Source organism: Cyclopterus lumpus, chromosome 21 (assembly GCF_009769545.1).
Source record: "Cyclopterus lumpus isolate fCycLum1 chromosome 21, fCycLum1.pri, whole genome shotgun sequence".
In the NCBI taxonomy this organism is placed as follows: domain Eukaryota; kingdom Metazoa; phylum Chordata; class Actinopteri; order Perciformes; family Cyclopteridae; genus Cyclopterus; species Cyclopterus lumpus.
In genome coordinates this window covers 21,481,653-21,770,010 of record NC_046986.1, presented here as the reverse complement: position 1 = coordinate 21,770,010, position 288,358 = coordinate 21,481,653, and the positions used below count along the sequence as shown (strand labels likewise).

The following is a 288,358-nucleotide window of genomic DNA, read 5'->3' as shown; positions in this document are numbered from 1 at the left end:
GTCGCTGCTATCCGAGCTCCTTTTCTTTCCCGGGCTGCCAGATCTTAAGGATCTCACACAGTGACCTTGAGGAGGAAAAGGTCATGAGAGTCCGGGGAAGAGGAGCGGAAAGGGAAGAATAAATTATTCACAGGATGAACACCTTCGGAATTCTCCGTTGGAAGAAGTTCTCGGCGAGTCTCCGCCGATCCCTCTTTCATCCTCCTCCTCCTCCTCGTCCTCCCCTCCACGCCCTCCCACCTTAACACCCATTATGTAAAAGGTAGAGGTAATAATATCTCAAAGTATTGCATATTTTGCATAAGAGGATTGAAAAAGAGAGGACACGGCAGTACGTAAACAAAGTTGAGTGGAGACCCAGACCCCTGCTGATTCTGGCCCAATCAGCCTGCCCTGTTCTCGCCCAGCTTGTGTGCCCGCACGCCGGCCGGAGCTTGGCTAGGTTTGAAAAGTCAGGCTTGTGGGTGGATGCTACTCATAAATATGGATTTGGCTTAAGCCGTGTAGTCCCACTGCTCTCTGCTCTGCCTTGCTCGCTGGAACCTTATGCTCCTCTCACTCGTCAGTCCTTCATAAGTTAGTGATGCAACTTCCTGGGGCATATTCATGAAATGCAGAACAAAAGGATGATTGATGCGAGATTCTTTTTGTTACAGGCTTCCACTGCAGTGGGATTTCTACACTAGGCTGGCAGAAGGGTGATTCAGGACATCAGAGATAAAACAAATAATCCAGGTAAATGTCATCGTTGTAGGGGATTAAAAGATTTGTGTCAAGACTGTGAAATCTTGGGAGAATCTGACACACAGCGGCCCTCTTTGTCGCTTACTCCAAAGTACACACACTTACTATACGCTCAGAACAACTTGGCCAAAGAGCCAGGTAGTCCACACAGGACGGGATGGGACTGGAGGAGGACGAGTCGAACAAACACAGGACCTTCCCCCGGGACACCGCTGTTCGCGTCCCCGGGTCAATCATTGTAGTCATTGGTAGTCCCGTGAGTCACATAACTCGCTTGTTACGCGACCCGTTTGTCACTCACTATATAGTCGCTAGTCAGGGAAGTTAACGTCAGCAAAGTACTTTTCCTAAACCCAATTTAGGAATTAACGTCGCCTAACCCTAATTTTTAAAAGACGATGTGCATGTAACGAGCCTATTCTGACATGTCCACGACTGTCACAGCTTGAGGCTTAGGGCCAATGACCAAGCTCTGATAATTGAAGCATTGGTGTGAAACTGGTGTGATCTATCTATCTATCTATCTATCTATCTATCTATCTATGTATCTCTGTCTCCGTCCGTCTGTCCGTCCGCCTTGCTGTACATCCGTCAGTTCGCCCATCTATTTCTATCTTCACAGATGGCTTCACTGATTCACTTTCAAAGCTCATTAGCATGGGATCCATCAAACCAACCCCATCGGAATAAATCCTTAAACGTAATTTACTGTAAATCATCCCAGAACAAGATTCAGTTTTCACCTTGAAAATGGAGATATGTCCGACTGAGCACATAATCCTGATCCTGGATTTAGATTTTGGCTGCAGCCAGTGTTTTTTTTCTTCTTTCTTTCTGAGGGTGCACTCTTTCTGTACGCGCTTCAAGTCAAAAGGCACAGAAGCTAAGACCCTAAGATCTCTGCATGTACAATCTGCTGGGAATCTGTCATGTGACGATCCCTTTTTATCGACACAGTTGGTGTGTGTGTGTGTGTGTGTGTGTGTGTGTGAGTGTGCGTGGACCTGTGTATGCCAGCTTGTATGTACGCGGTAGCCTCATATAAGCATTGGACCACCATCTCTCTCCCACCCCGTTATCTTTGTGTTTCCTCAGGCGCCCGCTTGCAGTCAGCTTAGTGAGGACGTGCTTATCCATATTCTGCAGTTAAAAGCCATGTCAGACCTCATCATAATTGATTTCCTCTTTGATTTTACAATTTTATTTGAAGCACTGTCTTAATCAGAAGCTCTATATTGTCAAGCCTTGCCCTGCTCCTTCCCTTCTTGCCTTTATTTATGCTTGTGACAGTTCTTGCCCTTTTTTTTCTTTTTCTCGTAACACTATTATTAGGCTCAGACAGAACAAGTGCTTATGTTCTCTGACAATTCTCAGAAAATCGTTAAGATCCCTCCAACAAACAAGACGTAATGCATGCCTGCAAAAACATAGCTTTAGTTTAGGCCATGATCAAATGCAAAGTGCGGCCGTTGGCATAGGTGGATGTTGTTTCTATGCAACTAGACTTAGATAGCGGATCTAAAAAAATAACATGATAACATATTGATTGATCTTCATGTTCTGATGTAAAAGGGTGAGAATCCTATGTCTTGAATATGCTGCTTTTCACCCTCCAGGGCTGCAAGTTGTTTTTAATTGTATAATTCTGAAGCAAGACGCAACCCAACAGAAGGTGAGGCATTTTTAAAAAAAATGAAAGATAAAACAGTGCCACAAAAAAAGACTTTTAATAATGCTTAGTACATGATCACAGTCGCTGATGTTTAATTTATCCTCAACACGATGTTCTGCACTTATTAAAGATTGTGTTTATGTCTTCTTTTACTTGGAGTCTGCAGCCCCCGATTCAAATCCATCATTCTGCATGTGTGCACGCGTGTGCTTGGTTCAAAGGCCGACAGCTAGAAAGGGAATCGTCATCCGGCACGACAGAGAGATGAAATCATTGTTCTTTATTTTGGTCTTTTTGCACGTCACCCGCGTCCCACTTTTGAAACAAATGTATCATGATGTTCTATGCCTTTATTTCAATGAGGAATGATTGTCAAGCTGGGCCAGAATATCAAATATAAATGGGGTGTCAACTATCTGTCAAAACACAACAAAAACCTCATGCATAGTGGAATTTTTTGCTTTGAACGGTGTGAGTAAGGCTTCCTCATGAAGGCTCGTCAGAGGAGAAGTTTAGGCGTGTAGACTCTTATCTGAGTTGCTGCTGTAGAGAGGATAGAAGAATGGCAGTCTTCCGGCCGCGGGCCAAACCGAACCTTTCAATCTTTGCTCTGCAGGGACTGACCGCTCGTCTCTGCCAGCCAAGTGCTGTACACCGAATGCTGCAGTCACCTTGACAGGAGCTGACCTCTGCAATTATAATCCCTATTTTCTGATGTATCGGTGCTCTTTTTTTCTTTTTTACTGATTCCATGCTGTAGAGTGAAAACTAACCCGGCCCACTCCCTATTCCCATCCCCAGCCCTGCTCCTATCCTTAGCTTTATGATAAGCCTATCTCCTATTCTGCTCTTGCCTTTGTACTCATATAACCCCTCATCCACATCCCAGGCTATATCCCACTCCCCACCTCTGCAGAAATCACCATTCCCTCTCCTATCCTTACCTCCGAGGCCCGTCCTCTCCAGGCCCAGCCCGGCGCTAACTCCTGCACACAGTAGCCTGTCCACCCTGTGCCCCGGCTGTCAGCTTTCCAGGCCGGCTGCGTTGACAAGGGGAGGCCACTAGGGCTGTCTGTCATGGGGTTATTCTCGGGGCGGAGACGGTTCAGCTGATTCGCTGACACCGGCTGGCGTGTGCGGGGGCTGGAAGGGCGGGCGTTTGGCGGGGATTCTCAACGTTTGTGTGTGTGTTTGAGTGTGTGCATTTGGCGGGGAGCTACCAGGGGTTAGCCTTGCCAGATGACAGGTATGAGGGAGGCGGGGAGAGAGACTCGGGAGGCAGGAGGAAAGCAACACCGGGCTGGCTTTCGTCAACACACCTACGCGCGGCACATCGACGTGCTCACACACACATGGCCAGTTGAAGGGCAAATGGGTTCCACGCCTCAGCAGCACAGCTGGGAATAAATGCCCTCGGGAGAGGTGTGTTTTAATCAGAGAGCAGTGAGTATGAACAGCGGGCAAAGTGCTAACCATTTAAAGAAGATTTTTTAGATTTGTAAAAGCTCTGTGCCTACCTTCTATAACACTTATTCACAACAAAGACTGTGTCGGGACCTAGAGGTCGGTCGCAGGAGACTTAATCAGGGTCGCCAAATACATTTCTTTACATCTGCACTACACTTTTAAGCCACATGAGGGAGCCTGAATATTTTTATTGTTCTGATAATTACTTATAACAGTGAATCTAATATGAAAAGGCTAGCGTGCATTCTGTTATCTTTACTGATGAAAAGGATGAGATAGCCAGTTAACTCCGCTTAATTTAATCTATTTGGTCTCATAAAGTATTGAACGTAGGTATATGTTTTTAATAGCACATGCATAAAAGAACATTGGGATTTATTCAAAATGGCTGGCTTACTGATTCAAGATAATATAAGATGACGTGGAACGCCAGGACTGTTCATTTATGCAGAAATTTGCTCTCTGCTCACGATTTATTCAGGTTTTCTGTAAATTGGGTAGCAACGGTTTGACATTTTAAAAAGTGGGTTGCCAGAAAGAAAGTTCATGAAACGCTCCAGTATGGTAGCAACCTAAAACACATGTTGCGCTTCATTGTGTGTTTCCTATAATGAACATATACCTGAGGGGACAGTACAGTATATTGAGATGTCAGCGAAAGTTTACCACACAAAAACCTAAAAATCATGACAAGGTACCACCCAGAGGTCAGTCCGTGGTCATTTCACAGTGACAGTGTGAGGATAAGACAGTGTTGGATGTAAATATGTACAGTATGTGCTTTTTGGTCAGTCCATATGATCTGAATGGCATTCCAGAACAGTCAGGGAGACCCTTACACCCTGTAGTCCTGTCTGGGATCTGAGGATCTAAGGACTGACATTCAAGCTATAATGTGTCTGTGCTGCCAGGGTCCCAGGCTTTGACGTCCTCCGCTGTTTCTTCAGCAATCTGATGACCCTGCTCAGATGGCTCTCCTTTGGTGTGTGTGTGTGTGTGTGTGTGTGTGTGTGTGTGTGTGTGTGTGTGTGTGTGGCCATGTTGGGACAGTAGGACATTAAGATAGCGTCTTGTGCAGATGGCGGCTGATCAACTGTGTAAACAAATATGTCAGTGTTACTTTTCAAATGTTTAACATTGAACAGGTTTACTGTAATACTATACTGTATATGTGTAATAATCTACTGAATATGCATTCTGTGTGTGAGTGTCTGTGTCAGTGTGTGTGTGTGTGTGTGTGTGTGTGCGTGTGTGTGTGTGAGGTGGGGATAATCCCTTGATCTCCATCAGAAGGTCTCAGCGACATGCCGTTGCTGACTTTGGCCACAGGAGCCAGGACAGCCCAGGCGCCAAGGCAGCCCCAGTTCCACTCATGTGGTGCCAGCACCGTGGGCCTTAAACAAACAGGGTCAGCTCACAAAGACAAAAGGAGTGACATGGATCCACTGGAATCTCAGGCAAAGTCTTCAGATTCGCTCTATCCACAAATCTGTCAGTCTGCCGGTACACACGCACATTCACAGCAGCTGTACTTTAATGTGGCCCTTGATGTTCTCTTTGGTTGGAATATACAGAAAAGAGTTGCTGCATTTGAAGCATTACCCTTACTTTAATGTCTGCCTTTGACATAACAATACGCCTTGGCATTCTTTGATAATTTCCTGGCTCATATATATAGATCAAGAAAACGATTACCGAGAAGGTGCTCACTCGATAATGTCTTCTCCGCTCTTACCTTAGACCTCAATTATCATCTTGAGAGTTTCTAAGTCTTACATTAGATAAATGGCAATTGACTCTTTTCTGTTTCCTATATTAGAAGCAGCATACTGACACTGCAAATGAGATAGAGTTCGGGCATTAGTATTCTGTTAATTTGACCCTAGGCGCCTCCATGCAATCAGATCTGAAGCCAAAGCACTTAGCCTATGCTAAGGATTAATGACGGCCATCTAAAACAATTTGGGAGCCAATCAGTTGAACTGAGGAGGGTAAATCTAATATGATAATTTATCTGCATCAACGCGACTCGCCTGGCAGGGAGGAGTATGCTAATTGCGCGACCCTTACCTAGTGACTGGATGCACACAGCTGGATGTGCTGGCTCTCGCTCTGCTATTAGGGGGAACTTTGAGGGACTTTGGAGTTTGCTGAAGCGAGTTCTCCTTGGAGGGTGATGGGAAGTGAACCCCGCCGCTTCACACTGAGCTCAGCCCTGCTCCCCTCAACCCCTCCATTCCAATTTCCATAATGTGCCCGCCTCCAATGACATGACAGCAAGGCGCAAATAAGTGTCTATATTGGTATCAGATGAAGATGTAGAGGATATGGGTTTTAATATGGTTGGAAGGCCTCCCCGAGGGACCATTTTTGCCACTACAGAACATCAGTTACACAGTTACAACAATAGTCTCGTAATTGATTCGTTTAATTAGCCGGAGATGGAGCTAGCGCTGCGGCCTGTCATCCCGTATCATAGGGGGTCTCCTCGGCAGCCCGCGTTCATGGCTAGCCTCTTACCCAACACCAGTCAGACTTCCATTAAAGTGTAATTATATGTAAATGAAAACTCCATAAAACCCATTCTCAAGTTGACCACTGAAACAATCCTGGCTTTCCGTGCCTCGTTTTTTCTTTCTTTCTTCTTTTCTTTTCTTTCTCTACTTGTACTAATGAAAAGAGTGCAGCCGAGCATTTAAAAAAAAAAAGAAAAAAAGAACGCAGCAGCCAGACTTTTTATTTCATTTGAGCACGTTTAAAAATCTTTTGCGCCTACTTGTGAAAGACAAGCAATTAATCGGCGCTTTTGATGGAGAGGTAACTCTGTAAATCAGTTGCCCGCTTTGTGTTGCGGGAGAGTAAGTGCACTTGGGTGACTTGGGGGTTGTAAGGGAGAGTGGGGCTCAAGGGGCCCTGTATGGGGGTATGTAAGAGTTTCTATTTAAACTGATGCCTCTCAACAAAAAACAGCCACCCTTTCAAATCCTATGCACACACTCCCCCTCCCCATCGCCTAGTTGTATGCCACAGGCCCAACTTCACAAGCCCTCTTGGTATGAAGTTGGAGCCACAGAGCTAAGAGCAGGGGAGTGATTACAACTTCCTTCGGTGTGAATGGTGCAGATGTCGGCCTGGCCTCAGTGAAGCAGAACAATGCCCTCAAAGGCGTCTGGACACAATGGGCCTTTCTCCTCCGCCGGAGATGTCTCTCTATAGCAGCTTGCAGCGCGGGGATGCTAAGCAGGTGGCACACAGAGAGAGAGAGAGAGAGAGAGAGAGACAGAGATCCCCTTCCAACTGAAAAGCATCAGCGGTTACATGTGTGGAGGAGTCGCCGTGGATTGCTTCTGTGGTCAGTCTGGGCATTAGCGTCTGGAGGTGTCATTTAGCCGTGGATTAGCCAGGCTGCCTGTTCACTGGGGATTTTCCCCCCATTGATGGGCCACCGAGAGAAGCCGGGGATTGATGCTCTCTGGCTTCTCTCTCTCCCTCTTTCTGATCTGCCCCGGCTCGGTCGAAGATTGAGACTCCCCCCTTCTCCTCCCCTCCAATCCCTATTCTTATTTTGATATCACTCTTATGGCATTTTTCAATATGTTTTCTTGTTTCCTAGGTACAACACTAACCAGTAGAGTGTCACTGATAAAAAACCTTTTCAAAATGATATTGTACTTGTTTCTGTGTGTGGTTGACAAACGTATGTACTGTACTCGTCATGGGCCTCCGCTTGATTATGTGTTTGTGTGCACCGAAAATGGAAGCACCCTGCTCTTATGGATTTGCAGATTTAATTATGACAACACGGGCGTCCCACCGTGTGTTTACCACAAAGAGTGCCTCTCTCCAAAGCTGAATAATTCGCTGTCCACTTATTTTGCTCCTTCCCCGGACCCAGCGGAGAGCGGTGGGGACCAAATGAAGAAGAGTCACCTGGCGTCTCCTCCCAAGGTCTCGCAGAGTTAACATGTAATGAATAAATTAATATCTAATGAAGGAGAGGGCCACGACGACGCTCACCCTGCACTCACGCCATCGGGGGAAAGACAGAGGTGGAAGACACTAAATACTGCGGCGGATGCCGTGAATCGACAAACAACATCAAAAGGCGGAAAAGAGCGGTGCTAAATACTTTGCGTGCCGTCCCACTGTGATCATTTGAGCAGAAGTTAATGTCATCTGTACTTTCCTTCCTTTGTCTTATTTGTGTTTTCATCTAGTGAGGTTCACGCTGGAGCGGCGCTTTCATCACAGTGTGGGCTGATTACAGTTTTTTGACTCTTTTAAGCAGGGTTTTTGCTTATTTATTTATTTATTTTGATAACTGTCTTAGAATAGTGAGCGATGATTGCTGCGCCGTCTCGTTCAGGCAGGAAAGAGCCTCGTATTAAATGTGGCTGTCCAGATCGGCCTGCTTCTAAAGGATGAACTGAACCATTTCCCACTTAATCATTTGCACCTTCTTGCACTTTCTTGCCCTCTGAAATGACTGACTTACTAATAACAACCGCAGCATCCCTCTGGGTCGTGTGTACAGTATGGTGTCTGGTGTATGATGGTGGCAAAAGAATGTGCCAGATCTGTACCTTTCTTGTGTCTTGTGTCTTTTGTCATTGAGGGATTTAATGCGTCACTGGCACACGTGCAGGCAGAGCCCTGCTGGGCTGTTGCTAATGTCGAGGCCCCCTCGTGAGAGTACATTATCTCTGAGCCGTCCTATTATTCTGGAACAGTGCTGACTTCTAATGTGCCTATCTGCGCGTCCCCGGATATCTGGTGTCATTATGAGGCAAACCAACAATCCATTATTCTCATCTCCTGTCATTATTGCAAGCAATACTCCATTAGTTGAAGTTCTGTTGTTTAGCTTTCTGCATTTACATGAATGGCAATTTCCTGTCCGACAAGTACTGACAAAAAAAAAAAAAAAATCCAGTCCATGTGTCATGTTAAGACAGATTTTTCCGCGGTTCGGATTGAGAATACATTAGGAGACACAAAGGCAAAAAACTGTTTCAGTTCGCAAAAATGACATAATGGTGTTATTACCAAGACAATGCCGTTGTAAAACTCTGCACTTAAGGAAGATAAAAGAAATATATATATTTTCAACTCGATGCATCGAATTATATTTTCTGAATGTTCATTATTTTTCCGGACATAGAGTTCCATGCACGTAGCACCCATTGAAATACATGTTGGATGACAAAAAAAATCCCCATCTTGGAAGAATACTACATGTATTATGGTGAAAGATTGATAGTCTTGGACCTCTCCTAAACTGTTGCACTACAGTAAGACGGAACCTCACATTGCATCTCTCTGTTTGTATTGTGTGTGTCCTTCTATATGTGGCTTCATACTGAGTCCAAGTTCTGGACTTCTGTTTATTTTCACACAGCAAATGAGCCAAAACATTGGGTTTTTTTTATGTGAAAAAACTGAATACATTTGTTTTTCTGATCATTGTATTTCTGGATACTCAGTTTTAGTGCACATGAACAATGGAGAAGTAATAGAACTGTAATAGTGTGTAAACAAAGAAAGGGAAACTAATCAAATGGACCAATCAGTGTCCGTGATGAATGTAAACAGAGTAGTTGCCAGAGGTGAGACATATTAACCTCTACCCTGAATCAAATCTGATATTTTTAGCTCTGGTGAGCAGTCACATTGTTCTTGATCCGCTGCCCGTGCACGGAGAAAATCAGTGCTGATCTGCACGTTTGCCGACTCCTCTGAGGAAATTACCAGAGCGTCCTCTGGCTACAGTGCACCATACGACGAAAGTAGAACAATAAAGAGAGAGGGGCAGCGAGGGAGGGCAGTGCCTAACACAGCCATCCTATCATGGTGGGGGAAATACTTTGCTCTGGTCTGAGAGAATTTCACTTTTCTTTCTTTCATTGAGAGTTCTTGGAATTCGTCTTTTTCCTTGTTCAATGTCACTCACAAGTCCTTTGTGGGTGATAGAGATCTGGCTGCAGGCGTGGCATCACAGTGTTAGCTAATGATGGCAAAGTGACAGACCAACCTATTTCCTTAGCCAGAACCTCGTCATTATAATGTCAGCACGGTGAAATCAAAGAGACCCAAGAGGAAGGGAACACTAACAAGAATAATTAGAGTGGAAAACAGCTAAAACAGCATGCGACTGACGGACAGCCTGATTGTTAAATATGCCAACGTAAATGATTAAAATAAAATGAATGTTTTTTGTGAGACAAAAAATAAGATCGAAATAGGGAGAAACAAAATAAATGAAAGAGAAAGCTAATTTAAATGTAATTATATTGATTTAATTATCCCCCCGCCCCCCTCCTCCCCACACACACACCTAAAAATTAGCAGAAATGTGTATTTCTCTTGATTAAGCCGGGCATCCTGAATCAACCCCCCGAGACTGTAAATCAGATTCTGTATACAGAGGATGTATATCGGCGCATCTGAAATGGTGCCTGTAATAATCCTGATAGGGCTGTGATATGACGCTTATTCCAGAGGAGGAAGCCAAAAAAGGAACAATTTGTAAGTGCAATTAGATTCCCTGATATTGAGTGTTAAAGTGAGCTTCCCTTCTCCACGGGAGTCAAGGGAAGCGCATGTACTGTACCACCACCTCAGATTACACAGATAATACTCGGTTGCAGCGCTATTGCCAGCCGTGGCGGAAACATTTCTCTCTGCATACATATTTTTGTAAAGCGTGCAACATCGCCTCTATTCCCTTTTCCTGGGAGTACGAGAAAATCTAAATGAAGTGTAATAAAAGAAACACTTTACTCTGATTCTGTTACATTTAAGAGCATATTCTGTCCCATGTGCTGCCTTCAAATTCAGGCATGAGAATTTGACTTCACGATAACTTCTAAAAGTCTGGAAGCGATACGGCGGGGGCTTGTTTTTCGGCCTTCTCCTTGTTTTTCTTTGCACGGAGTGGCAGGTGCATGTTCCCTCCCCATAAATCTGTAGCATTTTACGAGCAGAAACCATCAGCACCGCACCAAAAACAACAAAATATGTCACCGTCGTCCCCATTCTTGTGCCGTGTTTGTGCAGTGACATCACCGACTGCTGGCTGATTAATCACTGCTATGGTCCATTCTCAGGCGAGAGGGCATTGTGAGGTCGCGACCTTGAGGATAGAGGAAATGGTTGCAATAAGCAGGGGGTCATCCTTCTGCCAATTCTTCGTGGACAACCACCCCTGCGTCGCCTGAGACCGGCTTACTGTCCGTCCACCGGGCACTGCCCGCCGGGCAGCAACAGGAGAACAGCGAGCGGTCCCGTCCCCTTGTGCTCCACCAGACAACCGCGCGGCCCAGGAGAACAATAAAACGGTGTCAGTTTCTGCCGGAAAATAGAGACAAAGTGAAAGAGGAAACAATCCGTCCACAACAGGACACACGGCCGCGGAGGATAACCTGGCTTCAAAGATGCTGCTGGTGGCGTTTCACAATAGTTTAGAGGTGGCGCACTTCAAAAGGCTGAGCTGCGGCTCCCGCACCGGGTCCTTTTTTCCTGCTATTCTTGTGAGTCTGGGTTTTGGGGTTGCTATAAGTAGCCTGCATCCTGTCCCTCTGTGGTCTCAGGTGGATAGCTTTTTGTTTTTGTAGCTGCGGCCAGGCCTTTAATGGCTCTCTGTGCTTCCACCGCTTCTGTTGGCAGGGCCGACGGGGGCTTGTTAGCGATGTACACGTGTATCATACCAGAGAGCTGCCAAACTCCCGTGTAACCTCGGATTGGTGCAGGGGGGGGCAGCGAAGTTCTCATCGGGACAGATTTTGTTATGTTAAGTCACATTAGCTTGTATGATGGCAAAAGTTAGACTTAGGTTTCAAGACAAAACATATGCTGCCGAACGGCAGGAAGCACGAGGACACGAGCCAATAGCGATGGTATTACTACACATGAGCTAGATGTAAGCACGCAGTCACAGACTTCATCTTCAGAGACAAAAGAAAGTGCTTTCAAGGCTGTATCAAAGGTGTTTGTATCACTATTCACGGGCGTTTAAGTTTTTAGTCTACAAGGACGTATCGCTGAAATACAATGCACATGATAACGGCAAATGGAAGTCAAAGGGCCAATAACATTTTAATAAAGGGGATATTTGAGACTTGTGGTGTGTTAATTGCCTTTAAATCCTCGTTGTCCCCGCGCGAGAAAGCATCTGTCCTACGCTTGTCCCTTAGTGTCACTGTATCCGCCTTTATCCTCTGGAACCTCCTGGATAAATACAGGTTGGAAGAGGTGCCAGTCTGCAACTTTGGCGGACCCGGCCCCCCCTCCGTCTGTCTGCCTCTGGGCTCTCCTCACGCTCTCCCCCTTACAGAGCTTTTGTAGTCCTTTTGAAACATCTCGCCCATGTTGATCGGCGGTGGTCTGCTGGTTACCCCTGTCCCTCCCACAACACTCAGAGGCACACATGGGCCATTGTTCGGAGCACCAAGCCTGATTAGCGTGCACTCACCAACGGGTTTTGGTAGGCGAGCCGCTTAGTGGAGTAAGTGACCTCTGCGGTGTAATTACGTACAGTCTGTGGTGACCTGGCAGTCTAAACTCCAGCCAGAGTGCACCTCTGCTTCCCCTGACCCACCTGCACCTTTGTTAGCCACCGAGGGAAGACTGGGGGGCTAACAAAGTCCATAGTCTCCCCCCCCCATGCTTGCGTCTCTCTCTTCTCCACAACCTCCCTTTCCTCTTAATGGCTTTCAACTTTGTTTGGCTTTCCTCTCCACTGCCCTGAACCATAGGTCAGCCTCCCCATTAATTACAGCCTTTGGTGATTACGGGCTGAGAGGGAAAGTGGCGGAGTTTGCCGAGAGTGTGGCGGGGTCCAAACGGGGCAGCTTTGACTGTTTATTTAACCATGTGAGTATCTCAGGATAAATATGTTCGTGCCATTGTTTCCTCGTGACCCGTGACCTCGGCTGCCCGACACGGATCAAGCCATCCGTGTCGGAGGGGCCGAGGTTTTTTTTTCTTCTTCACGTGAAGTACTGTTTTTAGCTCGTTTTGGTTTATGGTGTGATCGGGCCAATTTTTACATGCCGTGACATAGTTATCAGCGGTATGCAGTACTTTGTTGTTTTTTTTTACCTTGTGGGAGACGAGCAGTGCCCAGCTCCGGAAAAAGGGAGGGTGGCAGCACACCGGCAAACTCGCACATGTTAACGGGTGCAATCACAGTCTCATATCCTGATTGTGCAGTTGGTAGTGTGGACAATGAGGGCGGAGAGAGGGAAATGTGCAAGGCAGCTTTCCATTATGAGATAGTGTGTATTACTGTAATCCAGAGGGCCTCCTGCTCGCTGTGGCGTGTGCCAGACTCCTGGGTGGGCAATCTCAGAGACGGTGGGGAGGCCCAGCTTATTTCTGGGCACATTTGGCATGGCCTATATGGCTGTTACAACAACTAGAAGTGGAACAGAAGTCATAAGACAACGTTTGACGCTTTAAGGGAAACTTTTTTTTTTCAGTGCTAGAGGTTAAAGGTTGGTTCTATCCGGGTGTTTTTTTTTTAGTTAGATGTGAATGTGGAAAATGGGCAGGTTGCTTAACGTGATAATAACGATGGTGTAAAATATAAAGTATCCATCACAATGTGATTGTCATGTGAATGTCATTCTATTTGTATTGCAGCACTGTGCAGTCCTGTGGGACTCCTTTCCCTCTTTATGTGGCACTTTTTCAGTCCTAAAAAGAAGTATCTTACATGTTCTTTAAAGAATTAAAACAATATGAAATATAAAACACGGGGACAAACTGTAGGGCTGCATATATGACAAGACTGATTGGGCTTTTGATACAGTTTGTAATTGGTCCCCGGCTCCTGTCATTTATTTTCCTATGGTTCAGTTGCCAGAGACCCTCACAGTATGACAGCCCCCGAAGACCACTTGTTGGAAGCCTGCCGATCCTCCCCCGGGTCTGCGATGGCCTCAGGAGAATCTGAAAGCCTGTCAATGTTCCGTCCGAAAGCTTATCCCCGTGCTGATGGCACTAGGCTGGCACTGGAGCACTGCTCTCCACTGAGACAGAAAGAGATGGTTGGTGTCCCACTGGAAATGTGTCTCATGCCTGTTAAGGTGTCTGCAGGAACATTGGCACAAAGCTTTGTGTGGGCTTCGCAAAGAAATCCACACACACTCACACAGCAAATTGTAATAGAAGTACATTTAAATAATCACATATTTCTGCAATTGTATTAAGCTTGCACCATCTCTGGAGACATGATAATACACATTCTCTATTTATTATACTATTCCGGCTTAAACACATTATATTCACAAAGGGAAATGACCCCTCTGTCACACGGAGGGTGTGGCTCTCACATCACTGAGGCGCTTGATTGCCATAGTTACGGAAACAACAATGAAGATCGTCCCAAGGTCATGACCTTGCGTGACCTGAGTTCAGGGGGAGGTTGTCTGGGGTTTCCTAAGAATAATAAGTGGGAAATCTTCACTTCCCAGACCTCCCAGTAACCGTACAAAGCAGAAGATTTACGATGGCCCAAAGAGGACTCCCCTGATTGGCCTAATGACAGGACATCCACTCCGCTCCATACGACTGTCATTTGTGAGTCCTCAATTCTAAACTTAGGCTGCTCTGGAAGGTGTAATGCTCGGAGTGGGGTGTGGTGCAGATGTGAGCTGAGTTGCTGCGAGGGTCAATTAGTGGGAACACAGAATGGTTTAGGGATAAGTTGGCGTTGTCGGTGTCTGTAGCGCCGTGCACATGTAGCGGTGCACCGTACCCCTTTGAACTTGTAAACTGAAATATAGTGTGCTCGCATGGATGAACAGCTGACTTTCACTCTAATAGACACATGCACACACTCACCGGCATGCACTGGCACTAGTGGAGACATACATGGGTCACCTGGCAGGTCATGCCCCCCCACTGGTCAGTCCTGCTGTAAGACTGCATTGATTATGTGCTCTTCTGCAAGCATGCAGTCAAGCATGTGCATTTTAGCATCTGCACATATAAGGCTTGAAATCTGTCTGTCTCTCTGTCTGTCTGTGTGTGTGTGTGTGTGTGTGTGTGTCTGTGTGTGTGTGTGTGTGTGTGTCTGTCTGTGTGTGTGTGCCTGTGTCTGTCTGTCTGTCTGTGTGTCTCTGTGTGTGTGTGTGTGTGTCCGTGTGTGTGTGTGTGTGTGTGTGTGTGTCTGTGTCTGTCTGTGTGTGTGTGCCTGTGTCTATCTGTCTGTCTGTGTGTCTCTTTGTCTGTCTGTGTGTGTGTGTGTGTGTGTGTGTCTGTCTGTCTGTGTGTGTGTGTGTCTCTCTGTCTGTCTGTGTGTGTGCCTGTGTCTATCTGTCTGTCTGTGTGTCTCTTTGTCTGTCTGTGTGTGTGTGTGTGTCTGTCTGTCTGTCTGTCTGTGTGTGTGTGTGTCTGTCTGTCTGTGTGTGTGCCTGTGTCTATCTGTCTGTCTGTGTGTCTCTTTGTCTGTCTCTGTGTGTGTGTGTGTGTGTGTGTGTGTGTGTGTGTGTGTGTGTGTGTGTGTGTGTCTCTCTCTGTCTGTCTGTGTGTGTGCCTGTGTCTATCTGTCTGTCTGTGTGTCTCTTTGTCTGTCTCTGTGTGTGTGTGTGTGTGTGTGTGTGTGTGTGTCTCTCTGTCTGTCTCTGTGTGGGTGTGTCTGTCTGTCCGTCCGTCTGTCTGTCTGCCTCTCTCTCTCTCTCTCTCTCTCTATGTTGCACTGACCTTAATGTCCACGGAACAAAGTCATCAAGGGAACATTTTCAGGAGGCTTCACGGGATCATCAGGAGAAATGAAGGCATCTCTTGTTCTGCTGTTAGATTCAGACTTACAGTACCTTCAGCCATCAGAATCTGTGTTGCCTCTGGACAAAGAAGCCCTGACACACACAGACTGATGCCTCATTTTTGTATTAAAAGTTGGATCAGATCCGATGACAGCTAACTGAACCCTGACATGTACATATGATCAGCACCAGTGTGTGTAAAAAAACCCTAGTATGTACTTTTGTTGACTAAAAATGGCATAGAAAAACAAAAGCATACTACATACTACTTTGCTTGCCGCTGAACCCCATTAGCATTCTTGTCATGCTGGAATACAAATGAAGAACACGTCTGCTGAAAAGTTGCAACATGAACTGCAACATTTGGCTTTGCTTTGTTTTGCACTGATGTTGTCAGCTCATTGTCTTTTGCTTGTGCAAGTAAAACAAGAAGTGTATGAGGCAAAAAAATAAGGAGAAACCACAATAAATAAGTGAAACCATTAATTTGCTCGAAGTCAAGGTCAAAAAGCTTCCTCACCAACCAGGAACCAGCGCTACTAAACAGCAGCTGAGAAGACCTGATGTTAAAGGCGTTGGACACACTGCAAAAATGATGGCCGATTGGCCCTTTGTTAAGCTTCCCAGGAGCCCACACTGTCACTAAGTGCATAAAGACAAGGGCCTACAATATACATTTGAAGGATATATCCAGGATGTCAATCTGATTTAAAAACAGGTTAAAAACATAAAGATAGAAGCTAAAGACTACACATCACACTAAAAGTGAACCACCGCTTCACCAGACGATCGAATGAAAAGAAGACAATGAAATTAAGGAACAGTGTTCCTGTGGAGCACGGGTAAGTCTTTATTCACTATTACAATCGTTAAAAAGCAACCTTCATGAGCTAGCGCTGGCAAAACGTCTCAGTGGACTTGTGTGTCCATGCCAGCGGTTAAGTAACTGCTTCGCCCTCCACAGAGAATAAGAGAACAAGACGGAGGGAGACAGTCATACATTCTGAGAGGCAGAGTTGTACCAAATCCAATTGACTGTTCAGTGTATTTTGATGGACCGTCAGAGCTCATCTCATTTGTTTTTGAGCAGTGAAACAGTGCTATGCAGGCCTCAAGTGACCCACAAGTGCTTTTAATGAATACGCTCTACTAATAGCTGTGAGAAGACACCCTGGGGGCAACCATGAAATATGTGCAAGGACCCATGACCACCGAGATAATAGCCCCTACTCCAGACCATGGAGACCCTCTGTCCACTCTATCTTCCACGCCACACCCAGGTTCGGAGTGGCTCATGTCTTGGACAGATGGGAAGTTGAGGCCCCCTGTATGTCGTGGCAGAGAAAGGGGGAAAGCCAATGTCTTATGGGTAATATAAGGACAAACATGATGTATCATCACCAGTTTAATATCTGTTTTATGATGATTATGCTCCTGTGCGTCAGGAGCATAACCAGGCGTGTCTCTACATGTGCATGCATTTGGTTCCTGCAGTTCTGTGTGAACAATAGGCCGTCATGTCTATATTAGTTCTACATGCTGGATTATATTGGTACATCTGCTCAAAATAAAGTTCATAATAATGAAGATACAAATACAAGAAACACATCTTCTTTCTTGACCATGCCGGTTTAAAGCCTATAGGCACTAAATACAAGCCACAGTAGATGAGTGTTGGCTATTTCCTAGCAGGGAGTTTTGTGTGTGTGAGCTTTTTGTGTTCATGTGCCGAACCACATCCAGGGGAGGAGAGAAGAGAAGATGGGGGCATCTCTAATTAAAGCCAAAGGAAGACTGTCATCTGCTGTGAACTCACAACTAGGGGGCACAGCAAATCAATGGACAGCCAGCACTGCCATCATCATCAACAGCTCCCTATCAGAGCAATTGCAGGGGAACAAAAAGGAATGAGAAAGACTCTACTAGGAAGCTCCTACCACCTGTGCAGAGCCAGAGAAAGCGGGGGAGAGGGAAAGAAACACAGACACAAACAGACAGAGAAAACAAGATTGTGACTCCATGTTTCAAGCGCTGGAGATTTATCGTTTCTTAGTTCAGGCAATTTTGTCATCATCACCAAGGACATCTATTTTGATAAACAAAGGTGCGATTGTATGAAGATTGGCTGTGAACGGAGTGATCTTATGAACCTTTAAGAAAATATAGATTTTTTTTTGGGGGGGGGGGGGGGGGCTTTTGCTGGAGGCCGCTGCATATGGTGGTAAATGTTCCTGGCAATATAAAATGTGTTCCCCAAGAGCAGATTTAGACTATTGAACCCTGTAAGCGGTATCAGTGCTCTCCTGTTTGTGTGAACTGCGCCTCTTGGCCAGCAAGCGGAGGGAGCGCTGGATCAGATTCTTACGCAAACACCGGCACATCAACGGCATGTTCTCATGGCTTTAGCATTCCAAATGTTTTTCAAGACGAATGTGAATGCGACTATTTTTGTCTCATAACCCGCTCGCTCGGATAACTCCTTTTGAATAAATGAATTCTGACAAGGGGGATCTGCATACAAAAACACAGCGGGTCCAGAGGCAGCGGCTGGTCGACTGGTGAGGGCCTCTGAAGCTCTCTCTGAATCTCTTCATTCACTGCCTGCTCCTTCTGGACTTCTGCTTCTTTAAATGGCCGGCTCTGTTTATCCCCTTTTTACATTGGAGGCTAGTGAGGCGGTCAGGCATACAGCCGCACATTAAGTCCTCTGTGCTTCTGGCTGGCACCTGGACGTCTTTTTACCGGCTACATGTCACACAGAAACTCTGGACTTTTTCTAATTTTGAAAATGTTCTAAAAAGGTGAAACGGTTTAAACATATTATAGTGAAGAATGACATAGAAAGGAGCATATTCAGCGCCATTTTAATGGTGCAAGGTATGAGGCTGGCAGCAACTCAATTGCCTCTCAATGGCTCTCAACATGGCGACAGCGAGTATGTCATAAAAAAAGATTTATAGTATGTCACAAAAAGGCAAAGTATAGAATGTCGTAAAAATGACATGTTAGTATAGCATAAATAGTCATAGTATATTAAGCCATAAAATGTATAATCACGGAAATTGTATAATATAGTGATAAAAGTATGTTATATAAATGGTATCATAGGTTTAAAGGAGTCACAAATATTGCAAAATAAAGTAAGTGATAAAAGTAAGATTTTATGATATACTATTCCATGATATCATATCATAAAAAGTCATATAATAGTATGTTATGAAAAGGCTACCTATATGTTACAAATGAGACATTGTATAGTTTGTCCCAAAAGAATTGCCAGCATAAAAAGTCACAGTTTAGTATGTCTGAAAACATAATAGTATAGTATCTCATAAATAGTCATAGTTAATATATATTTAATAAAAAGTCAAAGTATAGTATGTTATACCAAGTCATAGTATGTCACATAAATTGTATAATAATGTAATTCATGAAAAGTAATTGATAGTATGTCATAAAAAGTCACGCTATAGAACGTTTTGCATAGTACAGTATGTTAATTAATTTCATAGTAGAGGAAGTTGTATGTCATAAAACAACATTCTATACTTTGTCAAATAAATGTAATACATAAAAACATATGGGATAATATGCCATGAGAAATGTTTATTATAGTTATGATAGAAAACAACATTTTCAAAAAAAGTCTGAATAGTATATCATAAAATGTCAGAGTATAGTATTTCATAAAAGGATCACAATATAGTACGTTGTAAAAGGTCATAGTGTAATATGTTATAAAAGGTAATGGTATAATATGTCATAAAATGCCACACTAATTATATAATAAAACATCACAAATTCATAGTATCGTACATCATAAAAAAGTCACGGTAATAAAACAACATAGTATACTTTGTGATAAAAAGTCATACAAAGGTCAAAGTCTAGGCTGTCATAAAATGTCAGAAAAGGTAAAGTATGGTATGTTGTAAAAAGTCATATGATACTATGTTATGAAAAGTCAAAGTCATAGAATAGTATTTCATAAAAAATAATAGTCACAAAAATACATAATGAAGTGTATCATTAAAAACATAGTATACTTTGGCATAAAAAGTCACATTATAGAATACTATAAAAGGTTGTATGTCCTAAACTTTTTTTATGAAAAGTAATCATGTTGTAAAAAGTCACATTATAATATATCATTAATAGTGATAGTATAGAACGCTATAAATGAGTCATAGCAAGAGTTAAAGTCACAAAAATGACAAAACATAAAGTCACGGTATAGTATGTCATAAAAAGTCTTGGACACAGAAAATCATAATATATTAGGTCATAAAATAGTCACAGTATGGTTTGTTTAAGCATGTAATAAAAAGTCATAGTAGAGCACTTTTTCCCAAAAAGTCACAGTTTAGTATATTATAAATAGTCATGGTATAATATGTCATTAAAAAGTAATATTATTGAATGTAATACAAATTCATATCAAATATAATTAATCATGTTTCTATGTTTTTGATTATCTGAACTAATCCCTCAACATTATGCCGAATTACAAACAAAAAGTCCCTCACTACCTTTCAAGCATAAAAACACGGCAGGATAAATGTTGCTGTCAGTCACCCAATGAAAGCCATTGAAGTATACACACTGTACAAACACTGCCATCTGAATATATTAAATATGATACATTACATTGCTGCTCACGGGAGACAATTCTTCAGGATGGTACTTACCTGTTTTAAACTCCCCTGTGCTCGTGAGCAAGGCACTGTCCGTGTCAATCATCCCAGGGCTCCTGTAATGCAATCGAAACTGAGTCACACAGACATTTATTACGTGATCAAGATTCTAGCATGTTTTATTCATTCAGCAAAGACAACATCCATATTTATTGTCTGCTGCTAAATATGCAGACTAACCGACCAACATGCTTTGTTTCATTCCCGGTAAACCTTACGTTAGGGGGATGGTGCCCGCTGTTGGCACTCCACTCATCATCCCATGCGGCGCTGGTGGGCATATAGCGCAGACTTTCAAAGCGGTGCCATCTCCATATGTTCCCTACGATAATCTTTTATCCGCCGTCCCCGACTCACTCCCTTTCCTTCGCCCGTGGCAACAATTTTTTTATTTCTGCATCAATTAGCACAGTGATTAATACAACAAGCAAACAGTTTAGAGGTAATGGCACACAATGAACGTCTTTTCCCAATCATGAACGCTAAACACTCACACCGCCACTTCCTCTGCCTGCAACGGAGAGAGACGTGCTCGGCCCCTAATTCATGTGCTCTGGGATGGAAAGTGGGCTTGGCTCTGTGCTATGCCATCACCACATTAAACTAATTATAGATAGCTGAAATGAGTCTTGCAAATCGGGATTGTGTGCGACACCCTCTTCATCCTGCAGCCCCCCCCCCCGCACAAAAAAACACACACACACACACACGCACACACACACTCCCCTAAATAGGAGAGTGAATGAGAATGCCTTTGCTTTTCAATGCACCGCCAGCACGCGAGTGCCAACCCACTCGTCAAATGCCAACGTCGCCGGTGGTGAAAAGGCACCATTCACTCGCTTTGTGTCCAAACTCGAGACTTACTTTTACCCCCCCCCCACACACACACACACACACACACACACACACACCACCACCACCCCCATCCCTTTTCTCTTTTTCCCTGTTTTCTAATTACGAAGCCGTTGGCACGGGTAGGGCGTGCATGGGTAAATAGAGCTGTAGGGGCCTGTCATGTGTGTAGTCGTGGAGAGAGGTCCTCGCGGCGCTGAGGGACGAGATGATTTGTTGTGATTGACAGCTACCTTGAGACTGGCCTGATGGAGTTGTCAACGCTCGATGCTAACAGCCTGTTCCCTTACCTCTGCAGATGTACTCTGCTCCGCTGTACTGCACACACACACACAGGCTCACACACACACACACACACACACACACATTTTCTCGTATTAGGCACATCATGGGAACTCAAATATTTATTAGGACAATGGTTTTCAGATGCAACACGAGAAGAGATTTTTGCTTTCGGGGGTTATTCTAGTATAAACAAGCATTTTGTACTGACAGCTTCACACTGCCACCTCTTCCATATCACAGTCTTTGTTGTTGCTGCAAAGCCAAGACAGAGCTGTATTGGAGGGTGCCGTCTTGGGCTAACACCGGGTGTGTGAACACAATGGCAATCCTACATCTGGGAACTCAGTGGGAAAACTATCCCATTTCTCACTTGTGCTGTTAGGAGAGGGTGTTCATTTTTACAAGGTGGATAGTGTTACTACCAAATGAAGTTGTGCACAATTCCCTGTGAAAATCTGGTTATGAGCGCGAGCTACGATTTCTTGACTGGTACTATTTATCACATGGGTCCGCTGAGGGTCCGCTGAGAGTCAGCGGAGCACGTTTGTTGATGGTGGGCTGAATCCCTTCCCACCCTTTGAACAGGAGAATGAGAAAATTGTCATAAAAGAGAATTATAGTTTTAAAAAAAGATAAACTAATTTGCTGTTCATACGGAATTTAATTTAATGTCTTCTATCAATGTGCAGAATGTGCCTGTATGCGTTTTCCTCACGTGTGAACCGATTCATGTTCGTAATGAAGTTGTTGAATACAGTTGACAACTGAAGGGCAGCAAAAGGAGAGGTGTGTCGCGGCTCAGAGGCTCATAGGGGGATAGAGGGACCGGTCTCCCTCTGCACTTGCTCTCCTCTAGCCCCAAAAGTCTCTTTTTTTTTTCTCCCTTCTGTTTTCTCTCCTTTTCTCCCCGCACCTCGTTCGCCTTGCAGTCATTCATTTCGGTGGGTGGGTGTGTGTGTGGGGGGGGGGGGGGAGACAAAAAGCTAAGTGTTTAGCTGTGAGCCAGATCAAGGGCCCCGCTTCTTCCTCCCATTGAAAAGGTGGAATAACAAACATGGCCGACGTTGAAATCAGCCATACCTTCTGTTGGCTCCAGACTCCCCACATCTGTGCCGCATCTCTTCTCTGTCTCCCACACAGCTGCTGCCGAGGCTGGGGAGGCTTCAGCCCAGTGCCTCCCGGCTCCCGTCGGCTGGGAGTCTCCTGGGAAGCAGCTGACTGGCACCCAGACTGCCAACCAGATGATGGATCCTACCAGGAGAATCAGACATGACAGGGGGAGGTGAGGCTGCAGGACTGGCCACCACTGAACCTGAGGACGAGGGGCAAATGCGGTCATCTGCCTCAGCACTGTGTGTGTGTGTGTGTGTGTGTGTGTGTGTGCATGTGTGTGTATGTTGTAGGGTCTGTGTAAATGCATTTGAATGCCCATGTCTGTGGGTGGTTATTATGGCACATGCTTTTTTTTCCTTCTTCTTTCACTCCAGTCACATCCTCCATCTGGACTGGAGCTGTACGATGTTGCATTTTATTTTGAAAGCTGACAAAAATATCATCAGAGTTTAATTTTAAATGTTTGTCATGGCTGCTACTGGACCTTTTCCAAAACTGTTATAGATGCCAAATGACACATGTTGTGAACAGAAGTGGTGGGAAAATTACATTCGCAGACATAATATATCAGATTTTTGACAGTATAGCGCCATAATCTCTTCTTTTTTTTTGTATCACTGCTAAGAAGTCTAACTTACCAACAGGTGAGTCCATCATATCTCTAATTCGTAAGTTTCAATTATTAAAACACCCGAAAAAAAAAAAAAAACATTTCCTGGGCTCAGCATATTGTTTTGTCATTTCTGGCATGACCAGCTTGATCTTGTGATACCAGCTGGATGAAAGCTTCATTCTTGCCCCGCGGCGTCCCGCTGTGCCATTGCCTCAACCAGACACTGTGATGGTAAGTGACTGCTGTAATTGTTCTGCTCCCAGCTCTTCTTACACTTCAGCCAACCAACTGGCTCTTCCCTCCTGGTCGTGCCACATTGCCCTCGTGGGCCGTCTTGGCTCCGCACCGAGCGCCGCTGTACGGTTTGACCGCTGGTGTGGAATTCCTTTCAGACGTCGAACGCCCGTCACAGCGCTTAACTCTCAAAATTATGAATATTATTTGAAATAAATATTATTATTATTGTTTCGTTGTTTGTTTGTTTTTTACCATTTTCCTCCAGTAGCAAAGGACAGTAGACTTCCACCGGCATGATCCAAACAATGGAGGTGGACAGCATTTTGTGGATGGTGGTGAAGAAATTGAAAAAAATCTCTCTCCGAAAACAATGTCCCTTGTTTTATTATTATCTTTTTTTTATTGTTTCAGTGGAAGCTGTGGAAAATCAAATCTGGGTAAGATAAAACTGAATTATGGCTGTACAGAAGAGGAAAACTGCATTGAGCAAACTGACTTTAAATACTTTGCTTTTTTCATCATCACTCGAAAATAAAATAATGTAAAGATATATATACATACATATATATATATATATATATATATATATATATATATATATTTAGTTTCCTACCATGGAAGCAGCCATCATGCTCAAATCTCTGCATCAATAACCAAGTGTTTATGTAGCAGCCAGCTTGTGTTTTCTTTTCTTCATCGTCATCTCTCCGAGAGATTATGCATGCACTCAAACTCTCTCGTTGCCTCACGTAACACACACACACACACACACACACACACACACACACACACACACACACAAACAGACAGGGGTGAGGGGGGTGAGAGAAGAAGATGAGGAGAAGGCTGCTCGCTCTACTGTACATCAAATATTAAATTGTGTACTACGGCATATAGACTCATGTGAGCCCGGTCTGTTTGAAGTGGCAGTCGTTGCTGGGCGTAGTGGTCAAAGTGGATCAGCCCTCGTCGTGCAGTGGGGAGCCATGCTACTGTAACTCAGAGACTCATTCACTCTGTCGTGTCACTTCTTCACAAACCCACTCCGCATTAGTCAGGCCTGACGCTGAAATCTCTGCCTTTTGGGTGTTAATAACGTCGGAACCCTGTAGGGGTCTCTGTTCATTTGCTTATGTAACAAACGTCATACAGTGAAGAGGAGGAGGAGGAGGGGGAGGAAGAGGAGGAGGAGGAGGAGGAGGAGGAGGAGGAGGAGGAGTAGAGGAAGGGTGAGGGAAATCAGTGAGGAATGGTAAAGAATAGTATATTCTTTACCATTACCATACCATACCATACTCTGCAGACAATATTGTCTGCAGAGCAACAAATAAATTTGGGCGTTACCACGCGCAGTCTGTCCATAAGCGGTCCATCTCCCTTTACCCACGGGATCCCCAATGTACACGAAGAAACACACAAGTGGCTACACACACACACACACACACACACACATAGAGTACACCACACTCTCACACCCAACCGTAGGGATTTGCTTTTATCTCGCCTAAACCACCAGTAGTCGAGTCAGGAGCCGAGTGAATAATTCACTATATTTACCTGCTCCTCTCCTCAACGCCTCAAATGTTTGTATTGCAGCACAAGTAAATTAATAAATAAATATAGAAATGGAGCACTAGATTGAACATGAATGCATGAATAAGTAAAAGAGCAGCGGAGGCAGGCCGAGCGTCTGAGTCAGAGGTATGTTGCCATCTTCTGGTTTCGGAGTCAAACTTCAGGGAAAGACGACATTGTGTTGTCCCTTAGACCTTCAGTGCTCCATCTTTCATTATGTGTGACTTGATTGTCAGTAAAAAATAAATAAAAAACTTTATCATAGGCACCCAAGTTAAGATTATCTATGAAGTTATATTGATTTCACGTGAAAATTTAGCTGCAAACCGGCCCCCACTTCGCTCAGGGAGAACTTGTACCCTTGTACCCCACGTCAGTTTTGTCTAAATGTACTCCAACACAATTCAATAAATCATATTGATGATTACGAAAAAGTGTCTCGCTACGCGAGGCCTTTTTGGATAGGTGACTCAAGGCCGTGCTCTCGTAGGTGCTGCCAGAATTCGGATGCCTCTCTTGTTCATCTCATTTGCATGTATGATTATCCACATATGCCCTCCTGTTCCACCACTGCTCCGGGAAAAAAAAAAGATGGTTGCTGTGGCAGGGTGTTAATTGGCTTGGCCCTGCAGTGTGTCCTGCGACACACAAATGTTTGCGTATGTGTATGTCAGCATGTTGACAGCGTGAGCGGTGTGGGAGCCTCTCTCCACGGCCCCCAGCACACGTGGCTCTCCGGCGGTCTGAGTGGCTCCTTCCTCTTTTCGGAACATGCGCTCCGCGCCTCCTCGTTCCCCCGTCCAGCCCTGCTGGGCTGCGTGAGGCCCCGTCCCGCCACAGACCGGGGCCTCGCGCCCAGGAGCCAGCGTCGCGCTGTAGCTGAGGAGTGTGTGCTAGATTCTGCACGAAGCACAGCTGGGCACACCATCCAGTCTTATAACTTAATACGAGACAGGATCATGTCACGGTCTTTCTTTCTTTGCAAAATTAAGTTAAAAACGTGAATAGTGAAATGTATTTTCATTTTCATTTTTTTTTTTAAACTGAATATGAGTTTTCAACCATTTGCACATTTCTCGTGAATAAATATCTCAATATTAAATATAATAAATTCAATTTTACACTGAAGCATTTGCAGACACCGACACTGACATTGAAAGGATTTGAATGCGTGATTGGTGCAATAAACGCGATAGTAAAAAGAAGACTTAAATTAAAACGAACAGTATATTAAAATTAACAAAGACACAATATAAGAGTATGTCAAAAATAAGTCTGTCATTATAGAGGTGAGTGTCTATAGCCTCAGTTGAACTCCATCCAATAGAAAACGACCATTACCCTCCTTTCCCAGACTCCCTCAGCCAAGTTCTGTGGCATTTGTGTTCATCCCATTGTTCAGCACGCAGGACGTCTCCCGGGACATTTGCTCGCCCCTTCACGGCTTCCAGCAACTATACAGCGGCCATGTTTCATCGTGTTGCCCCCCTCCGGTTGCACCTGTTTGGGTGCCTCTGGTGTTACCTGCCAACGTGTTGGTGTAAGAGTGGGTTTCTTCGTGCTTGTTTCCCCCTTCTCTGTCAAAAGTGTGTGCGTGTGTGTGTGTGTGTGTGTGTGTGTGTGACTCTCTACTTTGTGCGTCGCTCCGCCGTCCGTGTTGGGTAAACTTTTTGATGGAGTCGGCGTTATGGGGTGCTGAAAAAAGCGGGATGCCACGCTGAGTGGGCACATGCCCCAGAAAGTGCCAGAGGACAATCAACGCTGCCGCCACCAAACACACACACACAAACACACACACACACTCACACACACTCTTGCCCTCCTTCTCTCTCTCTCTCTCTCCTTCTCCTCTTTTCCTGTCTGTATCTTCTTTCACTATCCCCCCTTCCTAAATTTCTGCCCGGGGCAAGACAGCTGTGTCCATCCGGCCGTGAGGCCCGTGACATCGGTCGCACACTAAGAACCCACTAAGGCCACGGAGGCTCTTGTGGCTGTTTGTGCACACAAGAACGTTTGTTTTGTTTTTCTGTTTAAAGAAAAAGAAGAAATTATTTCACTGTCAAATACTTATTCACTCATTCACAAGTCTGTAATTTTTTGTTTGCTCTATTGATACAATACTTTATTCTTTCTTTCATAAAATATTATATAATATTTTGAGGCTGATTGTGTAGATACAAAAAACAATTTTTTTTTAAAAGGTAAAAAAACAGATCCATGACTGAGCCCTTTATTGTGACTGACACTGTGCATAATGTATTAATTTGAAAGGAGAAAAAATTGGTTAAGAAACGTTCAGGGATGAAAACGTACAGCGGCAGTGAACTATAATTATAATTAGACCGATAATTCAGTCAACACAAAGACTGAAGACAGATTTTCGGTTTGCAGGCCTCACTCCGCTCTATTAAATCCTTTCATGTTGTGCTGCCCAGCAATGGGAGAACCAGTGTTTTTTTGAATGGTTCCACAATAATGAGTGGACCCATCATAGTGGCCTCTGAATGAGATCCATTATGATTTCATGGCTGGTTGGGCAGAGGTTTTTTCCTGTTTTTTTTTTTTTTTTAACTGTGTGCTCTTTAAAAGGTTGTCAGCTTCACTTAGAGTTCTACCTGAATCTTTAGTTTTTTTTTTATGTCGCACACTAAAAAGAAGGCAATTTCAGAAAAGAGAAATCACTCGCTTATTAACGTCACAAGCAACCGTTTTCAAAAAATGGGCCAAGATAAAAAAAATAAAGTATAAATAATGTTGACGTCTTATTGATGGAAGTATAATAGAATTACTAGCAGACAAGCTGTGGTAAGTGTTTTATTGTGGCATGTTAATAAACACAGAAATGACGATCCAGGTTTTGCAAACAATATGAGACGAGAAAGAACGCGTTTTATAATCCAAGACGTATTTCAAAAACAGAATATGTATCGCGCCGCCGAATGATCTGAAACAATGTTTACTAAAACTGGAAAATAGTTACCTGATATGTGTATTATTCACTGTGGGACTTGAAAACCAATGAATAATAAGTGGCCTTCTGAATCATCAAACTATGCAATAAAATAACATATAACTTCACTGTGTCTATTCAGAAATTAAAATGTTAAAAGGGTGTACTTTTGTCTCTTTGATTTCACATCGACACTCGGCTCTTGCTTCCTGCCGTTGCCCCATCGCACACAGAAACCACAGTCCTCCATTACCCGCAGCCGCGTGGTGCTGTATTTATAGTAAAAATATTGTCACAAATTGCCACAGCTGCTCCAATTCACTTAATGTCGGGCTTTGAGGAGCAGCTAAAAGCTTTGCTCCAACAGCTCCGCGTCTTTGATGTCGGGGAACTGGATATCCCCCCAGATCTGGAACACAGCTCCAGAATAAACACTGTGGTCTGGAGGTTAACTTGCAGAGCGCTATACAGCCTGAATGCTGAAATCCATACGGTCTCTCTCTCTCTGTTTCTCTCTCTCTCTCGGGCAGCTCTCCATCTCCCTCTTCACCTCTCTTTCTTTCGCGGAGGTCTGTTTGAGCGGGGGTCACCTCCCTGTGACCTGTGCTTGTCAGTGTTAATTGTATGGGTTTAATTACAAAAACACATTTAGCATGTTTGAAAGGGGGTTTAAGTTAAACCCTTCCTCTTCAGACCCAAACCTCCAGGATTTAGACGTGGCAGGGCTGTATCAGCCATCAGCCTCTTATCTTAGCCTCTCCTCTGGTTCAGCTGTCTGTCTGAGGCTTTGGCGGCCTGCTTACATGCTTTCAGCAAGGCAGCTTGATTTGTGTGATGCGTCCACTCATTGCTTCTTTAAAAGAACCATTTGGTGTGCCTTTTGTTTTTGTTCTCCCCGTGGTTATCTATCAAATCAACTTTTAAGAAAGTAGTCACTTTGTTCTTTTTTTCTTTTTCATTGTCAGATTTTAATTTGGTGCAAATGCACCGGCAAATTAATTTGACTAAAGGGAATGTTTCTAAGTGAATTATTTTCATGCTCATAAGGAAACTCTTGAAATGGTACGTTTGCCAGGAGAATTCGTACCATTTAAAGATTCCAACAAGCAATGCTTTTTAAATGGTGAAACATCATAATTCACGGTGATGATTTTTTTTAAAGGTATTTTCTAAATGCTCGAGATGAAGACTTAAAAGTTAGATCTGCGGTGTGAAATGCTCCCTCTCCGAGGAAACGTCTGGAGGAGGACCTCGAGGACAGAATGCTGCGTCCAGACTGAACTCTTCCAGTGTATTGTGAAGCAGCCAGCGAGGCCTGTTTAATCAGGAGGATTTGTCATGTGATTGACGGACTGTTGACAGCAGTATTGGGGCAGTATTTAGCAGGGTCTCAGGACCCCCGCGGCTAAAGGGAATTTTATGGAGACACTGGTGGGTCCATGGCATAACAAGAACTCAGGCACTTTCTTTTTTCTTTTTTAAAGCCGATGCAAATGAAGGTATTTCATGTTGACATCTCACCGTCTGGGGTGTGATAGTTGATCGTGGAGGAGGGGGGGGGGGGGGGGGGGGGGGGGGGGGGGGGGGGACTAAAAGTGTAGTGTGTGTGTGTGTGTGTGTGTGTGTGCCTCTGTGTGTCTTGGAGCAGAGAGTATATTAACAGACCTAATTTACGATGTATGGACTCCGCCGACTGGAACATTTGGAGTTAGGAGATAGTTATAAAAGATTGGGTAACAAAGCCGGGATTGAAAACAGGGCCATTGGTTGGTGGTCATCCTGTGTGTGTGTGTGTGTGTGTGTGTGTGTGTGTGTGTGTGTGTGTGTGTGTGTGTGTGTGTGTGCCTCTGATTATGAGTTATTGCTGTGGATATGTCAGAGTCAACAGTGAGGAACAAAATGCCTACATGGCCTAAAGATTATGAAAGTAAGTGAGGTGTAATTATTAGTCTGCACACAATGCCATCAATGATTTAAAAATTAATAACAATTTAATATGACATGTCACATTAATTAGATGGAAACCTCTTTCCAATTATATATTCATTCATTGGATTGTGATGTTTTATATTTCTCAACCCCAGTGTTTAATGTGTTTTATCTCTTGAAATGTTTAGAAATTGATCCTGACAGCGCATGTTCCTTCCAATGAATATCAATATTTGAGATGGACTCATTTACTTGGATGCTATCTTTTTTGTTGTTAGATTTTTTTTAAACAGATTCCCGGGGAACAAAAATGTGATGAGATGTAGATTCTTCTGCTCGATGCAGAAGCACGTGGGATTTCTGTGATTAGTTTTACCAATTACAAGACAGCCAGTGAAACTATAATTATGAGGCTCCCCCAGATTATGGGTTCTAAAATATATTTACTCAAATGATGTGTTTAAAAAATAATTTAGGGGTGATTACACCTTTTACATCGCGATTGTTATTGTTTTGAAGAAAAGAAAATGTGAAATGTAAACGCTGTCATTAGTCAAGTAGTCCTCTACTAAATTATATTCATCCACAAAAGTATCTTTTGAGATTTTTTGTCTGAGCTTTTTTTTTTCTTCCAGAAGCCTGTGAACGTGATGAACACATGCATTGCATTCACATCACGCCTTAAAACTGAACTGCACGTCTTGAGGGTCACACAATTAATATCTTATACATGCTGTGATGCGTTATCTTCCCCCTGCTTTTTGACGGAGACATACGTGCCCCTTTAAAAGACAAAAGTGGAAACAATTTTCCATGAAGAATAAACATCCTGAATGCTCTCTGACTTTTCTTTCCCACTGCGGTCCTGAGGTCACGGTTTCGTGGGCAACACTGCCTCTAGATGTCACACCGAGAACTGCACCCCTGTCAATACTTCTCTTCCAGTTTTTAAAGGTTTGAGGAATTTTGTTTAATAGGATTGCAGAGAGTTATTTGAATTCACACTGGCACCTCCGGGGTCATTTACTGAAGAGCCTTCATTTCATTGCAATGTGACGATGTTTCCATTCATCTGAATGTGCGATAGGACCCTTCAAGCCGACAGCTGGTCCTCTCCCACATAAAAGAAATAAACACAAATCACAAAAAGCATAAGTCTTGACTCGCACAAGTGATTTCAAATTTGTCTATTTGTGATGAAAGGATAAAAAAAATGAGAATGAACGAATTGCAGCTCTGAGGTTTAATTGCTTTTTCATGATCCAGCAATCCTGCAGGAAAATGCAGCGTAAAATAAGCCCAATTAGGAGTCTTTTCACTTTGTGCTGCAGACAGCAGGGTTCAGGCTGATTGTCTTTCTCTGCTAGTTGCTCTGCTCCAGAAGGTGATACTGGGTTGGACCCCTGTTACCCTCCGAGCCTTCTGTTAAATTTGGCAGAAAAAACGCCGGGGCTCAAGGAAGAACAAAGGCGCGCCATAGAACCAGAAAAAAAGAATCCCAGAAGAATGGATTAATTTGGTCTAATCGAGGAGACCCATTCCATGCTTACTCTAGCAATGAGAGCCATTGGAGCAGGCAGGAAGCAGCTCTCCTTATTAAACGCCCCCCCCCCCCAAAAAAAAAAGAAATGGCTCGGAAGTTCTTTAAGCGTGCTCCCTCCATACAGCAGATGCTCTGCATTAATTGGTCTATGAAGGCCTGACCCGGGGTTCTGAGCAAGGGGTTTTAAGGAAGCATATTTATTATTTGCTTTAACCTATAGCGTACATGACGTGTGCACACAAGGGCCGCGTTTCGCCCCCGTGTTACACAGCTCGTAATGCCGTGCGTGCTTCAGAGAGCTGGCGTTTGGGAGGTAATGTCCTAACAGCAGGTGAGTCCTCCACACCATTCATCAGAGGCCTGCTCTCTCCCCTCGTCCGGCCACAGCCATGACTGATGGGCCTGTCTTTTGTATGGATGTTTAGCGCGGTGGAGAGCCATATGCCACTGGCACTGACTGCCACCTTACGACTGTAGCAGCGTCGGGGTGGTGGAGGAGGAGAGGAAGAAAGTCAGTTGAGGAGGTTCAAAAAGCGAAAGGTCAAGCAGGAGAAAGGAGGGGGGGGGGGGAGGAAACTGAAAGAAAAATACCAACCCCTGAAAGAGCGGTGTCGAAACTTGGCGACGCCGCGCTTCCGCTAGGCCCGCCTTTGAATTCAGTCGGTGCCACTCGCACACGACATGACTGCACACACACTCGGCTCCACGCGGTCGTCGTGGCGGAGATGTATTTTTAATAAGAGAAGCTGTGGTGGGAGGTGAGAGAGGGGAGGTGGTGCCGGGCTGGTCCATCTGTCCCAGGCAGCCTCTCTCCCAGTGCTGCTGCCGCCCCCTCGTGAGAGAAGCACAGCTGTTACTGGAAAAGCCCTACTGTCCAGAGAAGGGGCTCGCACTCCTCCCCTCCCCTCCCGTCCTCACATCCTCATGTCCCTCCAGCCCCCCCGCCCCGCAAGAGGATGAAACGAACCGGCGAGCCCAGCCACTGTGCAGTCAGCCTGCGCGTCTGCAATTTCAAACCTCTTTAGATCATTTTTCATGCTCGCCAGAAATGAATAATGCACACATTAACTGGTGCCAGTTAATAAATTTCCGTCTCACTGCACTTTAGTTTTCAATAAGGGTCTAGCTGCTTCGTTTTGTTTTGCAAAACAGCCTCAGAAGGCTCCTACTGCAAATGATCCCCACCCACCATTTTTTTGCTTTTTTTTTTCTCCCTTGTTTTTTTTCCATCCACGGCCACAGAGCTTTTCTTCGTCTTGAAGAAATGATAAAAACGATCATAAATCCGCTTAAAAAAAATCACACTGTTGCACCCAAACATCAGCGAGTGCATATCTTCTTTTTTTTTGTCCTGTCCATGAGCATTTAACGCTCTTCTCAGCTGAACACGACACAATGTTTTTTTCACAAGAGCGCATCCTCAACATTCAGCCCCCAGGGCACCGCTACATAGAAACTGAATCAATCTTGGGGAACTTCCAGGCTTTGTAAGGGAGCCAAATTGGCAGACCTTGTCTATTATATCAGCTCAGCAAAGCCCTGGCTAGCATCTGGCCACACTGGACGTTTTATGGCCCATCTCTAACTATTAATCATTGGCCGCGACATTGCAGACTCTCAAGAGGGTGGCTGGATGCTCCGTCGCAGGGAAACTCAGCTGAAAATGCCAGCGCATGTTGACACAACCGTCCCGATGCCCGCCGACAGTAGCCCTCCTTAAAATGACAGAGTGCATCCGAGCCAGACGGACAGATAGTTGTCAGGGAATAACTGTGACAGCCGAAGGGTGGGCTGGGGCGGACCCCAATCCTGGAAAATGCCACCGTGCCCTAGCGGCCCCACGGTGTCGTCGGCACACTGGTAGTATCCGCTCTGAGGTCGTGTCATGTAATATGATCTAGATGAAGCGGACAGGGTGGGTCCCTCTCCGGGACGTGGACGGGGTGTCAGACAAGCTGCTCCTCTAATAAGGGCTGCCATTCTAATGATCACTCAGTCAGCCTGACCTCTGACCCCTACTGTTAGTAAGAAACGAAGGGAGGGGGCAGGCCGGGATGGTGGGAAGAAGGACTGCGGGTTCGAATGCGCAGTTATTTACATCAGACAGGCAAGATGGAGGTGCCGATCAGAGCCCATTAGGATTGTTGTGGTTGGTGGGGTGGGGTGGGGGGGGTGGGGTGGCGGAGGGTGGGCCCGCGCGAAGGCCCAGCGGACACATCACAGGACTGCCCTTGATCACATCCTGTCACATTGATGAGAGCTCTGTCAGAGGCGCTCTGCCAGACGCCGTGCGGTAAGGCTTCCGTTCACCAAAAAGAACACAAAAAAAAAAACACAACACTAAATACAATAAAGTGACACATGTTACAGCGAGAAATACAAATACAAATTGAAAGAAGGGGAGCTTTTCTTACAGCCCCAGCCACTCACTTTCAGGGCGACCGCCACGTGTATTCCCTTCCGCTCGCTTCATTTAACGGACGTTTCGTTGGAGCAGTTTGGATGAGCCCTGACTTTCAATATTTTGTGTGCGTGTGTGTGTGTGTGTGTCTGTGATGGGGGGTGGGGGGGGGGGGGGGGGGGGGGGGGGGATCTGTTGGTGCTCATCAGATGCAAAATAGCACACCTGCTGTTCCAAAACACCCTCGCTGGGTTCAAATTAGTGCTCCCCTGCTTCTTGTTCTTCCGTCGAATATGCTGCTGCAACAAAGGGATGACAAGGTCTTTTGGGGGGGGGGTTTCTACTCATAACGAGTTTTGTTGAATCCAGTATTACAGATTTGGGCCGTGAACAATCAGAATCCATTGATTACTGTGATCAAAAACTCATCAGAGTGATTAATAGAACACAATAAAAAGGACCCCCCCCCCCCCTCCCGTGAGTCGATTCCATTGTGTGATTGTGACGGAGCATCCAGGCAGGTAAAAGGTGTACAGTGGAACAAGGGGAGGACTTCAAAAGGCTGCGCCATCCCATCTTTTATTAATGTCACTCCCTAGGACAGCAGGTTTTTTTGTCAGTCAGAATGGATAATGAAGATGTTGGCGGGGCCGGGGAATCCATCCCTTTAATACTCACATATTTTATGATAATGAAAAAAGGTATTCAAAGAATGATTATGATAAAAGTGGAGCTCCCCCACTGATGCGCCGGCACAGCTGTGCAGCTCGACAGCCGGTTGCAGGCGCCCAATGGAAGGGATCACAGGGAAAGTAAAGAAGGGGATCCATAAGTACATAAAGCAAATAGCTGGTGGTTTTGGAGCCGCACGTCGTGTCACGCCGCATGACGAGAAATAATATAAAAGCGGGAGAAAAAAGAAGAAGAAGCTTTTCAGTCTTCAATGTAACTATCTGCAGCTTTTTTCACCCCCCCCCCCCCCTCCTTCTTTTTTGATCTTCTGCCGTCTGCATTCGCTCCATAGCATGAAGCCCTTTCACCAAAGTGACCTTTGAGTCTCAAACAGTACTTTGAGTGTGCCGTGCATGGAGACTTTTTGTTGTGGTTTCAGACTCTTTACATCAAAGTGAGCAACAAGGAAATCTCATCACGTGATATTAGTTGCATATTTAGGAGGGGTCGCGCACACACACACACACACACACACACGGCGTGCATATCGGTAACATCTTCCCAACATCAAAGCGTCGACCGGCGTATTGTACTGTATGTGTAAACAAACTAAGCAGGCCCCCCCCCCCCCCACAAAAGCAAAGCGATACCAGCCCCGCCGCAGCTTCAAAAGTTCCCCGCGAGCCGCAGGATGCAGGTGAAAAAATAGAAGTGCGTTGAACTTTGACCTCGGGGTGCACACTTGTTGACTGATGTTTCGCGCCGGGGTCGCATTTTCCACTTCTGCGGCATTCTTCAAGACGAGCATGCCTCTGTGTGTGTGTGTGCGTGTGCACGAGTAATCCCCGGGGAGATCATCCCCTTCTCCCCTTTGAAGGCTCTGTGCTATAGAGCTGTTTTCATACAGCACCGGCCGTGGGTTTCCTGTCTCGGCTGACCCCCCCCACCCTCTCCTCCTGGACACTTCAGAAAAACTTCCCAGGACAAACACCTTTCCCCGATTAACTACAGAGGCCTCAGGAGCGGGGAGGTTTTTTTTAAGCTCCGAGTGCCATCCCACTCAGGAACAAAGAGACGGGGGCGTTCAAAAACAAACAAACACGATAACCACATTAGCCCGCCCAGTGGTCCGAAGCAACCGGCCGACGCCTGGTCAGTCCCGGTGCCCTCGGCCCAAAGCCGAAGAAGCTCTCCAGCGCGGGGGGACGTTTGGAACTCCTGAAAGAGGGCCAAGCCAAATACATTTGACAACAGAATCCTCTGGATCCACACATGCTAGGCGGCTAGCCCAGCTGACACAACACGGGTCGAGAGATGAAAAGAGGACGGGGTTCAACTGTGAATCAGTTCCACATGGCCTTCGCGTGGAGCAACAACACGGCACAGCGCAGCCGACCACGTAACCGGCGCAGGCATCCAGCACACCTGCTACACACACACACACACACACACACACATTTCACACCCGTGAAATCAAATTAGATACTTGATACACAAGCAGTCTCGTCCGTGAAAAAGTTTCTTACGAGAGTAAAAAAGGACAACTAACTTTCCCCCCCTAAAGAACAAAACTATAGACTGATACAGAGACCATGGTCTTTATTTCCAAATGGTACAAAGCTGGAAATAGTGAGATAGAATAAAAGCAAGTGGAACTATGGGAATAAAAATATAACAAATAACAAAATGTTTTTTTTGACGCAGGGGTCCCAGTAGCCTCCCTTCAGGGTGTGGGGTGTTTAAGCTGGTCCAGTTTGCGCCGCAGCATGTTGTAGTTGTCTCTGGTCCCAGGGGCCTCGGGGTCCAACTTTAGAGACAGCTCGTAGTGCTTCCTTGCGAGCTCCAGCTTCCCCCAGCGGTGATACAGCACAGCTGAGGGGAAATATGGAAACGCTTATCAAGGTGGGGAGCGGCGGCCGTCCTAATTCTATGTCTTCTGCTCCTGTCTGGAATATCTGGTGCAACCAAACTTGCAGTATAGCTTACCTAAATTGCCATGGCAACTAGCAGAATTTGGGCTGATCCGGAGAGCATGGAGGAAGAAGCCCTCTGACTCCTGATGTCAAAAAACAAAAACGCAACCGTATTATCATCACTTTAACTACACCGGGAGGAATAAAAAAATAAAATCATATGAGATGTTTATTTACCACTGACTGACCTTATATTTCTGGGATTTCCCCAGGACGTTAGCCAAGGAAAACATGATCGTGTGGTCGTTGGGGAGGAGCCTCAGCGCCTCTCGGCCAATCAGCTCAGCTTGACCCAAGTTACCTTGAAAAGCAAAACACAAAAATGTTGAGACGTTCGTTTCTAGTGATACACGCACGCACACGCACACGCACACGCACACGCACTAAAACGGTGCGTTGACATCCAGACAGTTACCAAAACACAATTGTAGTACCAGCCGGTACGGAGAGAATCTGACTGCTGGCTTTATTCGTCAGCAGGGTCGAGGGCAGAGTTTTTCCCTCTCCACACAGGAGCGTTGTAGTCTCCTAATTAAGGTTGAACACAAGGCCCACTGGGTTATTGATCTCCGTCACAGGACTCGCCTGATGTCTGGCCAGAAACGGACAAAGCGAGCGAGCGAGACAGACAGACAGCGAGATAATGACAGTCACGTCCTGAGTCATGGCCTGTGCCCTTCAGACGCAGCTTGCCAACATGTGTCTGAGCACCTCTGGCCGAATCCAGTGATTCGGCCTTTTGTTTGTGCAACGATCAAAAACAAAAAAAGAGCGGGGCAACAAATACCCTATTCCTTGCTATTTGAAAATGACACCTATTGTTCTTTCTTTTCTCTTCTTATTTGGGGAAAGGGGGGAGGCTGGGGAGAGGAGGTCAAATTATTTCTGTCAGATTTTGGGGAACAAATGCGGTGGGTCGGTGTGTGGGTGGGGGACTCTGAGGGGGCGCTGTTCCGGCTGCGTTTGGCCCACGTTTGATCAGTAACATACCGGGGCCCTGATTGGACGGTTCCAGTGCCCTCCCGGGAGACTCCGCCCCCCACGGGAGCGGCTTCTGACAAAACGGCTCGAGCGTTTTGAAATCAGAGCATTCTCCACACGGCAGGGAAGAGTGCCTTCAAAACTCACAACACAAAGCTTTAATACATAAATTTCAAGCATTGCTGATTCCTGCTCTTCCGGTCTAATCTTGTTGGCCATTTAGATTTCCTGCCTTTCCAAAACAACAACGCAGTGTTTCTTGGCTGTTTAATGCTGGAACAAGCTGTTCTCTAGAACGGAGGGTTCTATGAAAGTAAAGGGACTCTTAAATTATCATCAATTCACAAATGGGTAAAGCGTATTTTTTATATTATTATTTGTTCTATTTATTATTGAAAAATGCAAATACATTTATTTATCCCAGAAAAAAATAATAATATATATATATATATATATATACTGAAAACGTTTTAGTAGAATGAAAACATGTTGTTGTTGTTGTGTATACTGGTACTCTGTGTATTAAAATACCTGTCAATCAATTTTGGATTGAAAGCAGGTTCCAATCACGAGAACTTGATTTTATGTAGTATATGTACAGTATCTGTGTGTGTGTGGGTGTGTGTGCATTGTGTGTGTGTGCATTGTGTGTGTGCATTGTGTGTGTGTGCATTGTGTGTGTGTGTGCATTGTGTGTGTGCATTGTGTGTGTGTGCATTGTGTCAATACCAGTGTTGTCCAGCAGTATGACCATGTTGTTCCAAGCCAGGCTGTGGTCAGGTTTTAGCACTGTGGCGTTCCTCCATGCGTTCAGCGCATCTATATGTCTGTTCAGGTCAGCATACTATCAGGACAAGAGAGAAATTGTGTACATAAAATAATAAAAAGGTACCACCACTCTTTGTTTTGTTTTTGTGGACTCTCACCAAGCGTCCCAGGTTATAGTAGCAGTCTGGGTATTTGTTCCGGAAGCGGATGGCATTCCAGTAGCTCTGCTCTGCTTCCTCAAACTTCTGCAGACTGTTCTGAACTATACCCAGATTCATCCACGCTGCAGCAAAGTCAGGCCTGCACAGAAAATAAATAAAAAAAAGATACAAAGCTATCAGTAGGGAGCTTTTTCAAGATATCTGGAGTCAGAGTATTCCTGCGTGTTGGGCGACGTACTGAATAGAAACCGCTTTGGACAGCAGCTGCTCGGCCTCGATCAGCTCGTTCCTCTCCTTCCGAATGTTCCCCAGGTTGTTCATGGCGTGGACGTAGGTGGGATGTAGCCTGAGAGACGCAGAGAGACGCAGTTAACACGCCTCGCCCTCTCTCCCATGTGTTGGCACAGTTCAACTCGCATGCAGCCGACCGGCTTGCTGATGCCTGTGAGGGGGCGTACCTGACCGCCTCCCTGTAATATGCGATGGCAGCGGTGGAGTTCCCTCGGTCGGCCAGGTTCTTACCGACGTTATAGTGGACCTGAGGAATCGGACATCGTCACGTCAGGCATTGTGTGGGTGAGACTTCGAACGCACACAAACACAGATACTCACCTTGGCGTTGAGCGGACAGACGGACAGGGCGCTGGTGAAGAGGCTCTGCTCTGACCGCCACTGGTGACTGCGGAGGGCACAGCGGGCTACGTACACACACAACAGCGCCAGCATCGACACACCCAGTGGCTTCTGACATGGGGAGGAACAAAATAAAAAGACGACATTTTAACAAGCGTGGAGTGTAAATCCTCATCACCCTCAAGCTTAAATATCAATTACCTGTGACTCAGAGTTAAACAGCCTGAAAGCACATCCATGCAACACGGGGACGCCACCTGCTGTTATCAGCCCTTCGTAGGTGAGTCATTAGTCATTTCTTATGCATCACTGAGTCATTAAAGCTGCTTTAACAGGTGTTGAATGAAGGAGTTCAGCACAGTGTCCCCTGCAGGCTTATAGAAGGAGAAAGGGTCACTGGGTTGGAATCCTTGGAGGAAACTGAGGCTACGTCCACACGACTGTTGCTGCACCGCCGCCTCGCGTCCACACGAGCCCGGTTGTTCCGGAGCCCCCTAAAACGGAGACGTTTGTAAGGCGCTGCCACTTTAGTTAGAAAACTCCCGGGGTTGAGTTTTAGTGAGCACGGACAGAAACCTTTAAGAGCGATGACATCATCGCCTACGTTCAAGTTACAAGGTTTTTGTTGGTCATTGCACGACAGGGATGCACAACGCAATTTAGATGTAGTCCCTAGTTGCTACATAGGGAAGAAAAACAAATAAACAGTGAGTCTCACAGCCAGAGGAGAGAAGCCGATCTGATACTTGTGCATCTCTTTCCAGACGGCAGCAGGTGAACAAGGTTGTGGCTGGGTGGGTTTTGTCTTTTAATACCGCCGTAGCTCTTCTCACCACTATCACTGACGCTATCCCCCGCTGTAGAGCCTTCCTGTCCTGTGTCTGGGCACATCCCATGGCAGCTTGTAATGTCAGCAGTCAGGATGCTTTCTATTGCCCCCCTGGAGGAGTTGTATGTGATCACGTGATGCAAGTTTTGAGACATGGCGGTATGGACGCAGGGAATTTCTGCAACAGCTCTAAAACGCTCGCCTGGACGGAGACGGAGTGGCGTGGATGTGGCCTGAGGGTTCAACCAGGTTTGGTACCCTCGACTTTGGTGTGATTTATTTTGGTAGGATTTCGCCCCGCCCCCCCTACCCTGTATTTGGACCAGCGGCAGCAGCAGTGTCCCATGGAGTAGGCCAGCAGTAGGCAGTAGCCAGCTGACGACAAGTACAGCACTCTCTCGGCGACGACGAAGCCCACCCTGAAAAAGATGTTACAGGCCGGCAGAAAAGGGACCACCAGCAGCACCAGGCCCAAGGTCAGTGTCCTGGAAGGGAGAGAAAGAGGTCACGGAGTGCCACCATTTTTTTTTTTTTTAAATGTTTGTCACTTATATGTTGAAGACTTTTAAGCTAAGAAATGGAACAATAAACCACTCCAAAAATTCCTAAACAAACTTTCCCCGTGAACCACAGTCCCGTCTCTGAACCAAGAGAGGATTATTAAAACTCAATCGAGACATGGCGGTCACACTGCGGTGGATACGGTACAATTTTCTTAATCAAGTGCGGGTCCGGAGAGGCCCAGACATGTGCTTTGCCTCGTCTGCGGCGAGTGTGAGATTGGGCTGTGCTCGCTTACCTCCTTCTCTGGCTGTCCTGCGAGCATAAGGCTTGGCTTATCAAGCCTATCAGGACGCACCAGAGCAGCAGCAGCCACGCCATCCTCCAATCAGTGGCCGACTTAATGAGAGGCACGCAGCCCATGGACCAATCAAAACACAACCACCAGGGACACAGCAGCAGCCAGGCATTCAGAGAGTAGTAGTAATTATAGTTCACAATCTGCCAATCAAAAGAGGAGCGGGAAGGGGTTTGCGGAGTTGGAGAGAGTGTTGGGAAAAAAGATGAAGGGAGAAAAGGCATTTAAAATTCAGAATAAAAGTAAATCGGTAAAAAAAAATATATCACTTAGGAAGGAGGAGTTCAAACCCTAATATTAAATGTTTGTTTACACCATTAGGGTCAAGTCATTGTTGCACAGATCCCGACACATGTTTCTAACGTTTGAAGAGATAATACGAAGGCTGCAGTCGTGCGAAACTTTGGTGTGTGCATCTCACGTTAAAAAAAATAATATTAGAAAAATTCATACTCACTCTAAGAAATATATTCTCTGCAAAAGAGGCAGGGTTGTCTACTTCGGTGAATGCCGGCGGTCCAGTGCCCATGATCCTCCAGCGTGCATAGAGCATCGAGAGTCCCCCAAGACCCATGAGAGCCAATCGCGTGGGCAGACCCGTTCGCAATATCTCACTCACCTGTCAGGCAGATATCACCAAACAACAAATAAGATCAATGTTTGTGAGTTCATACCTACAATGACGCAAAGCTCATACTGCTTTACGTAGATAATGTATGTGACGCGACATTAATCACACGAGAGAGAGCATCATTTCTGACAGGAGGGGGGGGGTAGATAAACTGTAACTCACATCCAGTGGATTCTTCCTAAGGAGCAGCCGCTGGCTGAGTTCATACACATTAACATTACAGATCAGGAGGACATCAAAGGCTGCGTTCACGCCCTGAAGGAAAATGCACAGAGGAATGGCATTTAGAAATGTATATAGGTCAGCAACTAAATGGATCTTTGGCTCCTATCGTACATTAGGAGGAACATGACACTTTGAGGTCTTTTCTCACGTGAGCAGGGAGAACAAAATAATAAGAAAAGAGATCACGTTAATTGGCGTGTCTTCATAAAATGTTAACATGTGAGCGTTTATGGCGTTTGAGGTCTCGCTTTTGACATTGTTCTTACTGGATGTGATGAAAAGCATCACACACACACACACACACACACACACACACACACACACACACACACACACACACACACACACACACACACACACACACACACACACACACACACACACACACACACACACACACACACACCACACACACACACACACACACACACACACACACACACACACACACACACACACACACACACACACACACACACACACACACACACACACACACACACACACACACACACACACACACACACACACACACACACACCCACACACACACACACACACACACACACACACACACACACACACACACACACACACACACACACACACACACACACACACACACTTCGTACCAAGACTGTGATTCCTTGTTCTTTGCAGAGCATCGCCGCGGCACACAGCGAGAGGCTGACCACAACCCACCGGACAGAAAACCTGTCATCTCTGTCACTCTCTGGGGGAACGCAAAAAAAAAAGAAGAAGAAAATACAAAATAACAAGCGGCTCCAGAAGGTTTGATGCTGCCACTTTTCACACACATCACAGATGTATTACAGTTGCACATGAAAAGGAAAAGAAAAGGTACCTACCTCTGTTGAAAGCTTTGCAGTAGGTGAGGAAAGAGAGCTGGAAGAACAGAGCGCACAACAGATCTGCTCGACCCACCACGCCGGCCACCTTGTTGAGATGGAGGAGGAAGGAGAGAGAATAAAGATAATGGCATTATCGCATGCATTCTTTCACAAACTCCTGCATTTTGAGTGGCCGTCACATTTTAAGTCACAAATAGATGCCAATTAGACTTTAAAACAAATATACGATATTTAAGAAAATGAAACAAGAATACTTAAATACACAGCGTATTTAGGTAATTGGGGAACTATTGGATACCATTTGGTAATAATAGATTGTTCCATGTAAGTCTTTACATTTTTGTGCTTGGAATTTGGTAAAGTGTTTATTTTCTACAGACAAACATATAAGCCCATTCAAAGACAAAGCAAAAATTAAAAAAATTAATTAATACAAAATAAAAAGACAAAACAAGCCAGAGATGAATATAACAATGTTTCAGCCTATGATCATAAAAAAAAGAGGATACACTACGACTAAGAATATCAACACTGGGTATTGCCGAGTAGAACGTTAAGCTAACCAAAGGGAGTTAAGGGCTCTAATAATGTGGGGTTCTCGCACATGTTTTGCTGAAAACCACGTGGTTTCCTTTGAAGCGTCTCAGACAGTTTCCCTGAGCCTTCTACAAGCAAAGAGCACTGGTGTCCCTCCAATCCACGAAGCATCAGCCTCTTAGCTACTAGCACAGTAAACACACGGGCCGGTTGTGGCCGTGCAAGAGCGGCTTCAGAACAACCAGAACAGGGCAATCAGTGCAGCAGGTTCAAACTGTGGATCATGAATTTTACAGTCCATAAAGATATGCGCCGAAAAGGCCAGAAAGGATGAGATTGGATTTGTGTTGGATAAATACACGTTTTCAACGCAGTAAGTCATATACGGGACTATAAAAATGGAAAAAATTGGATTCTGAAGATCTTTGACTTGATATAATATTGCAATTGACTTTGATACATCCTAAATGTTGCTTACAGCATAATTCACGATCCGTTGTTATTACACACTTCATTTATCGAGAGGTTCTTGTTTGAGTTACTGAAATGATTCCCAAAGATTATACATTTTGTTTTATAAAGAACGCCGTTATTTTATTAGAAACAAAACCAACACCTCTTTAGTGTATGCAGTTCTTCTTCCCACTGTATCCAAAAGTTGGTCAAAACATAAAAAAATCTCTCGTTATCAGCAGTTGGTGTGTGTGTGTGTGTGTGTGTGTGTGTGTGTGTGTGTGTTGTAGACGGTGTGTTGGTACAGTACGGTTGCATCCTGGGGCTGCCTGCTTTGATACATACAGCGGGCCTAAGCCAATCGTCTGCCTGCCTCCCACCCCCTCCCAGGTCTCGCCCAGTCTTTGACCTGCATGATTAAAGAGAATGGACGGGGGGGAAATCGCTGCCCTCCAGCCGGGCTTTACAGCAAACACACGTACGCCGGCAGGTCAATAAGCATCCCGACGCAGCTAATCATCAGCCAACGCTACCGCACACACCTCGGCCCCGCGCTCCCAGCTGAGACCGGACTTTTGTTCGTGGCCTGGAACCCCTGCATGTTTAGTATGACAACCTCTGGACTAGTGTGTCAAGATGGCATGCTGTGGGGAATCACAGCAGAAGAAAAGTCCAGCACGACGTCTCGAGAGGCCGAAGCGTGCCCGTTAACGGCCACGGTCAAAACGTGAACGGGAGCTGCCGTAATTGGGGACCTGATCTGGATCGACACATCGATATCAGCGATGCAAAGTGAAAACACAGATTCATAGCTTCTTCTTTAAAGATGCACCATTATTTTTGAAACGTCCACGGCACCTCTATGGGACACCTCCTTCCTACGGTGCCAGTAATAAAATTGTCAAATCGGAATAGTTGCGAGTTGAGAGAAATGTAACCAACTGTGTTAAATGGGCTTTTGATATCGCCTCATATCGATTGCAGGCCCCGGACTTCAATTCAAAGCATATCCTGTGATGTCAGCAAATAAAGATCGTTGTCCAAATAATGGATATATAATATGGTGTTGTGAAAGGCAAAGGCAGCTTTTGCTTGTACAGTTGAAAAAAACCAAAGTAATGTGCTTCATTGTTCAAACCGACAAAACACAGCTCTGGTGTACGTGCCACCAAACAACAGAAAACAATCTGTAACTGTGAATCAGTATGCACCGTAAAGTAACTATGAGTCACCCGCTCTATGTATGGTTCAGCATGTCTTTCTCTACTGACAGCATCGCATCTACTGGTCTGTGTACACACATGCATCCTGTGGCACCGCGGGAGCCCAGTGTGAAATACTTTCTAGAAATGAAAAAGTAAATGAAAAAACACTTCTGAACCTCAACTCGACTTACGCTTTCTGTGTGGACCGGGTGCGCCGCGAAGAGGAGGGCGGCGAGCAGAGAGGTCTTGGGGGCGTGGTTAAGTCTCCGGCCCTTTTCGTCATACGACAGTCCACCAATCAGTATAGCAAACACGTCAATCATGAGGGCAGATATGACAGCGTGGAGGACGATGTTCAGCACGTGGAAGCCAACGGGGTGCAGGCCTCCCGCCAAGAGGTAGTTCAGCCTGCAACAGCAGGAGGGGGGGAAACAACTGCTGGTAAACGTACGGGGATGTGGGAAAGGGCTGAAGTGTGCGATGAGCTTTTGTAAGCATGATCGCGTTTGACCGAAGTCAGTATCAAAAAGGAGTCTGTCATTGTTATATATATATAAATAATGTGTGACAGGGCTTGTAAAAGACAGGGCTTGTAAAAAGACAATAAAGTAGTCAATAATTATGAGTTAATAGTTAACCACAATTCCTCCTCGGCATTGTGGAGGTTGGTTTATGGCGTTTTGCCGGTTACACTTGTTGTCTCTTTTGCGTCTTCGCAGTAAGTTCAATTTTTCTTGGCCTCTGGCTCTAGGAGAATAATGCAACGTAGAGTGTTGAGCATTGACTTAACTTAATTAAGTCCTTGTTTTCCTGAGTAGCTACAAGCGAGATATAACTATATTGTTTTTCTAACTATTGTGTTAACATCTGCGTTTGAGCTCGCACAGTGGATACATCACCTAAATGTAAGGACAGTGAGAGGTCGGTAGGATTTGTGACTAGAGTTGCTACTCAGGTTGCTCCCCCAGAAGTCATTGCTCCAGATGTTGTTCAGAGGCGTTGCTGGTTTCAAGTCCTGGAACAGAAGCACAACATTAGGTTGACAACGTGCAGGACGCTGTCACTCTGTTGATGCTGGCAGAGGCAATGTCATACAATTGCCTTTTTTTCTTGCAATACATCAATGGTTTGGCACAATAGATATACTGTATGTGGATATCACGCACCAACAGAAAGAGGAAGCATACCTTGTTGTTGACAATTGCTTCAGAATCATCAAACACAAACTCCCCGTCATAACTGTTTATAAAGCACAGGAGTGCCACCAGGGCGACGGTGACCTTGGCCTGGACTGGAGCGAGCTTCGGAAGGGGTATCTGGTGATCCCAATACACGTCAGACAATGCCATGATGCACCGGGTCTTGGGTCATTCGGTGTCATCATCTAGTCCCTGAGGGGAAGAGGATGGGTGCAGGCAGACAGCGTCACACTCTGTCCGCTGCGACAAGAACAACAGGCTTAATAGTGACGCCGGGTGGATTCATACCTCATCTTCTGAGACGCATAATGCGAGAGGTCACCGCGTCTGGTGGAACTACCATGTTAGCTCCGTGTCCAGCTGGCTGGTTAGCGAACCGTGAACTGTCGCAGGGGGCCAACGGTCGTCGCCGCACTCGGCTTTGCACTTTGTACCGACGAGGTGAAACGATGACGCTGCCACTGACACTGCGACGTTAGCGGGCTAATACAGCGTGACTTTAGCATGTCTTGTTTAGCGGGTGCTGTTCCCACTTGAACGGTGTGAACGTGACAGGCGCGCGGCGGTACGTGTTCCGGTAACACGCGCTGTCTTTTCCAAACACCGTGACGGTGTTCAGCCACTTAACCGTTACCCGGCGACGGTGCAGACGGAGAGCTCGCGGCTGTAAACAAGTGTCCACGCTCAGGCTGCAGCACTTCCTGTCTAGCGTAGCGGTCACGTGTTCATTTTCAGCCAATAGACGAAACCAGGTTGAAACGGTCTTCTTTTGTTTGTTTCCTCTTCTTCTTCTTCTTCTTCTTCTTGTGCCAGCTTTTACAGGTCAAACAGAGAAACACGTGTGCAGTTCAGTCTGTCAGAGAACTTCGTTTATGTTACAATTAATGAAACAAATACAAAGTAACAGCCAGTGATTTCTCTGAGGGGAAAAGCTCTTCAACCCCTTCTTGTCTGCTTCTATACTGCTGATTTTGAATCTGCATACTCTGATGACTAGAGTTTCAGGGAAGTTTTTGCTGATCATGCCTTTTAATATTTTCTCCATACTTACTGTATGCAGGCTAGAAAATTTCTCTCTATATTTATGTATCTAGGCTACTTATAGCTGGCTTTCCTGTCATTGATTGTCTATCCTTGTTGTTTTCCTTTTGCAGAACTGCTGATGCATCAGATCAGAGATCAGTGCAAAATACTGTCAATATAAAGCTGTTCCACTATATGAGAACACACACACACACACACACACACACTCACACACTGCACGAGTACTGCATTATGGTTTTACATGAAATAAAGGTTCCACCATGGGGAAATTGCTAGGATTTAATTGGTTCTCTATCATACCATCTCAGAGCAGACCACCTTAAATATGAGGATCTAGATTTTAAGGTGGTATATAGAGGTTTGTATCCAGAACAGCCGGACCAGTGTCTGGTTTTCTAAAAGTGAGAGGGTGTTTTGTTGTGTTTTGTTTATGCTTGTTCCTACTTTACATCACATTGAGAGACGTGACCATGACCATGTAGCGTTGGTTGGTGCTGAGTTGTGCTTTCGGTTTCTAGTGCTGAGAAGTGTTGGATTACTTGGGCATGTACTACAGTACAACTAGGATGTAAAGGTAGATTGTTTTGTACCACATGATGCATCCAAAGTTACTTTGAGTTTTTATCTTGACAATCTATCAGATTATGACATTTGAGTGTTTATTTAAAACAAAATGATCTAAACATACAGATTTATATAGATAGGAATATGCTGAAAGTAGTCTCAATAAAAGCATTTGGGACACCAGCGTTAGCTGTCGAATTAACTAATTGATTTAGTCATCGCTAGGGTTTTACTTACAGAAGTCCTCAGAAGAAGCAAGTATGAAGATGTATATTAAAAGGTATAGGCAGAGCAAATAGATAGCATATACACACCATCTCAACTTTATAATAATCCTTTAATTAGAGAAACTGTTGAGAAAGCTTTCCTGTCAGGGTATTAAGAACCTCGGTGTACATTCCCCATCTCTTATTCTGACAGCGGCATGGCCTGTCTGGTAGGGTCATGCGCCCGCCTTTGCCAGCGCATTGGAAGAACAGCATAGCATATCCTCAATCTGGTAATCTGTTGTCTGTCACAATATATTTCTGGAGAAAGAAGTGTTAATAGAAAGATGATTGTCTGTAAGAATTAGAGGTGCTGAGGTTGCGGGGAGGCAAAAGGCAGGCTTCGGGATTTTGTGCTCCACTTCACCTGTCATTGCTTAGGGAAGACAAGGAATCTCCCTAATGGCCAGAGCCGGGGGCCCAGGGCGACGAGAGGGTGGGGGGATAGGTCTCAAAGTTGGTTAGAGAAACAGACACTTATCCGGCAAGAAAGCAGACATAATTAAGGCACGTGCTTCATTCAACATCACCCTTCGGTATCTGCACAGTCGAATGCGGTTGTTATGGGTGCTACCAGTTTGGTGACGCTTCGAGGTTTCCAGATTGGCGCCCGCTGGTTCACTTTCTAAAAATGGGTTTAAACGGCTTCAGAGCGCTCACATCATTTACTCCGTTTCTGCACATGTCCTTGATATTATGAGCTTTTCAGCAGAATTGTGTCCCGTCTCACCGGGAACATGGATACTTAGGCAGAAGCATTTAGTACACTCGAAATTGCCTAATTACCACCCCATGCAAAATGCATGAAGTATGGATTTCATCTCCTGGTTCTTCACCCATGTCAGTCGGTCGGTATTCACGTTATTAGCATCACTTCCAGTGGGCTGGCCAGGGCGGGGCGGGGGAGATAATGAGGGAGGAAGTCTCAGAATACACCAATGGAGGTTCCAGTGGCCCAAAAGCAGGGAGACACGGCTGCCAACGGAGACCCCGTCAGGGAGGGTCCACTGTTTGTGTGATCGCGCAGAAGGTGACAGACATTGATTGTGTGCAGTCTGACATAGAATCACAGCAGAAAGGAAAAGGTCAGGGTCAAATGGCGTGAAAGTGAAGAAATGGCTTGGCATCACCCAACGTCCCGAGATGAACGATGCAGGCTGCATGTGTTTTTCATCATTAGCTGTTAATCGCAGTCGAAAACAGTTTGCTCTCCTCTGATCTCAGCGGGAGACACGCAGCGATATTCTCCAAAGCCTTGTTTATTTAAAAAAGAAAGTCCACTAATGAAGAGCAAAAGTTTATATTTGTTAAACATGCTTTGTGGTGAAAGATTTTACATGTTTAGAGATTACAGATCTGGCAAAAATAGATGTACTAGAACAACTTTTGCACCCGGGACAAAGACAATCTCTTGGGCTAATGCGTGTTTATCCCCTTCAGACCTGAAACATGAAATATGTATGGGCTTTCAGCCAATGGAGAGGCATTATTTGGAAATTTGACTTCTGCCTCGAGTCAAACTCAAAGAGTGAGAAACTTTAAGTTATGCATTTGTTTACATGCAGACCTGGCTTTCCGGAACTGTACTATTGACATACTTTTATACATTATCCACTGTTTCTTTGAAGATGTTCAATGTTAAAAACACAGGACCTTTTCATGGTTGTTACCCATCTTACTGAACATCTGGCCAACAGTAACATTCAGAAGTCTGATAACAATACTACTCTGATGGTTTATGAAGTAACGGCAACCATTTGAATCCTATGACATACTTTGTATTTTAGTCATTTTAGATATAACCACATTCATATTTAGTCAATTTTTATCCTATTTTACCGTAATACAGCTGCAGAGATTATTGGGCTTGCTAGGCCCATTTGGATAGGCCTAGTGGACATAATAGAAAAGTTAATTGGAATAATTTGTTTTTTCTAAAGTCTCATTCACGCATGAGGAAGGGGCAGGAAGTAAACTGGTAGAAAACAAATTGTGTGAGGGGTAGAACCAGTTCTGCCCGTTTTAACCATTGCCTTCAATGGGAGCTGTTCACGACCTGCTACATGCTGTTCCCTGGGTGTAGTGTGTTGGAACGCAAAGACTCAAAGGCAAACTCTGCCACGGCTCTCATCTCCGGCGATCTGGGCTCCTACGATCTGCCCGGCGCCCGGACACAACGCTCTGCTGCTGCGATGGGAAGAGGAAAAAAAACTGCTTGCGATGGCAAAAACCACAAGGTCGATCAAACACAGCCAGAACAAAAGCAGCGCTTCTCTCAAAGGCCTCCTTCTTTCCTTTGAAAGTGGTGATAGCGGTGCATATTTGCAATGAGCAAAAGGTCTGTTAGAGCCCGGTTAGGAGGGTAAAGCTATTCAATGCTCTGCTCGCTAAAAACGTAGTTGTCTTTTCTGGAAGCAAGAACCAATGTTTTTCTTACTGTCTACAACTTCCCCCCTCATTAAAGTCACTGGACTCCAAAGCGTTCTTGGAAAACATTCCTATTTTTGTCTGGGTGACGGAGGCGGAACTGACATCTACAACAAAGGTGGGTGAGATATAATTGACTGTAAACCAGGAACTGAGTCGTCGCTTGTCTCGCGCCCCGTCTGAACCTCCTTTAAAAAGGCCGTCTTCACTCGTTACTTTGGTTAAATCTGAAAGGCCCACCTTTTCTGATCAAAAGTTTCCTAATACCACAATCCCCCCCGCACCCACAGACTTATCCTTAAAGACAGTATTGTGTCGGTACACGCGTTTCATCTCCTCTAAAGTTCTTGTAAGCGACTATTGATGCGGTGGAGCTGAACCGACTGCGTTTGAAATGTTCACCTCGGAGGGCTCCGAATCCAAAATCTCTCAGCGCGATTGAGCTGAGCCACGGGGACTTCAGGTGTAAAATCAAACGCCGTTTCAAGCACTTCCAAGCACTTCATCGGGAGCTGCCGATGTTCAAGGCCCCTCAAAAGCTCCCCCTGCCAACCCTGCATGTAAGAACTGCTAATTCGCCCACCTTTTGTCATCTCGCTTTGCACGGAAGCCGCGCACGCGCTGGAGCTCGTGCGGCCGCACGCGTCTCGTAGACACAGATGCACGCACAGGACTTCAACATCTTTTTTGATAAGAAACCTATTCACGCTCCGTCCTTCCGCTCTCACATCCCAGAGTGGGTTCATTCTCTCAGCTGAGCGTACTCACTTTTCTCTTCGGCTCACTTTCATTTCCTTTCTGTTCAGCAGCTCGGAAAAAAATACAGCATGTTTTGGCAGACAGCGGAAATTCATTTATATAACAAGCCCACTGAAGGATTGAGATAAAAAAAAAAAAACACACAACTTCTAGCCGAATGAAAGCTCACAGAGTCTGGTTAAGCATACATTGGGATTCGGAGAGAATTGACATTGCCATTGAATTCTGCAAGCACCACGAAAGTTTATTGATGCAACTTTCGACCTTTAGAAACAGAGCTTTCTTTTCTTCTTCCTGACACGTGTATGATCCCATTAAGTCTGAAGACATCAAGTCATGAACATAATGGAATCGCAACCCCGATTTAAACCTCGGTGCAAGTAATAACGTTTTGCGCTGTAATTCCGCAGTCATTAGGGCTACGTATGCGCTCCGCAGCTGAGTGGACCACAGCTGGACTCCATCTGACGGATTGCAGCTGGAGGACTAAACATCCTCAAAAATAAGCGAGCGTGGCCGCTTGCAGTCGAAGCCTCGTCTTGTACAAGAGTGACATCGGTGCAGTCAACTCCGCTGAAGGTGGTCCATCCGCGCTTTAATTAGGCGCGAGGAGCTAACGGTAATTTCCTCCTCGTTCGGAGCTCCGCGGCCCGCGCGAGGAGAGTCCCTTCACAGAGGACGGTGATGGAGAATACCTTGCATTAATGAGGGGAAACACAGCGGGCAGGAGCAAAGAAACTATCACTTAAAGAGCTAAGATGGCCGCTAATATCCGTTGCCTAGAGAAGAAGAAGAGAGAAGAGAGAGAAAGGGAGAAAAAAAGCGATGAGATGACACATTATAATAATGATGCATAAGTGCAAAGTAAGCATTTTTTTTGCGGGTAAAACAAAGTAAATTTGTTCTTAAAGACTATGTGCGAGATGCTAGAAGTGAAGTATTATATTCTGCTGGAAAGCTTGCGGCTTCATTGGGCTGCCAATGTGTCACGGGCAACTTCATTCCTTTCAAAGGCCGGAGACAGAAAAAAAGAAAAGAAATAAAAATCGGATTGTTTGCAGTTTCTTTTATTCTAAACTGTTCCATTTCAGAAAAAGAATATATACTTCATAAGGTCTTTGCTGTGCCAGTTTTGCCTGCGTACGTTTTCTGGACGTCAGTCAGACTTCCTTTGTAAGAAATGGGAGCGTAACTCTAGTTTCATTCCACTGTGCTGTATAACAGATGTGTTATTTGAATTAGAAATGCACCAGTTTAGAAAATTGCGGGACGGCTCATTTGAGTTTCAATTCAAACTATCCGACTGGGATGTTTTTTTGCGTGTGCGTGTCTGTTGGTTCATGAAGTCCAGGGTTCATCTGGACACAAAGTGGGAACAAATGCAATTCCAGAGTGTGAATCGCTCCGAAAGATAAGAGAGGAAAGAACATCCGTCCACATAAAACAGATTCAGCTCTCCACACATTGAATTCCACCGTTGTGTCGAGTGTGGTTCTGCAACACTGTAGACGGCTGGTGGGAAAAGGAATCTTTTGTTCTCCACATGAGGCCGCAGGACAACCAGGTGGGAATGGTGATCCTCTGTGATAAAGGCTTTTTTTTTTCCCCCTCCCCCCCTTCATATCAGGACGAGCACCCAAGAGCCCGGGCGTCCATCACGGAGTCACCGCCGAGAACCTCGGCCGGCAGGCATCTGTTCTTATCGTATATATTTACATTTTGCTGCGATGGCATAGCTACACATTTGTGCTGACTGCACTCCTGCACAGATTACTTGTGTGCCGTGTTCTCTATCTCTGTATGCATGCCACAAATGTCACAGCCCTATTGTTTGGGGACAACACACGCTGTCTCCATCAGGCTCTGCCAAGAAGGATGCGCTGGACTTGAAACAGAAGGCATGCGTGGAGTAATGAAACCCGTGTAAAAACTACAGCATGCATGGCTGTTCTTTGTGTCTTTGATGGGAGATATAGGATATGGCCACCTCTGCAGTCAGGAATATGTTTGTGGCTTGCGGGTTTGTTAATCCTGTGTGCTACTTTCATGTCATGGGTTTATGAACCAGAGTTTTTTTTTTTTTATCAGAACCTCGTGGTATGTGGTATGTTTTCCACAGAGGAAAATGTCTACTTTCTGTAAAATTGGATCCTAACAGGTTGTGCATATGAATATTTTTTTTGGGATTGGCTTGACACATGATAGAACACGTGAATATATTTGAATGAGACGGGAATTCAAGAAGTTTGGTAAAGTTTCGACACAACCAGTCACGCGGCAACATTTGTGGTTTTGTGGTGTGTTTTCTTTTGGTCTCCATCAGCTCCCAAGAAAGAAAGAAATACAAATGTGTAATTGTTCCTCATTTTTATCAAGGGTTATATTAATAACCTTCACTATCATTATTATCAACCGCACAAGACTACACAGAAAACATTGGGGTTTTCCACAAAACGCCGCTGCATTGTTAAAACTAAGAGCCAATCAGCTCTTTGATCCGGTCTGGAGAACAAGTTGCCAGAGCAAATCGGGATCCAGTCTGGCATAAACCGTGCATTGTGCAGCATCCCAGTGATCAGTTCTGTGCATCGAGATGGTTTTGCTGCGTCAGTCGTTAGTCACGTGATGTTAACTCCAGCCACGCTCTTCCCTTGAACTAACTAAGTGGTTTTGTTCCCTAAAACCTCGATTTCCTGTGAGGACAGACGTTTTGCGTCAGACACTATGGAGACACAAGGTCCCCAGGTAAAACACTTTGGGACACCAGACTCGAACACCGGTCTCCTGGTGGCAAGTTCTGTGTTTGTTAGAACCCTCCACCCACCATCGTCCCACCATGGTGCTCATAAGCAGTCGCTCTCACATTCTATATTATGTCACCTCTTCAGAATGTAGCACATTCACACAGATGCCTCTTACACTACAAGAACAAGAAAGGTGTTCATATTGCACGCAAAATGACTTGCAAATTGTCGTGTCATACGGGCTGAGCGCTCAGGAATAAGTTCCTCTCTCGTCACGCAAAAGACCAAATCCCTAAAACTAGCCACTTAACAATAACCAAACTACAAACCTTCAACCACTGCCACACTTCAACACCTGCAGTCGTCCTCACGCAGACGGAGATTAAGCCCTGTCCAGTTCCATCAGCTTCACCCCGTGCCTCCACAGGTGTCTACGGCCCGGCCTCCCAGAGTGACAGAGCCATCATAACACATCACAGCTCAGACTGGGAGAATGGCAGCAGTCCAGCCAGCCTACCGTACGAGTGCGGGGCCCCCTGGGCCTGGAGACGGGGATGGACACTCGGATCATTCGCTGGATGCCCGGGATGATTCTTTTAGGGGACGGCAGAACACTTTGTCAGCATGTGACTCCCTGCAGGGTTCTATCTCACAGGGGTCAGGATTCGGACCAGAAGAAGGGTTGGATGAATAGCCAGAGGGTTGGGGTGGTGGTAGGTGTGGGGGAGGGGGGGGGGGGGGGGGGGGGGCCGTAAAAAAGAAGGGATGTGTGAGACCTGCCAGAGGTTAGGTTTGATTTGTTCTGTCCCTGCTGTTGCCCTCTCCCTGGCTTTGCTCACAAAAGTGTTCCGCCAAAAAACGTCTCGTCGCCATGGCACCCCAGGCCCCGGCGTGATTGACACCTTGTCACATTATCTTATGACAGCGCTGGTGGAGAGAGAGAGTGCTGAGGAGTGATACTGAAGTGGCTGGGGACTCGCACACAGTCAGACACACACACACACGGTCACACATACGCACACAGGCCTGCACGAATATATACAGTAAACACACCCTCAGGAGCTAAAGCACAATTTAGCTGGGTATTGTGTGTGTGTGTGTGTGTGTGTGTGTGTCTGTGTGTGTGTATACTCATGATCCAGAGGCATAATTCACCAAACACTGGGGAAGGTTGATTGAGGGACGCAGATGTTTTGCACATTGTGTACATCGTGCTGCACAGACACGCTATTTTAGGCAGCGGGGTGTATGGTACAGTCCGCCGATTCCTTTCTGAGATGAACATCAACTTCCATCGCTGGAGCTCTAGCCTCGGGCTTTTATTTATGACGTTCTATACCCAAGAGAGGCTTCTTTAGAGTCTCTGGCATATGTACTGAGTAGTTGTAAATCAGCAAAGAGCCTTAAAATTAGATGAAAGTCAAGCAAAGAGAGTTGATCTCATCTTTGTTCTAAAGTTGATATGATGTGAGGCTGTTGGATTAGTAACATGCTTTTATTACCGCCTAAGAAGGCACATTCCATTAAAAGGGTCTTTGTGTGACATGCGGAGCACGAATACAGCAGTTAGCTGAGCAGATTAATGGTTAGTTATTAATGATGCCTTTAATAGTAAGGTAATAAACATAGTTGCTTCTCACAATAGTAGGACTAATGATGAGAATTTCTTTGACTGTAACTTTCTTTAAGATTAAGATTAGCTACCCAACAAGTATAAAAACAAGCAAGACAAGAGCTAGTAGGCTCGAAGAGAGACAGAGAAAATGAGACAAAACTTAAAAGGGGCAGTTCACCACGTATTTAAAAATGTAATTTAATATTAGTTGCTGGAACTGTTTGGGCAGTGTGAAGACCTCAGCCAAGACTTCTCCACACATCTTACCACAGTAAGACATTCAACCCTCAGGCCCAAACTCTGCTGTGCAGGCCATCACATGCCGATATCCTGCTCAGTTGGGCTTCTCTTCACCTTCAACAGACAACTTTTGGAAGTATATCTGAACACCTGCCACACAGTTCTTTTTTCTCCATAAACTGACTGATTTTAATACTTATTTACCATGAAACCTCACAGTGTGACTGTACGCTAAAAATACGCTAGGTTACAGGCGTCATTCTTCGTCGGGAGTTGTCGATGTTCTCAGGTCACTAAGTGGAACGGACAGTGGTAACCCTCTCTGTAAATGGGACTCGCGGGGAGCCGTCTCCAGCAGTGGGCCACCAATGTTTGTCCACATGGGTATGACCCCTTTTCGAGGGCCAGGTCAGGGCAGGCGTGCCAGTAACAGCTGGGTGAGGATGACGGGTGTCAGACCACGGCACGCGTCAAAGCCACGGACGAGCATCTGACAGCTGGACAAAACTCAACTGGGAGAGTTGCGGAGTTCATGTTTATTGTTGGTGAAAACACATTTCTTCAGAATCCATAATGTTAATTCAACAGAAATTTAAATAGTATGTTATTTTGTAAATCTATTTCATACGTACACCTGTAAGCAAAACCAGTCATTGAAGATACCCCGCCCCCTCCATTGATTATTTGGCAGGTGTATTGAGTCAATATAAAGTCCTCATTAACATCTGAGGCCCACTTTAAGGGTGGATATTCCTCCACCTCCGCCTCTCACACCGAGAGATGGAGGCTAATCTCTCAGGGTACCCCCCCAGAACCCCCTATTGCTGTTTTTCCTACCCTTACCTACCTCCCCTTCCTTCCCCCTCTGGAGGCCTGCATTAAACATAAAGACTCTGCATGGATGAGTGAGTCAACAAATTACCAGGGCCAATAAATGGGGAGAAATGATCGGCCTCTATATGCCACCAGTCTCTTATTTTCCCTTTCTTTCCCCTTCTCTTCTCTGTACTGTTTTCCACCCCCCCCCCCCCTTACCTTACTGACCTCCATTAGGGTTATTGTCCCGGGCTTTTAAATAAACATGATCTTAGCCGGAGCTTCTCCTTATTGCATTTAGTTACAGCATCCCATCCCTCATGCTTGACTGCTTGCGTCCATCAGCTCAGGGGAGCCTGACTTGCTGCAGAAAATCCCAGCAAATGCACACGAAGCCGCTACAGCTGTTGGTCTAACCTTTGAGTGTCTCCTAAGGAGCACGCTGATATTTGCACTTATAAAATTATGCCTACCAGGAGAATATGCCGCTGACATTTGCCATTTGTCAAGTTGAGGTGGCAGCGAGGCTTTATGAGTCATTAGTGTTCAGGGTACAGTTCCTCCGCCTGCAGTCGCCCATTACTACACACGGACGCAGTCTCTGTAAAGATCATATGTAACTGCCAAATTACATAAAAGCAGTCTTTTCACCCACATACCTGAATAACACTCATTATTTTTTCATCTTTAACACAGCGTGAAGCCAATCATTCTTTTGTGCTAACGCAGTGACACATTTACAGTAAGTGTCAAACAGACCTGGAGCTGAAAGGTGGTCATTTTGTCTTCTTTTTGCTCATGTTCCCGGAGCGATCTGGCATCGAGAGGAGGCTGAAGTTATAGGTTCAGACGGAAAGTTACCGGTTCAGATTACGGCCGCCAATGGCCGTGTACTGGTACAGTGTGTACTGGATAAGGGGGGGAACAATGTGGGAACTTAAAGGGGACAATTCACCTCAAATAAATAAATAAATAAATGTGTTTACCTGTAGTTACATGTCGTGGTCAACTAGAAATAACCCACACGCCGTGTCGTGAGCACATTCATGTGGCTATGGTTGACAGAACATCGTTCCAATGGAACTGCTCACAAGTGCAGTGTCGTTAAAGTGGAGAGAAGGCCGACATCTCTACGGCCGATAGCTCCAAAAGTAGACAACTCACACCAAAACCATCTAGATTGAGAAATGATCATTTACTGTCCCTTTAAAATATAGTTCATACTGTATATATATATATAACGAACAGGTGCTTATTTTATTATTATGAGGTACAGTAATCAGTCAACGGGGGATGAATTTAAAGAGTATTTTTCTGTGAGTATTTCTAACCTCTGTTTGATCTCGATTTGCAAAAACACACCGGAGTTATCTGGCAAGCAGCCCAAAGTACTGCCAACCCCCCCCCCCCCCCCCCATTTAGCTTATTCTCCTTTTGCTATGTATTGTATGTGCCTCTTTACTCTTGATAAGTAGTTTATTGTAATAAAAGAAAAAATAATCACAGCCGACTTATTAATTGCTACTAAAGTGATTGCCCCACCATCTCACAAACGTCCATCTTTTCTACTTAATTAAGTCATATATACTCTGTAATAATAGAATACGCACCTCGCAGTTTTTAAATGACCTCCTTATCCCCTACCTTCACAACGTGTACCTACAGCATGTGTGTGTATCAGTACTGTACACACTGTGAATCGGGAAGAACTATGCTGCACATTGGGGATCAGAGTCTGAAGCAGAAAGGAAACTAGGGATCAACGAGGAGCTCAGAATCAAGGGACTCCATCTTTAGCCCACGCAGAGTGATGGATGCTGCAGGTGTCACGTCCTTCCCTGGTGCAGCCCAAAGGAGGCCATGCTGCGTAGGCTTGGTTCCTTCTGTCAAAAGAAAAGGACAGAAGAAGAAGAAGTCTGGCCAGGATCATCTACAAATGATGGGTCTTTTCATAACACAGCATCGTTATGATGAGGACGAATGTGGCCGAGATGAAACCGACGGTATACGAGAAGGTTCGCTTGTTGGCTGCTCAGAACTTCTTGTTGCAGAGTGCGTCTTCATTCTAAAATTATATTTGAAGTCGTCATTGATCACAACAACAATGAGATGCAGTGGGAATACATCAGAGATATTACAATGAGCATAAAAGAAGAACATGAACAACAGAAGTAATGTACAGTGCCGTTCCCCCGAGGCTTTTTCATGTTTTATTCCCAAGGAAAAGAAACAAAGTACACTCAAGAAGTTCCTGAAAACTTTGTATTTCCAGTGTTTGCCTGTAACATTGAATATTCATGAGTAAATAAGCAACAACCAAAGTTAAAGATTATGAACAAAAACAACCGTAGGTTTAATTTATTAAGAGTTTAAAAAATGATTAAAAAATCATTGCTGTCGTCACATTCTAAATGTGCTTAAAATTAAAACCACTAAAGTTGTACTTACTGTTTTAAAATGTGTGCCCGAAATGTGTCATTATTATTAATCTACGACATAAATCATATCCGTGTGGGCTTTAATAACTTGTGTTTCTTTGTTAGTGTTGTATGTGTTTGGACCTTTTTTTTTAATGTGTTTGTGCGGTTTGGTTTCCAGATGCTTTCGTGATTGTTCATAGCACACGCTTTGAAGTGCATTTTAATCTTTGGTTATCATCTGTTTTCTTTCCTGACAAACTCCCGTTCACATGAAGTTTATAGTGAGTTCCTTCTCATACACGAGTGTCTTCAAAGTCGCCCTATTGAATCCATAGTTATCTCAGTATTCAGTGCTTTCCATATGTTATTGTTATCACACTGCTTTATTCAGAAAGCACTCACAATGGAAATATTACAACAACAAAATAATCTTAGACTAGACTATGATATTGTGGAAATATAGAAGTGATAATGGCAATATTGTGGATTTTGAATTGTAATTGTTTTCTATTGTACAAAAGTACAAAACAACAGCTTTACAGCATGTTCAAATTTTAGTTAAATATTCTAACTATTGTTTCTAACGATATTAGTGTTTCCCCCAGGGTTACTTGGCAGTTAAAGATTCTCACACATATGCTCTCACAATATATTCTTACAACACATTCTAATGATATTTATCCTAAGGATATATAACAATCTAACATAATATAACAATGCATTCTAATGTAATGTAACAATGCATTCTAAAGACATACATTCTAAGGATATATTCCAACAATACATTCTAATGTAATATAACAAAGCATTCTAAAGACGTACATTCTAAGGATGTATTCTAACAATGCATTCTAATGTAATGTAACAATGCATTCTAAAGACGTACATTCTAAGGATTTATTCTAACAATATATTCTAAGGATATATTCTAACAATGCATTCTAACAATATATTCTAAGGATATATTCTAACAATGCATTCTAACAATATATTCTAAGGATGTATTCTAACAATGCATTCTAACAATATATTCTAAGGATGTATTCTAACAATGCATTCTAATGTAATATAACAAAGCATTCTAAAGACGTACATTCCAAGGATATATTCTAACAATGCATTCTAACAATACATTCTAATGTAATGTAACAATGCATTCTAAAGACATACATTCTAAGGATTTATTCTAACAATATATTCTAAGGATATATTCTAACAATGCATTCTAACAATACATTCTAATGCAATATAACAAAGCATTCTAAAGACATACATTCTAAGGATGTATTCTAACAATACATTTTAATGTAATATAAAAAAGCATTCTAAAGACATATTCTAAGGATATATTCTAACAATGCATTCTAGCGTAATATAACAATGCACTCTAAAGACATATATTCTAAGGATATATTCTAACAATGCATTCTAGCGTAATATAACAATGCATTCTAAAGGCATATATTCTAAGGATATATTCTAACAATGCATTCTAGCGTAATATAACAATGCACTCTAAAGACATATATTCTAAGGATATATTCCAACACTGCATTCTAACGAAATATAATAACATATTCTAATGAAATAATCTCAGGATATATTCTAACAATACATTCTAGTGATAGATTCTAACAATATATGAAGATAGATTCAAACAATATAGTCCAACTATACATTCAAACTACTGATTTGAACAATACACAACAATATATTGGACTTGATCAACAGTCACCACCACAAGCCCTGGACTGTGTTGACTGCCGGCTGCAGCAGAGAGACGAGCAGCCTTCCTCCAACGGGCCCCAGTGAAAGAACACTGTTGCAGGCCTCCGACATCCAGTCGAGTTGTTCTGCTGCATACTTTATTACTGTGGAAGTTCAGTCAAATTCATCACGTGTATTAATTCAGACGCTTTGGCCATTAAAGCTGATCCTGACAGAAGACGATGCTTTAAATATGAATGCTGCTGCGTGGACGCTACACACACACAGTTACAACCCAGCAGCATAGGTTCAAGTTCAAGGTGAGCGCCCGAGAGAAGAGTTACCCAGCCAGTACCCGACCCAATGTGGTCCTATTCCCCCCTTTGGTTCCCCAGTTATGGAGCTGAATAATGGCCAATGCAGAGCATTGTGATGTCACAGTGAATTTGACCGTTGACCTTTTGGATGTAAAATGTCATCACTTCATCATTCATCCTATCAGACATGCGTGTGCCATTGTGTCAACACATGTTCCATCTTTGAGTCGAAGCGCACGTTTGAGCCATCAGGCGTTTCACTTTCACGAGAATGGAGCGGACGGACGGGCGGTAAGGAACGTGTGCCTGTTCCCGGCACAGAGGCAGAAAGACAATTCCCGAAATCGAGGAAGGGCCTCCTGCCTACTCTTCAAAAGCTGGAATATGGAAAGGCTTATTGTGAAATACTTGTCATTTAATGGCCATTCTTGATTGTGTAATCCTGTCTCAGGTATTTCATGTAACACATCGGTCTAATTTAACACCAACCAATTACCAAGAAATAAATATATCCCGATACTTTGAAAATCGAATTTTCACTAATCTTTAGTACACATGATGTACAACTGCTGCTTTATGCCAAACCTCCCCTGAGTTCGATAATCATATGCTGATGCTGATTCTGTGTCTTGCCCCTCTTGCTCTTGTTGGTGCGTGGTCAGGAAAGAAGCATACTGCTCCACAACAGTCCACTATTGACTTTTCCTTTGTCTTCATAATGCACAACAGCCGCATGAGCCTCAGAAAGCAGGCGTATTTGACCTAAAATCACTCATCAAACATTTGCATTTGCAGGCGGTAAAACCCCCGAGCGATTTGAAAGAAGCAAAAAAAAGAAAGAAAGAAAAACAGGAATGATTTGTAAATACATTTTTTTGTACAATTTAAACTTAATTCTGTTTTCCCTCATTTGACATTAAAGAGTCTGTTCCTACTTAATAATTCTTCAGTGATGCAAAGTTGTGAAACCATAAAACGGGAATAAATCCCAGGAGGCGGAGCTAATTTCATTGGCATCACAAAGACAAACTGGAGTACGAAGTACGTCAACTAAAAGGGGGAACTATTCGGAGCTAATGGTATGCAACTGCCTGCTCGATGCAGTGCTCCTCACTATGAACCCCTCTGGTGGATCACAACTTGCTAAAGAAGTATTCGTGAGCACCGAGAGGGGACGGAAACGGAGGCAGCCTGAACTCAGGATGCTTCCCTTCTTTCACCAGAGACCCGGCATAACAAAAGCCTGCGTCTGCGCTCCAGTGAGTCTGGATCCCTTGGCCTCCATTACCCCCCCCCCCCCCCCCCCCCCCCCCCCCCCCCCCCCCCCCCCCCCCCCCCCCCCCCCCCCCCCCCCCCCCCCCCCCCCCCCCCCCCCCCCCCCCCCCCCCCCCCCCCCCCCCCCCCCCCCCCCCCCCCCCCCCCCCCCCCCCCCCCCCCCCCCCCCCCCCCCCCCCCCCCCCCCCCCCACCTCCCCCCCCCCCCCCCCCCCCCCCCCCCCCCCCCCCCCCCCCCCCCCCCCCCCCCCCCCCCCCCCCCCTTTCCTCACCACTGTCTGTACAGCATGCACTAAGTTAGCAAACTTACACAAACATTCTGGCAGATCCTGCAATTGCAGTCGGGACCGTGCATGTGCGCGCCCACAGAGGGCCCCCCCCCCCCCCCCCGCGGAAGCCCACATCAGTAAAATGAATTTGTGGTGTGTGGCAGGGTTTGAAGACTGGACTGCAACTTCATCCTCATCGAGCTGGTAAAAGCCTCAACAAAGCGTTTGATGGTACACTTACAGACTCGCTCCTCGCTGCCCCTCCAACACACACACACACACAGACACCACACACAGACACACACACACACACACACACACACACACACACAGACACCACAGATACACACACTAACACACAGGAGGAGTTCAAACTGCCGGATATCAGAAAGACTGCAGCTGGATAAAGAGAGTAGGTTTCCTTGGATAATAAAATAAGGTTACAAACAGACGTCAAAAAAAAATGTTAATTTACAATAAGCTCAGCGGTCACACACCTACTGTAGGTGATCCTGTCCCCAGTGTTAAAATAATTGCTGTGACGTTTGTCACGCCAAATATCAAATGTGTTTTTTTTAAATCAGATCCACACTGTCTAATAAAGCAGAAAAATAATCAGTAACATCACACAGCCCATGTAAGGACACTGATTTTCTCTTTGATCCCGTTTGATGCCGTTTCATTTTTGTTTGCTTTGGCTTTGGTGCACACGTGCGAGCACGCCCCCCCCCTCCTCCCTCCTCCTCCCTCCCCTCCCGCACACGAGTCACAATTTCTTTTTGGAATCCGAAAAAATGCGAAGTGCGACTGCGGCGCGGCCAAAGGTCACGTTTGGAAAACAAACTGCGTGACAACGCTCTCTTTTCATATCGTGATTGGCAATCTTCAAATGCGGCCCTGACAAAGAGGAACAAACAAAGAGGAAAAGTAAAAAGAAAACTAAACAAAGGCAGAGGCAAAATGAAGTTGTCAGCTTGTGCCGGAGTTGTCCCAAACCATCCCAATCTGCAGCCAGTGGGGGTTTTCTGTCAGTCGGCAGCAGACTTCTTACACTTCCTGCCATCTCTTCTGTCTTTTAATACACCTCCGGGTCTGGGGCTGGACATACAGGGAGGAGGACGGAGAGGAGAATAAAGAGATTAAAATCATTCACAATTTCCAGAGGAAAAGGAGAGATGGGGGGGTGCTGACCGGACTGAAAAATTAAAGGCAGTCTTTGATGTCAGTAGAATACGAAACTACGTATTGAATGCTTATTGAGCTGAGGAGGAAGCACGTTGTTCTTTTGTTGCGAGTGCACAATGTTTCCAGCGCACACAATGATGGAGTCAGGGAGCCATTCTCTTTCAGCTTGACCCGACCTGTAGCACGTTGACTCTGGTTTCCATGTGTTTTGTTGGCTTGCTTTGAAGACTTTCGTGAACCCCCGGGCACAAGAAAAACTCCCCAGAATGCCTCGGAATGATATCGGAGAGGGCCGAGGCCTCGTGGGAGTTGGACAGGGACAAACTCTTCCAGAGCCCCGATTGTGAAACCTTTTTCTGCTGCTGCTGCTGCTTTCTAACATTGTTTCGGGCATTACAGTCGACTTTTCTGATTCACCACCGCTGCGATGCCGCTCCGCTTCCTTCATAATGCCATATCCATTTTCTGCTCCCTTGCTAGTAAACACCACGTTCATGCACAATTTGACATAATGGCAGAGTTAAAAACATGAAATTATAAGGAAATGTCTCACCGAGGGCTATAATCACATTAAAAAGAAAAAAGGAGAAAAACAATGCTTTCCCCAGCGATCTGTAAGATTGCTCGCCAGCCGCAGTGAAAGTAATAGTTGGAGCATAGCACCCCCTGCAGGCAGGCATTTATTCCCTGCTAATAATACCCTCAAATCTCAGACTGAAGTTGAGGCTCATTGTTCCCCTTTCACTGCAATTACAGGCCTTTCTACTTTGATTGGTGGGTAATTGAATTGGTTCGAGCCTGTATGATTTCCTTCCGAATTCGCCACTCATATTCCAATCTTGGCTGCAGATCAGACAAAGCCCGACTCCCAGTAATTAAAGACGCCAAAGCCAGGTGTAGAACTGGGGAACCAAAGCCAGATGAATGGGACTGATTAGGTGTTTAGTGAAAATGAGATTTTCTGGCTCAAAGACAAAGTACAGCGTCTCACTTGGTTGCGTGGTGATCGGTGGGCTGGCAATCGACTGCTGCTGATGAGGTACATGAGGTAAAAGGCCTGAAAAATGACTCCCCGCATTCATCGCCCTTACAAAAGGAGCCGGCGGCGGCGGCGGCGAAGGTCCGAGTGGACATTTTTCTGAGCGATGCTTTTCAAGCATGAAACGGGCTTTTCAATTGAGTTTATGTGGAGAAAAAAAAACAATAGACATTGTGTTCTAATTAGGCAGAAAAAAGCGCCTGTCCCAGATCAGTTGTGGAGATTATGAGGCACAGAGAGAAACCAGCCTAGCGGCAGCTTGAAAACCAGTGTGGGCCTGAAGTGGGATTTGAGCCCAGGCCGTTTCATCTCGCCATTATTCTTTTTTCTTTTCTTTTATGGGAATAATACACAGTTTACTTACAAACCACAGAACGTGGGTTCTTTAAGTTCACATGTGGGGGGTGTGGGAAGCCATTTAAAAAAGATACAGTTCGCCCCAAAGTCACATATTTCTTCTCTTACCTGTCGTTTAAAAAAAAAAAAAAAAAAAATCTGATTAGATTGTTGTGGTGTGAGTTACCTATTGTTGGAGATATCGGTAGTAGATATGTCTACCTTCTCTCCAATGCATTGGGACTATATGAAACCATGACCCGGTTAATCACGATCATGCACAGAGCTTGTTGTGAGTCGTTTCATGTACAGTTGTAAGGAAATAGTTCCTCTACGCTCACAACAACTTTTCAAGTGTAACATCTTCTTTTTGGCATTTTGAGCATAACAAATGACATAATATCTTGAACGTGGTAACACAAAAAAAAGTTGAACTGTACTTCCAATTTATTATTGGAACAAAATGAGTAAAATACTCCCCCCCCCACCCCTGCATGTCCAGGGGCAAGTGAAGCAGGTCAAAGCATCATCCATTGGTCCTGAGTGGACGACAGGTCAAGGTCAGCGTACTTCGGGGCGGTGGGTGTACGTGTGAGTGGGAAATGAGACTTTTTTTTTTCCTACCTTCATTGAGACTGGAATGAATTTTAATCAACACATTATGCCAGTTGTTAATTGCTTTCGCCGCCCGCTGCTAAAATAATTTGCTACTTTTTTTTATTTTTTATTGTAATAGTAGCCATCTGTTTCAAAAACACAGGGACGGGATCGGGCCTAGACCCGCGGCGGATGTTGACATGAGATACAGGCAGTTAATTTGCACTGCCACCACCTCATTGATGAGGCTATACGAATGTGTGGGGAGATTCACAACGAGGGTCTGCAAACGGAACGCGAGCCACATCGTAATGAGGAATATTGATCATCATCAGGAAGAAAGAAAGAAAAAAAAAAAACACACATAAAAAAAGGGCCTTTGGCTTAAAAGTCACAGTCCGTTACGCAGTATCAAAAACCATAAATGACGAGTCACTTCTGTACGAATGTACACGGCGGATAATCCTGTGCGTCCTCTGAAATGGACGTCATTTGGGCCCTGAGGAACAATGGCCTCCTCATGAAGCTCGCCCCAGCTTTAACCTGTCCCGTGTCCCTTAATTGCTCAAGGCTGCAGAAGGACACTCTCAATAGTGTCTGGAGGGACAATAGCCACGAGCGCTCACCCTGCTTCACCTCATATTTACTCTAATCAGTGTTACTGTGGAGGCGCTCATTCACTGCTGAGCGTACGCCGCCTTCTGCTCTTCTCTTTGATAGAGACCTCTCTTTGTCGTCCGACAGGAAGTAAGCGTAGCGCCGGTTCACTCGACAAGAAAGAGCCAACAGGATTTGGGATTGTTGGAGAAAATGGGCTCTGTGGCAAACTAAAATGTATCATGTTACACGCTTGGTTCAGTCTTCACAAACAAACGGCCCTTTATGGTTTCTGGAGCGCGGATGGAGTCGACAGGAGGTCACATGACTTCACCACCACTGAGCTAAAAAGGTGTTTTACAGCCCTTTTCAAGACACGTAAAAAAAAAAAGGGGTTCTTAGTGCTGTATTTATATTTTGTAGGACAAAACGTTAAACAGAAAATGATGACTCGTTTCCGGGTTCCAGCATTCTACAGAACATGTGTTCAATCAAATTAAATGACAATCCAAGTGAAGACAAGCTGGAAGGTTTTAAAGAGGGGCAAGTTGGGAAATTGTTGGAACCCATGACGAATCAGACGAGAGAACCCAACCACGTTTACACATTCAAGGGCATTTCTGTTTAATAATCAGATAACAGGCTTACGCCGTCTCTGTGTGATGTCTCAGAGGTAAAAATGGTGCACTCGAAATGGTATTTACTCCCCAACACCTCCAGAACTAGTTTTTAATTAGCTGCGTGGAGAGCCCATTAATGGCATGTACTCTATCCCCTCTATGTCTTTTATGGAAGAATTTCTCCTCGGTGGCTCTGTCCGTCATGCTGACAGCGTTTTCAGCATCCATACGTGTGTGTGTGTGTGTGTGTGTGTGTGTGGTGGTGTTATACTGCAGTATAGTCGGAGAGGGCACCCTTTAGACGAAGCCGCCAGGGTTTGAAGGCGACATCTCAACGGGAGGGGTCCGAGCCATCAAAGCTAACATGTACTTTAATTACAGGTAATCTCGACTCTGAGACACTCTTCCACTCCCCCTGCTCTTCAGAACTTCCTCCTCAATTACCAAAGTGCCTCAATTAGGCCCTAAATAAGCAGTGGACAAGCACGAGGGAGAGATGGGCAAATTGCAATAGAGAGGGTCGAAACAACGGGCCTCGTAAGAGCCGGTGTGATGCAGAGGCAATTAACAGACAGAAAAATGAAGAAGAAAAAAAAAAAGTGTTCCACCACGCGGGGCGAAAATGAGGAAGAAAAAGCCCTTTGATGAGCTAAGTGGAGCTTAAAAGGCAATGGTCGAGGCGGAGAAAGAAGGAGAACAGAGAAATTAAAGACAGATGATTGGCAAGAGGGCTGATGTCACACTGTTTCCCTACAGGACCATATGTCGAGAGATTGGAATGTGTGAGCAAGTCATGATTTCTATAGAGCAAGTAGGTGTCCCGCAGGCAGCTGATTCTCTACACACTCTCTGTGCTTCCCCCTCCAACACCCACACACACACACACACACACACACACACTCACGTTCATTATCCAGCCGAAGCCCATACACACTCCATCGAAACTTACTGTGGGCTTTTTATTTTATTTTTTTGAATGGACAAATGAAGACCCGATGTCTCTTTTTAATGGGCTTATTCTGCGTGTAACACCGGCCCTCGTTAAGGGGGGACAACGGCTTCAGCTGCAGCCGGCGGTTGAGTGCATTTAGTCAATTAGCTCGAGTCTAACCCTGATGAATTAACCAGAGGAATAATACATCATCAAGGAGTAAGATGAGAGGGTAATTGAGACACACACACACACACACCTCTGGTTATGTTGTTTGTTTCTGTGAGTTGTTGTGTGTGTGTGTGTGTGTGTGTGTACTCACAGTGCCGCTCTGTGGACGGCAGATTCACGCTGACCCTGGCGGCCGGTTGGAAACTGAGCTCTTCTCGGCCCACAGCGAGCTGGCCATAGAGGGCTGTCATCACCGGTCATCGCTGTGTCATGGAGGAGAGTGCTGGGCGGCCGGATGAGCAATGGCGTGATTTAGAGTGCGTTAAGGAGGAGGGCAACACCAAATAAAAACTGTGCAGTATAATGTAGTCGAAAGGCAACAGGCCTGCACCCCAGCTTCCAGATTGAGTCGATTCTCCTTTGGTCACTTTGACATTTCATGCAAAGTTGGGACTGTACGATGAGAAAGAAGAAGCAGCTCAACAGCTGATCAGGGGCAGCTCAGCATGTAACCAGCAGAGGGCAGTGTTCTCCAGAGGAGGCTGGGGAGTGCAGTCAGTGTTTGATCTGAGCAGATGTGTGCGAGGAGAATCATTAAGCAGCATCTGTCCACTCAATTACCCCCTTCGTTAGTCTAATCCCGGGTTGTTGTTTTTTTTTTTTTTTTTGAGGGGTAATTAAATTCACCATGAATTTAATCACGGTGTAAAACAAGTCGCGGTGAAAGGGGGCAAACAGGCGTTCTAAAGGAATTATGGGATGGCCAACGCGAGAAAGTCAGGATTTAAAATGGGCAAAAAGATTTCTGTTTTATTTTAGAACCAAAGTTCCCACAGGAAAATTGTTTGAACAATATATAAATAATAATTTCAAACAGGGCCTGTTGAAATTTAAACTTGACCATCTGTGGAACGAGGTTTGATGGAGCGTCTTCTTAAAGTATGAGATGTAATGTGAAGGAAATTAAACTGGACAATCATTTTCCTTATATATGCCTGTGTAGGCCTTTATTATAATAATTGAATATTTGATAAAGCTTAGCATTTATAATAATTTACAAAATATGTCATGTTTTATTCCCACTCAAATACATAAGATAGATTTTACTTTTAATTACATTCACAGTCATAAATCGAAAAGGTTGCTTTAATTAGCTTGTTCTACCAACAAGAACAAGAGGCCTGGTTTGAGTATAAAGTGACTAGAAGAAAATCTATATTCATACGATTAATACTGAAGATCAGAAGAGACATTGTCACAAACATGGAATAAAAACGTGAGAACAGAGACGAGACGTCGACATGAAAGGACAAATTATTGTAGCCGCATCAAACATAATCACGGGTTCCAAAAGTTGACGTGAAACAGCAGAAAGAGCAGCGGCGTCTCGGATCGCTTCATGAAGGGAGCGTGTCCTTTCGTGGCGCAGGTCACAGCCACACATGGTGACAACACCTCGTGTGGCTGCATAGAAAAACTCAGCAGTCGTAATGAGTGGAAATCACAGAGGAAAAGTCAAACCAATCCCCCGAGGTACGGAATCGCCACTGCAATGTCAAAATGGCCGCTCGAAGAATGTCTTCTGAACAGTTGTGAACCTGGATAAAAAGAGATCGGGGGGTCGCAAGAGCAGAAATAGGACGACAGGAAGCGGCGCGCCCCCCGGTTCTCTAAAGGTCGATGAGGTCTTCGCCGCTCTCGTCGCTCTCCACGGTCAGCTGACGGGTCCACCACTTCTTCACCTCGGACCCCGAGGAAGCCTCGTTGTTGACGGGGTTCATCTTGCACACGATGGACTTCACACTCCCGCGACCTGACAGAACGAACACGAACACACACACACACACACACACACACACACACACACACACACACACACAGGACAGAGCATTCACGGCCTGGTTCTTATCCCGTCAGACCTGCATGTCTCTGTCTGGGCTGCCGGACCACTAGTGTTCTACTTATTTACACCAACGGGTTCTGCCACCACGTGTAGGCGCACGTACATGAGGCAGCAGGGTCGCTCCCGTGTATTTTGCCGCACTCTAGTCTCAATTTGCTGTTATTTCGTCTTTATAATTGCAGCACTCGTGGCACATGACAGAATACACTCATCAACGACGGAGAAGGAAGCGTGCAGATTAGATTTATAAATCCTGACTCCTGACAACCACTGGCTACGCCGGAACCCCAGAAGCCCATTGTCTCGAGTCAGAAGACGGACCTGTCTGTGTAAATAAATATATTTTTCTGTAATACAAGGTCACATAAAGCCCCGGTGTTTCACGGGCAGAGAGGCACACCTGTGTCAAGCCTCCTCTACCGAACTGTGACACCGAGCAACAGACCGTACACGGAGCCGCACGCACCTGCGGGCAGCCGCCACTGTCCCAGCTTCCTCTGCGGCCTCCCAAAGTCTGAAGAGTCCTGCCTGTAGCCTCCTCTGTCTGACAACGTGGGGCTCAGCAGCTGCTGGAGACCGCTCATCTAAAAACAAAGAGAGGACGTCCTTTTGTTTCACCACAGATTACATCATGCGCCCGCTACACATCACGCTGTGAGCACGTGCGTAAATGAGCGCGTGTGTTGGTGCGGATGCGGCGCTTCACCTCCGGCTGCGAGGGGTTGTCTGCGTTGTTAGCGTTGTGGTCTTCACTCAGCAAGGTGGTCTCTATGCTAGGGGGGTTGAGGAAGCGGCTCAGCTCCTGCTGCTGGCTCTCTCTGAGGCTGTGGATGATGCTGCACGACTGCTGCTGCTTCTGCAAGAGGGAACACGGACATGAAGTGGTCAGTGTGTGGACTGTGCATGCGTTTGTAACAATACATAAATACTCAAATTAGAGTCGTGGAACAATTGTGTTGTGTTTGTGTCCGGAGACTGACCGCCCGGATGCGTTTGAGGCATTTCTTGAGCCACATGCGTATGGTTTGCTTGGCAACCTCTTCTTCAATGGTGTACTCCAACTGTTCCCTGGCCAACAGCTCCTCCAGCTGGAGAGACTTCCTAATGTCCACCGAGCGATACGACAGCATGCTGTATGAGACACACACACACACACACACACACACACACACACACACACACACACACACACACACACACACACACACGAAAAGCAAACCCCACACACACAGACACACAGCCAAAAGATTGACATACTTAGTGGAATAGAATTATGCTTCTGTGAAACTGAAGATCACCAGGCCGTGAAAGCAAAAACACACTTTAGGTGAAGCTGCACAAGACCATCAACCATCAAGGACTGAAGTTAAAAGACTTTTAAACCCTGAAATGATGACATGATATATAACTCCACACTCACAGGAGACTTAATTATTGTTTTTAAAATCAGATTGTGTGAAGTTGTTGAAGACATTCAGTCCCCGCCTCTCTTTTGAAGCAGGCTTCGTTACCTCCTGTGCAAAATATAGAGGTTCTCTAGCGGTGATCCCTCGGACCAGAACTTAAAATATTCACGAAGAAATTATGAGTGGAATCCTTCTCTAGTTTAGATTTAACATTTGACTTTATCAAATATTTACATTTTTTTCCTTTTAAACATAAATGGAAGGCAGTAAAGGAGTGTCAGATTGTACAGCTCGGTGTTGATTGGGTTACCCTAGAGAGACCCCTTAAACACGTATATACACTGTATCTGCGCTAAGTGTAAGGGGGCTTCCATGGTCACCTGAGCACGTCGTGGAAGGTCACGTCCCCTCCGCTGTGCAGTCGCTCCATCTCGTAGCACATGTGTTTAAAAAGCAACTTGTCTTTGTCCAGGTCCACCTCCAGCCGGCCTCGGAGCAGACGAAGCAGGAACTTCACCCTGGACGTGGGTATCACACCCTGGGGAGACAGAAGTCGAAGGGTTAATCACCCTGATTCAAGGACATGATGTGGAGACTTAGTCCTGAATTGTGGGAGAGTTTGTTACAGCTAGTGACTGGCAAAGGTGAATAGAGTTGGGGTAGGACCAAATATTAACATATGTTAAGTATATATTACATATATATTATATATTAGAAGTAGAAGTATTCACTGAGACATCAACCACTGGTTTGTGGCCTTAAGTTTGGTATTTTGCCAACTTGGCTTTTTCAACCAGAAGTGACACGAGAGGGTGGAGCTAAATGTTACAATTAACTGTCATGAACTGAACAAAACACTGTGAACGGGTTAAAGTTACAAGACGAAAACACGGACAACACCGTGGTAGTGACCTGTCAATCACAAGAAAGCCCCGCCCTAAAGCGTCCCCTGCTTAATGATCTATCTAAATGGATCATAATTTACTAGATTAACATGATGCTGTATTGAAGAAGACTTGAAACTAGAGATTGAGACCATAAACAATGTTTACTGAGGGAAGACATCAAGAGAAGTAGAGTCATTTATATAGACTTCTATACTTGCACTTCAGTCACTTTGATACTTTCATATAATCTGTTTGCAATCAAGTAAATATGCACTGAATATTTGCACATAGTTTCCATTTATAGTAGTCTCCGTTTATATTCTGCACTATTTAATGTTAATTTCATCTGTATTGTATTTTTTTAATCTGTATTTATTGTTATACTCTCTGTTGCACTTCTGGTTGGATGCCAAACTGCATTTCGTTGCTCTGTACTAGTACATGTGCAATGACAATAAAGTTGAATCTAATCTAATCTAATCTATTACAACCAGAGGAGTCGCCCCCTGGTGGACATTAGAGAGGATGCAAAAGGACTCTTGAGCATCAGCTTCACTTTTCAGAGGAAGAGGTTGCTGCCCGGGATGACATCATGGATAAATGGGAGGGGGGTCTACATTTGTAATCCGGCACACACTGTTCTATTAACTTGAACTTAATTACTCCAATGCCATAATTCATTCCCTTCAGCCCTTTTCATTAGCTTGCACCCTGCTTTTATGTTCTCTATGCTATGCCTCGCTCGTGGCCATTTTATCATCACCTCTCCCCGCTGACGTGTCCTCGTCCTCTCTCCCGTTGCTAATGTCTCACCTCCCGTTTGTCATCCACCATGTTCCAGATGATCTGGAAGTGCCTCAGGTCGTTATAGCTCAGCAGCTGGTCCTCCTCGGTAGAGTAGAACAGAGAGAAGTTCTCCACGATGATGGCTGCAGCAATAGCAAGACATGTTGATAATCACGGATGGTTATATTCTATAATGGCCAGTTTCTGTTTTAGGAGGCATCAATCGTCCGCATTTGTCAATGCAGATTGTTATGGTGCCCTTTATAGCTCTGAATAGCGATTCATTTTATGATGCAATGAGTCAACAGCAATGGCTTCCCTGTGACACAATATAATAATGAGTTGACTGAAACCCATTCTGTTATAATAAATCCCATAACACAGGCTCGAGCAAGAGGACAAGTCATAACAATCACTCTTGCTCTTCTTCCTTATCTTCGTGGATCGTTTCTTTTCTGTGTGATCTCAAGCTACTTTTCTCCAAAAAGTGTGTTTTTATCAAAAGGTCAGTGGTGGCTCTCATATCACAATAAATATCGTTGGTTTATGCCTCACCATTTGTGTCTTTCAAGACAAGAGTAAAACCTGTGTGAAAGTGAATGGTACAGATATGCATTCCACTAAACCAGAGAATACACATTGTAAATAACATTCAAACAGATGGTTTAGTTCCACCTTAAAACTCTTGCTCATTTTGATTCTATGTCACTTTGCCCCCCTCCCTCTTCTTATACGGTGGCCTCCGATGTGAAAAAGACATCATTTCTACATGAAGTGGTTTGATCATTCTGCCGATAATATGCTGCAATAAACTCTGCGTCATGAGCACTGCAGTCTTGTGTTACATAAGGCAGCATGAAAGAGCCCCTGCTGATGCAAAATCACACATTTGGGATCCTTTTGAACGACTTTTATGGACACACACACACACACACACACACACACACACAGTTGTGTCCACCTAACTGTGTGAAAAAGATGTGGTCCCCACAATGTCATCAGTAAAAGAATAGCTGCGCACACTGACCTACGAGTAGGTTGAGCATGATGTAGGCTATGATGACATAGAAAGAGCAGAAGTAGATGAGCGCTCCAGCATAGTTCCCACAGTCAGTCTCCCAGTAGCGATGTTGATCCGGGGTGCAGAAGGGGGCCTGAACCTGGGGACAGAAATTAAAATGTAGGTGACACAAAATACAATGTTTACAATACACTCTATTGTTCCGAGTTGGGTATAGATGGCGCGTTTCTTCTGTCTGCCGGACCTGCGGCCGCTCTTACCATACAGTCGTGCATGATTTTATTCCAGTCCTCTCCTGTGACAATACGGAAGAGGACGGTGATGGCCTTGCCCGCTGTGGAGAAGTTGGCATGCCTGTGACGAGGGGGGGACGGAGAGCTGAGTGAAGAAGGCTTCTACCGTGTCGACTGCACACAGAGTGCAGCGCTCATCAACAGGGGGGCAGAAAAAGAAAAAGAAAGGCAGCGTCCTCACCGGTTGATGTTCTCTCCGTACTTCACCGTTCCAAAGAGGACAACGCCGGCGAATGCGTAGCAGAGGAGGAGGAGGAACATGCCCACGATGATGAAGAAGCTCTTGTACATGCTGACTACCACGGTCAGCAGCAGCATCTTCAGAGTCACCTGAGTGCATCACACACGCACATGTTCGCAAGCACGTTGTTTTTTCGGGCCGGCGAAAGACGCCGAATTGAGCAGATTCTCACGTGCAAAAAGAAATACTCACATGCTTCCCACATATTGTGAAGAATCTGAAGACAATCACACATGTGCCCATCATGTAGGTATATGCATTCTAGAAAGGAGGGGGGTTTAGTGATTAGTTATATACAGTATTTCTAAAATGCTCCCTTTGTGTGACAGGAATTTGACGAACCAGTAAGGCGAAGTGCAGGACGATCCAGATGACACCCAACACCGTGACCAGGAGGTCGTAGCGATTCCGTCTGCTCTGCCAGTAGCCCGCAGGAGACATGGCTATGAGCTTCATGGTCACCTGGAAATACATCAACAAGTAACATCAGACACACACACACACACACACACACACACACACACACACACACACACACACACGTCTATGCCCAGTGCAGGCGACCAAACCATTACAGTGACGGACGAGGGTCACAGGCTCACCTCCAGTACAAATATAAAGGTGAAGACTACGGACAAGGTGGCGAGGGGAAATGTCACCTGATCGTCCACGTCCCACTGGAGAAGAGAGCAGATTCACACGCACGTCTGAGTCAGTTCACGTCATGTTAATGTGGCGCATTGGAACATCAGAATTGTTCTTGCCATGCTAAATAAATACAAGCTCACAGGCAATTAAATGAAACCCAACAACAAATACATTAGAAACATATGTAAATGACACGATGTACTGCAACATGGGGCTTTACCTTGACTGATAGCAGCACCGACTGTGCCAGCACCAGCACAGCAATGCCCCGTTTGAAGAAGGGATGTTGAGTGATGTCATACATCTTGGCCCGGAAGCCCCCGTTTTCTGTGGGGCAGATAGAAGACCACACTTCTAACACAACATGCCTCTGTGGAAATACATTTCCTTCCACGTGTTCATACAGTCCAGGGGTGGAAATCCCTGAGTCAGTGATTCAAATCATAATGTCTGAACTGGCTACAGCAAAAAAAAAAAAAAGCAACCGATGAGGGTTGAATCCGTGGTAGTGTCCCTCCCTGTCCAGCAGATGGCACTCATGGACTGCTGTTAAGTCCGCTTGATAAGGGGTGGGGGTCTCTAAAATCATAAGAAAAGTGTTTGTATCTTGCAACAGTCACTAAAATGCCTTTTGAAAGCTCACTAGTGCCCAATATTTATTATTACATTTTTTTTTTTCACGTTTGTTTGTGGACCTAATTGGATCACCTTTGGCACAAATTGGATCCAGTGACGAGAACCTGGATTAAAGCAGGACGACGTCGTCTCTCCTCTCTTCTCGACTACCAGGAAGGCAAACGAGAAGAAGCCGAGCCGCGATCTGCATGTCGGGGATCGATCGCCTGCTGTGAACCTCTTGACGAGGTTATACACCTTCGTGATGTGTGTGAAGTGTTGCACAGCCTAGTTGGCTTTGTTGTATCCATGAAATCTTGTATATTGAGTATCAGACGGGTAGCTGTCCTCCTATTCAGCTTCTTCATTACTACTGTTAATGACGCTAAACTAAATTGCGGACGGACACACACACACACACAAAAAAACACACACACCACACACACACAGCATTTGGCTTAGCACCTGGGCGGGGGGGCAGGTGCAGAGGTTGGGCTATTTTCAGTCGACTCTTCAGGTCCTCCCATCTCCTCTGGTCCACCGTGAGGAGGGCGGTGCCCTGGCGGAGGGAGACACACACATGTTAAAATCCCAGAGGCGGTGTTTTGCATCATTCACATGGTTAAAAACAAAAAGAAGAAGAAAAAGCATGATGCTGCATCTCTGCGCGTGGCTCTCTTCACCTTGTTCTCATTGAAGTTTGCGATGACGACGCCCACAAACAGAGTGAGTCCAATCATGCATCCCAGAAACACGAAGACGTGGATGTAGATGCCGTGGATCTGCAGGCAAAGAGGAATTTAAACTGTCACGTGGTTCTTATGACGTAGACGCCAGTGGTGAAAGGAAAGACTTGGGAGGGAGAAGTGAGTGGAGAGGTGAGGTAAGTTGAGGTTCGGTACCGGTCCGACGCGGTGAATGATGACATCTCGGACCTCCACCCAGCCTTTCAGGGACAGCACTTCAAACAGAGCCAGCATGGCATTTCCCACATTGTCAAAGTTGAAATTGCGAGGGTTTGCCCTAAGGGAGGAGGGAATTTATACATCACTCACAGGAAAGAAAAAAAAAACAATCCCAAACTAATAAATACAAAATAAGAAAACCCAAGATACCAGACTCTCGGAACCCAGAAACCAGGTTTCTTCTCTCCGGGCCTCAGCTTCAAGTTGAGGTTCTTGGATACGCTGACGTTTATTCGGAATATACCGTGGCAGTCGTCCTGTAACCAACAACACAGTTAACCACAGAAAGAAGCAACACAGAGCGGCGGTGAGTGACGTGGTTCAGCATGTGTGTTGCGTGAACTAACAACTCGAACAGACCGGGAAAAGTTGGACTTGTTTTTGCACAATGCACTAAGAAACCCGTATCTTAAAGAATTAAAAGAATTATCTTTTTAATGCACACCACTCATAAAATATGGATCCATTGCTAAAATTACAATATGTCTGCATTGAGCACGAGCTGGCATTTGTTCAGCTGGCGGTTCCCTGCGGTGAGTGTGGAATGGGGGGGGGGGGTTTAGTGAGGAGATTAGGTTTCTTGCTGTACCCGTTTGAGAATATGGGGGTCGTTGCACTTGGCGAGCTTTCCGGCAAACAGCTGAACCCCGAAGCTCGCGAACACCAGCATTAGTGTGAGCAGCAGAATGGAAACCTGCAGGGGAATCAATCGAGAGTTTAGGGTGGACAGGTCCACGTAATCCACGGGTGTGAGATTAGAGAGCAAGACGAGGATGTCAGAGAGCTCCCGGATGTGGAGAAACTCAGCTGGGAAAATACACGTCGGACCCAGGCAGAATGGGCAATATTGCAAGCTTCTGATAATGTAATCAGAACCCTTGGAAGGTGAAGCAAACGCCTGAATGCCAAAAGGTGAATAAGATGCATTAATGTACAAATCCTGGTGGTATAAATCCTAAATACTTCATCATAAATCATAGTTCTTCACACATTTAAAAGCCTTTTTCGAGACCATCTTTACAGTTTCACAGAGTTGCATTCAAGCCTCATCATTGCAAGTTTTAGGTGAATTAGGTTCAACGTTACACTGCACTGAGGTGTCAATAAGTGACTACGTGCCAGATGCCAGAGCTTTCTCCGAGATTAAGTTTTCGGAAGTGAGCTGAAGAGCGAGAAGACCGCGTCATGTTCATGCACATTTACGTGCATATGCCCAGAGTGCACATCAAGGGGGAATAACATGAATTGCATGTTATGATGAATATGTGTCAAAACCCCCCCAAAAACAATAAAACGTAGATGCTGAAAAGCAAGTCAATCGCGAAAAATAGATTTGCATTACTCCGCCACGCGCGAGTGGAAATCGTGGCTAAGAACGAACCAGGAAGATCTCCTTGAACCCTTTGAGAACCTCCCGCACCACCTTCCTCATCTGGGGTACCAGCTTGAAGATCCTGAGCGGACGCAGGCAGCGCAGCATCATCAGCAGCTGAGCCCCAGACTCAGGAGGGACGTCAGGAGGCAGCCAGCACAGGAAGATCAGACTCACCTGCGGAGAGGAGAGACCAAGAGCGTCGTTTGATTTAGCAACCATGTGCATATGTCCTCGACTAAATGTGTCTATGGCCGACTCACAGTTTGCACACCAACACTCATTTTAACGTGAAATGAACTAAGGCAGGGTTGAGGGTTACTCACGAGATAGATGAAGATGTCCATGACTCCTCCAAAGTCTCGGATGACGGCGGTGGGGGTGAAGAACAGGCCGTCGGCCATGATCTTCAGGTTGAGCTCGATGCTCATGAAGATCACGAACACGTACTCCCCGATCTGAAACAAGAGGAGCGAGTGTCACGGCAAATGGAGCGTCCGCTCGCTCGCTATCGCAACCGTTTTCCGTACCTGCAGTGTGGGGGCATGCATGACCCTGGTGAAGGGCGATTCAAACATCATGGAGATGCACGAGCAGATGGTCACCACGATCATAACCCAGTCCAGATAGGTGACGAGGCCCAGAAGATCGCTGTGTGGGAACGTGTACGTTAGCATAGCGTTGGTTTTTTTTAGGGTTTACACAGAGAAATAGCTTATTAGTCGTAAGTGGGTCAGGAGAGATATTTGGTTTGCGAACCAGCAAATACTCAGGGATAATTTAAGGGAAAGAGAGGGGGGGAAGACGAGGGGAGGAGCGGGATATGTGAGGAGAAGTATCAGAGAGTGAGAGTGAATAACTGTGTGTGTGTGTGTGTGTGTGTGTGTGTGTGTGAGAGAGAGCAATCTGATCTGCACGAGGATGTCAGTAAAAAAATTAAATAAAATAAAAGATCCCCCTGGCACTAACAGTATCTGATACAAACGACTAGCTTTTATTTTAATAATCAGACCGTGCGGTCTGCATAAATTCCAATCAGGTTGCATAATGGGCCCTCAGTTCACAATTTCCATTCCTTGACGCTAGTTTTTTTTCTTTTGGGTTGCAAGCACAGCGGGCAGGTAATAAGGATGAATAAGTATTCCACTGCTGTAGAGCGGGCAGATCAATAGCGAGAGAGTGAAGGGATCAATAATTCATCACACTTACTACAGCTGGTGGTATTTGGTGTTCTTCACCGCTCCTGTTATGGGATCAGTTTTGGATCTAGATATGAATACATACAAACAAAGTGAATTGTTGACATGTTGATTAAAAACCTCAGACATGGATATTCACCCTATGCTGCAGATTAAAGTATACAAAATTGGCACAATGTCGGTATTAAGTAATCAAAGACAGGAGGGTAAACCCCCACGTTGTTTGTGTTTTTACTGAGCATCCGACATGACGCCGTTCTGAGCCGCGGGAAGCTGCCCAGCTGGGAACCCCCTCAGACCACATGCAGACATACGACCGATCTTACGCGTTGAAGCGAGCCCGAACAATCATCCTGCAGAAGTTCCTGAAGCGGTGCTCCCGTCCCACGATGAAGAGAGGCTTGTCAAAGTACGGATGGTTTTCCCTCAATTCCTCCTCCTGGACCTTTCTGCGAGCGCCGAGAAAGCGACAAACACCATTCACTACGCAGGAGAGCCGGGAAACGGCAAGCACTGAACAGTCCGATACGTGGCAGGGGTCAATGCTGTGTGTGTGTGTGTGTGTGTGTTAATACCTTTTCATCTCTGCTTGCTCTTTCTTCTCTTGGATCATCTTGATCTCACTGTCCTCCCTCTGCGCGTTGCGGTAGCGTACCGTACTGGAATGCTGGGGGTAGAGGAAGACATGATTAAGACACTTTTTTTATTTCATCTTTTGCATGAACAACAAAAACGCTCCAGCGTGAGGTACGGTGTGTCCGTATTCGTGCGTTTGCGTGCACGTGTGTGTGTGTGTGCGTGTGTGTGTGTGTGCGCTCACATCCTGGGTGAGCGTCTCCAGAGACTTCCCCCGGCTGATCCTCTGACTGGTGGACCCATGTCTCAGGGATCTGCAGGTGCGAAGAGCAGACATGTGACGGAGTACTGCGCAGGCACGCAAGATAGTACTTGTGTGAGTGTGTGTGTGTGTGTGTGTGTGGTCAGACCTGCGCTCCTGCCGGATGTGATGCTGCACACTGAGTATTGAGCGCTCTTTGGCTGGCTGTCCCTCGAAGGATCCGCTTAGCATGCGCTGTCTGGTGCAAGCCCTGCGAAACACACACATGTTTTATTTCTCTCTCCTTCTGATCGATGTAAAGAAGATTAAAATATCTATCTATATATATATACACAACACAGCCCGATCTGGTCCGCCTAAAGAGCGATCTTCGGCCTTCGTCTTTCGTGGCCCATGACAGCGCCGATCCAGACTGTTCAGGTTCCGATCATACCATTAGTTAGCGCGGCGCGGTGTGTGTGTGTGTGGGCATCCCTGTCTGTTCTGGCTAACAGCAGAGTCATGTACCAGAACAGGGCTACTGACAGGCGTGTGTACTTCAATCATTCGTGCAGACTCTGAGCGATGGCTTGTTTCTTGGCAGTGAGTATGCGACAGCGTCTCCGAGTTGCCGGACGGCGCGTGTGTTTTGTCGACTGTGAGCCCTAATTGGGACGATGGCGGGCCAGACGGAACGTGTTATGACTACTGATATGCCGTCTATCTTCCAGACTGACTAAATAAGGGAGGTAGTGGGGCAGATTGGACACGGTGCCGGCGAGCTAATCCACACTTAGTGCCAGCTCGGCCATGCCGAACAGCCAATCATCCATTTACTTCACAGTGACAGTGAATGAGTCTGAAGTGGGTCTGTGTGTGTGTGTGTGTGTGTGTGTGTGTGTGTGTGAGACAATGAGAGAGAGAGGCATTAACGATGCCAGAGTGCTGTTACATCTAATGTGCATGCACGCACAAGGGCTAGACGTATTCCGTGACTGTGGATGGTGCAAACTAAACGCATCTACTGCACCCGGGGTCTTCGAGGATGGTGTCAGAGCAACATCTCATGACCTCCGTGCCTTCTGTCTTCCTACTTGTGTGTATTTAGCCACATTCCAACACAAGCAGCTGGCTCAACAGCTGCGAGTGCTAACAATAGCCACGTTGAGCTTTGTTTTTCGTTCATTACGATGATTTTGGGGGAGTGGCTCTGGAGGGTGGCCTGAAGTGGCTGGCTGTCAGCGACTTGATTTAGCAACCCTCTGGAGCTACTTTTATTGAAAAAGAGTTAGCAACGGCGAGGCTGGCTTTTTTTTCTTGCCGGTTTCTCAAGGTGACCAAACCGTAGCTTTCTTAACAGCAGACCACAAACGGGGGAGCGGTGTAACATTTACAGTCAAAAGACGTCCGCGCGTGTGGGACTGATTTGGTTGAGAAGTGAAAGTCTTTATCGACGCCTGGGTGATGTACAGCTGTTGTTTCAGCAGCGGTGCAGCAGCAATGACTTTTCCTGCTCCCACAAATGGAAGGTGGCGCGGGAGAAGTCATTGAAATGCTGCCACAATAAACATTGAAATGCAGTCACTGAAATCTTGTTTAAAAAAAGGAAAAAAAAAACTAATTCAACAGAATTCTGCTCATTTACAACCTGGAAGCCTTTGGAGCTGCAAAATGCTTCGTGGGGAGGTGCACAAGCGTCTTACCGCAGGATTTTATTGATGGTGTTCTCTTTTTCCAGGAGGTTACGAGCTCGGATGCTAAATATTGACCTGCGGAGCTGGAGAGCACATAGTGAGAGTCCATCAGCTGTATAGCGTACCATCCACAAACAACAACCCTACTTCCCTTTGGCTCCTTATTGGTTTAGCTTATGTACACATAGCCACTAAATCACTCCCATATCCACTGTCTGCGCCCGCGTGCGAGTACCTTTTGGTCGATGTACTTGTTGTCCTCGATGGCGGAGCGTTTGGAGTGGTCACAGGAGGAGGACGATGCGGAGGGCAGACGCCGGAACAAACAACTGGTGTCCTGCTGCTGACGATCAATGAACTGCTTCATGAAACTCTCCCTGGAGTACACAACACACAGCACACACGACGCAGAGACGCGTCATGAACGGGTTCCGTACTGAACAACTCCGTAAGCACTCAAAGAAAGTAATCACATTTGTTGCGTAACGGCCAAACCTCCTTGGTGCAGTTTCTGCTACAGCAGATGGGCTGCAGAGGGGGGCTTCTCGGGGAGGACCCAGCTGTGCACTAATCAGCAGCTAAACGATAAAACTGATTACAGGGTCCACTGTGTTAGACACAGTTCAGCTCTTCTGATAAAAAATGTTTTTTTAAAAAGGAGAAGAAAACTGCATACAGAAAGATACAAAAGGACTTATTAATGGTCTCTATCTCCTTGGGGGTATTGGTTATTGGTTTATGGTTCTTTCCTCACAGTATGTCAGTACTGTTGAAAATGTCTTGAAAATGGTGGTAGCATTAATAATGTCATTTAAATTACCCAGTTTTTCTCCTCTTTGGACCAACAAAATAACTATTACCTGGGCTTGAGCACTCAGTACGTGCCAAAAGGCTTTTAGAACAGCAACTTACTGTAACTACAGCCAACCAGACATTGAGATATATATATATATATAAACTGTTAGTTTGGCTGTTACAGGGTACCTGATCCTGGGCACGGTGAAATCGGACGGGAGCTTGGAGATCTTCACCATCTGAGGTCTGTTGGGGAACTTCTCAAAGATCCTAAGTCGCAGAGGGAGCTTCTCTTTAGTGTCAGCGTTGGCTTCGCTTTGCTTGAGCTAGAGGAGGAGGAGGGGGGGGGGGCAGATGAGAAACCAGTTAAGGCACAGAACAGAGCGAGCGAGGCGAGATACAGTGAGAGGGGGAAAGTCAGCCACTTGATGGGAATAAAGAAGAGATATATCCAAATCCGATACACGGGGGAAGAAGGACACTGTGACTGTGGTTTAGGTGTGGGAGGTTTGTGGATTTTGAGGACTGCAGGAGCTGGTGTTCATGGAGAAAAAGCACAAGACTGAAGCCTGGAATTACAGGAGAAAACTGTGAAATACGGATGGGTTTTTCTTTTCTTTTTCCTTAAACCAATGCAGCTTTCTATTTCTGCCTGATGATGGCAGCAACACACTTACGCACGCACGCACGCACACGCACACACACACACACTTAAGAAGAGGTCCCACTTACTTTTAGAAAAGAATGGAGAAGGCAACAAAAGAAAAAAAAAGAAGATTACTTTGGAGTGGTTAATGGAGAAAAGAAAAGGGAGCGACAGTTGGAATAATGCGTGTGTGCATGATGGGGCCTCCGCACCGTGCAGGAGGCTGGCGCAACAAAAAATAATATAATAGAAAATGAATGAAACCAATTATTCGCATTTAATTACATATTGTGGGGGACGGGGCTGATTGAAATCCCCTCGCAGGTGTTCTGTGTCTGGCTGCCTAGAGATACCCCCTGATGCATTGGAGATTAGGCCATGGAAGTGAACTGCATTCTGGGCCGACGGTGCACGGCAGCTTTTATCATCCAGAGCAGAATGTTTCCTCCGTCAGTCACGTCGTCCGTCACAGCGATGAAAACGTCCCTTTGCGCTGCCTCTGCGTATGGGTATCTCAGTCCACAGCTGGAACGGCCAATCGGGACTCTTTCAATTTCTTTAGGGAGGACAGCCACGGGGAGGAGACGGATAGAATGGAAATCGGTCCTTTTTATGTTGTTTTTTTTCTCCCAGCAGACTGAAATGTGGGAGCTTCTTTTTTCACCCCGAGTGGCACACTGTGAAGACGGGATTATTGTACCAGCATTTGCTTGCCTAGGCTTCCTGTCTACATTGTGTCTCCCAAGATAGACGCAGGATGGAAAGAGGCAGAGAGACACCGAGCGTGAGACTAAAATAAGTTAAAAGAGAGAAAGTAGAGACAGAAGGAAACGCATGGGGGAAAATAAGCATGAGACCAAACTTAAGGGACGACGAATAAATTGTCGATGTATTGTGGCTTGAAGAAATGAACCATACACAACATCTGCTTCAGCGGGAAAGGCTTGAAGATAATAATAGTGAGCTTCTTCAGAGTGAAGCAGTTCTCCGGGGTGAAACTTGCAGAAAGTGCTGCAGTCATCTCGAATAGTACCTGTGCATGTGGTCGCTGAATTCCAAGCAAGCAGAACGCACACACACACACACACACACACACACACACACACACACACAAACAACAATTCACAAACCCGCACACATATACAGTGCAGAATTAATATGGACCGTACTGTTCCCAAAGGTCCTAATCAATTGAGGTCAAGTCAGCTGGATGCAGTGTCCCATTACAGCCAAGCATCCTGTGCGGTGTTGCTCTCTGTGTTCATCTCCACCTCTTATACAGTATGTCACACTGCCCCAGTGACAAAGTCTTGGTTTCAACTCCAGATTCTGCTCATTGCCTTCGTCCCACACTGATCTCCCGTTCTTTGTTTCCTCCCCCCCACCACAAAAGAGGGACAAAGAGAGCTGCGGACGATCAAAAAGAATGAACTCGACTTGTAATCAGAGCTCGTGTGGTGAGCTGTGCACACTTATTCATGTAACTCAATTGTATCCGCTGGTTTATTCATATGCCGCATCATGGGAACCCACCGACAGTGGAAATAAATAAGCGAAGGTTGCACTGAATTTAATTACAATTTAACTTGCCAAAACAAATCGGAACTTACTGTGCCATTTAGTTTCATTTTTTATGTTGTAAGGGGGGGGGAGGGGGTAGCTATTAAGCCCTCTACTTACTTTAGAATTAGAACATTACCATGTATATAGTTTCTTTCACGGTTGCTGTTGTGTACAAGATTTACCTGGTGAGTAGGTGCACGAGCAGGTTGCCATAGGTTTGGTCAGTACTCAGGATCAATAAGGCACACGTGGACATGCAAGAGCGCAGGAACAGAGCACTTACTGCAAATCTCTACTGATTATTGGCTTTGGCTTAGGTGTTGCTGTATCATAGCAGCGGAATTACTTCCTCCTGTAAAAGTACAGACGTGCCGATATAATACATTTCGGAAACTGTATTTTGATTGCACCCTCAACTGAGGCTGATGAAATGAGGCTAAAGGAGATGAGCGAGGAAGAAGTAAGGACAATAAAATCAATAAGATTCAGGCGGCATCTTCTAGTTTTGAAAAGTGAAAGTGCATTCTCTTTACTGGCCATTAGAGGGCGACTCCTATGGTTGGAAAAAGAAGTCAGATTGTGGAGAAGAAAATGACTACTTCTCTCTTGATTTATTCCCTCAGTAAACATTGTACAATGAGTTTATGGTCTCAATCTCGAGTTTCAAGTCTTCTTCAATTTAGCATGATGTTCATTTATTAAATGAATGGTGCATTTAGAGTCAAATAGACCTTTAGGGCTAGATGCTTTAGGGCGGGGCTTACTGTTAATGACAGGTCACTACCACCAATAGAGACATATACTCAACATCATTCTTCCGCAGTCCAAATATGGTCACTTCTGTTCACTGGTTGCAAAAAAATAATAAAAAATGGCGACGGCTAGAGTGCCGAACTCGAGGGTTCAAAACGACAGTCCACAAACCGATGGGTGACGTTGCGACGACTTACATACAGCCTATGATAAGATCACAGGAATAGAAATGAAAGCAGTAGAAGTATACAAACATTTCCAAAAGCTTTCACAAATGCAAAGGTTTTGACATCTGTGCAAAGAATTTGGTACGAGAGTTCCATATTGTGGGAGCTGCAAAAAACCTCGACCTGGGCGTGACGAGCAGTATATTTATTTCAGTCGATACACTGAAAGTGGCTACCAATCAATATTTTTGTAGCAACACATGGATCACAACTCGTGCAAGGTAGCCAATGGCATGTGGTGATGGACACATGGAACTCCAAATGAAGGCTCCAAATGAAGTCTAATGGTGTGCTCTGTATCTGCTATGGGTGTGTGATTAGTCTGCCATATCAACTGTGTGGGAATGGAATTGTGCGGCCAAAATAAACTATTTCCAAGTTTGTGTATGTGTTCGTTCATGTGTGTTCGAGTGTGTGTGTGTGTGTGTGTGTGTGTGTGTGTGTGTGTGTGTGTGTGTGTGTGTGAGAGAAAACGCCCCTGTGTTTCTCTTTATGTCACAGTGAACGGCTGGTGGATCTAAACCACTCTTCGCTTGCCACCAACCAGATTTAGTGTACGGCGGAGTAACAATGGAGCCGAGACTAATGTGTTTCGCCTTGAGACCCATTCAGGTGACCCGCCACCTCTCCCCCCTCTCTTCCCCCCCCCTTCCCCCTTCCATTCGAGTCAATTTCAGGCTCGGCTGAGCTGAGGAGCTTTTCGTGGATTTCCACAGCTTTCCCCAACCGCCACTGAGGGAGGAAGAAAAGCTAATGCTGACCGTTGGCTTTAGAGCCAATTCAGCCATAGTTCATCAAGGTGGGGGGTGGGGCCTCAGACAAGCAGCCGGAGAGTCTTAATACATAGTGGAGTGAAAGCATCTTAAAAAAGGGCTTTAAAAATATGAAACCCCTGCAGAACAACACTGTGTTAAGGTAATAATAATAATAATAATAATAATAATAATAATAATGCATTTAATTTATATAGCGCTTTTCATAATACTCAAAGACACTTCACATAATTAAAACATCCTAAAAGCTAAAAATAAATAAATAAGAATAGCTAAAATACAGGTAAAACAAATAAAACAAATAAATAGGGACTTTCTGAGTCGCTCGGACCTTGATAATAAAACAAAAACAAAAACAAACAATCACACATTAAAAGCAGTTCTGAACAGGTGGGTTTTGATTTGCGATTTGAATGAGGAAAGATCAGTGCAGTCTCAGATGAGTTTGGGGAGAGAGTTCCAGAGGGAGGGGGCAGATATGGAGAAGGCTCTGTCACCCCACGTCCGGTGCTTGGTCCTATGTGGGATGGACAGGTAGATCGGCATCAGAGGAGCGGAGCTGACGGGATGGAGTGTGGTGGTGGAGCAGGTCGGTGAGGTAGGAGGGGGCCTGATTATGGAGGGCTTTGTGAGTGAGGAGAAGGATTTTGTATTGGATCCGTTGTGGGACGGGGAGCCAGTGAAGGCTCTGGAGAACAGGGGTGATGTGATCACGGGAACGGGAGTGGGTGAGCAGGCGAGCAGCAGAGTTCTGGATGTAGTCTGTTTAGGATTTTGGAAGATGTGCCATAAAGAATACTATTGCAATAGTCAATTCTGGAGGTGATGAAGGGGTGGATTAAAGTTTCAGCAGCAGATGAGGAAAGTGATGAGCGGAGACGGGCAATGTTTTTTAGGTGGAAGAAGGAGGTTCTGGTGATTTGTTTGATGTGATGTTCAAATGAGAGGTTGCTGTCAAACATGACTCCGAGGTTGCGGATGTGAGGGGAGGGAGACAGAGTGGAGTTGTCAATGGTGAGGCAGAAGTTGTGACTGGTTTTGGTGAGAGATTTGGGGCCGATGATGATCATATCCCATTTATCACAGTTGAGTTTGAGAAAATTGGTTTGCATCCATGATTTAATGTCAGTGAGGCAGTTGGTCAGAGTGGAGTGAGTAGCAGTGGTAATGGCTTTTGTGGCGATGTAGAGCTGGACATCATCAGCGTAGCAGTGGAAGAGGAGACCGTGATGACGTATGATGTTACCAAGAGGGAGCAGGTAGAGGATGAACAGAAGAGGACCAAGCACCGAACCCTGGGGGACGCCCTGAGTCAGAGGAGCAGTGGAGTAGGTGCAGTTGTTGATGCTGATGAATTGTTGCCTAATACCTTCATATATAATAAGTAACACACAAGACAGCTTGAGGTCTTCCTCTCCAAGGCAGCTCCATGCTGATGGAGTGACGACAACTGCACCTGGCTGAATGGTAAACCTGTGTGGAGGTTGGACCCGTATCTATTCAACACATGCAGCAAGAAAAACATCCCGATTTTTCAAGCTGCCCTGCAAGTGAGATAAAAAAAAAACAAAGAGACCACCGGATCCAATTGTAGGAGGCAGCAGAAAATAATAACCTCGCAGACCTTTTTTTTTTTTTACTTGAAAAATCCATAATATAGAAGAAAAAAAAAGCTTTCTTTTGCATAACGTGCTAGTTATTGACTGACTGAGGCAGCATTTCTTTGGTGGACTGGCCACAGAGCTGCCACACACACACACACACACACACACACACACACACACACACACACACACACACACACACACACACACACACACACACACACACACACACACACGCACGCACACGCACACGCACACGCACACGCACACACACACACACACACGCACACACGCACGCACGCACACACGCACACCGTGTCTCACGGTCTGGGTTGGGTTCCCTCCGGCCTTGGGCCAGTCAGGCCGTAACACCCAGTGGTGGGAGAGCGAGTTAGCAGGGTCACTCTCTCCTCTCATTAGTCGGGTAATGAGCTGTGGAGCTGCTGTAAAGCCACACGGCCTGTAAACCGCTAACACTCGGGAACAACAGGCATATATACACATGCCATATAATGCGTGGCCTTTGGGTCCAGGTCTTATGGGGACATCCTTAGCTTACACACTCAAATATAAATTCAGACAAACATTTTAGTCCATCCCACATGTGATTACGAGACATTGCTATTTTACAAACATCTTCCATGTACAAAGCATGTGGGGAAACCCCCCCCCCCCCCCCCCAAAAAAAAAACCTATTAAATAGCTACAGATGTCAGCAAAGAGCATTTTGTTCCAGATAGCTGGCTAACTGTTACGTCTTACATGGAAACAGCCATATCAGTCTTTGTGCGTCATCCATATTTACAAAAAAATATAGTCTTACAGCATCATACACACAAAAAAGACTAAAATGGCACAAAGTAATAGTAGTAGTAAGTAAGTTAATTAAGATATTTACTAAAACAATTTTCATCCCCGCCTTGTACAACATTGTTCTACCAAGGCTTCTTCCCTGGCGCACAAAAACTGAGAACACAATTCAGTCCAAACCCTTTTTAAAGATTCCGTAGTACATGTTCGCCCCCCCCCCCTTCCCATTCTTTGTTTACGCCACACTCAACGGTCAAGTTTACTGAAGGCATCGAGCGACAATCGGAGGAAAGTGAACATGTGATCACGGCCATGTAAAAATATAATTTTATACACGGGTGTTTATACTGCGTTTTCGTGCACAGAGCCCGGAGCAAAGACTGGAGGTGACATTCAAAAAGATAAGAGCACATTGTATTGGGATTCTCCTCTTCTGATCTCTGTCCCCTCCGTCTTCTCCTCCACTAAATCCCCAAATAAGTATTCGGCCCAGTCATGCAAATGGGAGGACGGTAGCTGCAACTAACGATTATTTTAACAATCGATTTGTTCAATTAATCGATGAATCGGATAAAAAAAACTAAAAAACATTAATTTCCAACCCTTTATTCAACAGAACTGTGCCAGAAAATGCACAGGTAACAGGTACCGTAAATTCAGGACTATAGAGCGCACCTATCTATAGGCCGCACCTGCTAATTTTTTTAAAGAAAAAAGAAATTGTACATAAATAAGACGCACTTGTCTATAAACCGCAGGAAAAGGGGGCGTGGCTTGTCTCCGTAAAACCTGCCGTCCACCACGGGGGAAATGACCATTAGTTCTCGCACAACGTTACGGGTCTCTTTAATGGTCTTTGCTCTACCGGATTTTTTTCTTTTCTCGGCTCCCAACTCAATTTTTTTGTTTTTTTATATACTCAAACATCTCCGCATCTTATTGGGTGGCGTAATAATCGCGCGACACAACGAATCGATAATGCAATTCGTTGCCAACTATGTTAAAAATCGATTTTAATCGATTTTATCGATTCGTTGTTGCAGCCCTAGAGGACGGGCTTCTCAGTTAACTCGTAAAGAATGAAATCCATGGTGGGAAGCCGTAAAAAAAATAAGATATTCATAGACTCCAAGACGGCACTTGATCAAACTATATGTTCTCCTTGACACAACGTACAGTCGGAGCACTGTGGCACCGAGTGGACGGCGCGCACAAGCACGAAGACGCCGCCCCGCACCGGCACCTATCGATATGTTGCAAAGAACTAAAAACTAAGAAAAGAGATCACATGACTCCTGTATTAGCTGCTCTGCACTGGCTCCCTGTAAAATCAAGAATCACATTTAAAATTCTTCTCCTCACCTACAAAGCCTTGATTGGTGATGCACCATCATATCTTAAGGAGCTTGTAGTACCATATTGCCCCACTAGAGAGCTGCGCTCACTAAATGCGGGGCTACTTGTGGTTCCTAGAGTCCTAAAAAGTAGAATGGGAGCAAAAGCCTTCAGTTATCAAGCTCCTCTTTTATGGAACCAGCTTCCACTTTCAGTCCGGGAGGCAGACACAGTCACCTCATTCAAGAATAGACTTAAGACTTTCCTCTTTAATAGTGCTTAAAGTTAAGGCTGAATCAGGTTTGCCCTGGTCCAGCTCCTTGATATGCTGCTATAGGCTTATAGGCTGCTGGGGGGAGTTTTAGGATACGCTGAGCACCTATCTCCTCTTCTCTCTCTCATTAAGGATGAATTTACATCTCTCCATTGCACCTTACTAACTCTACTTCCTCCCCGGAGTCTCCCTTAGTGCCTTCTCGCCTCAGAGGGTCTGGCTGTGTCTGAAGCTGGTCCTGGGTCCTGACTCCTTGCCCCTGGCCTTCTTCCCAATGGCCCTGCCTCCTTTGTGCCTCCTGCCTCAAGGGCCTGGTCTCATTGGTCTGGCCTCTTTCGCGATGCCTCCTGCCTCCGTGCCCCCCCCTCTCTACCTCCTTCTGTTTCATCGATTGTGGAGTTCTGGATCGTGGTCCATGCCTATTACTCATTATTCATAAATGTCTGTCATATTCATGTAATGTGTTTATGTAACTCTGTTCATCTGTACACATGACATCTATTGCATCTGTCCATCCGGGAGAGAGGGATCCTCCTCTGTTGCTCTCCTGAAGGTTTCTTCACTTTTTTTTTATGTGTACAGATTGTAAAGCCCTCTGAGGCAAATTTGTGATTTTGGGCAATACAAAATAAAATGAATAGAATGAGTTGCGACTTGCAGAGCGGGGGGGAGGGGGGGCCTGTTGAACCTCCCGCCGTGTTGAGGATGCTCATCTGGTAGTGAGCCGTCTGTTAAACTGATAATACATATCTGAGAGAAAGAGAAGCCATCATCATCATCATCATCATCATCCGTCACCCTGTGACTGATGCCCACATGGACCTCTACCAGCGCAAAGAGGCACACAATTAATAAACGCCCGTTTGTCCGCTCCGGCCATAAATCCTTGAGCAACAACGGGTCATAATTCAAAACGGTGTGTGTACGTGGACCTCGCACTAGATGGCGACGTGGTTATGAGGCACAGCGAGTCCGCTTTATCATTTCTGAAGCTTTTAAGTGAATCTCTCACGGGCGGATGATCTGGGGGATCTCATTTTTACACCAACAATCATCATCTTTGAGAGTGTGCAGGGGAAATCCTTTTAACAAAACCGTTGTGGGTCTGGCTCTGGAATAATGAAGGCCAGGGGCTGCTGGGGACATGTGAACCCAATGCAACGGGGCCGACAGCTACATTACTAAGAAGCAATTTCCAGGGAATGAAGGCAGGGCGTCCGTCCTCCTCTCTTATATTCATGTAATGTGTTTATGTAACTCTGTTCATTCTGTACACATGACATCTATTGCTTCTGTCCATCCGGGGAGAGGGATCCTCCTCTGTTGCTCTCCTGAAGGTTTCTTCCCTTTTTTCCCTGTCAAAGGTTATTTTTGGGGAGTTTTTCCTGATCCGATGTGAGGTCAAAGGTCAGGGATGTCGTATGTGTACAGATTGTAAAGCCCTCTGAGGCAAATTTGTAATTTGTGATATTGGGCTATACAAAATAAACTGAATTGAATTGAATTGACAAACAAAATCTCAGATCAGCTGAGATCAGTTCCTCTTTTCTTGCTGCCAAAATAGAGCCCAACTAAGGCTGTATTTTGAGATGCATACATATATTGGTACTGTACTGTAAAATCAGATAATGTAAGCCATAGCGTTGCAACGGACCACAAAAGTAACAGATCGGACCAGCACAAAAGAAAAAAGGGAGTAAATATAACTTTTAGAAATCCCAGATTAATTGCCGATCATTGATGATCCATATTGGCAGATTCGGATCCCTTTGTTGTTTTATTATAGTAGTTGGTCTACATGGCTCCATTTATCCCAAAAATAATTTCAACCGCTGGTGTAAATCAATACAAATTATAAATGGTATCCTTTTAATTTTTTAGAGAGATTTTGCATGTATATGTTCCTAATAAAAACACATAATTCAAATTAAAAAGATGGTATTTTTATGGATTAAAACAAATCATCATTAGTAGTTTTAATGATGTATTCTAATCTTTTTATATCTTATGATAACAGCTCATATTTCATCTCTAATGTCCATTTTATGTTGTTGTGAAAACATCTCCTTCGAACAGCACTACATTTTACGAGATTGCATGTAAACACTTCGTGATGACATTATAATTTACCCTCGCCCAATACTCATTTTCACTGAACAGAGCTTGAAGGCATCATTATGTAACTGAATGGTTGGTCAGCCGTTAGAGGTGCTGCCACCGTACCGTCAATATAAACACGCATTAAGTTGTTCACCAAAATCAGAGATCGGCAACAAGAAAAGCATGAACGTTCTGTTCTGATGCATTTTTCAGGAAAAACTTTATTTCACACTGATGGTTATCGTTAAACTGTGTAATTAATCGTCGGTTATCATGCGTGCCGAACCACGAGGGGGGATCCGTACGGATCAACAGCATCCGTTACACCACTAGCTGGCCAATATATCAGTTATTTACCATTAACACATAACATTTTTGGTAAGAATTCCTTTAATTTAAAAGTTGATTTTTCTCTTTTAATCCATCTTGAAGACCAGTGTGACTGCCCACTGTGTGATGTCATGGAGTACTGACCACACCCTCGAGCACACCTGTACGTCACCGCTGCAGGTGAGACGGTGAACCACTAGGGGTCAGCAGAGTTAGTAGAAGCTGCTGTTAAGGAATCAGGAACAAGATATGTTCTGTGTGGGTTTATTTCTCTCATATTTCACCATTTGTAAAATACAATTACCCCACACACATATCTGGCATTGTTTTGTGTTCCTCATCATTTCAACCCATACCGAAAAATAAGTGCCTCATTTTGGTTACATTAAGGGCATAAAGTCAACAGACATTTATAACCCTCGTTATAAGCTGACACGCACGGGCATCAACTTTTATGCAGAGTTTTATAAAGCAATATACGAATAACTTGAGGCTTTTTTTCCCACTACTTTAACAGCTCATTTTTCCATTTCAAAGCCACAAAATGTGTACGCATATTTAAACCCATTGCTTTGATTACAACTGATTGATTATTTTAATTGCCTTAGTTTCAAGATTTACATAGCTGTAATCAAGCAAATAGGGGAAAATAACAAAATATACAATAAACACAAAAAGCTGCTCCTGTGGAAATGCTATCATATATCAATTTACTCACATTGGCCATATTAACAACTTAGTACGTAGTCCGGATATCGGGTCTGGCCCGTGGACTAAGAGGACATACATCTGAACACTCGCACTGCTACTGCCTCACCTCTCTGTTTGTGAGAGTCAGAAAGAAGACTTTGCAAGAGAGGAAGAGGAAATGTCAAAAGAGCGAGTGAGAGGTCTCAGAGCTCAGCATGCAAAGGATTCAAATGTCAGTTTGTCTGCAAACAGACTGTAGATGAAGAAGGTATAGCTCTACGCTTCTAGCTGCTCTCGCTGTCGGTCTAGCTTTTCTGTTTGCTCCGTTTCAACCATTTCCCAAATGTGTTCGTCGTGACTCATCTTCCTGGCCCGAGGACCTGTTTGATTGCCAGACATTTCCACTTTCGCACAAACAGAAATGCAAAAAAGAGTGTGAGAGTGTGTGTGCGTGTGTGTGTGTGTGTGTGTGTGTGCGCACGCAGAGAAATGCTTGCGCAAAATATATCACCGCTGACAATTCTTAAACACACACAGATACACACATTACCACCACCACCACCACCACCACCATCATCATCATCATCACTGGCCTTAGGGGTAAACACCTTTTTTATTTCTATTTGGTTGATATCTAGCGGCACAGGATAAACAGTTTCCCCTCTTCCTGCACCTCCCCTCGGTCCTGCAGACATTGCTCTGTGGGAAGATAAATGATTTGTTTGATGGTGATGGCCCATCAGTCTCGAGCATCACAATGCCCACTGACCAATGACGCCGCAGATGAATGGATCGGCCAGTAAAAACGTTTTTTATTTTCGATGCAGCTATTGGCCGTCTCTTGTTGTCTTCCTCTGGCACTTTGACATGTTGGATGTGAGACTGTCTGCAATTTTACGGCCAGCTGAGGTTACGTGGCAAGTTAATGCAACAAAATGCCTTTCCTCAACTCTTAATTATCCAACAATTTAGCAACAAAGCTCCAAAAACACATTTTGTAGATTAAAAAAAGAAGTCGAAAATTAAACCAAAAAGGGCTGCATTGTGGTTCGACTGCGACAATTCCAGTTGTAGGCGAGTAAAGAAGCCGCCATTACTGCGATGACGTCTCACTTTTAAATCTCCACGGTAACGCTGTGGGAATGAATTGGCACAATCTTTGCTGAGGAGTCGAAATTCTATTGAAATAAAATCTTGAAAAAAAAAAAAGCTCAGCATATAAATTAAATCAGGAAGACTTTTATCTTTAGACGTAATTCATTCTCAATTCTCTCCTCTCACGCTTTTTCTTTGGGTTAAACCAAGCAGATCTTGCCACAATCGCCATCAGCCAATCACGTCACTGCAAAACCGTCCTTCCCTCGTCCTTCGAGGTTCCATGCACATCCAGGTATCCAGCACCACCAGTGCCTCGACTCCAAAAGGGTGGTTTCCTATTCTTCATCATCCCCCAGAATAAAAAATAAAATAAAATATATAATAACATAAAATGATGTATTTCATTGTATAACAACGCAAGAAACCTTGGACTGCTCATTAGTTCACGTATAATTCTAAGATAGCAGATTTTTCTAATTAGGGCTTTAATTTTTACAAAGCACTTTCGCACTTTCACACGCACACACACAAGCTGCATGTGGTATAGATTATTTCCCCCGATACCTAGTTGCGTTTCAGACGACGTACTTGAATGGAGACCAACTCCCAGCCGTTAGCAAGGCCGACCTTTACCTGCTGGAGGGGGCTGATCGTTGACCTTGAGGTCGCAGAAATAGGAGCGGCACAAGAGAAATCAACCAGTTTCCGCTGCACACTGTTCATGTTTGAGAAGTACATTTCATGAGCACTCTTCCAAGTCTCACATCAGCTATGAGCAGAAAGACACCTGTGGGAGTGTGTGTGTGTGTGTGTGTATGTGTGTGTGGGTGTGTGTGCGTGTACTTCCTCCCTTCACTTCTGCTTTCCTCTGCTGTCTACCCTTCTCCTGTCCCAGACTTCATTTCATTAAAAAAAAATCCAGCAAAGCTAATTCCACGCAATAAATGCATTATCCTAATCAACAGTGATGAGTGGAGCATGCACTGGCGCACACACATCTGTATGTGTGTGTGTCATTAAGGATTCCCTATTTCCTCAGTGCTCCTGGCTCATCAGTATGGTAGAATAAACTCATTAGCTTACTCTTTATTCCCTAATTATTAATGACCACTCTTCATGTATATGTACAGGCAAGTGTGTGTGTGTGTGTGTGTGTGTTGACAAAAACACATAATTCCTGCGTGGATTCAAAACTGTATCACTTGCCAGCGGCTCACATCACACAACATTAAAGCAACCTGGGCGGCGAGCCGACAATCTGCTGATCACAGTGCAACTACCCACAAGCCTTTGTGCGTCTCCTGATGCCTCAAGCTTTGGCTCTTAGATGGGACAACCAAATCAAGACGAATGGTCCGTCGAGGGTGACAGATGCAAGTCATCCCCTGGAAGGAGGTGCTGCAAATCAGCATACAAACGATGACAGATGGTTTGAGCTATATGACTTATTGATTATGTCATTATGTGGTTCCTAGAGTCCTAAAAAGTAGGATGGGAGCCAGAGCCTTCAGTTATCAAGCTCCTCTTTTATGGAACCAGCTTCCACTTTCAGTCCGGGAGGCAGACACAGTCACCTCATTCAAGAATAGACTTAAGACTTTCCTGTTTGATAGTGCTTATAGTTAGGGCTGAATCAGGTTGAGCCCCTTGATATGCTGCTATAGGCTTATAGGCTGCTGGGGGATGTTTTAGGATACACTGAGCACCTATCTCCTCTTCTCTCTCTACTTATGGATGAATTTACATCTCTCCATTGCACCTTATTAACTCTGCTTCCTCCCCGGAGTCTTTGTGACTTCACGTCTCATAGGGTCCATTGGACCTGGAGGTGTCTGATGCCTGGTGAGCCGGCCTCCCGCGTTGGCCCTGCTGATGCCCCGCCCCCCCCCCTCCTCTCTACCTCCTTCTGTTTCATGGATTGGAGTTCCATTCATACATTGTCATATTCATGTAATGTGTTTATGTAACTCTGTTCATTCTGTACACATGACATCTATTGCTTCTGTCCATCCGGGGAGAGGGATCCTCCTCTGTTGCTCTCCTGAAGGTTTCTTCCCTTTTTTCCCTGTCAAAGGTTATTTTTGGGGAGTTTTTCCTGATCCGATGTGAGGTCAAAGGTCAGGGATGTCGTATGTGTACAGATTGTAAAGCCCTCTGAGGCAAATTTGTAATTTGTGATATTGGGCTATACAAAATAAACTGAATTGAATTGAATTGAATTATCAAATCAGCTGCAGACATGTGCACACAAAGTTGTGTTTTTGAGGACATTACATTGACTGGAGACCTAACCCTAATCATAATTGCTCCCAACCTAATCATATCCTTAACCTAAACCTAGACCGTGAACTAAACTTAGACCTAGAACTTAACCAAGATGTACACACACACACACACACACACACACACACACACACACGGAGTGGCAGATGGAAACATAAATCAGCCCCGATGACATCATGATGACGACCATAGAAATGGAATAGGAGTAGAACGAACATTGAACCCTTTGCCGTGGTCATTTGACTATTGCAAAGAAAAAAGGCAATTGTTAGTTACAATGGTGACAGCACACATCCGTGACAGTGGCGTCCCAGCTCGGATGCAGCTCTTGGTAACTAAATTAACCAGGAAACTAACTTGTTCTTCTCCACGTTGGACCCAGCGGCCCACTGTTGAGCACATTTACTGTAACAGGTGTAGCGTGGTGGAATTAGCAAGCTATCCAACGAGTCAGCTGTCTGCTAGTTAGATTGCTAGCTTGCTAATTACGCAATATTGAAATGCTACACTGGTTCCAGAAAATTAGCCGAACACAGTTGTCACTCATCTAGCTCTTCGTACTTGTTACCGCAAAACCTCTCCTCAGAGAGCCCACCACTCGCCGTGAATCGGTTTAGTTCATACGGAAGTTAGCGGCCGCGACGGCAATGGTTCGCATAAAAATGTCCGCCGGCTCTGATTACCGAGGCTACATCGATTTTCATTTGGTGGCCAACAGAGACGATAACGGGCCATCTGAATCGGGACACAGCCGATGTCTGTGTGAAAGGGACAACGTGCATGGCAGACGCTGGTGTCACTCGTCGCGCCGCACGTTTGTTTGGTACGGAAACAACCTGCACGTTCTTTGCAACAGCACGCGTACAAATGTCCGCTACTGTGAGCGTCCTGCTGTGTTAAATTTGAATGGGAGCGTCGGTTCTACTCCTTTTCTATTTCTGTGGTTATGACTCAATGACAGGTCTTTCCCTTTTTATACTCAGACACTGTAGCGTACTTCAGTAGCGTACTCACGGGACTGTTTTAATGACCGGTTATGGGTTAAAGTGAAATTAATTCCCAAGAAGGGCGAGGCGTCTTTTGGCTGACTGAACAACAACGGTACTAGAATTCATGTTGCATTTTCCATCCATGTCCGCCCGAAATGTCATCACTTCATCATCTTATCCTATTTGACATTTGTGTGAAATCATCACAATTAGCATATGAATTCACACAGTGACCTTTGACCACCAAATTCTAATCGGTTCAACCTTTAGTGTGACTGCACATGGAGATGTACAAGGCTACTCCAAAGTGCTAAATGAATAAAGTCTTTCTACGCTGAAGGTACTGCATAATAAGTGTGTAACGAATGTCACATCGAACATGACATCGGCGGGGACTCAAACATATATGGCAATTAATTTGAAGAACACACACACACACACACACACACACACACACACACACACACACGGCTGCTGCATTGGGAGTCTTTCACGGGCAGAAGTGAAACACGATGGCGTGTGAGGTGAGCCATTTGACTGCTTTTCTTTCCGCTGATAGTGTGGAGTGTGACGGGGAGAGGGATGTCAGGGGCCAGATAACCCGTCACCAGCTGTCAACATTTGCTCCACAGCGTCTCCAAACGTCAACGTTCGGCGTGCCAGTGAACTGTGATCGGCTCATTTATCCAATAAACGCCACTAATTGTGCCAGCGACAATGCAACGTCATACATTATTCCCTGTATTGTCAACTTGTGTATAGCAAGCAAGCAAGCCCTCCCCCCGCATCACACACACACACGCACAGGTGCGTGTGTGTGTGTGATTGGCATGTACTCGCTATTTGAATAGTTTATTCGGCTTCAATTTGTCATCCCATTATTTGCAATTAATTTGAACACCACCACGGTCTGTGTGTTCGACCAACTGTGAAGAAGAAAGGATTAAAAAATGTCTAAGGGGAGCGAACACACACATAGATTGTGTGTCAAACCGTCAACGTTTCAATATTATTATTAATACTGATTGATGTCTATCAAACACCTACTTAATTATCACTGTTTTTGAGAGTAGAAGATACTGTATATATTATCTTTTTTTATTTTTTTTAAAGAGCTTGCCATGGTCACTTTAAGGACAAATCAGAAACATTACCAACTCAATGAAGTCATTCATCAAACAGCGGCCAAAAGAAGAAAAGAAGATGCATCACATGCACTGTAATTGGTTTCTCATCCCTCAAAGCCCGCTTTTTTATAAAAGCGTTGGCCGTGTCATTGGGCCTCTTGCCAAATGTTTGCAGAAGCTTTCTCTTGTGGGCGCGTGATCACAATCTACGGCCCTATTTATATGCAGCCTCCGTATCTGTGATTGAAGCACCTGTAAAATAGGCAATTTTACAGTCGCTGCGCCTAATCACTCAGCTGTGGGTGGGAAATAACCTGGCCAGGCAAGCTGAGACTTGCCAGCCGGCTGTGAGTGCATGTCGTTTATGTGAGCATGTGAGTGTGTGTGTGTGTGCAAACCTGTTAATGTCAGTGAGCTTATACAGTAGATTATTTCATAAAGTATCGTACTGTACGGCTACCAACGTGAACTGACCGGGGGCTTTAATCTCTTTGTGACCGTTCAAAAAAACAATCCCCCCCCCCCATAGAGGTTCATCTGCACTTCATTTGATGGCAGAAACTGGTTCATCAGTTGAGCACCGAGGCCCCGTCTGACTGTGTCTGTGTGTGTGTGTGTGTGTGTGTGTGTGTGTGTGTGTGTATAGGTGGCAGCATTTTCACACAACATGGGTCTTGCTTTATCAAAATTAATTGTCCACTTACTCAACTGTGGAGGAAAAAAAAAAAGCTCCGCCAAATGAATGCAGTCACTCAAAGGGCTCAGCTGTTAAATAAAACGTGGCCGCAAACAATGAGCAGAAATGGCAAGCGAATCAGTTAGCCGTCCAGATCAAACTGGATTTTAAATGTGTTTACTTTGTTATTCTAACTGGTCACAATGTTGACTGAAAGAGAGCCGTTGTACTGGAATTCATGCTGGCCTAAATATCTTGCTACATATGATTAATTTAAAAAAAGGGAAATTTATGCAAATCAAAATCGATTGAAGCTTTCCTAAGGAATGCACGGGGGTGCCCATGTCTACGGGATGAAACCATCACCGTCAGCTGTTTCAACATTGCACAAGTAGGAAAGGAAACGGCATGTCCTTAAAGTGATGTGACCAAAAGCTGCTCTCGCCAAGCTGACGAGCACAAGCAGACATCTCAAATGTCAAACTAATCACGCTCGCAGCACTCCTGTACAAAAAAAATATTTACATTTTAAATGACAAAAAAAAACAGTGTCATTCATCACTTCAAGGCACCGAATGTAACGACCAGAGAGGAGTGTTAACATTGTGATAAACCAGCCACAGTGACTAAGCCCGGCAATGCCATGTCGCACGGCCACGGTTGGATTAGCAGAGCGGAACAGAACTCTATTGAAGAGGTGATTGACAGTCCTCGGTCCTGCAGTATAAACGGTCCAAGACTTAACTGAAAACCACGCACACACACACACACACACACACACAGAACTTGTTAACAACCCTTCCTGGAGAACAAGAAACTTCTAGAAACCTTATCTCATTTGTCTTAAACTTTTCACCCCCCCCCCCAAAAGAAAATGTGCCCGTCGAGGTGGAGCGTTGCATTTTGTTCGTATATTAGCGGTACCTACTTTTAGCTTGTATAGCTCATCAATAAACAAAACCGTGGTCAGAAGTTAGCCGTTGGGTTGTGAGATTGACACTTTTCACAAAGCCTGTGCCAACACTACGGAAACCAGCATCTTGTCCCGTCGCCTACAGATTGTGCATATGAAGGCAGAATCTGTTTTCAAGATGACCACTAACTCAGATGGTCATTGTTTAGTTGCTAATTCCCTGCATTTGTAATCGAGCTGTTCCCATTCCCAAATAACGATTGCCCTTAATGGATCCGAGTGGTTGCACTTGACATCATTTACAAACACTTCTTACCTGTTTGAGCTTCTTCAAGTCTTCATCCAACTCCAGATTGTCCAAGATGACAGCCACAAAAAGACTGAGCAGAATCTAAAATGCAAGTGGAAATATGCATGAGAACATAACGCACGTTCCCAAAAAAAATTAACAATTCCTGCACAGACTCCACCTTTGCATTGACTCGTTTAAAAGGTTGAGGTGCTCTCAGCGGCTCTCAACATGCAATGCGCTGAGTCGCCGGCTCGTAGCTAAAAGGTGCTAACCAGGCTAACAGTGTTAGCTCTGTGAGCTTTTGCTACAATGGCGTATAAGCTGTAACGGCCGTATGAGCGCAGTGCAGAGCAGCGGCCATTAGCTCGCCGGGTGGGCACGACCACATGCACTCAAAGCACGGCTGTGACAGCAGAGCACAAGAAGCTCGGCTCAACCAAAGAGGGAGAGCGACTTAATTCTCTGCTCAGGAAGACGTTACTCCATTAGATCTACACATGGCTAATAGTTGTCTGCTGCTATATTAATGCTGTGAGTATCAAAGTTAGCACATTTTTTAAAAGATGTCGCGGCCACAGGGACCTTTCTCAAGACAAATTAGGTTTTTTTACCTCCATAATCAGATCTCTGGGGGACTTGATTCCCGGCACCGTCAACTATTTTCAGTTTTTTAATGCTTCGCGTATAAAGTTCATGTCTGTGTGCTCCGCTAATATTGCTGTATTTAATACATGTGCAGCCCTTTGATGCATGTGTTGTGATATCGGGCTCTGATAAACTTTGACTTGACTTAGTGTCACTAGTCCCCATCGCCGTTATTGAAATGAGACTTTTTTTCAAAAGTACAAAGTCTGCCTAGTAATTGCATTCGCTGCTTGTTCTGTTCTGGAGGCCATCCTGTCTGGTCTGGGGTGAGCTGCGAGTCATCCTGAGACCGTCTGTTGTCTGATCGCTGCCCATATTCGGAGGGGCTCAAACCGCCGAAATGTCAGCACTTCTTTCTCCTGCAAGTCTGATCAACTGTGATTAGATGTAGCACTTGAGAGCACACCGCCTGAAGTGGGGGCACGAATTGGATGCATAAAGAAAACTATTTGGGTCTCCTGTTTTACCAACTCTGCTTTTACTGACCAAACCAATAACAGGAGTGTGAATAGAAGACTGCACTGAAACTTATTTGACCTTTCACATTTGAAACGACACAGTGAGCTCCTCACCAGGGTGGCGAACAGATGGTAGAGGATGAAGTAAATGGCTACGACCGGAGCCCACATGTGACCTACAGCCACTAGAGTCTGGTCCATGACATCTACCCAGCCCTCCTGGGTTAGAATCTGGAACATGGACATGAATGCCTGCAGGGAGGAAAGCACAGGATAAGAGGGAGCGACAGAGGCAAAGGGCTAGAGAGGACGAGGAGAGGGAGAGGCAGGCAGAGACGGCGAGGACATTACACCGAGAAGCAGAAGGATCTGACATTTGAAACATGCTTTCTTTTTTTTTTGCGCTGCGGGACAAATATTTTTACACAGCTGATCCCTTTCTGACCATTCCTCTCGAGCCAACCATTTTTGAAATACAAGACAGAGAAAGGAGATTGAAAGTAAGGAGCCATTCTTGTTCCTGTCCGGCTGCCCCTCTCATTGACGTGGCAGAGGTCAAATAAAAGTGTAGGGAAGAGCAAGCTGCAACACTGTGTAGTCAAATGGCTCGCCTGCGCCTCCTCCTTAGCATCTCAGCCCCTCCAACATCCCCCACGTCACAGCAGATGAAGATAAACCCAGCAACAGGTCGTTGCCCATGGGGATGGAGGGGGGGAAGACAGCCAAACATCATTAACTATGATGCGGCGTGCGTCTGTGTGCACATGAGGTGCAGGGCAGTAACAGAGACGAGGAGATAAAAATGAGAGCGAGCATACAAGTGGCATCTGTTGACGAGCAACCCCCTGGTGTCCCCCGCTGTGCCTGGGATCGGTGAAATGTTGGAGGGGGTGAGGAGGAAAAAAAAAAAAAAAAAAGAAGCAGGATGGAAAGATGAGGCTAATGAGAGAGAGAGAGAGAGGGAGAGAGAGAGAGCGGCTCAGGAGCACTTAGAAGTCAAAGGAGGGACCACATCTGTCGACCTCGTCGCGCGGCCCATCATCGACATCTGCAGGCCTCCCTGCTACTTGTCTGAGGCGTCCCTCTGGAGCCGCTCGCATGAATTCATAAGTGTTGTATGGAGTGCATTTCAAATTCGGCCCGCATGTCCCGATTTAACTGCATCGCATGTCTCCCTGAGAGCAAAACCCATTTGAACAGTAGGGCTCATTCAGAAAAGAGTTGAATCTACCAGGCTTTATATGTGCGGGCAAAAACGACGCCATTTGAAAATCAGACGGCTCCCACTGAATAACTGCGGATGTGGCCTGAAAATGCTGGCTAAATAAAATAAGAATAAAAAGAAAAACTCGAGGGCTGTCCTCGAACAAAGAAATTCTCAGTCGACTGACACACGTACGATGTTGTCGACCAATCAATTCATTGATTTTGATCGAGTTTCTCCACAAAGCATCACACAAAAAGCACCACTTTGAATCTGTTTTTTTTTTTTTTTTAACAGATGTTCAGTTTCTTGGAAATAAGTCGTTAAGCGTGAAAAAGCAATGACTAACCGGGTAAATAAATCTTAGTCGACAAAGACCGAAACTAAACAAAAAAAATGCAGCATTTGAGTGCATAAGTCAGTGGTTCTCAAACTAGTGGGGCGCAGTGGGAGGAAATGTAGAAAGACCTTTTATTGAGAACTTCACATATTACACAAGTTCAAAGTACACGGACATACAACTAAATCATTAATAAATACATGGAGAAACGCCTGTACCTTCGTATACATGTTTACGTTACAGCGCTAACCGGTTACGCTTGTGCATGAGGCGTAACCTGAGCATGAATTGAGAGTGGCCGTATCAAGCCTGCAAACAGGTTGAAAAAAGATTTGTATTGGAAAGCCGGCTCATTGCAGCCGCTAACGCTGATAAAACGTGACACACTGCACTAATTCTGTTTTGCACAGGTGGCACATTATTGTTTTTAAAATGTATGCAGTGTAAAACTCTTTATTGCCAAATGTTTGAACTTGTTTTGTTTAGGTGTTCACAGGTTGCACTTTATTGTTATTATCTTGAAAAGATATCCAGTGCAAACCAGGTTAATTACAGCCACAATAAGCTATTTCTTTGCCAGTACATGTATAACTTTATTTGCATTATTCTAACAAAGTCATTGCAAATTTGGTTTACTTGGAAGTGATTGCAATTTTCTTTATTCTATTATTTGAAAAAAGCACAAATGGAGGAGTCACATGAGGGGCATGGCAGAAAAGAGTTTGAGAACCACTGTTATAAGGAAAGATGCATTGCCATCTGATAGGCAGCAGTCACTCACTCACAGGAAGCATTGCATAACACAATGAAAAGAGAGGAAATGACATCCTGCTGCAACGTATCCTAATTCACCGGTCCGCAGGCTGCCCAACCAACAGTTACTCCTCATTTTTTGTGCGGTTTCCTACAATAGTTATTGTTGTTATTGTTTTTTTTTCAAAATAAACTTCCGTCTTCACAGGAAAACAACTCAGTTAGGTATAGTCAACGAAACTACTTAGTTAGGTTTAGAAAAAGATCGTCGTTTTGGGTCAAAATAACCACGGAAGTGCCGTTGTAGAAGTTACGTGACACTTCGACGGTCTGCTGGCTGAAAGTTACCGTTATTGGTTATTTAGACCCAATCTGTTCAATGAATCACCCAAGTGTGCTTCGGTGTGTGTGATTTCAAACAAGTCGTGATTCATTCATGCACAGTTTACCTGAGAGAACGCATGTCAAAATGCATCCAAGAAATGAGCTGAATGCCCGATCACCAAAGCCACTACATGCGGGTTGCCCTCTCGGTGGCAGGGTGAGCGTGAGGGGTTCCTTACCCTGGGGAACGTGGTGAAGCGGTCCAGCTCCTCCACGAAGCAGAACATCTGCAGGCTGATGGCCGACATGACGATGAGGAGGCTGGCTGTGAACACCACCAGGCTGCCGAGCTTTTTACCCGGACCAAATATCTTGTACACAAAGTCCTCCAGAGCCGGGGAGATCTTAATCAAACGCACGACACGCAGCACCTGAGGGGAGGAAAAGCATATGCTGTGAGGTGACGGCTTGTGTAACCGTCGTTTGATAAGCACGACGAACACAGAGGTGGTATTTTAAAGAACGTTTATCAGTAAATATCAGCGTTATAAAAAAGGAAACACAGTTGCACATTTGATTATAACAAAAAAGAACAACACAAGGCATTGATGTTAAGCCCAGTGGTAAAGGTGCAGTTATACGGTGCTCCGTCAACGGGCTCAGTCCCCAAATTGCTTGCGCTGACAACAACAACAACCCACGAAAGGTAATGCATACTGGTCTGGCGTTGATCTGGGATCCAGAAGAGTGGCTATTGATCGAGCTCTGCACTGATGCCCCATGGCCAAAGATTTCTCTTCAGAATCCCGCTCGAAGCCTAATGATTGGCTGCCCCCAGGAGGCAGACAGGGAGAGGCGGGTCTAAAGACGGGTTCCTGCAGCAATGATGAGATATGGGAACGGGAGGACACGATACCTTCTAGTCGTGACAGATCGTGAAGACCACCATCTACCCTATTTCACCACAAGCTCCGGGGCTGAGCGCAAACCATAAGAGGATGTGATGTGATGAACATCTTGTTGTCCAGACCACCAGAGAGAACTACGGCACTTAGGAATCGGAAAAGGGCAGCGTGCGATTGACATTTCAGCCATGAATATCTAACAATTTAGTTGCATATCTGAAAAACCGGAAGAAATAAATGGGACTGTTTTGAGAAGAAAAAAAATAAATATAAAACATAACTCGAGTACTCATGCAGACACGAGACGAGCAATAAACAATCAAATCTCATCAAGACTAATTACTTTCACGAGGGGTTATCCCAGCCGGCTCAGGTCCAGATGTGTGAGAAGGAAACACAATAAATAACTGTTGTTGCACGGTTGAGTCTGAAGCTTGTTCCCCCCCCCCCCACACACACACAAAGAGGATCGTGCGCCTGCTGCAAATGACTGACTATAAACGACACTCGGAGAATGGCTCTCCAGCTGTGCGGCCTGTGTGTGCTTCTGGCTCCAGCCTCTTGCAAGACAAAGCAATGCTCAACATAAAATGTAATTGCATAGCGCGTCGCATTGTCGCCTGTTACGGATATCCCATCCAGAACGCTTAAACCCGTGTTGGCCAAATACAAACAACTAGAATCGGATCAGTGCGTTCCCCGGCCAGAATTGTCCCCAAAAAAAAATGATACAATGCCCCGCTTATTCCGGATGAACACATCGACTGAACTGTTAAATTGCGCCGCTGCTGACCGGCTTCCGAACCCGCAGAATGGAAGTGCCGGAAAGGGTTGATTAAAACGCGCCCCGCCAAGTGGGACGTTTGCATTGTGCCCATTTGGTCCAGACCGAAAGACAATCGGTGAGACTCGTCTTCAGCGGTGAAAACACGCTTTGGTTGGATGAAATGAGACAACAATTGGAAACGAGCATCGATTGTGTGGTCTAGTGCATTCTCCTACAGCTAGCACACATTTCTGATTCCTCACAGAGCCTCCAGGTTAATCAATTGGGACTAAATGTCCTCTCGTTAAAATGGGACCTAGTTGGAAACTTGACGCGCAGTTACTGCCCATTGGCCAAAAGCAGACGCCTAATATAAATATGTGCAAATGTATGCAGCACTGCTGCGGATGAAAAATCGACGGACGCCACTGTGTTATGTGTATGATTTGTTGCTTTAAATGCTATTTGTTTTAAACAACAACAGCTTTTCACATGTGTTTGCTTGCATTGCAAACGTGCGGGTAACAGCTGTTGAGTCAGTCATGATCGGGGCAGCTTGTATGGTTAAGGCTCATTAAAGACCCATCAAGGAGCCCTTTCCCATCAGATCCTCCACAGAGATTAGCATCGACACCTCCAGCAAGGTCACAGGGGTTACACTTACAGGATCTGGATGGATGATAATGCGACACGGCGCCATCGCCACGTGTCACAATGGGTCAAACTCGGGATCTAACGGCACTTTGAGTCGCCGGGCCGGGGGTTTTCAGGAGCGGAGCGGAGCGATCGAGAGCTATTCAGTAGCCCAAACGCGACAGAGGCCAGGGAGATGTTGGGGTAATTCTTCCTCATAGAACCCGCCGTCTATTCTGGGAGGATTCGTGGAAACCTTTTAGATTACTTGTAAGGGTTGAAGACTTTACAATGTATTGTAAAGAGGACGGCAGTCGGAGCTTGATGTTACCGTTACGGACACGAAATGAGGAAGGCTTGGGAAGAACGTAAAAGGGCCAGACTCTCTACCCGGCATCTAGTAGCAGTACGAAAGAGGTACTGTACATATTTGATTTTTCTCCATCGTTGTCATTATAAAAAGCTGTTCATTATGCCACATATAATCGTTAGTCACCCCAATGTGCTCGTTGGTTTTATGCCACGATGCTTGAAGATTTAAAATGTCTGCACCCAGGCAATGAAAAACCGGGAAGTCAAAAACACTTGACAACTGCCCTTTGGAGGATGTCAGATCTCTCACGCACGCATACGGGCACACGTATCGGCAAACACAGAATCCATAGACACAAAGAATGTGGACCACCACTACTAGACTCATCTCCGGGGGGGGGGGGAGACGTGTCTAGTAGTGCATCACACATTATCGCCTCCACAGTTTTATGCAAAATATCACCACCTAAGAACAATCAGGGAATGACGCTTTTTTTTTTTTTACTGAATATATCAAATGTCCCACCAACAAATGTGTCATGACCGGAAAAATCACTTTACCGGATCTCTGTGAGACACTTGTGGTGTCGATGCATTTAAAGCACTTTGAATGAGTAGTGGAGAGGTTTTAACACCGAATAGCGATATGATTGATTCCTGCTCATTAATGCATGGTCACAGGAAAGAAATGTCACTCAATGATTCACGGCTTCTGTTCCACACTGCAATTTTGTCTGAAGTGAGGATGATTCAGTCATTATATTTAGGATGAAGGGATTCATGTGTGTTTATACAGGCATTTGTGTAAGTGCATACTGTAAACATGCGTGCGTGTGTGTGTGTGTGTGTGTGTGTGTGTGTGTGTTTGTGTGTGTGTGTGTGTGTGTCCATACCTGAAAGTAGGTGAACTGAGAGTGGTAGAGGTCGGGGTAGATGTGCAGCGTGGTGCCCACCACCAGCAGAGATTCAAACTTGTGCAGGGAAGAGCTGATGTAGCCGGTGAAGCCAAGGCACCAGATCTTCAGAAGAGCCTCCAGGTCAAATAGCACAGTGAAGGCGACCTGGGGCGGATTGGAGTCAGCGGTTTAGACTTCTTTCTTTTTCTTTTACTCCCTGCCGTGCTCAAATCTCTCTCAGCAACAAGCAGTTCCCCCGCAGTTAAAGGAATAACTCACCCCTTAAAAAGACCTTTTCTATATACACTACTCCCTGTGCGCCACCTTGAATTCTCAAGGAAAAAGTTATATTTCTGCGGCTAAATGTGGCCCCGGTTCACTTTAATTCATCAAGGATTTGCTGTTTACTGCGGAGGCATGTGAGAAGAAATAATGCTTTTTTAAAAAGGTAACGCGGGTACAGGTTACATTTTTATTATAGACAGACAGACAAGCCTATTGACAGCAGAAAGAGTCATTTTGATATGAATTTGAGATAATATTGGTGCAGTGAAAAGGAGGCAATGAAATTGGCACCTCACCAATAAAGCATGCATTTCTCCGTGTTATCGATGGCTGTATGATATGGGTGGAGAGAAGGTAATATTGTGTCTGTTTTGTTATTTTGTTTTCTCTTTCTTATCTCCTCCATTCAGCTGTCTCTATGTGTGTGTGTGTGTGTGTGTGTGTGTGTGTGTGTGTGTGTGTGTGTGTGTGTGTGTGTGTGTGTGTGTGTGTGTGTGTGTGAGAGAGTAAGAGAGCGAGAGCGAGAGCGAGGGGTGGGGGGGCGAAGGGGCAGTGATCACACTCTTCGCCGTCTTTGTTGGCGCTTTACCACCTGCATACTGATGACATCAAACCAACCTGCACGACACATACAGTGCAGAGTCGTGTGTGTGTACTTTACAACAAGAAGGAAAATAAAAAGAGCTCATAAACAAATATACTATACAATATAAAAATAATAAATATACTAAAGCTGATTAATGAAAATGCGCATAATTAAATAATAACGAATATAGACAAAGGTATGGATTATAAACTGTCTGGTATACCCTCACATCCCAAGTTTTGTATCATACATCACGAAAGTGGTAATATCAAGAGGCACTCAGATTATGCAGGATTAATCCCTCTTAATACCAGAGCATGACATTACAATGGAGGGCATTCCAAACAAGGACCTCTACTGGAGAGACGAACCCGCTTGTCTGTGTCCTTCAACAGGCTTTTACCAAAAGACCATCTCGTCCCGCTTGTTATCTAATGATTTGAATTCAAACAAAGCTTTACAGTTAAAGCTTTGCTCGATTGCTTGTGTCAATGTTAACATCTAGTGTTCGAGGTTGACATTTGGAGTTAAAAAAATAAAAACATATATCTCACCTCTGCCAGGTAAAACTCATCATAGTGTCTGCGGTAGTTCTCGCCTTTGTAGTAGTTGCTAGCGGCAACGATGACATCCACGGCGACCATGCTCAAGATGAACATGTGGAACACGGAGGACCGCATCAGTTGCTGGGGAAACAGAGCAGCGCTCGATTTGCAATCAATGTAAATTACACACGACAGGTGAAGGGGAAAGAAGAGGCCATTTTCATTTAGCTTCACATTGAGCTCGATCAAACTCTTTGTCTGGACGGATGCGAGTCCAGAATACCGTGATATATATGCTCTTTTTTTAAGATGTCAGCTATACACTACACTGTATATTTCGAGGTGGAAACAGGCAAAGCGGGAGGGCCGGCAGCTAAACGGCAGGAAAATTGAAAGCAATCAGGAGCCTTTCATTGGTTGACGGGGGAAACAGCCACCCAGACTGCAGAATCAGTGTTGCATTCAGACAGCCGGGAAACAAGAAAGGAAAGGGGCGGCGAGAAATGTATGTTATTTCCCGCGGGGGGACAGCAGGGGCATTGAACGCCTCCAACAACATCGCATAATGGAAACAATCGGGACCGAAAAAGAATGAGGGGAAACAACCCCCCCCCCCCCCACACACACACACACACACACACACACACTTCCGACAAAAGCTCCTCACTTAGACAAACACCGTAACGTATGACAGATGTGATCGTCGCAGCCTTGATCCGCATGCATGTGGCATAATGGACAGCTTGCGAGTGGGCTGAATCGCTCACCCTAAAAAAAGACTTGCATGTGAGACTGGAAATAGGAACGATTGGAAAAGTGAAGAAGTGAAGTTTTTATGAGGTCGTAATCTTAATTATTCAGTTTTCTTGGGCTCATTAACTTTAATGAATTAGCTTGTTATCGCGCACAACATTATATTCACTGTTGCTGCAAAATGGGAATTTTGCCATCGTCTAAACTCAACTGGTAGCCCAGACTGATAGAGCAGCTAGTCTTTAGCTTACTTCTTTTTTTACACACACACACACACACACACACACACACACACGTTACGCTCCCTGACTGAGATTGGACGTGACAAAAGCAGTTTGACATTTCCAGCAACCAGACCCCCCCCCCCTCCGTGTGTTTTGTCTGAACGAAGTTGTGTGTGTGTGTGTGTGTGTGTGTGTGCGTTTGTTCTACTGTATCTATGTGTACGTGGGGGAAGGAGGGAGAGACAGAGGCAAACTGAGAGAACAGAAAGTGGATGCTTGTACGTATGAATTGGTTTTCTCAAGGTTCCTGACTTTGCGACATATTCCCCGTCAGCTTTTGGGAATCAAACAGCCTTGTCTTTTTTAATCTTTGCCCCACGTTATTTATTTATTTTTGTTTCCCCAAGTTCTCTAAAGATGTGCCTCCACGTCGCTCTGAAGGCAAAAATGTCCTAATTCTCCCAATGCAGCCGATGGCACCGGCACTCCACATATGGCCTCAAGATGTCAAAAATAAATTCAACAGCATCCATGGCGGGACAAGATGTCTTAGCTTGTAAGTCTCTGAAATCCTTTCACACCTTTTTGATGGATTCTATTTCATTTGTGTTGCTGTTTATTTTCTAAAACATGACCCAGTACATTCTACAAAAATACCGCATGGACTCTCAGTTGCTTGAACGTAACAGAGTGTATGTGATAGAAATTATGTATGCAAAAAGTGTTCCAGATTAAAAAAGACATCATTTCAAGTGTAAATTGGTATTTGGGAAAACAGTTCACGCTGGGTGTGCTTTCCTGCTGTCAAAGAGAAAACAAAAACAACATTAAAAAGAAGAAGAAATAAACACCTCCTTTTTCGCCAAGCGTTCGGACTTCTTCTGATTTTCTTTTATTTAAATTTTTTTTTAAATCACCCAATTTATGCCCTGTCAATTTAAACAGTGCAGCAAAATCCTCACTTTCTAAAGGCTGTCCAGTCAGTGCGACGTCAACTGCAATCTCACAGAAGAGGAGAGACAGTTGTGCTCATGAGAGGTGTCCTGACATAGTCCGCTGTCAATAGGCATAACAATTACGCAGATTATGCAGATATATAGATCGATCGATAGATAGATCGATAGATCGATAGATAGATAGATAGATAGATAGACAGATAGACAGATAGACAGTACCTGGTGCATTTCCAGTGGCCGCCACTGTAAAACAACAAGGCAGACTGGCGGACCAATGGCTGCTTCCTCCTGCGCCGTCTGTTCACTCAGACTGCCAAGAAGGAGGACAAATGCTCTTTCCTACCGCTACGTGAGACGAGTGTGGCGCTCGCGTGCACGTGGCTGGCAGGGCACGGATCAGCGTTCACACAGGAATTGTCGCAGACCGTCCGGGGGCCACGTCCGAGGGCCACGTCCGGGCACCGCGTCCGGGCACCGCGTCCGGGCACCGCGTCCCCGCTAGAGTATCTCTCTCCCGTTTACAGAGATCAAGAGGAAACTTTGAGCGATTATGGGCCTCGCTGGTGTTTTTCGTTGACGATGAATGAACAAGTGGATCTGTACCGTGCGGTATAGAAGCGAGCAATGGGAGAGATGTAGAGCAGGTAAAAAAAAAAAAAAAAAAAGTATCCTGTCAAACACGTGAGCATTGCACAGCTAACTTGTGGCTAAGTCTGTTATCTGACTTTTGGACTAAAAGAGTGTGGGTGTGTGAAATCTTGCTGGGTGGAGGTTCTGGCGAAGTGGGAGCCCCTTGGCTTATTACAGGCCAGAAACGAGCGGGCTGACTCATGTCTCTGGCTGGGGAAAAAACGAACCAGCTCTTAATAAAACATGATGTCTGCGCCCTCCAACTCTTAATTAATATCCGCTGTGCTCCGCCACCTCTGCGTCCGTTTCCTGCCTGGCTAACTCCTCGTGGAGGTTTCATTTCCTTCCATTGGCTTCATACATCGCTACACGCCTGCATCCGGCTGACTGCGGTCCAGACCGAATGAACAGTCCGATGCAGTCGTCGTGTTGATCTCACTGGGCTGGTCACATCTCTTGGAGGTGTATTTGTTTCCCATTATACATGTATATCCACCCCTCTATGCCCTTATACACATTCGCCGTCTACAACAAAATTCTCACTGTGATTACCTTGGCATGTTGCGCGTGTGTGTGCGTGTGTGTGCGTCTATGGGAGCTTAGCATGATACAAGACGTGTCATCGGGAAGTTTCAAAGGACAAAGATCGGTGGCAGGGGGGGAAAGGGAAATGAATCAGTAACCTTCTGGGTTAGGACGGGAGAGGTCAAAAAGGTGCCCCTTTCATTCTCCTCTGTATTCAGCTCTGTGGTTTAGGGCCGAGAACGGAGCAGTGAGTGCTCGTTGCCAAAGAGGCGACGCTCAATATATCCATTTCCTTTTGTTGGCTGCATTTTCTACTATAATACAGTAGCAGTGTTTAGTTTGTTCACTGTTGGCAGCAGAAGTGCTGGTACATCTCATGAGCACCAACAGCCATCACGACTGCAAATAGATAGCAGGAACTGAAGCTTCTCAAAAGAAAAAATGAAATGAAATAAATATGGAACAGTACTGTCCGTACTCACTGATCCATCCATCCATCCATCCATTATCACCCGCTTATCCGGGGTCGGGTCGCGGTGGCAGCAGGTTCAGCAGGCCGACGCAGGCCGACCCAGGCCTCCCTCTCACCCGCAACACTTTCCAGCTCATTCTGGGGGATCCCGAGGCGTTCCAAGGCCAGCCGGGAGATATAATCCCTCCAGCGTGTCCTCGGTCTTCCCCGAGGGCCTCCTACCAGTTGGACGTGCCCGGAAAACCTCTAATGGGAGGCGTCCAGGAGGCATCCTGACTAGATGCCCGAACCACCTCAGCTGACTCCTTTCGACACGAAGGAGCAGCGACTCGACTCCGAGCTCCCCCCTGATGTCCGAGCTCCTTACCCTATCTCTAAGGCTGAGCCCGGCCACCCTACGGAGGAAGCTCATTTCGGCCACTTGTATCCGAGATCTCGTTCTTTCGGTCACGACCCAGAGTTCGTGACCATAGGTGAGGGTTGGAACGTAGACCGACCAGTAAATGGAGAGCTTTGCCTTCCGGCTCAGCTCCCTCTTCACTAAGACGGACCGGTACAGCGCCTGTTTTACTGCTGCAGCCGCACCGATCCGCCTGTCGATCTCCCGCTCCACCTTACCCTCACTCGTGAACAAGACCCCGAGATACTTGAACTCCTTCGCTTGGGGTAGGCAGTTTGCCCCCACCTGGAGGGAGCAATCCGCCGGTTTCCGGCAGAGCACCATTTCCAGTGTACTCACTGATGCAAAAAAAAAAAGAATATATAGAAATTGAGGTAAAAAAAACATCACAACAACTGTGGCTTAGACTGACAATTAGGACTGCTGAAGATTATCCCATTCAAAAAGCACGTTGGACTGTCACAGTGGGAGATGGAGGCTCCGTGTTTTGAGGGCTATTTTGGTTTGTAGCCCCTGCAGGATGGGGACGCTGCTGTGAGTGTGTGGCTGGCTAATCAATTACATGTAATCTCCAACTGCTGCAGACCGACAGCCACACGCGCGCACAAACGGACGGACGTCACACGGGCAGATCGACGTGCCGACAGCCGAGAGACGCGGCCCTGACTCCAGCACATAAAAGGCGGTCCGGCGGGTGCAGGTTGGGGGCAGGGTGCCGACAAAAGAGAGAGTGGCACACCCGCCAGCCCTTGAAACATTTGACGGCCAATTTACTCTGGAGCCAGGCAGACCAGAACAGAAACTCACACCCCACTTCCTGCAGGCTAGATGTGCGCTGCCTGTCTTCACTCTAACCCGTCTACTCAGCGATAGCACTGCTCCCTCCTGGTGCGGGTGAAAAAGCAATGAAATAAGGTGTTTGGCGAGGCTTATGGGAGAAAAAGAGCAGGGGGGGGGATATACATAAATTGTTGAAAATGAAAGCGATATGACGGTCCTTTCCTCCTCCTTCGATAAAACGTGGAAGAACAAAAAGGAATGCTGTGTACTATACAGTATATATATATATATATATATATATATATATATATATATATATATATATATATATATATATTTATTGATTCATTCATTCTTTCTAATTCGCCATCAGGAGGCGACTCCTCCGGATGCAAAAATAAGTCAGGTTGTATAAAAGTCTATATAAAATGACTCTACTTCTCTCTTGAGTTATACTCTGATTAAACATTGTAAACATGAGTTTATGGTCTCAATCTCTAGTTTCAAGTCTTCTTCAATACAACATGATGGTCCATGTAAAGTCAAATAATAATAATAATCCATTTAATTTATATAGTGCTTTTCAAGATACTCAAAGACACTTTACATTATACACCGTAGACACAGCTACGGGGAGCAATGCAGGGTTAAGTGTCTTGCTCAAGGAGCACATCGACTAGGGCGGGGATTGAACTGCCAACCCCTTGATTGAAAGACGGGCATGCTAACCACTGACCCATAGTCGCCCCACAAATAAACAGAGCAAAGTGTGCATGAGGGCGGGGCTACCATGAGATTGACTGGCGTTGTCTGTCTGCTGTCAACATTAAGCATCACTGCTTGTGGTATCTCCCTCAGCAACACGCTGGTTACGCGGCAGCCCGGTCCTCTCTCGGAAGAGGCCGTTGTGGTTTCCTTTGAACAGCCGGGTTAGAGCTTGCGGTTTCCCAAAACCATCAGAAAAAAAAAAATCTAAAACATTTTCCCCGAGGACTTTGAAGGATGGCTTGAGATGCCATGAATTGCTGTCAGTGCATGACAACTGAACACAACGGATTGACTTCAGAAATGAAGCACGGCACGCCGCATGTCAGAGTCGCTCTCTCAGTACTCTTCAACGTTCACACTACTTGATTATTATGATTATTATGACACGTCGTAAGCTTGGGGAGGCACGAATTGGAACAAAAAAACGTCAAAATCTGGATTTAAGAGTCAAACATTCATCGTCTGTAAACTTTAAAAAGGTGGCTGTTAAACTCGCTGGAATATTTGTGTGGATTCCAATCATGTTCAATGACGAAAAAAAAAACGTTTAAACATTCACGGAAACTTTTTGCAGCACAATCTGGTACTCTGCTGCCCATCTGTCTGTTCATTCTGTTCCAAACACTCACATTTGTACCAAAGTACTCAAATATATCACTACACAACATACTACTTGTATTTGGAGCTGCTCCTGCTTGCAGGGAACTAGGGCTGCAACTAACGATTATTTTAATAATCGATTAATCTGTCGATTATTTGTTCGATTAATCGATGAATCGGATAAAAAAAACAAAAAAGCATTAATTTCCAACCCTTTATTCAACAGAACTGTGCCAGAAAATGCACAGGTAACAGGTACCTGTAAATTCAGGACTATAGAGCGCACCTGCTAATTTTTAAAAAGAAAAAAGAAATTGTACATAAATAAGGGGGCGTGGCTTGTCTCCGTGGCTTATCTGGGGTAAAAACAGTTATTTCCGCCGTTCACCACGGCATAAATAACCACTAGTTCTGCTTTATACTTGTTGTGGACATCCCATAAACGTCGGAACATCTAACGCCCTGGTGTTTGGGTTCATAACATCATCCGTAGGCTCACACAGCTCGGGGAGTTTCACCGACTCCGTCTCGATAACTTCCGTTTCCAGCGCTGCCGGAGCAGCAGCAGCATGCAGGCCGGCAGGAAGGGGGTGTGGCTTGTCTCCGTAAAAAAAATGGAAATAACCGTTAGTTCTCGGACAACGTTACGGGTCTCTCCGATGGTCTTTGCTCTACCGGCTTTTTTTTTTTGCTCGGCTCCGCGCTCAACTAAACTTTTTTTTTCTCCGCGTCTTATTGGGTGACGTAATAACACAACAACAAATCGATAATGCAATTCGTTGCCAACTATTTTAATAATTGATTTTAATCGATTCGTTGTTGGAGCCCTACAGGGAACCCTCGTCATCAAACACAAGGACATAGCACATTTTTGAATCCTTGGAATCCATTGCAACTTTCAATTTACCTTGGCAAACATTTAAGCCTCTAGACTCTCGCGAGAGGGTGAGTGCTTAATGTTGAGACTGAATAAAGTCTACAATGCAGACTATCACTTGCAGGAAATTATCCACTTGTAATGGATGGGGAGAGTTGGGTTTAAAAGAGGGGTTACAGTTGTCGAGCAGCACTGCATGCAGAGTTTAGAACTGCCATCCATCATTTACCCAAGGCATTGTACGTCTTCCTCCATCAATTAATGTCGATATTAATTTTGTTGTGGACGATGAAGAATAGCAGTAGGATTAACAATTGAATAGATTATCTACATAATTAATGCATCATGAGAGAAAATAATGAGGAAATTAATCTTCCTTATAGATTTCTGGCATCACTGGAGAGCTATTGCTACAAAAGTCTTGGCGTGGCTGTGGCTATGATGTCTCGGTGCTTGACTACAAGGTCTACAGAGCCCCCCCCCCCCCAATACAAAGACCTCTTCTTTTCAATTTTGGAGATCCATACCTCTCTCCAAGTCTGTGACCTTGCATCACAGGCAGACATTACCATAAATGGTGTTCCACGATGAAATATGCTCTCCTGGTATAAATATGAAGACAGAATGATACGATCATTACGTCTCTCTACATTTCTCTCTTTTCTGCAGTGCTTTTTATGCACCAGGCTCTCTTTGACAGGAGGCCATCCATCACACATTCTGGGCCGTGGCTCCGTAGCCCAAACTCCATGTGATGAGGCGTGAGTGGCTCTGCTCTCTGACCAGCTGAGACGTAACTCAATCCGTCTCACAGGTCGTTGGCCCCACCGAGTCTGTGTCCTTAATCCGACCTAATGTAACGACTAGGAACTCTCCTTTTAAGTGAATTTTGGAGGTCCCCTGACCCCTGTGGACGAAAGCGGTAGTGTTCCCGAGCACCAGACTTAGAAAAACCTCTCATTTAACTGGAGCAAGGGGTCTGACAGTCCTGATTCTGGTTCTCCCATGTCTCCCCTTCCAGCGGGCCCAGAAGTACGGCTTGGGCTTCCAGCAGCATGGTGTCAGGGGTTTGGTCCCAGTGCTCCTGGCCGGAGGAGCGAGGCGAAGCTCTGCTCCCGGCCGGAGGAGGAGACTGCCTCAGTGTGGGTGTATCGCTACAGGTGCCAGTAAGAAGTATAGTTTGAATCGTAACCTGTGAGTTCAAAGGCCAAAAGGTACAGAAGTGTGTAGCGAGATGATGTCAAAAGTGAAGGCAGTTTAAACTTTTTTGCCAGACTGCCCCTCATTGCTATTCTTTCACGGGGGGTGTCTTGTTGAAAGCAGCAGTCTCATCGACAGGGAAGTTTGGACTTTTTGACGCTCTTTTGTCAGCCCGAACGTGGCCCCAATGACTCCCTCTGTCAATCCGTTAACCGTTTCATTTTCAGAAGCAGCCTTCTTCTTGTCGACACGGGGCGACTTTGGTTTGAGCGAATGAGGCCACTGAAGCAGCCTTTGGGTGCTCCTTGGAACGGAGCACGGGGCTCAGAAGGAAGTCAGCCGTGTTTATCCCTCCGGTTTTCTAGATCTTCCCTCCAACTGATGATGAGGCCCTGGGGTGTGTGCTGCTTTATATACTGCATATTTCACATTCTTCCTTTTTCTCGTTCCTTCCCTTCTTCCCTTTCTAGATTCCTATTTGTGCCCTCGTCCTCGCTACGTTTTGTGTGCTTCGAGCTCATCTCCGGGAACAGCGCTTTCACCACGAGGGGTTTGTTGACAGCGCTCCTCTCCGTCTCATAGCCCGTACACGCTGTCGGCAGTATCTCACAGCGAGGGCCCAGCCTTTTTTCACAGCGCAGCGCTATCAACAGTGGGCCAGCTGCGAGCAGCGCCCGCTGCTTTCAGCTTATCTTTAAAGCCCAACCATTTGGATCACACCGGCCGCAAGGCGGCGGCGTCCATCGCGTAGACGTCATTTTAAAAACGGATCTGTCGCTGGAGCGACATCATTAGCGGAGCTGCACACATCAAACATGAGCCTCCGCTCATTTAAAATCCCATCATTTAGCCGCTTGACGTGGCCACTGAAGGCACAGACAAACGTGGGAGACAATGAGGTGGTGCGGCACACAAACTATAGAAAAAATAATAGAAACTTCAGCACACACAAGGTCCGATTTTAGAGTTCAGGTGAGTTTAAAATCATGTATGTTTAGGCGGCACCTTCAACGTGAGCCGATTAAAGCGTGTGTGAATCACTTTACACCGGCAGCAGCAATAGCAGCAGCATATTAATTATGCGGTGTGTTTACCTGGAGGCAGGCGGGCGCTCGGCCATGTGGTTTGTTGACGTCCACAGCTACGAGCTGCCACCCCCCGGCGGAGTCTTCGTGGAACATCTGTGTGGCACAAGGACAGCACATGAGGGACAGAAACATGCACAAACCCCGCCAAAAGACAGCACACCATTCACAGGACAGGCCAAAACTCAAAACGCACACATCTACCCCTTTGGCTACATCTTCAGAAAACATCTGTGGCCACCAAAAAAAAAAGAAAAAGCACACACACACACACACACACACACACACACACACACACACACACACACACACACACACACACACACACACACACACACACACACACACACACACACACACACACACACACACACACACACACACACACACACACACACACACACACACACACACACACACACACACACACACACACACACACACACACACACACACACACACACACACACACACACACACACACACACACACACACACACACACACACACACACACACACACACACACACACACACACACACACACACACGCAGCATGACAGAGCTAGGAAATACAGTATGTAGGGCTCAGGACCGAACAGCAGAGATAAAAACAAGCCAGTATCACAGCGGAGACTGTCAAACTCACAAGACAGCTGGCTCACTCGCGTACATCATTCTCCTTGAAGATGAATTCCACATCTGAGCAATAAGCACTAACTGGAATCAAAATGCTGCGTCATCCACCTCATACGCTGTTAACGTTCAGCTAATTGCCTAACAGCCGTCAGGACTGAATCTTCTCAGCCGTATAACACAATGAGAACAGGTCTCCGCACCGCTGTGCTAGTGGCTCAGTGAGAGTGGTGCCATGAGCTGAATGCTCACGTCGGCACATTAACGCGCTCAAAATGACAAGTTTCCCATCCTCACCATCTTTGTTCAGTATGTTAACATTGCCACAATGTATAGCTTTTATCCTCTTGCATTTAGTTCCACATGGAAAAGAGAATATATTCTGCAACCTTGATGCCAAACAAAGCGGGTCGATTAATTAAATTAAACTTCAGACGAGCCAAATTAGACTTCAATGTAATTCAACTTCAGCCCTTAATTACAGCTACATTCGTGACAAGATGGGACAAAGAAACCTGATCCTGTGGAACAAACGTGGATGCATCCATTGTTATTTCATAAACAGATTACAGCCTAATCTCTATTATAAAACCCAATAATCTGGTGAGAGTAGAGGAAAATCAAGGTTGTGGCATGGGTTGCGTCTCCACCAGCCTTCCTCTCTCGGGAGCATGAGGATGGAGCATATTGTTTCTCTGTGATTGACAGTTAAGTGTTATGCCACAGCTAATGAGTCCCCCCCTCTAAGATAAAGATTGGGGCATGACGATGCGATTACAATTAATGTGGATAATGGGAAAAAAGGCTAATTGTTTTCAAGGTCGTGGCGGTATAAACACGCCAGTGGCACCAGCCGGTTTGCCATCGTGATCGAAGAACAGAGGTTCTAGTGTCGTGACTTCCCAAGATGCATCATTTTTAATAAATAACAAATTTATTGTATTTTTTATTGTCGATTGTCTAATAGGGATTTGGAATCTGAACAAATCCAATCCAACAATTGGATTGGTCTAATTTGAACCCACAATATTCATTATTTATTGTAACGTTTTAATTAGCTGCTGCCCTAACACCTTATGTAGTGTTCTATATTTTGTCAATTCAGCTCTGATCTTCTGCCTCTTCATCTTCAGTTGTGGGTTGTAATGTAATCATAAAGCTTACCTTTTACAAAACAATTCCTCCCACTCTCTTGATTTCTCCTGCTTCAAACCCACCGCCCAACGCTCTTTGTCAACCCATATTAGACGCTGTAAGCGTGGAGGAGCCAATCAAGTGCCTGTTGTGTCAAGAAAGAGCATAAATAAGCATTAATCAGGACCCTAATCACGCCGGAAAGGAGATGTGTAAGAAGACAGATAAATGTTCTGAATTATGGGAGAAATCTACAGGGATATATAGAATTCAGCCCCCAAAAAAATGTAAAACATATATTATCATCATTGCTTTTTCCTCACATAAATCACTTCTTTACGACCTTGAATGTATTTTAAGGCCATGACGTCTGTCAGTATTCCCTATTATCTCTCTTTAGTGTATATTCATTTATGGCCTGTGACAAGTACTTTGCTTTTCAACATTCACATCTGACCAAATCAAATAGTCTCTTACGTAAACTCGCTTAGTGGTTCACGTTGATTTATTAACATTTGCAATCTTAGCGATCTTGTTGTATCAAACTATTTGGGAGTGGCTTTTTTCTGTTTTAATTAAATAGCAACAGAGGAGAAACGACAGGAAATGAGGGAGAAAGATGCAACAAAGATCTCCGGTCTGATCCAAACCAGGTATATTGCGGTTCATGGTATTTGAAATCATGCAGACAAACTAATGCAAAGTCGTTTTTTAAGTAACTAAATCACCACTGCTACAAAAGTGGATTATATGAGGCTGAATGAGGCTGGGCAAAATAAGGCTAAGCCAGGTAGCCCAGATGTTCTTGTCCACAGCTACAGCCTATAGGAAGTCCTGGGTCTTCTTCCAGTTTGGCATGCCCAGAATACCTCAAAGGGTTGGATCTCAGAAGCATCATGAAGCGTCCTGAACAGATGCCCAATACTACCCAAGAGGTTAACACCAAGGAGAAGCAATTCTTCTCCAAGCTCTTTCTGGAGGCCCAACCTCCCTACCAAGACACACAAGAGTACCTGTGACAAAAAACAATTCCAGCCACTTGCATCCTTGATCACATGGATTCACTCACCCTCCCAAACTGGGCCATTGGAACATACACTGGCTGGTAAATTTAGAGCTTACCCTTCAGGATCAGGTCTCTCTGAATGGACAGTTAGTTTTTTTACGCACTCTGTCCCAAGATGACTAGCTTCAAAGAAAGCCGTAGCTGACGGAAATGTGTAGAATCAGGTCGGATTAAGGAGCCACGTAAAGTCAAGTGTGACAGTTGTACCTGTGTTGTAGCGGTGGAGGTGGTACTGCTCCTTGAACCCCACATCTGCTGAAATTGCACTCTTATCTCGGCAAATGTCTCGATGATGACTGCAATGAACACGTTCTGTGAAGGGGAGAGACAGAGCGGGAGTGTAACCGAGGCGGTGAGAGAGAAAGCGGCTGTTTGTGGCGATTAAAAATAAAAATGGCAAAAGGGCAGGTCCGTCTCTTGACTTCCCTTAACCATCTGTGGTGGTACATTCCTTCTCTCATTAGCCCGAGAGCATTCTAATAACAGGGGGAAATGGTCGGGTCTAAAAAAGGTGAAAGATTACGTTATGTCCATTAACCGAAACCTTTTGGAGTTCAGCACTCCCGTGCTGCCGCACCACGGGAGCCGAAAGCATTGTGAAAAGTGCAGTAGGGAGAGAGAGAGAGAGAGAGAGAGACTGGCTCTAACCTTGACAAGCCATGCCAAGAAGAAAATGAGAGTTATGAAGTAGAAGTACGAGCGCCAGCGAGGGAAACTGTCGATGGCTCTGTACATGAGGAACACCCAACCCTCCTGTGACGCCGCCTCGTACACGGTAAAGATGCTCGTACCTGAAACAGAGGCAGACAGGAGAGGCGGAGAGGTACACCGTCAGATGAAAAGCAGAGATCCGTATTGAGACAAGTGTCAGTGTCGGCCTTTTTGCTCAACGCGGTGATGGATGTCTGCGAGCTTCGCGCCAATTATCATGGCTCCCTTCAAAATAAGCCTTTCCAAAAAAAAGACAATACCTTGAGTTTCTATATCATTCTATATCATTACGACAGCCCGTCGGTATCCGCCCTTCTTTATGATCACAAGACTTTAAATTTCTAACTCGAGAGACGCGGGCTCATTAACCCGATGAGATTATCTTTAAACGCACGTCTTTTGTCAGCGTCGGCACCCCATCTTGTCAGATGTCGCTTATTAAAGTAAATTCTGTGAGTTACATTTTCTCTCTGTCTATGGAGTCTGGTAGCTTTGAGGTGAGCGCTTAACTTCTGTGTCTGTTCACGTCAACTCGACAAATGAAGGCTTTAGTTCCACCAAACCACAGCTGGTGATGGTTGGGACAGCGTCAGCACTAACAAAGAGGGATTTTGATTAGTTGTATTTGTTGTTTCTGTCGAGTCTGACTGAAGGGCGTCTCCATGATCAGCCAGGTAAAATGACTCAACGGAGTCTGGTGGCTTTGAGTAGAGCATAATTATTGTATACGTTAAGGATTTTAAGGATTGTTCAAATCACTTCAACGTGCGTCATAGAGCATTACCCAACCAGGTGTCAAGTTTCCATCACTGACGGAGATGGAGTCCATAACTACCCGTGACTACTGCAGTCATTTGTGACGGGATTAAATGCCGATTGTAACATTTCCCACGAAAGACAAAGTTCTGATGTTAGTGGTTGTTATTGGGGATTTTTTGTGTGTCTTTATGAACAATTTATTCCCTCTGCATGGGTGTAAATAAAAAAATTGTACATCTGTATCCTCAATAAACTCTTTTAGGAGGTGAGAACCTTTCCTATGAATATGACCGCACGTAATAATAAAATCAGGGTTTTTATACGGGGCACTTAGGCGCCACAGTAAAAGCTACATTAATATTTATAAAGTGTGTTGATATACCAAGACGTTTCCGGCTGTAAACTGCCCTGACTGCGCCACGTTGCAGCTTATACTGTCTGAATCAAGGTGGCGTTTACTGTGAAGCTCTCCCTCTCCTTCACGGCCATCTAAAGATTAGTGCCGCTGCACTGTGCACAGCGACACTGGAACTGAGCGCCGCTCAGCTGATGAGTGCCGCATTGGCACTGCCTCACACCGGTAGCCGGTACGTGCCGCTCTTCAGTTATCACTTCCTCACACCGGGGTCATTTCTTCCCCTTATAGGACAGTTATGCGCGCGCATGTTCGGATGCATTAAACGTGTTAAGTGTGCAGCTCATACCTAGTTCATTGAAACCACTGTAGCCAAGCTCCTGTCGGCTGAGGCCCAGCTCCTCCAGGTCCATGCATTTGAAGCCATGAGGGCACTGGTAGCCCTCCCCATCAGGGGAACAATGGGTGTCTGGGATGGCCAAGCTGTTCCATGTCACATTACTGACCAAAGAGATGAACAAATCAAAAACAAATAGCTACAAGTATCAATTGTGAGCTGTATCATTAAGATTTGACAGTGATAATGTGTTCTATAATGAAATCAGGGAGTTTATGGCAAAAGTCAAATATTTATGGCTAGCTACACATTTAAAATAAGCACGAGAAACACACATACGACACACACACGATTACACAGATGATTGCACACAAACTGCCCCCTTCTCCCCCTCTTTTAGCCACAGGTGGTGTTCATCGGAGCTGCTTAATTCCTCTAATGAAAATGAATGCCTTCAAATTGGCTGCCCAGACATTCGTCCAAATTGTTTATTAAGGGTTACAGGATCAGAAAGGATAATTTATTGCGCTATCACAAAGGGCAATCAGAGGCACGGTGATGAATCCGATAGAGCTTATTACGCCGGGGCGGAATGATACCTCTGTATCTTATCAAATGAACCACGACAAAGAGGAGATGAATGAAGCCTCGGATGAGAGACCAAATGTCCAGCATAAACGCAACATTAATAATTCGGTGAATCAAATATTTAAAAAAACTGAGTTTGTGATAATAGATTATTTGGGGTGGGGGGAAGGGGGGTTTCTGATTGAACTTAAATTAATTTATAATGCTTTTGCATAATTGGAAAATGCGAGGTCCCGTCAACAAGCTCCGCCCACCTCAGCTAGCAACTAACTACCACTGCATCGGTGAGTTTAGCATGAGATGTGCTAACATCACACTCTTCCTACATTCTCCACACAATTTGAAAACAAATGTTTAAAAATGTCCATTTCTTCCCCTCTTTTTTTAATTTTTAATAAAAACAGCAATTGCCGAGTTCTGAACAAAACCCCGCACGTTATTCATTCCGTGGAGTTAAATAACGTCGAGGTCAAATCGCAGAAGTCCTGACATCGACAAAAGGGGACCCCACTCTGGTCACAAATCAAAAACCCTTTCATCTAACATCCATATATTCGCACAGCGGCAAACAAATTGATGTTGCTAGAGGGACGTCAGAGCTCTGTGACTATGACAACGGCGTGTGCCATCTTTTCCTGCTACTAATGACGGTCAATGCCCGCCGTGTCCCTCGGGGCGCACGCCATGTGTAGAAAGGGAGATAGACGGGTAGCCGTTAAGCAGGAATGAGCTTAATGCATAAAGGCTGGGCAATGTAGGAATTTGTTAATTATCACAATGAGCGTCAACTCTGCCTGCAGCCCCCCCCCCCCCCCCCCCCCCCCTGTCTTTTGTCACCACGGGGATTCCTACTCTCTGTATTATGCCATCATCCTCAAGCCGATGGTTAAAATCAGAACCCTCACAAAAGGTGTTTAAATGCTGAGCGGTTTGGCACAGCGGTCTGCACACACCGTCACCCCTCCCCGATCTGAGCGCATCCCCCCCGGTGCCGACACCCAGGGGTTTCTACACAACCTTCGTTACAATGCTGGTGATTTCTCTTTAATTAGAATGTGATAATGACACTTAAAGAGTAGGGTAGTTACATTTAGGTTCATTGAATATTTTCTGAAAGGAGCCATTTTTTTGAATATTCTGAAGGAGCATGACTTTATTTTGTTGTTGCGCTTCCTGCTGCACTAATGTGCTGAACACCGATGTTTAAAGTGAACAGGGTCTTCTAGTAATGAGCTCCTGCCTATGTACCTTCTAAATTACTATAATTAATAACGCTATTGGATATGGAAAGAAGGTGCTGCTCCACTTAAAGAGGAACACATTTAATGTGTAAGGCTGCTGCTTAGACGGTCACACCAAATGAATTACTAAAGACCAGATGCCGTCGGGATCTGAGACTCAGCCCAGTAGGTGACTACCTACAGTACTGACTGATCCGATTCATGAGAGCGGGATGCCCAGTAATGCGTGAAAAGAGGACAGTTTTGATTTACCAAACTTCACACACACTTTATTTTTAATTGTTTTAGTTATTTGTTCAGGTCCCACCGCCCCAACAAAATGGTAACAAAATGAATATTTATTCCATCCTTTTTTAAATAATAGAATAAAGAAAATTGCAATCACTTTCAAGTAAACCAGGTGGCTTATTGTGGCTGCAATTAACCTGTTTTGCACTGAATATCTTTTCAAGATAACAATAAAGTGCACTAAACAAAAAACTAATTTGGCAATAAAGAGTTTTACTGAGTTTTACACTGCATATTTTTTTCAAACAACAATAACGTGCAACCTTTCCAAAACGAGTGCAGATATTTATGAGCCATCAAGTGTTATTAGTATTAGTGGCTGCAATGAGCCTGCTAGCCACTACAAATCTGCCGTAACGTAAACATTTACACGAAGGTACAGGCTTTTCACCGTGTATTTATTAATAAAGTAGTTTTATGTCTGTGTACTTTGTACTTGGGAAGTTCTCAATAAAGGTCTTTCTGCATTTCCCCCTGCGCCCCACCTGTAATACCATGGCGCCCCACTAGAGGGGCGTGCCCCACAGTTTGAGAACCCCTGATCTAGATTGTGCAGACCCCCTGCAGTGTTTCACTCAGACAGACCATAAAACAAGCTACCACCTCTGCAAACCAGAAAATCACAATATTAACTTGCGAGTACAGGAAGAACTATTTAGTTTTTTTGTTCAGTCACTGTATTCATAGGCTGTTTATGAGATGATCAAATATGCTTGCCAGCTATTACAGCCCTTTAGCGCATGGATTTAATGTCTAGCTGGATGCATTCAGGCTCATGTACGTGTGTACCAATGGGGTTCCGCTTGGATGTTTTTTGCACTTAGTGTTGGCTCTCCTCAATAAACTGTAATAAGAAAAAGACACCCGGGGTACAGCGTGTATCTCCTAGCTCCCTAAAACGACTTCATTAACCATTATTGCTTGAGAAAAACAGTTTTCAGTAGAAACAGAAAATGCTTTGCCTCCAATAAAGCCGGCCTCCGTCAAGGTATTTAAAAGGTGCTGAGTAAAAGGATGACCATGTAGTACTTAAAACAAGTTATAAAGAGTGTCAACGAACAACAAAAAGGCACCCGGACTCAAACTTGGTTCCTACCCTTTCTGCGTGTCGTTCGTGACGCAGTGGTGGTTGAACGTCCCGAACATTTGAACGCCCAGGATTCCGTAGAGCAGGAGAAAAAACAGCAGGAAGATGGAGACGCTCCAGATCTGTTCCCCGGATCGCCTGAAAAAGCCAAGAAAAAAAAAAAAAGGCATGTTTAGTTTTTACATGGGCCCGTAGTGAAGGGAGGAGCAATGCCCGTGACGGTGTTTTTCTACTTCAGTATGTTGGTGATGCGGGAGCGGGGGAGCTCGAAGCGGAAGTAGATCCGGAAGGCCCGGATCATAATGAGCGCTCGGGGGATCCTCAGCATTCCCCACGGAGACATCTGATCCACCAGATCCGCTATCTCAAACACCTGACACAAAGAGGATTGGATCGTTAACAAGTGACATAAATAAATAAAACCAAGCAACTGCAACGCTGTCCAAGCACTTCCAGGGGTGAAAGGAAAATATTAATGAAACCTGTAATTGTAAATGTTGCAATATACCTGCAGCACCAGGGACACCCAGATGAAAAACACCATGAATCCATCAAACATACACCAGCGATCCTTCACGTAGGAGTTGTCCCCCTGCGCAGAGAGAAGCAGAGGCATCAACACGGAAGAGGAACAGAAAACACAGGAGCCAGAAATTTGAACACAGATTGTATGCATCATCGTTGACCAGAGACTTCACGAAAAGGTGATGCATTACGTTTTAGGGATTTAATACTGCTCAGAGTCATGGCTCTGAAAATGGTTCCCATATCGAGTGGCCATCCGTCACTTTCTGGAAAAATCTGATAAAGTCTTAGGGTGAGAAAGTAACGGCATGGAAATATCCAAAGGAAACAACAAAAAACGGAATCAGAAACCAATGTGCACGTTTCGACAGTCTGACCGCAGTGTTTTTAAACAGCCTTGTATTCGACGTGACAACACAGAAGAATGAAGAGACTGAGATGTCATATATAATGGGCATGCTGAATTTCCAGAGAGAGAGAGAGAGAGAGAGAGAGAGAGAGAGAGAGAGAGAGACAGAGACTTAGGGGGTCAGTCTTCCACAGGAAGAAAGGCTGCAAATAGGAGGCTGTGTGCTGACACTCCACAGATAAGACCATGTTTGATGATTACACACTGACAAAGAACAAAAGTGTGCAATTACCTTAGCATGCTGTGAGGATCATTGTTTATTTATTTATTTTGTTATTTATTTACTTTCATTAACTATCTACAAAATAGGACTTGACTCAATGTCCAACCACCCCCCCCAAAAAAAGTGTATATATATATAAAAATAATTTTACATACACACATACTCTCTCACTTTAAAATACAAATACCTACAGATGATGAATCTACAAATATGACCTGACATGGACAGAAATATTTTACGGACAAAGATGTGTTTTAGCTCTCTTTAAGACAGAAGAAGATGGAATGTTCTGGTTGTCGTGCAGTTTCCCTGCACTGGTGTCCTTCCCTCTGCTTGTTATCCTTGATTTGCCAATTAAGCTGTCCGTACTTTTTATAATAATAATAATAATAATACATCGAAATTATATAGCGCTTTTCAAAACACACAAAGACGCTTTACATAAGGCATAGATAGACATTCAAAACTAAACTAAATAGAAAGACAAAGAGCAAACAAACAAACAAATAAAACATTTATGGCAGTAATTACGGGCCTTTTCATTTGCCAGCTGTCCATTCCTGGATGCTCCTGAAGAACGTTATGGGTCTACCTCGGATATTTCTTTAGTCGCGTTGATTCACCTGAACGTACAGCTCGATGCAACCGCTGAGATTGCGTTTCTAAAAAGCGTGACTGATCTCTCACGCAACACAAAAAGGGCCGACGGTCAGCTGCCAGGTGGCTGCTACCTAATTCTACTCACATTATGCAGAAACTGGCTAAGCGGCTCTGTCAAAACTGAAAACGTGTACTTCAGTGTTCCCATGCTGCCGGTAACGGGACGTTTGCCTCCAATGTGTTCTGGCGATATGCACATAAACTGTGCCATTTTAGCATGAAAAGATCCAATAATCATTCCAATACTCCACAACCTTTCCGATAGGTTTCATCCAAATTCTTCTTTTTTTCCCCCTTTTTTAGATATCTTAATAACACCAAAATGGAAGAAAAGAATGAAAGACTATAAACTAAATGTAGTATTTGTTTGCTAAAATGTCCATGTCACAATGAAACTGCATTTTCCCTCTTTAGTTTGATGTTTCCTTTTTGGGCATTTGTAGTTCAATATCTCAGTGTTGTGGAATAAAAACATATTTAAATCCCGTTAACTTGATTTTAGGCAACGTGACCGAGCGACTCTCCTTCGGCAGCTACCTTGATGATCCCTCGGATGTGCATCTTGGCGATCATCTCGGCGGTGTAGAGGAACATGAGCAGGGTGTCCAGCGTGAAGGTCACGTACTGCAACGGAGGGTAATGCTCGAATGTCTTGGGGGTGTTCATGCACACGGAGATGACGCTGATGATGGCGCAGGCCCGCAGCAGAGTGTGCACCCACTGCGGGAGGAGGACGAGAGTAGAGAAAAAATGGTTACATGCTACGGCGTCCAACTTTTTGGAAAAAACGTTGCCGGCGTGGGAAAGGGAAACGCGTGGCAAACTCACTGGCTTGTTGATCCAGAAGATGTCGGCGCTGTCTGCGAGGGTCTCGTCCGGCCCAAAGTCTGTCATGGGCTGGGCCTCGACCCGTGAGCTCTGTTTCCTCTTCAGCATGCTGGGGCTCGCCGTGCTATACAGAGAGTGGATCTGACAGAGAGAGCGGAGGTGTGGGGGTGGGGGGTGAGACCACGCGGTGAACAACGCGTAATCGCGGAACAGGAGAAACACTCTGGCTGCATCCAAGTCCGGGCAGTGGGGGTGTACCACCTTTTGTAACTCCAAATCAGGTGGAACAGAAATCTAAATTAATGCATTTTAAAAGTGCAGCAAAGAGGCCACTTGGCCGGTCGTATACATGGCCACAATAACTGGAACTGACTTGAAATTTAAAGAAAATACCAGTGCACTTCTTAACATATGGGTAACTGGACAAAGTCCACTGTGGCTTATCCAGCATCTAAATATAACACCAACGTATTAAATAAGCTGCATGCCGATCGTGGCCTCTGGATGTAATTACTGTGAGATGTATTCAGCAGAATAAACTACCCTGACTTGAATTGCCAGAACAGAGGTGTTCTCTTTAAAACCAAACACATGTGTTGCATTGTTGAATGGCCACCGTGATGCACAACATAGCACACATGGAACACAGGACGAGTGTATTCACATAGGAACAGCTCCAGTCACTTACCACTCAGTAGATTAGCTGTGCTGACGTCGTTTATGTTTTTTTTATTTTATTTTTACCCGTGCTTACCATGTTTGTGTGTGTCTTGCGTGCATGTGTGCATGTAGAAAAAAGGAAACGTGTACAGGCCGTTTCAACATAAGAACACAAGAAGAAATGACACTCTGAATGGAGACAAAGCGCACATACCAAAGGGAAAAGTAAAGCTGAAATTGCTCCAGCACTGCACATAACATGCGATCAGGCATACCCTGTAAATAACACACAACAGTTAGTCAACATCATGGCTCATATGGTGTACAGTACACTACCCACATCTACAGTACGCTCAGAGGAGACAGGAATGCCCACCACGTCTGACACCAAGGCATATAATGCGACACACTCAGTGAGTGAGTGAGTGAGTGACTGAGGTGTTGTGGATAGGAGAGAGATGGGGGTGGAGGAGGACCAGGAGGTGGTTGGGGGGGGTGAGGGGGCGACACTCACTGTGAGGCTCCTCATTGGTGCGTTCATCCCCAGGCCAACAGAGGGGTGGAGAAACCAACCAGAGAGACAGACTAGAGGTGCAAAAAGGAGAATGTCCTAAAGGCCTGGAGGTCCTGCGGCAGCGGCCAGTGAATGGGTAGCAGCCATAAGAGCAGTAAAGAGGGGTGAGAGAGCATATTCACAAGTGCTCCGAGGTGCAGCTTCAGCAACACACAGCTATGCAGTCCCACCCGACGTCCATACATATAAAAATAAACTTATTTTCACAATGAAGCCATGCTGAGTGTTTTGCTTGTGGTATGAATATCTGGTAGCTCTGGCCCCAACGCCTCAATACAACGTCTGTGAGGCACCCAGCACAATACATATCTTTCTAGAAACAACACCCTTTTTAATATTCTGGATGCTTTTTTTTTTTAATAGGACCTACTACTTGTAGTGTCAAGGAAAACTGCAAGAAAAGTGGCTTGTCACACCCAGAGTAACAGAGAGCCTATAGCTCACTTCCATTCACCTTCATTATAAAGGGTGTGCATCTTTCAGTATTGTATTATTTTTATATATATATATATATATATATATATATATATATATATATATAAAAAGATTCCCGCTTCAAAATCGATTCTTAACTCTTCTAATTGCAGGATCTAATAAATGTAACATTTAGTCACACTAAACTTGCACAAATAAACCTTTTTTTACTAAAGTTTTAAGTGACTTCAAGTACAAAAAGGTCATGTTATAATAAAAGTTATAGTAAAAAACGCATGCTGTAACAATAATACATTTTGGTATGCTTTTGTTTCGCAGTAACTTTCCATTTAAAAAAAATTATACTGTAAAACTGGTATTTAGTGTGATTCTTTTAAACAAATCACCTGCCCTGCTCCCGTTTATTCCCCTTGCTCTCCTTTGAAAGCACGGCAAAGGATGAAGAGTCAGCTGATCGGTAAAGTTTAAATGAGAAGTTATCTGTATGATACCTCCTCTTGTAACTTAAAAAACTAAGTAAGGTGGCAACTTGACTGGCTGGAGGGCGGAGGGCATCGCCTGAAAGTTTCCAAGTTGCTGGTGGCTATAGTGTGTACGTCATTCACAAGTAAATATCACAACACTAAACGGGTGTTTTCTGTTTTAAAAAATCAGAAGATAGCAAGTACTACTCTGCCCTCTTTGGAGGGGTTACGTCTCCAGTCTGATCTCCAGCACAGACACCCCTATTTATTCTCCTGGGAGTGAGGCAGAAGTCTCAGAGACAGATACCTCAGCGGATGCATCCAAAACTCTCCGCATGGCTCCATTGGAACGGCAGAAATTGCATGTTTTGACTTTTGAGCAAAGCAATTCTTCAAGAAAACAGTGAACTGAAATACAATTCAATGAGAAAAAGAACAACAGATTATCAGTTAAAAGAAAAGATTCAGAAAAGGAACAGGCATCAATTTCCTAAAGCCTTTTGAAAACCTGTCTTGACCTGACTGAAAAGGTTTTTTAAGTGTCAAAACCTGAAATATATATATATATATATATATATATATATATATATATATATATATATATATATATACATACATACATATACATATACATATACACACACACACACACACACACACACACACACACACCTTTCAAAAAGGTACAATCGAAGCACAAGAACAAAAAACACTCGGGAATGCAGCTAGAACAATGTGACTGTATCGGCCCTTGTTTCCTTTTATGCTCCCAACAAGAAAAGAAACTGTCCACATGAACCCCATGTAGTTAGAAGCAATTTCCCAGTGTAATTGCTACACTTAACATATGCAGATGGAGACGTGCAGAAGAGTGAAAACTAAATTACAGGGTCTAAGTGCTATTATGTGGGAGTATAGATGGCAAAGACTACAATTACTTCCCATTTTGAGCGAGGACATGACATGCTCACGGGCAGGATGCGATCACTGGGCATATTAATTGTAACTGTGAGAGCATTTGTTGGGAGTCTGCAAACTTTCTTCGCAGACTCCCAACAAATGTGCACTCCTCGAAAGAGTGAAACTTCGGCGGCAGAACAGTCGGCATCCTGTTTCCATGTCCGTGTTTTGTTTGATTTAAAAGTTGCATCTACCAGTGTTTTATTCACGAACAATGGTTCACATTATCAAGTGTAACGTAGAAAGTGACACGGATTCCCCAATGTATTTTGTGATTCATTTATATTTATAAATGGCTCTCTCCACACAAACATATTGCTTTCAGAATGAAGAAGACACCGGACTACAGTACCCTGGTGAAGTTGAGCGATGTCAGGGGAGGGTAAAAAAAAAACACACTCACAAATACAGTGAAGTTCACACAAGCAGGTTCAACAGTTATGATATAAATGGAACTTAAATCAAATGTATTTTTTATGGAAATATGAAATCCTTATAAATCCATTTATTTGTGGATTCTGATTGCATTAATTTAAACAGAAAATATTTGTGTGCGCATCTGAAATAGATTCGGGAATCTTTTTTTTTTTATGTGGATGTTTTTTACCTTTACAAATAATAATACAACATTCTGTGCAATAAACTATATAATATAATATATTTTTGTGGAGAGTCTTTCATTTATAAATCACAGAATGCATGTGTGAGTCCCTCTGTGTGCATTCATTGATATTGATCTGGTGAATATGAAGCATTTAATAGCTAAAATGCATGAGCGAAAACATTTTCCTTCAGGGAGTTGCCGCTCGATCAATAGAGAGCTAAATTAAATTAGAGATTGAATATTGGGGTTTACCTCCAATCGAGTGACCGGAAACGCAACTCCACAATGAATGCTAAAGTTGCTACGTCTCGAGGAATATGTTTGCAACTTTGTAGGCAACACGTCAAACACAGCAACGGCCTGCTGCATCTGAAAGCGTGAGCTGAAAGATGCCTCGACGCTCCAGAGCTGAGGGGCAGAATCCTCTGTGACCCTTTCACATGACGTCCAGTCATTTGACCCATACAGAATATTCATGAGAGCAGCTTCAGGAGCATCAGTACGTATTGATACGGAGGTATATGAAGTCTGCGCTGACTATTAATAAGAAACAAAACCACCTGATCACTTGCACACAACTGACAGCTTTTTTTTTGGCACAGCCAATGTTCAATGTCATCACTTCATCAGGTAAGTTTCATTTGCATGTTGAAATGCTTTCTCAACAGCATTCTGTCTGCGGGTTCAGGTGTCAGTACTGTTCAGTACGGTTAGTCAGCTAACTCCATGAAGGTTTTCTAAATGAAAATGGAAGAAAACCAAATCAATCAAACCACACCTGGATCATTTCACACATTGCGGCCACAGGATGGCTGACACCTACGTGGCCTCGCAGGCTGCAATGGACCAATGTGAAAACACTTTTTTAGGAGGAAAATTATTCAACTGCCTCGTCAACAAGCTGCCGTGTGGCACGTGACCGGTCTCGCACAATCAGGAAATTGTTCAAATCAGGAAACGCATCTCCGTCCTGGGATGGAGAGCCCAGCGGCCTGACGTCGACCGAGCCAAGGTTACTATGGAAACGAGCGAGAGCTAAAAAAAAAAAAAAAAAGGTGCTACATTTGGGCAACAAAAAAAAACAAAACAAGCTAACCACGGGACGTGTCCTGAACGCAGCAAGCGGGGCACGTGACCGCGCGGACGCCTCACGGTGTAAGCAAACGCGCGGCGGGCTCGTAGCGAGGCCTACTCCGGAGGACGAGGACGTCCTCCACTTCCTGGAGCACCGACGAGCTAGCTAGCGCGCAGCAGCAGCGGCACGTCAGTAGCTTCCCGAAAGCAACAACAGCTGCGTGTCCGGCTATACAGCACGCGGCGAGCGACGCGGCGGGTTATGGAGGAAGCAGAAGAAGAAAAGCACTGAGTCACTTACGAGAGGAGGGTTTCCCTTATCCGCCGTGCCTTGTCCTGTCCATGACATCAGCTGTGGGTTTTTTTTCTTCTCGGTAGCGTTGGGGACTGTGTATGTGGGAGAGTGCGGGAGCGCGCGCCGGTTTTTCAATCACATCAATCCAGGCGCGCCAGCGCATGCAGCGGAGGCGCGCGGCCGTCTCCATGGTAACAGTCGACGGTCCCTCAAGTTGCCTCAGCCACAGCCTCCCAAATACTTTTTGTTTGCCTCAATTGTTTCATTACTGTAATATTTCTATTTCTCCTAATTGCTGGCCCTTATAGCATTATATATTATATTATATAATAATATTATATTATATTATATAAGGCAGGGGTTGCGTAAAAAATAAGAAAATAAATCATATTGGGTGTTAGTCTGGGTGCCGGGACTGTATCGTCAATAATGTCCTGTTCAAGGGTTTGCCGGCTCTCCGCGACGCCGGTCAATGAGCTTACCAAACAAATTTGGTGTTCCAATAATTAGTGCTAAAGGTATTCAAATCAATAAAACAACAAGGGTGCCCAAATGTATGCACCTGCCTACTTTTGTTTAAGTAATTATTGCACACTTTCTGTAAATCCTATAAACTTAATTTCACTTCTTAAATATCACTGTGTTTGTCTGCTATATGATATATTTAATTGAAATTGCTGTTCCGAACAACCAATGATACAATGATACTCCCTCTCGTACCTTATTGCTTAAATATATATATTTAAGCAATAAGGTACGAGAGGCAGGACTGTATCGTCAATAATACAGTATATAGCAATATAATATATATATATATTTAAGCAATAAGGTACAAGAGGCAGGACTGTATTGTCAATAATGTCCTGTTCAAGGGTGTTATTAGGCCCGACGCGTCGTACCTTATTGCTTAAATATATATATATATATATATATATATATATATATATATATATATATATATATATTTAAGCAATAAGGTACGAGAGGCAGGACTGTATCGTCAATAATGTCCTGTTCAAGGGTGTTGAACCCTCATGTCCCCTTCGTCTCTGATGATATTGCTTCCGACCACTCTTGCTCTCTTTGCCGGTGGCTCGGTGTTGAAGTGCCTTCTCCAGAAGGATATTATTATTATTATTATTATTATTAAGTTATTACTCCAACGCTGTCTTTCATTTAGATTTGGTGCCCAGTAGCTTTGAAGGGAACTTTTTTTCGTTGCGCAACATGTCATAGGTCTCAATGACTTTCTTATCTATGGTAGCATGACGTCCACCTGAAGTTCCTCTTCGGCTAACCACTCATCAAAATTCATTCCCCCAAAATATCAAAGTTCACACGAAACATGTTTGGTAACCTTCAAGCTTGAAATGACAAATAACGGCCGCACAAAATCTACCTGTTATTTTGAGTGCCCACTGATATGGAACTCTCAGATAAATGTAAACAGGTGTACAGGACTTTATGGCTCAATAAAGTACACCGTGTGTCTCACTCTCAACCAATCAGAATGCTTGATTTCATTTACCCGTATTATAAATATATATATACACGGGTAAACACACGTACCTGTATAGCAGTAAAACTGTATTGTATAAACATTTGTACAAAATGTTAATTATTTTTCTCTTTCTCCTAATTGCTGGCCCTTAATATCAAAAGGCATTCGTAAATAAAAAAACATTTATTTATGTTTTCATTAAATGCTGATTTTTTTGTTATGTCTGTGCTGTATTTTTTTTATTCTGTTGATTCTTCTCTACACACCACATCTGCATGTCCGTGCGTCCAGGGAGAGGGATCCCTCCCTGCCAAGTGAAACAAAGCCTGACTTCCTCCATGCATACCTTTTGATTGGAGCCCTCATAAATCATTGAGCTTAGTACGGCACTGTCAGGTCTACTCAAAGCAATATAGAGATCCTGTGGTATGAGAGGTGATGAAAGTTTCACTTCAGGCTACTGCGTGTAGCTGACCTAGCTGTTCATAGGCTCCCCCCCCCCCCCCCCCCCCCCTTGGCCTGGGCTTGTATCACACAGTTTGAATGCTGCCAGAGTACAGAATGTGCAGACCGTGGTCTGGAGGAAGCATTATATTAAAGGCAGGGGTTGCGTTAAAAACTGTGGTTGTATGAGGTGCATCGAAATGTGGATCTGGAGATACTTAATGTAGCGGTACCACTGAAGCGGATTTTAGTATTTTTCCAGGTGTTATCTGTCTGTCGGTCTGAATGTTGGTCTGTTTGTCTTCCTGTCTGTCTTTTCGCGATCATGATTTGTTTATCTCCCCTTTAAATCATCTGTTAAAACTGTTTTTGCCCACTAGTTAACAATGCACAGTACCAGTATGTGCAGGTGTCGGTGTAGTTGGGGACAATTGTCCCGATGATTTGAATGTTATACTAACTACACATATCTGATCAGCCTTGGCTGCCTCTGATAGGCAGACAGTCTTTTGAGACTTGCCGAAATGACTTTTCATGCATTCGGCGCGGCTTAAAATGGTAACTCTGTCAGATCGGATGCTGGACTATTTCTGCAGCATCGTTCGGGGCCAACTTGATCCTCCCTTTTTGAGTCGTCACAAGTGTCGCTTATAACATTAATAAATAATCTTTTCCACCCGAGTGTTCCAGTCAGTTGTGAACTATGACCGTGCACAATACGAGGACGCTGAACCCCCGGAGCAGCTGAATGGGATCCAGCCGTCATTCTGTTTACCATCCACACCTGTGCTTTTCTTATGCCGAAACGCCGACGTAGAAACGGCCTTTTACATCAAAAGGAAGTATAGAAGCGAAGCATTACAGAGAGAACATCTGGAAAAGAAAGGGGGGAGTGAAACAAAGCTTTTTAAAAAACAGTCTGCTTCTAATTACATCTCAAACTGGTGACTTAACTTCTTTTATTTTGGCAGTTTTCCCCCCACTCCTGCTCCTGCCCAGGCCTGTGTCTGAGAGTCACGACTAATCAAAGGCACTTGTATGGAGAGAACTGTTGGCCTCTGAAGGGATTGAGCCAGTTCAGGGCCAGCTTGCTGCTCTTTCGCTCCTTCTCTTTCCCCCTCTCTCACTCTCTCTTCCTGTCCCGTCCGTTTAAGGCGAGAACGATTGGGGAAATTCCTTCGAGCTACTTTTGCTTCAGGTTTCTCTGGGATTTAAACATGCACACTGGGGTTTCGTTGCAGTTCATGTCGGTGCCGTTGTTTCTGATTCTGCTCTCTGCCGTGGAGGACACTTTGTCACAATCGGTGAGGTGAGTTTCCGCGCAGCTTTGTTGTGGTTTCTTTTTTTTGGTGTGTTTATTTTGGGGTAGCATAGAGAGCGAGAAGGAAGAGGGAGGTGCAGAGTGTTACATTTGGAGAGTGCAATGTGGGTAAGTTTAGGAGTTCCTGTAAATTTTGTTTGCACTTCTTTATGCGGTTTTGCTTGCCAATAACTCAGCATGCCAAGTCACGGGAGGGAAACTCTGCGTATGGATAGCACTTTCTTTATCAACTTAAATTCATTTATTTTCATTCAGACACTTCAGCTTATCGCAGCTTTCGTGGCCGTTGAGTTTGGTGCAAGAATATTCAGAGACATCTTGTCTGCAGCGAGGGTTTTTGTGTCTTAAACTCTTTTATTGAGCAGTAATTTGGAGGCAAACACTACATTAAAATAAGGAGGAAAAGCCATAATAATGTAATGAAAATATTACGTTTAATTGGAATCAGTGTATAGAATGACATGAAGTCAGACATGAACTTCACTGACAAACGGGTCACATGACTGTCATACCCATACTAAAACGAGTTTATCTCTGCTACCCTCAAGGGTGATAATTATAATAAAGGCAACACTTGTCCGATTTGATATATATGATATTGTCCGATTTGATATATATGATATAGATATCAGTTTATATGTTACCGGTTAAGAGTAAATGAAGATTGCACACAACCAAATAAATTAAATAAAGCACTTTCAGGAGGATTATCTCTTTGGAATGATGCAGCTGCAGGTTTGAACCTCTACTAAATCATTGCACAATATGTGAACAGTCTCGCTGCAAAGTTTTACTTTGATAAAGAGAAGCAGAAACAAATTAGAGATGTTTTAGTACAGACATTCAGACGAATCTGCAAATCGTGCGTTTTGGATTTGTCATGTGTCATTTAAATTTTCTCATGTACCACGCTATATATTTCACTTGTATATCACTAATGGTGTTCAGTACATCCAAATACAGAAGTAACATATACTAAATAAACCAAAATAGTGCTCTGTGCACTCAAATCATCATGCACATATTCGTATTTTTCCATTACGTGACCAATAACTTCGAGCCACGGAATCGCCTATATCAACCTAATGCTTCTTGGGTATTTAACATAATCTCTTATAGTTCTAGTTCAAGGTTTATAACTATTCTTGAACCAATTGCAGGTATTTTCTCAATTTGCAGTTGGGGCATGCACTGGCCTGTCCAGAGCCAGCCATGTGAAAATAGTTTGCTTCATCTTCCTGCAATGTTTCTGTTTCTGTTTCTTTAAGAATGCTGCTTTTTGACCATCCTGATTCCGTTCCTCTCATGCAGTCGTAGAACCAGCATTTAATACTATATGTCTCGTCTTTGTGTTGTATATTTTTCACCCTTTTCACCCCTTCCGTTTCTACCTTTCACAATAAAAGCCCAAAGCATATATGCTGCATCAATGCTTACCAGGGGGAACATACATTCACTCAGAGCATTGTGCTGAGAGGCAAGTCAACAAAATAGCTTGCAATGTGTATTTATCGCAAAGAATGTTTGTTGGTATTTATTATGGATGGATCCCCAGCATGCTGCTGATTGGGCACGTTTTAATTGCGCAACCTTAATGGCGTGATTAACGGAGCAGAGAAAAATGACCAACGTTTCAGAAAGTGTTTCTTTCATTTTGTCACTGTGTAGTCCTACAGTGTTCCCTCGATAGTGAGTAGGGAGTCATCGTGAAGGATACAACCTGGGTGACTGGCAGGCTCACAACAGGCCTCTCCACTGCCTCGCCCTCTGTAGGAAGTATTTTGAGACCCGTCTTGCTTAAACAAAAGTGCCGGATAGAAAAAAAAGGTTGACGTGCACAGATCGAGTTTGCGATGTTGTGATGCAACCATTATTTCTCCGGTGGCTACTTCAATTTGCCAATTAGTTAGTTGAAACAGGTGCTAAAACTTGGCGCAGGATGGAGCAGCGTAAAAATAGTCCAAGGCAGAGACAGTGTCCAAAATAGTCTGATTTGGATTGAATATCTCATTTGAGTGTCTGTATTAAAAATGTAACATGTCCTCAACACTGCAATGAAAAAAAAGAGTGTCCCTGGCATGGTCATTACTTTCTACCAACAATCCCACAATACAATGCTGTTGTAGATGAGAAAATTTATATTGGGCGACTCAACACAGTGATGACGCAAAATAAACTTCTAAGTGACCGCTGAAAGTCATCATGGGAGGAGACTCATCCTGATGAAAAAATGCATTCAAAAATCAGTCGGCTGCACAGTTGGGGAACGTGATCAAGCCCAAAAAGGTCTTCCGGGGGTGAAACCTGTGTGAAATAAAAGTTGTATAACCTCTCCATGACACAAGGAACACCCACATTCTTTACTTTATTTCAATGGGAGGGTCAGGAACACCTGATCTGTTTGAAATGTGTCTACTGTTCCCAAACTGGACAGTTTTGGGAGGGCAGGATTTGAAAAAGAATGTCAGACAGCATCCAAATGAAACAAATCTCACACGGAGATCCCGTGGAGTAAAAGCGAAGCACATGCAACAGCTGCCAGAGCCTAATGAATGGTGAAGCTGTTTCTGTCTTATTAGATTTGTTTGATTTCAATTACTCACTGTGTGTTGCCTTAGTCTTGGAGAAAACTGAGTTAGTTCCCTCATGACTCAAAGTCTTTGCAGTCAGTCAAAAAAAAGTGCCGTAGTACATTTTTGGAAGTTATGTCGTAAAATCACGAGTATAACGAATGAGCAAATAAATCAGGTGAGGATGGGTGATCGATGGGTGAAACAAACACAGGACTTTCACCCGGGAGACGGGGGTTCATGTCCTGTGGCAAACCAAAAGCAAACGTTGACTATGGGCTTGTTACAAAACGTTGTTGTACTTGTTAAGTAACATGCTGTTGCTATGATTTTTCTACAATTTAACAATTGTTGCACACCGTAAAGCCCGGGGCAGTGTTTCTGCAAATGTGATGCAATGCTGATATGAAACATATTCATGAGCCTTATTAATTAACTTATTAATTCAGACTTTTCTCAGCTTTTTGCTTCTTCATTCAAGTTGGAGGCATAAGAGGGAAACCGATGAAAATTTTATACAAAGTTTTCTCTAAGAATTCAAGGTAACACACACATAACATACAAATCATATTGTGGGTGAAGAATTTCTTTATTTCTTCACATTCTGTTTTCGTGTATGTGGGCTTCCAAGGCATTTGTTATTTTCTTTACGTAGACGCAAACAGGCTGACTGTGCTCTGACGACTTACATATTTTCCCAATATTCTTCATCTCGGGCTTATGACATTGCGGTTGAAATACCAACAAATTGAAAGGAAGTTAAAAAAATATTTCATGTTACACTCAAGTTATGATACAAGTGACAAAAAATGAAACAATGAAAACAATGAATCTGGTTTCACAGAGGTTCACAAGTTCCCATCAAGAGGTGACACCTGAGGCAGGGAGGACAGCATGGGAGGACCCCCCCACCCCTCAGGTGCAATCCATTCACCCAAATGGTAGGATGGCCCAATCCCAATGTCCCCCTAGAGCCTTAGGCACAATCCCAATGTCCCCCTAGAGCCTTAGGTCCAATCCCAATGTCCCCCTAGAGCCTTAGGTCCAATCCCAATGTCCCCCTAGAGCCTTAGGCCCAATCCCAATGTCCCCTTAGAGCCTTAGGCCCAATCCCAATGTCCCCCTAGAGCCTTAGGTCCAATCCCAATGTCCCCTTAGAGCCTTAGGCCCAATCCCAATGTCCCCCCTAGAGCCTTAGGCCCAATCCCAATGTCCCCCTCGAGCTTTAGGCACAATCCCAATGTCCCCCCTAGAGCCTTAGGCCCAATCCCAATGTCCCCCTCGAGCTTTAGGCACAATCCCAATGTCCCCCCTAGAGCCTTAGGCCCAATCCCAATGTCGCCCCTAGAGCCTTAGGCCCAATCCCAATGTCCCCCCTAGAGCCTTAGGCCCAATCCCAATGTCCCCCCTAAAGCTTTAGGCCCAATCCCAATGTCGCCCCTAGAGCCTTAGGCACAATCCCAATGTCCCCCCTAGAGCCTTAGGCCCAATCCCAATGTCCCCCCTAGAGCCTTAGGCCCAATCCCAATGTCCCCCCTAGAGCCTTAGGCCCAATCCCAATGTCCCCCTAGAGCCTTAGGCCCAATCCCAATATCCCTGTAAAGTAGATCCCATGCAGACGCGAATGGTGCGAAGCGAAAAATTCGCCCGACGCTGAGTTGCGAAAGCCAATCAGTGTTGAGACGCTCCGCCCCCTGGCTGCTGCTGCTCTAGTAGCGCTGAGACAGAGTCGGTGAAATTCACCGAGCTGTTTGAGCCTACGGGTGATGTTATGAACCCAAACTCGAGGGCGTTAGATGTTCCGACGTTTGTGAGATGTCCACAACAAGTATAAAGCAGAACTAGTGGTTATTTCTTCCATGATGGATGGTGGAAATGATAACTGTCACAGAGATAAGCCACGCCCCCTCTAAGGCGCGAATGAAGCGAATAAACCACAACTTGTCGGGCGAGTAAACTCACGCGAGTAAAGTGTGAACGCAGCATTAGGCCCAATCCCAATGTCCCCACTAAAACCTTGAACTCAGATTTCATGTGTTTGTATGGATCATAAACTTTTTTTTGGGCCTCGGTAAACCTGGGCAAATACGAATCGCCACACTCACAGACTTTGATGCGCATTCCAACAGTCCGTGCGGGTTTAGGGCTGTCCCACTGTCAAATCATTGAGTCTCCAGGGACTCTTTCGCAGACATTTTGAGCCCTTTATAAACACTTTCCGTCAATCCACATTTCTGCAGACTTTGCCTGAGGGAATTACCCACAATTCATAGCAATGTGACATTCAGCACGGGGTTACCAGTGGAAACCGGAGATGTAAGAAGAAAAAAAAGGTAAACAAAGAGGACGGCACATGGGTGTTGAACCTGGCAAATGATATTAAAACAAAAACATTAGGGATTAAAGACGGTAAATTAAAGAGACGTGTGCAAAGGTGTTTTCGCTCAGATGTGGTGCTTCGTACTTAAAACGGACACAGATGGCGGCACACTTGACCCTTGACCTCCATCGTTTTCAAAGCTGGATAACAACTGAACTTGTCTCTTTTTCCCCAGCCAGGTGGGTGGTGTGTGTAAGCTGTCCACAGAGTCGTCTCTGCGCCGCTGCCGCACACCCGATGGCAAGGTCTGCAGCGGGAGGGGCAAGTGTGACTGCGGCATCTGCACCTGCTCGGCCACGGCGCCGGGGAAGTTCTACGGCCCGCGCTGCGAGTGCCACGACTGGGTCTGCGCCACGCACAATGGGAAAACGTGCAACGGTGGGTACGGCGATGCATCGACACGTGAGCCCACCTGCTGGCTTTTGGGCGTTAAAGCGAGGAGGCAAACACCGTTTTTATAGTCACATATTGTCTGATGCAAGTTTGACATCCCAGGCTCCGTGGTAAGGTGGTGTGATGGCACACGGCGCCACGTGTTTTAGTGCTTAGGTGTGGTTGTCAGTGATGGGTCAGTAATGGATGCAGCAGAGCTCGGCCCTATACTGCAGACAGCTGAATGAAGCACCCTTCTTTAAGGGTTTGTAAATATAGTGACAAACTACCCTCTCTCCAGCAAAGAAACTATGGGCCTAAAAATTATATATATACCGTATATATATATATATTTTTTAATATCTGCATTATTCTACAATAAAAATATGGAAAACATAGATAATAAATGTAAATGATGCATTCTAGCACAATATATAACAACTGTGCAAAAGATAATGCCACGATTAGGTGTGTGAAAAATGCAAGAATATAAATAAATATGAATATTGGTTTATAAGCACAGTATAAATGAATGCAGCGATATCTCCTGAGTAAATCAGAGTATTGCACAGTGCAGACTCGCATATTGCAACAACAGGATATTACCAGAGAAGTAATTAGGAACTTGGTTGGCCAGTTTTATTACTTTACTTTACATAGTGCACGTCAACACATAGGGCACACATTAGAGAAGTGAAATTAATGCAGTGGGACGGCACATTCCTGCAGTAAATCTTACCCCCATGAAGGTCACACTGATCTGTTTTGTCAAAAATAGGTTAGGTTGAATCAACTGTATGGTCATTTTTTAGAGGCAGCGGTCCAAGGTGCCCTTTTGATGAGGCTGTTTTAATCAATATCTTTTATATTAATCATGAATCAAAGGACCACAGGTAATGTGAAAGGGGGTAGCTCGTGGTGACAAACGCTCAGATAATTATCATCTGACCCTGCGCTTCCCTCCCCTCTGCAGAGCGGAGTGAGCAAAAATGAGTTGATGTCATTTTAAAAATCATTTGAGACAGCCGTTAAAGGTCCTTTGGGGGGCTGTGGTTTGTTCCATAGGTTTGGATTTAGTCAACAAACAAGCCTGAAAAAACACCCGTCAGTACAATCTAACACCACCACAAATGACACACATTGAAATCAGCAAAAAAAACTGAACGTTGTAACCACCACAAGGCTAGGATTCATTGCAGGGCAGTTATATGAGATATTTAAGCTCAAATTAATGGCAAGTGATGTAGAGTGTAAACATGTGTAACCTCCTTATCAGAGGAGATATCTCCCCCCCCCCTCTATGTTGGCCTGAGGAAAAGGAAACCTCGTCCTTCTGTTCCGCTGTCCTCTGTGGTCACTGGGCTGGAGAGCGTCAGGGGTCAAATGGAGATGCGGGTGCACCCAGAACAGGAGGTGTGTGTGTGTGTGTGTGTGTGTGTGTGTGTGTGTGTGTGTGTGTGTGTGAGTGTGAGTGTGCGCATGGGGGAGAGAGATTTATTTGGGCAGACAAGTTGGCCGCCGTTAAGGAGCTCATTATGGTTAAGTCTGGAGCGAGGAGGCCTCATGATGGGGTCTCACTCACTGGGGGACGCAGACTGAGAATGGAACCTCTACGCATCAGGAGAGGGATGGGTCTTCACACCCGGACACACACACACACACACACACACACACACACACACACACACACACACACATTACTACATTACCAACAGTGGACTGTCTTGCAACTCTTACCAAGTGTGGACTTCTTTTTCTGGTCATTTTGGAAAATACAATAATGCAATAGAACATTTAGTTTCAAAGCCGTTTCCCAGAATATTGCTGCAAAGGTGCAGAAAAGAAATTGGACTTGAAAAAAAAAGAGGACGTCTACAAAAAAGATTTTCCATGTGCACGTAGGGCCCAGCAATTATATTCAAAGTATATTGAGAAGAATACACACATCCCGACCCCCACCTCAGTTGCTCAATGGCCCATGCAGCATGCATGCGGTCTGAGATCGGCAGCCAATTTCTATACCTGCGACTCCCTTATCTCTGCCTCTCACAACTGCCCACTGATCAGATCCAATAGATTTATTTTCTTCTCCTTATAGGGATAAACTGTGTGTGTGTGTGTGTGTGTGTGTTTTCTTTCATTTCCATTCCTTTGGTTTTCCTGCCATTGAGATGTTCAATTATAAGGCTAATTCAGTCAAGCTGAGGACATTTTAATTTAGGTCTAATAGCAATGGAAACATAGATTTGCTCGGGGTAAATTACTGTCACATCCTGTTCCTTTTTGTGGGGAGTCTTTCCTTTTCTGTTGTGTGGGTTTTCCATGGGTGCAGTCAACAGGCATCCAAGTCAAGTGAACTGGAAGCTCGACATTTATAAACTCTGCGTGCATACGGATGAACAAAAGTTAGCCGCCTAGGGTGCTCTTTAGCAATGCATGCTGGAACGGAGGCGTTATATATAGTTCCTATAATGAAATGTCCTCACTCTGGTTAGAGGAGAATGAATAGCTGTCCTATGTAACAGGATTATGTTCCTGTTACATATGCATCGCATTCCCCACCCCACCATTACAGATACAGACGCACTCCACAGGTCCTTTGTTTGGTTCTTTTTGTTCAATTGTGAGTACCATGGTATGCTTTTTTAGATCCATTGGCAGAAAGAAAATCCCTGTACTATCGAACAATATACGTACCGTGGATTGTTCCATGAAAATACATAAATTCAATCACAAAGACCTGTTATGGGCACAAAATAAGGAGGAACAGTGGAGCTTTAGGGGAGTGGATGTCCTAGGATGCGCACAAAGCGGTGATGCTGTCACATTCTTTCCTCCCGCTGATGCGTCCCACATTGGAGCAGAGCGATGGGATGACGACCCGGACTAACATCTGCTCGCCAAATGTGCAACAAAAAAAACCAACATCTCGTCATTTCATTCTGCCGATTGTTTTTTGACCGTGTATCAATCTTCTTGTTCCGTATCCACGTGTATTTTTTTTTTGGCGGGGGGTGGGGGGGTGGGGGGGGTCTACGGTACAGTACATGAGAAACATAATCTTTGGTTATTTTCATAGATTTCTGTCGGAAAAATTCCCTGTTTTCAAAGACGAGGGTAAACGTGGCAATTCTCGCTTTCACAGCCCTCCCTCTTTTATTGGCCACATACAATATCTCTCTCTCTCTCTTGCTCTCTCTCTCTCTCTCTCTCTGTGGTTTTTTTCTTATACCCAGAGACACAGTGGGTGGCCCGGGGCGCTGCGGCGGGCCAACATTGTCCCGATGAAGGAACACCGCATTATCAACTTGTTAGTAATTACTGTTGCAACAATTGAATAGCATTAGACTATTATATCAAGGCTGACGTGAGCAACCCAGTCACCAGAAACAATGTTGGCATTGGAAGTTTCTGCAAACAACATGTGCTTCATATCGCGCTTGCAGAGGCAATGCCCCCCTGGTGAACGGCGTGCAACGGCTACTTGGTTGAGGTTCGATTCCGCCTCAGAAGGCTACGATGCCATTATGCAACGATTATCCATTCAGGTCGATGCATCAAAATGTTATATACATGATTTTTTTCCTATCACTATCTGCTATTTTTTTTTTTAACTCTGCATATTTCTAATGATTTATAATAAAAAAACAAAAGTTTCATTCCATATTAGTAACAAATAGAAGGGATGTTACATTTCCCAGCGCTGCAAAGAGAACCAACCAGGAAAATGAATCCAATTGGGCCTGTAGCAACAACCTTGGAGTAGAAACACAGAATTCAACATGTTCTGAGTCATCTGACATAACAAGCTGCCCGTTTCTCCCCTGACGACTGAGCTGCATGGAGCGATCCCCTTTGAGTTCAATCTTCATCGGAACATTACCACTCTTTCATTTGGATTGTTCCCTATTACCGAGCCAGAGTTGATACAGCAACACCGACTGTACCGGCACATGTTGTTGGATCAAACAGAACAGCCTGTAACGTTACCGCAAGCGCCCGGTCTCAAAGGGGCAGTTCAAATGGGAAGGCATGAGAGCGAAAAACCCTTCCCCCCCCCCGCCCCCTTGATGGATGGCTGTTTTTAAGGGTTCTTTAAGAACATATTCTAGCCTCTCTCTCTCTCAGGCTCCGGCTTTTCAGAACATCTGCTCTTTTCCTGGCTCGGCCCCCAGCCTCCTGCCTCCACCTGCCAAAGAAGATCCCACCCAAGGGGGTTTTATATCAGCAGTGCATAAGAAGTCAGCTTGTCCAAATCCAACTCCTCCACATGCACTCTCCATCAGCACTACATTAGCTTAAGATGTTGCTTCCAATATGCACACATTATAGACAGATGTGAGACTAATCATGGGAGAACAACTCACTAATGGCAGTCTGTCCAAAATTACTAAACGGTTTAATAGCTACTTATTTCTGTTGATTTCCAAAAGAGAGCGGAGGAAACAAAGAACTGGGACTCAAAGAGGAATGCAGTCCTCAAGCGACTACAGCCCATTAAATTGTTCATCTCTGGTTTGATTTTTCATTTTTTTTGCGAGTGCACATTTTGCTGCGCTTTCACTTGGATATTCGGAGCTTTACTGGGCAGTGCGGTGAGTCAGCTAATGATTCCAGCGTGGGCTGCTGGGAGAAAAAAGCCACTCAAGTCCATCCAAGTCTACTGGTAAAAGGCCATTTTTGATTGGGGACTAATTTAAACTTCCAAAGACCTCTCGCTGTAGGAACAAGTGTTTCTCCATTGCTGTTATCAAGCCCAGGGGAAGGTTGGAGAAAAAAAAAGGTTGTTTTTTGTATTTCAAAGGCATGATGATGTCACCCAAGTGACAAATGAAGCTGGAAAATTGGTTGAAACCCCCGGAAAGATGAGAAGCAGGAGTTGAGAACGACTTATTACCAGGGACAGGTGTCTCCTGGATCTTTCCCCACAGAACACGAGCTGACGTGCCACCGTCTCACTCTCCGCCACCCACAGGGAGAGAGGAGAGCAAGGAGGGGTAATTACTCACTGAAATGAGTATCATGCTATGAAGAATATGATCTAAGCAAAGTGAGTGTAGGGTGGGTGGGAGGGGGGAGGGGGGTCATTTCAAGAGGCAATATGTAACGTGTGTCTGGCATTATTGCGGGGGGGGGGGGGGGGGGGGGGGGGGAAGGTAAACCGTCGACAGACAGCCTCCTTCCCACGCACACAGACATTCGCCCCGGCTGACAAAGAGTCCGTTTAATGTGTCAGAGTGATTGTTAAGTGGAGATTAATGGGGGCCAGTAGGTGGCAGGGACACCTGAATCTCCATCCGTACAATTAAATGATGAATCCAAAAAGAAGAACAAAATAATTGGTTTTGTTGGTTCTGTTTTGGCATTTACATCTTTCCTGTGTTTTTGTAGGCCAACCCCCGGGAAGTCCACTGGGAGTTTGTGTCCATTTTATTTTGGATTATTGCAGTAAAATAAACGTTGTGGCAAACAAACACTTTTACTTTGACCCTTTTTCTGATTTTTGAAGCGTGAATGCAATCGACAGAAGTAAATGGCTAATGTGAGACTACTGACAAACTAAACATGAGCGTGAGTACACACAACGAGACGAAGAAGGCCGGCTGGTCGAAGTGATGATGTTTCATTTAACCACTTGCAAGCCACCACTTTTAAAAACATTTGAAAGCTTTTCTGATGTATTTTATATCGTAGCACATTGAAATCTCAATATTTCAATGAATCTTAGTAAAACCCATTCAAAAAAAAACATTGATTCGTTGAATTTGCAAAAATGCTGACTCATTTCCAGTTTTCTGTACTCATTCCTGCAGCTCTAGCATTCAGAGCCTGTGCTGAATGTGTGTTTAAAAATCAAACGTACAAAGCAATAACAATTGTTAATGTGCAACTGCTGTGATTTTTAGTAGATGTATTTTCAAGAATTATTGAAAAAAGAAGAACAAGAAATGCTAAAAGGGCTTTGATATGCCAAAGGTGTGACAGTCTCAAGATTATTCCTCACCAATATGTGGATACATTATAATAATATGGAGTTTGAACTATTACACAGCTAGAGGAGAGTAGTTGACACGGTAACAACTTGTACACAAGTGTGAGGGTCCATTAAAACCAGTTCATTTTCCTAAACATGATATATGGCCTCTGTGGTGCATAAGCGCACTTTCCATATTCTTCACCTTCTTCGCCTTGAACCCGCTCCCAAGTGTCCCCTGAGACATATCGATAATGAGAAGAGACGGGGGACTCGCCCGCTGCTAATGACTGATGGATGGCCCTTGAAAAAAAAGGACGTTTACACGATGAATGAGTCGGGAAAATTATGGAGTGTGACGTACGAGGCCCCCTCGCTCAGCTCTTATAATAAGTCGTCAACAGCCTCCCTTTGCATCACATGACTTCCCCCTCCTGGGAGGTATTACTTACAATGTGCACATCTATATATATATATATATATAAATTAAAACAATAAAACAGAGAGTACAATGGATCTGTTCCAATAGTCGAGGGGGTCCTAACTATCTTTCTCCTGGCGTGCAGCTGTTTCGTAGAGCGCTTTGTCGATGGGAACGCTTCTCAGCGCTGATGAACGGCGTGGGGTGCGTTGTGCTTTCCCTTTAGACCGCGGATACTGCGACTGTGGGACGTGCGAGTGTGACGAAGGCTGGTTCGGAGAGGCCTGCCAGTTCCAGGAGGAGTGTGACCTACCCGGCAAGAAGAGCAAAGAGCTATGCAAAAACCCACAGGGGGTGGTGTGCTCCAACAGAGGTGCTGCGACCAGACACACACACACACACACACACACACACACACACACACACACACGTATATCCATAATAAGAGTCTTAGTGATGCACAGTAGGAAGAAAAAGTACAAACAAGTATTGACACAAATTTGCAACAAACAAACGGACCTAATCAACACAAAATATAGACACAACAATCACATGCGTCTTTTTGTAGTTAGTTATTTAATAACTACAAATCAAATTTACAAAGGTAAAACTCATGATTTGTTAGATGATGTTTTACACATTTTCTAACAAACCACAAGGTCTCCAATTAATAATAATTTAAAAAAAGCCATGAGCCACAACTTTTATTTCACTTGAAAGTGTATTTCTTTCAGTTAAAAGCAGGCAATTTGATTTATTCCCTCAGTAAACATTGTAAACATGAGTTTATGGTCTCAACCTCTAGTTTCAAGTCTGTTTTAATACAGCATGATGTTCATTTAGTAATCTATGGTCCATTTAGAGTCAAATAGACCATAATATGTTTTAGGGCGGGCTTACTGTGATTGACAGGTTGCTACCAGAGTCGTATACAGCTACGTCACTTCTCCGCATTCCCAATATGGTCACTTCCATTTATCAGTTGCGAGAAAAACAAACATGACGGCCGTATTCCAAAATGGCGACCCCGAACTCGAGGCCTCAGAACCTCAGTCCACAAACCAATGGGCGACGCCACGACGACTACGTCCACGTCTTATATACAGTGTGTGGTTAAGAGAGACACTTTTCAACTCTTTGCTCTCAAACATATCAAACAATCTCTCTTTCCCTAACACAGGTGCACTGATTCGCTCATGCAATAGAAAGACATGACGTTAGTCAATAACAGTGTGTTCAATTTGGCCAACTCACAAGCCGGGGCATGTTGGACGCACACAGTTGTAGTCCCAGCTCACTGAAGGCTGAACACCACGCACAGACAGAGCCTCCATTTTGCACATCTGCAAACCAGCTGGGCTCTTTCAGTGCACGGCACTAGAACGTACACAACCAACCACATACTGTACACACACACACACACACACACACACACACACACATGCACACGCTTGACCTTTTTATCAAACACACATGAGCTTTTAACTGTGTCTGGCATCTTTATTATAGGCACCTGCCACTGTGGCAGCTGCATGTGTGACAATATGCACAACAGGGGTCTGGTGACGGGACACTTCTGCGAGTGTGACGACAGCGAGTGTCTGGACGAGGACACCGGGGAGGTGTGCGGAGGTAAATTATTCATTCATAAGTTAAAAAAAAACTATTGATGGGCTTTGCTTATCAGTTTGTCAGAAATTAGGGTACTTTAATTTTTCTAGCAAGTCTCAAACAGTGGAAATTAAAAGCAGTTAAAACTAAATGTTGCACATGTTATCTTTTCTTTGTGAAGGTCTCTAAAAAAATATTTTGATATAACATCTTAAAAAATGGAAATTGAAGTTTTATTGTAGAAATCTGACGACGGTGAACTCATCAGTCGTCGCGTGTGCATTCTGATCTGCTTCCAGGCCACGGCCAGTGTTACTGTGGAAACTGTTACTGCGCTGCTGGTTGGCATGGAGACAAATGTGAATTCCAGTGTGACATCAGCCCATGGGAAAGCAAGCGGAGATGCACATCTCCAGATGGCAAAATCTGCAGCAACAGAGGTCTGTTTCCCCGCTCCGCAGCCCATGTACAGTAGTCAAATTATTTCATGGTTTTTGACTTAATGTGTATCGCTGATGATAAACGTGATACGGCCATCTAGAATTTAAAATATATACAAAATATAATAAATATGGACGAAAATGAGTTCAAACAGCCATTATGCAGATTATCACAGATTTACAAAGCAATGATGTAGTGGAATAATAAAGTACGGCAAGGATGCTGTGCAATTCCCTAATTGTCACTACTGCTTCTAACCCCGTTAGCACCCACCTCATCATCGTGAGAATTGAATTGTGTTGCTCGGAAATATGAAAACAAACACTGCAAATGGGATCAGGTTCATTTCCTGTCTGTTATCTCGGGTCATGAAGACGACCAAAGGTTCAACATACTTGTGCTGTCCGCCATCGTCTATTATGACTGATATATCCCGCATTGCATTGTGGGATATTTGTGTCTTTGCATACTGAAATATGTCACCGGAAATAGTTTGCATGTTTTTCTTGTGTTGTAAATGGGTTGCAACTGCATTTTGCTGCGCATCCATGTGTTGCATAAGGACGATAAATGATTCGTGAAAACTTCAACGTATCCTTTGAACGCAAACGCTATCCCACGAAGTAGCGACGCTACGAAGGAATGAATGGAATCCAAACGCAACATAGACTTATACAAATATTTGGTCCGTCACAGCTTCCGGCATGTATGACAGCTCTAGGTCACAGATGAAAAAGAGTCAGTTTTGACATCCAAGTTTTGAGTCTGACAAAAAAGAGATGGAGATAAAGGAAAACAAAGTAAAGCAAATCGCTGGAGAAACACAGAGATGAAGAACAATGCATGGAATAGACCGATTGAAGGAATCCTCATGTTAATTTCGCTGAACGTCACCAGAGCACGGCGGACAGACGAACCCGAGCTCAAGTGATCCTGCGGGATTTCCGTAAAGCTCTCCAAAATTAATTAGTGGACTGGCTGAGGACTGGTGGTAAGAGCCAAATGGTAGGCTGCATGGACAAAGCCATGAGTGCACAGCCGACGCAGCACGAACAAGCATCTACGGTGTTCATGGTGCAGCAGCCCGTCGTACTCCTGTTTAGCAGAGAAAAGGCCAGTTGTAGGCCGGGCAATCCCCAGAGTCCCCGGAGGAAAGAACACAGGAAATACATCCGCAATTAAAAAGAGTCAATCTCAGTTCAAATCAACCGCGACACACTTTTATTTTTTTTGCTCGCTAATTAAGCAATGCATTATGCAATGCATTCAAAAGTACTTGTTATGCCTCAATTTATTCATTGATTCCTTTTTGAAAGGTGGAAAGAGATGCCGGTTGTATAGCTTTGATTTACTTTCCTTTATCTTTTTGTTGAGCAAAAACTAAACTGTGTAAATGAAATGAAACAAACATGGAGAGGGAATCACAGAGATTTGACTGACAGTGACAACCAAACGTGTCATATTGTGTTCTGGAGCTACTGAACCTCACGTTATTTAGAAATGGATGAAAAGAAGATTCTTTTCACATTTAATTACCTCTCTTCGAAGGCAAGAACGAAATATGATAATACTGCTTAGCTTTAATTTGATGTTATATTGCACTTGGCGTAACAGATACAACGCACCTGTACTGTAAACGGTCCAAAACACCACTTACCGACATGCACTTCCAACAAATATGGCCTTTGCTCAAAATATTAGAAATCCTGTATTTCACCGCCTCAAGTATTGTAAAAATATGTTAACATATTCCAACATCGTTTCCAACCTGCCCCATTCGAGTGCAACGCAATTCTCGGAAGTCAGACAATTTGGTGCTGATTATAATGGGAGACAATTCTCAATTCCCCCCCCATATACGGCACGTCAGAAATAATCCTCCTTTTTAAAGCATCGGGAAGATAATTCCCAGTGATTATGGGAGATGGATCAAGGACGATGATTACACAAGAGGGTTGATTTGATTTCATCACCCTGTATAGATGTGACGAGTCTCTGTGCGAGGGTTGGAAATATCTCCGGCTCCACTTATGCTCCGAAATGAATGAGTTAATTATTTGGCTGACGGGCACACAATAGATAGACTCAGTTTCATTCCAACAAACTGACAACCCCCCCAGCCCCACCCCCACCCCCTCTGTTCAGCTCACCTAGCCTCCGCCGTTGAGCTCATAATATACCAACAGGCGTGCTGTCAAAAAATGATAGCAGCTGCATAACTATGGAGGCTAAATATGTGCATCTATATGCGCTTTCTGGATCACAACAATTTGACTCGGAGATAATATGGTTGCACAAGACATACAGAAAGGACTGATTGCCCTTTTGTGTTGAAGGGGACTCTAATGGAGTCCTGATTTTATTGTAGCATTTTTAGCTAGCTCGTACAGATGCTGTCATCTGACATTCGTGGCAGACATTAAAGTGCACGGCTCTATGAATCCAGGGCTCCGGGGTTATGAGGGTGGTGAGGGAGCCAGGGCCAAGGGCCAGCCACGCACCAGCCACAGCCCCGCAGGCTTGTCAGCTGGCCTGGCTCCCCCCCACCCCCGGGGGTTCCCCGTGCTCTGTCCCCAGTGATAAGAGAAAATGGGATTTTTCTCTGGCTGCTGCTTGGGCTGACAGGCGGACAGCTATAAAGGAAGAAAAAGTGAGCCAGATAATGTCTGCAGCCTAAAGTAGCCTAAACTAAATCCTTCATGCTGCATCAGTGCAAGAAGCACGCCGCCCTTTTTTAATCTTTACACAGTTGAATTTCTCATTGTATTTATTGTTGATTTATTTGGACTGTAATACTACCAAATTAACAGTGTGTGTGTATGTGTGGTTGTGTGTTTGCTGTGTGCGTCAGGGACCTGTGTGTGTGGAGAGTGTAACTGTCATGATGTAGACCCCTCCGGCGACTGGGGGGATATCCACGGAGACACATGCCAGTGCGATGAGAGGAACTGTCACGCGACCTACGACCGCTACTCCGATGACTTCTGCTCAGGTGAGCATGCTGTGTTTGGATCCACGTACCTGTTTGCAAAACATTCACAGAGTTCCCCGTAAAAGTGTACGCAAAGAAGTGCATGGTTCAAGATTTCGGGAAATACCCTTATTTGCTTTCGTAAAAGTTATTTAGATGAGAAGATTGATAGGCTACTGTCGGTGCAGTAAATATGCAGCTGGTTAGCTTAGCTTAGCCTAAGGAAAATGGAAACGGGGGGAAGCAGCTAGCCTGGCTCTTTCAGAAGTTCACAACATATGTGAACAAAAAACTAAGTGTAAATGTCACCAGTAACTTCATGGCAACTGCTACTAGACAAAAAATAGTCTGGTATATTACATAAAACAGTGGATTGTCATTTTAACTTCACACTTCGGGGGTTGTACAAATAAAACAGATGACAGTCGTACTCTTTGGAGGTGCTGGCAGGCAGCTCTTGTTGCCTTTGGAGCCAGTCTTTACGCTAAGCTAAGCTAACGGTGATATCAATCTAACTCTCTTTTTTCCCAAAATGTTCCCAAAAGGTGCAAAATTCAGAACATATCTGTGAGCGGGGGATTTCCACACGGCTCTCAACATGGTGACGGCTTCGCCAGCAGGTGGCAGCTAATGATGCTAACAGTGCTAACAGTGTTCACCTGAAAGGGTGGGCGCTATGCTTCCGCGATGACGCCGTTGTTCGAGACGCTGTTTACAAAATTAATAGTTGTTCGCTGCTATTTTAATGCTCTGAATTCGAAATTAGTCACAGGAATAATGTATAGCTCAATGTTTGAGAGAATGCAGACGTGATTCACATCTTAATGTCCTGCATCTCATCTTTCTCCATCAGTGTCTCTCTCTCTCTCACCTTTCTCTCACACTAGCTCCCCCTTTTGCCCTCTCCTCTGCTCTGTGACCCATTGAACTCTCCCCCCTGCTCGATGTGCCCGCTTCACCCAATTCTGTTTTATCCAAAGAATTTTCCATTGCACAAAGCCCCTCCACTTTGTTTCACCTGTCTGCCTCCTCCACCTCTACTCCTCGGCAGGTCACGGCCAGTGTAATTGCGGCAGGTGTGATTGCAAGGAGGGATGGTCCGGGAAGAAGTGCGAGCATCCTCTCTCCTGCTCCCAGCCTCTGGAGAGCAGTCTGAAGAAGTGTCGCGGAACGTCCAATCTGCCCTGCTCCGGACGAGGTACCTGATCTTCCCCTCCCGCTCCTGTTGCCATGGTTACTGCAGCAGGCTGGCACTCTGCCGTCACCTCTTGGTGTAGAACAAGCCATTTCCAGTGCTTCACGTCTCCTCAACCATCCTTAAGAAGGCTGTGAAAGCACCAAGCAATCAAATCCGACAGCATCTTCAAACAAATCTAAAAGCAGCCACTTATTGTGGTGCCTGCATGCATGTACAGTATGTGCAGGTTTGTACAATATTACTGCTTGTGAGTGTGTGTTAGTGCCATACTTGTGCATACATGTGCACGTTTTTTTTTGCCCTCCGTGATAATTAAGGTGCACCGTACGCCTGTGAGCCTTCGCTGTCAAAGCTCTTTCGATAGAAACAAGCAGTGGGCGGATGTGTCTAGATTTAACACACCGCAACGCATGCTTCATTAGTGGCCCCTCTGGACAGAGGAAGCTTGTTTTCCTGGAGCCTCCGAATGCCGGGACTAATACTAATATTAGGCTTGGATATTCAGAGGGCATCACTGGAAACCCCGGGCTAAGAAAAACAAAGGTTCCGCCTTTGTCGTCCCAGTCCTATACCCTTGTGCCTGTTGATTGATGATAGTAAGGTGGAAGTGGGAGGGGCAGTAGTGCCTATTTTAGGGCTAGAAAACCAATATGCTATGTTATTCAAATATTGCTGAATCCTGAATGGTGCACAGAATTACCTCTTCTGCCACCTCCTGCTGCCCATTTAAAGCAGGCTTGAATGTGCGTGTTTATATCGGACCGCATCGCTCATAGTAAGAAGATCGAGTTGAATATGCCATGAATATGAGCCTGGACGTCATGTTATGCCCTTGAAATAACCAGGCACTTCGCCACAAATGGCTGTTTCATGGATGGATCAAGAGACACATGTAAAAAGCAACGTTGAGTTTTTAGTTCCTGCTCCTGAATTCTTGTGCAAAAGTAAAACACCCACACTCTTGATATAATCAGTAGAGTGAGGCCAAAACAATATACATTTGTTTTCAATAGATGAAGCTAAAAACATGCAGTCAGTCCATTAATTAACCGCCCAGCTGCTACTTCAATTGATGCACAAACCAGCGATTTAAGAGTACACTGAACTCCACATGCACACAGCCCAAAGAGGGGAGAACGAATTACTCAGCTTTTGTAAAGCCGCGCTGCTTAATCTTTACAGGTGCTGGATATAAGCGCCCCGGGCCACGTCTACAATATACTGCGTTAAACTGGAATCTCACTTTGAGCCAAGACGTATGGCATTCATACTATAGTCAGGTTACACAGTCGTGCGGTTGGATGTAAAGACAGACGAGCAAATGGTGTTCGTCCAACATTCACGACATTCGAGTAAAGAAATACTGTCACTCATCTATTGTACAGCTTACTTGAAATTAAATCAGTTGCAAGGTTATTCATCCATAGAATTTCCAGACAACAAAAAGCAAAGCCGAGCTGATGGTGTAGCCTTGCCACAGAGCTACTGTGCCTACGTCCAGAGGTAACAATGCACAATGGCCACGTTGCCGTTGTTCTCGGACTGACTGACAACCTGCATTGTTCCAAATAAGATAAGATAAATTGTCTCGCAGCAATGCAGAGCACACTTAGCAGACTTCTGAGTATCCTTGTGTCTGTATTTTTCACTGATGCAGCAACCTTAATCCATCAGTTTTACAGTGCACCGCTTCTCCATTCATTTTGCTCCAAACATTGTTATGTAATTTTCTGGGGAAAACCCTTCAGTGTACTGATAATGAGATGACAAAAAGAAAAAAGAGGTAGAGTCGAGTAAAGCCTCCTGTGCTCTGTTGGTTTCGCGTTCATAATGCAGTCAGTGGCGGGTGTTACTCCAAGTGGCACAGTCTGCTTTGGTCTCAGTGATGTGCGGATTTATCAGGCGTTAATGTGAAGCATTGGTTTTCTGTATCATCTGACTGTGGGGGAAGTCAGTGGGGAATGCACGTTTGTATTTGTTTCCAAATACTCATCAATTATTAGATCAGGCATCTGCAGCCATACCAGACGGAAAGAAGTGGATGTAGTCACCGTGGCGTCACCCAAGGGTTTGTGCACTAAGGGTGGAGCCAAGTACAACGAATGCTGAAAAAACAAACGTAATGTGACAATTAACTTTCATGAAGTGAAAGGGTTAAAGTTCCGAGACGAATGCAGGTTTAGGGCGGTTTGGGTTTGGCTTCACTTTTCAAACGTCGAGGTGGCCATCTGCCTGAAAGACAGGCGTGGTTGCTACCATGAAGACTGCTACATCAACCTCGCCATGAGGACAACAATGGAACAATGACAGCAATACAGCAAACACAGCTCCCATAATGTCACCATGATGTTGGCAAAGTGCACTCTACAAATACAACCAATTTGGGGCCTTTGAACACATTAACCATTCATGACATATTGTGTCCATTCCATAAAAGACTTTGGTTTTGACGGGCTCAAACCAATTCCACAACAACATGGTTGAGCAGGCATTGCCCTCCCCCACCTCACATAATGAAACAGCAAAGATTAACTTGTGCTGGGGGAGTTAATTAGCTTTAATTCCTCCAGCAGTACCTTTAAATTATCTTCCATTGCCACAACAACATGGGACTTTAAATTACCTTGTGCAATAGAACAATTAATGGGATCCATAAATTCATCCTTTTAAAATGTTTTTTGTTTCAGACATCCCAATCCATCTGTTTAAAGTGTAGTTCAAGGAATGTCTAACATCTGCAGAGGCCGACGATTTCCATCTTTCACATGTTGAAAGCATTGTTTGTGTACCATAAATCCTCCTCCTGTTCCTCCTCTGTTGTTAGTAATAAATGTCTGAACGTACTATTTACCGTCTCTGTTCAGCTAGACAGGGCTGCCGGTGATAAGGAGCGAGGTTGACTGTGCACGTGCATACCTTATAGTGTTTGGGGTGGAGTGCGTGTGCACGTGCTTCATTTTTTTTCATAAGATGCTCATTTGGTTTAGTGTTTGGAAGTTTACAATCGCGGGAAACAAACGGGTGTGACAGAGTTCATTGCAAGGCTTCGATGGAGGGCAAAGGATGTGCAGGGAAAGAAAGGGGAAAGGGAACGATAAACACAATGGGGAGAGAGAGAGAGAGAGAGAGGAACTGAAGGAGACAGATGTAGAAAATCACTTAGGCATGGATGAATGCGGCTGGTCTGAGGTGGCAGCTTGAGCGGAAAAGCCTTGAAATTTGAAACAGCAGCTTCGGGGCTTTTCTTCCTTGTGGATAGCACATTCTTTGCACCGCGGTATTTCCTCGAGGAAACACCTGTAACGTCTTTCTGCTGATTCTTGGGATTCCTTTCGCTGCTCTCCGAAATGTGGGCCGTATACATTAATTGTGTGCGCGCGTTTGTATTCAATCCAATCCCATTCAAATGTATTAATAAAGCACATTTAAAAACAAAAGTGGACCAAATAGCTGTATGAACCAAAATGGCAATAACCATAATGACAAATTAACACAGTTTAAAAGGCTGTGTTAATAAGGCTGTATTAATATTGTATTAAAAGGCGGTGTTAATATTGTATTGTCCTGTAAAAGGACAATACAATAATGAAAGTAATAAGACAACTCTGAGACTGAATAAAAAGCCAAGGAAGATGTGTTTTATTACAGAGTTTAAAAACAGGCAGTGTCGGGGCCAGCCTAACAAGCTGGGGGTTTCTTGCTCCAGAGTTTGGGGGGCTACACAGGCGGAAACCTCCGCTTCTGAAAGGTGAAGCCAATGCTGAAGCGTCTGAAATCTGCATTCTCTCTAATGGCCGTTAGGGGGCGACTCCTCTGGTTGTATAGAAGGCGATGAGAAAATGACTTGATGGACTCAATCTCTAGTTTCAAGTCTCATTCAATACAGCATGATGTTCATTTAGTAAATTATGGTTACGGTGAAACTGTAAAAACATAGCCTTGGGCAATCATTTCAAGTGGGATTTGATCCACGAGATTTGATTGGATCGTGAATATGATTGTAACCTTTTACAGGAAGAGAAAAGAGAGGGATTGTGAAAAATGGTTTGGTTTGATCACTGCAGGCTATTTATATGGTGCACTGTATGCATTTTAAACAACTGTTATACACTTCTAATACAGCCTGATATTGGCAATACACCCGGTGCTTGCCTTTGGTTGCTAATGGGATGCTTTCATTCACACCACTCGATCATTCAAAGCACCATTTGACTGGATGTGTTATACTGTATTTGGTGTGATGTTGGACTCACTGCAGCTGTCACAGAACTAGAAATGACATCAATGTAATGGAGAGGAGATGCTTTGGCTGGCAGAGTGGATTTTAACCGCCGATCCACGGTGTTGAAAACCTTGTAGAGTCGTTATTTCAAAAATCCACGTTTAATCTTAGTCCCCTTTTAGTTTTCTAGAAACATCTAGATTCTACACTGGTATAATTTTTTTGTTTAGTCAAATAGCTTTGTTTTTGTCCAACTACAAAAAGCACATTTTCGCCAGTGTGTTAATTTCACAGCTCTACAGTGAGAGGAGTGTCACAGCTGTGGTTCTGCTTATGCAGATCAGGCAGTGCAGCACAACGTTGGTACTGGCACAAAACATGGGCAGGCATTTCCACTGGGTTCAGACCACTTCACAGAAAATTGGAAAAAAGTAACACTCAGGCAATCTAATTTGGAGAGTCCACACACACACACACACACACACACACACGTATTCACATTCACAGGCATCTTCACACTCACATTAATTCAATATTTTCGATGATGTTTAATTGTTCTAGCTCACATTTAAATGCACATAAAAATAACACTTGGTGTGTAGCAAGTTTCATTCACAATCAATCTGCTGGAACTGCAGAATGTGTGAGTCCCTGTAGCCTTGTTCTATCTGCAGTCTTTAAGTTAAAGCCTTAAAATTGGTGCTTGATTTAAACAGGGTGGATAGTAGAATTAAAAACCTTGGGCGTGGCACTTGGTTGTAATACAATAGTAGCACTAACGGAAAGCTTCTCTGCAGAGACTTCAAGTACCAGGCGGAAACCTCTGGTTCTGCAGTGAGGCCGATGCATTCTCTCTACTGATTGTATAGAAGTCAATGAAAAAATGACTATACTTCTCTCTTGATTTATTCCCTCAATAAACACTGACTCCTCCGCATTCCTAACGTGGTAACATGGTTGAAAAAGAAGCAACCTGGTGACGGCTGTCATCCAATATATATATATATATATATATATATATATATATATATATATATGCCCTCGATGGACTGGCGGCCTGTCCAGGGTGTCCCCTGCCTTCGCCCTATGTCAGCTGGGATAGGCTCCAGCGCCCCGCGACCCTAATGAGGATAAGCGGTATTGAAAATGGATGGATGGATGGATGGATATATATATATATATATATATATATATATATATATATATATATATTTAACAATGCATTGATCCTGCCCTAGCCCCCTTTTCCAGTGTGTGCTGCACTGCAACATGCCTGAGTTTGCACTGCTGCTCCCTAAACTGTCAAAAAGTCTGCCAGACCCTAACCTGTTACATGTCTGTGAAATTACACATGAAATGTATTCGGTTTGTGACTTTGTCATCAAGGTCGCTGCTCACCTTAGGACAGGATGACGAATTAAACGTCAACACACACCAACATGCCCGCGCGTCGGCGTCGTGGGTTTGACGAGCGCAGGCATAATCGATAAGGCAGGGGTGTTGCGACATCACTGGTTGCCTGGGTAACAAAGTCCCCGGAGCAGATGGCGCCGTGCTATATGTGAAGCAGGAAGAGGGGTGGCTGGTCATAAAAAGTGACAGTGATGTGACATGGACAACCCATCGGATGACGCTGCCAGTCGAGCGGCTGTCTGGCAAAATTCGTGTTCGCGGCTATTTATTGCCCTTAATTCAACTCAGTGAGTCATCCAAAGATAAAAGGCCCATGCACATTATGGATATGTTGGAGGTGTTATTTAGTGGCACTAAACACAAAATGGATCCAGCAGGGCCACGAGCAGGGGAAACACAGAGAATAATGACTGTGCAGAAAGGACATACCCAGCTCAGGAGAACAAGAGAAACAGACGCACTCAGTAAGCTGTGTTCTCAACATATGTCTTTGCCCAGCTGGGAAATTCCCTTTGTGCACTTATTTTTCATAGCTTACCTGTTTGTAGCCCTACCGGGTGTCTTTTGTCTGCATCATTTGTGGATGTGTACCTAGAAAGGATGTCCAACTGTGTGTGTGTGTGTGTGTGTGTGTGTGTGTGTGTGTGTGTGTGTGTGTGTTAGCCGTTTGTCAGTAGAGCATAGGCAACCAACGCACATTTTATGGTAATGCCTTCGTATTCCGAGGTTGAAGGTGATTACGTTTCACCTCTCAGTACCAATGTTGCTAATGTATTATTGGAGTAACATTGCTGTTGCTGTGAGTAAATTATGTAGAGTTTGCAAAGTAACACTACATGGTAAGGGGGGTGGTGAATTATCATGAACCTATCCGTGGCTTAAGGCATTTAAAACAAAAAAAGAAGCATGAATTCATTCATGTAGTACTTCACAGACTGCCGTGAATGTCTCCTTCATAGGTCAGGCTGGTCTCATCAAGTATTCGTAGCTATACTTACGGAAAGTAATAAGCGTCACTTGCTGATATAATTGTGTGTGTCATCTGGGTAATCATAAATGAGGAAGTATAAAGACCGCGAACGCACACACAGGGCGGGAGGCACTGGCGGTGGGTCCAACACACAGCGACCTTCCAACCAGGAGACCGCTGTTTGTGTGGAACGAGAAGTCAATCTTCATTTATTTGTCACGTACCTTGCGTACTTCAGTAACGGCACTTCCGTGGTAATTAAACCAAACTAATTGCTTTGTTGCCTAAACCTAACTGAGTTGTTTCCTGTGAACACAGAAGTTTATATTGAAAAGACTGTATGCGGGTAACGGCCGCTAGCTGATGCGTTGCTGTCTTTCGTAGGGAAACGGAAAAAGTCACTTTTAGTAAGATATCATACAAATCCTCGTATGAAGATACATTAAAGGTAAATCTGCAGCTAAAGGGACAGGCCACAAAATTAACCAGTCACCGCAGTGCACATGTATGAAACTTCCATGAATGGTTTGTGAGCTTTAAGCTAATGCTATGTGACACACACACTTTTTACTTTCTTAACTAGTATTGATTAATTAAACAGAGTCCAAAATCATGATGTCATTTTAATTTTTGCAACTACAATGTCTGGATACACCTACAGACTGACTTTATAAGGATGATAGATTCATAGGAAATAAAATATATTATTTATCGGTGTTGAAGAAGGACCAGGTCACCACTCGATTTGAAGCAGCGGAAGCAGAATAAAGTCATGAAAAAGATTAATAATTAATCACGATTACAACACTTAGGAATTCAACAGTGTACCTCTGCACTGCTGTGACTAATCCACTTTTTGTCCTGCAGACTTACCTTAGAGGACATGACCATCATTCATAACTCAGCAATCCTGATGGTTGAGATACCATAGCTGCTGCATTCATTTATGTTCTTTCATTAACTCATGCACGAGATACTCATTATTGTACATTCCTGTTCATGAAGTACTGCATGATTAACTTGTGCTTTTTCATACATTAATAGGTCAAGCATGAATTCATGATAATTCAAAAAATCTGCCACACAAGGTGTGAGCATTGACAACAAAAAAAAGGACTATAACGAGCACTTCAGAAGAAGATTCACCCTCGAAGCCTGCAAATATCTGTGTGTGCCACCCCCCATAGTTAACATAGCCCTGAGCAGCCGGGTGAAATGAGCAGGTATGCTGCACAAACACCTCCAACGATGGTTCAGAATAAATGGTGTTCGCCTAATGAGCTTCACCGCTAGCAGAGCATGCTCCCTGTGGCCTTCTTCACCGGCAGCTCGCTGGTGTGTGTGTGTGCGGCCGGAGGGGATGTCGTAGGCAGACTAAGTCAAATTATAGGTTGACTAAAAAGTTAGAAAAATAAAAGAAAGATCATTCTGCTGCTTGGAAAACCCAACAACTGTTGTGAAACACTGCTCAGATGTGAGAAAATGGTCTCTGTTTTTGTAGGTCAGTGCCGATGCGGACAGTGCACTTGCTACCCACCTGGGGACAGCCGCGTCCACGGCAAGAACTGTGAGTGTGACGACCGTCAGTGCGAGGACATCGGCGGAGAGGTCTGCGGAGGTGAGAGCGCGGACACACGCGGACACACTCACACACACACACACACACACACACCAGGCACGTGCACAGATAGACCCCTAGTGGTGCTCGAGCACCTGCCCTTTTGCCTTGGATGAGAAAAGTGCCCCTTCTGCTGGAGCCCAATTTTTTCTTCATTCATCAATATTTAAGAATAACAATGACTCTCTCTGTCATCAATTCCCCCCAAATGCGTGTTGATATCTGACGGGGCATTTATTTGAGCTCTTGGGAGAGTTTCGCCCCGACATGCACCGCGGCGCTCACAAGCCCACCGCCTTCTCTGACCCGCAGCATCAGACAAACAGGGAATGACGGTGTGTGGGCAATCCCCCTGACGTTGTTTGGTGATAAATTAACCACAACATTAGCGCCGCTGAAAACATTACGTCGCAACTGGTCCGACGTTTCCTGAATAAAGAAACAAAAACAAAAAACTCACGAAATCCGTGATTTCAAAGCCTCGTCCAGCTGTTTACTGACGTTTGTCATGTTTAATGAAGAGAGAGACGGCACCGAGGAGGACGCTCCTGTGAAGATCCTTTAATTTATCCAGAGAAGAGTTTGGATAAGTTTTAAGTTAGAATATTTTTGGATTGCATTTGGTTACACAATATGGCCTTGTTTTGTCTGTTTTTGCCTGTTATTCATTTATTTATTCAATTTGATCATTTGAGTTAGTTTGTTAACAAAAAAAGATCCTACACTGTTATATATAAATATATTTGGCGATGAGTGCCCTTTTTTTTCGGTTTGAGCACCTGCCCCCCAAAATGTCTGCGCATGTGCCTGACACACACACACACACACACACACACACACCTTCATCTTTGGGTCCAAGTTGTGTGAGCAACGCAGGGAATTGACGGAACACGGCAGTAAACAGATGGCGAGCCTGCATTTCAACATCACTGTTCAAACTGTGAAGAGGAGTGGGAGGCCTCTCTATTTGTTCCACAAATAAAAAGGCTGCTCACTTTCGGCTTAATGAGCATTGAACCTCGTGCAAGACCCACTTCACAGCACGTAGGAATGCTCTGCAGAACTTGTTGCATTCACAAATGTGTTTTTTGTCCATTCACCGGTGGATTAAACCCGTAGAGATCTTTCTCTACAGGTGGAGCTGAAAGGTTTCTCTGTGTGATATTCAGAGCATTAATATTGCAGCAAAAAGCTATTTTCTATGTAAAGATATAGTGGAGTAATGTGTGTACTGAGCAAAGAATTAAGTAATTCTCCCTCTGCGTGTCAGTGCATGTGAGCGTGCCCCGTTGGCTGTCTCATGGCGCTCTGCACTAGAGATGGTGAGTTGTTAGCTAGTCAAGTTAGCGACATCAACCACGCTCTTTCCCCCAAAAAACATACATGTATGTGGATTTGTTGCCGAAGCCCAATTTCCTTTTGAAGCCAGAAGTTTATTTTGAGAAGACATGCAATAAGTTGTCGCTTACAAAACGGAACCAAATCCGTTGACAGATTCTGTTCATTCTCTAAGGAAAGCGGGTGTTTCCTGACAGACAGCGCTCGGTGAGTTCACTGACCATTCGCCGAAAGTGAATTTGCATAAATCTCGACTCAACCACAACTTCGTGCATATTGGACCCGTAATCTGCAAGGCAGCAGGCTCGAGAAAGCTCGGATCAAACCGTCCAACTATGTGGCGCTGATGAAATATGAATCAAGATGATGTTACTGCCTTGCCTCAAATGTTTTCAGAAACATATTTTAGTGCAGTTTGTCACCCGGGCGCCATATTGCAAACCGCCCAGCCGAAATCCTGCACCGCCCATCGGATGGAGCTAACATCTATCCGTTCATTGGCAGGATTAGGTGTATCTCCACCATCAGCGCTGTTTGCACCGTTAGCTGCAATCCATTTGGCTGATGGATAATATCTTAATCTGAAAGAATGGAAGTTTGGAGTTTATTTTTAGATGGTATGAAGTTATTGGCAAAATTTGGCCTGCCTAAATTATACCCACTCCCAGCTGCTGCCTCGGGGTCTTCATTCAATGTGTAACAGCATCTACCGTATGATATTCTCTTGTGTATTTCCGTCTCTGTCGTGTCCCCTTGACCCCCTCCCACCTCCGCCAAGGACCGCTTTGCTTTAGCGAGACATTTTTTAGCACTTAAGTTGGTGTGTCACCATTCCCTATTTTCGGCCCAGTAAGCCACTGCTCTTATGACATGTCGCTGGCAGCTATATTAATTTTTTATTTTTTTCTGACACTGCTTCAATGCTCGCACAGCCTAGCCTCCCAGAAAAAAAAGGATGAGGTTAAGGATTTTTGCTCCATGGTACTGCAAGTACAGGTCCAAGGTGAAATAGGATTGGAAGCTAATGGAAGCTAAAGATTACACTTTCAAGTGTTTGGATTCGGAGTCTATGAAATGAATTCAACCACTACGGTGTGCTATTTGCTTTGCGATTGCAATGCCAGAGCTTTCTGAATTTGCTCTGGCTCTGACTCTGTCATCTGCTGCCGAGGCTCATGGGTAGTAGCACAGTACCTATAGGTCCATTCTTTAATAACAAACACATTACATGGACATCTCCTGAGGCCGACAAGGTAACGCGTTTACACCCCTCAACTAATTATTGCAGAGGAAACTACACACACTTTGTGCAGCGTGTGCACACATACACTCACCCAGTTTGAAACGATGCCAGGAGCAGATGCTGAATTTGAAGATCAATACGGTGTGATCCTATCTGCTCTCTTTGATATCCACAGGCACAACACTCCCCCCCCCCCCCACACACACACACTCTTAAACCCTTGAGCTGAGCTTGAGAGAAATTGCTCCAAGCCTTTGAAGCTTCGGTTTGAGATCTCGGGGAAGTTTGGGCTCTTAATATGAGCCATTTAGGCACAACCACTGTAATGGATGGGTTGCGCTAAAAACGTTAGAGGCTCAATTGAAATGGATATATCCCTTTGCAGCTGCTGCTGGCAGACAGAGGACGAGAGGAAGGCCGATGAAGATGCATTTAAGGATCGCGGTGCCCCGAAAAAAAAGCAGAACAATTATATTGTAAAACAGCCAAAAACCAACTGTCCGAGGGGAAAACTAACATGTGTTTTATGTCATGATATAAATATAATCTTTGTTGTAATTTGCAGGATGTATTACTCCATTTGACTGCCTTTTCTTTTACAATTGTGTATCTGTGTTAAATTTGAGCATATAGACTCTATGCTCAAATTTAACATCTCAGTATTTTCTTAACACATACACACATACATACATAGATACATACACACACACACACACATATACACATAAACACACACACACACACACAAACATACACACATACACACATACATACATGCATACACACGTACACACATACATACACACGCATGCATACATACATACATACACACACACATCCATACATACACACGTACACACACACACATACACACAGACACACATACACACACATCCATACATACACACGTACACACATACACACATATATACACACACATGCATACATACATACATACATACATGCATACACACATGCATACATACATACATACACACGTACACACGTACACACACATGCATACATACATACATACATACACACGTACACACACACGTGCATACATACATACATACACACATACATACACACACACATACATACATACATACATGCATACATACACACATGCATACATACATACATACACACGTACACACATACACGCACGCATGCATACATACATACATGCATACATACATACATACATACATACATACACACGTACACACACACATGCATACATACACACGTACACACACACACATACACACAGACACACATACACACACATCCATACATACACACGTACACAAATACACACATATATGCACACACATGCATACATACATACATACATGCATACATACATGCATAGACACATGCATACATACATACATACATACATACACACGTACACACGTACACACACACATGCATACATACATACATGCATACATACACACGTACACACACACATGCATACATACATACATGCATACATACACACGTACACACACACATGCATACATACATACATGCATACATACACACGTACACACACACATGCATACATACATACATACATACACACATACATACACACACACATACATACATACATACATGCATACATACACACATGCATACATACATACATACACACGTACACACATACACGCACGCATGCATACATACATACATACACACATACATACACACACACATACATACATACATACATACATGCATACATACATACATGCATACATACATACATACATACACACGTACACACACACATGCATACATACATACATACACACATACATACACACACACATACATACATACATACATGCATACATACACACATGCATACATACATACATACACACGTACACACATACATACACGCACGCATGCATACATACATACATGCATACACACATACACACACACATACACACATGCATACATACACACGTACACACACACATATATATACACACATGCATACACACATACACACACATATACACACATGCATACATACACACATACACACATATATACACACACATGCATACATACATGCATACATACATACACACACGCATGCATACATACATACATGCACACATACATACACACACATACAGTACATACATACATACATGGGTCCTTGAGGTCTGCACTTAGTGCTGTAAAAGAGAAACAACATGACACATGCACAGCTTTTCAAAGAGTGAACTGATTTTTCCCAAACTCTAACAATAAGGAGGAGCCCCCCCCCCCCCCCCCCCCCCCCACACACACACACTCCCTCCTCCACTTCCCCTTCCCCCCTCCCCTTCCCCCCTCCCCTCGATGCTCAGACTATCTGCGTTCAGTCTTGAATCGACATGCAATCAAATCCGCCTTTTCCCGACACCCAGCTTTCTTTCTTTTTTATGTTGTTTTTTGTCGGCTGTGCCATTTTGTATCCGTGGTGCAGTGCAGCATCTGAGGGTAAATGTCTCCTTTAAAGGGGGGGATGCAGTATTTATGTGAATGGATTACTGGTTGTAACGTTGTGTGACGAGCTGTCCAGAAACGATTCTTCATGAGGCGTCTGCAGTCACACACACAGACACACAGACACAGACATGCTGTCGGGCTGACAATGAAGTCGGTACACTCAGAGGCCCGTGAGAAGCTCAGAGGTATACTCTAAAACCGCTACCCAAAGTGAGAAGTTGGGGATCAAACAGAAAAGTAGCTTCATGGTGAGGGCGCGGAAAGAAAACAACATCCCGGGGCACAGTGCTGTCCGTGGCCCCGGGATGTTCGGGCCTCGCTGCAGACAGCTGCGAGGGAGGGGAAGTGAGAAATGACACAGGCTCCTTGCATATAATTCAATCCCTAAGTGTTAACCAGCTTGTCAGTCAGCTCGGTCCACACTTGGCTCTCAAGGTTTTTTTTTTTTTTTTTCCAAACACAAAGATTGAGAGGAGAGAGCGGCCAAATATCCACTTTGCACTTTGCGATTGAGGCCCAAGTGCTCGTTCTTCAGGCCTCCCTGGTCACGCAATGGGATAGATTGGGCCATTATGTCTAATGGACAGTCGTATGTTATCCTATATTCATATGTTATATTCTAGTCGTTGAAGTTTGGTATATTTATAGTTTATTCTAATACATTCTTTATGTATTCTACAGGTATATATCTCTAGTGCTCGTATGTATATGTTGACTGTGGATAACTGCTGTAACACAATTAATTCCCAATTTGGGATTCAAAAAGTCAGTTTATCCATCGATCTATTGCACAACTCTATAGACAGTTGCATTGCTTCAGAGCTGGCCATGTGAGGGTTAAACATACTGCTCACTGATCATATTGCACGATATGCACATCATATGACTTGGGTTCCTGTGAGGTTTTTCGGGCACATTTCTCAGATATAATTAGGACCCGGTTGTTGACATGGATGGTATTTATAAGTCTGAAACCAGTTGATATGCCAACTAACATATTACAAGTTTCTGATGAGAAAATGTATTTATATGTAAATTGGAATTGGAATCACACAATAAAACAAAATCCTAATCATGATATCTAGCGGTGAAGTGCAGTGAGGATGGACTGAAATCCTATTTTTTTTTCCTGTGTGCATCTAGATCAAAGACACAAATTACAGGGTTCAATACCAGATGGAGCACCACCTCCCCCCCCCCCCCCCCCCCCCCCCCCCCCCCCCCCCCCCCTCCCCACAGTCCATCTCTAAATGCTGCAGCACAATGCACGCTCTGTGAAAGGCAGGTGCAGGCTAATTGAATGAGGGCGAGGTTGACGATCCTCCAAAGCAATTAACTGCTCTCCCAGGCAGGCGGATTGAGGCAGCCGAGCATGGCCACGCCATGGCTGCCACTCCACTCCGACTGAGACAGAAGCTCGCTAACTTTCATTTATAACCTCCCAACAACACAACTCACACACACACACACACACACACACACACACACACACACACACACACCTCCGATACATCCATCCCACACCTCTACCTCCGTTTGATTAAAAACAGCAAAGAAGAAAAGAAAGAAGAAAAAAAGGAAGCTGATGAATGATTTGTTGCATAGTTGGTGTTCAGTTATATTTTGCGCAAGCTGTGTCTCTAAAGATACTTGGAGATTTGATTTCTACATTGAATTACGGTCAGTGTGTTCAATTCAATTCAATTTATTTTGTGTAGCCCAAAATCACGAATTGCAAATGTGCCTCAGAGGGCTTTACAATGTGTACATATACGACATCCTCTGTCCCGGAGCTCACATTGGATCAGAAAAAACTCCCCAAATGGACAGAATATGATTATGAAATTATATAATGAGAGTAGTAGGCATGATGGAAAAGTTACAACTACCAAAAAAAACAGCAACAGTGGATATAGTAGAAAAACAATGATACTAAAAGCAGTAATGGTAATGGCCATGCTAATAGAAATGCAACTAATAATAATAATAATGATAACAACAGGAGGTGTCGGGCAGGACCAGGATCCAGATCAAACCAGCATCCATGTAGAGCTGTGAGGAGAGAAAGCACAAAGACTCCGGGGAAGGACCAAAGTTACTAAAGTTAGTCATTCTACTTCTGTTCTTTCTAAAACACGAGATTGCACAACAAAATGCAAGCTGTAAACCCTTTAATATGGCTGAGTGGAGATGTATTGCCAGAGATTTGGACATGGACTTTTAAATTGGACTCAGGTCTAGAGGCAAGTGGAGCTAGAGGGACGATACAGTAGATTTTAAGACCGTAGGAGTCATTACTTGGAGACCTTGTGTTATCATGGTTGTACTCAAAAATAGGTTATGTTTTTAATTGCATGCCCAAGTAACGTTAGCAATATTTTCCTGTTATCTTAAATAATTAAAGTCCATATAAATGTTTAAGGGCAATTCACTTTCAAGGAAAGTTTTCATTGTGTGTGTGATATGTTTTTCTCTTTTAAATTGGATTGCAATATCCTGTTTAAAGTAACCATGCACCGAACAAATGATTACTGCGGATACTGTATGCTCATAGAGGGAGGAGTGATGATAGTTCATGCTTTTGGTGAACTTTTATGAATTTTTTAACACAAAGCGGGCTCAGAGCCTCTGTATGCAGCGTGAGTTAGGTCACACTAGGTGGGTGGGTGGGAAGGCGGAGGGGGTCAAACAAACTCCTCCAGCGGACATCTGTTAATGTCACGTGCAAAACTAAAAGCAAAATGTCGTCACCTGAGTCGTTAGTGACGTGAGTCGTAAGTGTTAGTCATGTTAACGTCAACCTCTTCCTAAACCCAGCTAAGTGGTTTTGTTGCCTGAGCCTAACTTCCTATGAAGACGAGGGTTTACTTGTGAAAAGACACCACGTAACAAGCGGATATTAACTCACTGTGACACACGTGCCAGACGTCAGAAGGGTATGTCGAGCATCACAGTTTGAAGCACGGAAGCTCTGACCAAGGGGTCAGTATATGATGACGTGTTGGACCTGCTACTCAAAGACTTGACCTGAATTGGACTGAAGTGTCTTGTGAGCATCTTGTGAAAGTTGCCAGGCCGGGCATTGTCTTTTAAAGAAGTACCCAATGGCCATTGGATAGTCCGATCTATTATCCGTAGTCTCAGACGCATTCTCCTTTATGTCACTTTCACTGTCAAGGAGCTGCAGAAAACCTTTGTTTAGAGGTCATTTTCAATTGAGAGTGTAAACGAAGAGCCAAGAGAAATGGCCGAGGAGGCTGCTGTGCCAGCTTTCATGTGTTTGTTCTTCCCCCGGGTTGTGTGAACTATCAACGTCCTCACAGTGACCAATGTATGGCTCTTATACTGCGATTCATACTAAGTATGGTCTAAAACAGCTCGCTAAACATAACTTAGTCACGAGCGTCAATTTTGTTTACTGCCAATCCCGTGAATCTGCCGTATATAAAGTATTGAGTCATAATTCTCGCGGTACCTACGCTTCCTGAAGGCAACGTAGTTGAGGCAGGTCCTCAGCGTTCTCTGTTATGCTGCTCATGATACCCCACGCCCCTGTAGTTGAAACCACGCCCCTGTAGTTGAAAAAAATAACTGAAACTGAAAAAAATAAGATTCGAAACTGTAAAATAAATGATTGAACATATAAAATCTGCTACTGAAAAATTAAAAAATATATTTTATTTAAAAAAAAAACTGAATACAAATTATATTCAGCCCAACAAAACTTTTCATACACTTATATTTATTTTGAATACATTGTTGAGGTTCGAGACCAAAACTTGAATTTTCAGGTTCAAATCTTTTTTTCAAACGAACCAAACTTATTGGCCTGGATTTGGCTCCATAAATGTGTGACCTGTTAAGTCTCAGCTGACAATCAAAATGTAATCAAACAGCTGTTTGACTGAATGTGTAACAGCACGGTAAAGATTTACAATGATGTGAAGATGCTCCGCTCATTACCTCTTCAACCTGGCGTCTGTAACAAGATGTGAACACAAAGGAATCAATCAATGGTGCCACCGCCTCCACATGACGCCATTTGGATTGAAGTGAGCGCACTGCGAGCGATGTAACCGTCGGAGATGAAGGACAGAATAAGTGAATCAGTGTGTGTGTGTTTTCTGTGTGTGTGTGTGTGTGTGTGTGCGCTTGTTAAAACCAAAGGCACGCTGTTGGCTATTAGAGCATCCAAGCACCCAAACTGCCTTCTTCAACCAATTAAATATCCCCAGTTTGGTGTTTGGTGTGTGTGTGTGTGTGTGTGTGTGTGTGTGTGTGTGTGTGTGTGTGTGTGTGTGTTGTCGTCTGCCATTGCCTTTTCTTTGTTTTTCATCTTTCTCTGAAGCGCTGGAGATTTATTAAGGACAGGACAAGACCAGGGATGACAGTTCCTTTCATGTCCCCAGAGAAAATACAATAAGCCTGCTGTGTGTCTCTCTCGTCTCCTTCTACTGCCGATTACTGTCAAGGTTCAGTGTCTGCGCTGTCAACTTTCTGTGTTTATTTGCTTTATCGCCTTTCTTGTTGCTCTCTCCAGCAGCATTTCTCTTGACTTTTCACTCCATCTCCGAATGCTTTTATGCGATTTAACTTTCTCTCTCTCTCTCTCTCTCTCTCTCTCTCTCCTTCTCTCTCTCTCTCTTCTGGTTGTGCTATCCTCTCATGGCCACGCTCCGTACTCTGTCTCCTTTGAAATGAAGGCCTTTCTGCCATCCGCCCCCAGGTCACGGTTACTGCTCGTGCGGACGCTGCATCTGCGAGGAAGGCTGGTTCGGGAAGCTGTGCCTGTTCCAGAGGTCCTGTGACATGAGCGACAGGCAGAGCAAGGAGCTCTGCGAGACCTCGGACGGAGTCATGTGCAGTGGGAAAGGTGAGCGAGATGTTTTTCAACACCGCTGAGTCCAAAAGTTTCCATAAAAGTCGTATTCACATGGTATTACTTTTAGTAGTACAAAAAAAAAGTATTCATGATGCAGACAAATGCTGTTTAGGTTGTGTGGAGGACCCAAACCCACCCTAGTCGATGTGTCCTTGAGCAAGACACTTAACCCTGCATTTCTCCCCGTAGCTGTCTACGGTGTATGAATGTAACATGTAAAGTGTCTTTGAGTACCTTAAAAAGCGCTATATAAATTAAATGGATTATTATTACTATATAACAGCTGGAGCAAAATTGTATTTCATATATTGTTGGGTATTTTAATCTACAACAGTGCATCACTTTTTAGATAAAAGATTGCTGTGTGTTCTTTTAAGTTAAATCTTAATCTGCTATGCTGTAAAATAACCTTTTTCCCCCTGAATTGTAGAAGTATAAAGTAGCATGAAAACAATGAAGTAAAAGTACCTCAAATGTGTACTTAAGGACAGCACATAAACAGTATATAGTCAGAAAAAAAAGAAACCTCAACTTTATTTTTCAAACTGCAATCCAGATGTTACGGGGTGAATTATGTCCAATCGGCTTCCACTGAGCTTTAAGAAAGTTTAAGTAAAAAAAGTTAGAAGAAAGAGAACTATATAGAAAACAATAAAAAAAGGCAATCTATTTATGGAACTTTTTATGTCCTTTCTCTATAGCATATCACAATATCTTCCCCCTAAGGATCATTTAAAATGAGCATTTTCCTCAACATACCCTTTCCCATTAACTGGTAGTTTCATTCAGCGCTTTCGCCTTCTTACAAACTCTGGATCATAATTCGTGTCTCACTTTCTTTCTGGAGTGTTGTTCAAAATGTCTCGAACTACACTCCAATAAGTTTTGTCACAGACTTCGTTAATTAAAATGTGTCTTCTCTGAGGGTAATGAGTTATCTTCATGCTTGTCAAACAGGTCTCAGTTAATATGCAGTATTTACATATTCTCAATCAAAACAAGGTCACCTGTCAAGCTCAAATAAAAAAAGCATGTTACAATTATCGTCATTTCTTACAGTGGAACTTTACGGTGCCAAGCAATTAAACTCACGAGATTAACATCAAATTTCCACTCTGAACCCACAACCGCGTTGCTCCGTCACAAGTTAATACTTAATAATCTGGGCAAGATGTACGTTTAGCTTACGTTCATGTAATCTTTTCACCCAGGACAGGAACACAGCTGCAGTATATTCAAAAATCTACGTATTATATTGGAGTTATCCAATCCAGACTCAGACAGCCTGCTGTAGGGCTGACAGTTTTGGTAGATCAACGGGTCAGATGATTGACAGGGAACTAATCTACAACTGCAGTTAACGTCCACGTCCGTCCAAAACGTCATCACTTTCCGAATTTGCATCTGATATATTTTGGCAAAAACGTGTTGTTTTACCAGCTCCATATCATCCTGCTTCTGGCCTTAAAGAGGGAGAGGGAGGGGGAGGGAGGGGGAGAGAGGGAGAGAGAGAGAGAGAGAGACTGATGGTGAAGAGGGGAAGTTTAAAGGGTGGGCGGATTGATTTCCTGATTGCAAAAAGTATTTTATGGGTCTGTTTCCCCATTTCATATGCACTCGGCCCAAAACTATTCATCTTCTGTGTAAAGTGAAGAACTTACAGGAAAGTATACAAACAGCAAATATTACTCAGCCTGGATTTGGAATGTGAGAAGTTAATTAACACTAAATGTGTGTGTGCGTGTGTGTGCGTGTGTGTGCGTGTGTGTGCGCGCGCGTGTGTGTGTGCAGGTTCCTGTCACTGTGGCAAATGTATCTGCTCTCCCCAGGACTGGTGGGTGTCTGGAGAGTACTGCGAGTGTGACGACCGAGACTGTGACAAACATGACGGCCTCATCTGCACAGGTAGAGTGGGACACCTACACACACTCTAGAGGTCTTTATATATGAATATATAACTATTAGTCAGACCAGAGACCGGATAATAAGATCTGATTCACGGACTCACCCAAAGTTGAATACAACAATTAATAATAGGGCGTAAGAACGAATGTGAACCCATTAAGAGCTAATTGAAATTTCTATTTTCAGCTCCCGTTGCTTCCCCTCATCTCTTTCTTCCTACGTTTCAAAACTGAAATATTGTACCTTTTACCCCACCGCATTTATTAGACGTTGTGTAGATAGAACTGTAATGCTTTTCACATAAAACATGCCATCACTTCCGAGAATATGATGAATTATTACAGATGATTGAACTCCCCTGCAGCATATGAAGCAACTACAATTAGCCCCACAAAGACATTACAATGCATCATTACACGATGATGCATTCATGATAATGATCCAATCATATAATAACACTGACAGGGGCCATTCTGCATCATGAGCACCTTTTAATTCAGATAGTTCAAGTGCATTCTTCCAGTACCAGAAGCGAGCAGCTCCAAAAGTTGCCAAGTCTAGCGAGTCGGGCCACACAGGAGGTCTGACTCAACTCCAAAAGATGGGTCACGGTTCCTCAGAACTGAGTGGACCTATGAACAATCCCACTAACGTGGCTGTGAGTTTGAGAAGAGAGATATTATTTATATATCTTCTGTCTCTTTATAGCAGCTTATCCACAGGAGCCGTCTTCACCCCGCTGATAATGAAGAATCTCAGTGTTTATAATTATTGCTGCCCCCGGGCCTTTCAGAATCTGGACAGCTGTTCAGAAGTGTTTCCAATCATTACTCCGTGACTCCAAATGTCAGCCTTAATGTCATTCACCAGTGGTTCCAAATGGAGAGTTGCCTTTAAAAAATGTGGAAAACTGGGAGGAAACAAAGAAAATGTTCCTGATTACCATTTAACTGTCTGGAGTATATATGCATTAGTGAACATTAGCATAATGCATGAGCGCTATTAGAAGGTAATGGGGGTTTTACATGAAAAGGCAAGTCTTGAATATGCAGGTAAACGCAGAGTCATGGACCCTTCAGAGCTGCACAGTCCATGGGAGATGTGGATTGTGTAGCGTATCCGGAATGCTTGCTGCTTAATGTCTATTATGATCATCTCAGCAACTTTTTAATGTGAGTCTGTGTGCAACACATCGACATCATGTTCATCAGGGGCATATTCTTCAATCTGATTTTTTTCATTGGAGCCATTACAATAATCTGAAAAGGTTTTAGTATCGGCAACGCAGGAACACAAGTGTCTGTTGGTGAACGCCCATTTATAATGAGCATCGGAGAGCGTGAGCCTGGAACACAGAGTGGGAACACGGGTGGTTCAACTGAGCTATTGATATTAGTCATTTTCCCAACAAGTACCATAAGCCTGATTTATCTCGTTTTTCTGTGTCATAAAGCTCCATCGTTGTTAAAAAAGTATTTTTAAAAACACACGAGCCCTACCGCTGTAATGGGTGACATATTCCTTAATTACCATGAACACACACACACATACACACACACACACACACATACAGTGCAGTTTATTTTTAGTCCCACATACCACTGTTCTGGTGCTGTTAACATTTTTGCCTTAGTGTAGGAAAAAAGGAAATAGGACACAGGCAAGTATAAAAAGCATTAGGCATTGATATACTAGAACTATGGCTGCTAAATAAAATGAGGTAGAGTTAAAAGTACAATATTCCTTCTTTAAGTTAAGTGAAATACTCAAATAAAGAACAAAAACCTTACAATTGTACTTAGTACTAATTGTATTGAATTAGATTCCCAAACTGGATTTAAATGAGTGCACCAAATGTCTATTATTCCCCAGATGAAAATAGTCCCCAACAAACGCACCATTTCCTCTTGTTCGTGCGTGGGCTTGTGGTGCAGTCAGGAAGTTGAAAGGTTTTAAGAGACAGACTCAAGGCGTTGTTGGTTTTGGTCCTATCATGGGATTTACTGACAATAAGAAGAATAAATAAAGGCCAGCCTTAACCTTTAAGGACAGGGAGGTCGGTCTAATCTGCTCCCTGGATTCAGAGCTGACTTTTATTGTTATTACTCTCACCTACTTACCCATCTCTGCTGCCTTCGGTTTTCTTCACCTCCATCACCCGCTTTTTGCCTCCTCGTACTCGGCCGTCCTCTCCCACATATTCTCTCCCATATTTTGCTCTGGTTATCTCTTTTCATTTGTGTGACGGGAGGCCAGCAGGTGTCCTCCTTCTAATCTCAGCATCCTCCCTCAGTCTGACAGATTAGGGAGTTTATGGAGAGACGGGGGCTACGAGGTTATAATACATTCAGAGTAGGTCTTTATATACCTAAATAAATAAAAAAACACCCTCATAAATGACAGTGTAGGCTGGTTGTCAGTGATTCCGAAAACAGCCAATGTGATGGTCTTGCTCTTATTGGTTAGACAATTGAAGCTCCAGTCGCTTGGTTTGAAGTCAGATGTAGTACAGTCTTCGTTCCACCCTCAGACTTCTTATTTCTTTATTATTCGATATTTGTTCCTTTGCTACTGAACATAAAACGTATTTTTATAAACGTACATTTATAATGTCCATCAGGGGGCGACTCCTCTGGTTGTATAGAAGTCTATGAGAAAATGACTCTACTTCTCTCTCGATTTATTGCCTCAGTAAACATTGTAAACATGAGTTTATGGTCTCAATCTCTAAGTCTTCTTCAATATAGCGTGATGTTCATTTAGTAAATTATAGTCCATTTAGAGTGAAACTGACTTTTCCGTGTCACTATCACAGTTTACTAAAGTATAAATGTGGTGAATGTCTGGCTTCTTTTCCCCTCTTGATTAAACCAGCGTTTTCTCACCTCTGCACACACACACACACACACACAAACACACACCCCCGGCAGAGAGCTGCACAGGGAAGCGGGTTGTGTGAAAAGAGGAACCTTGTTAAAGGTCAGGCATGATGGCGCAGCTCTTAATTCACAGCTTCTCTTCTCACATTGCCCTCACAGGGAACGGGTTGTGCAATTGCGGCAACTGTGAGTGCTGGGACGGCTGGACTGGGAACGCCTGCGAAATCTGGGTGGGAGCGGAGTACTGAAGGGGGGGAGAGGAGGCCTGGCTGCCCGGAGCGACCAGAAGCGCCGCTGATCGTCACCACCAGGCTGGTAGAAAAAGAAAGTCAAAAATGCCGCAGCCAGGAAAACACCACGGGAGGAAAGAAGACGAAACTAAACCCGGATGTAGTTCTGCATATCATTAACAGCATTCATTCTTTTATTGTACTGGTTACAAGTGATCCTTATTGTAGGTGTGAAAGAAACATATTACCATGTAAACATTTGTTTCAAAAGCAGCTTTATGTATATTTCTTCTTTTCTTTTTCTCGTTATGTAGGCACACTTTCATATTCCAGATGGCTACACATTATAGGATGCAGGTACATGACGAATCCAAATGTTGGCGAGGGAAAGAATTGTAGTGACGTTTGTTTTATTTTTTTGAGTGTGGGGGGGTAGATCTGTTGGGAACTGGTTGCTCCACAATTGGACGGAAAAGTTCACTCAAAGTTGAGGCGGAGGGTACTGTTTGAGCTTTTTATTTTTAACAAAACATTGAATGTGCCGCATGACACCACATTTTGCATGGAAAACAATGCGAAGACCTTAATCATACATGGTTACAAATCTGTTATAACATGACATAACTCCAATGGGCATACTTGCAATGGTATATATATATATATATATATATATATATATATATATATATATATTATTTTTGTTGTTGAAAATAAATCATTTTAACAGTGCCTATCCTTCTCCACCGGGAAACCAAACAAGCTGCCGGTGAAAGCCACACAGTACCAAGGATTTACGTGGTGGACATTTCTCAACACACACGAGTGACGAGGTTCAGGTTCTACGTGGAGGAAACAAAGAGAGGGCATACATGGATCCGCTGTGGCATGCTGGATGTCCATGTCACGTCAAAAAGGTGGCATCAGGGCACGGGAGCCGCATTGACACAAGTGCTCAGTCACCACTTGAAATGAGGGCCGATGAGAAGTCACAAAGGAAATTTAATGTAAATTCTACTTTGGCCTTTTTTTTCCTTTTTTTCTTTTTTTCTTTTTCTTCTTTTTTTTTTTTTCATGCTTAAACTAGCCAAACCCCTCCGTTTTTTCTTTGTCCCATCGAAATTGACAGGTGCAATAATATACTGCACGCTATATTGCATTAAGTATGTTACTGACGTTACAGTACACCTTGTTGTATAAATATTCTATTCAATATGTTGTATGTGCGTATACAACAAACACAAACTGTATAGTGTAGACAAACTCGTTGCATATATGTATGTAGAATTAGCGGTACATACCAACAGTTCTCGATAGACATAGCCTACTACATGCAGTTCATCGATGCCGTCCTCTCTCCATGCAACAGATGGGACAATGTACGAAACAAGAGGTTGGAAACGAAGACGCTAAGTTTGCTAGAATATTCTCGTGACATATCTGAAAAGAGATCGGGGGGAGGGGGGGGGGGCAAAGCAAACATGATCGGTATCAGGAGACGACATCACGCACGACCCGTATACGAGAAAACAATGATCCAAAAAAAACAACTAATAAATTGGAGATAAAATGGTGGCTACAGAGATACAAAACGGAGATGCACATTTACACACCGGGCATTTACAAAAATAAAGTCAGCCTCGGAGGAGCCAGTCATCTGGACCGCGGGGCTGCAGCAGCAGCCAGCCCAGCATGTAGAGATTGTAAGAGTGGAGGATGATTGACTGTAATGAGGACAGGACATCAGCCCCAAATACAACTACAGTGGTTTCCAGCTCCTGTGTGTGTGTGTGTGTGTGTGTGTGTGTGTGTTTGTGTGCATCGAATGCCATGTAACAGCTTTGTACAGATAAGTAGTCCAACTAATGTGCTTCGATGTGCTGTAATAACAAACGATCACGAGTAGACCCAATGAAATCATATCCACCAATTCAACTTCTCAATATAAAATTGCAGTTTTAGCCGCTAGCCAACAATCTAGTCCATAATCTAAATCTTATCTAACAAAACTATTAGGGGGAGGATTATAAATTGATCGATTCAGACGGAGCTTTGATAAACCGCTAACAGTCGTGATGAAAGATGCGGAAAAAAACGCCAGAGAGTGCAGTGGGTTTTCACCCCCGGGTCCGCTGGGAGCCCCCGCAGCACGCCGCTCCCCGACGCCAGCGCTCCCATCGGCTGACACGCCGATCGAAGAGCGGTACCCATACCTTGCTCCTCGTGGGAAAATGCATCGCACGTGATTAATTCAAGGTATATACTCACGTCTCTAAAACTGACATCAGGCAAAGACCTCCCCGAGCGGAGCGGATCCTGTGGCACGGAAACAAAACGCGGTCACAGTGAAAGCTTTGGACGGGTTCAGTCGGGATTTGTATTACTTTAGCAAAAAGATCGCTTTCGTGTTCCTGGGATGAAGGGAAAAAAAGACTTTGGTCATATTCAGAGTCGAGCACATGTGAGTGTGGCTCGTCGGTGGATTATGCTACGTGTCCTCTACACGGATGTATCGGGTGGGTTAGGCACCTTTCGGGGGGGGGGGGGGGGGGGGGGGGGGGGGGGGGGGGGGGGGGGGGGGGGGGGGGGGGGGGGGGGGGGGGGGGGGGGGGGGGCCCAGTGATGGGGACTGGGAACCTGTTTTTGCATGCCGGGGGAATCGAGGTCCAAACAGGCACGTGATAGGCCAAGATGATCGGTACTGGACTCTGCATGCTGAGCTAGGAGAGAAATCCTCTAGTAGTAATAATAATAATAATAATAATAATAATAATAACAATATCTAGTCATTTTCAAAAGTTATGATTCATAATATTCATTTCCCCTAAGTTGTATACAGTGAAAATGTTACAATACAAGCCATCTCTCGTATAACTGCTGCAAGAAGAGAGAACACAACATTAACCTTTGCCCATGCTCTAGGTTTTGCCGAACCAAATAGGGATGCAGCCAGTATAAATGTCGCCTACTAGTTTTCAGCCATGTTGTTTTTCTGGCTTTTTCGAGTAGACGCTGCCATAAGATGGCTGCCAGTGCTGCAGTCGTCGACCATCTAGGTCAAAGCCACGAGACTCGTAGTCCAAAGAAGTCAGTGAGTGAGGGACAGAGGCCCACAAGGCCTAGAGATATTCCTAGAGCCCACGCTCTGAAATGAGATTAAAGAAAAATAGACTTCAGGTTTTTCTCTATTTACCAGAGAAGGCGGAACTGAAACCGCCGGTGCAACTTAGGAGAGTGATATGTATACACCATTCCTTACAGCGCTCTACCGCCCACACACACACACACACACACACACACACGTTTGTTGAGAAACTCGCGTGTGTGTTTGTATGTGTGTAGGGAGCTCCTCGCATTGATTGCAGTGGCGATAATTAGCACTTCATCAACTATGATTGCAGGAGCTCTCTGCTAGCCTCCAGTGTGTTTCTATCAGCTGTAAAAAAAAAAAAATTAAAAAAACAACACACACACACACAAAAAAACAAGCAACATCTCGGATTTTGATGCATCTGTCTGTAAGTGTGTGTGTGTGTGTGCGTGTGTGTGTGTGTGTGTGTGTGTGTGTGTTGTGGCCAAGACGGAATTAAATTAATTAATTAAATTAATTAATTAAATTAATTTTTGTGTATATTCTGCCACATCTGTTTGATCTTAGAAAACCACACAAGTCCCCCTGCAAAATGTGTTTATCTTTTCTTTTCTAGGTTACTTGACAAAGAGGGGGGAAAAAGAGTGTGGCTCGAGATAGAAAGAGAGGGAGAAAGGGGGGGAGGGGTGTGTGTGTGTGTGTGTGTGTGAGTGTGTGTGTGTGTGGGGGGGGCGTACTCAAAAAATAGAGGACGACAGTCCAAATATTTGCTCTATCTATACAGTCTCTATCCCAGAACATAGCTGGTGAACTGTGGTGTAGAAAATAGATCTGAGGGTACACAGACTCTGCTGCAGCAAAGGGGGCCGAGAGGGAGAGAGGTGGGGGGGGGGGGGGGGGGGGGGGGGGGAGGAGGTGGGGGGCCGGGGTGAGGTTTCTTGAATGAACCGCCGAGTGCCACGAGCGTTCACACGGGGTCCTCACTGTTTTTAAGGGGAATATAAAAGGCATTCCATGATCAGAGGTCCTCTTTTTTTTTTTTTATTTCCCCTCCCGTGTGCCGGAGAAACTCAGCTGCCTCGCTGTCCACGCGTCCATGTCGAGCACCGGCTGGAGGAGAAGGGAGGGGGCGAGGCTGGAGAAAGAGGAGCAAGAGAAGAACAAGGGAAAGGGTGCTTTTCGCCTGGGTCGGGTCCACAGAAGAAAAGAGGGTCTGGAGTCTAGTCTTTCGTCACGTGTCTAGTCCCTCCCCCACCCCACCCTTCCTGCCTCTGCGTGCACACACAGGCGCTTGGCACGGGTCGGGTGCGGGGGCTATGTGGCAGGCTTGTCGGGCTTGCTCACGGGTTTACCTCCGTTCATCACCGCTGGCTCACTTGTGCTTTTACTGGGGGGCGCCGCCGCCTTGGGCGCCGTCTCTCCAACGTCGTGCAACGATGGCTCTCTGTACATGGCGACTGGACGGGCCGATGCGGAGAGAAAAGCAGAGAGACAAAAGACTGTTAGCGAGAAGCTCCTCGATGCACTTTTTTTGAGTTGAACTGTTGAAAAAAACAGTTCTTTTCCCCTCACAATATTTGTTGTTGGGTACTTTTTCAAAGGTTCTTACACAGGCATAAATTCCTTAAAAACCTTCAAAGAAGACATCCTGCAATTTATAGACGGGGGGGATAATTTTCTTTACCCATGGGCGTCCTGACCTGCTTCTGTCTCCATCAGGGCTGATTCTTAATCCAAGCAAATGCTTTTCAACAAAACAGCGAAAAGGGCCTCATTATCCTCCACTTTACAGCCGCTAGACTACAGCTTGATTCCACGCTTTGAACGGCCGGGAAGCAATCAGGCCGGTCGACTAACGAGATGGTGATGGTGGCATCTGCCGGACTCTCGGTACTTCATCCTGCACTGTGTATCAGCGATACGCCTAATTACACGAATATGTCAATGAATCACATAGAGGTACCGACACTATAGGAGCGGGCCTTGTAGTGTGGGGCATCTGTCTTGGGATGGAACATTTGTTACCGTTGTTCACCCAATTACATCAGGATGTATCTGTGTCTCCACCTACACGTTATGTTTCCTGACACCACTGTTCACAGTAACGAGGTCTCCTGCAATGTTGACGGCTGATAAAACTCCTTCAGGCACCAACAAGTGAAGAGAAAATACGGAGGAAATGTTGCCCATTCAGCCTCTAAATTAAGTTGTTAAGGTACACTTTTATCCTGCTTTACTGATGCTATATTTCTATTTATAGTATTATGAAAATAGTATTATGAAAATAATTATTCCTAAATGGCAAAAAAAAACAAAATCCATCTGACCCATCTGATCGTTGGTGCACCTCGCCCTTTAAAGGATGAAGCTGGTGACATTCAATATTTGTATTGGAATTCTTTTCATATATCTAATGTGATCAAATTCTGTGAAAAGATTAAAAGGCTGAGTAATTTCCTGATATAGCTGGGCTCTTTTTTTGTCTTTTTTAGGAAATTATGCTCAAACAGGAGGAAATAGTGCATCTGTCTGGGACTATATTTTCAATATTAATTAATACAGATTTGGCACTTTACTGTGCAGTAGGGTGGTGGATGTGGGATTGACAAAGTACAGTGCCCGTATTAATCGGAATGAAGGTCAGTCTTTTCATGAAAATTGTTTATATATATAAATAATGATAATAGAAGAGAGAAATATATAAATACTTAAAATAAAACCAAAAAGGAGCTCTAGGGGTTAGCTATGCCTACCAGATTATAAATGTATTGTTCCCTAAACCTCTGTGCGCATATAAAACATGGTCATGCGAACCACTCTGCTCCGGGCGTCTGACAGTACGTACCTTCTAATGGCTTGGGCAGGAAGTGAGCAGCTGGTTTGGTTTTTTTCACCCGGTTGCCCTTCATGGCTTGGCCGTCTTTATTGAGCCCTAGGAACCAAGCTCTCCCCGACTCCTGTTGTCTGTACAACATGGACGAGTAGATCACATAGTAGTTCTCAAACACCGACTCTTTGAACTTGCACTCTGCTGTAAAGAGTTCCTGCAGGGACAAGACACAAGCACCGGGTTTTATTGTTAGGACCACCCCCCAAAAAAAGAAACAATGCATAGAAGATTTCATTTGAAAAGGAACACATTCCAGTGGACTCCGATTAATAATTCACAGTTCACGTTATGTAACAATGAAAGAGATGTCAGATTCATAATTCATCATTCATATTCAAATTGCTATGGGGGGGGGGTCACCTTTATTTCATGCTCACAATGTAAGTAGTAATATGGCAGAAACTGCCTCGCCTAGGTGAAATGGACTTCCAGGGATTAGCGCCGCGGAGTCCATCTCGCTATAATCGTGTCTGGAGCCCGATGACCTGCTCGGATGAAATGCGGCGCTCATTCCCACCTTGGCCCTCAACCTTGACATCAGAAGTGAGAGCCCTCGTTTAGTCAATTAGCTCGTGTTCCCGGCAGAGATTGTTGGGCGCTGACCCCTCGCACATGAAACACCAGCAACACTTCCTGTTCCTCAAACATTGTTTTTTAATTGGTGAAACCCAAATGGGATCCTCCCACTCAAACACTATGTCCTCCATCAGCAATATGGCAATGATGAATGGACGGCGCTGTCGCCCGTTCATCTCCAAACCACAAGGGGAATAAAGAGCGCTGTCCCGCCCGGCTAAAAATAAAGGCACTCATCGGGCCGGTATTCATCAACGCTCACCCGTCACAATGGAGAGTTTCACCGCATCTGTTGTGAGCCGGCTCGCCGAGCTACTGAAAAGTAAATGTAAAACAAATAAATCCTCTGATGCGCCCCGTGCTGCCGGGCTTCTCAGTGTCAGAGTCTGCAGGCTTCTCCAGGGAATAAGGAATACTTTCATTTTGCTTTGTGACAAAAAAAAGCAGAATTTAGATCATGCAGGATGATTTTCCCTTCACCTCCCAAACTAAATGACTTACTATTATTAAAACCTTTTTGATTCAGCTGTGCTTGAATAATAAGGGTCAATCTGAAAGGGGATTATGCTCTGTGTGTAGATGTCTTCGTATCTATAACGCCCTTCTGTTTATTCTGGCATCACGTTGGCTTACGCATGTTGACGGCCCGAGGTCATACATCATACGTCATCATCATGACGGGTAAGTTTCAGCGTACTTTGACTTCATGGCTGCTTTATAAATGATGTCACGTATGAGCTAAATGCTCAGTTTCGAAGACGAGGCGACAGCGCGCCATGATTATGCCCTAATTATGCCCTAATTATGCCCTAATTATCCCTTTGGAGCACCACTCCTGTCGGGAGCTTATCCTCTGAGAAGCAGAGCTGAGCGGGGAAGGAGCGGCGAGACACTTGGGATGAACAGTGAGGATCCCGAGGAGCATCCGGCTGTATTTGTAAGTGTCCTCTCCACCCTTGATTGAGCACTCGTGGGCATCCCCGGGCAAACCGCGCGATGCATAAACAACGGCATCGACTGACCGAGATGCCGCTCGCGTCCGCAATAACCGCGAGAGGGACTGAGAGGCAGCGAGAGGTCAGAGTGGCGATGAATGTGAGACATGTTGCGGGAATACCCCCATTGTCTCGCCATTACGCAAGATAATTCACTTAACCTGGCTATTCCGGTGGCAAATGAAGGGATTAGGGTGAAAACTATTAATGCTGCTTCCGTAGCAGCTGGGCAGACGTGCAGCAGACTGAGAAATACAAAACTCGGCCGCACATGATGAAACTCTGAGCGCGAGGCCGTCTGGCATGTTAAATGTCATATAAATAATCACTCCCTCTGGCCGACCGACAGGCTCAACCCCATCGTTATTCTTTTAAATCGCGCACATTAAGATTTATTGAGCGTAAGCGGCGGGTAGTTTATTAAATGGCTGCTTATTGTGTCCAAGTTGTCAGGGAAAAAAAGGGCTCTTGTTCGGACAGGTGACGGAATAAGATACTAAAGACATACATATGCACGCATAGAAGTGTAGAACTAGGACAAACGTCTTAATTGCTTCATTCTTTAACGGCCTTTGTTCCCCCCGGAAGGAACGTTCAAACATGCTCTCCGCAAGCCAAAGCGAGACTCTGTTGCCGCGCCGATTAAAAGCCAAACTGTGAGTTTGTTCCCTTCACCGTTCCCTGATTCACCTCAATGAGGTCATTAATTATGTTTTCAGTTTTTTTTTTCTCCGTCCAGGTATACGGCACCCGGCGCTGATTACTCGTCGGGCACTCGCGAAACAACCCCCCCGAGTCACAGCGATCACACGGGCGTAATTGTGGCTAATCACAACGCCTTCACTCAGACGCACACGCAGTTTGTTTACGGAAGGCGAAGCGAGCTCGACCTGTCAGTCACGTTAATCAGTTTGATTTGAAGATGGGAGCAGCCCACTTCAGAAATGGTTGATTGCACTTGAAGTAGAGACGCGCCGATACGGATGTACAGTATTGATGGAATACTGAGTCATACAGCCGGATCAGGTATCGCGACAACGGGCCGATCTGGTATCAGATGCCATTACATTAATAAATAACAATACAGTGCATGTATGTATTTTTTTGCTACATTTAGTTTAGTTTAAAGCTAGGAGAGCAACGTTTAAGTCGAGCCTGAAAGCTTAGATCAATCAAACACTGGGGTGTCCGATCGGTGCTCGGTACGGACCGACACTCAAAGTTTAGACATCGGTATCGGGATGGAAAACGTTGCATCCCTAATTTCTCAGTGTGTTAAATTTAAATGACAAGCCAAATTCTTTTCACGGCGCTCTTCCTTTATCTCATCGCACGATTCTCTCCTTTGGAAGATCTTCCCCATTTGTGATCAAAGACACTTTATTAATATGTCAGAAATGTTTAGGCGTGCGACCGGCCGACGTCGCTTCGCCATAGTATCCTGATTAGGTAGCTGTCTCGATGTCGACGCAGCTTCCCCCACGACATACAAATGAGACAGGAAGTTGTTTGCCCTTTAATTCCACCCCGAAATGTGGGAAATACGGGCGGCACCGAAGGAGAAAAAAAGAGAGTCTCGGACGCTCTTTCCCACCGAGCGGCAAATCAAATCTTTTTTTTTTTGTTGCCCCCCACCCCCCTCCACTCCTCTCCCTCCCAGCCCCGGCGCTCCACATCAGCGGCTCCCTGCACTGCGAGAGACGGCCATCATTGACCTTGGCCATCATTGACCTTGGCCACAGACGGCGCGAGGGGCCAAAAAACCGCTCGTCCCCGACATAATCAGCCCCCCACCCACCCACCCCGACAGCGACGGTAACAAAGGGTGAGATGAACAATCGCGTGAAGGCAGAGGAGAGTGGTTGAGGGGAAGGTGTGTGTGTGTGTGTGTGTGTGTGCGTGCGTGTGTGTGTGTGTGGGGGGGGGGGTGGATCCTTGGAGAATTTCGAAAAGGAAGAAGAGAGGCAGAGACAGATGGAGAGAGTGGGAGTTTGAAATAAAAAGGAGTGAACAGGCTTTAAGACAAGAGAGCAAAGAGAGTCACTCTGAAACAAACATCCTTTAGAGACCAATACAAAAAAAATGATCACATAACGGGTGTCGTGACCGCCTAATAGTAGGTGACAGGAGGCGCGCGTGAGGGGGGGGGGGGAGGACATTAGTATGCAGAGTGACTGTTCACTACACCCCGACTGTGGAGACCAAGAAATTGTTTATTAATGCTGCCAGTATAAAACCTATTAATCCATGAAAAAAGGTCAAACTCCATAAAGCCGAGCTGCATTCACAAAGCTGAGCCGCTCTCATGTGTATTGGAGTCACGTCGGCGGCGCGCCGGCAGACCTGTGTGATTATCAAACCCAGAGGAGGACAAGCAGACAGCGGCCAGATGAGGAGCGGCCCCGGGGTAAACAGCTGGATGAGTTGTGTACACAGACGGTGTCTTGTGTTGTTGTTCTGGGGTTGTTTTTTTTTCACCCTAAATGAATACAATATATGACATGACCGGGGGTTTTATGTGCTGATTATAAGAAGAAAAAAAGGAAGATATCAAACATTTCTCCAACCTATTGTTTATTGAAATAGTATGGCGTTAACACTCGCAACCAGCTGCTTTCCTAACAAACTGGAAAATGAAAAAGGCAGCTTGCTCGAAGGGGTACGTTTTTATGAACATTCCAGTATGACGGCAATAAAAAGGAGAGAAGTCATAAACAGTGTTATGGAGGAGCCAAAATGTGAAAGGAACAATCCATGACTTTGCTCTTTGTCTTCACTGGCACTCGGATCTGCTTCTCTTTGCAACGCTGACTCACGTGTTGTACCGGATGAGCCGAAGCAAATTATTAGCTACAAGGCAAATAATACCAGGCTTCACGAATGACTTGGTGAAAAATTATGATTATGGATAGTTTTCAACCAAAACGTCAACATTTAATTGTTGCCGTTAGTGGTGACGGGACAGACAGCAGCACCACATCATCAATGATTATAATAGTGATGATTAGTGTATATTAACATGCAATTGACAATTGCATAATTTTGCAACGGTTTGTATGATGTGTTACAAAAAGCTCACTCCTCATTTTTTCCTACGAATAACATACATGGGATAGCTATGATTTCTACCGCATTTCTTTCTCTGGATGAGTCCCGTCTGTGTGTTTTCGTGACGTTTGGAACTGTGTTTTGCACCATGTGTGTTTTGCATCACGTGTGTTTTGCATCACGTGTGTTTTGCATCACGTGTGTTTTGCATCACGTGTGTTTTGCATCACGTGTGTTTTGCATCATGTGTGTTTTGCATCACGTGTTTGTATCACGTGTGTTTTGCATTACGATTGTTTTGCATCACGTGTATTTTGCATCATGTTATCTGGATACAGATGTGGCGAACCGTCTTCCGTCTGCACTCTGTCTACTTTACTGCAGCCGTGAAGCAGGAAGCCAGCGTTCTGCACCCCAAAGCCCTGCTGCAAATGTACCGAGGTATAAATGACTTCATCTGAATGTATTCCTATCAGACTATTTGCAAATGGTCACCGTAACATGCTGTTGTTGCGATACTTCCATTTCATCCGAGAGAGGAACACAATGTTTTACACTTTTAAGGTATTTGTCCACCAGAAGCACTTAAGGGTTCAATAAAGATTCCCTGAAGACAGTGCATCTCACATCACACACACACACACACACAATGCTTGGAAATGTTAAATGTAGGTGTTCCTTTTCTCAGTGGAAGACAAAACTGGGGCATGCTCTGAGAAAGTGAAGCCAATGCGTAAGTGCCTTAGACCTGCATACTCTCTACTGACCACCAGGGGGCGACTCCTGCGGTTGTATAGAAGTCTATATAAATTACTTTACTTCTCTCTTGAGTTATTCCCTCAGTAAACATTGTAAACATGAGTTTATGGTCTCAATCTCTAGCTTCAAGTCTTCTTCCATACAGCGTGATGTTCATTTAGTAGTATGGTCCATTTAGAGTCAAATAGACCATAAATCAGAGTATGCTTTAGGGCGGGGCTTACTGTGATTGACATGTCGTTACCACAGCGTTGTCTGGTCTTGGAGTTGTCCGTATCTTTGTCTTCCAACTGTAACTCTTTCAAAGTGTGTTTTCAGTTCATGAGAGTTAATTGTTACTCTTTCTTACATGAAAGTTAACAGGCGACGTAATGCTGCTGCCAACAAAGGTTCTCTGACTAAGCACCCATTCAACTGTCGCCTCAGTGACAACGGTTTCTGGCGACCATCAAGTGAAATATGTTTCAAAAAGGTTGGCTTGTTCATTATTTTGGCTGCTGAAATCCTTACATTTTTGTATTACTTTATTACTTGCCAGGTGGGTTTTGATTGGTTTTGAAGGCGCAATGAAAAACAGTAAACAAGCACCAGCACACAGCGGGGACGATGCTCAAATTATGGGTTCATTGGGGTCAGTTCGGATAAACCCACACCGAGAAAGCAAACATCTTAAGTGTTTAGAATAAAACATTGAAGAACATTGTAAAGCCTGCAGGAGAAAAGAGAAATGCGTTGCTCGTACAAAGAAACATGACATTGAGGGAGATTCTGTTGGTGAGCAAAACACACAAACCGAGCACAGCCACCCACGCCTCGATCAATGGGGTTGCACGTACATCTCAGTGTGTGTGTGTGTGTGTGTGTGTGTGTGTGTCTCCATCCACTGCTGGTTATCCGTAAATTGGTGCCAGATTGGTGTCAAGGCGGGCAGCATTTCTTTCTAGGTTGGCTCTTCATTTCTTGTCAGGAAAAACCAGCAGTCTGCCCTGTGCAACGAGCTGACAGGCATACAGCAAGCATGTCTCACACACGCACGCACACACACACACACACACACACACACACACACACACACACACACACACACACACACACACACACACACAAATCTATTGTGAAGTGAAAACCCCTGCAAGTCCAAGTACACACAAAAAGAAATAAGGCAGAGTTAGACACGGAAAGAGAAAATGCGAAAGGTGTTTCCAGGTATGGAGCTGTTTCTCTCTCTGCTCTGTTTGTGTTGTGTACACCCTCAGGAACCGTGTGCCAGTTATTTTAAAAGAGGAAATGCATGTTCTTTCCTTGTAGATTCACTCTCTCTCTCTCTCTCTCTCTCTCTCTCTCTCTCTCTCTCTCTCTCTCTCTCTCTCTCTCCATTTATGTGAATAGATTGCAGCGTGTGAGAAAAGAGCGATGGTTGATTTAGTATTCTTTTATTTTTTGTGTTGTTCTCCCTCCGCCTGCTGGTTTCTGTGGTTGGTCGAGCTTCTGGGATTACTTTTATTTGTCTGACTGTTGTTGGTAATGGAGGAATCCAGGCCTGGCAACGTATTACAGCCGAGAGAGGTTCAAGTAACCGACCGAGGGTTGTAAAAACGTTCACCAAGACGTTTTTGAGACTAAAAGGTGAAGGCTGACGGTATTCTATACATTTTTAATTGCCATTAAGATCCATAAAAAGACCAAAAGCAACAATGAATGTATTCAGCTGAGTATTGTCTGCGTATCCAAACACAATAGGTGACATCTTCCCGTCATCATGAACGTGGGTAGTCAAACCTGCAAACAACAGCCCGGTGCCGTTAATGCCCAGCTGTATAAAAGGTGCAAGCTGTCAAATCTGGCCAGAATATTATTTAAAAACATTAAATTCATTAAATTCAAACAGTTTTGACTTTATGCTAAATACGTATGTGTATTGTGCTGTTAAGGCATATCTACTGCCACCAGCAAGGTCCGGCCCGTCCTGTCTTGTATCACTTGTATCGCCAGTTAGCAGTCAGTGTGAACGGGAGCCCCAGAGTTCTGATCCCGGTTCTCCGGTCAGACCCGGGGCTCCTCCAGCCCCTTAATGACTCGTGATGCTGGAGTTTGTGCTGACTGGATTAAAGTAGCTGTAGCCGCTAACAGGGCATCAGCTTATTATCATCTGTTTATCTGGATATCAATTATTTAAAAAAAATGGGTAGAAACATTTTTTAATTATAACTAATTTGTAATTGTGAAGCTAAAACAAATGCTGCCATGATCCTCTGATGCAAACCTCCAAAGACCATTCCCCCGGAGCATCACAATATTATATCTTCCCCTCGTAAATAGGAGTCTTACTGTTGGCCAAACCAACATGGGTTTATAGTCAGATTAAGTGCTCCAAATTTCTACATAAATCAAGCCCGACAGATTACAGCTGTCCGTGTTTCTGAGAGGCATGTCAGAGGTCGTGATGGATGGTCAGATTATGAAATAGGCACTAGGGTTAGTTATAGCGGCGGTGGTGCAGGGCATAATCTGGATGCGAGACCATTACATAAGCAGACATATCTATAACTGCTGGCATAATTAATGGTTAGCCAGGTCCTATCACGTCATATCTACATCCACATGTGTGTGATGGAGGGTGGTACATGAAGCCAGATGTTGTGGTGGACCTGAAGACCCGAACAGCTGAATGTAAAAAGAAAAAAAGGCTATACTAAAGCTGTGATTTCTTCAAAGTGCCTGGTTTAATATATAATAGGATTGAGGGATTTGGTTACAGAGAGTCCTGCTTTCCCTTTGGTATTTTTGAAAATGTGACTGGAGAGGGGCCATTTCACAGCGTCCGTCCCTCCTGAAACCCAGTTGACAGGCAGCCAGAGCACTCAGCCTGAGTGTCTGTGCATGAGACAGCGGAGGATTCCCCGACAGTCCTTCTCTCTCTCGGAGGATAAAATGTTGCATGGCTACAGCTTCAAGGCTGATCGAGTCAACCAGCCAGCCAGAAAGGAACCACGGAACCAACAAGCTGCTATATCTGATTTGGGGAAAACAGTACTGGACGTAGTCAGTACTCGACTACCTGCAGCTGACTACAATCTAACTCTATTGCTTCAAGCTCGTATGCATTAGTCCATCCCATATCATCTGTCGTATATAATGAAACGGAATGAATGGATGGGGTAGAATACTAATCAGTGCCTTTCTGCAACATCATCTCAGGCCCGCAGCTGTAAAACGTGCTCTGTACCACACGGAGAAACTCCTGAAGGTTGACTGTTTTGAAAGCAGCAGTGTCAGCGTTTCTTCACAGATGATATTTTCATACAATTTAATTTGTGGAGACTGACTGCTAAATGTCAACTTTACTGTTACTTCCTTTTAAGAAATCTCTGGCTGGTTGGAAACACTCTGGCAAACATTTTAACAAGGGCTAATACTTTTCTCCATACGTATCCAGTTGTATCTATCTATAAGTTAGCCCCATGCATTGGCATGGGGCTAACTTATAGATAGATAAAAGTGATTTAAAAATATAGATTTTTAACAAACAAAGATAGTATTCTTGCTTATTGGTATCCCAGCAGCCCCCTGGCTCCTCTCACCCCGGGCAGGCTATTTTCATACACTGTTCGTTGCTATAACAAAATGGAATGCACTGTAATTTGTACATATCCCCAAAAATCTAATCATAAAGACAATCAGCGTAATCGTGAACCAGGAAGCATAAAGAACGACAAACTCCGGGGTGGATGTTGGGGTCCAAAAACCCGGGACTTTCACCCAGGAGACCACTGTATGTGTCCCGTGTGGAATCAGAAGTCAACCTTTGTGTGTTTGTCCTGTTACTTCCGTACCTAAGTTGCCCCAATTCCATAGTTATTTTAAGGCAAACCGCAACATTAGTAGTAGTTTCCTGTGAAGCTGGAGGTATATTTTTGAAAGGTTTGTATAACAAATGTTGCTTGACTTTACCAAGTGAAGGCACGGAAAGTGATTAATAACTTTGTGTAAGATATCATACATCGTATGAGGATACGTCGCCTTGGGCAACAATCCAGGAGCTTGGAGCCACAGCATGTACCAGTATTTCATGGTCCTTGGAAAGTGAAATGGGCAAACGTGTAGAAGAATTCACTGGACACGCGTTACTGAATACAACAGGAGAGGCATGTGTTTGCATCCCGAGAGCCATACGAGCCTCCTTTTCCTGCATGTGCATGTTTTCTAATGCAGAAAGCTTTTCTAGAAGAGGAGTGCGCGTGGGCCCATCACACAACGACGGCTCCTGACCCGCCGGCCTCGGCTGCCAAGCTGTGGTGTACGTAGCGTAACCACAAGATCACACGCTACAAACATGCACATGTACGGCTCAGAGCTATTCTTACTACGGTGCACTTCATGTTGCACTACTGATCCACGGTACACATCATATACAACCAGGATATAATTCTTCTACTCTTTGTTGAAGTTATTGTTTATGAGTATAGACGATGTATCGCGTGCACCAAAACACCTGTTCCTCCACTTGCAGTTTTTTAGTCCTCCGTCAGTTGCTGTTGTGTCGGATTAACTCAGAGCTAAGATAATGAATGTTCATGATTTACTGCGTGTCGGTAAGAGCTCTCACTGTATTGATTTGTACAACTCCAGGGGTGAAGCTTGATAAAACGGCTGTGGCTATTGCAGTTGCAGGCAGGCCATTGAAGACTTCTTTGTCGCAGCAAAAGATCTGCCCTCTTTCACACACACACACACACACACACACACACACACACACACACACACACACACACACACACTCTTTGATCCAGCTAGAGAGAACAGCTTGAATAGACAGAAAAGACCTTCTACAGTTTGAAGTATGCTATAACAGCCATAATCCTTCAGAATGTCTCTTTATGAATCTTCCTCGAAGCCAAATAGTGTCAAGGAATAAGCAATGCAAGACAATTATTTCACACAGGCTCTTTAGACTGGTCCACTGAAAATTTGACGGTGACCCTAAGTTACTTGACACCATGTCTGACAGAATACAGGAGCCATCACAGAAGTATTTCTATTGAAAAATACATTCCAGTAGGTTTTTATGTTCTCATGCATCCAAAGTTGTGGCGTTTTATGTCTGCAAAATAAGTTGTTCACTGCATCTTACAGATCCACCTGGAGCGAAGACGGCCCAGAATATATATTATATATTTTGAGTAACATACATTCACCAGAACCCCTCAATAAGTTCATCAAAAGGATGGCACAAGAGGAAAAGTTAAGGGATCCTAAAAAGGGATTTTAAACTCAACTTTTATGACAATCCAGCAAAAGTTGAGAGATTAGACACAACATTTGAATCATCGTGGTGGTGCTTCCTCTTGGAACCATGAATGTCTGTAGAGGATTTGGTTCAAATACAGCCATTAGATGTAAGAGTGTTCGTCAGTCATTGGTCAGGTCATGAGGGTTCACCCTCTGGGCACCGTGGTTATCTGTACCAAACATCATGGCGATCTTGAGATGTTTAAGACTGGACCAAAGCTGCGAGTATAGCTATAAACACATCGCGGTTGTGGTTGCAGGAGTTTGGTAATTTTATGATCGGATATTCACACGTCTATCAGTGATGACACAGAATGTTAACATAGAAAGACGATATGAAAATACATTTCTGAGGTTTGAGACCACAACAATGGATTGGAAACCTCCCATAAGAATGAGAGAGCAACCAAGTCGGCAAGTTCTGGGAAAAACAATGCACATTATATATTACAGATATTGAAGCCTCACACATTCACTTATGGTGTGGGGTAACCAGCCTGTTCTCATTTCCAGGCCGTCCAGTTTGACGTTTTGGCCGTCGCCAGCTTGGATTTTTGGACTTCGCCATCTTCACATATAGTGAGGAGAAGTGACCATATTTAGACTGTCGAGGGGGGAAGTAGAGACGGCGTAAACAGCTCCGGTAGAGGTAGAAGATTGTGATCGCACCATATGCAGAGTATGTGTGGGGGTTCATTTGTGGAATGGTTGAGATAGAGAACCCAAGCAAAGTATCAGATAGAAATCCATCCATCCATCCATTTTCAATACCGCTTATCCTCATTAGGGTCGTGGGGGCGCTGGAGCCTATCCCAGCTGACATAGGGCGAAGGCAGGGGACACCCTGGACAGGCCGCCAGTCCATCGAGGGCACATGTAGGGACATACAACCATTCACTCTCACATTCACACCTATGGGCCATTTAGAGATCAATTAACCTGCAGCATGTCTTTGGACTGTGGGAGGAAGCCGGAGAGCCCGGAGAGAACCCACGCTGCCACGGGGAGAACATGCAAACTCCACACAGAAGGACCGCACCGACCGGGAATTGAACCCGCGGCCCTCTTGCTGTGAGGCGACAGTGCTAGCCACTACACCACCATGCAGCCCCTCAGATAGAAATCAATTCTAGTAAAGAAAAAAAGTTGTTACAGTTTGATACAGACTGTCTGAGTATGTTCACCCCCGAAAGAGCTGAGGACTGATTTACAGATGGATACCAAGTTCCTGAGGACCACTTGTTGCTTTGCACGCCCTCATCCCTCTGCTGCTCATTTGCACATTACACTGCTCTTGAGGCAACACGCGCACACGTGTCATTTGTATTTGCATAGTGCACGACATTCACACACTGGGAAAGCAATTAGGCAAGAACTAGGGCCATTAAGTGTTTTCTCTAATTCATGGAGAAATGACAATAATGCCATCTTTATTTCTTCATACTAACATCTCCTCTGAGGGTCTCGGAGAGGATGAGGATCTGAATTCCCTGTTCTATGAGCCTCCTCTTCTGTTTTGGCACTACAAAGGCCCACTCATGGAATAGGCATTTTTTCAAGCTGTTTCAAAGGAAATATGGGAATACAGGATAGCACAGGAAACAAGGAGACAGTAACAGAGGCTCATCGTGCTCATGTAAATGACATGTAATGTAATGTGCTCGGTATAAATTGGAAAGTGTTGCAGATGCCAATTCTAGGTTAAAAAAAAAAAAAGACAAACAGACTGGTATTGGTATTGGCTGCTGGGTGACAGTGGCACTGGGGTGCATCCCACAATCTGGTGGTGGTCACGACTCACGACTTACTACCTTTCAAATCACGACTGTTTCCCAAAAAAAGTATTGCGGCGGTACCTGGTTGGCAAACAACCTCATCCCTCCACTTCTTACGTGAGTAAGACATGTGACACAGTTCATCAAAAGGTGAGCAACAAAGTAATCAACGGGGAGCTCTCTGCAGAGGAGCTGCAGAACTATAATTGTTCCAGTAATAGTTGCAGTTGTGCATCGAGGCTCTTACTTCAGAAGTAAATTAAACTGTGCGTCATATCTGTATATTGCATTGGACAGCGAGGTATTTGAAAACCTTTCACTGTAGTCCTTGTGACCGCTAAATATCTTGAAGCCTAGCAGCAGGGAAGGATTTTGGCCAATTCAAATCCAAGCAACAGCAGTAGTGAACAACAGTGTTTCATTTTGTTGAGCTCCTGAGAGAGATTAATTTGTTAGTGTGCCACTCCACAAAAAAGGGAAAACAAATCCCTGTGTTGTTTACTCTTCCAGGCTACTATTGACAGTAGAATTAAAACTGATCTTTACATAAATTGAAAACATCAATTTACCAAGGAAGTCGATGCTTTCTTTTTTTAAAGTTATATATACGTAAAACAAATCTCAAGGATTGCATTTTTTCATCTACGTAACATTTAAAAAATCAGGCACATCTTGTCTCAAAAAGATACAGAAAAGCTGGTTCACGCGTTTGTTACTTCCAGACTAGATTACTGCAACTCCTTATTATCAGGCTGCTCTAATAAGTCTCTTAAATCCCTCCAGTTGATCCAGAATGCTGCAGCTCGTGTACTTACAAAAACTAAGAAAAGAGATCACATTACTCCTGTATTAGCTGCTCTGCACTGGCTCCCTGTAAAATCAAGAATCACATTTAAAATTCTTCTCCTCACCTACAAAGCCTTGATTGGTGATGCACCATCATATCTTAAGGAGCTTGTAGTACCATATTGCCCCACTAGAGAGCTGCGCTCACTAAATGCGGGGCTACTTGTGGTTCCTAGAGTCCTAAGAAGTAGGATGGGAGCCAGAGCCTTCAGTTATCAAGCTCCTCTTTTATGGAACCAGCTTCCACTTTCAGTCCGGGAGGCAGACACAGTCACCTCATTTAAGAGTAGACTTAAGACTTTCCTCTTTAATAGTGCTTATAGTTAGGGCTGAATCAGGTTTGCTAGATATGCTGCTATATGCTTATAGGCTGCTGGGGGATGTTTTTAGGATACACTGAGCACCTATCTCCTCTTCTCTCTACTTATGGACGAATTCACGTCTCTTAATTGCACATTACTACTTCAATGCACACAACTACAGTTGTGCAATTACTAATTGCAATTACTAATTGCACAACTCTACTTCTTCCCTGGAGTCTTTGTGCCTTTTCGCCTCACAGGGTCCATTGGACCTGGCTGTGTCTGAAGGCGGTCCTGGCTCCTGGGCCCTGCCCCCTGACTCTTTGCCCCTGCTTCCTGCATCCTGCCCCTGGCCTGGGCCTGGCCTCCTTCCCAATGGCCCTGCCTCCTTCTTTGTGCCTCCTACCTCAAGGGCCTGGCTTCACGCGAAGCCTCCTGCCTCCTTGGCCCTGCCTCCTGCCATGGACCTTTGATCTCCAGATTCTAACCGGTGTGTATCAAATTTGAGGAGATTCCCTCCAAGTGTTTCTGAGATATCGAGTGAAGAATAAAATGCATCATAAATTGGAACGTTCCAGCAGTAATTGTAGAGATCATGAGGCAGGTGGAGGTTTCAACAGTACGTTTATTGGGAGGAAACCACAGCACAGCCATTGTAGTGCTCCCTTATGGGTATAATGAGAAGTCCTAAAAATTGTCTATTAAGAGGTAATCAAATGAAAAGAGATATTTATATAATGTCCAATGTCCTTTCATTTAATACTTTACAGAAAATACCCTGTTACAATGAGAAATGAATGAATTACTAATCCCGTCTGTGATTCTAAAAAGTTGTTGGTCAAAATGTTGACTGCTTTTTGCAGAAGGAACGACAAATGGGTGCAAGACGCAGTGGTTGTCCGCATGCAACACTGATTATATTGCCAAACACAACGCTGAGTTCCCCTCTCTCTCTCTCTCTCTCTCGCGCTCTCTCTCTCTCTCTCTCACTCTCTCGCTCTCTCTTTCACCCCCAACTCCTCTTCTCCCAACCAGTCGATGCGGTATTTGTATTCTCTCCAGTCTCTCCCATTACCTGCACATAGTTTATAGCCACAGTACAGTATCTCTGCGGCATCGATACCATGCCGACTAACTACTGCTTTTTGTGTTTTTTTGCCCACTGCATTACATTAGAGGTGTACGGATTATCCCAGATGGAAGAGGGAGATTTAGCGTAAGCTCTAGCTGACGGATCGATAGTTGGCTGATGGCCACCATGGTAGAAAAGTCAGCCGACTCGGGGAGGAGAAATACAGCTGGAACATGCTTCTATGAAGATATAGATAAATTACTTCAGGGACACCGAAAAAAAGGATTTCTGGGAAGCTCAAAGATGCAAGCATGCACACTGCTATAAATGTGCAACCGTACAGTACAACACTGGCTGGTAGAGTAAAGGACATTGTGTAACATCGAGGTGGGGCCAATACAAAAGCGAAGAACGACGCTAAAGCAAAGAATCCAAAGACAAAATCTAGAAGATGTAAAAGCTCTTCTGAAAACCTTGACAGAACGGCTGGTAATGCGTTTCTTTTGTTCACCATGTATCTTCTGTATGTGATCACACAAGTTGATTTATTATGTTATTAGACACAGGTTTCAAGAAAACAGGAACATCCGAACCCACCAAGTGGTCGGTTGGTCTACAAGCATGAGATCAGAAGCATTTCAGTCATAGATAGGCCTAATGCGAAGGGTTCTAGGAACTATCGTGGTGGATTGTCTATTCCGGGATACTGTAGAACAATTGCGGCCGGCTCAAGCTTAGGATATTTTAACGTTTACTTTTGCCATATGAAATACTTCAGTATATACCCATTTTATGAACTTTGACGGTTGCTAAATGAGACAACAAAAATCTTGGTTTCAACCGTTTACTTTGTATCCGTTTCTTCCGTTTGTTAGTTTTTTTACTTTTGCCGATTATATTCACCCTTCAAAAATCATTTGTGAAGATTACCTTGCTGAACAAAACGTGAATGTATCATGAACATGTTTGCCACAGAGCTTATTTTCTGCAATAATCCCAAATGCAATGGATAAAAAATACAGTGCGATGCTTACTTTTCTAGGTTGGCCTACAAAAGCTTTTTATCCCTAACCCCCTCCAGAGATCCCCCTAAATGCTACGACACACTGTTCCTTAGGGATTAGAGATTTTGGAAAGGGTCTTGCTGTTTGAGGGAGCTCTTATAGAATCCAAGCAGCAAGGAAGGCTTTTTTTCTGAGGGGACTAATCCCCCTCTAAAAAACACATACATGGAAATTAAATCAAGAATTGGAACATGAAGATGATGCTGACCATTTGCATCAGCAAATGCATTGCTGAAATGCAAATGCTGCTTTATATATTGTTTACATGTTCTTTGTTGTTGTTGTTGTTGTTAGCTGTTTGCATTTTATTACTTTTATTATTATTATTATTACTACAATCACTTTATGTTGGACAAGAGAGAAACGTACTTTCAGATCTTCTGTATGTTTGCACAAATGGAAGAAGTGACAATAAAGCTAACTTTGAATTGGCATGAGAGAATCCACCAAGTCAATTTGACAAAAGTGCGATTGAATATCATCAATCAAGTTAATGGTAACGTTCTGGATTTACAGTGTTTAGAGGCTCTAACTGACCCGGCCCAGGCCATTCAGTCAGTGTGTTGCAATACAGAGAACCATAAATACTTGTCATGTAAACCAGTTATTCAGAAAACAGCTGCACTTGCCGACTCTTAATCGCCTTAAATAAACAGGGGAATAGCAGAGTGTTTGAGGAGCGTCGGGAGATGTGACATTAATAGACCTTAAGCTGTTGACCTGGAAAGAGATTGAGGTTGTGCATTTATGAGTTATTGCTCAGAGATGCATAATGCCCACAGGTAAGGTCAAACACACTGTGTGTGGGTGTGGGGTGTGGGGTGGGGTGGGGGGGGGGGGGCTCCCTGTTTTATGGATGAGTGATGCAAAACTCCTCCTTCAACTCACTGATGAGATTCTGGTAAATAGCAATATTCTGCATATGTGTGTTTTCCAACCTGTATGATTTGTTCTAACATGGCAGGAGAGTCCATCCATTAGAAAGCCATTAAAAACCACTGTGATATTAAATGGCTGAAGGACCGGTCTGTCTATTCCTAGCTCCCATTGCCCCCGACCAACAGTTCACCGGTTCAGCTTTGACGCATATCTCCAACCTCGTTGTTCATTAATGCATGAAGCTGCTCTCCCTCCAGCCCTTGTGACTGCCACCCTTCCTGACGCTAACACTGCATTAAAGGCAAGAGAGGAGCCCCGCTTTGGAAATAATGAGGTCCCCCCCCCCCCCCCCCCCCCCACCTCGACTACGGGCTCAACACGTCCCCCCAGAGGCAAAATTATCGGAGTCATTAAAATAGGTACTCTGTGGGATTGTGGAAGTATAATGCCGGGCAGCCTCTGTCTGCTTCTTCTGTTTGACTACTTTTTATGTTTTATGTTGGTTTGTGAAATTGTTTAAGTGGTTCAAGACACAAACAGGATCGTTTCATGCATTTTAAGCTTTCATTTTGACGCCTCGTCATTACTGTGAGGGAACAAGACTACAGTGACGGACACATTTAGCCTCAGGTAACACAACCACAAAGGTTCAGAAATGTTCATGTTTGAGCATAAACTAAGTACGTAAAGTAAGTAAAAATACACACGGCAACAACGTAACAGGAAAACATATTACAAACATCATTAACGAAGAGCCATTTCAATTAATAAAGACAGTGTTTGAATAATTAATTGCTCTCCCTGTCAGAGCCGTTGCTGACATTTTCTTTTCCTTTTTCCATTACATATGTTCGATGTAATTATTAAAAAAGGACAATATCAGTCTGTTTCCTGCACCCTTAGGTGTGTATGTAATTCACGCTTGAATGCCATATGCTCCATTTGCATTCAAAGAACCTGGGATGCTCCCGACGACCCACCTTCATTGCTTATCCTTCCATAACGCATCCATGAAACTGTGATCAACATCACTCTCGTTCACGCCACATTTGAAACCAACACCAATAAAACATGTTCACACAAAGCCATCTGTTGGGCAACGATGCTGCAGTAGTTTAAACACACACGTGCACACGTGTGCTCATACACGCTTGAGAAGAGGTATCACAATTCTGTTGATGTATATTTATGTGCCATGTGTTTGCAGAAAAAGAAGCAGTTCCTTCGCCATCTTAGATAATGGCCATGCAGCCAATGAGTTACCATATTTGAAATGCGCAGGAGTGATGTAGAGACGCGACAACGACATGTCAATCACAGTAAGCCCCGCCCTAAAGCATACCCTGCTTTATGGTCTATTTGACTGAAATGAGCATCATGCTGTAAGACTTGAAACTAGAGATTGAGAACATAAACTCTTTACAATATTTACTGAGGGAATAAATCATTTTTTCACTTGCAACAAGGAGTCGGAAGATGAATATGAATGTGGGGGGGGGGGGGGCTCAAAAGGACTCTTTGTTACACACCTCCAACTCCTGAATAAGCCTCTCTTTTCTATTCTCCCCCACACGCTTTCATTTTCATACCGAAGCAAACCGAAGGAGCCCTCACATTGAGCTATTTGGAGATTTCATACATTTCGGAATTGGCCGCTACAGGAAAGAGATGCCCTCGCTCCTCAGTATTCATACCGCTGATGATACAGCCTCCGCTGTAACAAGTGAATCTGAAGCCGCCACGCTGCTTCAGATTGGTCCGCTCAAGGATTTAATTTCGAAAAAAGGAGCACTTAAGTGATGTGGCAAGTCTATTTGACAATCATGAAAGGTAGCACTACGCTAAGTGCAGACTCCTGATAAAGAAAGCCTGCGGCGAGAGACTCTGAGTGAAGGCAGGGAATGGAGAACGAGCTCTAAAGAAAGCCAGCCAACCATGAAATGCCCAACCTTTACACTTGAGAGATGGTAGGAGACTGTATTAGCAAGAACACAACACAATCAGCACTAGGGAGTTGCATTCTCTGGCACAGTCATTTCATCATTTGTAACAAAACTACACAATCCAACACTTCTCGGTTTGCTTTTTGGAGATTTAATATCTTAGTCCCTACAGAATAATTGTTGTAATCTTTTTATCTCATTTGAATGCGCCTGCCTTTGCATACAAAAATACTTCTATTACAGTTATCTGGAGACTATAGCAAGTTGTATTTCCGCAGCCTTCTACAACAAGCTGGGCGAACTCCTCTCCCTTTATTACATTTCAGAAGGAGCGCCTGATCCAGGGAGCGGCCGGGAGGAGAAATTAGCTGGGAGTTCATTGGCTCGACTACAAAAGGAGCAGATAAAAAAAAAAAAAGGGGTGAGATGATTGAACTCCCCTTTCTTCCACGGCGTGTCCTTTGTGCCAGGCCGCACAGTCACTTTGATGCTATCTCTGTCATTCGAGCCGCGCAAACCAAGAGGCCTTGAATGGAGCTTTTTTGTCTAATTCCTATAGGCTTTTTTTGTGAGCAGATGAGGTGGCTCAAAAGCAGAGCGTCACTCATTATCAAAGCCTGTCATCGCAGTCAAAGCCTTAGAAATGTATTATTGTGAAAGAATAACAAATGGCCGAGTGCATTCGAGTTAATAAAAAGGACGCGGCTTCGGGGAAATTAAGTCTTTTTTCCCCCAAAAAACGGATCGTTTTTTTTGGCATATTATCCTCGTGTACTGTGCACTCCACCAACTCCAAAGCAACATCAACTTCTCCTTTTATATAACCTTCAAAGTAGTTTCTAGAAAATGTGAGTGCACTGCAACCAAATACCCATAATGGGTAAAAAAAAAAAAGGTCAACTGTCAGATCCTCACTTGGAGGAGCGGAGTGATAATGGGTGGAATGGCTGTATACCTTTTGCTTACAGAGGAGCACGGAAGAGGGAGGAAGATGGGAGAGGAGGACAAAGAAAATCTTACAAGGCTGCCATTACCGGAGTAATTCACACGCTAAGGAGCAAAAAGAGACCTTTGAGTGCGTGGCTGGATAGTTGAGACCTGATTAGAGCCTCCATTAGCACAGAAATGAGCTGCAAATGGAGCCGGAGGAACACGCTGCTCCTCAACGAGACCCACTTCACAGCACTTCTGCTTGGGCTAAACATGTCCGGCAGACACAATAAGTTAAAACACTCTATGATAAGGGTCCCTGAAGTAATCACAGTTACAAACCCTGCTGTGGAGAAGAAAAGGGGCGCTTTAGGTGAGCTCCAATGACAATTAGCAGCAGCATTTATGAGCTATAACTAGTTTTCACAGCAACATCCATCAACTTACTACAGAGATGCAAAATCATCGGTGATCAACCTCCAGGAGTCGAAAACACTTCGTAATTATTAAACGTCTCAAGTGGAGAACCACGGAATTCATAAGAGCATATTGCAAACAGACAATGTGTATGAGAGGCATTTAAGATTATATTTCAACCTTATTTCAATGCTTTATTTGTCTTTTAGCCTTTGCTTTTATTGCTTAAAGTGTATACATAAGAAGATAATATGTTTGAAGCTTTACATTTCCATGTATGCTTCTACAAACGTGTGCGTGCAAATCATGCAAATTATGTGCGTGATGCAGTTCAGCGCAGCCGTAAAATATATTAATTCATAATCCCTACTGTGCTATTCCTTAACCACATCCATGAGATTCTAGGTCAATTTCCTCCCCTGGCTTAATTCCTCTGCATTGTACGGTAGGAGAACCTCCAAGGTAATGAACGGAGGATGAGATGGCTCTGCTCCCCGCTCTGAGGATTAAGGACATGAGGACAGCAGAGGGACGAAGAGATACCTCCATGTTCTGCACCGTTGATTGATTTGAATGACCGGGAGAGGACAGAGTGGAGGAGTGAGAAGAGAAGCTCTACGTGTGGTGGGAGAGGCCTTATCCTCCCCCCCCCCCAACAAGAGCTGGTCCATAACATGGACTGGGGGGGGGGGGGGGGGGGGGGGGGAGAGAGGTTTTCATATGGAATGAAAACTCTAGAGGGCGTTTAACCTGATGAATTGAAATCTGTATGCATGAATTTCTGCTCAATGGGATCCCTAACCTTCAGCGAAATGCAATTATGCTGTCTTAAATATGGAAAATATCTGAGACACGTTCAGGACCCCCTTATTGGAAAAAAAGTGTCTTGCTTGCTGGGGGAAAAAAAAGAATCATTTACACATAAACACACAGCTCTATAGTTGAATATCTATGTTTTTTGTATGGAAACCACAAATAATACAGATGTTTGTATACACGCAATTGTGTACTTGGCCAGGACACGCTCAGATATTCCTGACAACAGAATAGAAGCGCCTGCTTACTGATGTGTACAGATGGCCCTCCCCGTTCATGGCGATGTATAAACCGGTCTTCACGGACTGGATGGCGACGACTCGGAGGCCCACAGGAATAAGGTTGAACAAAGCTGAAAGAAAGTGCACAGGCAAACCCTCACACACATGGTTACCTCGCCGAACAGCATTACCATAGGCACACCTAAACCTTAAGGGAACATTAAATGCATTGGAAAATCATCGCGTGATCCATCATCCAAATGAAAGCTGCCTGCCATTGATGCTTCACAAAGCATCGATAATGCAATCGCTAGCTGTTGCATTTCAGGTAATCGCTGAAGATGAATTGGAGCAGGGGCTGGAGACAGTGACTAGCCTAGCACAGCCGCCGCCCACAGCTACCTGTAGCTAGATGTAGCTGTAATCGGTGCCACCGCTGGTGCGTGGCAGATCTAATAGGCCTGTTGTTGTTGTAGCAGACTCTGTGGGCCTGGCTAGCTCGTTTGGACCGGCCTGGCTGAGACACTAAGTATATGCGAGACTTAAAGTATGCATAATGACCTCAGCTGACCCTGTAAGTAATTGGATTTCGGCTGGTTTGGAGGGCCGGAGGGAGGCTGGGAGAACTGCTGCGTGACCGACGTGTCTTGGTGGCTTTTGGCCAATTTAAAAAAAAAAAAAGAGAAATTGTCAGTGCCAACGCTTGATTTGATCTTGCAGTCTTAACGATGTGAAGCATCTCTTGTGCTCACTGTACCCTGTGCCCTCTATCTCAATGAGTCCCTTCGGCCGAGCAGATGTGACATGTGCCACGTCTCCTCACGCCGACAGCAGTAAGTGACACTGTGGAGTGTCGGGCTCCCGTTAGCACCGGGCACAGGAATCAAATTAACCACCTAGCCAGGAGCGCTCTGGAGGAGCAACGCCAGAACGAGCTAATAATACCATGTTCTCCCTGTTGAGCCTACTGTTTCCTGGTCCACTTTCCCTCTCAGACAGGAGGGTAAGTCTGTGTTATACTACAACTGCCATTTAAGGAGACATTTTAGCTCCGGCGGCTGAAAGAATGTGGGGAGGTGTTGGCCTGAAAGTTAAAGAAAGTTAAAGAAGATCATGTCCCGTACCTGAGGGGCAAATCTTAAAGTAGGAAGCACTTCCCATTAAGAAAGAAAATGACTCAAGGCGCTCAAGGAACCTAGACAGACTTAAAGGGGCCAAATCATGCTCATTTAAATGTTCATGCTTGTATATTGAGTTTCTACTAGAACATGTTTACATGCTTTAATGCACAGAAAACACATGATTTTTCTCATACTGTTTGTAACTGTATTCTCCCACCTGTCTGAAAACGCTCCGTTTTAGCACCTGTCTCTTTAAGACCCCCTTAACGATAGAAGCCCAGCTTGCTGTGATCAACTTGGGGGAACAATGTGGTGCGCCTTTCCAAAAGTACTTTGTGTGTGGAGATACCAAGAAACAGATTGTAATGAGCCTGCATGTGACATAAGAAGGGGAGCCGAATATGATTGGCTTGTTGAATCTAGACAGGACAGCTTAGTCTTTGTGGGCTGTCTAGATTCAACACGCCAATCATGGTAGGCGCTCCAAAATACACACATGTGGGATATGTCCCCTTTGAGTACCAGTTACTTCATAGTTTTTCACGGTGTCCTCTTGACTTATCAAATGTTGCATCTAGGAGCCCATCCGACACTGTCAAAGGTACTCACAGGAATTACTGCTGTCATCTTTGGTCCCGTCAAGAGAGCCATCGGGGTTCATTTGCAAGTAGTATCCCTGCCTGCAATATAACCTGGTCACTATACCCTTGAGCTGGGGATCTGCAGGAGAGGAAGAGGGAGAGAGAAAACAGGAGGACACGTTAACAATCGGCAAAACCATGAAACCCTTGTTACAAGGACCGCTGCGGCGAAAACCAAATAAGCTAAACTTTTTTGATTTATTAAAGCAAAGATACTGTATTATGTTGTTTTCTGTTTGTTTATTTCTTTGTTTTTGTTTTTAAAGTAACACACCATGAAACAGTACTACTTGGGGATTCCTGTGTATGCTCACAGGCAAATCCCACAGACGACTTTCTGGGCATATAAGCCCTGCCCCGCTCAGAGATAGGCCATCCAATTATAGGCAGCGGAATTAATCTGTGGTCGCCGGACTCCCATAATGAACCCAACAGCACCCTCTCCGGGTCCTCGCCGTGCTCGGATGTGAAGGCGTCTGTGTGCTCCAGCTGACCCGACGTGGGGAATTAGCCACATAGCTGTCTGCTGCAAATAAATCACCGCTGCGGTTAGATTGCCCAGCGGGTTTGTAATAATGTGAAAATTGAAACGGTGAAAGGCAGGAAAAACTTAAAGGGAGACATTTTAATACACCGGCACATTTTCACATCTCTGCAAACGGATTGCTTCTGCTCAAGATTTCTTCATCTGGGCCTGTGTGTGTGTATGTGCCATGTGTGTGTGTGTGTGTGTGTGTGTGTGTGTGTGTGTGTGTGTGCACGGACGACCACTGGGGTCCTATACCATCGACATTGGTCTTATTGTAGAGACAGCCATCGCACCAGATTTCATTCTAAGAAAGCCCTGGGGAGGTGTCCAATCAACTTCACCTGAGCCTAGACCATGCTCCTTGTGTGTGTGTGCTTGTCTGTGTTTGTGTGTTTGTGTGTGTGTGTGTGTGTGTGTGTGTGGTTGTGTGAGAGAGCAACAAGGACGGAAAACGAGAGAGAGAGAGAGAGAGAGAGAGAGAGCGATGCCACAGAGAACACAAGGGGTCTCAGAGAGGCTTTTTCTTTCTCAGTCTGCGTACAGCTCAAGGCGGTCTCTTCTGAAACGGTCTCTACTGGGTGATGGCATGAGACCTTTGCAATGCATGCCTTAAAAAAAACGCGGAGAACAAAATAAGCCTCTATGCCGGTGTATCCGAGCAATAACGCCATGACATCCATTCAACGGCGCTGCTTTGTTCGACCTCGTCGGAACAATGAAGAGGTGGCCGAAAGACGAAATCTGACTGTCAGAGCACCTCGGCTGCAGGCCTTGAGTGGGCTGGCAGGAAGGTGACAGCAGCTCTGGGGTTCACAAAGACATTCAAATCTTCAGCGAAAAAAGGGTGGTCTCTGTGAGGCCATCCTCCTTCCTCCGTTAGCGTTTAATATCCCACCAACGCCGGCTGCGTGGCATTCCCGTATTGTCCTGTTGCTGTTGCATGTATGAGTTTGGAAAGAGGCCTTCTTTCCTCCACGAAAACAAAGGTAGTAAAAGAAAAGTTAGTCCCTCTCACGAGGGGAATTATCAGATATGAAGTCTCAATTTGATTTTTTAAAGGCATTACATCGTTGAAAATAATTTCTGGTTTTGTTTACAAACAGAATTTACAAGATATCCAATTTACAATTCTGCAAAACAAATAAATTTGAGGAAAATCTCACAATCTCTCGACTTTAACAACTTTCGATCAACTGTGGACTTGAACGTCGGCCGATACCGAGTACCGATCAGATATCAATGTCTTAAAAACCATGAATGTTAAACAGATCATCATTCCCTCTAAAATATGTATTGTATATTGCTGTAACAAGGTTACATTTAATTTCGAACGATAACCTGATATCGGTGCATCGCGCTCGCCGATACCCGATCCGGCATTTTAGGCTGCGTGGGTGTCGTTTAGGATATCGGAACAACTCCACTAATGCGAGTTAGGACAGTTTGCCCTTTGTGGATTTGTAATGACATGCAGAACAAAATAAAGCGAAACATAAAAAGTAAAGAAAACTAAAAGGGATATATTTCAATAAACTGTCCGTGAGGTGCAGATATCGCTCTAAAATCCCAGTGCTCAAACTGCGCAATAATAGTTTCTTTGAATTGATTATTCTACTAAATGTGTCAGCACCTCTGCACTTTGTATATCAGACGCTTAATCCGTGCTACATCAAAGGGAATGAATGCTGCAAGCCGCTGAGGACCTATCAAAGTTGGAAGAAAATAAAAAATGAAAATGCCCTATAGTTCCTTTATTGTATCACTCTCAACCTCTCTTGTGTTATTATTCCTCTCTCTTTCAGCCACAAAGGACAGTGGGATATCATCATCAATGAAAATGACTAAATGTGGTAATTAATAATGTAGAAATGCAACCCGATATCCTACGTTATATAACCTCAAGGCCACGCACGTATCCCTTTCAATCCAGCAAAGGGATAGGGCGAGTATTTCTCTCAGTGGGGAGAAAGCACGAGATCCACACAAACTATTTCACATGGATTTTCTAAGACTACACAATTGCCTCGAGCCAACACTCTTGTGCGGACGCACACAAAGTTGTGCAAACCTTTTGCGATCGATTAATGACTATTATCAACAGCATTTAAACAATGTGCGGCGCACGGGAGGAATATGTAATAATTAAAACCGCAATACTGGTTGCTGAATGTGTTCATACTCCCTGTGTGTGTGTGTGTGTGTGTGTGTGTGTGTGTGTGTGTGTGCGTGCATGTGTGTGTGTGTGTGTAATTGATCAAATGGGATAAAAACAACACATTTGAAAAGAACGTGTGAAATAAGTTCCAGTAATATGTTGTTCACATATTTAGTGTGTGTTTAAATGAATATGTAATGAATTGAATCGAATACCATTATGACTGTTATTCACTGGCGACGGTTCCACACCAGACAATCATGTATGCCGGTGAATACATTAGAGTGACGTTGAAGGTCAAACTCACTCGACACCCATTGATAACATGTTTCCAATGGATTTAAGGCCATTTATTATTATTGTGCTCCGTATATTAACGACTGAGCGAAGTGAAAAAGAATTGACTCGTCATCCGCTACGCCAAGGGGGAATATGAGGGAAGGGAGGTTAGAAAGGTCAGAGGCAAAGGCTTGAAGTGTTTGGTTGTTTTGTCTTTTAGAATGGAACGGCGCTTTCAGGTCGGCCAGACCAGCCGGATACGGTGCGTGCACTTGTAAAAAAGGACTGCTTTGAGGACGTCCCTGTGGAACATCGCTACATCGAGAAGGTCCCTGAGTCATCGTCTTCTCGTCTCCATTCTCTTCCTTTCTTTTCCCTCGTCTCACTGTTCTTTCTTTCTCTCTGTGAAGGGACTTCAAGTGGTAAAACAACAGTGCTGCTCATAACCTCCGGCCTCTACTGCAGAACGGTTGGACTGGTGGTGTTCTTGTTGGTTTTTTTTTGGGTGGGTAGTTGCTTTTTACAACAGAAGCACTGTGTGTTTTCTACATGGCTTTCTTTCGTTGTTTCTAGGGAAACCGAGTGGTGGCAGCCGCAGCAGCAGCAGCAGCAGCAGGGGGGTTTCCTTAGACAACAACAAGCATCGGAACCGTAAGATCTCAATTTGGGTCGCTCTGCAGCAGAAGTCCTCTCTGCATACATATAAATTTAACCGTCACAGAAAAGTTGTGATTTTATTATTTAATTTTTGTTGTCTTTTCATTTCCAAAGTGGCTTTCCAGCGGCTGCGTTCCTGTTGATTTTCTGTTGTGTCATTCTGCTGTGTGCGTGTGTGTGTATGAGCATGTGTGTGTGTGTGTGTGTGTGCGTGTATGTGTGTGTGTATGTATGCAAAGACACAAATTCAGCTCAGAGCAAAGCAAACAGCACTAAGTATAAGGAAACACAAACACACACACACATGCATGCACACACATACACACGATCAAACTGCAGCAGCAGTTGTAGTCTGCTGTCAGCCCTGCCTGACCCACTTTGGATGTTTCTGGAATGGAAGATGGGCTTTTCCAGCCCGTAAAGGGGGGGGGAGAACGGGAGGGGGAGAACCCCCTCCATGTTGCTTCTGTTGACGGGATAAAAGGGACATCCGGCAGAGAGAAAAACAACGCCACCCCTCATTCCAATTCCATCCATTACATCACTGACATCTCAGCAGTAACTCAAAGTGCACGCGGACAGCTCTGGCGGCTGACTGACTTTATTCAGTGCACATCTCGGGGCTAATCTCGCGGTGTGATCTGTGTAACGTGATCTAATGATACGTGGGTCTAATCTGGTGAGATAATCAGGAGCCAGAGCGCCGGGATTACGGGCGAGCCAGCTGGGTGCGACCGAGGCTCATTTACCGGGTTGGAGAGTAACAGGATACTAATGCCTTCAAAAGCGATGTGATCACTGGCTCCCCATCTGCTATCAAGAATGCACTTATGTTGTGTTGTAGATCTATGGGAGCTCTGCTTTTTATTACTGTCGTAATAGCATTTAGAAGATGAGGATAGTGAACATATATTGATTTGACCAAAAATGCCGTATACGTTCAATAACACCACGTGTGTCAGATCCAATCTACAGCAGCCCGTAACAATAGCTGATCAAGTGTCTCACGAGATCAATACTCAAAACCGAAGGGAATACATGGTGATCGAGTCTCAGACACCTGCGCTCCCCTCAGCCTGGCGGATCTCACGCTGATCCGGAAGCTTCTGCGTCCACAACACGGTCACAGTCTCGGTGGGTCGGGCCCCGTTCTCTGCAGAGGCATGGATGCCAAAGAAGGGCGAGCCCGGTGCCTCCCTTTCTCCCCTGGGAGACCGAGACCAGACGGCCTGCCTCACCGCGACAACACACGTGACACAACCGACTTTTTGATCGCGAGAACAAAAAGTTGTTCTGATGGGGGGGGGATTATGCCAAAAACGCCCCAAACGAGAAATCAGAATGTTCCCGAGCTGTGTGCCTATACGGTGATTAAAACAAGAGGAAGGGAGAGAAGAAGGGGGGGGGGGGGGTATCAGCGACGCCTGATATCACTTGGTGGAGATGTTCCTAATTCTCACACCCGAGTGGGTGAAGTTAACGGAGTGCGTTCCCATTCGGGCCTCTAATCACGAACAACAGCGCGTGAAAGCGACTCCGTGTTCCGATGAGAGCTTCGAGAGTCGGAACACGATAAACTCCTTTTGAACAGCAGCGTTCCCCTCTTTCATTTTTTAATTCCACTCCAGTGGGACTGCTTCTCTGGGTCGTGCTTTTTGGAAGCCAGTTTGCAATAAAATTGTGCAACGCGCCGTTCAATTAGTTGGAGTACAGGGTGGTGCAACAGGTGTGATACCTGACGATTCCAAGAGCAGCATGTGCACCGTCCCTTTCCATCATTCAATAACACAATGAATGATGGTGATGAACAATGAACAAGGGGGAATGATTGCAGTCATTTCTTTTTGGAGTCATTGCTTTGTGTGTGAGAGAGAGAGAGAGAACACGTATCCTCGCAGTTGGCACTGGTTCAGTAGTGAAATACTGGTCGACCTCCAGGTTGCCACATTAGAGTTATGTTTGGAAGGCGCGTGAACTCCATTCTGCAGGACATTTGTACCTTTTTTCTCTCTCTCTCTTTCTCTCTCTCTCTCTCTCTCTCTCTCTTTCTTATACCTGCAGAATGAGCTGGCTTTTCGGGCTTTAGTGACGCGCCCGCGTGCCGAGCCGTTCAGAAAATCACGCACCTGCTTTATAACGATCTTTAAAAAAGAGTTTGGTGTCGGGAGCCGGTCAGCTGTCAAAACACCGGCATGTTGTTCAACACAGCGCGCTCTCTCTCTCTCCCTCGATTTAACTTTTTACGCACGGAGGCGCAATGTGTCAAGTTGATGTAAGCAGTAATAAATCACCCACTATCACCTTCGTATACTTTAACGACATAGGAGCCACAGCTATGCTTGTTAAAGGCCCGATAGGAGCCATCAACCAGTGGTTGTTGAACGTATGCAGATGTTTTTTTTTTTTTTTTTTTGTACAGGCTCTGCGCCAAAACAAAGCACACTTAAGTTCCCCGTCACACCTTGTCTCCGTAGTCTCCGTTTCCTGAGGCCGAAGATGCGCACTTTAGAGAAGATGTCGACCAGGTTCCCATTGCAGAGACCCTTGTTCTTGTTGGGGCTCTTCCTCCGTCGGTTGGTGGCCGGCCGCTCTAGATGCTGCTCCCGTGCCTGCCTCTTCTGCCTGATCAGCCCACTCGCGATGGCAGCGGCCATGGCTCAAGAACAAAAAATCAAAAATGGTCACAACCGCTCGGGTCCTGTCCGCGCGCGGAGCGCACAGACTACCACAAACTAGCCGCCTCCCGGAGCTCGAAGCCCGGGTCACAGTCCCATGGTGGCGGCTAAGTGGTCCGTTCCGTGGTGTGAAATGTCAGATATGGGTTTTTTTTGAGCAGCTGGTTTTCTTTTTTTGTCCAAAATACTACATGGTAATATTAAAACAGCTTTCACCATCACTCGAAATATTCTTGGACATGATGGAGAGGGAAAAAAAGAAAGAAAAAAAAGGAGCTCAGTTCATGCGTAATTCCGCATGCATCAACAGCCATAGTCTTGATGAAGAGCTATGCCCAACTCAACGCGCAACGAGACCTCAGAGGGGTATTCATACCTGCACGGTGGTGTTTTTGCTCATTGTCTGTGACATGTTCGGTGGCGTCGCCTCCTTTTAATGTCCGATGCCGTCTGCGGCGTCCTCGCGGCACATTTCACCCACTCTTTCCCCTTCTTTTCGCCCCCCGTTTTTCTCCTCCTCCTCCTCCTCCTCCTCCTCCCAGACGAGGTTGCTCTAGCAGAAGTCTCCGTTTGGGTATCGCAGCGCGGGGACAGCCTGTGCATGTGCGCCGCCAGCAAATCGAGCGGACGCAGGCGCCTCCAATGTGTGCAAAGATCACCGCTCGAGCGCAGGCTCGGCGGCGCCGCCGCGGGGGCGGAACGAACTCCCCAAGTTTGCGAGAGGAGAACCGCGACAGCGACCCTTTGGTGACGGATCACGCATTTAGGAGATTGGGGGGGGGGAATGAAGAAGAAAAAATTACGCAACCGTGGTGGGAGTTATAAATCGATGCAGTAGAGGCTCAGATGAACGCAAACTTGTATTCCATCTGCCCGGATAACGTCCTCAAAAAACATAGACGTCCTCACTGTATTCCACACTCGCAACAGGGCGCGATAGGAGCCAAGGAGGAAAAAACTAAACATCGCCAAAGCTGATCTAAATCCTGTGGAGATGACGTCTGCATTGTGTGACACGCTGCATACAAATACATAAACTTAATCCACCCCCCCCCCCCCAAGCAGCCTCTGTCGACCCAGTGGATCCTCCTCGAGCCCACGGCGTGTGGAGATGCATGCACGGCGATCGGCGAGTAAAGTGAATGAGGGAGGCAGCGTCACTGATGTACGGCACAATTTATTTTCCCACGCTCAAAAGAAGAAGGAAAAAAACCACAGGAAGCTGCGAGTCAGTCTGTGTACCCCCCAGATCAACACATCCTTCCCATCAACAAGTCCTAACCACCCGTTAGTACGTCTGAGTGGAGAGGATGCCCTCCCCCGCTCACACTCCCCCCTTTTTAAAGCGACCCCCCCCCCCCCACCTGCTCGAAGGGGGACTGAGCAGCCTTGGTATTGACGCTAAACGTTGGATGGTGACATGACATTTGCTTTGAAACGAGGCAGATGCTCGGAATTACTTTTATTTATTTGTATTGTTGCCAAATAACTGAAACGATAACACAAAAGACAGGGAAGATCGCATTTCATCTCACAGTTTCAGTTACATCTGCAATAATAAAAAGAAAGTAGATTACAACACTTTGTGTGTGTGTGTGGTGGTGGGTGGTGGGTGGGGTGGGGTGGGGGGGGGGGGGGGGGGGGGAGGGGGGGGGGGTGTAATGCGAGCCCTCCGGGCTGCGCGCTCCATCTTGTGTGCGGTTTCAGCACCGCGGACAGCGCCGCTAATTTCAGCACCAGCGCAAACGATGGAGGGGAAAACGTTTCCTTCAACTTGAACACACCACAATGCAACATGGGAGATCCGCTTCCTGCTCCACTCCAAATTAGTCCTCTATTTATGAGACGAATCGGACGAGTCGGTTGCCACACGATAAAAAGTCAACTTAACTGAGACCTCTTTTTTATTTGATCTTATTTCTTGTTGTTCTTGTTTGGGGAGGTTTATATCGTCTCATTCTTAATCCCAGCCACAGGAATTAAAACTCAAGAGGGCCATCTGCCGTTTGTGGTTGTAATGAAACATTCGGGGCTCATATGCGGAGACTGCAGCGTTGCGTTGCGCCATTAGTGTGCGCTCGTTCTGTTCCGCAGGCCAGACGCACTTGTTGCTATCCGACTGTCGGCCTCAGGGACGCGTGAGTATAGGGTACAGGTTGAGCTCCACAGCTATGGAGGGACCACTCGTTTTCATTACAGGAAGGATCAAAAAGAGTAGATGTCATTTAAAAAAGAGAGAAGCAAATGAATACTGAATATACGGTCTGCTGCGACCACAGAATGACAAATAAATATGCCTTATCAATTTCACTTGAAGGGGGATATATGATCCCCCCCCCCCCCCCCCCCCAACTGTCTGTGGAATGCACGCACAGACTTTGCGTTGTCTCTGCAGAAGCCGCAGGAGACACTGCAGTTAAGGCTCCAGCCAGCAGCTGACACTGTCAGCTCAACAATGGTCCCCTCAGCCACAACAAGCCTGCAGACAGCCTCGAGCTTCTGCATCTCGGGGGGGGGGGGCTTTTCTATATCGAGATCACAGGCGGGCTACTGGCAGCTTCCAGGCAAAATAAGGAATAGTATACTGAAGGTTTAGCATAAATTAAGCAGCAGGATGAGGATTATACTGCTACTAAACCACTTTATTGCTGTACTGGATACTGTTGATAACATTTGAGTCATATTTGAGGCATGACTTGGCCAACTGCAGCTTGAAACAGGAAATTGTGGCAAATCACAAGCTTAACAAATGAGAGACAAAGAGACCTGAGACTAAAGAGTTACACAGTGTTACTAATTGAATTTTGATCAGAGTTCTCGCTGAAAGCAGCATTATTATCTCATATTTCCTTTCAACACCTGCGTACATTAGCACTGGTGTGTGAGTAAAAGACCAAAAACAGCACACATTGAGCTGGATTTAGAATCTGGGATCGCTGGAGAGGAGAGGAAGGAGAGGAGAGGAGAGGAGAGGAGAGGAGAGGAGAGGAGAGGAGAGCATAGGAAGGAGAGGAAGGAGAGGAGAGGAGAGGAGAGGAGAGCATAGGAAGGAGAGGAACGAGATGAGAGGAGAGGAGAGGAGAGCATAGGAAGGAGAGGAAGGAGATGAGAGGAGAGGCAGTAGAGGAGAGGAGAGGCTTTGCATGTGGCTTTTACCTTTGCCACTCACACGGCATGAGGGTGAACTCATGGCCGGTCTGACAAGCTCTCCACAGACAGCACAGCCATACATATGAACAAGTCTCACCACTGCACATGCTGCGGGAGCAAAGTTAAACACTTGAAGGCACGAGAATGCTTTCAAAAAAGAACCTCAAGCACCTAAGAAACACTCATCCGTGAAGCAAAACAAGGGCGCACATACCTACATTTTTTTTCCTCCTGCATGTAAACGAATGAGAGTCCATGGCCGTCCCATTCCAACAGCCCCTCTAAGCCTTTTTTCCCTAGGATTTGTAATGCCCGTATTTATACTGCCCCACCTATAGAACCTAACGCGGTTAGGGCGAACTGACAGTCTGCCCCGAGCGGTTCACCTTAATCTGTCCGCGGACATTTTAAACACTCCATCCTTTAAGTTGGGTCACAGAGAAAGGCAGTTTGATTAACGCACTTGGACATTTTTTCATCCGAGACTAAACGAAAGCGGACTAAATGTTGCCCCCGGGATCTAATTTGCAAGAAATTAGCCGGCTGCAGAAGACGCGCACATGCGAACAGCGCATGTGCACGATCTACTTTTCTAGTTATCAATACATTCTCGACACATGAAAGAACACCACGCACCATAATATTCAGATTCAGAAGTTGACCTGTATATGTTTGGTAAAACGCGGGAGACCTAAAGCTTCAGCAAAGCGGAATCTGATGCAGACTCGCGAGGCCAAGGCCTCATCGGGTCGGAACATTTTAATCCAATCTCCTCTGAGGAAATTGCATTACCCTTAGTCAGATGTCCTGCTGCCGAGCGAGAGCAAATGTCGCCCAGTGGAACCGGGATAAACAAGCTATTTGATTATTGCTATTACTTTGCCTCAGGGCCATGTTCTTTTATCACCCATCATGATGGGGAAAAAAAACAACAAAACAACAAAACAGTGAGTGGGACTCAGCACTTCTGTTGAAGTTGCTGGAATCATATTACTTTGCATTATCAAAGTCAGAGAGTTCATTTCATTTGAGATGAGTAATGCTTTTTATTCATCTCAAATGAGTAAAAAGCATGTTTAATCATTGAACATCTCGAGTCCATTTGAAGCTGTAAAAGCGTCGCGAGCTTGCTCATGGGCCGAGAGTATACCGCAGCGCACGCCCACGCACGCACGTGTGTGTCTGTGTGTGTGTGAGTGTGTGTGTGTGTGTGTCTCTCATTTGTTATGATGAGTCTGATAGTTTGAGCTAATCAGAGAGCTGAGATAGACGAGTGTTCATCAAGAGCTCGTAAAGGGGAAATGAAGATGGAGAGCTTTTGTTAAACGGTCACAAATGAAGAGTGCGCGGTGGTGAGGCCCTGGAGGTGTGCCAGACAGGTCATGTATATCACATGCCATGGTATATGCATGTATGCACATATGCATGTATGGCCAAGTGCCCCTGTTAAATAAAGCCTGGCCTCCCTATCTGTGGCAATACAAAGGAGAACCATATATGCGTGTGGTAAATGTACTGCATTTATTCATATAGTGCCTTTATAGTCTCGGCGACCACCCGAAGTGCTTTACAACATTCACCCATCAACACACACTCGAATACTCTGGTGGCAGAGACTCTCGTAGGGGCCACGGTAATGGTAACATATATAGTAGTGTCATGTAATGGGAAAATAGAGCTAAGTTGATCTGGAGTTTTATAAAAGAAATACGGAGCAGACCTGCCCGCTCTCTTAAGATCAACCGCACACCACACTGAGGGTGAAGGTCTTAATCAGGAGCTGACCCTTCAGGAGGGGTAACTTCTTCTTTGAACGCAGCACTTTGGTTTGTTTGACCGTGGCCTAGGGGCGTAACCCTCATGTTGTATAAGTAATGGTGTGACTTTTACTTCATTGAACCTGGTGTCACAGAGCGCCCTGAGAAGCTGTGTCATAATGTTCCTTCTTCACACCACCTGTTCCTCAGGAGCCATTCACAGGCACAAACAGCAAGTTGGGGTTCAGCATCTTGTCCAAGGACACTTCAAAAGAGGGGGCCGGGGATCAAACCGACCTCTTGAATAGTGGGACGGCCTTTCTACTTCCTGAGGTATGAAATATGTAGTTGTGCTTAATAATTTGGTGCCCCTAGAATTGCATGTGGCCCCAGCATAAAGCAGAGTATGCTTTATGGGCGGGGCTACCTTGTGACTGACAGGTCTCTACAGCTACCAGATCTGTATACCGCGTCTCAACGTCACTCCTCTGGTGTCCAAATATGGTCACTTCCATTCAATGGTTGCAAAAAGCCAAGATGGCGACAGCCGAAACGACAACTCAAGGCATCAAGGTGAATGTGTGGCGTCTATGGTTGATATCCAAAAGTCTGAATTTTGGGGAAATTATCCACAAACAATATTTGATGGAATGGTGGGGGCATTGAATACACCGAATCTTTTGCTTGATTATTTTCCTAAGAGCAAAACCCATGCCAATCAATAGCCGATATATGTATGAAATACATTGAGGCCGTGCAGGAAAGGATGAATTTAAGGACCTGCTTTAAGGCCAAACTGTTCCGCAGCACTGGAAAAGCACCCATCTCCTACGGATGTTGGCTGGAAAAGCATAGCATTCTATATTTAATAAACAAGTGAAAGATTTTTAGATCCAGGACTTGTGACATTAAGGGAGGTGCCTTATACATTACTGCTCCTGAGTTGTTACCTTGCGCTATTTCCTGCGACAGTCTGATGACACGCAAAGAATGAATGAGCTCGCTGGTAGTGATCAACTGAGAAACAATCCTTAAGTGTTACTTTATGGCCAACACGACGCCTCCTGCTGCACTGTCAATGAATAATAGATTTGAAAAGGATAGGGGGGGGGAAAAAACATAACCCTGGAGAGATTCAGTTGAGAACAACCGCAGGAGCCGACGCATCAAGTCTCTTTAAACCGCTGGCTCATCATTTCACGTGTATTTTCAATGTAAATCGCGTTGTCGGGTGAGAATATGTTAGAAAATGTCCCTCAGTTGTTCCCCCCCCCCCCCCCCCCCCCCCCCCCCCCCCCTCCAGGGAGGAGATTAGAGCTAGGCCCGAGGTGTGGAGCCCTCCAACAGGGACTTTAATGAAACACAGCGAGCTCCGCTCACAAATAGCTTGGATAACGCTTGTGTTCCCGGCTTCTTTGCAGTAGAAAACGCTCGACCTGTATAGACCCCTGCAAGTGAGAGGAGGGTGAGCTTCTTTTCCAGTCGGGGCGGGAGGGGGACGTAATGTTAAATTGTGGGTCTCTTGATTGAATTGTCAGTTTCCATGGCGATAAGGCCAATGGGAACCGCTTAATTAAGACTTCTTGACGAGGATAACATTGGAAAGAAAGGTCAATTGATATCCAAAAAAAAGAAAAAGATTTATGGGGGCTTTTTTTCTCTTCTTTTTTGCCGCATCGACTTAGACTTTTCCACATTTAAAGGAAACCTGATTACGGGCAAGAGGAGGAGCATAAATTGGGTTTGAGTGGCAGTAATTAAATACAGCCCTGTGGCCCCTCGCCAGTGGGGATTGGTTAACTGGAGAATAATGGTTTGATTCGCAAAATAAATAAATTAAAAAGTGCAGAATTTGGGGTGAAGCAAAACAATGTTGTTTAAGAACGCTTAATGTGAGAAAAGATACAAATATAAGGAGGGGGGGGGGGGGGGGGGGGCAGAGGCAAAACAACAGAACTCATTGAGGAGTCAATGTGCAGCTCACACACATTCCTCTCTCTGTCTCTCTCTCTGTCTCTCTCTCTCTCTCTCTCTCTCTCTCTCTCCGCTCCATCCTTTGATCCTATTTTAAGTCTGCAGCAGTGATGGAATGTGCCGCGTCAGCAGCACTGCAGAGTGAGGTTCCTTGGAGAAGCCCTGGGCAGTTCGGGAGAATATCAATTAGTCCAAATCCCCCTCTGGCAAGACCAGCCTCTGGAGCTGAAGGCTGACACCAAAGTGTGTATGGGTGTGTGCATGTATGTGTGTGTGTGTGTGCACTTTATTGTTCACTTCGCACTGAGCAAATGTGTTGGCGAGTGGCTGTGTAGGCAAGCAAACACATTTTAATTTATTTTGTGTGTGTGTGTCCACTTGCAAATGCATAGAGTGTATAGGTTAGCACATTAATATTAATACGGTTGTGATGCAGGTGCTGGAGGGGCTTAATAGAACAGTAATGAGGGTGATGTCGGGTCAGGCCGGTTGTGGATAGGCTGTGATATGGGGGTGATATCAGATTGGTTGCGTCTGCAACAAACAAGCTTGCAAACGCACAGCGCAACTCAGGTTACCTTCAAATATCTTAAGACAATGTTAAGGGTATTTTCTCAGTTTCATCTCTCTACAGATACATAAACGGGAGAAGGCACTGATCTTTGGCCCTAAACCGGCTCAGTGTCAAGCTGCAGTCCACAGATTATACCTGGTGTGAATGCAGGTGTGAGACGCCCACGGGTCCATCAGGCGGCCCTGCCTACGTTTGATAGCATCCCCGCTAACGACAGCTCCCACACACTCCTGTCACATTACCACACACGCTTCACCAACACATAAGCAGGTCGTCCTCTTCTTAAACCCCAAATCGAGGAAGAGACCACTAAGATAGATGGAATTAATCCCTTTTGGATACAGGAAATCCATTCCTACAATCAGAAGCACGCACACACACACACACACACACACACACACACACACACACACACACACACACACACACACACACACACAGTGCACACAGTATACCCATTTGAGTTTTGTATAGAAACAGTTTCCTACATTATTTAACCTTGATTGGTCAATTTACACCCCCAATGTATACGGCTCTGGTAGAGTTGCCCCCTGATGGCCATTAGAAAGAATGCAGGTTGAAGGCACTTCCACATTCGCTTCACTTTTCAGAACCTGAGGATGCCACCCGGCCCAGACTAAGAAATGACAGTTCAAGTGCAGACCATAAAGGAATAGTTTGACGTTCACTTTCTTGCCTTGCGTCAGATGAGAAGACCGATAGCCCTCTCATGATTATGTCGGATTGAAGTAAATTAATCTCAAGATCAACTTCTTCCTCATCTCACGTTTGCTCTGAGGACAACGAGACTCCCGAGACTTCGTGAAACGTGAATTCAGCAATAACTACAACAACTGGAATAACACAAAGGTGCACCCGCACGGTTTTTGGTTGTTCTTTTTCAATTAATACTAGCAATACTAATTTTTCCATTAAAGGAAAGAGTACATTTGATTCAAAGATATTGCCTAATGGAGCGTTTAGATGTATGACCTGCCTCGCTGGGGAAATAAATGGACCTAGTAACCAGGCTTTGGATATGAATCATAAACTTTCTTTCTGACAACATGACAAATGTCCTCTTGTTAATGAAACCATAACCCCCAAATAATGACACCTCCATGAAAAGTTATGCCTAATAAGCGTGTGTCCACATCGCCCTTGTTTCCTTCCTCGAGGTCCATTAAAGTGTGCTCATATGATATGCACCACTGATCTCAAATGAGACAGTGTGTGAATGGGACCTCCGCCCCCTCTGATTGAGAACAGCAATAAAGTTTCCCCCGAGAGACAATAAGGGACTAATGATGTCTGGAAGTGCCCCCCCCCCCACCCCACCCCCACCGGCTAATGACGGTTAGCGCCATAACTTTGGGCCACCGTGACCCTGATGGCACTGAGAAGAAACCAAAACAGATGAGACCCTGGACAGATATAATGTGATGTTTGCGTGTGTGTGTGTGTGTGTGTGTGTGTGTGTGTGTGTGTGGGAGCTAACAGAGGTGAAGGTGGGAGCAACGACCAGCGATTAGTCTGAAGTGACGGGGTTAATACTCTAGTATGACAGCGGCCATTAACCGGCGGACATTAGCGCGCACTCAGACGGCCATTACCGCAGCCACGGATCAAATGTCACTTCACACGCCGTCTCCCAGAATCCAACTCTTGTCAAGAGGTTTCAGAAATCCCACACCACTTTTCCATTTAGAAAATATAAATAACTGCCATTTTAAATTAGAACGTATTTCCCAGACAGGTGGGTGTGTATTTATTAGACTCCTGTACCGATCATTCATTTGGTCCCACTAATTACACCAGTGTGTCACTGTGCTGTATCCATGTGTGTTTTTCTTCAACATTAGTGTCATTTATTTCCTCCTGAGAAGACGAAGCGCTGTGCCGTCCCTGTTGACATGCACAACCTCTCAGATGGGTGTATATTTAATGTCAAAACAAACACAAACAATTATTATATGCCTGGATTTTTGAGCTTCTACGTAATATTAAGACCGATCGATATGGTGTGGATAAAAGTTAAAGGGGACTTATAATTAAACGTACTTACAAACATGTGTGTATCTGGATTGATTTCCAACCCACAAACTGTGAAGTAAGACGACCCGCTGAATCAGGTTTGCCCTGGTCCAGCCCCTTGATATGCTGCTATAGGCTTATAGGCTGCTGGGGGATGTTTTAGGATACACTGAGCACCTTTTTCCTCTTCACTCTCTCCTTATGGATGAATTTACATCTCTCCATTGCACCTTATTAACTCTGCTTCCTCCCCGGAGTCGTTGTGACTTCACGTCTCATAGGGTCCATTGGACCTGGAGGTGTCTGATGCTGGTGAGCCGGCCTCCCGCGTTGGCCCTGCTGATGCCCCGCCCCCCCTCCTCTCTACCTCCTTCTGTTTCATGGATTGGAGTTCCATTCATACATTGTCATATTCATGTAATGTGTTTATGTAACTTTGTAAATGCTGTTCATTCTGTACACATGACATCTATTGCTTCTGTCCATCCGGGGAGAGGGATCCTCCTCTGTTGCTCTCCTGAAGGTTTCTTCCCTTTTTTCCCTGTCAAAGGTTATTTTTGGGGAGTTTTTCCTGATCCGATGTGAGGTCAAAGGTCAGGGATGTCGTATGTGTACAGATTGTAAAGCCCTCTGAGGCAAATTTGTAATTTGTGATATTGGGCTATGTAAAAAAAACTGAATTGAATTGAATAACGGAGCGTTTCAGGCGGAGGGTGATTACAGGTGTATTCAGTAAGAGAAACATCATTTTTTTTATTGAACATCAAAGCATGTGAACATGTTCTAAGTGTCTAATACAAACAATAGGAACCTGAACATAAGCATGATGTGTCCCCTTTAAGTGTGTCAGCTGAACCCAACCACCATGTGTGTATGGCACACATTTACAAGTACCATACATCACACATAGAGGCTCTGAGGTACTCTCATATATTCATACTATGTGGTTATGTGTGCATACAAGTTATATTCAACAAGTTTAGTTATATAATAAGCTACGTTATTTTATCTTTGGGTTACTATGGAAATAAATCAGCGGTTGTTGATACTAAAATTGAACGTAAAGTGTTGTTTCCAGTTTATGCTCTAAGTTAATTAGTACTTGTCAGCCCGGCAAATGAACTCACTGGGATTCTGTGACATTCTGACAGGCAATAGTAACAATGTGGCTCCAACAAGTTCGCTATAAATCAATCATCAGATGAGTGTGGAGCCCGTTGCACCAACACAAAAGAAGAGCAACTCACCGGCTGATGTTGTTGCCCACCGTATAATACATCATGCAGACGCTTAATTATCAATGTCAGACAAACACGAAATACAAGCGCATCAATTATTCCACCTGTTGTGGCGCGGCAGAGCGCTGCTACGGCCTTTGGGATGTGTCACGTAATCGGAATAGTCTGCTTTTCTAACCTTGCCTGCTGTTTTCAAATGAGAATGAAAGTGCAGACTAGGGCTGCAACTAACGATTATTTGAATAATCGATTAATCTGTCGATTATTTGTTCGATTAATCGATGAATCGGATAAAAAAACAAAAAAGCATTCATTTCCAACCCTTTAATCAACAGAACTGTGCCAGAAAATGCACAGGTAACAGGTACCTGTAAATTCGGGACTATAGAGCGCACCTATCTATAGGCCGCACCTGCTAATTTTTAAAAAGAAATTGTACATAAATAAGACGCACTTGTATATAAAGCAGCCCTAGCGCAGACCCTGTTGGGGCGATGTTGACCCTCCTGCCATGCTTACATTGCTTTAAAGCTGTCATTTGCTTTACCGCTCTTCGGCCACTAGAGAGCAGCACAGAGCTCGGCAGGAGCCTGCTGCAGGATTACAGTGTTGATCAAGGAGGAAAACTGATCTGCACAGAGAACACACTCTTTAGCTTCATTCTAAAAAGTGTTTTCTGATGAGACGAAGGGGACAAGTCTTGTAAAGTTGTGTACAAAGACCTTGCACCAAATGAAACCCCCATGACCTGCGATACACACGGTGTGAAACGACCCAGTGAATTAAACAGAGGAGATTTCTGGGGAAGTAACAAGTCTGTCATGTTGGTCCTGTTGTCCCGCCTCTAACTGCTATATTTAGATGTAGCATCTCCTGCTGCAGTTAGATAACCGGCTACATCGAAGCACGAGGCTCAACTGGAGCAATTCACAAGAAACACAAAAACAAAAACCACTCTTTGTCTTAAGACAGCCGAGATGCCCTCAAGTGGCCAAAAGAACAGGCGACATCACAGATGCTGCGGGTCGGATGCATGTGCGTCCCTATAATGACGTCGCCCGGCCTCCGTCAGGTTGGCGATCTATCCATCGAGCAGTCCACCAATGAGAGGTTGTGACAACACGATGGAAGCAGCGCTGACCTCCGTGTGGAGACGTGACCCCTGCTCGAGTCAGCAATGTGATAGGTGGTTTCGCCGTGCTGTAAAAGACTCACTGATCCCTTATTGGCAACTGTTATTTGATGCATATATATATTTGTGTGTGTGAGTGTATGTGCATGTGTTTTAATGAGATGATGAGATCGAGAGAGAGAGAGAGAGGAATAGAATAAAAAAGGTCAAACCTATGGGGGAAAAAAAAGAGACATTTGTTTTTCTTTCCGTGTATTACGCAATGGAGGCACATGGGGCACTGGGATGTATAGATCAGAGCCTTAGGGCACACGGCTTCCAATAGCAGTCGGTGGTGCAGTGCCATAGGACCGCGCTGGCACTGCTAATTCGTACGGGGGAGGGGATCATCACTGCCAGATGACCAAAGACGGCCAGAATTACAACAGATAATCTCACTTTCGTGGACAAATGCTGAGACCTCGTATCCTGCAGTCTGTGGCTGTGCCACGGGTCAAAGGTCTCGGTAGAGGACGGCAGTAAAGTCGAGCAGGTCGGACGGGAAAGAAGACTCAGGAGAGAAAAGCAGGCAGGGCAAACATCAAAGCCCACATGATTTGCTTTCTGTTTGTGCCCCCCAGGGCATAATTAACATATATGCAAATCAAGATAATGGAATAATAATGACAGAAATGTAGCTTTTATAAAAAATAGAGTGATGAGCAGCTTTAAGCTGTTTTTTTGTCTTTTTTTTAAATTTTACTCAAGTATAAGTGTGTGGTAAAAGAATATTATATATATATTTCTTGAAGGCAACTGTCAGCCCGAGTGTTTCATTTGCACGTCCGCTGTTAAGGGCCTAATAAGAAATGACACATTTGTAATTACCGTGGACTATAATTAGCCGGCGTGTAAGTGAGATGCCGGGCCCGGGTCTTTCTGACTGGGCTACACGTGGTGGGAAGGAGGGGGAGAGGGAAGTTAAACCATTTCAAGGTAAATAGAAAACATTTTCTTTTTAAAAGAAATAAAGAAAAAGCTTTAGTCTGTTTCTCCCGACGTGAAACGGACTGTTGACGCGGTGGGACTCGATTTTTGAGAGGTAAGAAATTTGGAAGGACAAACAACGCGCCTGCAACGTGCACGGCGATGCTGGACTCCACTGTACCGCCGAAGCTCACTCACCTCCTCTATGGCGCCTCGGGACACGGCAGACCGAGGCCTTGGCGGAGGAGAGGACTGCTTGACGGTGTTGAAGTCCGACACGTTTTCCGACCTCACGGGAACGCCGCGCGGCCCGCTGACCTGAAGTCATTTTTGTTAAGGGTAGCAAACATCGGGACACAACTTTGTTTCCCCGAGAGGTGGTCGTGATTTTATTTGTTTAGAAAGGAAGCGGAGCTCCTCAGCTCATGTTGGTCACAATGGAGTACACAAAGAAAAGAGGGTGGTAACTAACTAAGTACGTTTACTCAAGTGATGTACTTAGTAGAGTATTTCCCTTTTTTACCACTTAATCCTTTCACTACATTCCAGAGGAAGTATATATTTTAAGGCAAGGCAGATTTCTGACAGCGACTGTTATTATTTACACATTCTATGTGCAAAACGTAATATCAGTTTTTGAAGACTGAAGCTTGAGATTAAACAACCCACGAGTATGTAAAGTAGTTCATATCAGCTCCACCTCAGAACCCTACTACACCATTGAAATGCTTCAGTGCATCAACAATAATAATCTAATACATCCAGAATCTCCAAAAGAAAAGAAAATGATTTTATATGTATGAGTTGCTTTATTGAAAATGGATGGATGGATGGATGGAGTTGCTTTCTCGTAAATAGAAGAAAAGATCCAGAATTACGTGACCTGTCACAAAAGACCTCATAATCTACGAGATCTGGCTGCACAGAGAGACCAACATCATTTGTCCACCTCGGAGGACTAAGCTGCCTTAACCTTTCTCAAATTTGCGAGATCTTTTGTCATAATTTATATCTTTTCTTAATTACTACAAGAGATATGGTGTCATTTTCTTTTCCATTGTGAATGCAACACACTTCCAGAAATATCCAATTATAAAATATCTAAAAATATCAAAGGTGATATTGTGCAAAGAAAGCATTTTTTAAATATATATTTTGTTTAGCTGATAAAAATGTACTTATATACTTACTACTTTACGATACTGTACTTGGAGCAAAAATGTCGATGTAGGACTTTCAGTAATAAACACATATTTTCTGTTGGACGTGCAAGGGGAATAATATTGCAACAAAAAACAAAAAAAGCAGAATGTATACATATATATATATATACATAGTAGAAAATATCAGCTGTTGAAACATACATACAGTATATATACGGCAGATGTGGAAAAGAATGAGATGTACTAAGAAGAGAACCACAACCTTTCACACAGGGTTCAGGCCGTCATGGTGTGTGTGTGTGTGTGTGTGTGTGTGTGTGTGTGTGTGTGTGTGTGTGTGTGTGTGTGTGTGTGTGTGTGTGTGTGTGTGTGTGCGTGCGTGTGTGTGTGTGTGTGTGTGTGTGCGCGTGTGTGTCTGTGTGTGTGGGGGGGGGGGGGGGCTTAAAACGATTTGAAGTTGGGCATCATTTTGGGGACATGTAGTGTGCGTGACGATAACTTCAGACAAAAAGATTAATGATTGATTAATCTGAGGAAAAGGCCTGTTCCACTGTCACAAAAGAACACCGCCCAGTGTCACCGCCGCACAGGCCTCGTTAGGGCGAGGCAAAGCACGCAGCAGGTGACTGAGGCAAAGCGGTGTCCATTTCCCAGAGGACGCTCGCTTGCTCCTGTTGAACCGTCGTTTCGCTGTTTTTTCCGGCCGATGGAGGAGTTGACCTTTCGACACGGCCTCTAAAAATAGCAGCATTCTCAAACAAAGGGGAGCTCCCGGGATAAGTGAGACGCATTTGAAGTACGGGTGCACACAAATGTCTGCACTCACACACACACACACACACACACACACACACACACACACACACACACACACACACACGACACATTGCCCTCTCCATCAGCCCCTCCCACCCCCACCCCCGACGCGTGGTCACTTTCTGCTCAGGGAAACGCTGCTCCTTTCCCATCAACAAGCTTGAATTAGATTGGTTTAACTCCTGCGTCTTATAGAGAGGTCCTTTCTCTCCGCAGGCTAACGGCGAACAGGCTGGGGTTTTTATTTTTTTGCCGAGGATCAATTGCAATTGTTAGCATGCATAAATGCATCTGCTCGCAGGAGGATAACACTGTGTTTGTCCTCAGTGCGGCTTTCAGTGATGGGATTCTGCTTATTTCTGCTTGGCGAGAACAGAGTATTACTCTTGTCCTGATGGGATCACTGATCAGACTGCAAACCTCTAATCGCTGTAAAGAATCCTCTCGCTCTTATTCGCGGTGGCGAAGAATGTCTCAAATGTCTCGTGAGCTCCCTGAAATACGTGAAACGACCACGACCTGTTAACAGCGCATCAGGTGGTGGACAATAAACAATTTAACGTTAGGTTGAAAAACACTTAGTAAGGTAAAGATAAATATCATCAAACATTTTGCTTAAGTAGCTTCATAAGGACACAAGCACGTGGAAAGCGGGGGCAAAAGTTAGCCTTAAAACTGCACTGATCTGTTTCATGATTAATATTATTTTTTTAAAACTACACGTAATATAGGGTTGGCCTATAGCGACAAACCGTGAGAATGATCACTTTACCCAGCAGTTCCCTAATCTCTACAGATTGTTTTAGCGGCTTCCAGCTCACTTTTGGTTTTATGGACTCAACTTTACAGTTTTTAGTTCAGCCTCACAGCTCTCATGACGCTGGAGGAGGAGGCACCAACGCATCAGTATTAATCTGTTGTGACATAAACCGCAAAAATTCATGGGCTGTGGCAGATTAAATATTCAGCTCTGGACAAATGTGAGATGGATGGTTGGACTGACTGACTGACAGACCAATTGACGGGCAATAGCAAGATGTGCCACTAATAGGACACACATGCAGAAATATACCCGTAGACGCTGCACGCAGCTTCAAACAGCATGGAGTCTTTACTTGATTGGCAGCTTGTCCCAGAAACCAGGTCTACAGTCAGTTCAGGTGGCAACCTCCGGTCCTGAAAAGTGAAGCCAGTGCTGAACCTGCATTTCCTCTACTCACCAGCAGGGGCTGACTACCTGAAGAAGAAGTCTGGTTGTTTATCAGAAAATGACTCTACTTCTCTCTTGATTTATTCCCTCAGTAAACATTGTAAACATGAGTGTATGGTCTCAATCTCTAGTTTCAAGTCTTCTTCAATACAGCGTGATGTTCATTTAGTAAATGATGGTCCATTTAGAGTCAAACAGACCAGAAAGCAGGGGATGCTTTAGGGCGGGGCTACAAGGTGATTGACAGGTTGCTATCGCTTCCAGAGCCATATATTTGTAAGTTACTACCCCGCATTTAAAAAATGGTCACTTCCGTTCACTGGTTGCAAAAAAAATCCAAGATGGCCAAAGCCGAAACGCCGAACTCGAGGCTTCGAAGCGTCAGTGCACAAACCAATTAGTGATGTCACGACGACTACGTCCACTTCTTATATGCAGTCTTTGGCCAACCTCCTCGCTCTGGACCGAAGAGGTCTTCACACAGCTGTTGATTCACCACATTGAGAGGTCAACTCGAGTCTCCCTCTCCAGCACCCCGTTTGCAAGGGGGACATATAGGCAGAGGCTCCTTGAGAAAACTAAGACAGACTCTGCAGTGCAAGCACACCGTTGCTAAGTAACACACAGGAAGCTCCCCGAAGTGCACTCGGGTGAGTTCCCTGGCTTGTCACAAGCCTGCACACGGTGCGCAGGTAAACACACCGAGTCAAGTCTCTCTTCCGCACTGTGGTTTCTTTTGAGCAGCACCCCTGGGCACTTCGTCATGGGGTCACATGCTTGGAAATATATTGGCACCATAAGTTTTATAAGTCTGTGACAAAAACAAAGAAACAGAGAGGCCAAAGAGAGGGAAGAAAATGGGAAGGCGTGGAGGGAGAGAGAGAGAGAGAGAGAGAGAGAGCATTGCTGTGCTGCAGCAGCAGAAAAAGAAGAAGTTAAAAAAAAGGACATGTAATTTATGGGAGCCCATACACATAAAACATGAATCTTGTCCACGAAGTGCTGAATCACTCGGCCGTGCACACCCACCGGTACGCCTCCCGCTCCCACACATATATACGCATGTGTGTACACAAGCAAAATATGCACATTGGGGACAAGCGCTCACACACACACACACACACACACACACACTCACACACACACACACACACACACACACACACACACATGCTCCAATTCGCCCCCTCACACGCAGCAGACTCTCTACCCCGACCCAAACCTGGCCGATACATCTTTATGACACATGTGAGCACACACACAAACACACACACACACACACACACACACACTAGGCCCCTAGACTCACACGGTTCCCGTCTGTCCGACTCTTTCCACTACCACCCACTCCATGTGGGGAAACCGCTGGCGAGAGTGTATTTTGTGCTCCAGGGTGCCTTCGGTACCCGTTTGCCTTGCATCCAGCCTTTACTGCGTGTCACGCTCTGAGGCAATTACCAACAGCTAAACAAAATATATAAGGCCAATTATGCTCCCATCATTTTACAGCGGTGGAAGTGAATGATTGGAGGGACACCGAATTGGAATGAGATTATTTGTTCTACAGTGTCACAGTCGAGGTCTGCTGCCAATTAGAGAGTGAGCCCAAACGCATAAACTCAATATTTGTTTGGCACGTTGCACAGAAGGGGGAGAGAGGGGGGGGGGGGGGGGGGGGGAGTTCATCTTTGGAGCTTTCCAAATGTTTCATTTTTAGCTTGTTCAATGGGTGAGCCTTTTTTTTTTGTACCACCAGCATTTCTACTGAGAAAAAAACCCCAAAACAAAGCCGAACAGCGAGGTTCCCGATGGGGGATAGAGTCCCTCTCAGGGAACACGCTTCCTTCTCACTTCACTCATCATTTCTCGTCTCCATCGCTACACTTCACACACTACAGTGAAGTATCAGGAAGGTTCAACGCACACTGGCCGCTACAGGAGCAAGAGAGGCGAGAGTGTGTGTCCACATATGCAGGGAGGGCCACGCATTGATCTTTGCTGCATAGTAATACACAGCGGACACTTTGTTGAATATTCATGACACCCTCCGTGCTGGAAGGTGATGAGTCTGGAGGTGGACAGGGGAGGGGGGGGTTAGCGTTAGAGGGGGGGGGGGGGCTGTCAATGAGAGCGGGCTCGGGCATCGCGGTGGACTGTGAATCCTGAGGCCGGTCCACTCCGCTCAGCCTCCTCCCTTTGCTCCTCTAAAAGCACTGCGAGGCAAAAAAAAAGACAAACAATTCAAATATGTTGATGTAAGAGAGGTCACTTATGCACGATGAAGGAAAAGACACATTTAAGAGGTCAGAGGAAGAGATGAGAAAGCTGGATCCATACGTGAGATGGAGGGAGAGAGAAATTACAGGGGTCACTTGAGGGCAACAAATAGGCCACTTCTACCCAACACGTAATAGGCTTGTTTGTTTGTTTTTTCAGCTCTCTGATGCATTAACACCCTCAGTCCACGCAGAGCAAAATTGCGCCGGTTCGTCTGCAATCAACAAACAACCTCTGATCTCTTTTTAATGCCCTGTCGTCACTTTCCCGTTTGGCGTGAGAAAAACATGAACCATTGTCTCCTGTGTGTGTGTGTGTGTGTGTGTGTGTGTGTGTGTGTGTGTGTGTGTGTGTGCGTGACTGCCGGGCAAGCATTGTGAGGTAACATCACCATTTTGACGTGTGTTATCTCATAACCGGTAGGTAATTCATCATGTATACATCACCCCAGTCCTTTTGTGTTAAAAGCCTCTACCCGGTGGTGTAAATCACCGGAGACAGAATCGGGGCAGTTAAGAGCAAGCCTCGGCTTTCAAAACACTTTATCTACCCCCCCCCCCCCCCCCCCCCCCCCCCCTCGATTGCAAACAGCCTACTTTGAGAAGTAACTCGCTAAACAGTTCATGTTGAACTCAGATCTGTGAACTGTAGACATCGGAGGACCGGTGATATCCTGGAGTTTACTTCAGAGTTGAAGAAGTAGAGCAGATGCTGAATAGTTTTTTGATTGATTGCAATAGTTCCAACATCTCCTCCCTTTTCCCACAAGCACGAGGGCCGAGACGTAACCTCAAAGCATGTCTGTAATTGAGAGGACACTCAAACACACATTTAATCCATAGCCAGCGAGGTCGATAATTATGTAAAACACAGGCTTTGTGTTTCTTGTATCGATTAGCAGGACGTTTCATTCTCCGAAAAATACTCATCAATCAATAATCCCTACCACTGATAGTACAATTATAATAATAATAATAATAACAACAATAATAATAATTTATGACAAAATAAATAATAAATAATACATTTGTTCTGAAGCTCTGGTGTGGAAGGCATGATAACCTGCACAAGATTACTACAAATGTTAATCATTCACTTAATCTGAAGTGAAAAAGACAAGAGCGAGCCAACGAGTGTAGGTGCACAAGGATGGGACGTTGGGCTGGTAGAGGGCGCACAGCCAATAACTGCTGCTGTGATCTACGAGCATCTCATATCCAACTCCATATGTCCTCCACCTGAGCACAGCTTTCTGACAAAGTGCCCCGTCGACACACGTGGGGCCGTTGATCGAGGAGGAGAACTTTCTAAACGGGGGAGGACGTGTTGCTCCTCAGGGGGCTACATTTAGACACCGCAAAGACAAACAGAGCAACACATGAAATAGTGCACATTCTAAATTCATGTCCATGGCACATATCATGGGGCTGCACTGAAGCCACGTTCAATAAGAGCGTATGGAATCAAAGGCTGCGTAATCAAGTGAATAAAGAACCTGCAGGCACGCTCCTGAGAGGCCCGCATGCCTCCTACTCATGATGTCCTCTCCCAGGGTGCTCTTGGTCTCTTATCTCTTCATCAGTATCTATCGCTTTATCACTTCATCTGCACTGTTACCAATTATAATGAGTAATTGGTAACAGTCTACAATAATCATACTTTGACTAATAGAAAGAAAAATAATCAAGCTCTACACACTCCGTGTGCTCAGGACAATGTGACCACGTTTCAGGCTGAGAACATGTGTCCATTGTGGTCGCAGTATAGAGATCGGGGACGTTCTGCCTCTTTACTGCCTCATGATTCACTGCTAACGGCCCTTTATCCCTTAGCGTACGTGACATACAATCATAACATAAAACCAACAACGTGTGCACAAACAAATAAACGCACTGTTAGATGTCTACGGTTGTGTCATCCAGGCCTTGGGACATCGTCTGTGAGTAAATCAAAGGCGGAGTGGACTGGAGTGTTCTATGATGGGGCCTTTCTGACCAGTGCTGAATATACACACTACCGTTCAGAAGTTTGGGGTCACCCAGACAATTTCGTGTTTTCCATGAAAACTCACACTTTTATTTATCAAATGAGTTTCAAAATGAATAGAAAATATAGTCAAGACATTGACAAGGTTAGCAATAATGATTTTTATTTGAAATATTAATTTTGTTCTTCAAACTTTGCTTTGATCAAAGAATGCTCCATTTGCAGCAGTATAGCTTCTCTCACTAGCATAACTGTTTTCAACTGTGCTAACACAATTACACAATGGTTTTCTAACCATCCATTAGTCTTCTAAGAACACAATGTACCATTAGAACACTGGAGTGATAGTTGCTGGAAATGGGCCTCTATACACCTATGTAGATATTTAATTAAAAAACAGACGTTTCCACCTAGAATAGTCATTTACCACATTAACAATGTATAGAATGTATTTCTGATTCATTTAATGTTATCTTCATTGAAAAAAACAGTGCTTTTCTTTGAAAAATAAGGACATTTCTAAGTGACCCCAAACTTTTGAACGGTAGTGTATAGTATATATATAATGTAGAGAATGCGTTTATGTAAGTCACTCTCAAAGTAACTTTTAAAAAGTAGACCAAAAAGCTTTTTTCTCTGATCTGACAGCAATGGCCGCTGGCCACACAGCATTCTCTTCCGATGGTGCACGGAGGGGTGTAATGAAGCACGGAGCTGCTGGTTTCAAATAGTAATCAAGAGAGGCTTGATAAATGACAACCAGACCAAGCAACGTCTCTCTCGACTGTCAGCAAAGCCCCGTACGGCTAAACTGCACTCTCACTTCTGCCTTTGATGGGAATATAACATGACAAAGCCACGGACCCAAACTCTAGAACTCCAAAATGTATTAATAATGCACTCAAAGGCAGTTTTTAAGCCTTTTAACATCTTGATGTTCTTCGCATGGCATGAACTCCAAAGTTATAAGTCTGCAAAAGACACACGATATGAACGTACGAGATATGAACTTGAAAGATAGATTCAGTGGAGTTCAGCACCAGGGACGGCACCCCCAGTGTACACCACCGTGAGCCTTTTCAAAAGGGGAGAGCTCCCTTCAGCAAACACAAAATGACAAATAGATGCATTCACATAGCGCTTTTCAACCGAAGCAAGACAAAGCGCTGTACAATGCCTCTCATTTACCCATGCACACTGCAAGGCGCAAGCCATATAACATGACAGTCCACAAACTGCCAGCACTCTGAATGGAACAAAAAGACTGTAGACGAGGGGTTTACAGTGTGTGTGTCCTATGTAGTCCAACGGTGGCTGAGAAGGCGACTTCATTCACACTTCTGTGCAATTGCTACACAATTGCTTGGCTCACACACATGGAGGTATGAAGAGAGCAGCCCGATCAGTCCTCTGTGAAAGTTGCTGAGTGGCGCATGAAACAAAAGAAGTTTTGACTAACCCGAATCTTCTGTAACTTTAGAATCCAATTCAGTTCATTTCAACAAAAGAATATTAATTCATCCCGAGGGGAAATGAGTTGCTCGGCATTCAAGATGAAGAAAGTACAATATGAAACAGCATAACAAGTAAAGTGCAATCACTGGAATCAACAGATAAAGGAAAAGGAATGGATGCTCCTTGAGCTTCTCATGTTTCTGAACACATGTTTACCACAAACTGAGCAGCTAACTGGTCTCCATCCTCCATGAACTCTCATGTTGTCTCTTCACGCTTGCTTTAGGACAAAAACACAACTCAAGGGTTTCTCTCCTGTGTGCACTTTTATGTAATGGTACAAGCAGCTAGATGTTTTTTGGACTATTGTGACTATTATTTTTATAATATGACTAGTATGACTATTTGTAAGAATATATCTCCAACGATATCTAATCCAGCCATAGAAATAAAAGAAGATAAGAATGGTCATTGAAGAAAAAAGTGATTGTTGTTATGGTGACAAGACACAGTTTAAAAGTGTGGTCGCACCTCCGGAGACGAATGTCTGGCTAGTACGCTAGGTAGCTCACTAGCCAGCCATTCTTACTGGGTAGCCGGCTAGACCAAGATATAGAAGCGAGATAGCTAGGAAGCTAATTATGCTTTAATGCTATACACCGGTTCCAAAAAAGCCAAACAGGTATCACTGATCTGGTGATGAGATGTGCAAATGGTCTGCAGCTCAAAGCTGTGTTTGAATACCAGGGTGTCTACTGAAGGGTCTTTCCCTCCGGGTTGACCCGGTTGCCGTAATCGAGGCTCGCCGTAAGCCTCAATTACCTTGCGTTAACTTTGATGTGCGTTGCATCAGGTACATCATCCACAGACAGGTTGTGTTGTATTAGAGTTCCTTTTATTCTCTTTCTTATACTTATATACACTTAGATATCTTATACTCACTTTACTCTCTTTCTACTGACAATTAACGCACGGTTTGTAGCACAACCAAATGTAACCGCTGAAGACGTCCAAAACCCTTTGCCCTTCCGGGGTCAAACACCTGACAACGACTGTGATCTAATTTACATTAGTACAGCGCCACCCAGTGTACACGGGACGTGGCGCCGTGGTGTTGATGCTCAAAGTTGCGTTACATTGTTATTAATAATATGTTATTATTATTATTGACAAACACAAATGTGCCGTGAGGAAGCAGGAAGACAACGAGTTTTACCGGGCAAACCGACGTGAACTAACCTCCACAATGCCAATTCATATCTCATATTCATGGTCTACTTTATTGCCTTAATACAAATCCTGAGAGAAAGAAGTGCGATATGCGGCACAATGAAACAAAGGATTAATATCCTGTAAGCAATTTGATTTGGTTGGCACAATATTTACTCAAATGTAGATTATTAAGACAGACTGTTTCTAAAGCATTCAACAAACAAATGGTCAGAAACATAAACCTATATCTTCAACCCGGCCCTGTGCACACACTTGCAGACACGTGAATCACAGGCAAAGTACAATAGCCAGAAGGGGTTAAAGTGAAGCAGGGAGCTGTAAAGGATCCGGTCTTGACCCATATTTTGACCACGCTATCCAGGACAACCTGCGTAGCTCCATCCAGCTGTTCTCTCGTTATATTGCGAGTGGGTCTTGCTCCACGCAAACGCCACTCAGTGCCTCTCAACATTCACAGGTACTCCAACCTGATATGTACAAAAACCTCATCTCTCACTCACACACTCCAAAACTAACAAGGCCATCCCATACACACACACTCACTTTCACATTACGCTGAGTACAATGTGTGTGAGCCGCAAGCCAGAGAGGAAAAGAAGGGAAATAGACAACCAACGTACAAAAATGCGTTCATCGCTGACAATAAAGAGGAGGTGAATCATGCTCTTTGAAGAGCAGATCTCTATTTCTACCTGTATGCTCTTGGTTATTTTGTCAAAATTGCAGCTACTCTTAAAAGAACAAAAAGATCTGGAAGAAAAGGACATTGAAGATCAAGTGATAATACATTAAATGATTTAACACAGAAATGAGCTATTCTTTTTGTATTCCCTAATATGCGTCCAAGAGTCACAACACTTTAGGGTCTCTTATGAATCATGAATACTTCATCAAAAGTATTAGAGGCTCGGGAGAAAAAAGAAATCCTGTTCCGATTACGTCTGCTCCGGAAAATATTTGGAAAGTTTCTGTCTGCTTGTTGACGTCAACATGCAAATAAGGAATAGGATGACGAGTCCGAGAAACAGAAAATGACTTTGTCTGGACCTTCAGTGTAGAACAAAACCCCGATGTGGTCTGACACCTCCTCCCGTCTCTTGTGGAGCACCGCCTTGTGTTGACTCTAAACAACAGATGGGCATGAATATGTCAAGCGCTTCTTAAACGCTCAACGGCGTGCTATGTAGCACCACATGTGCAAGTCTATTCCTGCTCTCTCTCTCTCTCACACACACACACACACACACACAGGTATAAAGACAGGCCAAGGCCAAGAGCTGCCCCCGTCACTCGTCATCTCTCACATTTGCACACAGGAATTCGCCGGGTTTCTGGCAATGTAACTGTTTTTTGATCACCAGTTATGGACGTGACTCCGGTCCAGGAATCGGGTCAGAGAGGACGTTTAGGTTACTTGACTTCATCTCAGGAACTCTATTATCTCCAAGCAACATGCTGAACTCTGTGATAAAAGCCACGAGAGTCCATGAGCAGGAATAGCTCTACAGAAATGATGCCGACCGAAATTTCTCAATCTCTCAGTTTAAAACACAACCGAACCAAAACCCAAATTCAGATCTATTAAACTCAAGACCAGGACCGCGTGTATGGAGTCCGCACAATGTCAGGTAACCTAATGTAGCGCTGCAGGAATAGGTCTTAAAACCGGGAAATGAGTCAGCTTTTACACTTCCGGTTCCATCGTCCTGAAGTCAGTGGGATTTTTTTTAATAGGTTTTTGGATAGAAGCCTGAAATAAGGTTTTTGGTTAAAAGAAGGTTTAGAGATTGTAATGTTTTATTCTAAAAGATCAAATATGTCAGTAAATACCCAAACTGTGAATTATTATGCTTTTAAATGTTTTTAAATAAAAAAAAAAAGGCTGTTGCTAACAAATGAGACTACAAAACATCATCAGCCGACTAATCTGCCTTTACCGCCTCGTTGTGCAAGTGTCATACATGTGTCATACAGATCTTATTATCTGCAATAATCACAAATTAAATGATAAAAAAATCTATTTTTGGGTTGGCCTACAGAATATGTCATTGCTGTAAAAAAAAAAAAAAAGAACGTGTCGGAAAAAAGGTTTCTTCTCAATTTAGCCACTAAAAGGCATTAATGCCAGCACTTAAGACGGTGACCTCATGATTCATGAAATGAGCATTTAGAGTTGTCCTTGTCCGGACACACCTAGACATATACAACATATAGAAAATACATAAGTATGTGTGAAAAAAAATGTTTTAAACATATTAGTCCTCTGTATGTGAAGAAGAGCCACTTTGGGCTAAAATGCTGTATGTATCCTCATGGGATAGAAAAAGAGTGTTTAACGGTGCTTTGAGTCCTTGGCAGGTAAAGGAATCACAGCTACAGTTTTTTTTTGGACTGGACACCATGTGCATGTGTTTTGCAACACATCATTTATCAACATAAAGAAAAACACAAAAATATGAACTGACAATTAATTCCTTCCATGAATTCTAACTGAGGAATGATCACCCAAATCACTTTGCCGACAAACGTCTGTGTGATCCAGGGAAAGCTCTGGAAAAAAAGCTAGTAAGTGAACCTTGGGTTTTTGAGATATCAATGGTCTTTTTTTTTTCATCCACCTCAAACAGTTGTGCTCCAGTCAGGCTTGATGGCATTTGAGGGCACTAGCAAACCTCCCTGGCCAGCAAACTGCAGCTGTTAACATCCTCTTGTACTCAAGCTGGATAGGGGTCCGTTGGATGGTGACACATTTACTTCTCCAGTGACGATGACGGCAAAACAGGTTAATGGTTAATTTACTGCTTTTGCATGACAGCGAACACAGGGTGGACTTAGCCACTGGCAATGCACTGGCAAGGACTTAGCCACTGGCAATGCAGCGTCAGTGAATCATCAGTCTGTCAGAGAGTGAGGTATTTAGGGGCGGTGATTGCAACCGCTGTGTCTGTTACCCTGGGAGGGCTTCTCACCTCCTGGAACATGATGGGAGCTGACTCACAGGGTGAGAAAACGGAATCTGATAGTCATCTGTGAATTTATCACCAACATGAGGAGTTGGAAAAAAAAGATCCTTCTATAATTCAGGCTACCTGGGGTTTTGTACATTTCCACGTTTAAAGACACGTTTAAAAGTGACCGCCCCCCCCCCAAAAATCCTAAAATACATATTTTTCCTCTGAGCTGGATTGTTTTGGTGTGAGTCACCACATTTTGGAGATATCAATTGCAGAGATGACTGCCTTCTCTTGAATATAATGAGACTATGTGGCACTCAGCGTGTGGTGCTCAAAGGATATTTTTTTCAATTTTATTAGAAAAACAATTTGAAACATTCTTTTCACAGCGTAGCTAGATAAGCGACCACTTTGTTCAGCACATTTTCTGTCAAATAAAGTATAGCATTAAAGCAGGGCTAGCTCATGGTGGAATTATTATTATATCAGTAGAGAGAATGCAAGTTTTAATACACTTCCGCAGAGGCTTTACTCGGCAGGACCGGAGGTTGTCGCTAGGTTTGAGGACGGAAAATTAATCAATGTCAATTTTACTCCTATTCTATTTCTATGATATCTCTTTACACCTCATCATCACATCATATTTGATAAAGATATTACAACCATGCACGTTAATGCCCTGTGTGTGTAAAGTAGAATATTTCCGTTTCCAGTCATTTACACTCAAGATTCACATCCACAGCAGGGATCAGAGGGCTAATGAGTGAACACTGCAAGGGGGGGGAGGTATCTAGTATACCTGACATTTACTAGCTCTAAAAGGTGTATTTTCAAAGACGTATCAGACATAAAAGCGAGGCTGAGGTGCGATGGGTGAATGGGAGTAAAAGGTAGGGAACCTGCATGAGAATAGCTGGTTATTAAATGGCAAAAACATAGAGATGAGTATTTCAGAGAGATAAAGAAAGGGAGAGATGAGTGAGCTAACATAAGACGAGGGGTTCATAGAGGAGACAGTGGTCTGTGGGGAGACTTCTTAACAGGAGCTGGCTCTCTGACAGTGGAACCAGTACGGCTCCCTGTTGCAACCATTATCTGCCATGTAAAGAGAGCTTATTGTGGTTTAGCACAGCTGTCTTCTGGGACAGAGGAAAAAGCTTTCAAATATTAAAAGAGGGCAACAATGTGAAACCATAGCTTGCAGGATGGAATTAAAAAAATGTACGCTGTGTCTCAATCCGTATACTTCTGTACTCGTACTCGCTATTTTGAGTGTGTGGCAGTGGGGTGTGGTTAGACTCAGCTGTAGAGTGGGTGGAGCGGGGGTGTGGTTCAGGGAACAGTGCCGGAATGATGTCTAATCAGCCTCAGCTGGGGTTAATCTGGCTGTCTCTCCCCAAATAAGAGCAGGAGGGACTGAGAGGAGGGGGGAGAAGCAGAAGCTGTCACGGAGCCTGTATTTGTTTGTGACGAATAAAAGAGCATTTGGAACGACCTCAAGCTGTGTTGCTGCCTCTGTTCAAGTCCGCGACTCACCGGGTAACAGGGAAACCTGTTACAGAGTGCATCAAGTGTTTTCACACTGATAAGAATGTCAAAATGCACTTTGAGTAACCGGATGGTGTACGCATAAAGGTAAACAAAAGGGGAGGTTCCAGCAGCGATTACACTGCTTCAGTGAACGTTGCACTATACGTAGGGGAGTTAAAAACCACTACATTATATTGTTGACGGATAGAAGCCATCGGTACGGTTTAAAGGGGTTCATTTAGCAGTCTGTAAAGACTGTCAAGACCACCTAAACAGACACCAAGTCATGACGGAGACCATCGTATGTTGAGACCCAGGCAAGACCAAGACTTTAAGGGGCTGAGCCCAAGTCAAGACCAAGGCCAAGGCGGGACAGACATAAGACAAAGACTTTGAGGGGTTCATACCAAGACTAAGGCAGGGCTAGACTGAGTCTAGGCCTAGACCAGGCCAGTGTGAGTGCAACACTATATTACACTGCATTACACTGACAATAAAATGTGGATCATGCGCATGCACCATGGGCACTCACATTACCATAAAAACATTACCATAAAAACATCCAAAGAAAATAAATGAATATTCTTCTTCATTCCCCTTTTGTATTGCCAAACTGTACTGTATGTGTGTGTATTGCATTATTTCTACTGACCAGCCTCTGGTTGCAAAAGAAAGTCAGATTTAACGGAAAATTACTGTATTTCTCTCATGATTTATTCCATCAGTAAACAATATAAACATGAGTTTATGGTATCAATCTCTAGTTTAAATTCTTCTTCAATACAGGATGATCGTTTCGTAGATTATGGTCCATTTAAAGTCAAATAGACCATAAAGCATGTTATGCTTTAGGGCGGGCTTACTGTGATTAACAGGTCGCTGCCAGAGCCAGAGCCGTATCCAGCTTCTCTGCGTCACTCCTCCGCATTCGAAAATGTTTTAAACTTTCATTTATCGGTTGCAAAAAAATATATAATGCCTACGTCCGTAATCAAAGATGGCAACAGCAACATTGCCAAACTCCAATCTTCATTACATTTCTTATACAGCCTATATGTAGTTCAATCAGGAGAGACAAGTGGGTGAATAGTAGTCGACGTTTATGTACTGCCAGATGATGTGACCGTGGGTTACGCTGAACCATTTGGCACTTGAACTCGGCGGGGAGATTTGAGATCGCGCTGTATTTGCCCTGAGTGGCAGCAATAAATGAATCCCCCCGAGGAGTCCAGACACTGGTGGTGGTGGCTGGGGTTCTGCTGGCGTTGGCTGGAGATACGATGGGCTGCCGCATTTGAAGAGGTGGATGGAGCTGGGGAGGCCGGAGGGTCGCATGGAAACAGCAGCGGGAGCTAGAAGCATGAATACGGCATATTTAGAGGAGACGGCGGCAGCTGATAGGCTAGCTCAGAGGGCGTGGCTCTGTGCTATTTGCTCGCGCCCGGCTGTTGATCAGCTGGTAGTGACGTGGCTCCTCTGATGGTGACAGCCGGTATGGAATGTGAGCTGCAGGTGAGGGGGCCATACAGGTGGGCCTATGAGCCTGGTGTGAGGGGGTGGTCTTCCTGTCTGAACTTATGCTAGAGCTTCATTTCATACTACAGGTCAACAGACATCTGTACCTGCCAAAGTTTCTTGCTTAAAATATGTAAGCCAACAAATATGCGTGGAATATTGCCTATTTAAATGTAAAAAAAAAAAACTAAAACATATGCTCCATTGTTAAAAAGGTTGAGGATGAAATGGGCCGACTGCAGTCCTGCACTCCTTTCCCAAAGTGAAGCTTCTGTCCTCAGATCTAGGCAGGAACATGCTCGTGTGCCCCAATGCAGTTTCCTTGTACAGTCGACATGAATAAGGCATGCGGGGTGTACGACAATGCCGATCCTCTGTGCCCAGTCACTTATCATTAGGGGGAGTGACACACACTAACTGCACAGTGTCGTAATTAGACACTTCCCTTGGAATCTGGAGGAATAACACTTATGACAAGTTTCTACCGCGGGGTGACACAGAAGCGACGGCCGCTGCGCTGCTCTCTGCTGCTGCGACTGTATAAAAAAAAAAGACTTTAACTACAGGATGGGGTTTTCTAAAAAACATGAAGTTGTTTTTTGTCTCCAGTGTTAGTTGGACGGTCAGTAAGGACACATTGAGTAGACTTCACAAAAAAAAGAAAAAGTAAATTACTCGCTGAATGTCAACTTTTTTTTTTTTAAAGAAACGTTCCAATGTACGGACAGTCCAAAAGCCAAAGATGTCCACACAGAGACCAGCAGTAAATCCGGACATTTCAAAAGCAATGACGCTCATTTAAATTCATCACGTAAGAAACGTGGAGCACCTCACCCTGAACACAAACATGCACACTCACTGATCCAACTTTTGTTTCCTTCCAAGGACAAAATCTTTCGTCCGACAGTCATTATATCAATTAGGACTAAATATTACACACACATCTCAGTATAACACAATACAACCAAAGTAAACTACAGCGGCCAAAGTGACGATTGTGTCTCTTAAAACTGTTTTCACAGAAACTAAACATGACGGTGCGACTTTATTAAATGTGCACCCTGTAGTATTACTTTTACTCTAAAGGATGACGGTAGAGAGTGTTGTGTGTTTTTATTCAGTCAATCATTACATACAATAAGTAAAGCCACAATCTAATATACAAAAAAAGAAATGACTGAAAAGGTATAGGCAGAAGCATAACATGCTTATACATTCCTACTGAGAGAAAGAAGAACATGACATTGACATGCAACAAATGTCCCTGGCGAGTCCCACATGGGGGGGTTGTCACGGTTGCATGTTTTTTCTTTTGGTGCATCACCATCAACAGTGGGCGTCTTATTTTGTGGGTTAACTCCAATAATATTGTAAATGGCACGCTGGAAAAAAAGAGATTCACGTTTCTTTCTGTGAAAAAAAGCACAGGCACATGAATTACTAAATCAGCCCAGGTCTGAGTCTCTTCCCTCCAAAGAAAAAGCTTAAGATCATTTATGACTCAAACTCAACGTATTTTTTAAACGCTGGGCTGGATTAGGACAAAAGGATGCGCAGCCTTCTCCCTTTCCCCGCTCCGCCATCCTCTCTTTCCTCTCCAACAGAAGAGCACGCTGGAGAGAGTACACACGGTTTCCTGCTGAATAAACCACATGTGTCATCACAGAAGATCCAGTGTGTGTGTGTGTGTGTGTGTGATCAGCGAGAGGCACAGGATAAAACGTGGAAAAAGGTTAAGTGTACACAAAGATATTGACGTGTGAGTCAGAGAGAAGAAAGAGGAGCGGAAAAGCTGCCGGATAGTGAGGCAGACAAAACAGAGGGATAAAGAGAGAGAGAGAGAGAGAGAGGAAGGCTAGTGGGATATGTAGGTCGAGAAAGAGGGTACATCCGTGTCCCCCTTGCGTCCAGCTGCACTAATTAGCAACACAGTGTCCCCCTGAGTGACTTAAGCCCCATGCAGAATAGGACTCTGGATGTCTGTGTCCCCCCCCCCCCCCCCCCCCCCCCCTCCCCCTCCCCCCACACACACACTTCCTTGTGGGAAACACAAACACACACATACAGATGCAGCGTACACTCCCATACAGGGTAGCGCGTGGCATCGATACTGTATTATCAGGCCCATCAGGTACCAGGGCTATTCTTAGAGTTTCCATATGCACCAAAGAGGGGGCAGACCTAGAGGGAAAAGAGAACGATTGGGGGTGGGGGGGGGGGGGGGGGGGGGGGTGGGGGGTGGACAGAGAGAGTTAAGAGTAACAGAGGAGCCATGGGAAAGAAAGAGAGGAAAGTATGCATTATAAATGGATAAAGGGGACTAGAATACACCAGTGTCATTTCTTTCCTTTTTGTGTCGCTGTAAATACACTGTAAACGCTTGGGGGCAAAAAAGTTTAGCCAAAGCTCACATGAGGCATCAGCACAGCAGTGTGAGCAACAATCGACATCCAAGAACTCAACGACATCTATCTGTCCATCAACCAACGGCAACCTCCAGGTCTAATAGGTGAAGCCATTGCAGAAGTGCCTGAAATCTGCATTCTCTCTACTGGCCATCAGGGGGCGACTCCTCTGGTTGTATAGAAGTCTAAGAGAAAATGACTTTACTTCTCTCAGTATTAAAACTTGTAAAAATCAATCTCTATTTTCAAGTCTTCTTCAATACAGCATGATGTTCATTTAGGATAAGCGGTATTGAAAATGGATGGATGGATGGATGGTTTATTTGGAGTCAAATAGACCATAAAGGAGGGTCATTACCACGGCGTTGCCCGGGAGTTGTCCGTTTTTTTTTTTCTGTCTCCCTTTTCATTTCACTTCATGAAAATTAATTAATTAATTGTAGTTTGGCGAACTACAATTAGTTTGGCGAGAGCCAAGAACCAACATGGCGGCCGACCAAAATGCCAAACTGTCGTCCACAAACCAATGGGTGACGCCGCAGTGACGACATCCACTTTGTATACAGTCTGTGATTGAGACGGACATATTCCTCTGAAACTAAACAGGTTTCAACACAGCAAAATAAATAATTGTGATCACCGCATAAATCCAGAGGAATAAGTCTGATGTGTATGGAGCTAAATCCATGCCAATAGTTTTGTTCGTTTGAAAAAAAGATTTGAACCTGAAAATTCAAGTTTTGGTCTTGAACATTGAAAAATTCAACAATGTATTCGAAATAAAAATAAGTGTATGAAACGTTTTGTTGGTTTAAATATAATTTAGATTCAGTTCTTTTTTTTTCGGGTTCAAATCTTTTTTTCCAGGTTCAGATCTTTTTTTCACTTTCAGATCTTTTTTTTTCAGGTTCAGACTTTTGGCTGGGATGTGGCGTGGGGGGCGTGGTTTCAACTACAGGGGCGTGGTATCATGAGTGACAGCTTAACAAAGAAGGCTGACGACCTGCCTCAACTACGTTGCCTTCAAGAAACGTGGGTACTGCGAGAATGATGACTCACTCCTTTTATATACAGCATATTCACGTGATTGGCAGTAGACACAATTTACGCCAGTGACACAGTTATGTTTAGCGAGCTGTTCTAGACCATACTTCCATACTTGGCTTTAATCGCAGTAAAAGAGCAATACACTTTGCCAGGTTGTGGCATTCAAAAATCCCGCTATAATATCTGACGTTTCGCACTTCCACACACCACCTTGAACACAGCGTGATTCTGCTGGCTCCAGCGGGCAGGTAAGACATTTAACGTGTTTTGTATAGATACTAGAAATATTAAAATGACGACTGTAAAATAGGGACACGTTACAAAGCATTAACTAGATATATTGAAATATGTTTTTTGCCAAAGCGGAAATTAAGTATAGTGCTAGCTAGCATTCAATAAATCTAGTTAATGCTTTGTAACGTGTCCCTATTACAACCTGGCAAAGTGTATTGCTCTTTTACTGCGATTAAAACTTTAAAAAGTTGAAAATATAAAATATGCTACTGAAAAATGAAAAAATATATTTTATTCGGAAAAAAAAACAGAACTGAATCTAAATTATATTGAAACCAACAAAAAGTTTCATACACTTATTTTTATTTCGAATACAATGTTGAATTTTTCAATGTTCAAGACCAAAACTTCAAATCTTTTTTTCAAACAAACAAAACTATTGGCATGGATCTCCATAGATGTGCAGCCCTGTTTCGAGCTGACATCTTTAATACATCAATTATCTGTCCCGTCAGTATTTGTTTACACTCTCCAGACTCTGCCATTGAGAAATGTTGATCTGCTCTGCTTGAAATACCCATAAAAAAAGCACCAAAAACGAAAGTCGAGACCGCATCCGCCATTGTTCACGACTGCTCATTCTTCAAAATCGTGACCAATTTGTGTGAATTGAACAATGCATTTCAAAAAAATTCTAGCAAACTACAACTTTTTTTTTTACAATTTGACCAAATGCTCTTCATTGTTTTGGTTAAAAAAAAAATTAAAAAAAATGCAAACCAGTAAAAATCAAATCAAAGTACACGTGCCTACAAAAAGAAAGAATACCTGCATATACACAGAGAGAAAAAGAAAGGGGGGAGATGAATGTAATATGCTCCAGTAGACGGCTTGGTGGAGAGAGGCTTTCGCTGAGGGGAGAATGTGCACTGAAACAGATTCATCAGAGCCACAGCTCTCCGGTCTGGATGGATGCCATTTGTGTCTGAAGGCAGAAGCTCATCCGCTACTCACGGAGCGCGTGCTTCACATACACACTGACATGCAACGGGCCACCGCTCGGACAAACTGCATGGCCACCAACGCTCCCCCATGTAGGACACGAGAATACACACACACACACACACTAAGTTACATAAAGTACGTGCACCAACGACTGTCACGCACACGCAGAAACATTAATAGAAAAACAACTCTCCCCCTTTTCCTCTCCCTCGGCCTGTGAAAACATGCACACACAGTGGTAGCAGAAAGAAGCGTCCCGGCCTGCTGTGAGAGTGCTCCACCTCTGCTCCCACTTGCTGTAATTCCGGTGCCCCCTGTCAGACGGTGTTATTGGTAAGCGGGCCCTGAGCTTTTAACCGGCTAAATAAACCGAGCTAATCCGCAGTCGGCGCAGTGCACCTCACTGCAAGAAATTTGACTTTAAAATGTAACGTGACAGTCATTACTAATGCCGTGTTTTTTGTTGTTTTTTTATCAGTTTTTATCTTTTACATTCTCCCCCTTCCCCTTTTATTCCAGCGTATTTTGAAAGTTCTGTTGAACCTCTACGTCGATGCTAGATGAGGATAAGACGTCCCACTGGGACTCCGTACATTATGTGATAGATCAAAAGACAGCCCAGCAACCTTCTTCCTGCTCCGGGGACGCAAAGTTGATTTGAGTTCAAGGCAAACGGGCCATAAAAAAAACAATATAATTCATTCAATATTTTTTGGTACACTTAAGTTAGCCACAATAAAAAAAAAGGTTGTAAATAAGATGAAGGGTTTAGAGAAATGTGGTCTTCATAAAGTAGTAGTTCACCGCTAGTGTACAAACATGACAGGAAAAAAAATTCTATGTTTAAATCATTCTATAATATTATGAGTATCTTCGAACGCCGAGAAGTCAAGATGAATTAAGAGTCCCGACCTGCACGTCCGACACGTTGTCCCCCACACTCACTCCTCAAGCCCTGGTCAGTGACTCTCATTCTCAGTGGACGTGTAAGATAATATTACAGATACACTTGAATATTGCAATATTTAAGATACTGTATCGATTTTTAAAAAAACAATGCATCCATTCGCTATTAACAGTTTACACGCAAAGATTTGTCGGACAAAGCAAGTAGTGTCACGATGTTGGAGGTTACAGGAAACTGGGATGAATGAAAATGCAGATCCCACGTTTTCTTTGCTCTGATTTTATGCATATGAATGTTCTTTATACTGTGACTTTCCATAATTATAAATATGTATTCATAAAGCAACATATCGCCTTGCTTACAGTAAGTATCGTGTCGCCAGATTCATACCGACACACCGCCAAATTGTCCATCACACAAACACCATTATAGCAATATGTATGTATACTGAGAATGAGGCATACTAACTCTTTTTATTTGTCTCTATAGAGAGTTATAATATATAGAAATCCAGGACTCTGCAGATGAGGCTGTGACAATATTTAAAAAAAAAATATGTTATTGTGTTTAATAACAGTTTCACTTGGGGTGACCCAAAAAACACATGGCTTCTTCTGGATTAAGACCTTGCTGTTACTTAACAGCCTGCAATAGCATGTGTGCCTACCCACAACAGGGCATCAGAAGTACTTCCTGCTCCATGTTCTAAAGAGGGATGGAGAGGGGGGGGGGGGGGGGGGGGGTGGGGGGGGTTTAAAGCCATTATAAATTGAATAGGACAGAGTGCAAGCACCAGCTGTTGTGTTGTATTCAACTGTACCAGGCACACATGCAACACACACATATATATATATATATATATATATATATATATATATATATATATATATATATATATATATATATATATACTGTATATACGCTCTTAAATAAAATTGCTGTCTATGTTTATGGGCAAATAGATTAGTGCTCACTGCCCTTTATACAATACGGTGAACGCATCGCAGAGAAACAATTGGGCAGCAACACGGAGCTCTATTTGCACTTCCAGGCAGCGGATGTGGGCAGAGCAGGCGAGGGAAACTACGACAACACATTCAGATTTTTTGTCTCTGTGAGTGATACAAGAGATGTAACTCGCGCGTTATTGACCCAGACTCAATTACACCATCTGTTATGTCCCCGAGCACAAACAAGACTCGACTTGACTCCAGGTGGTACTCCAATTAGAAGTGAAAAGCAGCGGCACAATGGGGTTTTGTGTGTGTGTGTGTGTTCTTGTACTTCTATCCCAGTGGGGACTTTTACCTGAGTGCACACAGACCCATGGAGACTTGTCACCGTGGGGACCAAAAATGAGGTCCCGACCGGCAGACCCCTCCCACAAGCTTCAAAACAGTGTCCATACATGCCCCATGCAGTTTTAGGAAGTCCACATGAAAAAATTTTTCAAGACAACATTTTTTTATCATATTTAATTATTGTTAATTATCTCATCATTGATATTAATAACATTCATGATAACAGCAATAGTAATAATGTATTTCATTTGATTTCTTATGAATGTCAGTGGTTTAACATGAATTAATACGGAGACCAATAAAGTTTTGTTGCACTGCTTTATTTTTTATTTGTGATTTTGGGCTGTCCAAATTGAATTATATTTATTTATATTTATGTTATAGCGTTCTGTCAGTCATGACAAAAAGCTTTCAAGTACCCGCATTTGTGTATGTGAGTGTGTGTGTGTGTGAGAGAGAGATCCTAAAATATAACTCTCAATGACTTCTCAAAAAATAAGTGATAATGTTGTGTTATTGTTATGTTACTTTTAATATTGATATGTTTGGGTACTTTTGTGTTTTGATGCATTGGCCACATTGATTTTAGAAACTTTAATGTCAGTAACGTCACATTGAATTCAGAGAGAGATGGATAGATTAATATCCTATGTCTGTGTGTGTGTGTGTGTGTGTGTGTGTGTGTGTGTGTGTGTGTGTGTGTGTGTGTGTGTGTGTGTGTGTGTGTGTGTGTGTGTGTGTGTAACTAATAATGTCATGGGAGAGGTCTTTTGTCACCCTGAGGGCCGGCCGGACTCAACAAAAGGGCACCGAAGTGTTGAATGAATCCCAGGTGAACACAGGTGCTTCACGACCAAAAATAAATACACAGGTGGAATAAAAAAACAATTATATTAATGGATTTCTTGGACGAAGGAGGCACGCACAAACAAAAGGTGCATGCATAACCACCGTAATGCAAGCACACACTCTGGTTTCACCCTCGACAGTTTGACTAGCAGCTCGTCAGCATTTCCTCCGTCCTCATAACATGCACACGCACGTAACACCTGCTCTACCTGTAGCGCCCCTGCTGTGGCAGCAGAAGTGATTAAATTCATCGACTCGGCCGGGGAGAAGCAGGAAAAACAAATAGTGCTTTGAATTCTCATGGAAAGACATCATCATATCGCCAAAGCGCAACCTCACTGCGGGTGTCTGAGAGCAGGTGGGACTTCCAAGTCCGGGCGAGCCGCTCAGTTATGAACTGCAGAGGTCACGTCTCCGCAGGCAGACTGCAAACAAACAGGTTTCAACAACCGCAACATCGGGGCGAGCTAGCGAGAAAACGCTAGGCCGAAACGCTCCGCATCGGGACGATTCCATGATGAATACTTCACTCCATTGTTTTTTAAAAACATATATTGTGTTTTTTGCAACGAAACACACCATTTAAATGATTGGGAAATAAAAGAAAGAAAACAATCTTGTCATTAGTAGTTTTAATGATGTTTTCTAAGCTGCTTAGAGCTAGTTCTAGGAATTTGGAGTTTAACAGGTTTAATTTGTTAGCTGCTAGTGTTGCTAGCTGTCCTGTCAATTCCAACACAGATTTGTTGTTCACAAAGTAACTACATCAATATTTTCACTGAGTATTGGCCGGATAACAATCGTCAGTAAAACTGGTTAAACTGTGTAGTAAGCGGTTCACATGCGGGCAATGACACTGTCACAGTTACTGTCTGCATTGCTAGCTGCCGATGCAGTTGAAGAACGTATGGATTCACTGCCGTCCTCCAGGAAGATCAGACACACCTTTCTGCTGCGTGCCGTTCATAATATCTGACGGAGGAGCCCACATGGGTTAGGTTCCTTTTTACTTCCACATCCTAACTGGAAAAAAAGCGAAGTGTTGGTGGGAGGTACGCTTCTCGTCACTGCACTACTTTCTGTTGCACTGTTAAGTTACAAATAACAAATAAAAGAAATATCTTGGCCTTATTTTGAACCTTTTTTTTATGTCAATCAAAAGTTTATTGTACTTGTGGTGAAGTCACAGCCGATCCTTGGAAGGAGTAGCTGTGGGGTTTATGGAGCAGCATTGCTGTGGGGAAGGTCGGGTCCAAACTGAAATATCTCAACTACTAAATAGAATACTATGAAATGTGGCTTTCCTGCTCCCCAGAGGATAACCCCTACTCAAATTAAGGGATCCCCTGACCTTTCATGAAGCGCCACCAGCAGTTTAATGCTTAAATATGACAAATAATTTGGTTTATGACCAACTATCTGCCAAACTAATGACATTCCGCCTCAGTTGTACTTTGTGTTTACGGCTATTTTGCAATTGTCATCATGCTAACAGGCTAAAATGAAATAGGGGACCGTCAGATGTTTTGCCCTTCGAAATATGAGATGGCCTGGAGAGAGAAAGTTGCTCAGTTCAGATCTTTAACATCAAGGTCAATTTGATGAAGACCACAATCTTCCCTTTATGCCCCACCCCCAAACAAAAGCCTTTCTATGAAGCTCAGCATCTGTTCTCTCGTGCTTTACATCACGTTGAACCAACGGGGCAATAAGAGCGGGCCTGGACATATGGCCCTCCATCTTTCTGAATGACGTCCTGAACCACAAACGGCAACGATCCTTCGCTCGCCATGACATGACATGACATGACGTTGGATAAACCGGCGAAGCGACATCTCTCTGTCAGCGGTCATATTTTACCGGTTCGCGCTAACCTGGCGTCTCATCGTTGAATTAAATAGTGTGACAGCTTCAATTTGACAACTCAGTCGATGCTCACGAGCATGACGTGACGACATATTTACGACAAAAACTTAGTGCCATGATGGACTTCTGAAATCACAATGCATTTCATATGGTTTCTATTTTGCAGCAAACGCACATTAAAGACCTTCAAGGATTCTTCTCGTCATCTGACAACATGCATATCCGGCGCCTCACTGGATTTCTTTTGCTTATGTTGTAGTTTTGCTACAATACCATTAACCCTCAGGTGTCCCATCTCCCACTTTCTCCTTTATTAATACATACTCTGATGGTGTTCAGCGGTTTGTTCCTGGATCTATTTTTATCCCGCCACTTCTAATAAGATCAGCACCAAACACATATTAATATATAGAGAGTCTGAGATGGCAGTTTTCTGAGGAGCTCGGCAGCTAGGAGTGGCACTGTGCATGACACGAGGACCTTGGCGCTTCCCTGAGTGTCCTTGTCAGTTGCTCTTACCTTTCCTCGCCATCAACGCTGCTGCCAACCCTCTCACGTCAATCGGGTAATCAAATAAGGAGCGGAGCGAATCAGTAAATCTGACAAGTGGATTTAGCCGGGACCCAGTGTGGATGAACGCGGCGAGACGAGTACGTTGGAACTGGGATCGTTTGTCATGACGTTGGATGACAAGCGCCCTTGCTCATATTCATGCGGTCGGGTGTTCATGATGAAAAATCCGAACCTTTAATATCATTAGCGAGAAAACCGCCGTTGACTCTGTGCTCGTTTTAGATCCTCACCGACGAATGTTTTTGCCTCGGATATCGTAGTCGTGGGTTCAAGCACGGGGGGCAAAAAAGTTGGTTCTCAGAATCCGGCGGCAACCTGATTGAACAAGATGGCGACGGACAAAATCACAAAGTTGTCCACGAACTAATGACTACGTCCACTTCTTACCAATCTATGCCAAGAAGAAAAGCACAACAACGAAAAATACTATTAGTCCAGCAACATTAACCTTACAAAATGATTTTAAAATTGGAATATTGGTGACTGTAGAGCGGGCACACAGTGCATCTGATGAACCCGACTGTTCCATTTTGAGACCATTCGAGCTGCTCGACAGTCTAATTTAATAATTAACGGTTTGATCACTGTGAAACAATTCTCTTGTGTGCTACACAAAATAAATGCCAGAATAATAAAGCACAGATCGTTTGTCTTGAGTGGAACTTTTCTCCTTTCTCAACAGTCTGTCTGTCTGAAACTAAATGTGATGACTTTCCTCCTCTTTTTCTTTCTTCAACAGCTCAGCTTCCCTGTCAGTGCTTATTCTATGATAAAGTCTCAGATCTGGCATATTTTGCTCGTGCTAGCATTGATCCGTAATTGTCGCCCATCCCTATCCCAAGCTCAAAAAGACTGCTGATTTGGTTATCGTGCCACTTTCTTTGTCCGTGTCAACAGGATCTCAAGTTACCGTGGAGATATTAGGAGACCTTTTCTTGCTGCCGCGGTGAGTTAGAGGGCACCAGGGAGGACGTTTGGCCCCCCATCAACCAGACTTTGGCATGCAAATGACCCAGTCCTGCTCTTTCTCAAAAGGATCAGATTTTACTGACGGGTCACTTTGAAAAGCAGGTCTGGGGGAGCCGATGTCGCCCTTGAAGGGAAAAGTGATACAGCGGAGGAGGATGAAAAGGGAAATAAAGTGCAGCACAAACAGATAAGAGGGAGATAAGGAGCCCAAGCGCGGCAGATTAGATTGCTGGCTTAAAGAGGCGAAGAATCCTCTCAAGGTAGCATTCAAATACCAAACGCTACAGTCATCTGCAATGACACCGAGTCCCAACAGGAAATCAAGAGAAAGTTCAAGTTAAAAGTTAATGGTCGACTTAATCTCCAAGATCTTTTCCTCTCTGAACACATACAACATGTAGCATGTGTCACTTGGCACAAACCAAGCGTGTCGACAGGCAACAGCCCTGCTCTTTTACAGCAACAGAAAGAACCAGTGAACATGGTGAGAGCCCTGGGGGAGACAGATCAATCAATCGCAAGAGTTGGTTGGGGAAAACAAGATGGCGAAACGAGTACAGAGTACATGAAAGTAAATTCATGGTGCCGAAAACCGTATCATCTTCATGTTTCCATATAATTGCATTAAATTATACGCCGTCCACACAGGACACACACACACACACAGGGGCACACGTTCAACCTGGGTTTGACCCATTGGTGAGTCTGCTGTCACAGGTTAATCCCTCGGCATCAGCGTTTAAGAGACTCGACGGTGCTGATGTAGATCCACACACTTCACCTTTGAACCACACAATTAACGTGACATTAAAAAAATACCAAAGCAAGTTTCTCTCGATTGCGAGCCCTTGTTTTCTTTATCTTGCTTCTTGTATTTAAAAGGAATAGTTCGGGTTTTTAACATGTGTTATATGCTATTTGCTGCAAAGAACAATCAACATCTTTGATATTTATTCACCTTGGATTTGGTCCAGTAGCGAGCAACTAAACAGGCTGCAATGCAACTGTTTGGGGCAACGCCTCACCGTCCATGTACGTCCACTAAAGGTGCTTGTTGTTGCCACCGATAGGCTCAGACCCCGTTTACACAACGGGAAAACGCATATATTTTCATGCGTTTTGGCCTTTCATTTACACAAAAACGGAGGTTTTGTCACGGAAAACGATCATTTCGATCAAAGTGGAGATTTCTGAAAACTCCGTTTTTGTTTTTGCGTGTGAACTAGGTCAAACGGAGTTTTAGGTTGTCAAACGTCACAGTATGCGACTAAAAACGCTTCATATTGGGTCGAGAAACTCTTTGTTGAAAATGTTAAAGTCTACAAAGAAAAATATATCAACTCTCCAGCTTACGTCTTTGGATATAGAGAAATAAACTGCTTTTCTTTACCTTTCGTCCACTGATCAATTATTTAATTGACAGATCTGTAAAACCGAGTGCCTCCACAAAGAGTTAGACAAAGGCACAGCTTTAAATATGAATATAAATATAAAAGGATTTTATAAAATGACCAGAACAAGTGGGAAGCCCTAGTAACAATGTTACATAACTAATGTAAATTCAGCCTTTACTTTCACCCGGGTGAAAGTCCCGTGTTTGTTTCACCGCTCTTAGTGGAATCTGCTGCTTGTTCTATTCATTATTATGCCACGTAACTTTTAATCGCTTTAAATCTCGGTCACCGAGCTGGATTTAACTCTAAAATGACGACTAACGACACACGAGCAATTATCATCTTGGGGGCGCCGAGAGATTTGTCAGCTCTGAGGACTCTGAGGAGCCGTCCTGTGACAACATGAATTTACTTGCCGTTCGCATCGCATGACATTTTCACGAGCGATCGCTTCTCTCCGCAGTGCATCCATCACTCCTCTCCACCGGTGATTTAGGAGGACCCTCCACTTTACTAGGAGAGGGGTTTGAACAGCACACAGTGTGTGACTTTGCCTCATTGGTCATTGACAAAGACTTGTCTTTCCGTCAATCCGTCATGGGATTGTCAGCAGCAGGAGAGTCTTCACCTTTCTACTGGGAAACCTTAACACAGGTCTCTGACCCCTCTTGCTCTAAATCGTAAACTCTCAGTATACACAGTAACTATTATTTTTACACTTAAAGCAGCATTAACTTACAGCAGTTTCCATTGTTCGTCCATCTCAGTTTTCTGTCAGTGGGTTATTCCATGAATGGAGCTAGTGCTTCTAGCGTAACAATATTGTAGTATTCTCCACTGTGATTGCATGAATGGTTATTGATCTCCATGGAAATGGTGAGGAGGATACATCACAAAGATGAATAGCGTGTGGGGAGGTCAGATAATGAGATCAGCACTGTAACTTAATATTCTGTCTCCCTAAGTGCCACAAAGTTTCAATTTCAGTGTGTAAGAGGTGTGATACCGAGAGGAATGGATGGCTTCGATTTTTATCTCTGCTTTCTTTGTCGCACCATAAACATTCCAATGGATCGGTACATGGGTAAATATGTTGACTACCTGTGACAAGAGTGGGCGAACTGTTGGCTGGCTCAGCTTCTTGAGGACCTGCAGAGATGTGTTGACTACTGTGTGGTGTTTGTACCCTCATGGTTAAATGCACTTATTGTAAGGCTTTGGATAAAAGCGTCAGCTAAATGAAACTAATGTAACGTAACGGTAGTCTGAGAAACCAAACCATAAAGATGTCACATTAGTAAGCGGGTACATGTTGTTGCAACGACTGCTTTTAATTTTAATTTTCCACCCCTCTATTATCTGTAACCGCTTCCTATGAAAGACGGTTGCCTGCACCTGCATCGATAGCGGGGTTTGAAAGCGGCTCTGGCTTTGCACCGCAGGCGTGTAGTGACCTCTGAGAGCTCTGGAGATACTTCCACAAACAAATGTGACTTTGCCTCAATTGTTGGTAACGAAGACTCGTGTTTCCGTCAATAATTCAGAGGTCAGATAAGGAGGTCAGCGCTGTCACGTGATATTCTGTCTCCCTAAGTGCCACAAAGTTTCAATTTCAGTGCGTTTAAGAGCTGTGTGCAGAGAAGAATGGCTTTTTATCTCTGGTTCTTTCTCGCACCATAAACATTCCAACACCAGACACATACACATGCTCAATGGATTGGTAAATATGTTGACTACCTGGGTAGAATAGAGAGAGATGGATAGATTAATAGAACAGTAGAACAGTGAGATGGTTAAGCTTCTTGAGGAACTGACTATTCATACTCATGAAGGACGTTTGATTATGTTTCCGTGGTTTTAAAAAAGCTATTTTAGCGAACAAAGAAGGTGTATTCTATTAAACTCCTTTTGACATAAGCAGCGTGATGGCAGTACGTTTATAGCTCCCGTGTTGGGCCTCTCAGTCTTCACAGCCTCAGCCGTCTAGAATACACATTCGATAGGTGGAGCTTGATGACCGTAATCCATCGCCTGGAATGGAGGCCTTGTCTGAGAGACTCAGCTGATTAACACATTACAATACATTTGTAAAAACTAAAGAGCAAATAGGTTTCTGTTGCCCCAACATATCTAAAGGTTATGTTTCCTGCAGCATAGAGACACTTTTTACTGCAGTGTACACTAAATGTGGCAACAAAAAAAGAAGACAGAAATGGGACAGAACATTAATTGGGATGCTGATTGTAGGGGAAAATATTCAAGCTTTTAATTTTTCCTCTACATTTAGAAACTCAAATAAAGTCTATTTTTGCTTAAGATGGGGATATTTTAATAGTACATTTTTCATGCACATTTCTTATTATATTCACATTTGGTATTATATTTCAAAAGAATAGAGAAAAGTTCCCTTCAAAATAACCATCTAGGGCCTTTTTATGTGTGCATCCTCATAGTTTTGTCTGAATTCTGGAAAATAAATTCCAGAAACTGAACAATTCAGCAAACAACATGTCCAAAATAGGTATTAACACATATCCCACACTGCTCATCGGTTCCTCCCCTCCACTTATGGTCACTGCTGCAAACCCACACTGTTCAAGGGCAGCTTCCTTTCCCTGAGATTCAGTTTTTTTTCTCCAAAGAAATGAATTTGGTTGATCAGTCACAGATTGGTCACACTTGTCATGAAACGTGTCATGTACCACAATATAACAATACTGTGCTAATCAGATCCTCTGATGGAGCCGGGAGGGGGGAAATAGAAAAAAGCGCAGAAGAAAATGAGCAACATATTTCTGTGAGCTAAGGCCCGAGAGTTTGTCACAGAGGATAATTACTCAGCAGGGAAAGGGATCTCACTTGTACACAGCTTCAGCCACGGCCCTCGGTTACTGTGAAACACCTTGGCCGGACCGCTGCTCTGTACACGCAGCGTTATGACACATTCACACATTCAACGCTGCAAAACCGTCCTCGCGCGGGGAGGTTGCTCCAGGATCAGGGGCCGTCATTAAAGCGCATCAACGATGCAGCAGAGTAGAAAAAGAGGAGGAGTCAGCCTTAGTACGTAGGGCTCCGCTCTACCGGGTGAGCTACCGGGCTACACCAGTGTTGAATGATTACAGTTGGCGACATATTTACTGTTTGTTTAGCTCATTTATAAATTACACTGAAGGTTGTTTACAGCCATTTAAAATCCAGCAAGACTCTACGGTAAAGGAGGCATGGCACCACTACTGCTGCTGAGTTAATGACTGAATAAATCAATCAATGCCGAGCACAATACAACAATGTGTTGACTATTGTTTGTACTCGTCTCAGAAACCAAACCATAAAGATGTGGAACAGCAGTCACATTAGTGAGCAGTACATGTTGTTGCAACGACTGCTTTTAGTGTTATTTTTCCATCCATCCGTAACCACTCATCCTATTCAGGGTCATGGCTCCAAGACAGAAGGCAAATATTGTCATCTTTGAGCAGACAAGTGCTCAGAAGTAGAGTAACAATGCCACCGTATATTGATGGGAAACATCTCGGGCCAATTTGGGTGACAAACTTCCCACTTGTCTGCAGGCATTCATCGGTTGTCACATCACATCTGGGGAGTCTTGAATTCCGTACACTTTCTTTTGGTGAATACCTTGGCTTGTTGAGTCGTTACATAACCGGTAAACCTGACGACACGATTCGGTCGAGGGCGTCACAAAAGGCTGGCCTTGAATTCGGGACTCTGTTGCAATAAGAGCGGGGCCGTCAAAGGGACTACTTTAATAGCCCTTATCAAAGAGCAGTTCTTACATCACATGTCGGGCAAGGTGCTCAGACTTAATGTGAGCCGTGTAGGTCTGTCAACGGAGGAGAGGAGAGGAGAGATCGGTGCCACTGTACCACAGCCGTGCATCAATCTTCTCGGCGTCCTTGTTCGGCCTCGAAATAGGTTCATATTTTATGCAGGACCAATAATACGGAATAAACTCCAGAAGCATTGCACACATAATGAAATAACCTCCTACTCTTCCTGCATAAAAAAATAATTGGAAGAGTGGACCACACACAGACACACACAGACATGCAAACCTACTTTCTCTCCCACACACACACACACACACACACAATGTGACCTTCACAGGTTTGATCATCTGCAATGCAGTGATTAGTTGTATTGGTGTGGAAGCAGACTCCATTGATAAGACTTTTGTTTCTCTATGAATTTATTTCCTACATGTTGCCTACTGTTCACGCCAATCGCACTGTGAGCCAATGAGGTGATCCGATAGGAGCAAAAGAAACCCTGCACGTCTTGCGTTTGACCCGTCTGCTGTCGAGGCGAGTGGACTACTTTTTTTTAAAAAGGGCAACGAATGCAATAATCGCTTCAGACTCGTCCAAGCTCTCCGCCGGGACTCACCGTGCTCGCCTTCGGCTTTCAGGGCCTTGCGTAACCGCCGCTCCACGATCTTGCCGAAAGACTTCGCATCCATGGCCGGCCGCAGAAGGCTGGATGGAGTCTGACTCCCCTCAAGTCATTTCGACGCCAATTTCAACTCAAATTTGGAATAAAACGCATTCCTTTGCGCACCGCCGCTCCGCTCGTTTTCACACACCTCATCATGTCCCGCGCGGAGCTTGATGCAACCTTTTAACCCGGAGCGTGGCCACCTCCTAACTAACACACACACACGTCACCTGTCACCCACTTGTGAAGACCCTCCCAACTAGACGCCCCCAAATAACCAGATGCAGATAACCGTATCCCCACAGATAGCGCCGACACCCACCCTGAAGGCCTGGTGCCGACGTGTCACGGCTAACTGGTGCTTGGTGAAAAGGCAACTTACATTCTGCCTGTTTGTCATGCGACCTTTGACAAAAAGCTCTAGCGCAGCGGGTGAGTTTTGCCACATGTTTGCAGACACACACACACACAAGCAGTTCAGCCTCCACAGTGCCTCCACCCCACCCCCCGGCCCTGTATCTGTCTGGGACGCTGACACGCTGTACACTGAGTGCTTCGGCCCGTCTCTAGCCTGGTGTGCATAACCGAAAACAACTGGCCTTGCTTGCGCAGGTAGCCGAGCACTCACGGCCACAAACAGGTTACTTAGACACCGCCCGCCCCATCATCTCCCTCTCCACTCTCTCTGTGTCTGTATAAAAGGACAACAGCCGCAGGAGGGGGGGATTGAACTTCAAGAGAGGGATGGGCACGAGGTTGAAAATAAGAACTTCCAAAAGGTCATCAAAGCAACAAAGTGTCGGGCTTGCCGGGTGTGGTGAATGAGATGGAGGCTCTGGGGCTAATGCCAATTATTTTTCTTTTTTTTACACAGCAAAACTGTATGGAAGTGTTTCACTGCTCCCAAACAATGTAAACAAAAATGAATGAATGAATGAATGCACGGTGAGAGAGAGAGAGAGAGAGAGAGAGAGAGAGAGAGAGAGAGAGAGAGAGAGGGGAAAGACAGAAGCAGCAGCAGCACAATACCGGCTGCTGCACTGCAGCAAAAATATCTACACAGCATACCGTAGCCACCACACAACCTCCAGCACTGCACAGAGCAGACCCCCTTGTACGGAGCGAGAGGAAGTGATAGAGCGACAGACAAAGCGAGGTAGACAATGTGTGTGTGGGTGTGTGTGTGTGTGTGTGTGTGTGAGAAACTGGGAAACACAATGTCATTTGTGTACTAGGATTTTCAACAAATGTCACAAATCAAAACGCATCGATCGAAGAAAAAAAAAAAGGACTTTGTGTGCGTCTGTGAAAAAAAACGATGCACTGAATCAGTCCACTTTTACTCAGGATTCAGACGCAATACAGATTCTACGTACGCGTCAAAGCCGGTGACGCCCGACTGTGGCGACAACACCCTGTGTCCACTCAACCAGCCGCTCAGTGGGCATTCAGACTGAAAACAGCCCCGCATTAAAGCTAGCGCTGCTAATCCTGAGTAACTAGCAAGCGTGCGCTAGATTTAAAAAATGTATACAACCGGAAGACCCGGCCCAGTGTTGCTAACTCTTTTACAAATAAAGTAGCCAGCACTACCAAAATTAGCTAAATCTAGCGAAGAAAGCCCGCTCCTCCGGACCTCCCTCCAAAGCCACTCCCACAAAAGGATCACCGTGACAACGTCAGCGACGACAGTTGTTTGTTGGTGCTCACAGCTGTCAAGCCAGCGGCCTGTGGAGGACTCTGGTGACAAGCAGTCATTGCGCGACAGTCCTGCAGATCCAGATTAATTTATATGAAGCGTATTTCAACAAATGATGGGGGAGTTGTTCCAGGTACCATTAAGAACATAGCCTCCTCAGCGGGGACTTCTGAAATCTGGAGCAAAATGATATCCAAAGGGCAAACAAAAGAAAAGTATATGACAGACTAAGCATCTATAACATAAACTCACAAAGAGTGAGCTTTGAAGCCGTTTAGCACCGAGCAGTCAGAGCTGCTGATAGACTGAAGGACCAAAATGTGGCCAATGAGACACACCCGACAACGGGAAACAACAGTGGGTTCTGCCTCCAAAAAGAGGAAAAGAAATTAGAATAAAGCTCCCCACCAACATATAACATAAGTACCAAGACCTCAACTGTTTCATAAACAAAATAAAAATTCAATATTTACTTGGGGGAATATTGACTTGCCAAGGACGCATCGAAAAATACAGTGTCAGCAGGCTACAGCCTGGGGGGGAAGACCAGCAGAACAACACATGAACCGCCTTTCAGATTCTGACTCATCTTTTTCATTTTCAATGGATCTCTTTTCTCATCTGGTTCTCACCGTCGACTTTACGTCCGACAGGTCGACCGCACGTGTAAACCGCTCGTCGTCTCCTCACCTACATGACACTGTGTGACCTCGGAGATACGTTATCTCCATATTGGCATGATGACCATAATAAGGCAGAGCAATAGAGAGAGAGAGAGAGAGAGAGAGAGAGAGAGCTTCCTTCAGCATGGAGCACAGTCAGATGATGGACAACAGTAATAAATGAGCTACGGGCCAACAGTGAGTCATGAAATTACATTAGAAATCAATCTTAATCAAATCATTAAAATGTACTTCCAGCAAACGAAAGACGCAGCACAGCTGACCTCACTTTCTCTTCCTCTCCCCCCACCCCATCTCCCCGTCCCATTTCCTTCCACCGGTCCTCATTGCTCTGAAACAGGACATCGGCGAGCCATCTCCTCACAGCAGCGCACCTCTGGCTGTGGGATTGGTAGCAACACGTACAGTGGCTCAATAACACAGACACACACACACACACACACACACACACACACACACACACCAGTATGTTCAGTCTGGTGTGTTTGATAAAGGTTAAAGACGCCACATCGCCGTCATCAGAGCCAGGAAGCCAACTTTCTTGCGCATCGAGCGTGGCGACGAGCTGATGAGAATGCATCATGTTCCGCTGCTACGCGGCGGCCATCGAAACCATATCACTGATCACATGGTTGGACTCCCTCGTCCCTTTTAAGTATTTTTTTGTTCTACTTTAACATCAGGAGAAACGTCAAAAGGCCCTATTAGCATAGCATTTAAAATCATAATTACAGTGGAAACTGAAGACTCCAACATTTGTTGATCTTTTTCTATTTCTTTTGACATTTTTTCCGGTTTCTATAATCCACTTCAGTGGTTTGTGACATTCGTCTTTCTACAGCGAGCGTTTGGTTTTTCCTATTGGATTAATTTCATCTCGTCTGCTTCTGTGTGTATTTGCCACCGCTTCGACTCTCCATTTCCATCCGGCCCCATCAAGCGCAAAGCCCCGCCGACTGTTCTCCATCCTGTTCACCTGCGGTGCCTCGTGTTCCCGGAGCCGCGCGCTATTTATGATTCCATCCTCAAAGGGAATAATTCATACAATAACGGGAAGACAATAAAGAGCGTGGAGATATCGTGGTTGTTCTTAGCGTTGAACTCAACCTTTAAACTTCACCAAAATACAGAAAATGCATGTTAATACCGTCACTAATCAAATAAACAATCAAATAAACAATATGGCCGACATGATGTTTGCCTGCACACACATTTGCAGTGTACAGCCAAGGTAGATTAATATGTCTATGTTTAGGAAAAGTAGTTCCCCTTTATAAAGCAATTGTTACAATTTATACAGGTGACAGCATTTGTTAAGAAGTATTTACCGTGACCGGGTTAATGAAAAACAACCATAGCAGACTATGCGTAAATAATATTTACACTTTCAAAAAAGTATGAAGTAAGTCTAAGGTTACACAATCCAATACATTTTTTTTTTCCTCCTGATACAACTTCTGATACCTAAACTCAGGAAATCTGCGATACTAAACACCAACGCTACCAGTTTTCCAGCTTTTAAATGTGTGTACCACTGGGTGGCACCACTGGAGTCTTTATTATGTAGGATAACATGATGCATGGGATCGCTATGGTGCTAAACAGTGAGTCAGCAGGGTGCTCCTTTAGCTCACCTGGGAGAGTGGACCTCCCAAAGACTAAGACTGAGTCCTTACCCCAGCAGCATGGGTTCCAACCCGTGGGCTATGATGTGGGCACGTCGTCCCCTCTCTCTCGCCCCCTTTCCTGAACTTCTTTGACTGCTCTAGCCAATAAAAAGGCGGAAAAGCCCCAAAAATATCTGTCTGCTGGATTCATTGAAGCTTCATTTGTAATATTTATTCACATTAAAAATATATTTATGTCTGCATTAAAATCTATTCTGCAAAATAAATATCTTGTTAAACTTAAATTTACCACATTTGTGGTTATAACCACTTGTACACAATGCTAAACTCTGACACTGGGATAAAGGTCTCCAGGAAGAAACATTATTAATCTACCTTAACTGTACACATCCAGCTAAGATTTCTTCCTGGGATAAAGGTCTCCAGGAAGAAACATTATTAATCTACCTTAACTGTACACATCCAGCTAAGGTTTCTTCCTGGGATAAAGGTCTCCAGGAAGAACATTAGCTGGATATTCTTGACGTCACAAACAGAGAGTTTTGGGAATATTTGGTGTTTTGGGTTACTTACACTGATGTGGCCGTCTCTGCATTAGTTCTGTTACAACTGCGTTGTAACTGTACTTGGAGCTGTGCCAATGGCTTATGTGAGCTACAGGTCATACAGGAAATCAAAACCGAAATAGCTTGAGATGCACTCGTGCTGTGTTGAATTGTTTTGTTTTCTACACTCGCTATAAATCAAGGTGACTGTTGCAGTAATGCACATATCTCTTGTAGGTTATAAAGCCACAACATTACTTTGGTTTGGATCCAGATCTGAGATAATAATGGAAAAGGGAGAGGTCTGTGGACTGGAGCACGGGCCGTAGAACAGAAGAACGCCAATGTGTGAGAGCTGAGTTCTGAGTACTAGAACATAGGGAGACTGAGGGGTAGTGGGGTGAGGGATGGGTTCGCACCTATGCTGATATCGAGGCCGATGTGAGCTGTAGCAATCCATTAAAGTGTACAATATACAATATATAATTTATTGCTGCATAGAAAGAAACCATTATACTTGAACTGATTCCTGTTCATTTTGAGATTTATATTTTATTTTTACCAAGTTGGTGGTGTATGATTTTGTATTTTTATAATACATATTTCAGGACATTTTGGATTGATGTTTGTTTTTTACAGCGTAAAGTCGAGACTGATGTTGCCGTACACATACTGTACATAAAAAGGATGACAGCAGTCACATAGTCTGGAATCTGGGCATTTTTCCCATTGCCATGCCAACGTAGCGCAACTCTAGGGGTTTCTTTCAGTCGGAGATAAATGGTACCTTTCCCAAAAAACATCTCCACTATAATCACGTCAGCTTTCAATTGAAGGGGGAAGAACTCCGGCCCCGGTATCGATACCAATGCAACCTTTCCTTGGACGTTTTGTTACACGGTCGCTCCAAATGAGGTATTATGAAGACTATATCACTATAGAGCCATAGCAATTCAGTTCTCAGGAATATATAAATAGAAATAAGTATGATGTTTACATACTTATAGTAGCAGCGCGTTCGGGGGAGTCAGAAGACCAGTTCTGGTAACATTTCCCAAAGAACACACTCTTGTAGATGAGTCACCGATCTCAAACACAGAGGAAAGCTTGCCACCTGCTGTGTTAAAGTTTTCTTTCTTTTTTTTGTTGTAGTTAATGCTCCAAATAATGTGAAATGGGATATCATACCATAAAAAAAGGCATAGTTTATTCCCAATTGTGTGGCTTTATGGGTAAACAAAAACAAATGCACACTCTACAATAATAGTACATCCTCACCATTAAAGAAAATCCACTTTTCCTAATAGACACACAAACGTGAGCGTGCACCAGTGCTCAGAGTCACCCATTCATTGCTTTTGTTGATGGACAACCTGTCATGTCTTGTAGAGAAAGCGATGACGTCATGTTCGGACGAGACTCCGTTCTACTAGCCGATGTAACTCAATGGTGTTCAGCTTTTCTTTCATTTGTCTTCTTAAAGCTAAACCTTTCTAGAAATATGGAGCTAACCACACAACTGCTGAGGCTGTTAACTATTTGCATTGTTACAAATGTCAATGAATTTTTTTTAACTTTTGGAACACTTTTGACTCTTTGGCTCCTATAGGACACTCACCTGCTAATGCTAATGCCGCTCGGACCAGAGAATTAATAACTTCTGTTTTCCTTTCAAATCAACCAGGGATACAGTATGGATCACAGACTATCACTCCCAGACGTAGTTACTGGGACGGCGGTTTTGAAGTCTTGAGTTGGCATTTTGTCGGCAGAGGAGGGATGCTGTCAATCACAAGGTTATTACTTTGTTTTATGGTCTATTTCAATCTTTAAAGACTGGAAACGGGAGATTGAGTCCATAAGTCTCATATTAACAATCTTTACTGAGGGAATAAATCAAGAGAGAATTAGAGTCATTTTCTCATGGACTTCTATACAACCAGACTTCTTTTTTGCAAACAGAAGAGTCGCCCTCTGATGGCCATTAGAGGGAATGCAAGTTAAAGCACTTCAGCATTTGCTCCACTTTTTTTTGAACAGAGGTTGCCGCCTGCATGTGACACACACATACAGGGTTTCAACAGGTGCCACCCGATATTGACGTGATCACAGGGTCACAAGAGCCAGGACTGCCAGTACAACAGGGATCAAATACAAGAGAGTCAACAATCCTCTCCATATTGTGGCGTCAACACATGACACATATTTACAGAGGCTTTAAATCATTACTGATTATCTCGATTTTTAACCTGTAGTTGCCAATGACTACATTACACACTGAACTGTCACAACAATGTTTTCCCCCACACTCTGACACAAAAGCTCTCTCCGGAGACAAAGTCCTCTGCACACCCATTCAAAATGTTTTCATCCATTTTCACAGTGTTGGATGTCAACGGCACACAGAGGCCTTTATACACCTCCGCGTGCATATTTCGGTAACGATGATGAACTTCAAAAAAAGGGACGCATCCGTCTCAGCACGTCTGCACAACTGCTCAAACTTCTGGCCCCATGAATCAATAATCTCACAGTCTTAACTGCATTATTCTCATCCCTCGCTCTCATCACTGTGTCACTTTATTGTGGATGGCGGCGCAGTGCATCAGGAGCTCAGCGGCTCCTCTGGGGTCCTGGAAAGTAGCGAGCATTAAGATGTGTGTATCGTGTTCGGGGAGAACCTGCTTAAGAGTTTGAGTTACACCCCTGCTCCTCAGTCCTCACACAACGCCACGACTTCGCTCGCAGAAGTAGTGGATCTGTCACACAGCTTGTGCAATTGAGGGCAGCGGATGAGCCAAATTGCAAAATGATTTATGGAGCCTCCGAAAAATTAACGGGGCAGAAAGCCACGTGGGGAAGAGCACGGGATACTCTCTCCTGCTGTGATGACTATTTTGAGATGTACCTCAATTTCCCCAGTGTTCCTTGAAAATAACAAGAGCTTTCAAAAAAGTGATGCATGCCCTCGATAGAGACACATATAAACTACTGAGGCCGGTCGGCTGATTGTAGTTCATGGTCTCCCTGGTGCCGCAAAGGAACACCCGCTCAAAAAACACTGAACTGAAATTGTGGTTGAAGTCGTATTTTCAGATTTTTTGTTCAACATATCATTGTTGGCCTTACTAGCAATTTCACTGACCCTAAAAGGACTTAAAAATGTAGGTTGAGGACAAGAAGGTTTATTGAGAAACCATTCCTTCCTCTATCATAACTGTGTCAGAGTTACCATCCACAAATGGCCAATTTCATCCCCACTGTGACCCCAAAAGGCTCCAGAAATTACACTGTTTTGTAACCAGAGGTTTCTCAGCGTGACTGCTCAGATTATGTTCAGTATATTGTGTGTAGATAATCTAATACAATGATAAATATGTTATTAGTTTAAATGTGTCATTTTCCTTCACATTGTAATTTGTATTCATCCACACGATGTCCCTCACAGCACACCTTTGACACCACAGGTAGCACACTCTGTCTATGATTCAAAGCACACATTACTTCCACATGTGCTTTATTCTTTATTTGTTAACATAATAAATATGTTACCGTCTTGCATAAAATTGAGAGTGTTTCAACTTTTTGAGCAAAGCTGAAATGTCATATTTTTACCATATTTTTCCTTTCCCAGAAAAGGAAAGATGCATTCGGTGGTCTAACAAAGAAAGACGTAAAGAGAGATGTAACCTTCTAAAACAGTTACCGGGGCAATCACAGTTTATTCAAAACGACAATATAATCTTCAGTCGGCTAAGTGCAAGGTACAATAAAAGTAGCCTCTTTGCACCATTAACTAGAAAAACACATATCCATCCTCTGTGATTTAGCTCCATTTGGAAAGACTGACTATTTCAGTGTTGACTCCATGAGCCGACTGAAGATGGATCAAATTAGTCAAGTTGACAGATATGTTCAAAAACAAGCTCTCAAATGACAAAGTCCAGCCTTCGCTCTGCTGAAACTGACTCCTGTCTATTCTGCATGGGCAGTTTTATGATCTGAATATTTAAACCTTCACAATTGTTTTTTGTAAACATGAGTTTATGGTCTCAATCTCTAGTTTCAAGTATTCTTCAATACAGCATTACATTAGTAAATGATGGTCCCATTTAGATTTATGCTTTAGGGCGGGGCTACCGTGTGATTTTTGTCTGGTCTGGGTGTTGTCCGTTTTTTTTGTCCCAGTGTGTTTTCACTTCAAGAAATTCAATTGTAACATTTAGTTTGCATTAAAATGTCTTATTTATTCAGTGTTCGATTATACTTACCTCCAACCTTTCCTGTCCCTTCTGGTTGCAAAACAGCCAAGATGGCGACGACCGAAACACCGAACTCAAGGCTTCAAAACAGCCGTTGAGACAAACCAATGGGTGGCGTCAGGGTGGTGACATCTAATTCTGTCCTTATTGGCAACTGGACAAATGTAGGTCCAATATTCACTCTTCATTTGACTCTGGTGTGGACCAACTCCTGAGAGGAATGTCTGGCTACTAAACGCACCTTGTCCATCTGCTGTTTGGTGCTGCTGGGCAGGTAGCATACAGTGTGTTCTTAGTCATTTTTCGCCAAAAACAGATGCCCGCTGTGACTGGAAATGTCGCCAATGAGAGCAGCGAGGCTGAACCGAAACAGTACATTTGTGTACAGTTAGCCGAAAGAAGCAGAAGCTGAGAGGACGTCTGATATTTGTATGTGGGTTCGTCACTAGGACCAACACTTTCACATTCATTAAGCAATTTGACCATTGTTATAAAAATACAATTATACTAGCTTTTAAACCAATGATACAATGTACAGCTCAGTGCTGAAAAAACAAAACAAAGAAAGAACATAATGAAACTGTTTTTACGATATGACTCAATGATGTCCTGTTTTTAACATGACACGATGTGTAGTGAAAGACATGTCTGTATACACTGCTTCAGTGCACTTACATTTTTGCATGCACACTTACAATAATGTTGAACATCAAGAGATCAGACAAACATAATTTGTTATCCATCCCAGAACCTACAAGGGAACTGATCCATTTCACGGTGTCTCCCCTCCAAGGGACTCCCATCAGGCCTAACCTTTAGGGAACAGAGAGCAGCTCTGGGACACCATCCACCTGCGGATCCAGTGGGCAGTCACCATTGGAGGCACCGAGCTAGGACCGTGCCCCCCATCATACCTCTCGCCTCTACAAACGGGAGCATCTGGGAAGAATCCAGAGCATTCTGGGAGAAACTCGACAGACATTAAACATACCTTTCTACAGCCCACTTCCTTTGTTGTTTGCCCTTCTTTTTTCCCTCCTCTCTAGCTCTATACATACACTTTGTCGGCCTCTGTATTTGTCCTCTTGTGTGCACTGGTTTGTTTGAAACTTGATTGTCTCTCAGAGGGATGTAGAAAAGCTTCCAGGAACTTGAATCTCATCACCAACTGCAGGTCATATTTCTCAAGAGCAGGTGAGCGATCGGCCAAGTTGATTCAGTGTGGAAACTGATGATGGCGCTGCCACTATCAGACGAGCAAAATACATTTGCCGTGTTTCCATTCAATTGTCAATGGCAAATTTCAAGTCAACTTTTGAAATGTTTAAAAATGGTTTGGACGAATACAGTTTCATCAGAAGCTGCCGACGTTATGGCTGTAATGCGCCAGTAAACAGAGTAAAGGAAATGGAGGTTGCGACCCGGCAACGAAACCAGTCGGCTCGGCCATCCAACCACGTCTGACACATCTCCGAAGGAAAATGGTGAGATGGCTTCAGGGATTTGTTTCAATTAGGCACGTTTTAATTGTTCTTTCCATATCAGCTAGTATTGGCCACGTTTCATGCTGTCTAGAAACAAAGACAAGTCTTTACACGTTCTGGGAGTATCCGGGACGACGACAGCAGAAACAGCTGATCAGTCAGGTTTGCTGTGTCAGTTTATTTGGGAAAGGTGTTACGTATCCCATTTTGCTTATCGTCGCTTTATTGAAAAAGAAAATAGCGTGAAAAATCAACCTTAATTTGCAATACTTCAAAATGAGCATAGACATATGTCAATGGAAACACAGCTAATGTTTTCTTGTTGACTTGTGACATACCATGAGCAGATAACCTCATCGCTCTTCCCAAATGATTGCAAAAGCAAGTATTCCAGAGTTTTGACACTGCCATGAGAAGAAAAATGATTTTGCTTCCTATTAATTACACACTTTAACCTCTCCTCCTGTATATTCAATTACATAGTGGGGTGATGTGTGCATGCTCGGCTATTTTTAGAAACAAAGCGTTCATCCAAGTCACAAGTGAAGTGCTGTTTTTAGAATGGCCCTTGTAAATGTGCAATCATTTGCTAAACTCGTTAACCTTTTCTCTATCTTAGCTGTGATACGCCAGGGCCGGCAATGTGTATTATCAGAAAAGGCCCCTGCAGTTTAGCCACTAAACAATCTTAGTGCAATGTTTCTGTACGAAACCTAGCAACATGCCACCCTGGTTGGAGGATGGTATTTTTAGCCGACCCTGCTGTTATTCAAATTGTGGGAGTTCTTGTTCGAATCCTACCCGTCCCCTTTAATTACACTGCTTTTTCTTTGTCTCCACAAATTAAACTCGCGTGGGTATGTAACACAAACGAATCAAGCATCTTTAAACCGCAGAGAAAAGCTTTTCAATTCTCCAGCGGGCATGATTTTGTAAAAAGAAAAAGTGTTGTATCTGAAGTTGAGATATACCGCTCTCTTTCTGAGGTGAGACTGTGGAAAAGGAACCAGCCGCAAAAGCCGAGTTATTAAAATGCATATGTAATTTCAGATTACACTATGTAAGCCTCTGCTCAGAAAAGACTAGTGCACAGTAAAAAGAACAATGTATAATCGAACATGCATCTTATGAAGGGGTCATTCAATATGCTGACACAGTCGTTGTCTTTAAAAAGGTTAACCCCAGCCTAGTCATGAACCTGTCAAGTTTTATAGCCAAATATATGCAGACCGTTGGAAAGTCATTAAATATGCCACTGTCCGAATAAGTGCCTTTTGTGTATTTTATGTCTCTAATTAAGCGCTGTTTTTTTATGATTTTACGAGACAAAATGAATTAGCATTCATAGATTGATCTCCGAATGGTTTATGTGCCACAAATGTCATTTTCAAAGTTCTCCGTTTTCAGCACCAGTACGACATATTAGTATTTCAACAGCCAGTATGATTGGCCATTTCAGACACTCAAATTAATTATCTTGGGTCACTGCCTCATGAGTGTGAGGTCGACCTCGAAGTTGCAGGGTTCCTGCACATTTCTCCATTCCAAAAATCCAGACTTTTCCGTCCTGCGTAGGATCTCTGGGGTTAGAGCTCCCGCACACCCATGGAGCGAGCGAGAGCTCCAGCGCAGGATGCTTCGGTCGGGCCTCCCGGCTCTGTCACACGCGATAAAGTTGAGTTTCACTTGATATGCTATGAGCCATCCTCACGTGGTAGCCGGGGTGTTCTGTGACCTGCGCTGTCACTCTGCTGTCAGTGAGCTAATGCTGTGCTGCTCTGAGGAAGCCACCTTCTGACTTCGCACACCCACTGCAATTCTGCTCTTTCAGTAACCTGGCTGATTCTGTACCCTCCATTTTTACACTTTCAGAAAATGCAAAGACCGATAAAATATCAGTGAACATCCAATCGAATGTCTGTTTTACATGTGGCACATCATGACAGGACTTTCCAACCTTTCAACATTTAACACAGAATACTCTCATCGACACCCCGGTCATTCATTGCAGCCATGAGACCGTAGACCGTATATAAGAAGTGGACGTAGCCGTTGTGACAGCACCCATTGGTTTGTCTTTTTCAGCGATTACGCCGTCGCCATCTTGGACTACGGCCGTTGCCATGTTGTTGTTTTTTGCAACTGATGAATGGAAGTTACAATATTTGTAGAAGACTTGAAAGAAGACTTGAAATTAGAGATTGAGACCATAAACTCATGTTTACAATGTTTACTGAGGGAATAAATCAAGAGGGAAGTAGAGTCATTTTCTCTGAGGCTGCTATACAATCTGACTTCCTTTTGCAACCGGGGGAGTCGCCCCCTGATGGTCAGTCGAGAGAATGCACGTTTTTAAACACTTCCACATTGGCCTCACTTGGCGGAACCAAAAGGTTGCTGCCTGCTTGGGACCCATAAAGGTGGAGCGCATTTTACGTCCCGCCCACTTCGGAGGAGAAAACAAATCATCTCTCTCCATTGACTTTGCATTGCGTGGAAGTGCCTCCTTGTCCCTTTTGACTGCTACAAACAACAGAAAAAACATTTATTTAAGCTGCTGAAGCGAAAAACTGAAAAAGAAGTGACGAATCAGAAGGAAGACTGGGAAAAGCAAACATGTCAGTTTTAGGCTAACTATATTTTGGGAAGTTACGCTAAAGCATAGCACGCAACTTGTGTTATAGTGGAATGTGGATACATCAGAAAGCTATGCATTCTCATATTTGCTTGTGCCTTAGCTAACTACACTAGCTCGCTAACTTGCCCTATCATCATTTTACTTATTATCTGTGACCTTGGTGGACACAGGGTGCTAAAATAATCCTTTAAAATGCTGAAATCTGATGGTTTGTGTCAGCTTTCCAGCCCGTCATGGTTTTCCCCTCTCATTGGCGGTGTTTTTCACAGTATGATGCGCAGCACCCTGTCTATTCAATGACGCTCCCAACGTTTCCGGATGATAACTATGTGGTCATTTGCACACTCATCAATGCTACACAGGCTGCAGGGCGGAACTCACTTTGTCTCCATCCCTTCCACTCAGCTAGCTCATCACTTAATTGACTTAATGAAGTATGTTCCCTCAGAGACATGTACCAATGCTGGGAGTGAACATTAAGGGTTGGCCAGCAATGCCAGTCGGACCAGACCAATAACCCTGAGGACAACGCACCCTCGAGTTTTGCTGTATAACCGTGACACGGCATAGTGGGACTAAATTACTCAAAGTCCATTGCAAAGAAAGTTGTTTTTTGCAGGCTGCTCCAACTTTCCCCCTGCATGTTCATTTGCATCGGAACGCAACATCTTTTGGTGGTTTATCTTAGCTAAAGACACATGGACTAAAAGTGACTGCTTGCAGACTGTGGATACCTCAAAAATTCATTTATTTCACACTTTTCTGTAGATTGAGGGGCAAATGAATCCAAACATTTAAACTGATTCAGAAAGATCAATGGGAGAACTACTCTTCACAGAAATATCTAGAAGTGAAACATTCTACAATCTACTATGACGTTGAGAAAAAATTGGAGGCTCACAAACTAAAAGCACTATCATGTTTATTTTTTAATTACCTAATCATTAAAGGAGCTATATTTGACATGCTGAGTATTAATATAGCAACTATGAGACATGTACATACAAATACACATACTGTTAGCTATAATGATATAGTGTAGTAATGTCTACCTCAGAAGAGAATGAAATTCGGTGAAGTTTGCACTATTAGCGTTGTTAGCACCGTTAGCTATGAGCCGCCGGCTCGCCGTCCACATGTTGAGAGCCCTTGAGAGGCAATCGAAATGCTCCCAATCGCAGATCTCGCACCTTTAAGCCATGATGCGTCACTTTAAATGCAATGCTGTCTGACATGATTATTAGTATTGTATAGTTTTACATTCCAATATATAAATCTTGAGCTCCCTGTTTGGAAGTCTTGATTTGAGAACTGTTTTCAATGATTAGAAACACAGAATCGCTGGCTCTCCAAACACACACACACACACACTCACTGTAGGGCTACATGAACACAAAACACCTCACCCCCGCATTATCCACCCGACAGGTAAATATTAACCCTCAAGAGGCAAAAAACCAAGTGCTACCTGCTGGAGAATCGTCACTACTTTTAACTTCATCGGATGCAATGGTGATGCAGTCTGTACGCCTAAGTTTTTATTAAAGACTGGCAGTCCTATTGATACATCCCAGTTGGCTTATTCTCTCTGTGTTCTCTCAGTTATGTTGTGTTACTAAAAATGCAGCCAAAGGGCTGGAGCACTATGTCCAGGCCTAGTGTGCACTATACTGGAAACACCCTGCCCGCCTCTGCTGACAAGAGGGCCACCACACAGATGATTCTGTCTGTGAAAAAAGGTACTAGAACACCCTCCACGGTTGTGTGGGACACCTCTGTAGCCGCATACAAATCAGTTTTTACTAGACAGTGTGCATTCAATGAGTTAGCAATTTTTTTAAGTCACACAAAAACAGCACTGCACCCCACTGACACAGTCTGCATCTTGGCCTACTCCATTTCCCAGCGAACCACCGGCTCGACCCGCTGCTTCAAACCCCGGCGATTGTGCCCACGCCATCAGTTTACGATAATATAATAGTGAGCCATCACAAGTGAGCCCCTCTCACTTTGGAAGGCACGAGGCATCAAATCCTAGACACCTGACAGCGGGAATCGGCTTTGATCGATCGGCTGCGCGGCGTTGAGCAGCAGTTAGGGAAGTTAGTGTCTTGGTGCGGCTTTTCCACTGAGCAGCAATCAGTCAGTGATCACCTCCAGAGCCTACTGTGGCTTAGCTCCAGATTGTGCATTTCATGTGATCAGCATTTTTACTTTTCATACCTCTACAAAGATAAATACAAGCCCAGCTTTGAAAAGGAAAATAAATAAAAAATAACTCACAAGTGACAACACTTTGTTGTTTTGTTGATATTTCCAGATTATTTAAAATATTTTCAAACATTTGGAAAACTACCTTCCGTTTGCAACACATAGGTCTGCAAGGCTGCGCTGTTCCCTTGAATACAGAAACATGGCAGCCGGACTTGACAAGGCACAATGCTCCATAAAAAATGCTTGAAAGAGATTTGCCTTTGGAATTCTAACAGGTTAAACAATATAAATGAAGAGTAATTCAAACACGTGGTGTATATTTTATATGACTACAGATAAACCGGATAATACCGCATTTCTAGTAGGTAGTACATCTATGCCAGCAAAGGAATATTCCACTTCCTGGTGTTTTGCTAGCAGTAACATTTGCAACTCGGGAAACCAGGTTTTAAAAGTATTTATTGTGTGGGCTCCTGTATAGGTTTGTGTTTGGTGTTTTGAGTCTTGGAAGTATCTGGAAAGTTCTAGAAATCCGTGGTACGTGTTATCCAAGGACCGTGAGCTGGGTTTTTCCTAAAAACTAGCTTGTCAAGTCACCAGCTACTTTACCTTAGCTGAGTGACTCCAATGTGATGGTTATCGCTACTTTAAAGACTTAAACACTGGGGCTGAATGTGGCCACTCATCAAAGGCAGACCACATTTTATATATATATATATTTGCCAGAGAGACGAAACAGTCCCGCTACAGTATAATGATGATGATGGTCTACTACACTGCAGATGCAGTGTGAAGAACTCTACAGCCGCTGAACCTTCAAAGCCCCCGACAAGTAGCCCGCTCTACATGCGGTCCACCTGGGGCTCTTCTTCTCCTTCTTTCCGGCCCGCGCGCCGCCTGTTGAAACCAACACGACGCCACTTTGATTCGCTAAAGCTCCACGGTGTTAGCTTACATGTAATTAGCCGGAGCATTCAACTAATGACGGTGGGTGCGATGCTGAATACACACACGCGCGCGCACACACACACGCGCACACACTCAAAAAAAAGTCCAGCATCTGAATCGAAACGTTGTTGGCTGCTCGAGCGCAGGATTCGCATTAGTGCAGTGGAGCCCGGCTCCTTTCTACGTGCCCTGTTCCTGTTCGCACCTCGGCTGCTCTGGCTTCCCTTCACCACAATAACAAAAAAAAAATCAACTCTGGAGTAAAAAAATAATAATAAATCATATTTCGCCAGGTCCGCGTGAGGAATATTGGCCTGCAACAGCAAGGAGGGATGGACATGACAGAATAGTCTGTCTCCTTCCAGGCAGGCTACCGAGAAGTGGTTGCAGAAGGGGGGGGGGGGCAACGCTGCTGCGGTAAACCCAAAGATGGCATAATCTGGTTTCGGGGGAGGGCGCGAGGGGGGGGGGGTGATCACGTTGGACAGAATAACATTTGCGTGGATTTGATCCACTGGAATACAATTTCGTCCGTGCGCGCGTGTGTGCGTGCGCGCGCGCGAAAACGCGCGTGTGTGTAAGCGCTATTTAAAAAGTTAGGAGATCACGGTGCCGTGGTGATGCAGGAGGGGGTAGGTTGGCGGTGTGGGAGGGGGGCGGTCGGGGGGGGGGCTTCGGTGTGTCTGTTCGCTGCGCGTCCCCAACCCAGGGCTTCTCTCAAGGTATGCTGCACGGAATAATTTTTCCCCCCCCCCCCCCCCACCCCACCTCCTCCCGGCGCCTCTGCATGATACCAGCCGCTGCATTGATCCGATTGCAGATCCGTCACCATTACAACAAACAAACAAACAAACGAATGAATAACGCAGATACGCACACACACACACACACACACACACACACACGGAGTCTCTCACGCGCGCACAAAACCGATGCACAGCGAAGCGGAGGCATAATGGGGATTGAGCTTACCACTTGGGTTCTTGTTTTTCTTAAGACTCTTGCCACAAAGACACTGCAGCATATGCGTTCCTTTGCTGAAAATGTTCCAAAGAAACCACATTGATTTGGGCAATGAAGAGCAATCCAGTGGCTTAAACACCCAGATATAGATGAGACCCCTGCGGTTGCATAATAACACAATTGGATCAGTTCTCCGGGACAAGGCGACCAATTGCACCATAGGAAGAAAATAAAAAAACCACAGGTACATCCGAGTCCTTTTGCGTGTTGCGTTCACGTGGCGAGGTATTCAGTGTCTTGTCAGACTTCGCAACAGCGGTGTGTTTCCCTCCTCCTCCTCCTGGCGTTTAAAGGATGCCTCCTCAACTAGTCGATGACACAAAACACACTCCTGTGGCTCGCGTGTGTCGCACCGGGGAGGAGAAACGGGGGCCCGCCGGTAAACAAACACACGCAAACTAACGTGAAAACAGTGGAGCACGGTGGGTTTCCGCGGAGAAGACCATCTGCCTGTTTAGTTCATCACTCTGAAGAGAGGAGGCTTGGATCTGCACGGCATCAAAAGCCAAGGGAGGATGCATCCTATGCACAGACTGCTGCAATGATAGCCCCAACAGAACGCCACATTGCCGGAGTCCGATCTCAACGCTTCGCCGCCTGTGTGTAAAAAAAAAAAGAAAAAGAAAAAGGAGCAACACAAGAGAACCGGCTGCTTTTGGCGAGGTCAGATAACGCCAACCTCAGTTGTCATTTCTTGGCAGTCCCACACCGCAACCGTTTCGGTTTTAAAAGCCAGGCTTTTTTTGGGGGGGGGGCTCTTTGCGTGTGCGTGCGTGTTGTCCGTGATTCCTGGAGTGTGCGTCTCGTCCCTGTTTTGGTGGGTGGTGTTTTCACCTCCTCGAGCCTTCCTCTCAGCACCACGCCACTGGCATCTCCACACTTAAAAAAAGAAAGAAGAAGAAAAGTACGGTGCGCCCTACGCCAACATTTGCGTGAATATGTCCTCCAGCCTCGGGACCTCTGGTGGAAATAGACCGGGGAGGAGGGGTTCAATTGAAAAGATTGGCTCTCCATTACGTAAACACGTGGTTTCTGCGCCGTCATTTCAGTGATGCCCTCGGAACATTCTTTTTTTTCTTTCTTTTTTTTAATAATCCAACTGAGACTGTTGTCCCCGATGCCGTTTCTGCTGGAATTCTTGGAAAGCACAGTGGCTATACGGAGGGGCTTTTTTATTAATGTCATATTTCTTTGACATGCACGGGGTTCACGTTAAGGGGATCTACGTTTGCAGCCCTCGTCTTCATAGTTCAGGGTTTCTTTTGCCCTCAGTTCCTCATATAGTTGCAGCTTTGTGCATCGGAACTGGTGTTAAGGAGGAAGGATGCACAACAGCTCCAAAGTCACAGGTGTTAAGGGTCACCTGCCATGATGTCATCTCAGCCTTCCTGGAGCAGGGCTGCAGAGTGGCCTGCAGGCCACTGCAACGCATCCCCGTTACTACAGAAGGAACTGAATCCAGTGTTGGCTGCAGACAAATATGCATTCACAATTAAAAGTTAACACAGAAGAGCAACTTTAAACATCTTAAAAAAAAACATCTGGTCATCTAGAGTATATAGTAATGACAGGATACAACATGGCAGTGCTTGACAAAAACATCCACATATAACATTGTATGTTTACTTCTATGTGCTCCTGTTTGGTTTCACTCATCCCAGAGGGGTAAGGGGGGGGGGGGGGGGGGGGGGCAGCCAGTGTTGCTCATGGCGACTGTTTCCACTGCATGGCTGCTTTTCCTCTGAGGACTTAAAGGTTTTCCATAAGGGAGAAAAAGACATTGTCCTCCCCTGACTATTATGAGAGAGAGAGAGTGTTTGGTCCACTTGTGGGGGAAACTTTATTTCCAAACACACACAGATCTTTTTAGATTTGATTTTGGAACACGGTGGTGTTTTTGCTGGCCGACCTCCTCCTCACTGTCTGTGTTTTTATAATTTATTTCATATCTGAGATTTAATAATCTGTCAGCGTGACCTCCCCACCCCACCCTTTCCGGCACAAATGTCAGAAGCAGTGTGTCTGCCAGTGTTTGGAAGCGGACCAATTAGTTGCTCTACTTAGTGTTGACCCCCCTCACAGGTGTTGGATACTGTGTCCCAGTAAGCCATCTCCGTCAGGCTGCAGTACAAAGGACACTAAATGACCGGCATTATGGCCCGAGCCGGAAAATAAATGACCTATTTAGAAACAGTAGGTTTTTTTTTCCTTGTTTAATTTAAATATATTAGTCAAGGATTCCTGGTTATGGGGTGCTAAAAAATGTTTTAAAAAATTGTAAATATGAGCTTCGTAGAAAAAAGTGTATCCGTACTAATGAGGGAATAGTGGTGCATTAGATCACCTCATTGATCCTTCCACTTTCACAAATGACCTTTCAAAACCAGCATGTGCGTCACATCCCTTCAACATGCATGACTTTCACCATACGGCGGAAAAGGCCGAGCGTTTGTGAACGCTGTGGAAACCATGGCGCGGGGGGGGGGGGGGGGGGGGGGGAAGGGGGGGGTCGTGTTGTATCTTCATCTCCGTATTACAACATTAATCCACTTTAACGACCTAGTTCCGCACCGCCCAGGTCTTGTCGGTTGTCTGTGATGCCTGGTTCCTCGGGGGATGTGGGCCACTTTGGAACAAAATGCCTCCTGATTGACTTTTTTCTTTACGCCGCCTTTAAGCCACGTCACTCTTTTAAAGGCCCAACCTGTAAAGAGCGACTTATTGATTGTAAGAGGCGGCTGTCAGTGTTCCTATCACTGATGGGTTGCGCGTGTTTGCGTAGCCCGCTAAGACGCGCCTGAACGGGTACAACAGGTGAACAAATTAGTTTTAGGGCAACGTGCGCACGCGCTCTGCAGACGAACATCCACACGTGTCCCGTGAGGTCAAGTGCTCCGTTAACCCCGACCCCCCCCCCCCCCCCACCAAGCTCTCTTTGCAGAGGCCTCTCGCGTCTGCCTCCCTATCGATCGAGGGTCTGTAATGTAAAGTACCATCGCACCCTGGAGGATATCGCCCGACGATTTTGTCAGGGATCATTAGAATACGTGCTTTTGATTGCTCCGGGCAGGAAGTGGCTCCCTTGGGACTTTTTTAACGGCCTCTCTTGCTCCCGATGGGGATGAAATAACTTGATTTAAGATGCACCGAGATAAACGGACTGGCTCCAGTTTGACCCGCGAGGCCTCTGTGGTTTTACTGTCTGACTGCGTTATCGTTTGAAAATATTGAGAGGGATTCGTGTCATATTACATTATGGAATGAAAAATGGAATACAAAAATATATATTTGGAGGTATTTGATATCGCATGGTACTTCAGCTGCTTTGTGACTTATTAGTAACAATGTGTACACACAAACTGTATAGTGTGTTTATAATTTGGAGTTTAATGGTGGCGGTAAGCATATTAAACCTTTTTGAGATAATTGGAGTTTTCTCTTTGTTGTTATTTGGTGACTTTAAAGTATACATGCTTACACACATCAATAGTTAGTAGTGTTTCCTTCCATGTTATATCTACCAGGGCAGTATCTATTATATCGATACCCTGCTATGACACTAGATATCGTCTTAGATTTTGGATATGGTAATATGGCATACGTTCCTGGTTTTAAAGGCATGCATTACAGCAACGTGGTGTCATTTTCTGAACATAGCAGACTGCTCTAGTAGACCGTTATATCACTTGCATTTACCCACTTAGTCATTATAATCACATTACTGATGATTATTCAGCAAAAAATCTCATTGTAAATATTTCATCAAAGCACCGATAGTCAACCCTATAATATCGCCGCTCTATCGACACTGAAGTGTTTGGTCAAAAACACATCTTGACCTTTTTATTTCCTCCATTTCGCCCCGGGCCCATGGAACGGAACGGGCTGATGGCCCCGCATTGCTTCCCACTAGACACTGCGCTTCCGTGGGCATGTGGCGACACACCTTCCATGGCGTACTTGCGTCCCCCAGCAGTGCGGAAGGGTACAGGCTATGCGCCTCATTTGGGTGCAGAATCCCACGCGAACATGGACGGAGAGCGAGCTCCGCGCTACCGTGAACAGGCGAGCTTGAGAAGTGCCGCAGTTTGCCAGAACCGACTAACAAAGCGCCATGTAAATAATTGATGACGACGAATGGGCTGTGGTTTTATTAGTTATCTTCTGTTTTGCACACTTGGTGCGAATTCTGGAAATAATTCCCGCACTATAATGTTGGACAACACGGAGGATCGCCATGGCAATAAAGGTGTTTTCTGCCATTGATTTGAAGCAGCGTCATTCATATGGCAAACTGCACGGACATCAAGCCAGCCTAGTGCTGTGTAAAGCATAGTTGTGTAACAACACTTGCGTCATCAGTTCAAAGTGACGTCATTCTCTCTTTTACTGTCAAGTTTCAGGATCGTCTTGTTGTAGTTTAATTTAGAAACGTGTGCATCGAGGCTTTAAAAGGGTTTCTAGACTGGCGCCAAGCATGCGAACCATGTTCAGCAGCAGTATCAAAACCATCCGCTCCCCCGCCGCACGGCGTTGTTTGGCTTCGCTTCGAGCAAGTGTTCTCAGAAGAACAGCTGCGGTGAACCGAGTCATGGCCGAAGACTTCGAACTCAGACACTCCTTCAAGATGTTGACGGGGCCAAGGCTCAAACCGCAGGACTGCATTACACAAATGGACAGATATTGGTTTCATCCGAATGTGTAGATGTATACTTCATACGCATTGGAATTTGGGCCTTCTGGTCTTTTAATATGCTTTAATGCCATATCGGCAGTTTCTGCTCGCTGGTATTCGGCTCAGATGCTCTAAAACCTCTCCAGTGGCCCTCAGATTGTGACTAATAGGGCAGGAGATCAAGTTGAGGAATCCCACACACACATAATAACCAACGCCTCTTTAAAATCCATTGTGACCACCGATATTCATTATTGCGAGGAGATGAGGGCAATGACGCCAGCCCCGTGAGCATTCAGGCACCCTCCACTGTAGCCAGCCAGCCCACATCCATGGAGCGTAGTGTTAGTTATAGTCTAATTCCATCCACATGGGTATAAAAGCAGGTTGTCATGGCCACATAATGAGGATCCAAGGCCTGCGCCTTCATACAATACATACATCATTTCACCTCGTATTCAGCTTTCGTCTGCCACACGGCTCGTGGTGTACAATTTCACAAAGAGGGACCGCAAAGAAATATTTGAAAACTACTTTCAGCCACAGAAACGTTTGACATTCTGGCATTTATTATCATAAAGTGTATAGGCTTTAAAATTGAACCTGCTGCTGAGCCCGGAGTAATGATGAAATCTTCAATGGGGCTGTCATACCGTTAACAAATGGCCCATTTCCCTCCTGGTATGCCGTATTAGTTTTGGGCACCGGTGGTTAGAGTAACAAAAAAAACGCCATTCAAGTAAAAGCATTGTTTCTTTAGAACTGTTTTGACTTAAGTAGAATTAAGAGTACTCAAAAAAACTCAAGTAATGAGTGAGTTGCTTCAGTAGATATGACAAATGACAAAATATGTATCAAACTAATCAAAATGCAGAACTCAAGACTTCAAAACGGCATTCCATCACGGTGAATACCGCTTTATACATGCATGCTATGGCGTTGGGACAATCGCTGTTGAATTTAGAAGTAAGTATGTTTTAATGCAAATGTACTCTTCAGAGTAAAACGTATTTCGCAAAACAACTACTCTAAGAAGTACAATTAATTAATTAGTCAAGTAGGCGACATGTAATGTAAACCTCAGATCCAATTGCACAGATATATACGGAAATATTAGGGCAGTTGGAGATCAAGTCTGCACTGATTTTAAGAGGGTCGTGAATCAGTCGGTGTGTGTTTCAGTCCACGCTTCAATCCTCTGTCCACGCTCTGAGATCGAACCCTGGTTTCAACGCGGCCTTCAGAGCGCTGTCTATATTTGGAGACGTCTGCTTTGGGGGCGAGGCAAGAAGTCCTTTCCCTGAGAAGTCCCCCAGAGGCCGAGGAAGGGCTTTGGGGGTCCAATGGAGCCTCTGAACGAGTGAGCGGATATTAGTTACGGATGCTCCGGTGGTCACTCTCATGCCATTCTTTGCGCTGCCACAGACTCTGACCTTTACTCCCTTATGCCCTCATCACACACACACACACACACACACACTAATATCTTAATGATGAGCAAGGCCTAAAATAAAGCCCCCTCTCAAATCATGCCCTTTTGATAGTCGTCTCTCTGGGAGGTCGCTGTCCAGTGACACTTGCCATAATCAACATATTTGCTTCCTTATCATGAGCACATTTTCCGTTTTTAGCATCTCTGAGCTCCTCCAGTTCAGCTTGAGATCTCCTTTTTCAAGTCCTTGTTCCCCAGTTTCCTTTCTGTTGTTCTTTCACTGAAAGTGAGATGCATTGCAATACTCTATGTGGCGGCACTAACAGTCCAGCTCATGAACATACATCGTTGATTGATTGGTTCCTGCGGTGCCAACAGCATAATCAATGTTTCAGCTGTTTCTCCCCCTCTTTAGCCACTGCTCGGCCATGCGGGGGAGCGTTCTGCTCGGCTCCATGCGCCGCCTTCATCCTGTACATCTCGCACAGATGGCAGGTGTCACCGCGGCACCCGAGGACAAAAGATCATCTTGTGCCACTCGTACCGGAATAAAATGGGGATAATAAATGTGACACCTCGCCGGGTTATTTGATCGTCGGGGCCGGAGGTTGATGTTTTCCCTTGTGAGCTACTTTATTCCGAGCTGGTGGGAGGAGTCTTTTGGGCTTTTTATAAGCAGAAATGTGGCAGACCACATAACGGCTTAGCGGGCTCTTTGTTGTTGTTGTTGTTGCTGTCTCTTTTGTTTTTGAACTGCTTCAATTTGTACATGTTGTGTTCAATAGTAGTCGTAGATGGATAAAGATATTCTAAACACATTTTGTTATGATGCTGGCTGAAGCATAGACTGTGTATGCGAAGTGGACGTCGTCGTCGTTGTCGTCGTCGTGGGCGTCACCCACTGGTTTGCGGTCTGCCATTTTTGAAGCCTTGAGTTTGTTGTTTTAGCCGTCGCTATCTTGGCTTTTTGCAACTAGTGAGAGGACGTGACCATATTTGGACTGCGGAGGAGTGACAAAGGGTAGCAATAGCGACCTGACAATCTCAAGGTTGCCCCGCCCTAAAGCATACCCTGATTTATTGTCTATTTGACTCGAGATGGGACCATAATTTACAAAAAAGAACATCATTCCCACCACTTATACATTTTCTGAAAGGACGTTTAATTGATTCATCACTCATTAGGATGGTAGGAGGTCGAATTAGCATCATTAGATTTGTTCCAATCTATATTGTTATGGCAAAAATCTTTCTTTCTTCATATGAATATGTTGATATCATTCATCTGGAATAAGACAAATACAGTGGCAGTGTGAACATGGACGTATGAGTTTACCCAACTCTCAATACCTTTATTATACAGCTACGTTATATTGGCTTAACTCATCACAAAAGTGGTGGAACAGTTGGAGAACTTTGCTCAAAGTCCCGACCACCGGAACCTTTATCCAAGTGGTGAAGCAGCCCTTGAAGGCTCGGCGCGGTTCGGACGGGCCTCGTCACTTAATAATCAATCAGTGCCTCGAGAGCAAGCAACGATATGTTTAAACCCTCTGTGATAGATGGATCCTTCAATACCCGGACCGAGAGGGGATTAGTCACATTAAGAGATTTATATTTTGTTGATGATGCTTTTGCATCATTTGCGCAGCTAAGCTTAACATTTTAAATCCCCGACTCTCACTTCTTCAAATACCTGCAACTGTGCAGCTTTGTGTCCTCACACTCGGCTCACTTTCCATCATTAGCATGCCCTTATGAATCTGTTTGGGAGCTCAGTTCCCGCATTAAAGCGATTATTAGCAAACTCTACGCTCTAAACCAGCTCCTACAATTTAGAACCCCCGACACGTTTATTAACAAGGCAATGGGGAGAAGATTAAGATGCGCTGCTTTCTGAAGACATGTGACACACTCTTCATCAATTAGTTTGAAACATAAAGTCGTGCCATTTAAGGTTGTACGTGCAGAGCAAAAACGAGATAGCCTCTGCTACGCTACCGGCTAGAAGACTTGTACTGCTTGAATGGATCCGAGAAAAAACGGTGTGTTATGCCACTAGAGGCTGTGCCTTCAACCTTTACGCTATTTAGAAACCAGTTGTGGATCAGGAAGAAAGGTCATACATAGAGATATACCATCATACTTACCATCAAACGTGTCTTTGTATTTATCAAATTGTACATTTGCATGAGGATAGGGTAAATGGTGCGATGGGATTTTGTTAAACTGCATTTAAAATTGTATATTGTATAACCTAAAAAACTAATGTAAGAATACTTTGGGGGAGTAAGTGATAAGGCTCACATTCAATTCAGCATTATTTCAATGTCAGCCAACTTCAGCTCTTGAATGCAGCACTGTTCAGCAGCCAGCTCTCTAAATTGAGAGTTCTGTGCCTCTCGAAAGCACCTGAACGCAACACACGACAGCAGAGGCTTTCAAATCAGCTCAAGTAACTTTAAGGTCTGTAAATCTTGAGAGGGCCAAAGAGGAGGCAAACACACACACACACAAAACCAACACACGCTCACTACAACACAAACAAAATAAAAGTAAGAGTGATCCTGTCAGATAGAGGATAATTGAGAGAAACTGTTAGTTTTTGCCTGCAGCTTTTCAAACCATGATACAGGGACGAGGGACCTTGTAGCCAAGATGCTGAGATCTTCCAAAGAGGTAAAGTTGCCAAGGGAAACAGGAGACCATTTATAGTTGTGAACAACACCAAGGTTACATTTAAGAGCACAAAATCTGGGCATAAATCTGGACTGTGTTGGCTCACGGCAGCCGATTAGTCCAGCATGTTACAGTCCCTGGCCTCGCTCCACCTAATTTGTTATCCTCATAACTCATTCCACTGTTATGCAACGGCACCGTGGGTCGTTTTTAACTTGTAAAGACGGCGACGTTCATTATTCATACCCTTTCATAGCGAGGATCTATCCGGGATATAGGCCTCCAGGGGTTTGTGCAGGAAAATGGGGCAAACTTCCCTGCATTCGGGGAGGAAGTGCACCGCGTGTGCGCCAAACTGTCATCAAAAGAGCCACTTTTGGAGGGATAAAGCCGATTTCAGAGTCAAAGCATCCGTTCCTCTGCAGCTCGCCGGCATCAATGGAGCAGCGGGGGCTGAGGGGTATGTAGCCTTGGAGTCGTTACCTATTCTACCATCCATTAGCTGGGAATTGTGTTGACTTTAAAACCACTTCCTGTAAATCAAGTGCGAAGGGTTTTCAGATTTTGTTAGTGTTTCGGTTTCTGTGTTTTTGGGGGGGTTTTGCACACAAAAAAGGAGCAGGTGAGGCGAGGAGGTAAAATAGAGGTTCCTCTTTATTTATTTTTAAAGGTCACGACAATGTTTGTAATGCTTCATCAACCCCTATCTTATAGATTAGCACTGAGCAGAGAGAGGGAGAGGGGGGGGGGGGGGGGCGGGAGAGAGAGAGCTTCCTGGCCCATTCAGCGGCTTCTGAAGCCTGTTGATCTGAAGGGTATGAACAAAGTGTTGCATTGCAGCCAATTAACTGTTATGTAAATATGTAGAGAAAGTGAAGGTGTAAAGTTTTCCTATATTTCTGGAAATTAACCAAAGTCTTTACTGACAGAACGTCTTGTTTGGAAACCCTAACGAGCAGGCTCAGAGTCAGTGGGATGCCTTTAAACAGGATGCCCCCCCCACCCCCCCCACCAGGGCCAGGTACCATGGTCATTTATATATTACACAGATTTTCACCCCAAAAAAAAAAGAAAGAACGCGTGCTCTCGACCCCGATCTTGCACAAACTCCTTCTGCAGATCTCGCGCCGGTTCCGGGGGCCACAGGTGCAGGCCCCCCCAACCCGGGGTGGGGGGGTTTGCTCGGTGGCCAAAGTGCGACAAACACAGCAAACAAGTAGAAAAGTAGTTAAGATAAGATATCACAATCCTTTATTAGTTCCACAGATTTGCAGGATTTTAGCAGCAAAGTGGAAAGAGAGATGTCAGAGGAAGAAGAAAAACAAGTCCAACAAATAATCAAACAGTAAAGGTATAATAAATAAGAAAAATATGTTTTAAAAAAAGGAATACAATATAACCAGATTTACTTTGATTAGTGGAGTGGATTCCTCATCAAAGCCAAGTACTCCACTGTGTCCTTGTGCTTACAATGTTATAGACCTGCACTACCATACATACCATAATCAAATAGGAATGGTGATGGTGTTGAGAGTCACATGGGGCAGAAGTCTTTCTTTACAATAACAGCACTTATCTCCCCTTCTTTCTCCGGTTGTTATACTATACATTAAACACGTCCTTTCCATTACATGTGTCCGTCTACTCTTTAAGATTTTAAAATAGCTTAATCTGGAAAACATTACACACCTGTACACACACACACAGACACACACACAGCGTTTCTGTTGTGTTCATACGTGCAGCAGATTTTAAGTCCCTATTATTGTCTTGTCCCAAAAGAGACCGCCTTATGGAAGATCCACCGGTGCTCCGGGGACACTCCTCTGGCACTGATAGCATCCCCTGCCATCCAGGACATGGAAACAAGCTTTGTTATCGTCATCATAAAATACATCATTATTTCCCCTCTTAATTGATGATGATGATACTCACAGAGCCGACTGTGTGTCACTGCATTTAATGACAAAGGATATAATTGAGATTCTTTACCGAGTTTTTATTTTTATTTTCATGTATAGCTTAAAATAGGTGTAAACAAACAGTTTGGGTGCAAAATAAGTGACAGCGCGAGTATTTAAAAATGTTGCTCGTCAAGCCCCACTTATTCTCAGAGCTTTGGGATTTGAATGCATGGAGATGGCCTACGAGTAAACACAGTTTGACTAAGTGGTTTTGCTTGTTTATGGAACATTCAGTCAATTTCCTGGCAAAAAAAAACAAACTCATGAATACAACGGAAAAATGACAAAAGTTTTTTTTAATCAGGGAGAGGATGCAAGAGGGTGTCTGAGCCACTGAATAAGATGGTGTATTTGGTTGCAGCTGTAAATCTGTGGTGAGA

At 44.4% G+C, this 288,358-nt stretch overlaps 4 protein-coding genes across 7 annotated transcripts; 1 reads left to right on the top strand and 3 right to left on the bottom strand.

Annotated features, from left to right (window-relative positions):
- Positions 1–36,097: 36,097 nt before the first annotated feature.
- On the bottom strand, positions 36,098–46,551 carry tmtc4 (transmembrane O-mannosyltransferase targeting cadherins 4). The gene is made up of 18 exons (XM_034562142.1): positions 46,133–46,551; positions 45,833–46,036; positions 45,545–45,660; positions 44,837–45,053; positions 42,448–42,535; positions 42,211–42,311; positions 41,516–41,608; positions 41,180–41,341; positions 40,663–40,865; positions 40,174–40,348; positions 39,014–39,145; positions 38,860–38,939; positions 38,640–38,747; positions 38,399–38,540; positions 38,202–38,316; positions 36,680–36,792; positions 36,505–36,574; positions 36,098–36,390 (listed from the first exon to the last, which is right to left on the bottom strand). The coding sequence occupies exons 2-18, from the start codon at positions 45,992–45,994 to the stop codon at positions 36,242–36,244; spliced, it is 2,226 nt and encodes a 741-aa protein (XP_034418033.1). The 5' UTR covers positions 45,995–46,036; positions 46,133–46,551; the 3' UTR covers positions 36,098–36,241.
- Positions 46,552–68,862: 22,311 nt separating this feature from the next.
- Positions 68,863–130,591, bottom strand: nalcn (sodium leak channel, non-selective). Of its 3 annotated transcripts, XM_034561525.1 has the most exons (44): positions 130,550–130,591; positions 129,676–129,816; positions 129,385–129,567; positions 127,539–127,622; positions 127,264–127,403; positions 127,040–127,168; positions 123,839–123,990; positions 122,313–122,455; positions 121,872–121,976; positions 118,839–118,925; positions 109,569–109,700; positions 108,141–108,308; positions 104,871–105,062; positions 102,125–102,262; positions 100,932–101,006; positions 82,614–82,750; positions 81,865–82,006; positions 81,639–81,712; positions 80,105–80,206; positions 79,939–80,008; positions 79,694–79,785; positions 79,445–79,567; positions 79,129–79,185; positions 78,450–78,570; positions 78,246–78,377; positions 77,929–78,096; positions 77,137–77,241; positions 76,698–76,804; positions 76,485–76,605; positions 76,266–76,364; positions 76,048–76,141; positions 75,188–75,294; positions 74,922–74,996; positions 74,662–74,781; positions 74,512–74,580; positions 74,260–74,408; positions 74,046–74,139; positions 73,792–73,924; positions 72,792–72,907; positions 71,472–71,629; positions 70,666–70,816; positions 70,392–70,541; positions 70,152–70,269; positions 68,863–69,595 (listed from the first exon to the last, which is right to left on the bottom strand). In XM_034561525.1, the coding sequence occupies exons 1-44, from the start codon at positions 130,589–130,591 to the stop codon at positions 69,453–69,455; spliced, it is 5,238 nt and encodes a 1,745-aa protein (XP_034417416.1). In that variant the 3' UTR covers positions 68,863–69,452. The 3 variants fall into 3 exon arrangements, with proteins under 3 accessions (XP_034417416.1, XP_034417417.1, XP_034417418.1); XM_034561526.1 differs by lacking the exon at positions 130,550–130,591 and having other exon boundaries at positions 70,119–70,269; positions 129,676–129,783; XM_034561527.1 differs by lacking the exons at positions 118,839–118,925; positions 130,550–130,591 and having other exon boundaries at positions 70,119–70,269; positions 129,676–129,783.
- A 7,192-nt stretch (positions 130,592–137,783) lies between these two features.
- itgbl1 (integrin, beta-like 1) lies at positions 137,784–179,423 on the top strand. Its single transcript, XM_034561961.1, has 11 exons — positions 137,784–137,995; positions 143,133–143,335; positions 149,951–150,097; positions 151,234–151,356; positions 151,635–151,775; positions 154,628–154,768; positions 155,799–155,945; positions 164,052–164,168; positions 173,996–174,142; positions 175,943–176,056; positions 179,095–179,423. The coding sequence occupies exons 1-11, from the start codon at positions 137,904–137,906 to the stop codon at positions 179,181–179,183; spliced, it is 1,461 nt and encodes a 486-aa protein (XP_034417852.1). The 5' UTR covers positions 137,784–137,903; the 3' UTR covers positions 179,184–179,423.
- A 4,144-nt stretch (positions 179,424–183,567) lies between these two features.
- On the bottom strand, positions 183,568–277,283 carry fgf14 (fibroblast growth factor 14). 2 transcript variants are annotated; one of them, XM_034561591.1, is made up of 5 exons: positions 277,178–277,283; positions 207,806–207,916; positions 206,103–206,206; positions 185,099–185,297; positions 183,568–183,710 (listed from the first exon to the last, which is right to left on the bottom strand). In XM_034561591.1, the coding sequence occupies exons 1-5, from the start codon at positions 277,266–277,268 to the stop codon at positions 183,568–183,570; spliced, it is 648 nt and encodes a 215-aa protein (XP_034417482.1). In that variant the 5' UTR covers positions 277,269–277,283. The 2 variants fall into 2 exon arrangements, with proteins under 2 accessions (XP_034417482.1, XP_034417483.1); XM_034561592.1 differs by lacking the exon at positions 277,178–277,283 and adding an exon at positions 213,919–214,111.
- Between the last annotated feature and the right edge of the window lie 11,075 nt (positions 277,284–288,358).

What these genes read in the sequence shown, in the direction of transcription:
- tmtc4 (XM_034562142.1), bottom strand. Translation starts at nt 45,994, where the DNA reads ATGGCATTGTCTGACGTGTATTGGGATCACCAGATACCCCTTCCGAAG. An exon ending in CAGGACAGCCAGAGAAGGAG is followed by an intron (nt 40,349 to 40,662) that starts GTAAGCGAGCAC and finishes TCTCCCTTCCAG; the next exon opens with GACACTGACCTTGGGCCTGG. An exon ending in TAGTTGCCATGGCAATTTAG is followed by an intron (nt 36,391 to 36,504) that starts GTAAGCTATACT and finishes ATTTCCCCTCAG; the next exon opens with CTGTGCTGTATCACCGCTGG.
- nalcn (XM_034561525.1), bottom strand. Translation starts at nt 130,591, where the DNA reads ATGTGCAGTGCTGGAGCAATTTCAGCTTTACTTTTCCCTTTG. An exon ending in GAGCAAGCAGAGATGAAAAG is followed by an intron (nt 79,568 to 79,693) that starts GTATTAACACAC and finishes CGGCGCTCGCAG; the next exon opens with AAAGGTCCAGGAGGAGGAAT. An exon ending in TCATTCACCGCGTCGGACCG is followed by an intron (nt 76,365 to 76,484) that starts GTACCGAACCTC and finishes CTTTGCCTGCAG; the next exon opens with ATCCACGGCATCTACATCCA.
- itgbl1 (XM_034561961.1), top strand. Translation starts at nt 137,904, where the DNA reads ATGCACACTGGGGTTTCGTTGCAGTTCATGTCGGTGCCGTTGTTTCTG. An exon ending in CAAAATCTGCAGCAACAGAG is followed by an intron (nt 151,776 to 154,627) that starts GTCTGTTTCCCC and finishes TGTGTGCGTCAG; the next exon opens with GGACCTGTGTGTGTGGAGAG. An exon ending in AGTCATGTGCAGTGGGAAAG is followed by an intron (nt 174,143 to 175,942) that starts GTGAGCGAGATG and finishes GTGTGTGTGCAG; the next exon opens with GTTCCTGTCACTGTGGCAAA.
- fgf14 (XM_034561592.1), bottom strand. Translation starts at nt 214,111, where the DNA reads ATGGCCGCTGCCATCGCGAGTGGGCTGATCAGGCAGAAGAGGCAGGCA. An exon ending in ACGGAGACTACGGAGACAAG is followed by an intron (nt 207,917 to 213,918) that starts GTGTGACGGGGA and finishes CCTCTCCTGCAG; the next exon opens with ATCCCCAGCTCAAGGGTATA. An exon ending in AGGGCCATCTGTACACATCA is followed by an intron (nt 185,298 to 206,102) that starts GTAAGCAGGCGC and finishes TTGTCCCTGCAG; the next exon opens with GAACTCTTTACAGCAGAGTG.